Here is a 207745-nt window from a genome sequence, read left to right as displayed (position 1 = left end):
CTGGGGAAACCCAGCCAGATGGGTGGGGTATAAATAATAAAGTTGTTGTTGGTGGTGGTGGTGCTGGTGGTGCTGGTGTTATAAAATGGGAAAGAGGAGAACTATGTGTGCCACACTGAGATTCTTGGAGGGAAGTTGAGATATATACCGGTAAATGCAATCAATCAATCAATCAGAGGTGACTGTCAATTCTTGCTTGCAAATTTTTGGAAATTTTTTACAGCTTCACTTTCCTTTTCAGTTTTGTGCATGCCCTGTAGGCATATGTTTTTCTTCCCCTCTCTATTGACAAGCGGTAGCAACCAATCTTTAGAAATCTTTAGATTGTGAGCAATTACAATAAAGTGGTGTCAAGTTTAGTGCTGCAGTACTAAACTTGGGATTGCCACTGACAGCTAGGCACTTATGCAGTATAGAGGGCAACCAGCCCACTTACCTCTTATGACTGGGAGTGACAGCATTAAAAGCCTATTAGTTCATTCTCATTAAACTTATTGGCACGGCAACTTTATTAGCATTGCTGCTGCATGAAGCTTCCCACAGTAGAACAGGCAACGGTGTGTGGACTATGTATCTCAGCGATGGATGTTAACAATGGCCCTTAAGAAGACAGTCAACTCCGCTTTAGAGGTCAAGTTGCACAATGAATGGCAAAGCATAGCCCTGGGGCTTGCTGAGATCTGCAGAATATTTTCTTTGTCTCTTAAAGTGACATTGACAAAGAGGGAAAGAAATGCACCTTGAAAAATAAGGAAACACAGGCATTTAAGAATTTTTCTCAGGCATTTAAGAATGGGTACATGTGCCCCTAATTTCAGGCGTGTGCCCACTTCGGTGAAATTAAAAGTAATTTTCAGGATGAAGAACTGATGAGATTTTAATGTCTCTTCGGTTCTAATTTAAACACTGGCCTGCGAGCGCTCCAGTTGGAGAACAGCCTTTACCAAAGGTGTCGTGGACTTTGAAGACGCTCAGGATGTAAGGGAGAAACGTGCTAAGAGGAAGGCATGCTTGGCAAATCCACACCATGATCAACTCCCGCCCAGAAACCAATGTGCCCATTGTGGAAGGACGTGTGGATCCAGAATTGGCCTCCACAGTCACTTACGGACCCATTATTAAAACTGTGTTTATGGAAGACAATCTTACTTGGATACGAGTGATCAGCGAAGAAGAAGAAGAAGAAGAAGAAGAAGAAGAAGAAGAAGAAGAAGAAGAAGAAGAAGAAGAAGAATTTAACCACTACCACCACACTAGATTTAATGTCTAGAATCTAGATGGCCTGTTGTACACACCTGAAAACATGCTTGAAATCACTGGTCAAATGGTTCTGTGCCTGGGCAGCTGTAAGGTACCTTGAGAAGACCACCCCACCACCAACCCTTTGGGGTAACAGGGTCCTTGCTGGGAGGATGCCATTTCCCCCACCTCATTCATTCCTGGGGCCCATGCTCTCTCTTTTTGGCATGATGAACTTCTGACCTTCCAAATTTGGCCTGCACCCATTTCCCACATTTCAGCCACTGCTTTCACAGAGTTACAGTTTCCCTGCAACCAATAGCTCAGTCAGTACAGCATGAGACTTTGAAATCCCACGTTGGGCAAAAGATTTCTGCGCTGCAGGGGGTTGGACTAGATGACTCTTGGGGTCCCTTCTAGTTCTGTAATTCTATGATACAGTGCTCAGAATTATTTGAGGGCAAGAATGCACTTCAAATGTACTTCAAAAGTTCAGCATAGATCAGCCAAAAGGTTCACCTACATTTTTTTGTGTGCCAGGCTGTTGTCAAATGCATAGAAGATATATATCTTTGAAGCAGACAAACAAAAAGATGGTGACCTAGGAAGCCAAATCTAATGCAGTCCCAGAATACTGGACTCATTTGGGCTCTTGAGCTGCGTGGGGGAGTAACTTGTCCTGTGTGATGTATAGGCCTACCTTGTTCCTTTATTTTCATGATATACAATGGTACCTTGTTACAGGTAGGTAGCCGTGTTGGGCTGCCGTGGTCGAAACAAAATAAAAAAATTCCTTCCAGTGCATGCACACGAAAGCTTATACCAATGGCAAACTTAGTTGGTCTCTAAGGTGCTACTGAATGCTACCTTGGTTCTTAAACTTAATCCATTCCAGAAGTCCATTCCAAAACCAAAGCGTTCCAAAACCAAGGCGTGCTTTCCCATAGAAAGTAATGCAAACCGGATTAATCTGTTCCAGACGTTTAAAAACAACCCCTAAAAGAGCAATTTAACACGAATTTTATTATCTAACAAGACCATCAATCCATAAAATGAAAGCAATAATCAATGTACTGTACTATAAAATAAATAAGACAGTATTGTAGGCAATGAAAATGAAAATGATTATTTTTTCTTACCTGCACTGATCATTGTTTGGATGGGGGGCTTCTATCCATTTCCGCAGTCACACAATCAGTAGCTGAACTGGGTTACACACAGTCATCAAAACAAATTAACTGAAAAAGCCTCAAAAACAAAAACGCAAAATTAATAACAAAAACAAAAGCGCCAAACTTAATCAGTTCTGAAAGTCCGTTTGACTTCTGAAATGTTCAAAAACCAAGGCACAGCTTCTTATTGGTCCAGGCACCCTGGAAACAATAGCCGACAGCCTCATTGGAAGTTCAGCTTCTGAAAAACATTCAAAAACCAGAACACTTACTTCTGGGTTTTTGGCGTTTGGGAACCAAGGTGTTTGAGAACCAAGGTACCACTGTACAGTACTTGTAAAACACTGGTTAATACCAGAAATCCCAGGAAGGATTATTTCCCAGCTCTCCCCCTCCCCTGTTTAACGTCTCTCTGAAGTGTTAATAGCTCTGATGAGGTGTAAATGGCTTCTAACTGGGCCTTTTTGGCATCTGGCACATACATTGTTATATGTTTTAATTTAGACCATATGGGATTATTCTTAAGGGGGGGGGACACCTTGATCTCTGACAGTCTCTCTAGCTTTACATAAGGAGGGACTGTTGCTATAAACAATTAAAGGGCCTGTGATTTTATTAACGTATTTTATTCTTTTTGCAACCACTTCAAGACTTTTGTTTTTGGTAGCAACTCAGTAAACCTAAACTATTCCAAAGGGAGGGCAAGTTTGACCTGTTTGCTTAACATGACACCCCGCTCACTTTGCTGGGTATTTTTTTTACCATTGATCATCTTGTCATCTTTATGACACTCAGAATATAAGACAGCAGATCGTCAAAAGCATATGCATGAGACCAGAGAACAAATTTCCTGGAAAGATGTTCAAATTTGCAGGCACCTAGTGAGAGAACAGGGATGTGGGTGGCGCTGTGGTCTAAACCACAGAGCCTAGGGCTTGCTGATCGGAAGGTCGGCGGTTCGAATCCCCACTACGGGGTGAGCTCTCGTTGCTCGGTCTCAGCTCCTGCCAACCTAGCAGTTCAAAAGCACATCAAGTGCAAGTATGGTAGATAAATAGGTACCGCTCCATTGGGAAGGTAAACTGCGTTTCCGTGCATTGCTCTGGTTTGCCAGAAGCAGCTTAGTCATGCTGGCCACATGACCTGGAAGCTGTCTGTGGACAAATGCCGGCTCCCTCAGCCTATAGAGCGAGATGAGCACCGCAACCCCAGAGTCATCTGGCCCTGGACTTAACTGTCAGGGGTACCTTTACCTAGTGAGAGAACAACTTCTGGAAGATTTTTACTGTATGGGGCTGCAAGTTTTAAATAATGGCAATCCCTTTGTCTGTGGTAATTGGATACAATGTACCTGACAATAGTAGGGAGAGATATAAACATTAGTTCCAGCTTGGAAAGTGCAAGGATGGGTAAGGCAATAAACAGTCAACTGTTATTTCCTTCTGTATCTTTGCTTGCACGGCAGGCAGAAATGCGGTAGGTGATACTTTTCCTGTAATGCATGTGGATATGCTGTGAAACTTTAACAGCTGCACGCCAGGCAAAAATTCAACTAGTAAAGTTACAGGAGCCTTGCTGGGAAAAGGGTGACAAACAACCACTACTAAAGGATGAAGCCTTTAGCCGTGACATATTAATATTTGCATTTCTGCCAGTTCAGAGTGAAGAAATACTGATCACAAATTACCTGCCTTGTATTATGGTGAACTCAGTATGGTCAAACAAGCCTCAAAAGAAAGCACGGATCATCTGAAGCACAAACAATGTGCAAAATAAAGGGTTTGCATCAACTTGCACTCCATTTTATTCTGAAGTGGTGTGAGTCTCCGGCAGGGAAGCTGGAGAGAAGGAAGCAGGAGGAATAGCAGCCGCAGCATGGAAGGTACCTATATTGTCAGCGGCTTCATAATTCATCTCTGCCTGAGGTTCTGTACAAGGACAGAATGAGACGTGGAGTCACTTGCCATTTTTTGTAAGTGCTATGATTTATCATCTACCCGTCAGGGAATAATTTGTGAGGCTGTTTAAGTCTAGACTCTCAGAGAACACACACACACACACAGAGAGAGACTGCATTTCCAGTTCAGAATTATTGTAGAAAATACCAACGACATGTTGCTCTCTGTTAGTCTTTCTCCTGCCCGTGTCCTCCCATTGCCCAAAGGTGGGATGGTTCTTCTTGGATTAGGAGCACAATAAACACACAAATGGGGTGAAGGCTAAATATTTTATTGAATAGCCCAAAGAAAGCTACGAAACATTGCCATTGTCCTGCAAACCTTCTGTCTTTGGCTGCTGGGAACCCCATTAGCAACAGGTGTGACCCTTAGGGGGTTGCCAGACTCAATAGAGGACAGGACTTCTGTGCCTTTAATTGCCCTGCTCTTTTTTGAGTCTGGAAAGCTTAAAGAGAAACCAGCAGACCCTTTGTTTAATTTTCAAGCAAAGGGTCTTCTGATTTCTCTTTAAGGTTTCCAGACTCACAAGAGAGCAGGGCAATTAAAGGCACAGGAGTCCTGTCCTCTATTGAGTCTGGTAACCCTAGTGACCCTTGAAGATGGATCAGGAACTCTGGCCAGGGGAGGATACCCAGGAACTCTGTGGCCTAGATATTTTTACTAGTAAAGGTGTTTGGGAGGCCTTTAGGGTACATTCTTCATTTAGGAGGTTGTTTATGCTTTCTCTGAAAGAGACACCCTCAGCCCCAAGCCATGGTCTGAAGACACCTGATGCTATAAGGTTGCTGAATTGAAAAGTCTGGTCAATGCACAGGCCTGGTCCAAGACATTTCTCTTCCTGAAGGGGAGGATACACACCTCCCCAGTTCCACATACAGACGCCAACCAAACTTGTTGAATATTTATTCAGCATTGGGAATGGAACAATGTCCTCCAGCGCCCCTGAGGGCGTCAGACTTGCTTAGGGGGTCTAGGACTGGCCGCATGGCACCATTTTCATAGACTGTGTTACCATTCCCCATTCCTCCCTATATCTGCCCATGGAGGTGCTAAAAAGTATGGCAAGCTGTCTCCCTAGCTGGTTTGGGGCTAGCCCCTGGTTCTGGTGCAGGTCAAATAAATGCACCCCTGCCTCCCTCGTTCTCTTAGATTCAAGCGGACAGCTAGGGCAGCTCGGAAGGGCCCTTGTGCAAACACACACGCATGCAATGGTTGAGGCCTGGCTGGAAAGCTTGAAGCCTGCTTCATGGGAGATGGATGGAAGAAAAGGAAATGTGAGTTGACCCTGCCCATAGCTTGACCAGTCGCGGCTAGGAACAGCTAGGAGCTAGGTGGAGTTTTGACTTGAAATGTTCATTTTGGGCTTCTCAGAAGTACGTAAAGGCAAAAAGTGGGCAGGGGGGAGGGCCTGCCTGCAATGGTGCCCACCTGAGAGGTGCCGGAACTGCACTCTGGCACGCTCCAGCTGAAGAAGAAAAAAGAGCACTGGTTAAGAGGCATACTGCATGCACACCTATCTAGATCGGGGCAAGGCTGAACTGATGATACCTGGTTACCCATTTTTAAAAAGATGATCTGATGATGCAGATTGAGATAAAAGGAGATCCCACAGGTTGTCCCATATGCTGCAGTACCCCTCTGCTTGCTCTTGGTGGTCAACATTGCTTTGTTTTCCTTCCTCTTTATTGTACTTGGCAGCTGGAGAATTTGGGAGAAGGGAGAGCAAACAGATGGTGAGCTTTGAAGATTGAATGCTGTGAGTCAGTGCTCAGCTAATGTTTCCATTTATATACTTCTCGATCCCCCTCCCTCTTTCTTCCTAGCCATTTCAAACCAGCTGTAACGATTCCTACCCATTTATCCTGAAGGGTGCTAATTAAGGCTGTGCACACACTCTGGATAATAGCATTGGAATTGGCTTAATTTGGGCGCAGAATCCAAGCCTTTGCATCTGCTTTAAACAAAAACACAACAACCCGACTCAGATATTTGAAAGCTAGCTGCCCCAGCTGCTTTACCAACCATTTTTAATATTTGGATATTTACAACTAGGAGATGGGAGAGGCATTCATGCAGCTCACATTTCCATATGGTTTTAGAACCACAGATTTCCTGCACCCGACCACATAAACCTGACCACAAGGCTAAGTGGTAGGACATATGCTATGCATGCAGAAGGTCCCAGGTTCAATCCCCAGCATCTCCAGATAAGACTGAGAGAGACCCCTGCCTGAAACCCTGGAGAGTCACTGCCAAGCAGTGGAGACAGTACTGAGATAGATGGGCCAATGGCCTTAGTATAAGGCAGCTTCCTACGTTCCTAGCCCTCATGGTGAACACTGAACAGGGATGCTGGCAGTGTGTCAGGGCTGGAGTCAGATGCAGGTCAGCATGTAGAAGCAGAGTCAGTTATCAGCAAAGTTCAAGGAAACAGCATACAACTCAGCAACACGTCCCAGTCGGTCTTGCCCCTAGTATAGAGCAGTTTCCAGGACTGAAGGTCCCTGCCTTCCACCCATTCTAAGGCTCCTCCTCTCCAGGATATCTCCCAAGCAGTCTCAAGCCTCTCTGGCCTCTGTTCCACTCTCCTCACTATCCTGCGCGTTCTTGGAAACCGGGGGGGGGGGGGAGGGAGTGGAGCTCGTTGCAGCAGGAGAGGGGGACTCCCTGGATTCTTCAGCAGCTTCTTGATTCCCCTCCTCTGCTTCAGCCTCAGAGTCTGAACTGCTCCCTGTCATCAGTTCTCCCTGCTCACTGAACCCTGTTGCCCCTTCAGCATCAGGTGCCTCCTCCCAATCTTCTTCCTCTGACCTCTCCTCAGTGTCCCACCACCAATCCCCAGGCTCTGAGCCTTCCTCCTCTGGTGTTTCCCTTACCCTGTTTCTCACATTTTAAGGCATCCCCATAAAATAAGCCATAGCAGGATTTTAAGCATTCAAGGAATATAAGCCATACCCCGAAAATAAGACATAGTGATAGGAGCAGCAGCAATGCCGGCCGCGGCAGGAGGAGGAGGAAAAAAATAAGACATCCCTTGAAAATAAGCCATAGTGTGTTTTTTTGAGGAAAAAATAAATATAAGACGTGTCTTATAATATGAGAAACACGGTAGGTATTCCCCTGGCTGGTACCTCCCACCACTCTTCCTCCTCCAGCCAGTCCCTGACACAGTGGCAACTTTGCAGACAAGCATTAAAATGGGGGGGGGGGGAGAAAGGTTTTCTATGGGTCCATTGCAATGTATGAGCTGAAGGCATATGGAACCTTGCTGGAGATTGTTGTGGACCAAATGGGAGACTGGCTAGAACTACTGTATATGTAAGCTACCCTGCAGTTCTATAGAGGAAGGAAGAAAGGCAATAAGAGGAAGGAAGGAAGGAAGGAAGGAAGGAAGGAAGGAAGGAAGGAAGGAAGGAAGGAAGGAAGGAAGGAAGGAAGGAGAGAGAGAGAGAGAGATTCTTTGTTAAAAGAAACATATGTTGCCAAATGAGATACAGCTTTTCCTCTCCTTTACAAAAAAATGCATTTTCTTTTATTTGTGATCCCACACCCCTTATAAGATAATGAAACAGGTAAACCACTTTATGTATATATAGATAAGAGGGGAATCAAGAGCCTGTGACAGTGTCCCATTATTTCTGTGCTTATCACATTTAATAGAAAATGTGCTGAAGCAACAACATGCTTCAGGTGACAGCTGGAATAAAGCTCCCTAGTCCTCATGACCTTTGGTGAAAGACGGCACAAAAGATGTTCCTGCTTCTTACGATCTCCCAGGTCAGTAATGAAAAGGGAGGGAGGGCTGTGTGGAAACCCCGCAGAGACATGTCAGCCACATTTTTACACTTTTTATTTGGGTTCTGAGTGACATCACAGATAAAATACTTTAATCAAATACAAGAAGAACAGGTTGCCATGTAGTTCTTCCCCCCCGCCCCCCTCCAGATGCAACAAACAGAGTTAACATGGAAAAGAAAATCCTGCTGGTGATTATCCACATGAAAACACCAGTTGAAGATCTCAGATCGGCACACACAAGTAATATCTACACGGACCGTAATTAGCTTTATTAAGCAAAGCAAACAAATATTTTTTTAAAAAAATCACATGCAAGATGTAAACCAGACCTATAAATCCTCTTTGCCATTGCTCCCTATACCTTCCCTGCCCCTGGGACAACAGGAACATTTGGCTGGTGTGTTGCAAACTAGCTATTATCCCAAGTTTGACTGCCATGCAACCAACTGTCCATTTCATTCCGTGGAAGTCGCAGTACCACCACCTAAATGGAGATTACACAGCGGCAGAGGTTGCTGGGTGGTCCTCAAATGCCCTGATTCATGGTGATCCTCTGGCTGCCCTTCCCAATCCTGCGGCTGCCCTCCTCCAATAAAGTGAATGGAAGGAAGCCTCTATAGTCTCTGCTGTTATCTGAGTAGGGATCTCATTGGCGGAGCTGTTCACTTTCCAACTCTTAAGCGTTAATGTCTAGAGTTAAACATCGTTTCACAGGAATCAGCTTAGGGTGGAAGAGATTGTGATCTGAAGCAGGTGAGCAATAGAGAAACTAGAACGGATGCAGTTCTTACAATATCAAGGTTCAATACCGCTACCACACAATTAAGGACGGCTCAGTTAATATATTGTACAAGCTTATACAGCGATACATGTTTGATTGGCAACACTGTACAGTTTTAAGTCTAAAGTGCACAGCCTCAGTCCGAGGTGACAAAAAAATAAAAATAAAACCTTGCTATCAATATAATTTTAAAGGCAACACAAATTACAGACACAGCTTCATCTCCTTGCGCTTATATTTTGCAATGCTACAATGAGCCAGTACCAAAAAATTTAAGTGTTTTCGATCAATTCTGACGACATCACACTAGTTTACTTCAAGTATTTTGAGAGAGCGTAAAACAATATTGCTTTACAAACCCACGTGGCCATGTTGATCCTGGTTAAAGCTAAAACCCAAAACTTGGCCAATGTTATAAGTAGAGACAACTCCAAGACGTGAAATTCAGGTAGATGGAATTTCTCCCACCCCCACCCTTCCTGCATGCAATATGGCCTAACTTGCAAGTGTAAAATCTTGGTGGGCCTTCAATATGCCATAAAAATGGTCCTCATAATCAGAAGAGAGTTTTCCTAGGGAAGGAAGGAACAGTGCCTGAAACTGCAAAGAGGTAAAGCTAAAGTGCTTTATGTGTATTCTAAGGTATTTCATTCATATCTTGCAATCCTCCATCTCTGCGTAAGTGCAGGGAGTGGCTTGCAGGACGACCAACAGCCCAGTCCAATATCTTTCGTCACCCGAGGCAAAGCAGCAGATGCCTCTCCAACCCCATGTTAGTGTCAAGGTGCATAGGACCCATGACTGGTAAAGTTATTTTGGTACCTGAGGCAGAAAAAAAACCAAAATTCTCTCTTGCCTCCCTAGTGGGGAAAAATGCAACCATAATAAATAAAATAACAAACCAAATTGCTGCCCTTTCATGGCACTGGAAACTTGGCTCCCTCACTCTGCCTAATGGTAGGACAAAAATTATAGGGGCTTCTGCAGCTATGTCACCTCGCATTGAATCTTTGTATAGAGGTTGGATTGCACAAAGGAATTCTGGTTGGCCATATGATTGCATGATCTACCCCACCCCATAGCTGTCAACCCAGCAATTTGGCTCCCTTACTGGTAACCCTTATGGTTTGGTCTACTTATGTTAAGAGGTTTTAGGCTTCCTTTACCTGCAGCTCATTAAAATGCTAATGGCACAAGCAACTGATCTGAACTTTGGCCTTTTTAATTATTATTGAGAAGACTCCAAATACAACGCCATGGGTAGTCATGGGTAGCACTTTCTATGATGATTGTGCGTCTGCTTAGATAGGCCACTGGAGAAACATCATAAAGATTTTATAATTTCACTGTCATTGATCTTGTTTTGTTGTTGAAGAGCTGCAGTAATCTCTTGAGGTTTTTGTAGTACTAAACTCTGGAGATGTAAAGTGACAAGCAGAACAGAGACATTTCTATTGGATAATTTATGTGGGCTTCTGTCTCAAAATAAGCATTCAATGCAATTTCTCTGAAGGAAAATAAAGGATCTTAATAGCTACTACTACTATTTTTTGCCCCTGCAGTCTCCATAACCCATAGAAAATAAAAATCTATATTTTACAAAATAGGATCTTTTTAATATATATAATATATATATATATATTTCTTTTGTAAAATTATATGTAGTTAAATACATCTGAAATGTATGTAAATTAGAAATTCTGTTCTAATATACCAAGAAAAAAAGGCAACATTTCTTTATTTGAAAGCATTTTTTGTTTTATGCTTTACAATGCCCCTCACTGTGTTTTGTGACTGTCTGGGGGCAAATTTGGCTACTTTTAACGTAAACTATCGCTTTTACTAACTGCACTAAAATTTGGAGGGTGGAATCATGAGCATTTCATTATTCTGGATTTGTTTGAATGCAGCCTTTTTATATTATCTAATTGGGAAATATTCGCAAACTCAACGGGGAGGGGGGGAAATACTTTTAAAGAGGAGCAATGTTCTTAAGTGTTAAATTGTACTCTACTTTGACGGCACAATACAAATACATTCACCACAGTTTGTGACAACTTAATTGTCTACCTAGAGAGACATTTCAGAAGGGTCTGGAAGACCACACAATTATAAATCTTGCCCAAGGCGCTCTATTTCCTCAATCAGAAAATCAATGTCTTGGTGAGCTGCTGCTGGGTTGGAGATAACCATGCGGAAAAAGTTGACCTTGTCTCCCAGGGGCTGATAGCTGACCATTGTGGTCCCACACTCCATCATTCGGGCTTTAATAACTGGAGCCACCTTCACAGACACAGTATGAAAAACAAAATTAATATTCTACTGCCACTTTTCATTGCATATTCTTAGGGGCAAGCTAGACATGCATTCCACTCCCTATAGAATCCAGAACTCACCTGTATCACAACATTCTGTTGCTCTCCCTTCCCATGCTACATCATTGGCTGACCTGTGTTCTGATGTCACAACATTCCGTTGATCTCCCCTCCCGCTCAACATTATTGGCTGACCTGTGTTCTGATATATGGCCACATTCTATGTCTCTCCCTTCATTGGCTACCACTTCTTGGGTTTACACCAGTATAGCATTTGTCCTACTTGGCTCAGCAACCAACCCAAGCTCCCATAAGCTGTGCAGCCTTGTACAATAACTGCGTCAGGGACCCTCTTCAGTTGCAAGGGATATGAGTTCATGCTGGACATCTGGCCTCCAATGCAGTTTAGGGATTGTCCACATTGGAGTTTACTGCGTGTTTGCAGCTGTTTGAGTTCCCATTTAATTTGTGCAGTCCACGTGATATTACACCCAAACAACAACAGTTTTAACATTTTTGGCCTGTAAATTGAGTTTCCCTGATACAGAGATACTGAGTCAACAAATTAGAAAGCAGGGACAAACACAGAAGGGAATGCTGAAAAGTATGAATGGGAAAGACCGAAACTGCTGCTCATATGCAAATGCATATACAGGTGTGTATGTGCAGGTGTGGACTAGTCTGGTCTCATTTGAAAAGGGGGAAAGTGCATTCTGTAATAGAAATGGGCACATTGTCTTCTTCTTTTTTACCTTTGAAAGACGGTTCATTCTTTCTTCATTATCCTCCATGTTTCGTAAACTGGGAGGCACATACCAGAAGCAAACGTTTGTGTGCTGAGGCTAATGGAAAGAAAATAACATCTTAGATTGTACGAGCAGCTCAATTGCCACAAGGTTCATGCATTCCCCTTTCCCGCACATAGCTCTTCCTATGACACTAGATCAAAAGCAAAAAAGCAACAACCCCAAGCTTGAGTAGGGTGCTGTTTCTCAACCTTTTTGAACCTCAGCTCCTCCACTGATAAACTTAGGCTGCAGTCTCCAGTACAAATTCCTAAGCCCCATTAAACCCAGTGAGAAGTGCTTCTCAGTAAACACACACACGGGGTTGTGCTGTTTACTTACCTTCAGCACTCAGCAGTAGCAACAGGTTGGATTTAGAATTTGCTAGTTAAACTTGTTTCCCATTGAAATGAATGGGTATTCACATAGCCATGACTTTTTAATTTTGAAATGTTCCTGGTTATGAAACTTGTAGATTTCAATGGGACCTAAGTGCAACTCAAGTTATGTTGGATCCAACCTAATGTGTTCCAAGGAATATGGCAGGAATGATAGATACCGGAGAAGGTGATGAGAGCATACGCTTTGAACACACAATGTCTGAGCTTCAGTCCCTGGAGTCTTCATTTAAAAAGATCTGGCAGCAAGGGCAGGAAAGATCTATGCTTGGAGTCCTGGAGGGCCACTGCCAGTTAGAGGAGACTGAGATATATTAAGGTTTCAAGAACAGGCTTGATTTTTTCCTATGGATTCCTTTAATTCCCTAGGTGTCCATAGTTTGACATCAATTAGATCTACAGTCAAACCTTGGAACTCAAACGTAATCCATTCCAGAAGACTGTTTGACTTCCGAAACATTCGAGTTCCAAGGCGCGGCTTCTGATTGGCTGACAGCTAGGTTTTTGCATAGCGGAAGCCACATTGGACGTTCAAGTTCCGAGAAACGTTCGAAAACCAGAATACCCACTTCTGGGTTTTCGGCATCCGGGAACTGAAACATTCAGCAACGGAGCTGTCCAAGTTCTGAGGTTTGACTGTATTACTTGTGGTGCTCGTACTCAGGTGGTCAGCGATTCGAATCCGTGCAACAGGGAGGGCTCCCGTTGCTCTGTCCCAGCTCCTGCCAACCTAGCACTTCGAAAGCACACCAGTGCAAGTAGATAAATAGGGACCGCCGTGGCAGGAAGGTAAACAGCGTTTCTGTGCGCTCTGGTTTCCGTCACGGTGTTCCGTTGCGCCAGAAGCGGTTTAGTCATGCTGGCCACATGACCCGGAAATCTGTCTGTGGACAAATGCCGGCTCCCTCGGCCTGAAAGCGAGATGAGCACCGCAACCCCATAGTCACCTTTGACTGGACTTAACCGTCCAGGGGTCCTTTACCTTTTTATGTAATAGGGAATACACATATGTATTCACTGGGTTAGATTTACAACCTAAGAACATAATACGAACCAGATGCCTGTGGGAAGCCTGCACTCTTGTCTTCCTGCTAGGCAGGAAGGCTGATAGATGTTCTGGCCAATTCAGGTGCTGTCCGGGCTCCTTACGCTGATCTTGCAACTGATTCATAAATCAGCATGGTAATCATTCTGCTAGTGCTTACCTCGATTCCTTCTAGCACACTGGGCGGGAAGATTACTTGACAAACAGTCCCTTGGTAACAGTCTGATCTCTATGATTAGCAAGTACAGGGCAGACTTTTCAATTAATAAAATCCCCAATCTATAAAACGGTGTTGTAATAGATGTTCTCGAACAGTGCAGTCCCAACGCACTTTTACTTGGAAGTATGCCTTTCTGTGTTTGGTGATGCTTACTCTTAGGTAAGTGTGGAGGGATTTGCTTTTCAAAGCTATGTTAAAATAAACATACACACACCTTTCCCTCAATCACCAGCTCAAAGCCTTCTCTGTTCTTTATTTTGTTGTACAGGTATTCTGCAAGGTCCAAGCATTTGTCAATGTGTGCTTCAAATCCTACAGTGCCCTTTGGAACAAAGGAAGAAAGAGAGAGGAACAGAGGGTTAGGTTTGTTAAATGTATATATCGCTTGGCTACAAGAACCGCTGGAGCAATTTACAATCAGAAGAGAACAAAATATTTTTCCCTGATTTTGGAGGGTGCACTAAAAAAAGAAAAAGCCTTGCAGCAGGCATTGTTTTAAGAAGAAACTAACACTTGCCTTGTTCGAATCCTTATGGAACAGACCAGCATATGACCTGAAGGGTGCTGCTTCTCTAATATACAGCAATCTATTAGCAGCGGATGCTGGAGGTCACTAAATTGTATGGGAATCAGAAATAGGCTACCCAATTGAAGATCACAAATGGGACCCCCCACCTATGTGTTGTGGTGCTGCTAGGTCCTGGATAATTCCCTTCATTTCCTCTTTTTGCATCCACATACAGAGAAACCAGGAGCTTTATGGAGCAGCTGTAAGGCCTCTATAACTGGGACATGGTGTGCATTTCCTTGTTGGATCAAAAATGATGCACACCTAACTTAAAGCAGTGGCAACCTGGTTAAGGTTAGCTGTAAGATGATGCCAACAATGGGTGGCAAAAACATCCATAGCTGCATGAAATGTGTGTTTCCTGCAGGCCATTGTAGTAAATGAATTTGTTCATCTTAAAGGAAACCTTGGGGGAGGAATCTGAAACCACTCAGCAGGAAGCATTATATTTGGCAATATTTCCAAACTGCAAAATAAACTGGTCCTCGGAGAGTCTTTACAAATATGCCCCTAGAAAACAACAGATTTATAATTGGTTTCCCCACATCAATATTACTCCCGCTCCTAATTGCTGCATAAAATGGAAGCAGGTGTTCTAGTCACAGTTTTGCCATGTCTAGTTTTAAGAATTCATACAACAAAATCCGCTTGTCGTTCTTGAAAGCTCTTAGCCTGATTATGCTAAAACAGAATTGTTAGGCTGCCAAATTGGCTGGAGTCGAGGTGCAGCAACTGCTCCACGATGTCACAGGATCGAAGCTTGAAAGAGGCACTCAGTTCCTTATGGCTGAAAGGTGAATTGGCAATTATGATTCATTTGTTCACTCCCAGGTTTGCGCTTTTTATTTATTTCATGCACAGAAAGCTCGTGTTAGGGAGGGCAGTGGCTTTCCCAGAGACAGCTCTTGTAGGAATGCTCAGCCGCAGTTGCCTAGCAACCAACATTTACTTATTTAGCAAAATTCTTAATTGCTCTGCATTCGAAAGAATCGCAAAGCGGCATACAAAACAGAACTCAAATGCAATACAATGCATTTATAATGAAATAAAAAAAAGCCCTATTAAGATAACATTATGCTATTCAACCAGTAATGCTCACAATTACCCACTCCTCCATATATACCTCAGTACAAAATCCCAACCAGTCACTTTATATGACAAAGGCCCCATTCATACCATGCATTTAAAGCAGCATCAGGCTATTTTAAACAGTCATGGCTTCCCCCAAAGAATCCTGGGAACTGTAGTTGCTAAGGTTGTTGAGAGTTGTTAGGAGGCCTCTATTACCCTTGCAGAGCTACAATTACTATAATGCTTTAGCAATAGACTGTAATTCACTTAGAGAGAGAGAGAAAAGAAGCCAACAAGTTTAATAATATTACTACTACTAATAAATGATGATGATAGTATTATGATGACGAGTCACTCTTTCCAGGGAACTCTGGGAATTGTACCTCTCTGAGGGAAATAAGACACCTACTTTCCCCTCTCTTTTTCTGACTCCCTCGCTCCCTCTTCCATTGTAAACACTCACCTTTGCCCTCCACATCAGCCATAGCTTGAAGACATCAACATGGCGCCCACATTGCAAGGCTTTGTCTCCAGTGTCATATGACAGGTCGTAGTGCTTATCTTGTTGAAAGAGGTAGGAAGCGTGCATTTGGTTACAGCTTTGCATCAGGCCCTTTAAAGAAGCAGACACACTCTGAAGGGCAAGCGGAACAACGTGGAAGTTTTACTGATTCAAGAAAGCGCTACCAAACAATTCCCCATCCCTGGCTGTGCTGCAAGGAACAGGTGATGTGTGTTTGTGAAGGCCTCATAACTTTGGCTTTGTAAGGTTTCCTCAGGAAAGGATACAGGCTCCAGTGCTGGCAGAAGGGGCCATCAGTTGTATATTTATATTATGAAGTCAAGAGCATTATTTTCGTCCATCCCTATGGGACACCTTTGGGAGAAGAAAAGGCTAAGGAGCGAATCCTACACAAATCCGGAGTGGAGTCCCTAAGAGGGTTGGATGACTCCTGCAGCCAAGCTGGTGCCAAACACATTGTTTTGCTTTCCTTTGGACCACATCAGCGAGACTGAGAGGGCAGCCCAGGCTCCACACACATAGCCCAGACTTGCTTGCAACATCATCACATAAATATATTCTTGCCATTATAGCTATTACCCTCGTTCCCAACTATATAAACAATTCAGATGAATATGTGCTATTTTCTGCTTCACCTCCTACCATGCAGCCCTCAGCCCGGAAGTAGCCAATGGGGGCACCCTCCGGAAACTGTTCCACCTCCTATCATCCCATGCCAGCACAGCCAGCGGTCAGGCACAATGGGAGTTGTAGTCCACAACATCTGGAGGGCACCATGTTGGCTATTCCTGCCCTGGCTGCTGTGAAGGTGGGAGCACCTAGTAACCAACCATGCGTCACTGAGCTCTTAAATCCACAGTAAGGAAAGCTAGGAACCTTTTGGAAACCCCATTTGCTTCTCATATTCACTCGTCTGCTAAAGTAGCATAGTGCCCCCATCACGGAATCCCCCATGATGTTCCATACTAGTTGGGAAAAGAAAGATGGGTCAAAGGAGCCTTAGGCTGCTGGGGAAGGAACTGGAGGAAGAGCCTTGGAGAGCAGGAGAAGGCGGAGAACATCAGTCCTCGCAGCTGTCTCATTGGGGCAAGAACTATTGAGAAGGGTTGCTGTGACCAAGCTGTTTTGTTTCTCTGAATAAAGAGTTAACTTCACTGCCATTGAGTGCCTTTTTGTTGTATTGCTGACCTATGCCCGACTCCACCTCCTGATATCCCCATTTCTATCCAACAACCACTGCATCCATTTGTTTTTGGTGATTTCAGGCTGACTACAGATTTATTATTATTCTTTTTCAGGCGAAAGATGTCAGTATGGATGTAAACATACCTCTTCTCGAACGAGCAGAGCAGAGCACTGCAGCGGGACCCCCATCATTTTGTGTGGATTCCATGTCACAGAATTGGCCCTAGAACAGCAACCAAACTTTAACACGAGGTGCGGCAATGGTTGATTGCATTCACAGAGGCATAAAATGCAAACAGCAAAACCAAAATAAAAAGGCGGCTCTTGTATGGCCATCACAGTAAGGCTGAAAATAAGCCAAGCAGCTAAAAAAGAAAGTAATGTAGAGCCATTATTTCATGCCATAATCAGGCTTTTTACGAACACCCAAGAACAGTTTATTTAGATGTATTGGCACAGATAACGTTCCTTAGAAATGACAGAGATTTTTTTTCCAACTTGGAGCTTTTCCAGTGGATGCCTTTCTACAAGTCAATAGTTGTTTAACTATGGTTAATGAGAGAGTGGTACCTTGAATAGGTATCCTGGCTTGTTTTCACTAACCAAACAAACCACAGTTCCCTGTGTCTGGATGTCATGGGGAACTTTGACTGGTGGCCCAGCTGCACACTTGTCTGGGCAGAAATAGCCTAACTTCTGTTGTCTAAGTTCTGGTAACCTTTAGGTTAAATTACTGCAACACATTATACGCAGGGGCTGCCTCTGAAGATGGTTGGGAAACATCAGCAGAATTCAGCAGACAGGTAGCTCACCGGTGCCACACAGTTTGAGCATATTACACCAATCTTGGCCCAACTGCACCAGCTGCCAATTAGTTTCCAGGCCCAATTTAAAATGCTGGTTTTGACCTATAAAGCCTTAAATGGCTCAGGACCGCAATACCTTAAGGATCGCCTCTCCCCATATGAACAGACCTAGAGCTTGCAATCATCATCTGAGGCCCTTCTTTATGTGCCTCCTCCTCAAAAGGTCTGAAGGGTGGCAACATGAGAATGGGTATTTTCTCTTGTGGCTCCCCATTTGTGAAATGTTCTCCTCAGGGATGCTCGCCTGGTGCCTTCATTACATATTATTAGGCACAAGGTAAAAATGTTTCTTTTTAACTAGGCCTTTGGCTAAATATTTTAAATGTCTTTGTGGGAGGGGGGGTTATTGATTTGTTACTGCGTATTTATTATGTATTTGTGTTCTCATTTTGTATTTTTTATGTTGTGAACTGCCCTGTGATCTCTGGATGAAGGGCGGTATACAAATTTAATAAACAACAACAACAACAACGTAAAAGGAATAACAGCAGGCTCTTACGCTTTGCAAAGATTTGGTCAAATAGTTCAATAATGATTGGAACTTGAAAAATAGTTTCTGCTGCTACATTTGACAAGAGGATATTGACTGGTTTTTAATTTGCAGGAATTTTGGTGGCAGTCAAGACAGCATATGAGTAGTGTCTAATAATATTTCCATCAGTCACTGCAGCACATAAGTGATATTTAATGACATGTCCATAATCCCTACCTTTCAACACCATTTAATTTCCATTTATGTTTCCTTGACATCAGCAGCCCGCCACCCCACGCTCCCTGGAAAAGAAAAGAAAGAGCATTAATTGTATTCAGTAGTAGTATGGATTTCAAGGCTCTAATATCCAAACCCACAAGTCACTTCTGCATGTTCTCCTTGTGTGATCAGGGAAGCAGCCAAAAAAAATATATTGCGGAGGAAATTTCAAAACAGGGAAAGTGTATGAAACATGTTCCCCAAGTGCACATTTGAAATTTACAACCACATGATGCAGTGACGACGTTGGGTTAAGTGGCTGTAGAAAAGAAAGAAATACTTCAAGCCCTTCAATTCAAGGGACTGTCCTCTTGCATTTTGTCAAGTCCATGCAGACAAATGTCCTATTGTAACAGCAGCGGGGAATCTATGGCCCTCCAGATGCTGTTAGACCAATGATCAAGGAGGAGCATGGGTGTTTGTGCAGTGGGGGGAAGATGAGGAAGTCCCGATAAATCATAAGTTGTTTCCCCAGCTTTATTTAAAAATAAAAAGCAAAGGAGCAATCCAAAACCCAAGATCTTCTGGTATGAGTGAGTGGAGTCCGAAATAGTTGAATCTCTGTCTGAGTCTGGGCTTAGCTGGGGCTAACCCAGTTCAAGTCCCTCATTCCAGCTCAGTCAGAGGTACACCGGTGTAAGTCCTTCAGCCCAGCCCTGCTGCAGCTGGCTTAGCTGAGGCCAGGGTCAGCGACGGAGCATGTTTTCACGGTCTCCAGGGCATGCATGCCTGTTGCATCCTCTTCACACTGCCCATGTCCCCACTGCGGAAGGACGTGTGGATCCAGAATTGGCCTCCACAGTCACTTACGGACCCATTGTTAAAATCGTGTTTATGGAAGACAATCTTACTTGGCTATGAGTGATCGCCGAAGAAGAAGAAGAGGAAGACACTGCCCTGCCAGCACCCCCCAGAAAAAAAATGGAACCCCCCATATTATACACCTGGCCAAGACAAGTCCCCCAACAAGGGAGTGATGGGGACCCAATGGGGCAAGGGCACACTCACACCTGTTCCAAACCCTTTCCAACTTGGTCACATGACCTAGCAACCTAGCAGAAGTCACACATCTGCTTAGATTGAACCAGCTCTGACTGTTGAAGGCAGTAGGCTTTCAAATACCAGTTTTTGGGTAGGGAAAGTGTTGTTGTACACAAATTCGGCTTGCGGGTTTGGCCACTGTGAGAGCAGGGTGCTGGCCTAGATGGGCCTTTGGCCAGACCTAGTAGCCTCTACTAATGTTCTTAAACAAACTGTCACATTCCTATAGGATGGACCTACCACTTGCTACTAACCACAAGAGCTTGAGGTGATATAGCTTTGAATATCAAAAACTAGGGAAAAATAAAATGAGATGGCCCACACCTTCCTGCGCTCCTTGACAGTTTCCAGAATCTGGGGTTCTTAACATCCTTCAGAGACTCTGCTAGGACATGCATTTCCACAGTAAACAACATGGTTTTGGCTCTGCCAGCTTACTGTTTTGTAGCCCAGTCCTTTTAGACTGTAATTCTGTACTCACATCAACATGCATCCAGACCTTGTACTTTTTACAGATATCGGCAATAGCTATAAGTGGATCAAATGCCCCATAAACTGTAGTTCCTGCTGTGGCGCTCACTAGGAAAGGAACAAATCCCTGCAGGAAGAAAGCAACAACAAAAACAACAGGAAAATGTTCCAGCGGAGAAAATTTCCATTAGACATAGAGACTATTTTCTGAAATTGAGCGTCTTTCACTCGCAACAGCTCTGTTGGGAAGTGGCGTGGAACACTGGCTTAATACTGTTATAAGTTTTGGGGGAAGGCAAGGATCCCCGAAACTCCTGGGTGCCAAATCCCCCTCGTTATTCCTAGATTTAGCGAAAGTTAGAATTAATCAAGGTTTGATTAAACTGTGCCATACACAGCTGGATGCATTTAATGCTAACAAGCCAAGCCAGCCTGAGAGTGCGGGTCAGTGGAGGAACAAAGCTGATAATGGCCGAGTCATTAACTCACCAGGGAAGCCTTCAAGAGGGTGAAAACTATGCCAGACCAGGAGGGGTAGGGGCTCTCCTTCAGTGTGTGTTAGTGGGCATAGACCAAAGGGATTAAAGGGTGTAGGATTTTGGTTTGGAGGACATAAGCCAGGGAAATTGTTTAAGTCTGTTAAGCTGTGAGAAGGACGAAGGTGGGGGGGAGACCCAAGACTGCTGCACCTATGGGAGAAGCAGGAAACCCTCTTGGGGCGTAATGCCTCCATCATAGGCTCACATGGTATATATGTGTGTAAATAAACCATATATCCTAAAGACCCCACAGTCTCTGCTGTGCCTCATTCCCAAAAGGAAACACGAACCCTAGATAAGCACCCGAAATCCTTGGAATTACATGCACTGCTCAGTGGAGATTGGGGTGGTATGAAACAATATCATTAGGGCGAGGCATACAAGCAATCACAGACTCAACATCTAAGAAACATGCCTGATTTATGCTGCCAAGCAAAGCTTAGATGTTATAAGAAACTGCCACTTGCACATCTTGGCTTCCTCTTCCTACATGGACTGGCAATAGTTCTCTAGAGTTTCAAGCAGGACTATTTCCTAGGGCTTGCCGATCAGAAGGTCAGCGGTTCGAATCCCCGCGACGGGGTGAGCTCCCGTTGTTCGGTCCCTGCTCCTGCCAACCTAGCAGTTCGAAAGCACGTCAAAGTGCAAGTAGATAAATAGGTACAGCTCCGGCGGGAAGATAAGCGGCATTTCCGTGCGCTGCTCTGGTTCGCCAGAAGCAGCTTAATCATGCTGACCACATGACCCAGAAGCTGTACGCCGGCTCCCTCAGCCAGTAAAGCAAGATGAGCACTGGAACCCCAGAGTCGTCCGCAACTGGACCTAATGGTCAGGGGTCCCTTTACCTTTACCTCTGTCTAGAGATGCTGGAAGGGACTGAAACGGACACCTTTTATTTATTTTATTTTATTTGCACACTGCCCTAAAATACCCTTAGCAAATGGGCTTATCCACACTGACCTTTCCTCCGCTCTTTCAAGGAACTGTCCGTGATTTAAAGCTATGTGTCTGAGTGTACATTCTTCTTCTTCTTTTGCTCCAGAGCGTTCCCTGTGAAAACTTGCTCTTTAAATCTCAATCAGTGCAAAGGGCAATCTGCTTAAAACCCAATTGAGCACTAAAGAGCAGGTTTTTGTAGGGAAAACTCTGGGACAAAAAGCTCTACCAACCCCCCCCCCCAAATGCTTAGACACGCAGCTTTTAAACCCAGATCTATGCCTGGCGAGAGTGGAGCAAAAGCTAAGTGCAGATAAGCCCAATGTTGCGACCCATCGACATTCTCTCTTCATCCTTTTAATTTGCTCATGTCATTGATGCTTCTGCCTGCAGGTGGCAGCAAACTGCTAAGGCGACAAAATGTGTCCAGCTGTTTGGCTTTTGCATAAGGCTTCTCCTGGCAGGGAGTAAAAATGAGCCTCTGGAAAGGCTACTTTGCAATTCTGAACTCTGTTGAACGAGACGAGTAACTTACACTCTTCTGGCCTCAGCTGGGCAGTGTAAGAAACATTGTTGAAAACCAGACAGTTCCAATTTTAAAAAATGGTTGAGAATGAATGTGGGACTTTCTACATGCAAAAATGCATGCCCTCCGACAATGGGCCTGCGCCTCCTACAATCACAGGGTCTAGAGCAGGCATCCCCAAACTGCGGCCCTCCAGATGTTTTGGCCTACAACTCCCATGATCCCTAGCTAACAGGACCAGTGGTCGGGGAAGATGGGAATTGTAGTCTAAAACATCTGGAGGGCCGAAGTTGGGGATGCCTGGTCTAGAGCATGGAGAGAGGTCAAAAGAGTTGGGGTGACCCAACATTCTTGCACATGCACTCTCAGTGAATCACTTTGTGATGCCTATGTTATTTTGGAATAGTCTATTTTTTGGACAGGTTTCTTTTGGTCCAACTCATTCTTAACTCTCACTTCAAGGGGGGAAAAGAATCTTTGTGTGCAGATTTATAAGGCAACTCAACTTTTAAAACAATGATTGACATTCCATAGGCAATTCCCTTGCCTCACTCCCCAAAACAGTATGTTTTCCTATACACCCACAGATTATTGACTGTAGGTGGGAATCTACTTGCCTTTTGCTTTGCCTCAACAATTCTCCTTTCAAGATCAGATGGGATCATTTTGCCTCTGCAATAGAAAAGGGAAAAAATAAATCAAAATACCATGGCTTTGCTATTAGTTATTTCCGTCCGCTACTCAGGTTAGTTAACTTAGATAAGATAGTGGTTTATGAAAAGTTCTACCCACCATTTATAAACCTAACTAGCCACTTGGAAAGCAATTCATTCCACCCTCCATCATCTGCCTCCTTAACTGAATTTGAATCAGTTGAAGAGGATTGCAAACAGGCCCTGTTTCTTCGTACAGTACTATTAATAATAATGTATACTTTACATTATATATATATTTGCAAATCTGAGTGTTTATGTGAATCTCAACTTATCCATAGTGAAGTGGGTGGAAAACGTCAAATGACTGAATGCAGAGTTATGGTTTTTTAGTACATTTGATGTACTCAAGGGCCCTTGCTCCTAAACTCACAGTTCACTAACTAATGTCCACATGGTGCTTGGCATGCAATCCAAAAATGTATTGTGCAGGTCACAAAATATATAACTCTGTTGGTACAGCCCTGGGGCCACGAGCTTGGCTCAACAAACCTGCTACAGTATAAACCACTTTTTGAACTCTCTGAAAAATGGCCAGCATCTATGTGGCAGAGCTTCCTTAGCCCAACACGGAGCAAGGCTATATTATATGAACAGGCCATTTGATCTATTTTGATTATTATTTTTAATAAAAAAATCGTTCTTTCTGCTGCATTCAAAGAATGGCTATTCCTGCAGTCAATCATACGGCCGTGCTTACCTGTCATCACACCTGATCAAAATCACACTGTCAGTACCAATTCCTAAGGCTGCTGCTCCTTTCTTCACAGAAAAATGACTCTGAAAAAGCACATGGGTTATTTTTGCAATGTTTACAGCAGCCTCGCTTCTTCAGCTGTAAAAGAACCATGAAGCAGCACCTATGGGAGCAATCCAGCGATGCCCTTATTCCTGTACAAATGAGACTGTGTTTCCAAGCCCTGGTGAAATGAATGGGAAGTTCTGCGTGGAGACCTTAAAACATCTATAGCATGACTGTTCGGTGATTAGGTGTTTAGTCAACCACCGAATGCAATTTAATAAGGGCTGGCAGAACGTATGTGGAAGAGCTTTGAACTCTGAAGTGCTGGTGTTGCTAAATGCTCTCAGATGGCTGTCTTTTTCTTGGGCACCACAGGAGTTACATTATATTAGTCTTCCCCAACTTGGTGTCTTTCAGATGTTTTGGACTACAGCAACAGTCCGAGCCAATGTGGTTAGCATGGACTGCACCATGTTGGAGAAGGCTGCATGAGATGGACATAAATGGAAGCTACAAAAGATCACCAGGAGATCTGACAGCTTCATAAAAACACACCTTCCCAACATAACTGACACAGCACATTTCAGAAGGAGGGGAGTCATAGCTCATAACTCATTTGTATGCAAAAAATAAACAAAGGACTCTCATGTTACAGTAGGAAAATGACTATGTCTTTCCCCAAAGGGCGTTTGAAGGAGCCTGGTTTAATCAGCAAAGAAGTGAGGCTAGCAAAAGGTTGAAAGAGAAAACACCTACATGCTCCGATGTGAAGGCAACCAGTCTTGGAATAGCTGCCATTCCTTTCTCTTTAACTTCCGGGAACATCTTGAAACGTGCAATCAACATAGCATACATGTTAGATATGGCACCACCTGGAGTCCACAGTAATACATCGTTACTTCCTCTATTCATAACAGCACAAAAGCTTTAAGCACAAACTGTACTGGTCATGCAACTTTATCAAAGACAAGAAACATTTCTCATGTAGAGGGCCTGGCTTGATCTTAGGTAAGGGAATTGTTGGTCCATTTCCCACCTGCCATGGAGAAAACTCACTGAGTATGTCCTTGAGTCCTCCTACAGTAGATTGGACCTTGGGCTGCACTCTAGAACAGGGCTGGGGAACCTCAGGCCCAGAAGTGAAAAGTAGCCCTCCAGACCACTCTGCCTGGCCCTTGGGACTCTCCCTAAGCCATGTGTTCCTGAACTGAGATTATAGGTAAAAAGGTAAAAGTAAAGGACCCCTGGATGGTTAAGTCCAGTCAAAGGCAACTATGGGGTGCGATGCTCATCTCGCTTTCAGGCCAAGGGAGCTGGCGTTTGTCCACGGACAGCTTTCTGGGTCATGTGGCCATCATGACTAAACTGCTTCTGGTGCAACGGAACACTGTGATGGAAACCAGAGCGCATGGAAAAGCCATTTACCTTCCAGCTGCAGCGCTATCTATTTATCTATCTGCACTGGCATGCTTTCGAACTGCTAGGTTGGCAGGAGCTGGGAAAGAGCAATGGGAGCTCACCCTGTCACGGGGATTCAAACCGCCGACCTTCTGCTTGGCAAGCCCAAGAGGCTCAGTGGTTTAGACCACAGCGCCACCTGCGTTTATTATGCCTATTGCTTCCCTAGACAGAGAATGGAGAGATGCGGTGTGTGCATGGAAACCTTTCATTATGGCATGGCTGGAAGGTAGCCTACCATACTAAGGTAAGAATTGCATCTGTGGCTTCTCTTCCTTGCCCACCACTGTCATGCAACCCTCAGAAGGTTGCGCACAAGGAAACATGGCCCTCGGACTGAGAAAGATTCCCCACCCTTGTTTTAGATACTTCCAAGTTCCTGTGGCTGCATATTTGTTATGGAAATACCCTGCTTGCCCAATTACTCTACATACACTGGGCTTGATTCCAGCCTAGTTAGCTGTACTTCTCCCATCGGAATGAATGGGGAAAAACTGTCCCATTGGGAAACTGACTTTCTCTGATGAGGGACTAGATATTCCTTCCATGTCTGGACACCCCTTTCTTCTGGTCAAACGTCAAGTCCCGTATGGCAGATAACCAACATGATTCCCATCATGAGTCCCATCATCCCATCATGAGTCCCATCATGAGTCCCATCATCCCTGACCATCAGTCAGGCTGGTTGGCGCTTATGGGAGTTGGAGTCCAACAATATCTATATGCACACTGGCTGTCACAACCTGCAGTGTTCACAGAGTGTATGATTTTCCCCCAGCAGACTACTTGGAGAAGGCTGCCCCAAACTATTTTGAGAGGCTGCTTTTGCCTGAGAAGCAGTAAACATTTTAATAACCAAACGCCAATTTACAGGGCAATTTGGATTTAAAGACAGGAGGGAGAGTGGATTTTCCTTGATATTTGTGTTTCTATTCCTATTTACTAAAAGGCTCAAGAGAGCCCCACTACCTCATTAGCGAATATTAAATAAAATAGCTGTAATTCCTTTCTTTCATTTCAGAACACTTCAAAAATATTTAATGTAACAGAAGAACCAGGCAAATGTCTCCTCTGATTAATTTTCCTCCAGACTGCCACTTTGGCTGTTTACAAAGCAGAAGGAAGTATTCAGCAGGGACAGATATTAATGTCTTTAATAATCATGTCTCTGGACTGCCATAAATATGCATTTTTAATGTACCCAAGAAAGGATACTCTGGATTATGAGTGAACGAGCAGCCTTCTGGATCTTGCAGACTGCAGAGAACATCATACATTACAGACATAAATAGGTTTTTTTAAAAAGATCACTCACCAGGTGAAAATATGCCATCACCAGCACCTCCTGGCCAACCAATGATTTCTCTCATTTTCCTTAAAGTGACATATTCCAAAAGTACAAACACTGGAGCAATTTCATAGGTGAACCTGAAACACAGCAACACCCATATTTTTATTGACCTGGTTAAAATATGGACATAATGCCCCCCCCAATGATTTAACTACAGTTGTACCTCGGTCTAAGAACAGTCCTGTTAACGAACGATTTGGGCAATGCACTCCGCAAAACCGGAAGTAGGTGTTCTGGCTAGCAAACTTTTTTTTGAATGGGAAACAACATGACTGCAGTGATTGTAATGGCCAGGCTAAATTTTTCCAAAGGACATCTGGACTTAATACTAAGCTTAGACAGACCCCATAATTAAAAGCACCAGCAAATTCACATACTTACATATTAGTGTTGGCTGTAGAAGTTAGCCAATCTGCAGCCAAGCCAACCATATCCAGTCCGGTTGAAAGCTGATTGAAATATCTGGGATGTCCTGCATAGCATTAAAAAAGTGGGTGGCATTTTTTTTTTGTTTCCAGAGAATCATGTTTTCTTAATCACTTTATTGAAATGTTAACTGTATATTTCGCTGCACTGGGAAAGTGATCAAAGCATGAGACATGAATGCCACATTGCCAAACTTCTTGTCTACCTACATTTGCACCATATACTTGCCAGCGCATTGACCCATGTACAGTAATCCATCCAGCCTTCAATGTGCCACAATCAGAAAGGAGATGTTTAAAGGGCAAACGGTTTGAGAGAACTGACTGGTTTTGCCTGATGTCAAATTCTTAGGCTTAAGCAGTGACTCAACCCCTGTAGTCATAACTCTATCCAAAGAAAACCTGAGTACCAGACCTGATGTGAAAAGACCTTAACTGTTCCTGGACCAGGACCAAGCAGATGAGACTCCTGTTGGCTGTAAGCAACCCTGCAGGCCTCCAGCCAGCAGAGGGCAGAGTTGAGACTAACAGAAGGGGAAAACACACTTTGTGGCTTCCTCTCAATCTCCCAAGCTCCACCCCTTCCTCTTCCTTGTGCGCTGTTTCTCTCTGCTGTAGAATGTAGCCCTGAGAAACTCGCATCCGCCATGAAGGCTTAGGATCTGTAGACATCTTTGTAATACTGTAATAATAAAAGTATTTGCCAATAGGACCTATTTGTGTTTTATTTACTATTTTAAGTAATGCTAGTTTGTGTGAATGAGACAAAATTGGGTGGTGGTGGGACTGAACAGCTCCAGCTTCCAAGCTTTTTAAAATTGGCTATATATGAACCATTAAAAAACAAAACAAAAAACCCCCCGATGACTCAGTGACACGCTGATCATCTAAACTGCCAAGCACGAACCCTCTGAGAAGTGCCACACCATCTGTCCCAAGTCTTCACCTCCCACCCCCAACAACCCTTACTAAAGACACACCTAAGGAACCATCAGCATGACCTGTCTTACTCAATGTGGCGCATCCCAGTTAGGATGCTTCCTGCCCTTTAAAATTCACAGTCCTTGGAGAGGAGTCAGAACTTGGCACAAACAGCAAGCAAGACACCGGGCGCTTCCAGACAACCTGTTCATTGAATATTCCGCTGGATTTGTTTTTAGGGAGATTAGATGGTGTTGGCTACTTAATGAGCATTCATTCTGAATTTTTTGCAGGGGGGTTAAACATCATTATATCAAGACAAGTGGTATCCTACACTTTCCAGTGGGCCTGTTGTGCAAGACCTCCCAACCAACTATAACTGTGTGACCTGAATTTGTTGATATGTGATTGCCTATACTGTATTGTCTGTGATTGCCTATTGCCAGGGCAACTTGACTGCTACCTGGGAGCTGTCCTTTGTACCTACATTGCCTCCTTGCTCGCCAGCATGTGGAGGAACCTGTGAGGCGTTGTGGCCAAAGGAGCTTGTTTCTAGGCTGGTGGGTTCCTTTACCCTCCGTGGCCCCCACCCCAGTGTGCCCAGCCCCTGGCACTCGCACATGCCCACCCCGGGCACTATGAGCTCATGTGACACTCTTGAGGGCCCCTCCTCTCCCTTCTGGTAGAAGATGCCTTCAAACAGGGGACTGCCCTCTGTAAAACAGAGTATGTGGTCAGCCTACTTTCCTTGTATTCCCCAGCATGCAAGTGTTCCTCCCAAAATGCAAGGGACACACACAGCACTGGAAGGCCCTGTTCCATCCTATTTCCCTGTCACTATTTGAAAAATCATATGTAAGGAGGCAGCCAGAAAATGGCTGACCAGGTAGTGCTGGAAGAATGATATGCTAGTACAGAACTCGTGCTTGACAAATATCCCCTGACCTTCTGTGGAGTACAACTGTATTATTTCCCGCACCATGCTGTTCTGTTGCACAAAGTGGGTCTCCCTTGGGCTGCAACATTAACGGGGAACATTAATTGGCCAATTAGGCTGGTCTTTTGTCAAAGTCACCTTGGAATGTTCTTTAAGACACATGCAAACACAGGAGGCTAAAACTGGTTTGCTCAGGCACAGAGAGAGTGTGTCAAAAGAGAACTGAAAATGAGCAATCCAGGTCTTGGTAGGTACAGTAAGTGGCAGGTGGGGAAGAAGTAAATAGGCATTACAATGAAACTGTAATGTTTGTGCTGTTATGAATAGGCAGGTTGCCACAAAGACCTTATGCCCTGTCCAGAGGAAGCTAGTGACCTAGTGGCAACCCCATGCATGCCTACTGTATAGCTAATGACATCTGATTAATATCTGCGGTATGGGACTTAAGCTAGACTAATCTTCTCTGCCTAACAGAAGAAACGCCATGGTGCATCTGCAGCAACACAACTGGACGCCTTCATCTGCTCCACTGGCGGAGGAAGAGGAGTACGGTGGGAGCACACCACCCCCGACAGTGCGATCCCGGTGAAGTGCCATTGTGGCTGCCCCCCGCCCACACTGGGTGCCACGCCCCTGCAGGCGGTGTGCCCCACCTCCGGAACGTGCGCCAGCCCTGCCCCCGCCTGCTCTCCGCCCCCCCGGTACCGGAGCATGAAGCTCTGCCACTGATCTGCCCCAGCTGCAACAAAACCTGTCTCTCCCATATCAGTCTCTACAGCCACAGCAGGCGCTGCAACCTGCCAACAGCTTGACCTCACCTGCAAAGGCGCACTCCTCCATTGTCTCCCAAGACAGACAGATGCCAACCAAGTCTGTAGTGCTTTCTCTTCCACTACTACAAAGTGCCCCTTTCAAGGCTGACCTTCATGTCCTATTGGTCAGGAAAGGGTGCATATTTGCAAAGCTTTTTTCGGGGGTGGTGATCCTTGGGATTGGTAGGAAGGGAACCTGTAAGGTAGGTGGAGCCAGTGATGGGCGGAGCGAAATGTTTCTAGTTTTGTCCCTATCCACTTCCCTGCTAAGTTCTTCAAGGGGAAACACTGAGATGGAGGATCAGGAAGTCGACAGGTAGGGCCAGTCTCTGGACTGCATGTAAGTAGGACAATGGGCAGGTGGGAGCTGGCTGAGGTTGGTAGGACAGTGCCCCACTAGCCACAGTGCACCAGCCTCCATTGACTACTGTAGAGATATGACATAAGCCAAGGTGAATGGTTTGGAGATGTCTCTAGATGCTCCTGGCACACCGTGTAAAAAAACGTGCATACTGCCAGGAACAAACCAGGGAGCGCAACTGGGCTATGATCCTGCTCTATGAAATACTTATCCTGCTCTACGAAAAACGGTACTTATCAAAATGTTTAATCTGGACCTGAGCAGAAAAAAAATGGATTTCTGGAACCAGTTTTCTATCTAATCACAGCTCAAGCAAAGTTTGAAATGATAAACCGAGGTTTTCATTTCCTTCTCCTCTTTAAAGTCAACTTCATGGTGCCTTGTAGCAACAGCCCTTTGGAAGACCTTTGCTCACATGCCACATGTTGTCAATGAACGCTATATTTCAGAGGCAGAAGCAGGCCTATGAGCTGAGGAGCTTGCTGCAGCTTGTAATAACCTCTAATGATTACAAGAGACAGGGCACAATGAGCAAATGGAACTCTCTGCCGACTGCTTTGCGCCATGAGTGAAGGGGCTGAGGATGGCATGTAGATTGCCCAGACACCAGAAAATGCAGATCATTTCTCCCTTGTCAGAACACACAGTTATGAAGCCCTGAATCTCCTGGTAATTGTGATTTTAAAAACAAAACAAAAACAGCAACAAATAAACATGATTCAAGTCAACATCATTACTGTGTTAGAATGATGCATGAGAAATTATTCAGTGGCCTGTTAAGTCCATTTCCAGGACTTCTCGTTGTTTCGATTTGCAGATCTTTCGCAGCCCTTTTGGAGAGGTTTTGAAACGTAAAGGAAATGTTCCCAAAGCTCAGTAAGGCCACAGAACCCCCTTGCATCCAAAATAAAGCCCTATCTAGGTTTCAACACCAGCAAAGAGAGGAAAAGATTAAGAGGCGTTTGAATAGCATTTGATGATTACGAAAGCAGGCCAGGAACACCTGTTCCAACCCAGGCGAAAAGAACATCGCTGGCGGCCTGCCTGTGAGGTGGGAGATAGAGTGGAGCTATTAAGGGAAGGCATATGAAAACTAAGAGGGAAAATTATCAGTCTCCAGCAGTCTTGTATCAGTCAGACACACACACCACACAAAGAATTCAGCACTGTCCATCATCCATGGTACGGGCACACAAAGGCTCAGAAATCAGGTTGTGTGGGTGAAGCAAAAGGAGGGAAATTGGGGGTGGGGGAAGCAGCAGCAAAACTCATTATTCTCTTATAAATGGAGCCTCAGCCTCACCCTTCCGAGGCAGCTACTTTCGCTTAAATGATGTTGACTGGATAAAAGCACCTAGCAGCCACAGAAGAGCACTGGTTCTGCTACTTGGCCTTTTACTTGGTTATGTTTTTAAATATAGTAATAGCAATATGTCTCCTTCCAGCAAGACAGGGGTAGGCAATGTGACGCCCTCATCCTTCCTAGCCCTTGGCCATGCTATGCCAGGAGGAAGGCACCATGTCGGCTACCAAGGAATTTTGCTTTATACAGTTTTGTCCCACCTTTTCTCCAAGGAACTCGAGGTGATGTGTTTATCCTTGTAGCAACCCCACGAGGCAGGTTAGGCTGAGAGGCAATGACTGGCTCAAGGTTGCCTGTGAGCTTCGTGATCAAGTGAGAGATTTGAACTCCCGTTTTCCAGGTCCTATTTTGACACACTAACCACTACGCACGCCATACTGGCACTTAAGGTCAAGGTGGCCTAGATGGTTTGGCAACCACCCAATGACCCCGTGAGGAAGATTAGAGTGAGAGAGACCCAGTGGGTCTCCCTGGTCCCAGTCTGACAGTGTGTGGAACCCAGACATGGAACCCAGGCCAGCTAGACATTTGCTTGATATGTAGCCTGCACGTTTTCCCTTCGTTAATAATTGTACACTAGGGTGATGACTTTTTCATTTTTCCCCCTCAAAAATTATTTCCTGTAGCACAAATGGATGAACTTTTGCCTATTAATGACTAAAATGAGGTATATTCCATTGAAATATTAAAAAAGGTTACGCACAAACCGTTTTTAATTTTTTTTGTATGCCGTTTTACCATTTCATAAAATTGTATTAACAATTTTATATATATTTCGTATCAAATTTGGACACAACACCACATTCCACAATGGGGAGTGTTCTTAGCAACATAAGGTATACAAATGTAACACCTGCGCAAGGTAAAAGCCCCTTTTTGGGACCTCAAAACTCAGCCAGCAGACCCTGCCGGGCATGCTGGGAAAAGAACCTACAGGAGAGGTAGCAAAACATCGTCCTCTAGTGGCGTCTATACTGTTACTGCAGCTAAAAAAAGCTTCCTTGTGTGTTTGATGACCCTATATAATGTTGTATATATGTGACTCTAAAGATTGGGTTCAATTTTATATCTGCTTACAGTGACTTCAAAAATGGTCAAAAAACTGATAAATAAAAATTTTAAAATCATTTTGCGTGTGAGGTTTTTGAAAGTAAGATTTTATCTAATCTTTAATGAAAGCTCATCAAATTATGATACAGGGAAATGAGGTTGTAAAAAAGTCACCACCCTAGTGCACACACAGGAAGGTCAGGCTGACTTCTTCCCTTCCCAGCGCGATCAAAGCCAAAATCCACTGTATCTGAATATCAGTTGTTGGGAATCAATGGTAGCTAGAGAGCTGTTGTGCTCATGCCCTGCTGGATTCTGGTTGTCCACTGTGAGAACAGAATGCCAGGCCTGGCCTGACCCCCCTGCAGATTCACCTGTCATTGAGAACAGCAGGCAGCCGCTTAACAGAAGACCACAATAGAAACCAACGGGATAAAAATGGATAGAAATGTGCTGCAAGTGTATTTTCCAGTACAATCTATTTCAGAGGCAGTAACGAGGGGGTGAGGAACATGTCATCTTCCAGATGCTGGACTACAACTTCTATGATCTCTGAACACCAGGCATGCTGGGAGCTGGGTCCAACAATATCTGGAGGGCCACAGTTTCCCCACCCCTGCTATGGGCCCTCACTTGCCCTTACTTCATGGTTTAAATCGGATTGCTTCCTCCTTAGAATGGATTTAGTACGAACTCTGCTCACAGCCGTCCCCCGCCAAACCAGAGGCAGACCCGGATGAAGAAGCCACTCTACTTCACACAACCACTCAGGGCTTTTATAAATCGGGGGTAGCTGAATTTCCATGAACTACACTTTCCATCGTCCCTGCCTATTGGTCACGCTGGCTAGGGCTGATGGGAGTTGGAGTCCAGCAGCGCATACACCGTGACTGCTCTAAAGTTCATCTGGTGAAGGGCATCGCCCGCAAACCCAGTTTTGTCCCACAGCGAAACTGACAGTCGTGATTTCACCAGCCAATTACAACTAAGCAGCCAATTCCTTTTCTAATCCAGTCTAGCATTTTGACTGGCATAATTTACTGCAAATGGCAGACGATTTAAAATATACAATATATATAGGGGTGGGGCGATTTACAATCGCTTCCTACAGAATTGTGTCATGTTGTCGCTTTTGTATTTCCTTCCCAAGTTTCGATTTCAGGGTTACAAACAAAGCGCAATACAAAGCTGGAACCCCCTTACCAGGAAGAAAACCCCATCGAACTCAGCTGACCTTACTTCCGATTAAACAGAGAAGAGCGCAACCGATGGGCAAGAAGTAGGTTAAGTTTATGGGGCTTGTGGGACAACAACGTAAATCTCTCAAATACATCTTGATCGATTTAAATCCAGTTGAGACCAGCGGTGGGACGAGACCTATTGAAAACACAGAGGGCCTTACTCCGGAGTAAATGAGTTGTCACGAGCCTGATTGCTGGAAAGCCAATCCCTCTGATACTGAATTTTCACGCTCCTCATACAACTGATGGAGCGGATTGGAGCGCTTTGGCAGTGTAATCATGCGCATAAAATCTCATTGAATTCTAGGGAGTTTCCTCCCAAGCCTTTAGGCGCCAGGCAAAAACTTTCCTCTCATAACCAGACTTTTGGTCTTTAATGATCCTTTCAGAAGCGGGTGGGGTCGACTCATAGAATCGTATTGTAGAATTGGAAAGGGACCACCAGGGGCCTCTAGTCCAACCCCTCCGCAATGCAGGGTTCTTTTGCCCCACGTGAGGGCTCGAACCCAGGACTTTGAGATCAAGAGTCTCCTGCGCTACCGACTGAACCACGTTAGTATCGCAGGGGATCATATTTTCGAGTGTCTCTCTCGTTCTCTGCTACAGAATCGAACATAACCTCTACGTGGCACGCCACCAACCACATCGGAGAGATAGACTTGGTGCAATCCCTCCCTGCTGCGCTCATTTGGGGGTCTTTTCGCGCTCTCTCTGAGCCAGCCACGTCGGTGCATCACGTTGTGTGTACACTTACACATAGGATCACAGACCTTCCTCGATATAACCGACTCCTTGTAACTCTGCTGACGCACCTGCCCATCCTCCTCCTAGGATGGGGACCTTGGCTCCTTCATTCCCACGTGCAGTGTCGCTCGGTGACTCACCACAACCTGCACGAAATGCTAAGAGTCCTGCAAGAAAGTGTCTCGCTCTCGCTGCCTTTTCCAGCCCTGGTTGCGCGTGTCCTACTTAGCTCATTTCTCTTCCTCGCCAGCTCCCTCCTCCCCAAAACACGCGCGGGCGGGCCCGCCTGCCATATCCGCGCACTGCGATCCTCAGCATAACAGGTTCCTTCTGAAAAGGCTCCCTGGAGGCGCAAGCAGTGGCTGCCTGCCCGCTCCATCTTGCTCCAGGCGCTCTAATGAATAAGATCCCCTCCGGGACAGGCGATCGTTAGGAAACGTTTTTGAGAAAGGAAACGCGCAAATGGGATGTGACGCTCGACGCTCGGGTAACTGCTCTCATTTCGGAGCGTTTGGAGAGGCGCCAATCGCGGATAGTGACCCTTCAGAACCTACTCGCTTTATAACGCAGCCTTAAAGTGCACGAGACATCCGACAGACCCAGTTGTGCGTATCATATTCAATACCCAGTGGCAAAAGTCCCTCCCGCCACTCCTAATTAATCTTTCTTTAGGCTCGGATATGCGCATCCGTGATTGCGATCCACAAAACGCTTAAACCGGAGTAGCCTGGTTGGCAGCCGTGGGATTATTAGAGAGACCCAGATGGGGAGAGAACAAAAGACCACCAACCTCAGCCCCACCCTCTCAATCGACGCAATCCTCAATCGCCCGTACTATCCCAGAGCGACTGACTACAAAGGAGAGCTGCGCTTTCGTAGATACACTTGACCGCTCTTCCTGCTTGCGCAAAAAACAGAATCATTCGGAGTCACTGGGAAGACATTTCAAACTAATTTCAACCGCGCTCTCTTCCAAGAAACTCGGCTCTATAGCCTTACAGCCGTCGAATCCTTTACTTATTCCGAAGTGACTCTCCTTTCTTTCAAAGAAGAGGCTTACAAAAGAATGTTCAGGGTTGTTTACTGGTGGTTTGGCCGATTTGTGGACAGAAATACAAATGTCATACGCAAAACAGAATTTGCTATTTGCTATTTGATTGCTGCAAATCTTGAGTCTCTTAATCGTGTTAACGTTTCCCCCTGTATTTTTAATAGCCGGATCTTATGCATGTTTACGCAGAACTAAGTGCTGCTGAGTTCAATGGAAAGGACTCCTTAGGGACCGTGTTTAGGATTTCAGCCGAAGTCAATAAACGAATGGGGCCGAAACAAACATGGCTCAGCCTCAGGGCCGTAAAGCTGACGTCTTTGGGCACTGAATGAACCGATAGCTGGTTCGTTCCTGAGAACACAGACGCTCGAAATACTATAAACACAAACGCACAGGTGCACTTTCTTTTCAACAAAACAATTAGGAAGGGGACACCCATTTTACAAACAAGAAGTACTACTAAAATCAAATTTAAAATATTTAAATATTTTTCCCCAAAACTGCTCCTAAGGAATATCTATACTGTATATCTATATCATCTATATCTAATCTATATCTAATCTATCTATCTATGAGAGGGAGATGGAATAGACACTGTATCAAAAATGATTAAATTGGGGTCAGTAAATAATACCTATATATGTAGTGTGTGCGTCATACATTTAATTTATACACGGCTCAGTTTTTCAGTCACTTGACAACATAACGCTCTTAATTGCTGGTTTTTAATCGGCGATGCTTCTCTCTAGGTATCCCGGGAAAGGGCGGACGCTCTGGTCGGAACGTCGTTTGGAAGAATTTACACCCGTAGAAGGAATCGAAATAATATAATAAGGAGCGCGCGATGGAAATGATCGATAATGGCTAACAAATCATTTTGATTGGGAGGTTGTCACCCCCAAGATGTTGTGAAGCGCATCTCCCGTTACATCCTCCACACCCGGCGGGCGGAGGGAGAGCTCAGCTCCCGGTACATCCACCTAGCAGTTAAATGATGTTCTGGACGTGCTCCGACGGATTATCTGCTCGCGTTTCTTTGGGAACGTCGGTCAGAATGGGAAGCTTCGCTGCTTTCAATGCTTTCGCCAACTTCCCGTCGCCTTTAATGTCACTTTCCTTTGGGGGGAGGGGGATAACGAGAGCCCGACTCTGATCTTACAGCTGTAACTGTAAAAGCCGCGCCCTGTCGCATCGTGCCTCTTGGATTTCGCGGCGTTACACACGCGCACTATTTACGCTTTCTCCCTCTCTATACTCACGCATTATACGTAAATGTGTGTATGTGTGTGCGTGTGTGACCGACACTAGAATCCCCCGTCTGTATCGCTAGCCCTTTAATTTCCAATGTGTTTACATCGATGCCTATAAATACACCTATGTCTGTTCGGAAGAAAGCACTGAGTTCAATAGGGTTTATTCCCGGATACTGTATAAGATTGCAGTCTTAGTCGTCCCCTCCTCCATCACGTTTCTTGATTTGTTATTAAGTTAAGGCTCCGGCCAGATACAAGCTTGAGGATGAATGAATCCCTCTGAAACAAATGGGCCTTACTTTGACTGTTTGAATGGCACATTTTAAGGCGCCGCTTTTAACTGGTGTTATGGATTGCATCCAAAACGAGGCACTTTAAGGCATGAAATAATCTCATCTCCGCTGATAGATGGCAAGGTCGTAAATCAGCACGTCAAATGCTAATGCAACCAATCGTGACGTCTGTGTCTGAGTTTTCTTGGCAGGGAGTATTATTATTATTATTATTATTATTATTATTATTATTATTATTATTATTATTAAAAACACGATCCAGCCCTAAAAGGTACAGGGAGGGAGGAAAACCATCACCCACAATGAAAATTACACATGAAACCAGCCCATCAGAAATATGCCATAATAGAAAAGGAAAGAAACCTGAAACAAAATCAATACAAACCTCACACTCTGTGTTTGTTGATTCTGTAGGGTAGTCAAAGGCTGCAACCCTATGGACGCTTACTTGGAAGTAAGGCCCGTTGAGATATATATATATATATATATATATATATATATATATATATATATATATATATGTGTGTGTGTGTGTGTGTGTGTGTGTGTGTGTGTGTGTGTGTGTGTGTGTGGAGGGTGGGGTGGGGTGGGGTAATCAACGGCGAGAGAATCATCTGGGTCCTGTTTATTCAGAAATGTCCTACCAGGTTCCAAGGTGGGCTTAGTCCCAGCCAGGTAAGCGTGGGTAGAATTGCAGCCCAAAGCTTATATCTCCATGGCCGTTCACCCTCTGACGTGTGTGTGTGTGTGTGTGTGTGTATGTGTGTGAGTGAGAGAGAGGGGGGCGGGGGAGAGAGAAATCTCTCCAACACACTATTAGCTCATATTTCCAGCAATCAGGTTCCAACCTCTTTTTGAACCGGGCGACAAAGTGGAGCTTAAAAGGCCTTTTGGCATTTAATCCACCTTGTGTTTATTGGGCCGCCGTCCATTTAGGAGAATGAATCAGTTCAGTGCAGCTTGGGATGCCCAGACTTGCCATCAGGGGTCAGGGCTTTGCTCCAGGCGCCAGAGCTCAATTTACCCGCTGTTTCTTGCCCTGTTGGTTCTGCCCAGACAGCCCAGATTGCTTCCCATGCCTTTCTGAGTGAATTACTTTACCCGCTGCAACCCTTCCTTTAGAGGAGCTCCTTCCGTTAAGTGGCATAACACCGCAACCCTATAGGTGCATACTCAGAAGTAAGCCTCTCTATTTTCAACGTAACTTACTCCAGCGTAAGAAAGTAGTGCCCTAGTAGAGTAAATCCGGTTTGCCTCCAGATTTGCGCTCTGGAAGTCCCTGCTAGGATTTTAAACGTGAAAGAAAGAAGGATCGGGACCTCATTTAGGGACCTGGATATGTTTAGTGATGTTATAATAATAAAAAAGAAGAAACTATTTCCCCCTTGCTGGCGCAATTTTCATTTAAAAAAAAAAAGGGAGAGGACGTCTAAAAGAAGCGACTGTACAATTCTGAGACGGCTTTTACTCTCAGTCATAAGGAAATCTGTAATTTACACTACGCCAAAAATGTGTATCTTTAATTCAAGAACCTGTTGTCACCACTGCAAGCCATCACTACATGATCTCATAAACCAAAACCAGCTAGTAGTATCTTTTCAGCCAAGAAGCTATGAGTGATCTCACCGAATAGACAGAGCTCCCCTCTTTCAGCGCAGGAATTACTGCTTGTTTGTTTCAAACGTCAGACATTGCTCCTCAGCGCAAGACAATAAATACTGAAAACCAGCCAGGTTTTTCTCCCGATTCCAAAGGCACAAAGAGACGGAGGGAGGGTGGGGGGCGCCTGAGACTTTAACCTAGAATCATTTTACATTATAACACACGAAGGTAGCTGTTACCTGTTTTAATGGCATATTTTAGCGCGATCCTGCAGTTCGACAGAATTTCTTCCAAACTCTGGGGTTGATCTGCCAAATCCCAATTATATTCCTGAAGTAGCTCGTTTGGGTAATGGAAATCAATAACTTTGGTTGATCTGTCGAAATTTGTCACCAGGTACTGGAGCAAAATGTCCATAACATCTTGTAGGAAAGACAAAGTAGCTAATTCTCCGTCCGAGGCTGGCAGAAGATCTGAAAGGATGGAAAGCGATGAAATACGACATTGATTTCATCGTTAGGTTTTGGACACTTTTTCTACTTACGGTGGACCATCGAAATTGGTCTCTTTTGTGCTAAATATTATTCAGAGGTACAGACTACTACAAAAACTACTGAAGCTTTATTTTACAAATGTTCATTTCCTGGTAATATAAATACTGTAAACAAAACTGTTACCGTAGTAAACAAAACCCCGTACTTAGAAGTTGATTTATTACTTGAAAATTGGTCCATTAAAGATCTCATTGCTCCTACTCATGTTTCTACTTATACTGGATATTTGAGCTTTTTTCTTCTTCTTCAAAAAATAAAATAAAAATAAGAGTCATCTACCATCATCTACCAAAAAGCAGATTAAATGAAAAAGAAAAATTCAGAAATCAAGGTGCAATTGTCCTCACTTTCAAAACAGTAAACAACTTTGTACTTCGTGCATGCCATGTTTTGTAATGAGTTCCCACCACTAATTTCTCCTTAATTCTGACATTTATGTCGTCAATTACCAATATGCCTCATTCCGCAGTTAAGGTTTAAAAATTAGTCGCTGTCCCTCCAAGTGGTGCTGAAACCACAATAAGGTAGTTAGGAAAAGAATCTACGGTATTAGTCTCCAATATTTTCAGACGCTGACTAATTGAGAATGTCGAACCAGCGCCTGTGATTCCGAGGAAGGCCATTTATCGGTTTTATACATTGCCACTCGGCGTAGAAGGTTTCGGAGGGATTTGATGAAGCAGAAAGATTCATATCCTGTCAATAAGCTTTTTGGCAAGTGTTTCCAGAATTAACAAGCTGATTCCAACTGCTGGATTTCCCTCTCCCCGCACACCCATTCACACATCACCACCGAACACACGCTTTAAAGTGGGATAACGACATTTATTGCCTTTAGAACCTAGAATGCTAACGACAATCAAGTGTGTCCTGACACACACACACACACACACACACACACACACACACACACACACGTATTTATGCATTGCTCAGCCTCTGCCTGATCGAAATCCTCTTGGCAAGAGGAAGCCAGGGTGGTCGCACCGAGATGTTTACCAAGCCTCTGTCAATGGCAAAGTTCCCATTGGTTTTAATGAACCAGGATTATAATGCTTTCCACAAAAAGGCTTCCTCCTTTGCAACATATACCAGCTGATCAGTGGCTTCCAAAGCATTCAGTCCGGCTGACCCCATTCTGACACCCCCACCCCACCCGTTAGGAGATGGTTACCTGATGCGTGTAAAAACGCATAATTGACATCCTCTTTCTGGCAATCGCAGGGCTTTTTATTGCAGGTGCAAGGGGCCTTCCTGGCGGCCGAGCTCGGGTCCTCCTTAGCAGCCCCCGTTTCCATGGGCTTCTCCCCATCTCCGTACAGCAAAGCTAACAAAGACACAAAGGGCGAAGCCTAAATAGCACAGCGGAGACTCAAAAGCACGGAGTGGGGGGGACCCAGCACGGTTTGTTCAAGGCAGCTCCATAGACCCATCACCGAGTCTTCAACTTACTCTGGGAAGTCCTCCTCGGATCCTTAAAGCTTATTTGGAAAAGGGAGGGTGCGCGGGGGGGGGGTTGGGGGAGGGAATGTATTTTGTTTTGTTTTGTTTTGTTTCCTATGTAAAACGTCTCCTCCCCCGCCCTATTTTATTAAAGCTTCTTCCTGCGATTTGGGTTCCCCCATTTCCTTCTCATCGCTTACCACAGAGTTTGGTTGAAATGCCTCCTGTAAACTTCTGGGCAGCTTGACACCAAGCTTTTGCTGAGGGGGGAGAAACAAGAATATAGGATCAGACGGGTCGTTTCGTGTGGGTTCGATGAGGAAGATGGCCCCCCACGCAAGCACACATAACAGGGTCACTGCAGACCAGACATGATGCTTCCCCCTCTCCGGGGTTTGCTTAGGATTTAGCGCATGGTATATGGGTTATGTTATGGGTAATGCATGGGCTGCAATCCTGCGCACACTTAGACGGGAGAAAGCCCCAATGAAATCAGAGGGTCCTTACTTCTGCGTAAGAAGATGCTTAGGATTGAGCTGCGCGCGTATTGCTAGCTGCCCCCAAGCCCTCCATATGGGAAGAGGCGCGTTAGAATGAAGCAAACGGACAAATGCGCGCAAGCAGTCTTGGAGATGCAAAGCATATGAATCCTTCTGCAATCCAGGACACTTTCTAAGCGAAAAGCGCTCCCGTTCCCTCTCAGCGTCGCAACCTGTGTCCACCCTTCTGCCCACCCCACTCCTTCCCATTATTTAGGGCCAGTTGTGTTTTGGTGAGTCCCAGCTAGGTAGCAGCATCCTGAGAGATATTCCACGATCAAGGAATTGCCACGGAGCTGCTTTTCTCCGAGCCGGCCAGGGGCGCTCCGGGTCCCTCGCTGCGCGCAGGTGAGGCGGCCCGCTGCATCTTCTTTAGGTCCTGCCATGCTGGCGTTTTGGCCCCTCCAAATGAATCCCTTCTTAGAGGGGGCGCCTTCTCAAGGCAGGGACGGGCGCCCCCCTTGATCTTCTCAAGGCGGCCAAAGGCACGAACGATTATAAAACCAGACGACGGTAGTAGCGGTGGGGGATGAAAAAAAAAAAGTCAGGTCAGGGTCAAGCCAACCCTTCCAGGATCTGGGCTGGCAACTTTGCGCAGGAGGCAGGCAGGTGCTGAAAGATGTGTCGTGGTCTTCCTAGGGGGTGACTGAGTGAGTGAGTGAGGGCTCCTACCTGGACCGGGGTTCTCAGGGTCTCCGGATCCATCTTCAGACCCGAAGGACCAAAAACCCGCGCCGGGAGTTGCCATCTGCGGAGCTTGCGAGGAGCCGGTGAAGTGCAGCGAGCGCGCCTGGGATGTGTGTGCGAAAGACAGAGCGACGCGGGGAGGGCGGGCAAGGGAGGGGGAGGGGGAGGGAGCGCGTGTGTGTGTGTATGAATGAGCGTGTGGCGGGGTTGTGGCTGGGCGAGAGGGCCGGGCAAGGCGGGTGGCGATGGCGGCGACGACGGCGCCGGGAGAAGCAGCTGAGCGTGGCGCTCTGGCTGTGCGCTCCAGACAGACACCGGCGCTGGCTGGCTGGCTGGGTGGGGGAGACGAGCGAGCGGCTGCGCTTAGGCGCTCTCCATGGTGCTGATCCCTTCGCTTTCACAGCCAAGCGGACAGAGGAGGCGGGCAGGCGGCGGGGTGTATTTATTTGCGCTCCGCCAGATGATCGCCTCTTTAGCCCCGGGACTTGTGGCGCGGATGGTGAAGGGACGCGTTGCCTGTGCGTCTGATCACGACTCCCTTCCAGCCAGGCGGCGGAAAGGGCAGCGCTGGTCGACTCGGGCTCTGGCGACAAACGCGCTGACCCCTCGCGGAAAGAACTGCCTCGCGGGGACAGCGCAGAGGTGTAGGAGACGTGGTGGCCGAGGACTCCGGCTCGTGCGCTCAGACAAGGAATTCAGACATTCGGAAGGGAAGACATTCGAGATCGGTGCTGGGATGCTGCTTCAGGATCAGCCTGGAAAAGTGAGAGGGATCTTTCTGATCGCGGTCGGATTTCAGGCGGCTCTGTCTGGAAGTGACCTTGCCTATTGGGGAAAACACATTGGATTCCACCCTGCCTGCCGCAACAGTGTAGATGCCACAACGGATTGGCATCTGATCAAGTGGGCTTGAGACGCAAAAGCTGATGCCGTAATGGATTTATCAGTCTTTAAGGTGTGCACAAGACTCTGTTGTTTTTGCTGCAACCTGCTGCTCCTCTGGAAATGGATTCTTCAAGTCTTCTGCGTCATCGTGAAGGGGATGGGGGCTGTGGCAGAGCCGTCACCGTCACCCAACAAAAGGAGGTGCCAGGAAACAAACTCACTCACACATCACATATGCCCCAGTTATTAAAGATTCCGTGGTGAACCATAACCTTCAGAGTGTCACCACTTGTCTCTGCCTGCAAATACTCAGCAACCCACCAGAACAATCCACAAAGCAGCGACAGCTAGGAAGAAGCTAGGGGAGGTGTAAGTAGCAGCCATACTTGAGCAGTCTTTGGGCTGTGACTTTCGTACCACAGACCTTTGGGAACAATGAGTAAAGCAACTTTCTGAACTTATTTGGTTCCTGGAATATTTAACGCCATCCCACCACAGCCGTGCCCACCTAGAGAGAAACTGAGAAGAGTACAAAGTCAGCTTGCAGTGGAAGCAAAAAGTTGGATGGTTCAAACCTGGCTGGAACACATCCTTGATCTGTGATGAGGCCTGGGTGTGCATCAACCTCTGACTTTTGCATGGGTGGAATGCAGCCTATTGTATAGATATGAGAGTCGCATCTTTTATGTCCTCCACTTCTGTCTCTAGCCCCTGCTACTCTTTGGTGCTGGGTCCCCAGGAAGTTGCAGGTTCAGGGTATGTGCCCTCAGGCTGAAAAACAACCCTGGTTCAAAACAACACCCATATGGTTGGTTGTACCATGTAAGACTAGCTCTTAGGTCCCCATCTCCTAAACCATGGTTAGACCCCTGGTTCACCTTCCCTTTCTCCCTCTGTCCCCTCTTACCATGGTGACTGATCCTGAGCTCCTTCAGCCCCAACATCTTCTCTGGGAGATGGACAAAAGTGCACCAGACAGAAGAACTATGAAGGCTTCCCATTAATTATATTCATTTTCTTGAATTCCATGTCAGGTTCTGGTTCATGCCCCACCCCTGTAACCTTTACAGATGAACTGGAACTGAATACACCCCAAATAACGGGAGAAAAATGTGGTACTATGAACATTCCAGAGCAGGAATGGTTAACCTGTGGCCGTGCAGATGTTGCTGGAATACAGCGTCTCTCACCCCCTGCCACCATGGCCAATGGTCATGGATGATGGGAGCTGTAACCCAATGACATCTGTTATGCCGCCCCTGCTCTAGAAAAATGTGGAAGTATGTGAGAAGAAAAACGAAAGGCACAATACATCTTAGCTCCACTGGGCTTTGTTTCTGGAGCATCCCCAAGCAGATAAAGGCTTTCACTCAAAGATGCCCCACCGGTGGGTTGTTGGATCACAGAATTCATAGAGAGCTGATGAACTTGGCTGGCTGTGGAAGTTGGGAGCCTTATGGCACAAGGCTCCAGACAGTGTGGGGTCAGGACTGTATATTTGTATGGGCACTGTGAAATCAACAGCAGTATCATAACACAGATATAGTCAAGTGTGCTCTCCATATAATCTAGTACTGCTTAGGTCTCTTTGTAAAAGAGAGCGAGAGAGAGATTGAGAGGGAGAGAGAGAAATTGATAACCTTTCTTTCTTGCCTCCTGCCTGCCCTTATTCTCCCAAAGTAGCTTTTGGCTCAGCATGTCACTAAACAGGTGGTACGAAGAGGGACCTCAGCTGGCTGACTGAAGAACACATTTGTGAGTTAATGAACTGCAGAGACAAATGTATTAGTCTCTCCAGCAAGCTATGCTGGAGGCATTAAGGACCATCTCTGGGGTGACTGCAAGCCAGTGAGCTACTCATGGCAAACACACCAGGTCCCTTTTTCAGGGTATCAGTTTCCAAAACTTATACATTTATTTTGGGCTCTTGTTTTGAGCTGGAAATAAGAGTCACCATGGAATCAGAGGAATCTGTTTGACAATGCCCTGTAATGTTCTGTAAAACTTGTGAATATCGAAAGCATGAGCACATTCCTTCAAAATCAAGGGCCTCTTGAAGCTATTGCTCAGTTCTCCACTTTACCAGTAAGACTAATCAACAGCCTCAAAGCAGAGGGTCCTTTCATTTATGAACCATACCAGGTTCATGGAGATTGGCTGTGGAATACAGTAGATGATTTCAGGAGCGGCAAAAAGTTAAGAATGCATATGAAACAAGGGTGCAGGCTCCAGACAGTGTGGATGCTAACATGCTGTTGGTTTAGTTATCTGAATATCTGAAGTTAGGGGACAAACCCCCTCCCCCATGGAGACACCTCTCAGGGAAGGCAGATTGATCTCTGATTTCTCCTCCTCCTCCCTTCGGCGATCACTCATAGCTGAGTAAGATTGTCTTCCATAAACACGGTTTTAACAATGAGTCCGTAAGTGGCTGTGGAGGCCAATTCTGGACCCACACATCCTTCCACAGTGGGGACATTGGTTTCTGGGCAGGAGTTGATCACGGTGTGGATTACCAAGCGTGCCTTCCTCTTAGCACGTTTCTCCCTTGCATTCTGAGTTTGAGTGTCTTCAAAGTCCATGACACCTTTGGTAAAGGCTGTTCTCCAACTGGAGCGCTCGCAGGCCAGTGTTTCCCAGTTGCCGGTGTTTATACTACATTTCTTAGATTTGCCTTGAGACAGTCTTTAAACCTCTTTTGCTGACCACCAGCATTACGCTTTCCATTTTTAAGTTCGGAATAGAGTAGTTGCTTTGGAAGATGATAATCAGGCATCAGCACAACATGACCGGTCCAACGAAGTTGATGTTGAAGAATCATTGCTTTAACACTGGTGATCTTTGCTTCATCCAGTACACTGATATTAGTTCGCCTGTCTTCCCAAGTGATGTGTAAGATTTTTCGGAGACACCACTGATGGAATCTTTCGAGAAGTTGGAGATGGTGTTTGTAAGTGGTCCATGTTTCACAAGCATACAGTACAGTAAGGATGGTAGTACAATAGCTTTGTAAACAAGCATTTTGGTTTCCCTGCGAATGTCCCAGTCCTCAAACACTCTGCACTTCATTCGGGAGAAAGCCGCACTCGCAGAGCTCAGGCGATGCTGGATTTGCAGGGCATCAATAGCACACATTCCACCTTCCTGTATCCTGAAGCTAGTTTAAGCCTTGTGTTCAATGAAGCAGGCAGTCTTTTGGTTTCCTTTTAAAACTGCCTGGATGGGGAAACAAGACTCGTGTTTATGAAAGGGCAAGTTTGGCTTGAGTTTGTTTCCAGTTGACAAGCACATAAAAGTAAAAGAGGAACATGGGCTTCAATGCAAGAGAATCTTGTACATTCTCCTCCCCAATAGATTTATCTTTCACTGGAAGTAAACCAAACATTGCTTGGACTGAGGTTCCCACTTAAACGGTCATTTATTGGCCATTTTTCATATTTGTGTTTATTTAGCAATTTTTTAAAAAATACTAATGGGCATGACTGAACAAGTCATACAGGAATAAAAGACATCTATACAAACATAAAAAACTGCAAATAAAACATATTCCGACTTCAGGGTGCTTTAAAATCCTCATTTCACTCATTGCCACAGCAGTCCTGCAATCCTCCAGCACATGCTGGCAGGGGTTAATAGGAGTTAAAGTCCAAAACATCTGGAGGGGGCCAGATTGGCAAAGGTTGATCTAGGTCATTAATATTCCCCAGTTGACAGTTAGGGAACAGGAGCAAAGGGAGATCGTAGCTTCCTAAAAGCCATCTCCTGAGTTTGTCTCTGGCTGACTGTGGCTCAGTTGCCCCCCCTTTTTTGTAGAAGTATGAAACAGAACCTACATTTTAAGAGGGATTTTCAGTTTCATCAATTGAAAACCCCTCCTTCCAACAACTTTCAAATGTATGCTGTAAAAGAAAGACAAAACACCCACTCACACACATACCAATGGAATGGAAAGTGAAGAGCTGCTTTTAAAATGCCTAAAGAGTGGCAGAAGGGCTTGCTGGCATCACACACCTCAAGTAGCTGCTGAGAAAACACCTGGTTTGAAAATGGGAGTCACTCTCTCTTCCCCTCTGTGCAGAGAACCTACCAATCAATTATAAATCACTGGTGCAGAAACTGGAATGCTAGCAGCATCCAATATTTCCATTTGTTTCAAAGTAGGTGAAATTATTGAAGAATCTGTTTCTCTCTCTTCCGCCCAAAGTAACCAGCAGGAAATAAACCAATTCCTATTTCCCTAATCATTGTGAATCCCAACAAAGAGTAATGGTTTTCAGGAGAATCTGGATCTACACCAAATGGATTAGAAGCGAGAAAAAGCAGGAACACTTGTCTACCTACAACCCATAACAAACTGAATGGTGTTTTGCCTTCTTCCCACGAAATCCTTCTGGCAGAATTTTGCTATCAAGCACACTATGCATTTCCTGTCTTTTTGGGTATGAATGGGCACTCAGTATGCTGAAAGCTGGTCCAAATTGTTTCCTTGTTAAATTGTACCAGATGTTCATGGTTTGCTTTCTGTTTATGTATTTGCGTGAATTGAAATAGCTCCATTTTAACAATAAGTAATGTGCCTGAGAGTTTCAAAGGTCAGCAGACAAGAAAACAAACCTAGTCTAAAGGAAGACCCACATTTGACTTTACACTGTAGAAAAATGATAGGGGAGAAAAAGAGAAGAGGACAATGATTTGCTTTTTCAGTTATCTAGACTTTTTAATAAGTTACAGCATACTAATAAAATAATTTTTCACACATTTACATTTTCTTTTCTTTTTTTTAAAAAACCCCCCACCTAACAAATTACTCTGTAAACCCTGACATCTTTCCCTGTAACGCGCTACAATATTGTGTGTCCACAAACGTAAGCACACAGTTGATTTAAAATGCCAGAGAGAATTGCGGGACGGGGGGAGAGATTAAAAAGAAAAAGGACACAGTATAAAACCATACAAAAAAAAGGGAGGAGAAGCTTATGCTGATGAAAACCAAACAGCAGCAGCAGCAGTTAATACTGCTGGATAAGGCGCCGGCGCTGAGAGGTCTTCCGTAACAATTTTTGATAGTCATAAGGATTATCCTTGCTTTTGTTCTCTTCCACTGGAGTCTCCGTGACCCTTGGCCTAGGAAGAAGGGAAACAGAAGTGCTTTTGCATTAAGAAATCAACACATTTACTTTGGAAAACTTTGCTAATCAACTACTTAACCTTGACCTTTGGCAATAAAGCAAACCGAACCCTCACCCCTCTCCTCCCTGCAGCTGTTTCACTCTCCCTCTCCCTCCCAGCCCCCTTTTGCAGCAGGTGGAAACTGCACAAATGTATGCAGTGAGGGGGGGACATCACTTAAAAGCTGGGAACTAAAGCAGGGTGCAGTGAAAATGTTGAATTGGCAGGGAATGATCCTCTTGGTACGATTCAGCAGCTGTGTCATCTGCCTTCTTAGCCCCAACTATGCTAAACCATAAGAAATGTAAGACTTTATGGATCAGATCCAGGTGCTCTTGGAGGAAACCAAGATATTAGAGAGCACCTCTCACCATATATTTCTTTCTATTTATTTTATTTAGACCATTTCTGTACTGCTTAATATATAAAAAAATATCTCTAAGCAGTGGGCAGAAATCTAAATCAACAAAAGACAACTTAAACAACAAGAAATGCTACAAAAACCATAGTTACAGTACACTCACACACATTTCTAATAAATATAGACCAGTATCAATTCATTCATGGGGCGCGGGTGGCGCTGTGGGTTAAACCACAGAGCCTAGGGCTTGCCGATAAGAAGGTCGGCTGTTCGAATCCCCATGACGGGGTGAGCTCCCGTTGCTTGGTCCCAGCTCCTGCCAACCTAGCAGTTCGAAAGCACGTCAAAGTGCAAGTAGATAAATAGGTACCGCTCCAGCGGGAAGGTAAACGGCGTTTCCGTGTGCTGCTCTGGTTCGCCAGAAGTGGCTTAGTCATGCTGGCCACATGACCTGGAAGCTGTACACTGGCTCCCTCGGCCAATAAAGCGAGATGAGCGCCGCAATCCCAGAGTCAGTCACGACTGGACCTAATGGTCAGGGGTCCCTTTACCTTTACCTTTATCAATTCATTCTCTTTCTGATACACTTCCCTTCTTGGCCTTCTGGCAATCAGTCAGGACTCAACCGATCCACTCTGGCTCTCACCCAGGGCCCAAACTCACAATTCATCCACAAAACCTCACATAGAAGAGGGACTCTGGATACTGCTGACATCATCCTAACAACTCACTTTCGGCTTGCTTTGTATCCACACCTAATGATGACTGAGCTAATCTCGGAGCACCATACTCCAGGTCCCTCCCCCTCCCCTCTCTCTCACTGTGAATGGGGCCTTTTCAAGTGACTGTCCTATGGACATGCATTTATTTTTCTTCACCTCTGAGCTCCAGTTCAAGAGCCTAAGGCTTCTTGGTTCAAGAAGGCCTTTGGATAGGCTGAAAGAGAGCACTAGAAAGGCCTGGCTCCTGCTGTGAACATGGCTTGTGGCTTGTGCCACTGTGACTTTTGATTAAGGATGTCAGAGAACTCTGATGAAAACAGGAATGGAAAAGGCCAATGTTTGCTTATTCGTTCCATGGCCAGAATAGAAATCAATCCAGTGAATGCAATTGGTATTCACTGTTGCTTTCAGTTCACAAATGATACGTAATTTATTACTTTTATCTCCCATGTTGCACTGTGATTCCTTTGCATGGAAATGATTGGGGTGGAATAATGTAATTAATTAAAAAAGTTATATAATTCTGCCACAGCAGAGAGCAAGATGAATAATTTAGCTTTCGGCATAAGATGAACTGCAATGGAAGAGGAACAGCGCTGCATGCTATGAATTTAGGACAGAATGGAAAACAAGGCTTTCTTACACCCCTCCTTTCAATCATGCAGTCTGTTTACATGGATGCAAGACCCGAATGTACAAAGGTGCAAAGGACTGCAGCCTGGGTTTACCTTTTTATATTGATTTTTGCTGTATTAAGTATGGTTCAAGACCAGTTAAGCGGAGCTTAGACCTCACTGAAATAAAGGGAACAGTTGAAGCCTGTTGATGCTAATGGGAACTCATTATGCAATCCATATCTACAAGTGTCTTTGAATAACATTGTGATGAGCTAACTTGTGTGTACCTCAGAAAAACAGGATGGGAATATTTTAGATAAAATACAATATACACGTTTGTAAATTAAGCAGTCTGTAGTTCCTTCTTCTTGATAATCTGCATGATCCAGTTACAGCTAAGCAGCTAAACTACTGATTTCACCGGAAGACTTGAGGAAAGATGCAACACTATCTCATTTATTTCAGCGGAATTTTAAAGGGTTGGGCAATTGTTTGGTATAACTTACCCTTCACTAACGCTTATTGTTCCAGTTCTGGGCTCTGTTGGCGGTGTCTTTTCTCGTGTGCAGATATTACTATCATTTGAGATCAAATCAGTGGATGAAAATTCTTGGTAATAGGGATCTTCCACATCTAGTATTTTGCCCAGACTAAAACAAAACAAAAAACAAAAAAACAAACAATATGGTAAATTCCTATTCTGTGTCATCTTATACAGTCAAAAGACATTCCGCAATGGAAATGTCATAACTTGGAATATGCAGAGATGGTAAAATTGATGGCACTGATAAAAGATACACATTTAGAATCTTTTAAAGAAGGCTGGAAACCATTTCTAGTCTATATAAAAAAATATTTCCCATATGTGAAGACCACAGTGGGGTTTGAAGTGTAAGAAAATAGCAGAATATATTAAGAAACGTGTTAGAGAGGATGAAATTAGATAAGACGGAACCTTAAGATGCAATTGTATGTAATTTGGGTTATAAACATCGAAGTCTCTAGTTTTGTGAAATTGGAATATAATATGATTGTTGAGAAACAAATGTAACTTTCTATATGGAAAAGAGAAGAAATTATTATTATAAGAATACAATGGAAATGTCATACCTTGGTTGGAATATATCTGCAAAGCAACAGCGGAGTACAACAAAAGACAGCTAGAAAAACGCTTTTCAATATAAAAGTATGTAAAGCTGCAGTCATTATTTTTTATCAGCTACTTAAAGAGCCACATCGCATACCTTATATGGTCTACAAAGTATTCATTCAAAAATCTGCAGTGGGATAATATGCATGTTTATTGATGCTGGGGGAGGGGCATCATGTTTTTAAAAGGCTTTGAAAGCCCGTTTGTGAGCATCTACTTTTAATTATATCCATACAATTTTTAATTTGGGAGGGGGAAGCAGAATCTACTATTAATGAAGAAATGGATCTCTTTGTGTCCATAGCGAAAATGGGCAGGAACAAGACTTAGAGCGATCTGTCTGCCATCTCTGCGTTGAACAGTCAAACATCCTTATGATGGAAATATGTTTTTCTACCAGATATCCTCTAATGATCATCTTCTAACAACATTGAAAGGCTGGGCAAACTTCTACATCCTGCAGAAGGTCTGATCCAGTAAAAGCATATCACATTAATTTACTCATTCTGTATGTAACACTTTTCTGGGACATACATATAGAAATTAGTATCTGTGGGAAATGGAGCTGAGGTCATTATTCTGTCTTTGTGCATTGCTAGGTTTTATTAGAAAGCACTCCATAAATTATATCGTGTCTAAAAAATGTAGTCCTTGCGTTCCAGACAGATGCAATGGGAATCCTCAGAATTCTGAATAAAAATTGCTCCCCCAAGTCTTACTGCAGGATAGAAAAGCAAAACCCTGGTCATTTAAAACATCCACTGCTGTGCCCAGGGATGCGGTCTTTTGGAAGGTATACAGGAAATCTGCACTGGGCGTACTTCAGCGCTGTACCAAGACTGAAAGGCTCTACAATTATTGGGCAATTTTCCGCAATGCTACTCTTACTGATATAATTAGGGCTGTATTAGAACTCCCTTTATAAGCCCCTGTTTCTAAGGATTTATGCATTTAACACCAAAATGCACTCCACTTTGCAATTTCGTAGGCAAGGCTTCTGCTAAGCCAAGGCTGCAAGGCATTGAAATTCAGCATTTTGCGGTATCAGTGAAAATGTGACATTATCAGAGGCACGTCAGGCTCAGAAATGAATGAATGCCTTAGGCTGATCAATAAGGAGCACAGAGATAATCACCATCTACAGTATATGTTTAACTGTTTCAGCACAGGGCCGGAGAGCACTTATAAAATAAAAGAATTCGATTCGTGTACAGCACCTCCTGCCACAATCCATGCCACTGATTTCAATTTTATTTTCTGCAAACTATTGGTAGATCTTGGTGGATGGTACTGGAGATCACAGCAAACTGAAAGGCATGCTGGTGTTTGCAGAGTTAGGTGAGCCCTTCAATTGGCTGTCTCATGGGGCTGCAAGGGGGTGATGTGAGGGCTTCAGTCAGTCTGACGGCGAAGAGACCACACTACATGTTACATACCCCCCAACATTTCTCCAATGAAAATAGGGATGCCCTAAGGAAAAGTGGGATGTTCTGGGATCAAATCAGAAACCAGGACGGCTTCTGTAAAACTGGGTCTGTCCCTGGAAATTGGGACACTTGGAGGGTCTGTGTAAGAAAGCCCACTTGGATGAAGCCAAAGGTCTTGTCTGCTCAAGCATCTTGTTCTCACAGTGGCCAGCCAGATGTCTATTGGGAAGCTTGTAAGCAGGACATGACTGCAACTATAACTTGTGATTCTCAGCAACAGGTATTCAGAGGCATACCACCTCCAACACCACTAAACACTGGAGTTTCATGACAGGAATCCCTAATGTGACATGCTTCTTCAAAGGCAGCCTTGAGGAGTATGGCTGATGGCAGTGGGGTAAGGAGAAAAAGACCCAACTTTCCCCCCTGGTGCCTTTGCTGTGGGTCAAATCCCCTGCCCCTCCGAAATGCTATTAGCTTTAGAGGAGAAAATGCAACACATGTAAGATAGATAGATAGATAGATAGATAGATAGATAGATAGATAGATAGATAGATAGATAGATAGATACGGTAGATAGATAGATAGATACGGTAGATAGATACGGTAGATAGATAGATAATTTATTACGGTCGGAGACCAGCTTATCAACACGGATAAAGATTGTAAATGAAAGTATGCCCATTTAAGGATCATCAATATTTGTTTGAGTTGAGCATTTACTTTGATTTTTTTTTAAAGTAACCTAATTTACAGATAGGTGTGTGATGCCACAGTGAAACTGTGATTTTTTAATTTTATTTTAAACACTGATAGGCCACCTTTGAGCGTCAAAACACTCTCGGGGAGGGGGGGGGTTCCATAGAATATATTAACAGTGGTAACAGCAACATCAAAAGAACCCCCCACTCCAAAACTGTGATAACCACTAACGGAATCAGCCATGATACTGAGAAGCATTCACCTCAGTAAAATACTAAACTCCTATAAATATTACAGCTAAAACCAATTCAATTCAGCAACCCAATAAAAACTATTTAAGCAAACGCAACAGAGAACAAATGAGTCGTTAAGGCTTTCCCAAAGGCCTGCACCTCGGTCATGACTAGATTATGCTTGTCCACCCTTATCCCCCACAATTTTTTTAAAATTGGTTTCCTGTTCACATCTTTCACAATCTCCCTGGGACAAGTAGATGGGATACATAAATAAACCAATGTTCAGAATTCAATAACAAATCTTGTCCTAATCAAAAGGCAAGAATTCGGCCCTGCAAATATTTATCTTCAGCAATGATAATGTAACAACATTCCTTTCCTTAAATATCAATTAACAATCCCCCCTTGTTGTCACACCAACATACAATTGTGTCTTTCTGAAGTAACAAGAAAAGCTACCTGTTTTTTCTTGGTTTCCGCTTTTCATCCTGGACTGATTTCTGAAAGCACAAATTTTGGAGTGGTTATAACTATGATCATATAGTCTGTACAAATGTTAATATATGGTCCTTTTCTGTGACCCAATGATGTGCATCATGGCCTCATCCCTCCCCCTCTGCCAACCACTCCTTCTCCTCCTTCAGGTTACAGACTCTTCCATGCCAATCCTGAAACTTGAGGCAGTTCTCTGTGATTTCATTTTTTTAAAAAAAACTGATTTAAGATTCACAGATGGCTTGACCTAACCCTCCATCCCAACCCCACTGTCTATATTTCAGAGATGTCTTTTTTTTTTGTAAGCTCACAGTGGTGAAACACTGAAGCATGCAAATGCAGTGGTATTTGAGAAGATGTACCTGGTGAAACATCCATTCTTGGACAATTGTAATGTCCTTTTATCCTCAAAAGCTTTTAAACCATCACTATTATTACTTTTGTGCAATATATTTCTTAACCACTGTGTGCTGAAGAATCTGGCTTTGGATGCTATACTAAGACAAACCATGGCTTAGCTCAGTGCGGTGCAGAGGCAAAATGATTTGGGTGGAGTGAAGCAGCTGTGATGTCTTGTCCAGGAGCAGCATGCTAAGCCATGGTTTGGGCTTAATGTGACACACAAACCATGCCATTGTAACAGACATGGAGCATGTCCACCTCTCTCACTCTCTCTCTCCCTATTATCTCATAGGGTATGATGTGACATCTCATGCCCTTGGCTTACATCATTGTCTCCCAGTGGTGTGGAGGAGAAAAAAACAGGGCAAGAATGCTGCAGCATCATGCATTTATCATCACAGATGTGTGAGAAAGAGGGAGCAAAGATACGTGAAACGGTGGCCGCTCCAGAACATCTAGTTCCACCCTTGTTTTTCTCTCCTCTTCTTCCAATTCCTCTGCTGTACTTTTGAGTGCCAGCAATAGCGACAGCCTGACTAAGCAAATGTATTCTGTCACCTGCTGCTAAGTAGGTCAATAGTATGCATGTGCCTCTAGCAAGTGGGCTTAATTGCTCTTAAGAGGAACCTACAAAACAGCTTCTTCAATTTCCTTCTGACATATCTGATCACTGCCCTCCCCCCGCCCTTTTAAGCAGCGGTAGGGTCAGATTTGGAAAGCTGTGGCAGATAGTTGACCTTGTCACCCTCAATGCTTCCCTTTTGTGATTACCTTTCGCTTTGAGAAAATAAGTTACAGCACTAAAACGCTGCCTTGGTGCAGATGCTCAGAAATAATGGGATTCCAAAACGTGGAATTGCAATGAACATTCTGGTTTCGGGGTACATATCTAAGCCACTGAAGGCAAGAGTTTTGCGGACTGACCTTGGAAGAACATACATCATACCAACATTCAACTCACCAATATTAGTCTTGAATTAGAGCTGCTCATTGCAAAGTAAGAACTACAAGCTAAAGGGGCAGATTTTAGCCATATCATTTGACAGTAATGCTTACATGTATGAGAGTGTAATATGTCGAGTCCTCGGGGTTGTTTAGTGTCTTGGGTTTCTGGGGCCTCCTTGGGCTCCTCTGCACAGAGTGCGCATCCTCTGCTTTGGAAGCAACTGCAAGAGAGGAGTATACCTTTATTTTATGCAAGAGAAATCTGGGCAGGATTCCTGCATTGCAGGAACTAGATGACCCTCAGGGTCCCTTCCAACTCGACGATTCTATGAAATACTTTGGGATACATCAAGCCCTTTAAAGAACAGCAGTGCATATTTTCAAGATCTGCTAACACCATCAAAAGCTATAGAAGATGGCTGTCTCACATCATTGTTTCCCATTGCTGCTATTATGACATTAAAAGAATTAAAAAGATGGCACAGGTAGAAAATTCATATGTTCTTATATTGCTTCTGGAGCAAACTCAGTCATTTGCACATGCTGCAACAACCATCTCAGCTTATGTTTAGGGGTTCTACATGTTCAGCAAAGCCACAAATAACCAGTCACTTGACTTATGCCCTCAAGACAAACAGGGACAGAAGAAGCTTTTATAAAGTGAAATGCAGAAATTGGTCTGCATTTTAATTTGACCTTACTTAATTCGCTCTTCCTGAAATGGTACACAAACCAAAACACAGCTATCCTTCAGAATTCTCTGAATTTGCTGATACAGTTCTTCAACCCAAAAGTATGACATTTAGAGTGTGTATTCAGAAGGGACTCTTGCCTTCAGAGAGCATTTTCTCCCTCTCTTTAATACAGTGGTTAAAAAAGTTAATAAAGCAGAAAACTGAATTAATGCGTATTTTAAAATCTGATGGAGTTTCCCAAAAGAAAAAAAAAGTGGTGTGCATTTGCGTTTATAACTCTTGACATTATAATATCTCAGTGCAAAGGAGTAAGACCTGGGCACTGTTCCTTTCCAATCAGCTACAGCCATACGCTCCAATTTTCTACTCATATACTTCAAGCAGTTTTCAATAGCTGGTAACCTCCCAGACTGCTATTCTACCTGGTCTTGCCCAAACTAAGCCTCTCAGAGACTGACATTTAGCTTTTCGTTTACACCTGGAAATATACATTCAGATCCGAAAAGGAAATATTACAGGGTTTAGCATTTATTTATAATTGCAAACATAAACCTAATTCTTCTAGAGGTGGTAAGCCTGTGTCTGGGACATGTCACATCAGGCCACAGGTGTTGGAATCCACCCCGGAACAATCTCCAATACATCTATACACATAGGAAAGCAGCATGTCAGGGACAAGGTGTGGCGGAATAGTGCCTGATGATGATTCCGGTTCATCATGGGTTAACCTATCACTCCCATGATAGGCAGGTGTTCCCTGGGAGGCGGGGCTAGACCACGTTTTAAATGGAGGGGGAACAACCGTTGAAAGGCAGTTGGGGGTTGGCAGATTGGCAGTTGGGGAGTGGAGGGTTAGAGAGGGAGCAGGAGGTTAGGCTTGGGTGGATGGGAAGAAAGGTTATATCCGTTATGGTATCAAGATGCAGGAGATGTATTAACAAGTCAGTATTATATGAAAAGAAGATATGCACTTTTAAGAACCAGAGAAATCCATGTTTTCAAGTTAAATAATAAAGTTAAATGTGCCTAAACGTTCGTGGACTCGGGCAGTGTCTCAGTACCTTCAGAGGTGTGACTAAGAGGCGAGAACAAAGCTTTCTTGTGGAAGAGGAAACTATTTGCTTTTTCTCCTGTCATACAAAGGGCTGGTTAGCGAAGCCAAGGGGGCCACACAGTTGCCCAAGGGAGAGGCAAATTGTAGCAGTAGGGATCCATGGAAGGGAGACCCCACTGGTGGCAATAGGTTTCGAACGCAGAGCCCTGAGGAACCCTGGAGACAAGTCCAATTTGGACACTGGAGGTTTACTCCCGTTTGTATAGAAGCACAGGGAGAGCCTCTGTTGTTAAAGCAGTGAGGGGTGGGAAACGGGGAATCCCTCACACAAGGCTCAGCTCACACATTGCTCTTTGGTGTCTAGTTTGTTTTATGCAGAGAAGATTTTCTTCTTCTACCGATTCATGTGATAAACCCCCCAGCCTACATCTGCAGACTGTACTGGTATTGCCCAGACAGAGTTTTATCACCTAGGAACATAAGAGGCATGCTGGATAAGGGCAAAGGCCCAACTAATCATGTCCTGTTCTTACAGTGGCCAAACAGATCTCTATGGGAAGTGTGCAAGCAGGACGTGAGTGTTTCTCTGTTTGTCCATCTTGTGGTTCTCATCTGTGCATTTTGGGACACTGGAATTGTACCCCCCCCCCCGAAAAAAGGGTTTTTCTCGGGGAGGAAATCGCTCAAGATCACAACAACAATAATGGCTACCGTTCTCTTGCAATAAAAAAACCAGGATGTCCTGGTTTTCCAAGGACACCTGTGGGGTATGCCATCACTATATCCCATGGGAGAAAATGTTTAACTGTGCACTGTGTGAATAAATACTTTTTATTCATCTTCCGTCATTCAGCTTCACGGCACGGTCATGAGTTTTAGCATTACTGTAAAAGAGAGGGACAGAAACCTCCAATGACTAGGACACAGTTACAAGACCTTCAAGCAGAGACACATTTAGGGGAGCGTAACAGGTTTGACCACACTGGGTGTGGAGTCTTGGGGGTGCCGCAACTGTGATGTAGAATGGAAGGCAAGAGGTGGTTGTGATGGCGCCAAATTTTAGCATTGCAAAGGGCGTCGCTGAAATTTGAGACCCAAAGGTCCTCCGCTACTTTAATGTTGCACTATTGGGTTGTAGTCAACTATGTTCTATTCAAAGTAGACCCACTGAAATTCATGGGCCTAAGGTAGTCATGTCCATTAATTTCAGTGGCTCTGCTGGAGCATAACTGGTGTTGGACCCAATCTTCAGTCTGGATTGTGCCCGGGACAATTGCTCCCTTTGCCCAACTGAAGTTCCACCATCTTAATGCGACATGCTCATATGAATGGCACCCAAGCTCTTTACTGCGTTCACCTTGGTTTGACCTATATGGATAGGAAAAGGAAGTATTTGCTCTCTTATGTTTCACGGAAGCTTTTCATCCCTGGTGGTAAGGGAAATGCTATTCACCCACCACCGTAATACCATTTTAATTAAGAAAGTGGCACAAGCATTTATAATCAAAATGATCAGCAATACATCAGTGTAAGCACCAGCAAAATTAGCTGTATAACTTTTTCTTTGTTATGTGTGATAAATGCAGCCTTGGAAAGGTCACTGATATATTGGAGGACCAGAAGGAATAATGTTAATTTACAACGTAGTTGAGTAATGATTACATTTATTGTTCTAGCTTCTTATCTGGAATGCAGACGGTGCCTAATTTAATGAATGGAGAATTATCTCTTAACATTTTGCCTTTTGAAGAACAATGGTGCTTTTCGAAACCAAGGTGTAGTCAATTTACCTTAGACAATGAAATTTCAATGCAATTAATTAATTTTACTACACTGAAAGCAAATATGAACAGAGTCTTTAATTTAAAGTAGATAGTCAGAGCTAGATTAGAATCTCACTTAAAACTCTTTCACTGGGACATATACATACACATACACACACTCATGCTGTTGCAGTGTAATGGCTAAGGCCACATTCAGATATCACAACAAATCATGGTTTGTAGCAATGAGAACATGCTGTAGTGAGCCCCAGGCAGGGCCCACATTCTCAAATTTTCCTTTCCATCTCCTTTGCACCCGGGAGGTGAAAATGTGAAGGTTCTCTTAATGTTTGGAATCAAACTGCCATTTCCCACAGGAAGTTAACAAACTGGAATATCAAATAATTGTTTGAGATCCTGGCTTGTTAACTACGTTTGTTTAAGCCATTCAGGCGAAACAAGAATGACCACTCCCCACATCAAATGGGGGGCGCTTTTTGCATGTCGCACGCAGCCCCCTGGATCCCAATGCGACTCTTCGTAGTTTGGGCTGGTCTCATCCTCTCCAGGCTGGATACTTGGAAGTCTCCGCCTACCTCAGCCAATCGCACAATCCCACCTGGGTAGGCGTTGCCAGGGGATTGGCCAGGTAAGAGGAGGGACCATCCTGCCCACACACACAGGCGCTGCTATGAATTTTCCTGCATTGGCAGGTTTTGCCTTTCCTGTAGCAAAACGTCACAACTTTGGCGGTTTCAGGCCTTGGGTGGAATCCTTTAGTCTATCTTCCTAAAAGGGGTGTGTGTGAAACGGTCACCCACACCCCTTGCGGCAGTGATACCAGGGTTCCCCTTAAAGGGGTCTTGAGGGGAGGCACTGGCCATACGCCGAGAGGTTGTCATTGCTCTCCCCTCCAACGGTGGCGAAACAGGGGGTGGGCTCTCTGCTTGAACATATGTTCTCCAGAGCCAGCACAAACCCCACACATTCTGGATAACCCTGAAGTCCCCCAGGCCGGGGACTGAGAAGGATAAATGCCCAATGCCTGAGCCAAGGTCTCCCTACACCTGAAACTTAATAATTTTAATCCCCATAGCATGTTGTCTTGAGTCATTATTCCACTCGGGGGGCACCTAGGGTTGGGGGGGACTCCGCCTGTCCAGGCAAACTGTGTTTTGTTCCAAACCATGAATGGAAGTTTCAGACAGTGGGGTCTAAACTGATTGTGGTGACCTAGGAAAATTATGAGAGTTAATATTATGTTAATATTCGTCATACCAATTCCATGCGCTGATAAATGTGTCCCTGTGCAGCCAAGCATAGGACAACAATGCTCCGAGACCTCCTCTTCCTTAAAGTGGCTATTTAAAAACATTAAATTCTCAGCCATAACACATCAGCTTGTTTCCCTGCTACCCTTTCACCTTGGGTGGCCAACAAAAATAATCTGCAGGAAATATAGCTAAAATCAAAAGTTAACACAATAGCCATCGTGGGTTGTCAAAGATGAGTAATGTGCTCCTATTCATAGCTAGAGGCAGACAAGCATTCCTGTTTGGCATACAAAGTACTATTTTTTGATTCACATATCACAGCTGTAAGATGACATACAGAACGAGTGAAGTTGAAGGAAACATGTACAATTATCACTTGAACTATTACAGTAATTATGGAAATTGAAATGCCAACTGATTTAAAGGAAAACAAAAGATTAGCAGTTGCTGCTGCTTGCTGGTTAATGCCTTTATCAGAAAGGGGTTCCACAAGGATGCTATTCAGCAGGACAGTGTTTCTCAACCTTTTTTGGGCCACGGCACACTTGTTCCGTGAAAAAAATCACGAGGCACACCACCATTAAAAAAGTTAAAAAATGTAACTCTGTGCCGCCCTATATTATAATTATGACTGTAAGAAACACTTGCCAAATATTGCTTTCCGGTGGGCTAGTGATGTTTATTGGCGGCCGCCAGGCTCGTTTGCACTGAGCTTTGGGAAAGAGGAGGAGAAATATTGCTTTCCGGCGGGTCAGTGTCGTGTATTGGCGGCCGCCAGGCACGTGACAATGCAAATCGCCCTTCTCGTCGCCGCACGTCGCGGCACACCAGCCAGCGTCTCGCGGCACACTAGTGTGCCGCGGAACAGTGGTTGAGAAATGCTGGAGCAGGAAATTTTCTTGCAGAAACTATTTGCTTTCTAAAGGGTAGGAAGGAAGAAGTTCTCCACTTGTACAGTTCTCCACTTGTACAGTCGACCCCCATCCTAGATGATCAGTTGGGATGCACAGCTTGTGCTGGAACTACTGTAAAAGGTAAAGGTAAAGGACCCCTGGATGGTTAAGTCCAGTCAAAGGCGACTATGGGGTGCAGCGCTCATCTCACTTTCAGGCCAAGGGAGTCGGCGTTTGTCCACAGGCAGCTTTCTGTGTCATGTGGCCAACATGACTAAACCACTACTGGCGCACGGAGGACCATGACAAGTGGCAGAGCGCACGGAAAAGCCGCTTACTTTCCTGCCACAGCAGTACCTATTTATCTACTTGCACTGGCATGCTTTCAACTGCTAGGCTGGCAGGAGCTGGGACAGAGCAACAGGAGCTCACTCTGTCATGGGGATTCGAACCGCTGACCTTCCGATCAGCAAGCCCAAGAGGCTCAGTGGTTTAGACCACAGCGCCACCCGCACCCCACACTACCTGCATGTTTACTGGTTGTGTTCAGGGACCTGTGGAAAACACTCCAGAACAGTTGCTTACTTTTGGATTGAGTATAGGACTAACCCCAAGCTAATGGCACTCAATGCTGCGTAAGAACACAGCTACGTAGCATTTATTTGTGGGGTGGTGGTGGAGGCAGGGGCTGATGCAGTCATGCCATGCACTGGATCCCGACAGTCCACTTCAATCTCTCCACTAATTCAAACAACTAAAGGGAGCAACTGTGAGCCCAGCATGCATATTGCCACATCCACAGCCAGATTTTCAGGGCTGATGACGGAGCAATCTAAGATAAAGGTGCTTTCATTTTTTAAAAAACAACAACAATAGTTTATGAGGGTTTTCACATCATTACAATAGAACAATGGATTTTGTTCGTCTCCCTCCCCTACCCCAGCTTCCCCCTTCTTCCCAACCTTGTCCCCACCCCCACTTTTTATTTGCAATAACATTTCCTATTTCTGCATTTAAATGACAATTATGGAAAGGTGCCCTGCCAGTGTCTTCAGGAATTCTGAAGCAGGTAGTCCGGTAGCTAAGCTAGTTAGGTCTTGTTTTTCCACTTCCTCAACAACTCTTGGTTGTTAGCTGGGAGGCAGAATGGAACTCTGGCTGCCCCCAGTTGTCAGGGCTTCAAGGATGGGCTCAAGTCGCTTCCAGGTGAGGTGTTTGTTTATTGAGCATTCATCCTGATTTCCTTGCAGGGCAATTAGACAACCCTGACTAGTCAATGGCAATTCATTCTGAGTTGGATATGGGAAGGTTAGATGCCGCCAGGGCTTTTCCCCCAGCCATAATTCATTGGAACTTCTAGGCAGTGGCGCCCGCCCCTGTGGAGCACCCTCCCATCAGATGTCAAGGAGATTTAAGAACTACACAACTTTTAGAAGACATCTGAAGGCAGCCCTGTACCAGGAAGTTTTTAACGTCCGACGTTTTATTATGTGGTTATATTCTGCTGGAAGCCACCCAGAGTGGCTGGGGGAACCTAGCCAGATGGGTGGGGTAGAAACAATAAAATTTATTACAAGGTGTGACTGGAAAGTTCAGTGAATGGTCACAGAAATCGGACAGCGAGAAATATTTGAACATACAATCGGCATCGGAAACCCACAAAATGCTCACAATTGTGTACGGAGATGAAGCTGTAACTCAAAAGACAGTGTATGAGTGGTTTAAGTGTTTCCGTGAAGAGCGGCAAACCACTGAAGATGACCCTCGGCCTGGCAGACCGTCGATGAGCAGAACAGCGGCAAATGTTGACAGAGCTGGTGAGTCATTGATGCGGGATCGCCGTTTGTCCGTCCAAATGATGGCGGAAGAATGGCATATTCCGCGTGAAATCATTACTGAGGTTACTGAGTTGTCCCACCCTCCATATTCTCTTGATCTGGCCCCCTTTCTTTTTCCAAAACAGAAATCTGCACTGAAAGGGCACTGATTTCCCAACATTTCACATGTCCAAGCTGCTGTGACGAGGGAACTGAAAGCAGTATGAAAAGAGGACTTCTCCAGAAGTTTTCAACAGTTCCACGAACGTTGTCAATGGTGTATTGTATCCGAGAGGGCCTAATTTGAAGGCCTGTAAGGTACGAATGCTCGAATATTTCACGCTGTCTGATTTCTGTGACCATTCATCGAACTTTCCAGTCACTCCTTGTATTATTATTATCTCAGTCCCAGCACCTCTCAGGTGGGTTCCATTGCCATTACAGTGATGCCTCTGGTTATGAACTTAATTCGTTCTGGAGGTCCGTTCTTAACCTGAAACCGTTCTTAACCTGAGGTACCACTTTAGCTAATGGGGCCTCCCGCTGCCGCTGTAGCGCCTTTTCTGTTCTCATCCTGAGGTAAAGTTCTTAACCCAAGGTACTACTTCCGGGTTAGCGGAGTCTGTAACCCAAAGTGTTTGTAACCTGAGGTACCACTGTATAAGAAAACAAGGGAGGTGGGTGGTGTTTGTGGTGAGTTCCAGCACCTCTGGGTGTGCTGCTGTATCAAAGCAAGCGTTATCTCACACTTTACACTGCATCTTTCTCCTGCTCTTGTCCTTATTGCCCAAAGCCTGACCTTTTAAGGACGCAGGTTGATTCGACAAGAGCTCCAAATCAAATGAGCAACCTGGATGTGGTGTCAAGGTGCCATTGAATCCCATCCCAACATAATGACAAGTGTGCCCTCAGGGCCATAGTTCAGTGTTGGAGCACCTGCTTTGCATGCAGAAGGTCCCTGGGTCAATCCCTGGCATCTCCAGGTAAGGACTGGGAATTCCCCTTGCCTGAAATCCTAGAGAATTGCTGAAAGTCAGGGGAGACTAGATGGTCCTTTAGTCTAGCTACCAGTATAAGGCAGTTTTGGATGTTCCTATGCAGTGTACACAGAGGACTTCATTATCCCTTTCTCCCACAAAGGCCTGCACTGAATGCATTTGTTTTAACCCACCACACCAAAAATGGGCCAATTAAACTTCTTTCAGAACATCAATGCCTTTCCAAAGGGCAACAGAACGTGAGACATAATGCCTATGATTTTGTGCCTCTGGGGCTCCTATACTGTTTTTGCCAATAATTGAATGCTTGAAAGGTGCTATTATTGCTCCCAATTCCACTCCAAAAAGCAATTAAACCATGCTTTTGCTGGGCAAAGAGAAGCAATGAAAGAAAACTTTATATAACACACACACACACACACACACACACACACACACACATATATATATATATATATATATATATATTATATATATAATCTCCTTGCTTTTGATATCAGGCTTCTCAATCAAATTATTGCTGAAAAGATGACTAACTACCCTGCAGGTACATAAAGAAAATGAAAAATAGCATTTTTGAAGGTTTAAAATGCAAAAAAGAGCCTCATTTAAAACAATAGTTTAAAAAGGGCATCTAGACCTTTTAAAAAAGCAAATTGCTCGCAAAAGCATTTATTCAGTGAAGGACATACTGTCCCTGAGTCTGATCAAATTGCTGCTGAGTTCAGAAACATTTGTCCCATTATTATTTATATGCAGTTTTAAAAGGATAAGGAGAACAATTTTTATTTGCCATACTGTGGGTAAGAAAAAAAAGGTATGAGGTAAGGGATGGGTAAGCAATACATTCAATGCATATTACAAAGAAAATGTTGATTTTGTGTGTAGGAGAATTCTCACTGAGTTGAGTAGGACTTGCTGTCTAATTCAGCCTTTTCCAGACTGGTTTTGGACCACAACTTCTACCACCAAGTTTTCAAGGTATTAAACACCTTGAGTCCCTTCTTTCCCTTTCTGCCATGTATGAATGGAAAGGAGAGGAAATGTAGTTTTAGCTATGCATTCTCTTATCCCTCTCTTGTGTGTTCTGTGAAAAGTGGCATTTGCTACTTTCCCAAAATATTATTTTGAACATTTAATCCATATTAGCTGGGAATGATTACTCATGCTGTCAGGCCTCGCATTAAATTTAATCCTAGAATTCGGCTTAAAGCTTAAAGTCATCAGCAACAGAGTATGATGAAGGTGAAAGGTCCTGCCAAAATAAGGAAGAGAAGCTTTCGATTCACTTTTCTCTCTCATGGGTTTCAGAAACTATGAGTAATTAAGATAACCAAAATGCAAACTTCAATTTCCATCAGCACTGGATCTTTTCATTAGGCAAAGGCATTGCTAAGTGGCAGCAAAATTGTACATATATTTGTTCCTCACAATAGCTCGGTCCACATGTAATGCGGACCATAGAATAAGCGGGAACAGAGGAGCCTCCGTGGGCCTGAGCAAACAGAGAGATTACCACCCTCCCCACTTTCTTTCCATTTCCTTCTGCACACTGAGGCCTGTAGGAAGACTTCTGTCAAGTTTAGCTGCACTTTCAGACAATTTGAACTTACTCTCATGTATGAAGTTTAATGCAAACTTTGATCTCTGCTAAACAAATCAACTTTAAACCGTGAATTATGAAGCTGGGTTGTATGTAATGCTGAGCTAAGAAAGTCTGAAAATGGAACTGAACTTGGCAAATGAAACTGCTCCTGGCTGTGTGGAAGGAGAGGGCAGGTGAATTGCACATGTCTGACACCTTGGAGAGCCATACATGTAGTCTAAAGCCAGGCATAGGGAACCCGTGGTCCTCCAGAATTTCTTGGAGACGCATCAGGAACGAAGAGAGTTGTTAGGGCCACAGGTTCCCCATCCCTGTAGTTGCAGAATATATTCCATTTAGTCAGATTAATATTGCTGAGAGTGATTATTTGTTTGTTTGTTTATTAATTAATTAATTACCAGGCTGGCACACACGAGGAGGAAGGTGGCCATTTGTTTGCTTGTCTTTGGAGAGCATCACAGGCCTCAGTTGATGGGAGAGAATCATTTCATTCAGCTTCTGCTGTAGCACCAAATAGTCTTCCGATAATTTTGATATCTAGGAAATAAAACACCCAGCTTTAATGCAAATCAATGCTGGGCAGTGGGAGCAGGAGAAGCAATGATGGAGAGAGAGGGGGGGATTTTTGCTTTTGTAGATACACATCTTGACAACCTCAATAACCCTTACTCTTGAAGTCATACTACTTTCAAAGGCATTAATATTGTTATTATCAAGCATATTTTTTTAATTCAGAGCATGAGCTGGTTTCACCCACCCTTATGTACACCCCTGGATGTGTGAGGATATAGAAAATAATCTAAATTACAAAGGTAAAAATCGCATTCATTGCTCTACCCACTTTTTCCTCTGGCCCTACCTGCCGCTGGCATGTGGCCCTCAGAAGGCTGCCCAGAATGGAATATGACCCCCCAGATTGGGAAAAGTTTCCCAGCTCTAATCTCCTCACCTGCCTGGAAAATGCCGCCAGATCAGACTTGTCCTTCTCTGGGCCATCTTCCGGAACATCATTTGATCCCTCAGCCTCAGCGCTGGATCTCTGCATCTCCATTGTTGCCTTTGGACCAGGATTTTGGCTGCTCCCTCCACCATTCCCCTCATGGTGTGCTCTCTCTTGGTTCCTACCCGGCAATTTCCCTTCTTTCCTGAGCTGTCCTCGCCTCCGGTATCCTCGATAATTACTCTGAATGACTAACGCTGCCTTCTCTTTGTCTCCCGAGGTTTGCTTGCTGGCTTCAATATGTTTCTGAGAACCTCTCGCAGAGCTTTTCCTCACACTTGCTTTATTTTCACAGGGAGGTGGCTGGCCGTGTTTCAAAGAACCTCTTTCCAGGTGACTGCCATGGGGAACAATGGGAGCCGGCCTTTGCTCCTCCGAGCCCCTTCTTCCATGCAGAGTTGGCTGGCTCGACTCACTTGCCTTTCTGATAGACGCTTTCTTAGGCAAGCAGTCGGAAACGGCCTGTTTCTCATCTTCCTCTGGGAGCTTTTGTTTCACGGAAGACTGTCGTTTCCTGGGAAGCACTTCTTCCTTCTCCTCTGGTGCCTTCAGATCTAAGTCAGAGGTGCTCTGAGTAGCAACAGAAGCCACACCTTTTTGGTCCACACCAGCTTCTGCTTCTTGCGCTGGTTTGAGGTTCTGCTCTGAAGACGGTTCTGGCCCTGCCACTTTCTTGCCGCCCTGCTCCTTGACCTTCTTCCGTTCTCTGTAACCACGGTAATTACTCTGAAGGACGACAGCGGCCTCCTCTTCAGCCTGAGGTGGCGACTTGGGTGCAGCGGTTGCACTGACATGGACCTCTGGGGGTGAGGTCTGCACCTTATCTGTACTTCCCAGTTTCTTACACTGCTCATCCTTAAACTTCTTCCGTTCTCTGTAACCTCTGTAGTTACTCTGGAGGATAACAGCCGCCTCCTCTTCAGTGTGAGGCGGTGACTTGAGCTCAACAGTTGCGTTGACCTCAACCTCTACAGGAGGGCTTTGCACTTCATCTGCATCTCCCATTTTCTTACAATGGTCCATACCAGCTTCGGCTTCTGGTGCTGGTTTGAGGTTCTCCCCTCGAGATGGTTCTTGCCCTGCCACATCCTTGAAGCCCTGCTCCTTCACCTTCTTCCTTTCTCTGTAACCACGGTAGCTGCTCTGAAGGATGACAGCGGCCTCCTCTTCACTTCGGGGAGGAGACTTGTTGTGTCCAACAGTCGTGTTACTCTCGGTCTCTGTAATTTGTACATCTTCTTCTTCCTTTTCACTTGGGGTAGCTGCCGTTTCAGCCTGTTCCTTCCTAAGAAGTGACTCCCTGACAGAAACATTTAGGAGATATTGTAATCCTGATCCAATATGTATGCATTAAAAGGTTAATATGATATGTGCAATTTTAAAAATGAGAACAATAGAAAATGTTGGGGGCCCTTTTTTGTTGTTGCTTACAAGAAGAAAGAGGCTTAGGGGGGGGGGACAATGAAGAATACCCCTAACTCAAAGCATATTACCTCAAAAAACAGCTATTTCAGATTGTTTAAAAGATAGTTGGCATCATTCACAAAGAGGTTCCCCAACCCTGCCCTAGTACACACATTTCAGAATATATTACTTGGCTGGAGAATTGAACCTCAAAATTTGGAGAAGTACAAATTTCAAAGGATGGACCAAGTTTTGGTTCACCTATCAGTTCAAAAAACATGACTCAAGTAAGTTCCCGTTTTGATGTGAACTGAAACAATTTCCCCTTCCTCCCTGCCACAAACTGTGGGTACTCCTTTCCTTTGGAGATACAGATGGCATTTCCACCACCAAGCAAAAACGTTTTTTAAAAAATTCTTCCGGGATTTGGGGATAAATTATTGCCGCTTACTGCCTTTCATTATTATTTTTTTGTTCTACTGATGTGGATAAAATGTTAGCAGTCAAATTTCATTTATTTGCATCCAGTGCTTTTAATGGAAATCATACGCCCTTCTTTGACACGTCTACTGAAAACAAAACGCAATATAATGAGATATATCTCACCTTGTCTGCACGGAAGACTGCAGTTCGTCATGGTGTAGGATATATTGCTGGTTTCTGACTATATTTTATAGCAGAAGGAGACGGCATTTAACAGAACAATCACAACGAGAAAGCAAACAGTACCTTTTCCTTTTGAAGCTCCTTCGCTCCCTGTATCCCCGGTAATGGCTCTGAATTGTCGTTGCTGCTTTAGAATTTGCTTCCTTTTCTTCCTTAATTTTCCTCCTGATTAAATATCCTCTTGCAGCTGATGTAAATTACAAGAGGAACGTAACTCAATAATCTGTTTATTCATTTGAGCTATTCATATGCTGCAGCCTTCCCCAACCTGCTGCTCTTCCAGATGTTGTTGGACTACAACTCCCATCAGCCCAAGCTAGCATGGCCAAAGGCCAGGGATGATGGGAGTTGTAGTCCAAAACACCTAGAAGACACCAGGTTGAGGAAGGACATGCTGCTTTTCAGGTGGACTTCATAAAGTGGTTTACGTAAACAAAAATTTAAAAAAATAAGCAGCATCAAAATATATCAGAGCAGACTCTCAGACTCTCTCTCTCTCTCCCTCTCTCTCTCTCATGTTTTGAAGAAACTTTCTGCCTCTTCTCTCTCACTTCAGGGCAAGATGGTTCCTCCTGTGGCAGTTGGATAGGGAACAACATCACCAACTCCAACAGTGTTAAATAGCATGTTATGGATTTTGACCGAGTTGACACTAACAAAGAACTATGCCTGTTTATTTCAATTATTTGTATTCTGTTCCCAGAAGCGGAGGACTCCTTTTTCACCAGAATGTCTTCTTATTTAGCTCCATATTTATGTGAAACATGTTCACTCCCCTATCACAAAACTGGACTGGTTTGTCCCACACACTTGGCCTGGCAGAAGGTGATGGTGGAACCCTAAAATGGTACATTGCACTGTACTATCAGCAATGTCCAACTGGTCGATCGTGATGGCCAGGTAGATCGCCAGGTGGTGGTGGTGGGGAGGGACATTTCTGCACGCTCTCCTACGCAAATAAATGATAGCGCATTGGGAGGGGCGGGGAGGTTCTCTGCCAGGCCACTTCTAGATGTGATAGCATTGCATTTGCAGGGAGGTTTCTTTCCCACAGGGAAACAGTCATACCTGATGGGTTGGTCATGCTGGCTAATGGGAACTGAGAGTTCAATAATACCTGGAGTTTCTCACTCCTACATTAGAGGGTTCCTGAGCATTGGAGTGGCTACATCCAAATAGGCAGGGAGGGTTGGAGAAGAATTCCTCCCCCCCCCCAGCAGAGCAATCTGATCCAACACTCCTGAAATTGCTTCTAGATATCCCACTCAGTTTATGCACTTATCCAGATTTTGTAATGTAGCTCCTTTGCACAAAAAGGGTGCACAAAATATGTGTTTTACGCATTAATGCATACAATATGTGCTGTTTTATGGGGACCCAGGTGGCGCTGTGGTTAAACCACTGAGCCTAGAGCTTGCTGATCTGAAGGTCGGCGGTTCGAATCCCTGTGACGGGGTGAGCTCCCTTTGCTTGGTCCCAGCTCCTGCCAACCTAGCAGTTCGAAAGCACGTCAAAATGCAAGTAGATAAATAGGAACCGCTACAGCGGGAAGGTAAACGGCGTTTCCGTGCGCTGCTCTGGTTTGCCAGAAGCGGCTTTGTCATGCTGGCCACATGACCTGGAAACTCTATGCTGGCTCCCTCGGCCAATAATGCGAGATGAGCACACAACCCCAGAGTCGGTCACGAGACTTTACCTTTACCTATGTGCTGTTTTATGGGAAAAAAGAATGGAAAACCACTTTAAAATGTGTGTTTTATGCAAAAATGTGTATTTGACCACACTTTTTTTTTAAAAAAACCCACCAACATGCCTGCATGAAACAGGATAGAAATGACTAATGGTCGAGCACCAGTGACACTGGAATGATATAAAATTAGACTGCTCCAGGTTTAGTCATTGCCTCTTCTCAGCAGGGCTAAGAAAGCTTCCTGCTCAGGCAGAGACTTTCCCTGGTGAAGACCTGTCTATCGTGACTCTGATTCTTGTTCCCTAGTTCTGGTTCCTGGCTCTGACCTCCAGCTTCGCTTCTAGCTCCCCTTTATCATGCTCCCCCCCTATTACGGCTCAGCTCAGACACAAAAGAAGGCAAAGCCGGAAGTTGCAGATCTCCCATCTAATCCAGATCCATAGCCAAGCATACTGATGGCGTTACCCTCAACTTTTGAGAAGAGCTTCAACAAAATACAAGCCAATTTCCAGCCTACCTACCTAGCTAAAGGGACATAGTTCAGTAACATATTTTTTTTTTGGGGGGGGGGGAAACCCATCTGAATGTCTCACACAGCACAGATAAGTGGCGAAGTAAAGTCGGTTTGAAGAGACATGGCTTTTATCCCTGCCCCCCTTATTAACAACGACTCAAAATTCTTAGACCCTCCAAATACTCACGTCTTGCTTTGGAGGGGATAAAATTATGCATAATAAACACCCAACACTGGTAACGACTCTTTTTGGATAATTTAATCATTTGCTGTGATCTACTCTGACTTTGTATTAGGTATTCTGCAGCTACGGTAGATACTCTCATGCATGTTTTTTTTTTTTAAATCAACAAGAATTATTTACAAATTATAAAAAATACTTACCAGCCTGTAGCTTGGTAATGCACATTTCGATTTTGTATGCTGTCTTTGCATTTGAATACTGTTTGCGAGTAACATATCCCCGGTAAGCTAAAGAGAGATAGCGAAAGCTTTTTTAAGCAGACACAATTATTTTCACAGAACTGCTGATGCATGCTCAGAGTAGAAACAGAGAAGAAATACATTCAGAATGAGGTATATAGATGAGTTGTTATGCAGATTACAAGCACAATTGGATCAAAATAAACACAGTTTGCTCAAAATCAGCCTTCCCCCAAATTGGTACCCTCTAGAAATTGTTGGACTACAACTCTCACCAACCGTGGCCACTGTACACTGTACACTGGGGTTGATGAGAGCACCAGGTTGGGGAAGGGTGCTCCAAGTTCAGTATTATTCTCTTGACACAAAATCCCATTCAGTTTTAATAGGGGGACAAATCTTAAGTGTGGTGAATGGATCAAAGTTCCACCCATCACATTAAAAGTGTGAAAGCATTAACCATCAAAAGGGCAGATTCTCCATACATTGTGATAAAAGTTCCGCTTGTGGTTAACACAATAAAATCATAAAAAGAACCTACTGGATCAGACCAAAGGCCCATCTAGTCCCACAGCCTGTTCACACAGTGGTGAACCAGGTGTCTGTAGAAAACAGGTTCCAATACTGATCCTTGAGGAACTCCACTTTCTATTTCACTCCATTCGGAGAACCGTTCATTTATTCCTGCTCTGTGCTTCCTGCAACTTAACCAATTCCTGATCCACTAGAAGACATTGCCTATTATTACTTGACTGCTAAGCTTACTCTTTGGTAAAGTACTTTGTCAAAAGCTTTTTCTAAGTCCAGGTACACTATGTACTTGCCTTGTCTTATTCAATGAAATTTTCAGAGGGTCTTACGCTTAGATTGCTCCTGTTCTTAAAACAACATGTCATTCTTTAAACGGAGCCTGCCATTATATGTCATTAAATTAAAAATACAATTTCCTGAAAAACAGTAGGGTGTGTGTGTGTGTGTGTACCCATTAACTCCACCCCAGCTACAACTGAACCTTCATCAGATGTTCCCCAGGCCACCAGTTCTAGGCGCTGTGGACATCACCGTGCAATATATATAAAATTTTTATTTATGTTAAAATATAAAATTTGTCACCCAAGATGACTAACGACAGCATAAAGGTAACAAAACAAGATAAAATATTATCCAACAACCAATCAACTGCAACAAAAAGAGGATCTGCTGTTTTACACTGAATTTCTTATTTCACATCTATAAGCACATAAATATGAACAAAAACTGTACTTGCACATAATTATGTTTGTTACATTGAATTATTACCTGCTTGTATTTTAATTGCACTTTCTTCCCTTTTCTCCTTTATCTTTTTGTATCTCCTTGAACCAAGCCACCCTCTGACATACGCTTGAATCAAAACAATCCTGTTAATGGTCTCCTTTCGCATTAAGTTCAGCTGCTCTACATGATAGTATTTGAGAAATACCTGTAGGAGGTAAAAAGGGAAGAAAGAATGAAGGCTGATGACCCCTTCCATCCATAAATGGCACCCCCAGTGTTGGACTCTCTAGAGCAGGCATCCCCAAACTTCGGCCCTCCAGCTGTTTTGGACTACAATTCCCATCTTCCCCAACCACTGGTCCTGTTAGCTAGGGATCATGGGAGTTGTAGGTCAAAACATCTGGAGGGCCGCAGTTTGGGGATGCCTGCTCTAGAGTTTAAAATAAGCAGTTGTAGATCTGCCTTAATAATGGCTGCTTGTTCTTGAGGAATATATTTCTCTATCTCTCTCTGCCAATCCTGGACTCATTAGACCAGGGAAACTACTGACAAACACAATAACTTTTAATTCCAAGCTGGCTGAAATGCATGTGAACTTGAATACCGCATCATAACAAAACATAATGTACTTATCCAACACACTTTCCCTCTCTTTGGATCTGACTGCAATGGCAGAGCAGGCAGAGAATATGGGGCAGTCTCCTTTAGGAAGGCATTCAGCTGCACCCAGTTATACAGGTGGAGCTGAGATCAAAGGAACTGGGCTCAGTTACTGCTTCAGCTCCAACATGATGTGTGACTTTGGACTGGACAACTTTTAGTTTAATCTACCATTTACTCACCCACTTGCCCAAAGAAAAGAATGAGAATATAAGGTGATGTATTATGAAGTGCAATGCACACATGATTGATAAGAGTAATATATCTAGTAGTGTTAGTGAATCTGTAATCCTCAAAAAGAGATTGGATACTACACCTTAACAGTGGAATTTATTTTATTTCATAAAATGTATATATTGCTTGTTTTTTAAAAAAGCCCCAAAGCGGAATTACGAGGGATCTGTCTTCATCTTTCCTGTCTTCTCTGCAACCCATAAGATTACAGTAGGGAAAGCCCTACTGTACCCAATGTACAGGAGGTGGTACATTGGGTAGTTTTGTGGGTAGGGCATGGATGGATTTGTGAGATGGAAAAGGAGCTTTTGGGACCATGTTGCCCTTAGATCCCCGGCCACAGCAAGATGTAGCCTCATTCCAACTTGTATTAGCAGAGGCAACTCTATTTCAAATCCATCAATATAGTCATTTATTCCATTTACAGTGGTGCCTCGCTTAACAAATGCCCTGCTTAACAAAATTTTCACTTAACAAAAGGTTTTTTCTAGCGGAGGTTGCCTCGCTAGACGAATTTGTTTTCATCTAGCGAATCACGGTTTCCCATAGGAATGCATTGAAATTCAATTAATGCATTCCTATGGGCAAAAAAAAATTCAATGCATTCCTATGGGATTCGCTAGAGGAATTTTTTCGTTATAAGACCCGTGGAACGAATTAAATTCGTCTAGCGAGGCACCACTGTATTTCAACGGGGGCTGCATCTAATGAGCAAAGATACTACAGTACCTTAGTTTTCCCAAGTATCCAGTTATCAAGCTGGGCTTTTTCCAAGATGGCAGCGCAAGTTTCAGGGCTTACAGGGGGTTTGTCACTTGATTTGTAGCAAAGGAGATAGTATCTAAGACACACAGAGAGAGAAACCCAAATCCTTTAGTATTGCATTTGCAAAAGACATTTAGTGCCAATCAGTTAACTTTTATTTCATTCATACAAACTGTGAACTTGCATGCATAACAGTTCACATTTGAACTGATCAGCGCATTCAGAAAAAACATGTGCCCCAGTACGGTGCCACGTTAACATGTCAGTGGCGAACGGCAAGTTTGAATGGTATCCAACATAAAAACGAAAGAAGTGTATATACCAGATATCAAATATACCAGAGAGAAGGCTAAACAACACGTCTTCTTCTTGACAAACACAAGTTTTGCACAGGAAGCAGGTTCTCTGTATGGGAGAGCATTCAGTCATATGTTTCCCCAGCTGTGGTGCAGGATGAGAGCAAGCGTTTTTCTGAATATATAGATTAGCGCTTCACTCCAACTTACAATGCTCCCAACTTGCTTCTGAGTCAAATGACTCTTTAGAGCTAACCTTGACCACTTGCACACACAATAGAATAGCACAGGATGTTTAATCTGTGCAGTATTCCTGAATCAAAATGCAATGCCTGTTCTCCGAGCACATTTCATGCCCACTTTCTCAGAAGCTTTCCCAGCATCAAGGGATGATTCACACATGCTTGTTGATGCTGGTTGACTTCAACAGCAAGTGATGATTTGAATGTGTGAACAGATAGCTGCAGATATAATACTGCAGACAAAACTTCTGTATTATCTTGCATCACTGAAAGGGCAAGACTTTTCAGTGGTGACAGTTTCCACCTTTAGCTGGCAGTTGGCCCATGTGCAGCAATCCATTGTAGAAAAGCCTGAGTGAACAAGACTCTGGTTTGGTACTAAAATCTCCCTTCTGGACACAGTCTACCCAAACAACATTTGTAAAGGACTTACCGCTCTATGAAGTTAGCAAAGAGAATACGGTGAGAATAACCCTGTCTTCGGATCCGTGCCGTTTCCAGAATTCCCGTGTAGCGCAGCTGTACCAATACCTTTTCTCTGTCATATTTGTTTGCCTGTCGATCATTGTTAGGCTTAATGCAGCGCACAAAGTGAGGTTGGCCAACCACCATTTTAGATAACAAATCCATGAGCGAGTACTGAAAAGGAAATACGGGGAGAAACCTTTGGAACCCCTTCCATACAGTACCTTTCCTGTGAGTGCTCAAGAGCTTTGCAAAACTTGTATACTTTGAAATCTTTTTGAATTTTCCTTGCACCAAATTAAGAAGATTATGGGCCTGCCCACCGTTTCTGTAGGCAATTATACAGTACACTGTATTTGCGGTACCCATGTAATGCATCTGGTATAACATGTGTGCAGAGAATTCACCTATAGTAAGAACTACTACAGTTGCACTGTTCCCATGCTGAAAACACCTATATCCTATCGCAGGCACATAATTTCACAACTGATTACTGCCTTAAACTGTACTTTTATGGCAAATTCTAGACTCCAAAAGCAAGGTTTGCTGCCCTAGTGGTTGAAGGTGTGGGATATACATTTATTAAATTTATTAAATAAATAATACTTTTTCAAATGGGTTGCATATGAGCTTTTGATTGTTCCAAAGAAACTGAGAACATTCATTGTCTTGACTTTTCCAACAGGTAAGTAAACCATGGGGTTTCTTTATGTACTTTACTGAACTGGTTTCTAAAACAATTTGTAAAAGTTATAGTGTTGTAAATGGCTATGTAGATTCTTAATAAAGGCTTGAAAAGCAGTCCCTGCCAGCTTATAATTTACATTTCCCAGGGATGCTTGTGTCATCTTCTGGCTGGTGTGCACACTGTCACTTTTAAGCACTACTTCTTGGTCGCATACTTCTATGCTCAGAATTATTAATATTATTTTGTTGTGGCTCATGGCTTAAAACAAAACATTGAAAAAGGGGCCTGTGGCCCCCCTGTCTATTTTGCAGCCTTCATGAGCAGATGGGTGATGTAATTGCCTGTTAGCAAGAAATTGTTAATGAAAGTTATGGCATAAAATGATGTTCTGACAGGTGTTCTGACTCAAAGGAAAATAACAGCAATAATGGAATAGGGGATTATTCAAATGTAAATTCAAAAAGTGCATTATGTTCTCATTTGGTTGTGTACTGTAGAGTACCAATCTGGATGCGTACCATAGAATTATAATATTATCAGTGACATAATAATGAAGCCCAACCAACTTGGACAAAGTGACTGTTAAAATGTTTGGCAGTGACACATTTAAGTGCTGTTATGAACATTAAACATGCTAACAAACTACAGCCAGACTCTTTTTCTGACTGTCATTCTGTCCCTGTGGATTTCGGCCTCTCATATAAAATAGGGCCTGTTCAACCAATAATATCAACTATATTGTATTTTGCTTAGGGGAGTGAAGCTTCTGTCTCCCAATTGGCTAAGCTGGCTATAGAAGCATAACAGGTTCAGCTTTCCTGGGATCTAAACGGTTTTTGTCATTCTATGTGAGGAAAGGAAAGTTGTCAGTTTGATTCGGATTGAAATCCATGGTGGCCATGGGAAAAAAGAGCTTTAAAAAACCTTCCTGTGTTTTTCTCCTTGACTAGAAGGTGTAATTAGCAGTTCAGACACAGAAACCACTCAACCTCTCTACAATAGAGAGAGGAACCTTAGCTCAGATGGGCCTGGCAGAAGTTCCCAGGTTCAGTCTTTGGCATCTCCATTTAAAAAGGCTCAGGGACCAAGGCCAGGAAAGATCTGTGCCTGAAACCTCGGGGAATCAAGTCCTGCCCTTCAGTGGAGACAATGCTGGGTTAGATGGACTGATAGTCAGACTTACACAGCAGCTCCTTATGTTCACATGCCTGGAATCAGCAAATGGCATGGGCAGGAAAATGCCAAGGACCATGAGACTTGGAGGATCAACTGTGGCTAATATGGGTACGCTTCTACTAAAATAACAACAACTGCGAAAACAAGAGCCAGGTGAGATGGCCCTGTCATCACATCCCCTGCTAAGCAGAGAAACATTTGGCCAGCACCTAGCCTCCCCCTCAAGGTCACATGGGAGATGGAAAAATAAATAAATCAAAGAGCCGGAAGAGATATCCTGAAATGGAAACATCTGGAAAATGGCAGGGTATCAGTTTGAGTGAACCAGGGTGCCCTGAATGGTTTTTCCTCAGAGGAGAATCTGTGGCCCTCCAGATTCATCCCCCCACTATGTACTGGTCATGCTGGATAGGCCTGATGGGAGTTAAGAGCCCAACAACATCTGGAAAGGCACAGGATAGGAACTCAAATGCATATGTGGTGGAAATGTCCTGAAATATGTAAATTCTGGAATAATATTTATGAAGAACTTAAGAAATGTTAAAATGTACAATCAAAAAAAGACCGGAAATGTTTTTACTAAATATAATTCCAGAAGACATTAAAACCTCAAATAGAAAACTGTTGATGTATGGAATTGTGGCAGCAAGAGTCCTGATTGCGAGAAATTGGAAAAACAAAAATTTACCTAATACAACAGATTGGCAAGTTTTAATGATAGAATATTCGCAGCTAGCAAAATTTACTGGAAGAATTAGAGGACAAACAAAAGAAAAAAGAAAAAAGGAATGGAGTATATTTGATGAGTATATAAAGAATAATGGTATATCCAAAATCCTAACGGCAGACTAAGGTTGAACCTAAATTGAATTTAAGGGAAGATTATATGTAAATGGAATATAAGAATTGTGCAATACAATAACATGAACACACATAGATTACAGAGAGAATAATTGGAAGTCAGTTAAAAGAAGACATAAATGAATGATTTTTATTCTTCTTACTTTTTCTTTTTTTCTTTTCTTGTTTTTGTTTTTTGTAACTACATTTTCTTTGTATGAATAGATCCTCAGAATGTGCTGGTTTTTTTGTCTGTAAAAGTGTATGTGTATGTTGAGTGTGAAGGCACAGGTTTCCCACCCCTGCTTTGGATATTCTAATGTCAGTCCAAAAGCTTTCAAGTTCCAAGTGAATTATCTTATCCTTAAGGAGAAACAGAACTGTTGCATCTATAGAGATGGGCTCAGAAATCAGCAGGCTGAATAGCAGAGGAAGAATAACAGCTAAAGCTTACTCTGAAATATGAAGCAACTGTCTGTGTTTTCATATTGGTTGTTTCCCTCGGATGATGCGTGGAATCCTCTGGCTCACTCTATATGTATCAAGAAAGAAAATAGCACCTCTTATCTGTACATTGTTCACCAGTTCAACAAAGTGTCCTCTTAAAGAACACTACTAACAATAAAAAACAGTCACCCTAAGCTGCGGATGCTACTGAGTAATCACTAGGAAAGTCAGAGGTTATTACACTAAAAACATTACAATACTTTATCACACTGTACACACATGCAGAAACACACACATATACTGAACACAGTTTGATAACTGAACATACAGATATATCTGTTGCAAATGGCATTGGAAGGAAAAATGGTTTGTCTAGATTTCTCTCTTTCTTCTTTTTTTTAAGATCAGGACTGTTAACATCCTGCAAATAATAATTCTGCGCCCTTGTCAGAATGGTTGTTTTCAACAGAGCCTGATTAACCCCACAACCAGAACCTTGGGATGTTCTCTTTTTAAATAAACATACCAATCTGGAACACATTTACTTGGAATTAAGACTTCAGTGTAGTCCAGGGAACATACTTGCAAGGAAGCAGGCTTAGGGATGAGTGCTAAGGACAGTGACAGCAGAGAATTAATTTAGCGTTCCCTGAAGTAGTTATAAAGCTATAGTCAGAAAGAAGGGAAATGTAGGTGTTTTTTTACCTCACGGAGGGAATACGAATTGCACAACACAAAGAAATCCAGCTAAACAGAAAAGAAAACAGGAGAGAGAAAGAGAAAGGGAGAGAAACCAAGGAAGGGGTTACTTGCTTACTTTTTTCTTTGTTTTAGTAGCAACAACAACATTGCCCCTCTCGACTTCAATATATGGGTCCAGGCAGCTGCCCATGTGGTTTCCTTACCTTAGTTTGGCTGACTGATTTCTGTGGCGTCCATGTCTGGTAGTTTATCGCACTCTTGGTTTTCGTATGTGCCAAGTTACCTAAGAGAAGAAAGAAGGCACCTTACTAAAGATGTCCACCCCTCTATATATTAGTCCAGGGATGAGCAGAAGGTTGATCTACTGGGATAACTCTGGGAGACCTGCAACTGATCCGAAAGATTTCTGACTCCCAACTGTTTGACAATAGCAGTGGCAGAACGACCACCTCTCCCTATGACTGATGAAGTGGAGAAAGCTTGCGCAGAGGTCGCACACCCAGGAGGTCAGAGCCTCAACACTCGCTTCCCAGCAGTGGTGTTGCTTGCTGTTTACCGGAGGGAGAGGGCTGAGGGAGCAGGGAGATCCGGAGCGTGCAGGTGTACCGGCAGGAGTGACAAATTGTTCCCCCTGGTGCACCTGCTCTTTGCCCCCTCTCCCTCTGATAAACAGCAGTGACACTGCTCCCAGGAAGTTAGCATTGTGGTTCCACCCAACTGGGCAAGCTGCTTCTGAGTTTGGCGCAACCAGGAAGAGCTGTCTGTGTGGAACGAGGGTACGTTCAGCTCAGTTCTGGTACTCAGAAGAAACCCCTCAGCAGCTGTTTAAGCAGCACCATATTTTTTAGTTCCAAGTGAATGTATTTTGCCTCTGGGTTAAAAAACAACCACCAGTGTTTCCCCCCCTAAAAAAATGTTTAGGGGTATTCTCACTTTCCTACTCATATTGAAATACTGCCCCTCAATGAGGCCAAACTTAGATTCACAAAATGTTTAGGGGTATGCGTCCCCCTCCGTGTCCCCCCAGAAAAAGCACTGACAACAACATAGTAGATTCTGTAAGATTGAAGTCTGCCCTCCATGTATGATTATTGACAACAAATTTATAGACCAGATGAAACTTTTTATGTATCCGAGCATAGCTGTGTGGATTCTGTTAGTCCAGAAATGGAACTATGCTGAGATGGCAAAACTTACAGGAAGAATAAGAAACCAGGAAGAGGAGGTCTTTAATAAAGAATGCGGAAAGTTTCTAATTTATTTGAAAAACTACTGCAAACAATTACACACATTGGCAGGATTGACAGAAAACTTGTAGCAAAAATTTGAACTATGGAATGATAAAGGATTTATAGGAATAGTTAAGAAAGCGATGCAGAGGTGAAAATCATTATATTAAGATCCACAATGGGGGGAGGGAGGTCAAAGGGGACTATATGTTTATTTATTTTTTAATTCACTTGTTTATATAAAATAGAAAATACAAAAATAAAATTTATTTTTTAAAACATAATACATGTAGCTTTCAATGTGCCACAAGCACATTCCTCGTTTCCCTTTCGCTTGTGAAGAGAGAAGAAAATGAATACTTGGCATTTACATTTATTCTCCAAATCTTATTGATGTGATTACAGACACCAGAGCCCCTCTCTCATCACCCTCACCTTTTGTGGAACTGCACTACCTTAGAGAAGTGAGTTGTGTTCTGCATCATTTTGAAGCATATCATACAATTTTATGATGGCCTACCAAGCTCTAATATAAATGAGGAACAAGTCTTAGGGTGCATTACCGATGCTGGTGCAGGAAGCAAAGAGGGAGACTATATTAAAGAGCATTCTAAATGCCCTTATAAAGTGTTTATTTTTATGTTTTGCATTTATATCCAACTTTTTTCTCCAAGGAGCTTGAGGTGGCATACATGGTTCTCTCCCCCTCCTTGGTTAGTCCTCACAATAACCCTGTGAGGTAGGTAAGGCTGAGAGATAGCTGTCAGCCCAAGATCACGCAGTGAGCTTCATGGCTGAGTGGGGATTTGAAAATCTAGTCTCCCAGATCTTAGTCTGACATTCAAACCACTACACCACGACTGCCTCCATCACCTGCAGCTCTATTGACAGGCCCCCACCTGGTCCCAGAGCCAAGCCCCAGCTGCGCCATTGCCTGCCTCCTGACAAACATCTGAACAGGCTTTTGCTAAACTTTCTTCTTTGTGTGGACTACGCTATCCTGCAATTCAGACAGGGCAATGCGGACTAGCAGGGCCTTGTCTGCTTACTATGTGATTTGTGGGGACTTGATGCACCCAGTTTAGAGCATTTGCACCAATATTTTTTTAAAACCCTTGACTGTAAAAAATTCTAATCCCAAATGCCTTCCATAAAGTGACTTCCTCATTACAATTCCAGAAGTGGCTTCAATTATGCAGAATTGAAATATAAATTAATCTTGCCGTTGGGTACTTGGGGGGGGGGGAACAACCATATACAATTGTGGGGAAACTACTTATGTGCTGGCTGCTGAAATAATTGACAAATAGTACATAAGCATAATTTGCATTTTTCATATTCTCATGCCATATTTGAGGTGAGCAGTGACAAATATGACCAGAATGGCTGACCAGCATTGCTGGCAGCCTCCTTTTCTGGTCTTAGCTCCGCCCCTGGGGCTGCAGCTGATTGGCTGGTGGTGCAGGTCACCTGGATGACACACAGCCTACGGGGATGGCCCAGGGGTCAGAGCCACGGGTAGCATGACCCCCTGGGGTCAGGGAAGCCAGCGCTGGGTCACAAAAGCTGCCCACTTCATGACTGGTGAGTGGTCACTGCTGGTTTACTTATATGTGTGGTTGGTGGATAATAAACATGAACCAAGCACTATGCACCCTTGTGGGGCAGAGGGTGCAACTGGAGACTGAGAGAATGTCAAATGTAAAGGGAAAGAAGGTATCTTTTTTCATATGCGGTACCACATATGGTCCTGTAAGATAGCAAAAGCCTTCTGGGAAATGATCCATAATGCATTGAAAATAATGTTGAAAATAACCTTTGTTAAAAAAAAAACTAGAAGCTTTTCTTCTAGGTGTACTTGGAGAAGAGGTACCGAAAGACCAAAATAAACTATTTATGTATGCAACCACAGCTGCCCAAATGATATATACCCAAAACTGGAAAGATGATTTGGCCCCCAAAAGAGACCATTGGCGATTAAAACTGATGGAATTCGCAGAGATGGCGAAACTTACTGGAAGATTAAGAGATCCAGACAATAGACTTTTTGTAACAGAATGGGGGAAATTGAATACATGAAAACAAATTGGAAACAATTAAAAACGTTAGCAGGATTGATATAAACAAGAGCAGTAAGAAATTCATAGGAATTATAAAGGATAAATTTGTTAAAAGGATAAAGAAAATGACAGAAAAATAAGAAACTGCAGAAGGGGAGGGAGGGAAGTCGCAATAAATATTTGTGATTCGTGTAGATTTATATTCATTGCTGAATATTGTAAAATGGAAAAAAAATATTAACAAAATAAAAGAATGTCAAATGAAGAGTTCATATTTTTTCTTTTGAGTCCTCCCTTCATTATACTACAGCCAATTTCCCCTGCAACATACTGCTACGCAAGAGTAGGGGCACAGAGTTGCACCTTACTTTTTTTTTACTGGAAGTTAGGCAAATAAATCGTTCCCCCCCCCATGACTTTTCAGCTCAGCTGCTTTGCACACAAGAAGTCAAAGGTTGAACTCTTGACACCTCCAAGTAGCTATGTCAAAGACACCTGCTATAAACCCTGGAGGGTGGCTGCCAGTCAGTGTAGACAACAGCGAGCTATATGGACCAATGGTCTGACTCAGTGTAAGGTAGCTTTCTCGGTTCCTAGTCTCGGAAACCCACGGAAGTGCAACAGCTGAGGCACAGGGGTTCTGCAGCAGACTGAACTGTGTGGAAAGACTTCCCAGAGGGTAGGACGTGTGGAAGGACAGCCTTGTAGGGAATGTTTCCTGGATGAGGGCAACACATCTGCTGTGTAGCCTTCATTCTGCTGCTCCTTTCCTGTGGTGCTCAGTAACGTGGCAAATGCCTGCTGCTTCCCTCCATGGTAAGGTGGAAGATGCTAGCCCAGTTGTGAACTCAAAGGCAGGCAGCATGGCACCTAACACTGGGCCTGTCAGTTCTGTAAGACACATTACCTGTTTTTGTAAGAGGGTGGATTACCAGCTGCCGAGTCAAATAGTTTTCCGAGGATCGCAAGAGCAGTACAATGTCAGCTGGTAAGGTGTCTCGGTTTTTGTTCAAGAATCCACTGGCGTTATATAGAACCTATTTGTTTTATATATATATATAAAAAAAACAGGACGGCAAAAGTTATACGTACAGCAAATTTCCTCACGTTGACCAATACTTCCATGAATTAGGCCTATTGGTTCCAATATCAAACCATTCATTAAAAGCTACAAAGTGGTAACAATCTACAGCAGTGGTGGTAGTGTGGAGATGCTGAGCTGTTCTCCTAACACCGTCCTTGTTGCTTACCTGTATGGGGCTGTGAACAGGGTGGTGGCAAGGTCAAAACTGGACCTCTACCACCCACCCAACACTCCTGCCAATGTGCTCATGTGCCCCTGACATTCGCACCGGCCTGCCTCATCCCAGTGCTGCTCGGGTATGCTGCAGTGATGCTGGTGTTAGGAGGGCACCTCTGCCTCACCACATGCTTGGCTACTGGTGACATATGAACTGGGCCTCACGCTGTAATCAGAAAGCTGATTCATTTGCTACATCACCCACCAAGTGACCATCAGCATATTTCTGATCCAAAAAAACCCTAACATGCCTATAATGGATCTGTTAGTGAGTGAGGCACTGCTTCAGGTGGTTTCCAAATTTGTATTCCATTCCTTTGTTTATACAATTGCATTTCTTAAAGGTAAAGGTAAAGGGACCCCTGACCGTTAGGTCCAGTTGCGGACGACTCTGGGGTTGCAGCGCTCATCTCGCTTTACTGGCTGAGGGAGCCGGCGTACAGCTTGCCTTAAACAGCAAAAAGGATGCCATGACTGTTTGTTTTGGGGCTATGATACTGGAGGATTTCTCTCCCAGCAAAATTTTCCCATTTATTGGGCAGAATATAAATGATTATTCTGAACCAAGTATTTTTAATTATCTGAAGTCTCATGTCCTCATCTGCCAGAAAGTAAACAATTATCATGATATATTATTGAAATTATGCGATTTGATAGTGTTCTGTAACCTGCTTTGGAAGAATTCTGTCTTGAGAAGTAGCCTAAAAATTATTTTTAAAAACCAAACAAATAATTTTACCTTCCCTGCATAATGGTAAATCCCAAACGTCAAGTCTATTCTTTTTGGTCTCCAGAAATATTTTGATTTCAGGTTGTCTTCAAATTTTTCTGTAAGGGAAACACACAGGTTTTCTTCTAAGGGAATAACATAAATGCACTTATGCCCGTGGTTGCTTTCCACCACCTATTCCTTCTCCATCTGCAAATGAGTAGGCATGTGCAGATGCTTCCATAAAAACTTCTAATACTGTTTTGGTGGCTTCTTCTCAATTGATGTAATATAAATGGCCAACTAGTGGTGGCGTGCATAAGACCATTACGGTAACTGCAGGGTCTAAAATTACTTGGCTGCACCACTGCATGTAACTCACCCCTGCTGTAGACAACACTGAGCTAGTTAGTCTGACGGTGTCTTTCAGTAAATGGCAGCTTCCTGTGCTCTTACTTCCCAAAGGCACAAGAGACAGAATTGCCACTGGCACCCTTTGGTCTACTCTGATTGGTAGTGGTTGTCCAGAGGTTGAGACTGAAGTTTTTTCTGCCCCTAGTTGGAGACACCAGGGATTGAACCTGGAACCCTTTGATAACGGAATATGAAAACACAAGGAAATACTCTTTAACTTGGATACCAGTGCACCTTTAAGTACAAACTGCAAACAGCTTACCCACAAGCGTCCGATCAGTGGCGCGAGGAAACCGGCTTTCCTCATCAAGCAAGGACAATAATCCCATTGGTTTTTGCAGGAACATATCTAACAGGGGCCTGTTGTCTTCATACTCAATAACTCGTGCATCAACGCCTTCGTACAGGTATTCATTCTGCAACAGAGGACAAAATGTGCTTTGCTGAACAACACTGTAAAGTGCTTCATGTAAATGAAGAACACAGAAGGGAGTTGGTGCTTTTAGGTTACCTGTCAACATCCCCCCCCTCCGCCCCCGAAATAAATCTGTTCTGCAGCAAATCTTTCATCCTCTGCTCCAGTTTGGAGAAAACTAAAGCCTCTGTTTCCCGTCAAAGGCATTTTTATGACCCCAAATCTTCACACTAAGTATTTTTAAACCAACAGACATGATTCTGAGTATAAGATGGCTAGAACATCACCATGAGCCTCATATGCACCAGTTAAAAAACACTTCTGTGTTGTGCTGATAAAAGGGTTTTCCTAAAATAGTCAATTCTTGTGAAAAGTAGTCAGGTTGACAGGGTTGAAAATGCAGATCTGTGTGTGGGGAGATTAAACCACTATTTATGAATTCTCAGCCAGCTTTTGTATGACGAAAGCACAGTCTCCCCACTGAGGTGACATACTGACAGGAAATATCCACCACGCTATGACCTCCCATCTTCCATTAAGTCTCTGGCTTCTCCATCAAGATTACCAAAAGCAGCATCAGTGAGTGCTAAAGATGTGGGTAAGATTAATACCTGCCTCTTAAAGTAAAGCTGTAGAGGAGTACATGGAGTGGGAGCTGGTACAGTGGGACCTCGGTTTAAGTACACAATTGGTTCCGGAGGTCTGTACTTAACCTGAAGCGAACTTTCCTGATTGAAAGTAATGGAAAGTGGATTAATCCGTTCCAGACGGGTCTGCAGAGTACTTAAACTGAAAGTACTCAAACCGAAGTGTACTTAAACCGAGGTATGACTGTATATGTGATTTGTGGTGGCTGGTGCTTCCCCAGTGTTTTCTCAATGGGCTGAAATTGGCGTTTTTGCTCCAATTAGCAGGATAAACATCTATTTTCATTATATTTTAGCAATATATTCTATCTTGTTGGGTTTTTTAAAAAAATAAATAAATCTCTTTGGAAACTTTGCTGAAGGGTGGGTGAGTGGTTAATTAGAATGATAGAATTGTAGAGTCAAACTGCAGGAATATTTTGCCCAGCGTGGGGCTTGAACCTATGACTCAGATTAAGAGCCTCCCGCTCTTCTGACTGAACTATGGGTGGTATCTCCACCTCTTTAAATATATAAATGCAAATATGTGATAGGTTGTCATAGCCACTATGATTTGTCCAGTTAGCATTAACACACATAGGAGCTGTTACATTAAGTGACCGGTGCAAAAGCAGCTACAGCAAATATGGTAGCTATTCAGGTTAATGGTCCCCTTCTCTTGGTTATAATGATATGTGTTACATGGGTTAAGTGCATTTTACAAATATATATATATACATTCTGCCTCTAAAGCAAAAGACACATGAAGCAGCAAAGTAGCCATCTGGAAACCACTAATTCAAAGTGCAGTTAGAGGAGTTATTTTAGATTGTAGCATATTCTGAAGGGACAAGCCTATTTATTAGCTTACTTGGCACTGTAAAAGCCCACTCCTCCAGGTGAGAACTGTTTTTCCCTCACTTATTCTCGTGGTATGAAACTGGGAAGAGACACCAGGCTTGTTTTTATACTAAGCCACCCTTGAAATGGCAGGATGCATGCTATGAAGTGGGGGGGGGAGGGAGGGAAGGAAGGAAGAACATCTCTCCTCCTTCCACTATAAAGGGAGACTTCTGGGGAGTAGAAAATGTACCCTCTATATGGCAATTAAGCCGCACTTTGCTTCAGAGCAGAGAGCAAGCTCTGAATCTACAGTACAGTGGAGGAAATTTTCAGGTAGGGAGTAAAGATATCCTTTCCTTCCTCTTCTTCCTCCATGAATCCCCCATGTTCTCCAAGCCTCCCGATTCAGGCTCCCAAGAGCTCCTATTAAGAGTTTGGGGATATCCTGCCAACCTAGCAGTTCGAAAGCACGTCAAAGTGCAAGTAGATAAATAGGTACTGCTCCGGCAGGAAGGTAAACAGCGTTTCCGTGTGCTGCTCTGGTTCACCAGAAGCGGCTTTGTCATGCTGGCCACATGACCTGGAAGCTGTATGCCGGCTCCCTCGGCCAATAGAGCGAGATGAGCGCTGCAACCCCAGAGTCGGTCACGACTGGACCTAATGGTCAGGGGTCCCTTTACCTTTATACTTGGGGTTCTTCCAGATGACCTTTTTACAGCATTCATCCTGATTTGCTTGCACAAGGACCAAAGCTCAACAACTGAGATGCTTGCCATATAGCAACCGTTCCATGACAAGCATCCACCCTGATTTGCTTGATGATCTTCTCATTTGCTCACCCTATGTGTTCCAGTGCATTCCACTGCTATTTTAATACCCCCCAAAAAAGTCAATTTCTTTGCAAAAGCGGATTTGTTGTCCTGTGGCAACAGAGTGCTTTAATCCACTTCAGTGGCTCAAACCCAGATTGCCCCGGTACACTCTTGAATCCCTCCCACAAAATACTGACCGTCTGGGGGGCAGCATAATAAAAAAAGGAGTTTACTAGATCAAGGCTTATAGTCAGCAGTTTCTGTAACATTTGCTCTTTTCCTTGATTGGGGAATCTTTTCCTAAACAAATACCCCACTGCCATTTTAAACTGTTAAATATTCATTTTTCACCCTTTTAATAAGCTCCAGAAGTCTGTTCACTGACCCTTCAAGTTCATTAGCATTTTGGTAATTGCACTATCTCATTTGGCATCCCTCTTAAAAAATCAGATTAAACTGTACAGTCAGACTAATCCCCCCTTTTGAATTGTAGTAAATTTCAAAACTGAAATAAAAGCAAATTGTCATTTCCCTCCCCCACAGAATATTCATGGTTAATATGCTTGTTGGCAAATGATTATAAAAGTTCTAGGTTTTTAAAGAGCTGCTCTGTACGATATTCACTTAAAAAAAAAAATTCTGCTGCTGAACCATAAATTACACAGTACACCTTATTCCTCATGAAAACAACATAGCATTTGCATCAAACCTATTATCACTGTGTTCTGTTGCCTGGATACTGTAAATGGGAAGCCTAATGTAGTTTTAGACAGACATTTAAATTGCAGAAAGCAATCATACAGTTCTGCATAGAATGTATTATAAACAAAGCATTTTACAGCCTTCGGTTGTTCGTTGCCTCTCCAACGGAAGTTGTAGGTAACTTTTCCTAGATAAAATTGGGTATGGGTTCAAAATTACCAAGCTCACTTTCACCCCACCCACCCACAACCTCTTAGCCTTTGCGTTAAATGCTCTTTGTACATGTAGAACGAACTTATCCTTAAAAATTAGCAGGATAGACAAAATAAAGTACCCCGTGCACCCAAATAGTTAAACTATGAAACTCACTCTCAGAAGTAGCGGTGGCCACCAAATTGGGTGGGTTTGAAAGAGGATTAGGCAAATTTGGTTACGGTAAAGGTATCCACAGTTATGAGCCACAATGGCTTCCTCGTGCTTCTATTGCTGGAGGTTGCATGCCTGTGAATGCCAGCTGTTGGGAATCACAGGTGGAGAGAGTGGGGCTGCCCTTGGTTTCTGGTTGGCCACTGTGAGAAGAGGATGCTGGGTAAAAGAGAGGCCTTTGGTTCTTCTTCTGTCCTTAAACACTTCCCAAGCAGGGGAGGTAAAGAGACTGAAAAGGCCTGCTTGGTCACATTTGTCAGCCCTGCTTCCACCAGAGGCGCCGTCTTGCACCTAAGATTGGGGGGGGGGCTGACATGTGCTGCACATGTGCTGTTGCATCGTTGGGAGGAGGCCAAGTGCAGTGCGACTTCCTCTCTTGCGCTCAGGAAGAGGCAGCCACTGAACTGTGCCTTGCTTGGCCCCGCACTCAGCCTCCTCTGCCTCCTCAACATTGAGGGGGCCTGGCCCTCTGCCAGCCAATATGGAGACACCTCCGCCTCTAGGAGTTGGCATGCCTAGCCTCCACCATATTCCTTGGGCTTGCCATACATTCAGAATGTGTGAGAAGGGGGTCCTATGCACATAGATTACTACGCCCGTTAAGCATGTGGCTGAGGGATGCATTAGCTGAGAGGCGCTCTCCCTGTCAGTGTGCAAAAGGTGTTGATTCGAACACTTGAGGTGGCATTCAACTAGTTTTACTCGAAGTTAGAGCTAGTGAAGTTAATGGACCTAACGTAGTCATGTTCACTGATTTTGATGGGTGAACTCTGAGTAAAGCATAAGCTGACTGGGAGTCCTATCTCTGTGTTTGCCGTCAGCATATGCATCTTTTTTTCTCCTGGTTTTTTGAGTGGCCCAATAATTCAATAGGCAATTTGATGCTGTCATTTCAGTGTTGTCTTTATGCGATTTTAAAAACTGAGCAACTCTTTTGATTTTGTACGATACTTTGAGGGGTTTTTTTTTAAAAAAGCAGCATACAACACTTAAAATAAACAAACACAACACAGGCACATGAATTATAGCACCCACCTGCTCCCATGCAAAGACATGTTGGTTGAAGTAGAACTGGATCTGCTCATTGGCAATGTTGATGCAGAGCTGTTCAAATGAATTCTTTTTGAAGTTTTCAAAACCAAAGATGTCAAGAATCCCAATGTTCAGCCCTTCGTCATTTCCGCTGAAATTTACAGAATTTGCACATTAGATTCTCCAGCGCCATTTGGTTACTTCACGTCAGCTTCAACCTCACAGCTACTTCAAAAACATAATTATTACATGTCTGGTTTAACACAGTTGGGAGTCAGCAACCGGGCAGAGTCTCCTCCAGTTTGAGATGCTGACAGAGTCTAATGTGCTGTGTGCCAAGGAGAGTCAGCTGGAGACCGAGGATGTCTAACTACAAACCCTTTATTTCTGAATGTAAGAGTGGACACAAGATCAGCCAGTCCTTGCTCCTGGGCAAAGAGTGTTCATAGAAGGCACAAGTATTTGCATATCCCGTGGGTTAATTTGCATTGCAAATCTGAATTTACAAAGGCATCTTGCTCTACACAGCAATGTATCCTGGCTGAATCAGGACAAAAGCCCCTTGCTTAAAATATATGTAAGAGATTGGCTGCAACACCGACAATTAAACAAGGTATTTAAAGAAGATAAAAAGAAAGGATTCAGCTATACTTTATCTAGATTCCAAAGTGAAATCATTGAAGATAATACAAAACTCCTAAGGAAAGCATATAAGTTGCTACAGTATTAGAGTGGGAAACTAAAGATGAGGAAGTCAAAAGTGTGATGATAAAGTGGGCACAAGACCTGGGACACAATATACAAATGGAAGATTGGGAAAAATTATGGAAATCTAATTTAAAATTTACTGATTGCATATTGTTAAAAGATAATTATATGAAGATGATGTATAGATGGTATATTACCCTCTAACAATGGCAAAAATGCATATAGCAGGCTTTTAAAAATGTTGGAAGTGTAAAGAAAAAGAGGGTACGTTTTTACATATGTGGTTGAATTGTAAAATAATCGAGAAATATTGGGAAATGATATATAATGAAATGAAAAAGATGTTTAAAATAACCTTTGTTAAAAGCCCAGAAGCCCTTTTATTAGGCATTATAGGTCAAGACCTGCCGAAAGAGAAGAAGAAAAATTTCATGTACGCGACAATAGTGGCCCAAAAGTGGAAAAGCGCCGAGATACCAACCAAAGAAGAATGGCAAGACAAACTTATGGACACTACGCCAAAATGACTGAGAGACTGAGAGATAAAGACAATAGAGACTTTAAAAAAGAATGGGAACCATTTGTGACCTGTTTACAGAAATATTGCAAAGAAATGAACTCACTAGCAGGATTGATTAAACACTTGCGGGTACCAATTGCGGGTACCAATTCATGAGCGCCTTTGCCCTTGCATGTCCAATAAGGTAGAATCTGTCACTCACATCCTTTTATTCTGTGAATTTTATAGTGAAGAACGAGCTCGACTCCCCCCCCCCTTTTATCAAAATTTATACCCTTACAATATTATTTGGAATTCTCCTCCAAAATCTTACGAAAATTCCTTCTGGAAGATTCCTCAAGTCCAGTATCATATGATGTGGCCAAATTCTGCACTTTAGCTATTAAGAAACGTAAATCTCTTCTATTGAATAATACATTGCAAATTCCTTTTGTGTAGCTGTTCTGCTTCTGGTGATGTTATTGCTGATTTTTTGTTTGGAATTATGGTACTTTGTATTGCTGGCTTTTGCTGTAATAAAACTGAACTGAATTAAACACTTACAATTACAAAACAGAAAACAGAAAGGACCTAATTTAGAATATACAGTATTAAGGTATAACCAAAAAGCAGGAAAATTATTATACAACAAACCAGAAGAGGAAGTTGAGGGAAGTTGAGGGTTACTTGGGTCTGTGTTTATACTTGAGATGATGTGATTGTGATGAAGGACAAAAGCCCCTTGAATTGCCGGGCTAACCGTATCATAGAATAGGAACATAGGAAGCTGGTTTATAATGCCAAGCCACTGGTCCATCAAGTGCAGCATTGTCTACAGTGATTGGCAGCAGCTCTCCAGGATTTCAGGAAGGGGACCGTTCCAGCTCTACCTGGAGATGCTGGGGATCAAACTGAGACCTTCTGCGTACAAAGCAGATGCTCTGCAACCTCCTAGCATGCAAAGGTTAGTATGAAACCAAAGTTGGTTTAACACTCTTATGTCAAAAAGTCCTAAACAGACATGAAGGCAATGGGTTTGCATGTCAAATTCAAGAAATAAAAATGATAAAACATATGAACTTTATATTCCAAACGTTACTGTTACCATAAAGTGGTAAAACCTGAGCTGGAAGCTACTACTGTACTTCTAAATTTAGAGCCACAGCCGAGTCACACTATACTTTTTTAACATGGTCAAATCAATATGCATTTACTTTTGAGTGGATATGAATGGATTATACAGGCCTTGGGAATTGCACAAAATGCAACCAGGTCACAAGGCAACACAACCTGACAAACTTATAGAATTAGGCTAAACTAGGACACAGCAATTTGTAAGCCAGGCTACTTGTCAAAGTGACTCAACATGTTCAAGTCCACCGAGGGCGGGGAAATCTTTTTTTTTTTTTTGTAAAAATGTTCACGGATGCTCTTGCAAACAAGAGGAAGGTACAGTTCACCCAATTTTCTGAATTGAACCAGCATGGCTATTCTATATTGGAATACTTTAAAAAACTATCCTTTGTCCTTGCCAGCCTATAGTTTAAGACCACATTGACTATATGAAAGTATAGGAGGTGGATAAGAAATACTAAAATAGGGTACTTGGTAAAGATGTCTACTTCCACACAGTTGGAAGGCAACTGTCCTTGTTTGGTAGAGAATAGCCACATACCTACCCCCCCCACCAGATGTCACCTATGACATTAGTGCATCATGCAGTTGGCAAATTCATAAGGTCTCACCCATTTTCTTTTTAGGGGAAAGTATCACACAATCTGGTGTTTACATGATTGCATAGCTGCAAAGGAGCACCCACGTCACATGCAATATTGGGTTGGTTCAGACGTAATGCTTTTTATGCTGCACAACATGGTTTGGAGGAACATCAGCACACACATCCCTTCTTCCTTCTCCTTCTTTTTCTCATGTTTTCAGATTCCATTAGTTCCTGCCTGTTTCTGCAAACCACAGTTTACCATTACACACACAACAGTGAACTATTGCTTGTGCTTGCCCTTCAACCCAGAATTTAAATCATGATAAAACCATGGGTGTAACTACCGGTATGGTTTGGAGGGTGAAAACTAATCCAAGGTTGCTGTTACATTACATCGGTTTGGTCCATTTTCTGCAAGGTGGAGAGGAAGGAGCACATCTGCGTCTGCACTGCATGAACGTTATCACTACCCAGGCAAATGAAATGTCTGAACCTAAGACAGCAACCTGTAGTGAATTCTCAAGGCAGGTTTGTCATGAGTGGCACACAAGGCAGCTTGAAACTGCCTTCATGTGGTGGATGCTCCCTGCAGCTGCTGCAACACATAGAATAGCACATTGCATGGATCACTATGATCACACTGTCAGTTTTTACACCTTTAGCAGCAGCTGCCAAAAACACCAGCTGACACCCAATCCACATGATGAGCTCTTCTTTTCTCTCTGCTGCAGGTATAAGCTACCACACACAGAAGCCATTGCCAGTGCATATCACAGGCTCATTGCAATGCATAAATCAGACCTTATGCTTGCATACTGGGATGCAGAATGGAAGAGGTTAGGCTTCTATATGCATGGAGTGGTCGAGTGAGCCCAAACTGTGAATTTAAACCTAAGGGAGACATGAGGCAAGGGTAGGGTTGCCAGACTCAATAGAGGACAGGACTTCTGTGCCTTTAATTGCCCTGCTCTCTTTTGAGTCTGGAAACCTTAAAGAGAAAGCAGCAGACCCTTCGCTTGGAAATTAAACAAAGGGTCTGCTGGTTTCTCTTTAAGGTTTCCAGACTCAAAAGAGAGCAGGGCAATTAAAGGCACAGAAGTCCTGTCCTCTATTGAGTCTGGCAAGGGATGTGGCTAAAAGAGACATGTTTGTGCTGCTGAGAAGCACAACTACAAATGAACTGTTCACTCTTGTCTTGTTCTTGCTTCATTTGCAAAAGCTTAGAATAGAGTATCTTAAAATTGGGTTTGGGAATAGCTAGTGAAATTGGTATTGTATTCCATTTTAAATTTCTGGTCTGGATGACCGTGGTCTCGAGACATTACAAATACTATGCATTTCACATCAAAACAAGGTTCTGTTTCTTACGAGAGAGAAAAAAGCCTTACCTTAAAAATGTACCTGGCTTGAGCAGCGCATTGATGCGGTTGACTATCCAACTAAAAAGACGCCCGTACAAGGCTTTGGCTGTGGCATCTCTTACATCGAAAGCTTTTTCCATCGTGTTGGGCCGTATAATAGTTTCCCCTCGGGCCACCACACAATGAGAGGTTAGAGCTTCTTGCAATTCATCTGCCTGTATACACAGCAAAGATGCGGCTGGAAAACGGAGGAATGGTGTCACGTCCATAATGTATCAAACGTTTCTTAATTTTATATGTAAAAGCTCCCTACAAGAGGCGAGGGAGACCCCAGGACCACAGACTGGATACCACATGCATTTCATTAAGCACGCTGGGTCCCCTTCCACCCATCAACTGTACAGCGGGAAGTAGCTGAGAAGGAAAAGGGCTTTGATGTTGTGCAAAGTAGGAATACTGCAGCTCCTTACTCTGCAAGAAGTTCAAAACAGAGGGGGAAATACACCAGCCAAAAGGTAGACGTGTGTTCCTTACAAATATACAGAAAGAGTCTATGCGTTTTACAACTGTGTATTTGTAATTTTCACGATGCAATTGCATCTGGCTGTTTGAGGCTTTAAATAAGGCAGGGCTTGGATTTCACCTGCGCATTTCATTATCTGCATTCTTCTGTAAGGGCTATTGAGTTCTTTTGGCTTCGTGCAATCTGGGCTGATAAAGGGTGCTGCCAGTTTTATAGCCTTGTTCTCATGATATCACTTCCCAATGGCTATATCTCCCTTTATCTATGATCACTGAAACTGGGGTGGCCTAACCCATGTCCCTCCTTCCCCAAATGCTTCCCAAACACATTATGCAAACAACAGCAGCACACCAACAAATCAACCACAACTAATCATCCCAGAAGGGCACTTGACAGAACAGGGAACAGTGTTACTAAAGTCCACAGAGCTCTCCAAGTTGCTATCCCCCACTGTCTCACACCAAGGGAGGACCAGCCTTCTGTCAGTTACAGACTCTCACTCTGAAGGCATCCGGTGTCTTTCTTTGTTGCACAGGCCCTCGCCCTGTGCAGGAAACCAGACATGCACCTTAGGCCTTCCCACTATCTAACCTCCTCCAAGTTGTTGTTGGTGGGGAATAGAAGGGGGTAGTGTTCTCACTGCTGGGACTCATGAAGAGATGAAACTCTACAGTGTCACCCGTGTTGTGTAGACTCTGCCAGCAAAGGGCTGCAGGGCTTCTATGCTCCCTGGCCCAGCAAGGAGCTGATCCAAGAGGCTGCAAGACTGAGTGCAGCTTCTCTCTGGACTATGGGCCCATTCCTTACCACACTTGCCAGGGACCTCAGCTGTCCCAAAAGGCAAAAACTTAACCACCCAGATGCTCAGATACTGAGCCCCAGGAAAGATCTTCTCCAGCCCCCCAGTGCTACAGCTATTCATCTCAGGAAATAATCTCAAGGTTGAGGGTCACAGGAGGAAAGTCCCTACTCAAACTCTAGACCAGTGTTTCCCAAACGTGGGTCTCCGGCTGGTTTTGGACTTCAATTCCTATAATCCCTGACCACTGGTCCTGCTTAGCTAGGGATGATGGGAGTTGTAGGCCAAAAACAGCTGGAGACCCAAGTTTGGGAAACACTGGTCTAGGCTTTCAAAAAAATCATGCGGCCTGTTGTGGGAGACACTGAGCTTAGCTCAGTTGGTAGAGCATGAGACTCTTAATCTCAAGCTCATGGGTTCAAGCCCCACGTTGGGAAAAATATTTATGTATTGCAGGGAGTTGGACTAGATGACCCTCACAGTCCCTTCCAACTCTACAATTTTATGATTCTGTGAAAAAGCAGGCCATCACAGCCCCATTAGCTGCTTTAAAAACATGTGGAGTTTGTTAAGAGGCTGGGCCCAGGCTGTGTAGAGCTTTTCAAGCAATGAGGTAAGATTTCTGCAATATGCAGATAAGTCTGGAGCTCATAATTATGGAGACAGTTCACAAAAGGCATTTAATTATTATAAAAAGGAAAGAAAACTCACAGTTCTCCAGAGGCATTGGATTGGAAATGATGCTCTTGTCAATCATGTACTCGGTTACTACGGAAGAAAATTCGATGTTGCCCACGTTTAAAATGGCAGCAAGGATGCTGTATACGCTCCCTAGTTCCTGAAAGACAGATGCACAAAAACATTCCAATTCATAGCCTTATAATTGACACCCCAGGCAACAATCACAGCATTCCATTTCTTCATTTTAATATCCAACTTGCATTTAGAGAAACAGCGTTTTACCAGTGGCTGCACCCTCTTCAATTTGCTTTAACTTTACAGTGCAGCTTGAATGTTGTTGTTTTTTTTTTTAAAAAAGGTATGGCATGGAGGTTATATAGCTAATAGGGTAAGAATAGTTCTATTCAGTACTCAATGGGTATGTTTTTCTGGATCCCCCCCCCCTTTTAGGGCTTTTCTTCTAAACATCTTTCTGATTCTGCAAATCTTAGGGTTAGGGAAACAAACAAACAAACAAACAAACAACCGACCTACTACCCATGGGCTTGCATTTTGATTCTTTTTCTTTTGAAGAAATAATCACCCACTATGTCTATTTGTAAATTATTCCGATAAATGGAATGAAATGATTACATTGACTTCTGATTACACCGACTTCTGTCATTACACTGTGTTACATGCATTGCAGCTGACATCCTTTGTACCCTTTACTGATCTCTTGTAAGGCGCGATTACTTTTATTCCCAACAGCCCTTTTCCTGCATCTTGTGTGTGTGTGTGTGTGTTGCCATGTAACCTTCAGTTTGATTTTAAAGGAACAAAGGAATATATAGGCTATGTGTTTACCGCACAGGGACCTGCCACTCTGTTAAAAAGGGAGAGATTTTCTGAAATGCTTAGGGGGGTTATTTTGACCATACTGCAATCAGGTTCTGCCCCAGAGCCTTTCTAAACATAGCAGAATCCGGAGGAAACAGAAGTCTAAAGAAGACATTTCTGGGGGCTTCACTTTTTCACGCACTACCAGGTAATTTCCCCCCATCCTGTGCACCCAGAAAAGAAAAGTGCTGTCAATGGAGAGGCAAAACCTGCTGTGTGTGTGGCTATAGCTCAAATTCCCTCTTAAAGGAGCACAAATTAGACAAGCCAGCCTCTTCTGTTTGGAAACAGGGTACGCGGCTGAAACCTAGGAAGAAGACATTACAGCTCATCCCACTTGTGTGTGCTTCAAGGGCTAATTTTGCCTGATGAAAAGCTTGTTGAAATTACAGTCTTTTGTACTAGCTGGTCCGAAAAAACCAAAGCTGACACTGAACACGATTTCATGGCAGTGTTCACAAATCACAGTAAGGCATTAACTATACACAAGCAAATTGGACAGGAGTTGCTCCTCCTACTCATGCTGGGACAAAAGAAACCACAAATCCCTAGATTAGCTGTACATATTGTTGCATGCCACCCCAATTTCTGAGCAGTAAAAGATTCCGGGGGTTCCAGATGCTTACAAAGGGTTTGCGTTTCCTTTTGGGAATGAGGCACAGCAGAGACTGTGGTGTCTTTATGTTATAAGCTTTATTTACACACATATACAACCAGTGGCGTAGCAATCCCAGATGGTACCAGGTGCTGCGCCTGTGCGGCACCCCATACGGACTGCGCACGGGCTGCTGCTTGAGCACAGTGGGCAGCATCCCGTATGGACGGCGCACGAGACTGGTAGCCTGTATGGACTCCGCACCCTTGAAACAAAGCACGTGCTGGCTGAGCAGGTGAGCGAGCAAGCCAGCCGCCACGCCAAGCAAGGCTTTTTACTGGGAGGTGGGGCTCGGCTTGGGAGTTGGGGGGGCACACCAAGTGTCACCCCCCTCCAGGGTGTCACCTGGGGCACACCTTGCTGTGCCCCTGTATACAACCTGAGCCTTTGATGGAGGGGCTCACAACATCAACACCAAAAGAGGGTCTTGCTTCTCCCATAGACACAGCCTTGGATTCTAGCAGAAATCAGGCCTGACACCCTCTCTGCCTTTCCAGACTTATATTGCATCCAGTTTCTAGCTCACATCACTCAACTCTCTGTTTTGTCTTTCCAAATAATAGACAGCTGAGGGAGGGAGGCCTACCCATTTTGCCTCTGGCACAGAGTCACTCTCTTTGTTCCCTTAACAAGCCATACCTAGTGCTTACCGTAGCTGCCAAGTATCCCGTTTTTCGCGGGAAACCCCTGGATTTTAATCCGTTTCCCACTGTTCTCCCAAATGGAGAAAAATCCCAGAAATCCCCCAGATTTCCTACCTGCCAGGGAGCCTCCATTTTGGGTGCTGCTGTGCTCAAGATGGCCACCGGGCATGCGTAGAAGCGACTTCCGGTGCCGCTCTGCCCTATTTCCGGTGCCCACACATGGGAAGAGCGGCCCCGGAAGTTGCTTTTATGCAACCTCTGGTGCCGCGCCGCTGCTGATCCCGCATTTTTCAGCGGGAGACTTGGCTTAGTGGGCATTACCAGGCTGGCTTGGATATTCCAGCAATTGAATCCATGCTGGATCCAGGAATTAGAAGGGAAGCTCTGACATACAGCTTATCTGTGTGCCCCCCCCCCCAACTCACAGTAATATGAGCTAGGAATTGTAGTTTGTTTTGCTACCAAGCAACCGTGCTCCATAGTCAACTGATTATGATTTGTTGGCGTGCAGACTCACAACATGAAGCCACCACCAGCTGCCACCTTTGGGGAAGTACTCTAGAATGGGGTGGCCAACCTTTTCTGGACCAACAGCTCACTCCTTGGCTAGAATCTGAGGGCTACAATCTTAGACATACAGACCCTCCTCCTTAGCTAATCCATGCAGATCAGCTGAGAAGGGGGTGTTACATACCCTCCAACATTTCTCCGGTGAAAATAGAGAGGTCCCATTCCCTACTGATAATTTTACTATTTATACCCCACACATCTTGCTGGGTTGCCCCAGCTACTCTGGGTTGCTTTCCAACATATATTTAAAATGTAATAAAACATTAAACGTTTTAAAAACTTCCCTATACATACACACTCACATTTCTCAAATGAAAATAGGGACATCCTAAGGAAAAGCAGGACATTCCAGGATCAAATCAGAAACTGGGACGGCTTCTCTAAATCAGGGAAATCTCAGGAAAATAGGGACACTTGGAGGGTCTGGTGTTATTGCCCCTCTCTGCTCATCAAACAGCTGATCTGATGACAAGAGAGGAGATGATTTGCATTTCAGCCACTCTAGCACTGTGTCCAATATACTCCCCTTCTTTTTGCCACTGCCTCCAAAATTAGTGGCATCTTGGGGGGAGAAATTAGTGTGGGGGTTGGATCAGGCCCCTGAACTGGGAGCGAGACACCCACTACTCTAGAAATGATTGGCAACCTTCATACACGCTACTGTCAATCAAGGCCTACTTCTCTCTCTAAGGTGCACAAGTTAAAATATCACTGACACTCACCTCCATCGTAAACCCAATCACCTTGAAGCACTGTTCAATTAATTCAAACTGGGATTTGTAGAAGCTATTGTTCATGAAATCTTGTACAGTTCTAAGATGTTCATTTTGTAGATACCTAGAGAGATGATGGGGACAGGGAAAAGAGTATGAGAAATTGTGAATAAACTTCACTCTACGTTTCAAAAGGCTCACTCTAGCAAAGGCAGCCCACTTAAGCATTTATCCTAAAGAATGCAATACAAATGGAATGTTATACCTGGGAGGTTTATTTTCTGGCAATTTGTAATGAGCTAGTTTTTTCTTCTCAGCCAAACCAGCATAGATGTAATAGAAAATATGAAAATTCTTCTCTCCTCTGAAATGGGAAAAAAAAACACCACACACCAGACACCAATATGGCAATTATTGAAACACAATCAACACATTGAACCAGTAATGTCTAATTTCTGATTGTCTTCTACTATTATAAAATTTATTTTATATGAAATGTTTTCCCACTGCCTTTCAGGGCAACAAGCCCTCCCAAAACAGCTTACAGTAGAATTGAAACAGCTAACAAATGCAATAAATGATAATACCGTAATAATCATAGAAGTAGTTTAGCCCAACTCAGGGGAATGCGAAATCATGATTCCCATTCCACTGTTAACGCTTAACCCACAGAAATCAATGTGTTGGTCATTTACACAGAGCTTAGATCAGGCTTCCTCAACCTCGGCCCTCTAGATGTTTTGAGACTACAATTCCCATCATCCCACTGGTCCTGCTAGCTAGGGATCATGGGGGTTGTAGGCCAAAAGCATCTGGAGGGCCGAGGTTGAGGAAGCCTGGCTTAGATGTACAGGCCCAAGCTACATGGGCATTAGCCTACATAAAATGTAAATAATAATAATAATAATAATAATAATAATAATGAGATCCAGCGCCGAGGGCCTTTGGTTTCCACACTGCAAGAAGCAAAGCTACAGGGAACCAGGCAGAGGGCCTTCTCGGTAGTGGCACCCGTCTGTGGAACGCCCTCCCATCAGAGGTCAGAGAGATAAACAAACTACCTGACATTTAGAAAATACCTAAAGGCAGCCCTGTTTAGGGAAGTTTTTAATCTGTGATATTTTAATGTATTTTAATGTGTGTTGGAAGCCGCCCAGAGTGGCCGGGGGGGGGGGGGACCCAGCCAGATGGGTGGGGCATAAATAATAATAATAATAATAATAATAATAATAATAATAATATACACAGTTCAGGTTATGCACAATGCAATTTCAGAGGCTACATCCAAGGTGTCTGATTGGGCTAGTCCAGGCACCCACAAACTTTGCCCTCCAGATGTTTTGGGACTACAACTCCCATCATCCCTAGCTAACAGGACCAGTGGTCAGGGATGGTGGGAACTGTAGTCCCAAAATATCTGGAGGGCCGAGTTTGGGGATACCTGGGCTAGGCAGATGGAGTCCCACCCCAATGACATGTAGGCTGTACTACCCTTAGAGTTTGTTTGAACCAAGCCTCCCTCTCTCTTTCCCACAGCCAGAAAAGCACCTCCTTTGTTTTCCTTTTACTTACACAGCTTGATGTATGACTCTTGATTTTTCTAGGAGGTATTCTGAAATCAGAGCACTTACAACAGTTCCACTGGAAGTGAATTTCATTTCTAGGTATTTCCCAAATCTGCTGGAATTATCATTAATAATAGTGCCTGCATTTCCAAAAGCCTCCAGCAGATTGTTGACTTGGAGAATTTTTTCTTGAAGTGTCCTGTTATTAGCCTAGATGCACATTCCAAAACAACAACAACAACAATAAGGAAAATGCTTAGAATTTTAAAACACAAACGTAATTTTTCAGAATAGCGACAGAATAGCACTCCTTTCCTATGTGGGGTGTCCACCATCAATAACTAGCAGAAAGTAAGGGCTAGTTTGCCTATTAGTTCCTTGACTAGGGGAATATATTTATTTGAACCGCTCTCCATCCTGTTGGGGATTTGATCATGTCTGGGACGCAGGTGGCGCTGTGGGTTAAACCACTGAGTCTGGGGCTTGCTGATCAGAAGGTTGGTGGTTCGAATCCCTGCGACGGGGTGAGCTCCTGTTGCTCAACCCCAGCTCCTGCCAACCTAGCAGTTTAAAAGCACGTCAAAGTGCAAGTAGATAAATAGGTACCGCTACAGTGGGACTATTTCCTGTAGTAGAAATGGAGTGGCCCTCATAGTCAACAAAAGAGTGGCAAAAGCTGTAATGGGATGCAATCTCAAAAATGACAGAATGATCTCGACACGAATCCAAGGCAGACCTTTTAACATCACGGTAATCCAAGTTTATGCACCAACTACCGGTGCTGAAGAAAGTGAAATTGACCAATTCTATGAAGACCTACAACACCTTCTAGAAATGACACCAAAGAAGGATGTTCTTCTCATTACAGGGGATTGGAATGCTAAAGTAGGGAATCAAGAGATAAAAGGAACAACTGGCAAGTTTGGCCTTGGAGTTCAAAATGAAGCAGGGCAAAGGCTAATAGAGTTCTGTCAAGAGAACAAGCTGGTCATCACAAACACTCTTCCAACAACACAAGAGACGACTCTACACATGGATATCACCAAATGGGCAGCATCGAAATCAGATTGATTATATTCTCTGCAGCCAAAGATGGAGAAGCTCTATACAGTCAGCAAAAACAAGACCTGGAGCTGACTGTAACTCAGATCATCAGCTTCTTATAGCAAAATTCCAGCTTAAACTGAAGAAAGTAGGAAAAACCACCGGGCCAGTAAGATACAATCTGAATCAAATCCCTTATGAATACACAGTGGAAGTGAGGAACAGGTTTAAGGATTTAGATTTGGTGGACAGAGTGCCGGAAGAACTATGGATGGAGGCTCGTAACATTATACAGGAGGCAGCAACGAAAACCATCCCAAGGAAAAGGAAATGCAAGAAAGCAAAATGGCTGTCCAACGAGGCCTTACAAATAGCGGAGGAGAGGAGGCAAGCAAAATGCAAGGGAGATAGGGAAAGATACAGGAAACTGAATGCAGATTTCCAAAAAACAGCAAGGAGAGACAAGAGGGTCTTCTTAAATGAGCAATGCAAAGAAATAGAGGAAAACAATAGAATGGGGAAAACCAGAGATTTGTTCAAGAAAATTGGAGATATGAAAGGAACATTTCGTACAAAGATTACCATAATCAAGGACAAAAGTGGTAAGGACCTAACAGAAGCAGAAGACATCAAGAAGAGGTGGCAGGAATACACAGAGGAATTATACCAGAAAGATATGGAGGTCTCGTACACCCCAGGTAGTGTGGTTGCTGACCTTGAGCCAGACATCTTGGAGAGTGAAGTCAAATGGGCCTTAGAAAGCACTGCTAATAACAAGGCCAGTGGAAGTGATGATATTCCAGCTGAACTATTTAAAATTTTAAAAGATGATGCTGTTAAGGTGCTACACCCAATATGCCAGCAAGTTTGGAAAACTCAGCAATGGCCAGAGGATTGGAGAAGATCAGTCTACATCCCAATTCCAAAGAAGGGCAGTGCCAAAGAATGCTCCAACTACCGCACAATTGCGCTCATTTCACACGCTAGCAAGGTTATGCTCAAAATTCTACAAGGCAGGCTTAGGCAGTATGTGGACCGAGAACTCCCAGAAGTGCAAGCTGGATTTCGAAAGGGCAGAGGAACCAGAGACCAAATAGCAAACATGCGCTGGATTATGGAGAAAGCTAGAGAGTTCCAGAAAAACGTCTACTTCTGCTTCATTGACTATGCAAAAGCCTTTGACTGTGTCGACCACAGCAAACTATGGCAAGTTCTTAAAGAAATGGGAGTGCCTGATCACCTCATCTGTCTCCTGAGAAATCTCTATGTGGGACAAGAAGCTACAGTTAGAACTGGATATGGAACAACTGATTGGTTCAAAATTGGGAAAGGAGTACGACAAGGTTGTATATTGTCTCCCTGCTTATTTAACTTATATGCAGAATTCATCATGCGAAAGGCTGGACTAGATGAATCCCAAGCCGGAATTAAGATTGCCGGAAGAAATATCAACAACCTCAGATATGCAGATGACACAACATTGATGGCAGAAAGTGAGGAGGAATTAAAGAACCTTTTAATGAGGGTGAAAGAGGAGAGCGCAAAATATGGTCTGAAGCTCAACATCAAAAAAACCAAGATCATGGCCACTGGTCCCATCACCTCCTGGCAAATAGAAGGGGAAGAAATGGAGGCAGTGAGAGATTTTACTTTCTTGGGCTCCTTGATCACTGCAGATGGTGACAGCAGTCACGAAATTAAAAGACGCCTGCTTCTTGGGAGAAAAGCAATGACAAACCTAGACAGCATCTTAAAAAGCAGAGACATCACCTTGCCGACAAAGGTCCGTATAGTTAAAGCTATGGTTTTCCCAGTAGTGATGTATGGAAGTGAGAGCTGGACCATAAAGAAGGCTGATCGCCGAAGAATTGATGCTTTTGAATTATGGTGCTGGAGGAGACTCTTGAGAGTCCCATGGACTGCAAGAAGATCAAACCTATCCATTCTTAAGGAAATCAGCCCTGAGTGCTCCCTGGAAGGACAGATCGTGAAGCTGAGGCTCCAATACTTTGGCCACCTCATGAGAAGAGAAGAATCCTTGGAAAAGACCCTGATGTTGGGAAAGATTGAGGGCACTAGGAGAAGGGGACGACAGAGGACAAGATGGTTGGACAGTGTTCTCGAAGCTACGAACATGAGTTTGACCAAACTGCGGGAGGCAGTGCAAGACAGGAATGCCTGGCATGCTATGGTCCATGGGGTCACGAAGAGTCGGACACGACTAAACGACTAAACAACAACAACAGTGGGAAGGTAAATGGCGTTTCCGTGTGCTGCTCTGGTTTGCCAGAAGCGGCTTTTCATGCTGGCCACATGACCTGGAAGCTATACGCTGGCTCCCTCGGCCAATAATGCGAGATGAGCGCCGCAACCCCAGAGTCGGTCATGACTGGACCTAATGGTCAGGGGTCCTTTTACCTTTCAGGATGCAAAAAAAAAGATGTGGTAGGGCTTTATTTCCAAGTTGGTGGCTGAGCTGGCATGGTACAGGATGGCTGATGGCAAAGACATAAGTAAAGAAGTCTAGGATATGTCTTACCCTTCCAAGGACAGTCAACTGCTGAACCAGAAGATGGGCACTTTGTGTCTTCCCTGCTCCACTTTCTCCAGATATGACAATACACTGAAGGCAAGAGTGAAAGAGCACATGCTATAACCAGCTATCTTCACAACCCTGAGGGGAATATCAAACCCGGCCCACCATTACCACTACCTGATCAGAGCTGAATGTGACCATGGACTGGTATGCGATATCAGCCACAGCAAAGATGTGAGGAGGGTTGGCAGTCCGTTTGGCCCCAATGTACAGTTTGGAATGCTGAAAAGTTAAAAGAAAAATGCTATGTACTCCTCTGTTTTAGACTATCATGGTGTGTCACTGGCCTCATGAGACTGACCAGTTGTGAGTGGTGTTGTTGCCAAAATTTATAATTACCTGGTTCGGAATACAGTACTCATTTGCCTAGCTCAGAATGCTCAGAGGCAATATTCCACTCAACGTTCTCTTCCAACTCAGAGTGAGAAACGAGACTTTGCACAACTTATTCCCTTGTGGCCTGTCTTTCGTTCAAGCGTCGGACATCAATCACTTCTCTGACAGATCTAAGCAAACAGCTCCAGGGAGGACTTTGAAAGCTCCAGGGACATGTGGTCAAGCCCAGTGACGTTACCAAGGGGTGTTTGTTTGTGTGTGTGTGTGTGTGCGCGCAATCACTCAAAATTGCAAGATTTTATTTTCCTACCTGTGTAGCATAAAGGTCTAAGTTCCGAAAAGGATTGACTGCAATGAGAATGTCCCCCACGTAGGTGTAGATCTGATTCTTGGCGTAGCTCTTTTGCAGTTGCTCTGTTACTGTATTCTGTTGGGGTGGGGGACAGAGAAGGACATGTCTATTGATATCTGGCTTTCAAAATTTATTCAAAGGAATTAAGAACCAGGACTTTCGGGCATCTTGATACTACACAGACATCAGAAACATTCTGGAGTCTTGAGCCATATTGCCAACATGCATAATTGTGTGTTCCCTTAATATGTGCTCATTTATCTTCAGTTCTGTGCATCTGCTTTAGTGAGTAGTAGCACAAAAATGTATTAGAGCCACAGGAGACCTCCTACTATGTCACACAGTGAGTCCATCCAGTTCAGTATTGTCTGCAATGACTGGCAGCATTTCTCCAGGGTTTTTCATAAGTAACCTTCTCACTCAGCCCTACCTAGAGATGCTATGGGTTGAATCTGGGGCCTTTAAAGCATGCAAAGTATGTGCTCTATCACTGAGTTATGGCCCATCCTAACTGTGTCTGACTAACTTGTCAACTCTCACCGGCATTAACTTTCCAAGATTCTCCTAATCTGCTGCCTGAGATCTATTCACCCAGTGCTTTTCCAGCTGCACTGGCTCCCGGTGGAGTACAGGGTCAGATTTAAGGTGCTGGTTTTTACCTTTAAAGCCCTTTACGGCCTAGGACCCTCATACTTACGGGACCGTCTCTCCCGGTATGCCCCGCAGAGGACCTTAAGGTCCATAAACAGTAACACCTTAGAAGTCCCGGGCCTGAAGGAAATCAGATTAGCCTCAACTAGAATCAGGGCCTTCTCAACATTGGCTCCGACCTGGTGGAATGCTCTGTTTCCTGAGACCAGGGCCCTGCGGGACCTGATTTCTTTCCTTCCACCTGGCTTTTGGCCTGGAGCCAACCTGATCCCCTCCCCGATTTTCCTTTTCCCTTTCCCTTCTGCATGAGGCTGCATTTTAATTTTAATGTTTATGTAATTTTGTTCTTATGTTGTAATTTTATCAGCTGTTTTATATCCGGTGTTAGCCGCCCTGAGCCCGGCCTTAGCTGGGGAGGGCGGGGTATAAAATTATTATTATTATTATTATTATTATTATTATTATTATTATTATTATCATTATTAAAATCAGTGGTGTCCATACTTTTTTCAAAGAAGGCCAGATTTGATGAAGTGAAGGACCGTGAGGGCCAACCAAAGGGCCAACCAAAGTTGTTAACTTTTTTTTAGGATTGAAGTTGTTGAGCTTTTTTTTTTTTTTTTTAGGATTTTACCCCAAAGGGGAATCTCCGTCATTTCCTTAGTTGCCTTATTTTGTCATTTGTCCCCAGTAAGAAGTAACAGATTGACTCTAATCTAATTTAGCCACTTCAGGTAACATTATGTTGCATATCAGCCACAGTCTTGGCCTTGTGTTGCCCATGATTTTACCTTCACTCTCATCATCTACCATCCCTGTTTTTATACCTGCCTTGCAAAATTCACACAAGACCAGAGAGGAGAGGAGAATGTTGCTACTTCTTTCTCTCATTAGCTACACACGCCATCACATTTAATGACTTTTGCCTTTTGGCAAAAAAACAACAACTTCTTAGCATATGGCTCATCATAGTGCAAATAAATGTTTGGATGAGAACCTAACACCTTAGATTAATTGCATCCATTAGTTCAGCTCAGGTGCCATTAATTGGCTAATGTTGGCAAAGCTGTTTCAGAAGTATAAAACACTTTAGAAATCTACTAATAATGATGAAACACTGACTTGGTGAGTATCAAAATCAGAGGCTAACAGCATTTCCAGGTGGTGGGATTGATTCTTTAAGGCTCTCCAAATGTTGTTGTACTCCAGATCCTATTAACCCCAACCAGCATGACCAATGATCAGGAACATTGGGAACTATAGCCCAACAACACCTGGTCCTATAGTCCACTGACCCCCATGAGGGAAATACAACCCCATCCAGAAATTTAAACCACAGATTGTCCTATCACAGTCCTATCACCCAGGGTGGGTGCCTGTTCTCAGCATGCAGCTTTCCCAATCTACAAAATCCCCCAGCATTTTTTTTCTTTATATAAAAAAAATGTCTTACCTCATCTAGTACTTCCAAGGTTGCCAGATCATCTACATCTTCCTGGTTGGTAGCTGGAGACCTACTGTAATTCCCTTTCTTAGTATGAATACGCTCAAATCTGTTCAAGAAAACAAAAACACGGAAGGATGTGTCTACGTGCAAAGAAAAATGCAGGAAGAACAGCAGGGCCGTCCCTAGGCCTGGGCTGGGTGGTGCAATGCACCAGGGCGCCTGGCCACTAGGGGCACTGCTGCTCTGCCCTCCACCTCCCTGCCCATGCCTCGAGCACGCCCTGCGGTGCCAGTGGGAAAAGCTTCTTCCCCCACCCCCTGCAGTCGCCGTGGCCTCTGGCTCCCTCCTCCCACAGCCGAGCACCTCGCACTCGGGAGAGCCGAGCGTGCTGTTTGAGGGGAAATGAAAGAGCAGCTCAAGAGAGCACACGCAAGGAGGTGCCTTCGCCCGCCCCCTTGCCTTGGGAGTGGCAGCGCCCGAAGTCACCGATTGCCTGGCGCTTCGCAGGGAGGCACGATGTAGACCCCCTCTGCCGCCGCCTACTGCTGCCCCCGACACCCGCTGCCTTCGCGGCTTCTCCTGCTGCTCAGCCTGCTGCTCTCTGCCCTTTGCCTGCGGCCAGCTGAGTGCCGGGCTCCGGCGAGGCACAGGTGGGGGGTATTTAATAGGGGCTGGGGTGCCCGGTAGCCAAGCGCGTGGGGGAGCTGCTCTGGAACTTTCCAAAGGAGAGGCGGGGGCGAGCCCTGCGGAGGAGGCTGCAGGTGGTGGGTCACGTGCTCCCTCGGACTCACCGCTTCCTCCTGCCGTCTGGGGGAGAAAGGCTCCTTCCCTCACGATCCCCTTCCCTCCCTTGTGATCTCGTGGCACTCACATACTTTGTATTTTAATAAGGTTGTGGCCAAATATATGCCAAAAACCTTAAAAAGTTCTGTGTGGAGTGTGTTTTACTTTGAGGGGTGGTTTGGGGACCTCGACACGCAATAAATGGGAAACAAAAACAGTTTATTTATGTTTCCTGATTTCTTTTCCCAAGCAGAGGTAATATGCTTGGGAAAATAAAATATAAGAAAAAGATAATAAAAAAGGTCAACAACTCTGGGAAATGGGGGGAGCGGGGCGCCGGAGGGATCTTCGCACCATGGCACCGGATATGCTTAAGACGGCCCTGAAGAACAGTTGCAACATTAGCAATAACCCTGTTCACACCTTCTGCTCATGTTTAGAACCAACCCAATGAGTTGAGGGGAAAAGGGGTAATGTTCATAGCTGCCAAGTCTCCCGTATTCCCCGGGAAACCCCCGTTTTTCCAGCTGTTCCCAGCCAAAAAAACAGATTTTTTTGTTTCCCCCCGGTTTATTCTGGCACAGCGGCCATTTTGGAACTGGGCGGAGCATGCTCAGAAGTGACTTTTGATGCTGCTCCGCCCAGTTCCAAAATGGCTGCAGCGCTACTTCCAGTCTGCTACTTCCGGTCCAGTCCCTTATTTCTCAGGCCGGAACTTGGCAGCTATGGGTAATGTTGCTAAGCTCTGTCCCCATCGCCACCTCTCTTTACAGGTTGAAAGGTGTGAAACAGGGTACCTCCTGTATTTGTTGAGATTCTCTTTGCCATTCAGATCCCTGATCTTCCACCATAGGAAACAAAATGCTTCAGATGCTTTCCCTCTAACTTGGGGAGGGTGGCAGTAATGGTGACAGTGGGCGGAGCTTATGCATATACACACCATACATTTAAAGCACATTCAAAGCATCTCTGCCCCTGAAAGACTCCTAGGAATTATAGTTTACCCTTTACAGAGCCAAAATTCCCAGCATCTGCACACACATCTTCCCCCTGCCCTGCCCTCTGATCTTATGGACAAGATCTTATGGACATTCTCACAAAGAACATGAGTAAAGCTCAAAGGTGACATGAGCTCCACGCACAAAAACGTCTTTTGATAACGCTCTGCTGATCAAATGAAAGGGTCATGGTACGTTGCATGTACATCCTAAGGAACTGCAGGCGGGGGGGGGGGTATTCTGATGAGGCTGCAGGCATTTCAATATGGGCAAGTGATGTTTGGGCTTTCACACAAATCTGTTATTTCTGAATCCATTTGCTCAGCAACGCTGTACATGAAGGTCATCTCCTTTCCAATGCCTGTCCTGTCAGCAGGGTGACTTTGATCAAGCAGCTGCCCACAAATGAAAGATGCAGGAAGTGACAGCTTATCTTTCCCATTCTATTCCATCCCACCCACCCACCCCCCGCCAGGAAAGGATGTAGACCTTGAGTCAACTTGTCATTTCCCATTCCTAGTGCCAACCATTACATACTGTGATTTTTTTTATTATTAAAAAAATTTGCTGGCAAATACATAGAAGTGTTGCTAGAATAATTGCCAATGTGGTATATCACATTCAGCCCACAGGTTTTAGCAATGGCTGTAGCCAGGGAGAAACAGAAATAAGCCAAGACGCATGGGGAATCTTCTGTTCCTCCTCTTGCATTTTCCTTCTACCTGGGCTTTCCTCTAAGAACGCCAATTTCATCCCACCCGCTTCACATTCGCTGATGCTGCTCATATATTCAGCTTTGTAGCATAGTTTCAGAGGGAGTTCTTACTTACTGATTCTTTTATGACTAGCTTTAGAAACCAGCTTCATCATGCAATGTATACAGAAGAGACAGATATGAGAACACAATGTTTTGCCTGCTCTAATGTGAAAGGGCATGGATCCCTCGAGGGGTGTGAATGATGCCGCTTCTCTTCATTTGCCCCCAAAGAGTTGATAAAAATAATTCTCCCATCTGACATTGGAGGATGGATTTCCAACCTCCCCACCCCCCATCCCCCCATCCTGCTCACGGGCACTGTAGACAAAAATATCACTTGTTTCACCATCTTAATCTGTGGAATTTTATTCTTTGCCTTTGCCACAGACGTTCAGTTCTATAGGCACTTCCAAAGACCTGACAGGCTGATTCATCAAGGCTGTATCGACAACAGAATGACTCAAGACACTGGTTACAGGTAGGTAGCCGTGTTGGTCTGGATCGAAGTAAAATAAAAAAATTCCTTCAGTAGCACCTTAAAGACCAACTAAGTTTTTATTTTGGTATGAGCTTTCGTGTGCATGCACACTTCTTCAGATACCTTCTTCAGATACCTGAAGAAGTGTGCATGCACACGAAAGCTCATACCAAAATAAAAACTTAGTTGGTCTTTAAGGTGCTACTGAAGGAATTTTTTTATTTGACTCAAGACAGTTATTGTTTCTGCTCAGTTTCTCTCCTCCCTCCTACCACCCCCACTTCATCCCTGCCTTTCAATCAAAGAAAAATGAGGCCACTGGAGCTCTTTCAGTTTCAATTGTCAAAATGAATAAAAGTGATCTTTGATGGCTCCAAAAATAGCGTGGAAAATGCCAAATCCTTGGCAATTTGTTGCCATTTGTAAAGTAATTAGGCTGACATTTATCCCATCGGATCCCAGGGCAGTGTGCAAATGACAAAAACCAAACAGTGTGATGCTTAACTGTGGGTGGTGTTCACCATGGTTTATTGCTTTTACAAGTGAAATGATGGCAATCAGAGTAATCTAAGGCATAGTTTAACTGTGACGTAGGTTACCAACATCCACGGTTAAGCATCATAGTGTTTTGCTTTGGTCATTTGCACACTGCCCTGGGATCCTACAAGAGGCATAGCAACCTCAAAGTCTTCTTCCTCCTACTCCAGTGGTGACTGAAATCTTGGTATAAGCCAGGCATCCCCAAACTGCGGCCCTCCAGATTTTTTGGCCTACAACTCCCATGATCCCTAGCTAACAGGACCTGTGGTTGGGGAAGATGGGAATTGTAGTCCAATACATCTGGAGGGCCGAAGTTTGGGGGTGCCTGGTATAAGCCCACCCACATCCCTGGGCAGGTGTGGATACAACCCCCACCATCACAACTACCTACATCTCTTTCATATGGACACACTGTGGGATGATGCAGAATCCATTCGCAATAAGCTTTTATTTTCAGAATGAAACCTGGTCCTCAATAAGCACTTTTTGTGGGAGCTTGGGGGGGGGGATATGCAACAGATCTAGAACGTGTGTGGACTACATAGAAAAAACAAGAACTCGGCCTCCATTGATTCTGGAATAAAATGCCACATGAACACAGTAGTCTTCTCTCAACACATATTTCCCAACATCTATCGGTCACACCCAGCTCCTTTAACACATCAACAAGCAACATGCTTTCTAGAGCTTTTCTCTAAAGATCTCCCTGTAAATCCTGTCCGAGTTCTTGTAGGGCTGGTTTATGTTTGTGTGAAAAATCTTTTGTAGTGAAACATAATTGGATCGGCTACAAAAACAACAACAACAAAAACCCCAAAGCAGAAGCATCACTACAATCCTTCCTGGACCGGCAAACACAAAACCGGCAGATGAGACAACAGAAGACAAGCTGATCTTGCCAGATAATGCTTGATGGAATAACCTCCTTGTTTGAGTGTCACTTTTAGTCATCTAATTGCTATGCACTGGAGCATGTTAGGATGAGCAAGGCTGCTTTATATGGGTGAACTGTGGAGGAGGAGTGGAAAAAAGAGTGTTGTAGAAGCTAAGGGTAGCCTTTTGCAAACACGCTGAAAGTGTCAGAAGATCGCTGGTTGTGAACACTGATGTGAATGTGATCAAGGAATATCCCACGGGTTATTATGACCTCAAATCAAATACAGGAGAGGGGTGAAGTCAAAATGAAATCTGATTCTATGTGCTGGAACAGTCTTGGACCACAATATGTGTACTTTAAAAGTGAGTGGACCACACAAAGCACATTAGAGTAGAGCTGCTATTTCCCCAGACATTACTGGGATTTCAAAGGTGGAATTGATGTCCGGGGAAAATTCTGAAAAATCATGCGTTTTCTGGCAATTTTTTGGCTCAACAACTTTGGGTTTGTTTTTTTTTTAAAAAAAAAGCTCAGAAACTTTCAGGGTGTCCTGGTTTTCACTTTTTGAATAATAATAATAATAATAATAATAATAATAATAATAATAATAATAAATTTCTATTTATACCCCGTCCTTCCCGGTTTAGAAACCAGGCTCAGGGCGGCTAACAATAAATATAAAACATCAACCAAAAAACAACTTAAAAACAACGTAAAATACACATCAATATAGCATCACCAGGTCAACTGGCCAAGTTAGTCCTGCTAAGGCCAGCAAGGAGACCAGGGAAAATTTTCATGTGGGGACTCAGAATGGTTTCTTCATAAAAAAGGAAAGGGGAAAGGATGGACAGATCAGGCTAAATTGAAGGCCAGGTGGAATAACTCTGTCTTCCAGGCCCTGCGGAAGGAGATCAAGTCCCGCAGGGCCCTAGTCTCATGGGACAGAGCATTCCACCAGGTCGGTGCCATCACTGAAAAGGCCCTGGCCCTGGTGGAGGATAGTCTGGCTTCTTTAGGGCCTGGGACCCTTAAGCTGTTACTATTTGTGGACCTGAGGATCCAGAAATATGGCAACCCTACCTTAGAGGTAGATATGAGCTTGACACTCAGGAATCAAAGGTCACAGGAATAATCTCTCCAGGGTTGGTTGCCTGCGCTGTAACTTCACACCAGAGTGTAGCATTGGATATCAAGTAGCAGGGAGCCAATGTCTTCAGAATAACTGGGGGAGGTGTAGGTTTTAGCCCTTATGGCTCTGATGTTAGTCTTCAAAATGTGCAAAATCTGGTAGAGTTCTAGGAGTCTGTTAATCCCCACACAATTCTGAGAGGTAGGCTAGGCTGAGAGGCAGTGACTGGCCCAAGGTCACCTAGCGAGCTTCAAGACTGTGTTCTGAACCCTGGTCTTCCGGGTCCTAGTCTGACACTAACTACTACTACACCACAATGGCTCTCATTTTGGGCACCTATATCTTTGTGTTTCATCCAGTGTTTCATTCGAAATACACATTAAGTGTTTACTACTTGTAGGTTTTTTTTAAAGTCACTTTACTGGACCACTGAACTGGAATGCTGTAGGAGGAGAAAATGGAGGAAAGGCTGCCATGAAGCTATTGGCTAGCTGGCTTGTCAGTCAGAACCGGGGCAGAAGGTAGCTGGTTTTAGCCCTGTTGTAGGAGGCTTGGAGGAGGGACCTTGGAGGTGCATGATTTGCAGGCAAAAGATCCCTGGGTTTAGTCCTTGGTATTCTCCATGTGGGACTAGAAAAGAAACCCAATTAAAACCTTCACATCAAGAGCTAGATAGAAGATGGATAATACTGAGCTAAATCGACCAATGGTTTGACTCTACACAAGCCAGCCTCGCATGATCAAACTGAGAAGAGGAGGGAAGATTGTTTTGATTATCCCCAGTTTTGTCACTGGCAACATTAAATAGCAACACTTAAGCAATTCTGTTCTACACTGTGTTCACAATTTCAGTATTTAGCATAGCTGCCAAGTTTTCCCTTTTCTCGCGAGGAAGCCTATTCAGCATAAGGGAATTTCCCTTTAAAAAAAGGGAGAACTTGGCAGCTATGGTATTTAGGTTTGCAGCTTGCATCAACTAATACATCTAATTTGATTTCTTGGCATTAAAGTTCAGGCTCTCTCCTTAGTACCATGCACTGGATTTGTTCTTGGTCATTGGGACTTTATTCTGGCAACAGCTTGTCACTTCTTGGTTAAAAGAGTTTTTCAAAATGCTAGAAAGGGTAATTATATTCATTTGTGGCGGCAGGGGGACAATGCATCCTTACAAGATAGATTGCAGACTATAAAAAGAACAAAATAAATCCTCAGACCTCACTGGAAGATTGCAAACACACACACACACACACACACACACACACACACACACACACACACACACAAACATTAAGCCACCATAAATATCAATAAGAAGAAATACAGCTGATCTTAACCAAATTTCTCTATACAGCTCATTTGATGTGGAAAAAAGGAGACATTAACAATTGAGATTGTTAAAATAGCACCACCTTTTATGTTCTATGTGCTATTTGATCCCCCTAAAAAAAAACTATTATCTGTTACCTTGAAGCTGAGTAGAAATATATCAATTTTCACCAATGGCTAAGTCTCAAATTCAGAACATTACTTTGATGAACTTGTTTCAGAATTTCTGAAACCAAGCCAAAACACCTTGGGCAATTTCATACAAGGCCCAAAGATTATGAACGCTTCATGATGCATAATTACTTTGCTAAATACTGTTGGAACAAGGATGAAAATATCCCCGTCTAAAAGTTGCATTATTTCTGGTAACACGCTTCCTTTCCTTTGCAAGTGAAGGAAATGTTCTGCCAGAAATAATGCAACTTCATAGAGGGGGGTATTTTGGCCACAGTTATTCATGTGGGAGAGCTTCAGTGGCCTCAAACCTGTAAGAACACTTAGCAGACATCACAAAGAGTGTATTCCACAGCTGAGCAGATATGTATGTATGGTGGAGCACTAGGGATTGCCTGACTAGGGTGGTAAGAGCAGGGAGTTCCCAACACCGGGTAAAGAGCCACACATGAGCAGTGGGTTGTATTCAGTTTGGTTAAGTCACATATTATGCTTATCTAATATTACATAATCAGTTCAAATTCCAGCTTCCTCACAGAGATGCTTGCTACTTAAGTGGGTTAGGTAAAGGTAAAGGGACCCATTAGGTCCAGTCGCGGACGACTCTGGGGTTGCGGTGCTCATCTCACTTTACTGGCCAAGGGAGCCAGCGTACAGCTTCCGGGTCATGTGGCCAGCATGACTAAGCCGCTTCTGGCAAACCAGAGCAGCACACAGAAACACCGTTTACCTTCCCGCCGGATCGATACCTATTTATCTACTTGCACTTTGACGTGCTTTCAAACTGCTAGGTTGGCAGGAGCTGGGACCAAGCAACGGGAGCTCACCCTGTCGCGGGGATTCAAACAGCTGACCTTCTGATCAGCAAGCCCTAGGCTCTGTGGTTTAATCCACAGATGCCTAAAATAAAAAATTGAAGAATAATTTAAATAAATGGTCTTCAAGACCACATTTTGTTACATGCAGGCAGGACCCCCCCCCCCAAAAAAAAGTACCTTGCTTTTTCTGTGATTCCCATTTGCTGGTGAACATCAATGAATTCCATCAGCTGCATCTGCAAGACAGTCTCTTTGCCCTCCACTTGCTTCACAAAGTCATGCTGCAGCAGGTCAGACACTGTTGGGCGTTTCTCATAATCTTTGGTCAAACACCTGCACCATTGGAAAAAGCACAGCTTTTAGGAAATGCAGTTATGTAATGAAAAGACAGGTGGTAGCAGAGAACTAGGCAGGAAGCCCGATTTCAAGCAGTGGGGCATGGAAGAGTCCTGTGGGTGTAGTGACCTCCCCTATGGGAGCGGGTGGCACTGTGGTCTAAACCTTGGGCTTGCTGATCTGAAGTTCGAATCCGCATGATGGGGTGAGCTCCCATTGCTCTGTCCTAGCCCCTGCCAACCTAGCAGTTCGAAAGGATGCCAGTGCAAGTAGATAAATAGATAACACGGTGGCAGGAAGGTAAATGGCGTTTCCATGCGCTCTGGTTTCCGCCATGGTATTCCATTACGCCAGAAGCTGTTTAGTCATGCTGGCCACATGACTCAGAAAGCTGTCTGTCTGTGGACAAATGCCAGCTCCCTCAGCCTGAAAGGCGAGATGAGCACTGCATCCCATAGTCGCCTTTGACTGGACTCAATCATCCAGGGGTCCTTTAGCTTTGCCTTTCGTGACCTCCCCTCCTGGCAGCACCATGTTCACCAGCATGGGAACATGGCAGGGTGAGGGGCAGAGGAGCTGTGGCCTAGTGATGTTGAATCCAGGCAGCTTTTTATGTCTTCAGCTCCCCTTTTAATTGGTGCTTTTATAATGTTGCTGGATTTTTGTGTTTCTTGTCTGTTTTAATCTTGCTATAGGTTTGTGGGGTGGTCAGTCTGGATGATGATGATAATAATAATAATAATAATAATAATAATAATAATAATATATTTATACCCCACCCATCCGGCTGAGTCTCCCCAGCCACTCTGGGCAGCTCCCAATTGAATATTAAAACAATACAGCATTAAATATTAAAAGCTTCCCTAAACAGGGCTGCCTTCAGATATCTTTTAAAATTAGGACAACTGCTTATTTCCTTGACATCTGATGGAAGGGCATTCCACAGGGTGGGTGCTGCTACCGAGAAGGCCCTCTGTCTGGTTCCCTGTAACCTCACTTCTTGCAATGAGGGAACTGCCAGAAGGCCCTCGGCGCTGGATCTCAGTGTCCGGGCTGAACAGTAGGGGTGGAGACGCTCCTTCAGGTATACAGGACCAAGGCCGTTTGAGGGTGTCCCTTATGAACTTGTGATCTAGTGTAGGGGAAGGTAAAATGTATACAAAGAAACCAGCAAGGACCATTGAAGTGAGAGCCAACTCCATCCTATGATCAGGTTGCACATACATTTAAATGAAACCACCCTAGAGACACAATACAGTCATACCTTGGTTCTCAAACTTAATACGTTCCGGGAGTCCGAATGATCCCCCAAACCATTCAAAAACCAAGGCACGGCTTCCAACTGGCTGCAGGAGCTTCTTGTACTCAATCGGAAGCCACATCGGACATACGGCTTCCGAAAAATGTTTGAAAACCGGAACACTTACTTCCGGCTTTTTGGCGTAAGAGAGCAAAAACGTCTGAGTAACAAGGCGTTTGAGAACCAAGGTATGTAGTCTCCGCTAACCTGCATTCCAAGAAAACAAAATCTTGCGCAAGCGCAGGCACCCCTGAGTATCTTGCCATTCAGAAATTGGAGTGCACACAACAATATTGCTCTCCTTTTGTACAATGCTCAGAGAGCAGTATTCATCAGTTCAATGGGCAAACAAACATTTATTTATTTTTTAAAAAAAGAGGAATGTGTTACTGGAATAACATGATTTACCTAGTACCTCTCTCCTCATACCCCTTTCCGGCAGTTTCTAGGTGTGGGCTTTGTATTCTCCCTGTCACATCCACAACAGTAGTTTGCTAAGGGTGCTGACCTCACAGAGCTACAATTGCCAGCTCTCTTAACAAACTATAACTTCTTCTTCTGAAGAAGTGTGCATGCACACGAAACCTCATACCAATGACAAACTTAGTTGGTCTCTAAGATGCTACTGGAAAGATTTTTTTAAAATATAATTTCTAGGATTCACCATGATGGTTAGGAGTGCTTTAAGGTGGACGTGACCCAATAAAAGGTGGTGTAACCCACCAATTTCCTGCGGATTAGTCTCTAGCCAATGGAGCAACATACACAGAGCATAGGAAGCCGCATTATGCCAAGTAGGACCAGTGGCTCATCCAGCTCAATATCGTCCACAATGATTTTCAGCAGCTCTCCAGGATTTCAAACCAGGGATTTCCCCAGCCCTTCCTAGAGGTGAGATGGAGCTTGGGAACTTTGGGGTGCAAAGCATGTGTTCTACCACTGAGCTACAGCCCCTCATCAGGTCTTTGCCTCTGCCCATGGTGAGGCCACGGTTATGGCTCTAAAGAGCATTATGTACTATAATAATAGATACCGGCAATAATAAATTTTTATTTATACCCCACCCTCCCCAATCAAAACCGGGCTCAGGGTGGCTAACACCAATAAAATTACAATAAGACATAAAAAACCAATTAATTAAAATACAGATTAAAATACAATATTAAAATTTAAAATGCAGCCTCATTTTAAGTACCAGTCCATAAATCCAAACCGTGAGGGAGGAAAACACAGGGGTCAGACTGAATCCAACCCAAAGGCCAGGCGGAACAGCTTTGTCTTGCAGGCCCTGCGGAAAGATGGCAAATCCCACAGGGCCCTGGTCTCCTGTGAAAGAGCGTTCCACCAAGTTGAGGCCAATACTGAAAAGGCCCTGGCCCTAGTTGAGGCCAATCTAGCCACCTTATGTCTCGGGATCTCCAGAATATTGTTGTTTGTGGACCTTAAGGTCCTCCGCGGGGCATACCAGGAGAGGCGGTCCCGTAGGTACGAGGGTCCAAAGCCACATAGGGCTTTAAAGGTCAAAACCAGCGCCTTAAACCTGATCCTGTACTCCACTGGGAGCCAGTGCAGCTGGTAAAGCACTGGATGAATGTGATCCTGCGGCCGGGACCCTGTAAGGAGCCTCGCTGCAGCATTATGCACCCACTGGAGTTTCTGGGTCAGCTTCAAGGGCAGCCCCGCGTAGAGCGAGTTACAATAATCAAGCCTGGAGGTGACCGTCGCATGGATCACTGTGGCCTGATCAGGGCAAGAGAGGAAAGGGACCTTATACTCCCAGATAAAGTAAAAACAAGAGCATGGTCTGAGGGCCCAAGATGGAGCCACCTTGCTAATGTAAATCAGGTCTATGTCTGCCTGGGTAGGAGACCACCTATGAAGCCCATTATGGAACCTCTGTGAGGTCTTCAGTTCCATGATGGAAGAAAGGTGGGATATAAACGTCCTAAATAAAAATAATAAAGAATGAAATCTATGCTACAAAGAAATTGCTCTAAAATTCATAGTTTCTAGATATTGGAAATGTGCTCTGCGTTTTCTGAATAGCAGATCCTGTGTAAAAATTACTATGGTTTACCTAAGCATTAATGGTGCAGCAGCAATAAAATTGCTAGTCCATTTGCAAAGCTAAGCAGGGTCCTACCTGGTTTCAAATTGGATGGGGAAGTGTATTGCAGGGGATCCTTCCAACTCTATGGCTATCTGAATATTTTGGATGCTATCTGAATAAACATGGCTACATTATTTTTAACTGCATGGTGCACCTTTACGCATTGATTTATTTTTAAATGGCTCCATTGTCACTCACTTGCTGATAAAGTCATTGAATTCAGATGACCATATCTCTGGCTGCCGCAATGTAGGAGGTAGATTTCTGTGGAAGATGACATTAAAATAGGTTTACATGTAGAATTACAATAAGCTCGAATACATTTTTAACCAAATAGAGAGAAGTCAAGCTGAGTAATGGATTTCTGGAAGAGTCATTAAAAAAATACAGAGATTTCCTCTAGCTTAAAAGGAGCATTGTTTAGAAAAGTATAATGCACCACTGATTGTCTTAATGTTATAAGTCTTTGGGAAAGGGGGATTTGAAACCTCTACCAAATAAATCAAGAACTGCAGTAATTTTCTAGCATTCAAACAAAATGATACAACTAATGACCTATTCATCATTATTTATGTGTAATGGCAAGTCCCCTAAAAGCAGTAGGCTTTACAATTCTTTGGTTTGCTAACACTGTCATGAAATTCAGTTGGATTAAATATCCTCTTGGAGTTCACTCCAGCCAATGACAAGAGGCTGAAATGGTTGAACAAGTTAATTTTGTGAAGGAAATGGTTCTGTTAAGTATCTTCTTTGTTATGTAAGCCAGGGGCCAGAGTGTTGCCACAGAAACTAAATGGTTGGAGACAACTCTGGAAGGTGAACAAAAGAGTCAATGTGTTTTCTATCATCCTCCCCTGGCTGGAGTGATGCTATCATAGTGTCTATGTGTTTGAGAGAGAACAACAGACTGGCAGTCATGGAACTGGGTCTGAAAGAGACACAGAGAGGCTGATCTGCTCTCAGTGGGGGGGGGGGCACAGAGAAGCTTAATGCAGAAGTGGGATCTGTTGGAGAGTTGATGCCGTGAACCTTCCATCTTATGCTTGGCCTGAATATGGGTAAATAAAATCACAAAAATGGTGCAAGACTCCAGTGATGTTCAGTCCTAGGAAACCAACTCTGTACCCTGTACAGGGACTCTGTGAAACCTCTCATTAATTGGGGGTACACATAAAAAAAATAGTGTCAGGTTTACTTCTAATTCCATTAGGATCATAATCCACCTATTGGTCAATTGCATGACCCATGAAGAATTCTCTAACATCTAAGAAACAGGTACATGTCTGGCATCACCGCATGGGCCTACCTCTGCTGGGCCAGATGTACTGTACATGGACTTCAACTCCCATCATCCTTGACTAGTAGCCATGTTGGTCCTACCACATTGGCTGCTGCTAATTTTAATGGTTAAATTGGCACCCAGCATCATATTTACGCATATATCTACTTGCTGCCAAAATAAGTATTTACAGTATTTATGCCTTCCCGAAACAGGTTAAGTCCTAGAGTCCAAGATCTCTTGGCTAGAAAGTTCCATTTGTCCTGCAGGACCCACTGAGCTCAGTTTTCTTTCTCCAATTAAATTTGAGGGAAGAAGTAGACAAGGCTACCAAAAGAGCCTGCCATTGCGTGGATGAAATCACTGAATACATTTTACAGAACTGTTATTCCTCCCCACCCCCCACCCCTGCCCCATTGATGTCAAGTAGCCTGCCCAATGAAAGATACGTGCAATAAATCACTGAGACGGTACCTTGGTATTTTGAACAGAGCTCTCATAGGATGCAAATCAGCCAATGGTGGATCTCCATCGCCTAACTCTATAGCGGTGATCCCAAGTGACCAGGCGTCACATCTGGCATCATAGGAACTATCCAGCTGCTGCTCACATGCAATCACCTGTTAAGATATAAAATTAAATTAAATAACAGCATCTGAACCGGAGGTGCTGCCAGACAGGAATTTCACAATCATCTTGCTTGGATCTGAAACATGTTCCTAAGCCTTTTCAGTGGAGCTATGAGAACAGGCCATAATTACAGGCTTTTTGCCCTATGAAGTGGACATATTCTGAGAAGGCTATAAAGGTATTTAAGCTGCTTTTTGGTATTCCACACTGCCTGCCAGAGAATGACAGTTGTGAGGCTGAGGCACCGCAAACCGTGACTCTTGTATGGCAATAATATGCAGAGGGTGGAGGGAAGTGCTCATCCATGTTTCCAGAGCTGTCACCGTAGCAACAAAATGTCTGCCTCAGCAACTAGCTTAGCCTCCCCTTTATAAAGGGAATTGAATATTACTTCCTTCTAGGATGGATTAGTAGAATCCAGGATCAGGTGAAGTCCTTGTTACTGGGTCCAAAAACAACTACTGCCTTGAACTACAGCTGTAGCAAATAACTGAGGAGGTCTTAGCAAGGCACTGACCTCATAAGCTTGTTGTTGTTGTTTAGTTGTTTAGTCATGTCTGACTCTTCGTGACCCCATGGACCAGAGCACGCCAGACACTCCTGTCTTCCACTGCCTCCCGCAGTTTGGTCAGACTCATGTTGGTACCTTCAAGAACACTGTCTAACCATCTTGTCCTCTGTCGTCCCATTCTCCTAGTGCCCTCAATCTTTCCCAACATCAGAGTCTTTTCCAGGGAGTCTTCTCTTCTCATGAGGTGGCCAAAGTATTGGAGCCTCAGCTTCAGGATCTGTCTTTCCAGTGAGCACTCAGGGCTGATTTCCTTAAGAATGGATAGGTTTGATCTTCTTGCAGTCCATGGGACTCTCAAGAGTCTCCTCCAGCACCATAATTCAAAAGCATCAATTCCTCGGCGACCAGCCTTCTTTACAGTCCAGCTCTCACTTCCATACATCACTACTGGGAAAACCATAGCTTTAACTATACGGACCTTTGTCGGCAAGGTGATGTCCCTGCTTTTTAAGATGCTGTCTAGGTTTGTCATTGCTTTTCTCCCAAGAAGCAGGCGTCTTTTAATTTCGTGACTGCTGTCACCATCTGCAGTGATTACGGAGCCGAAGAAAGTAAAATCTCTCACTGCCTCCATTTCTTCCCCTTCTATTTGCCTGGAGGTGATGGGACCAGTGGCCATGATCTTAGTTTTTTTGATGTTGATCTTCAGACCATATTTTGCGCTCTCCTCTTTCACCCTCATTAAAAGGTTCTTTAATTCCTCCTCACTTTCTGCCATCAAGGTTGTGTCATCTGCATATCTGAGGTTGTTGATATTTCTTCTGGCAATCTTAATTCCGGCAAAATGGCCTCTTCATCACGTTTGAAGGATGAGGCGCAACTGGGCTTATTCCAGAAAAGTTCCCTCTGCCTGGGCAGGTTTCTGGGTCCTCGTTCTACACTAGTCCTAAACAACTTCAGATTCTCTAAACAAAATACAGTACTGTACACCGAAGTTCAGAGAAGTTCTGTATTTTCCTGCCTGGTACTGCAGAGGGAGTGTGGTGGTCAAGCACATGGCAGACCATGGGACATGGCTGGGGGAGGATTGGTTTAGCTTTAAAAGGGGATTGTGCAGATTTATGGAAGATATCAACATGCACACCAACTCTAGGGGGGGTCAAAGGCACCTCGGCTCCCTCAATATTTGTTTAAAGGGGGCAAGGCCCCCCCCAATCTTGAGGCAATGCATGTGACATCACACGTACGCAACGTACAATGCGTATGTGTGATGTCACATGTGCATGCGGCGTGTGCTGGGCCCCCTCAATCTTGGGGGCAAGCTGGTACCAATGGCTGCCAATAGCTACTAGCCCAGAGACTGTTCTCCTTCCACCAGGCATCCCCAAACTTCATCCCTCCAGATGTTTTGGACTACAATTCCCATCTTCCCCAACCACTGGTCTTGTTAGCTAGGGATCATGGGAGTTGTAGGCCAAAACATCTGGAGGGCCGCAGTTTGGGGATGCCTGTCCTTCCACTGTCAGAGGAAGCATACCTCTGAATGCCAGTTGCCAGGAATCACAACTGGGGAGAATGATCAGGTTTTCCTTGTGTTCAGGTTCTCCTTGAAAATTTCCCATAGGCATCTGCTTAGCCCCTGCGAGAACAAGATGCAGGACTAGATAGGGCTTTGGCCTGCTCTTACAGTATTTTGTTGGTAGGTCATCTTGTGTAGACATCCCCAGAGCAGAAATCCTTTTGTTAACATTCCATTGTGATCCATAAAGGAGCCCAATTCCATGAAAAGCATTATGATTTCAACCCCTCTGTGACCCAAGTACCAGCTGGGTAGCAGAAACTAACAAACCTCTGCATCCCCCACCCCACCACCCCTGTCTCAGCCCCAACAAAGAACGAGCAAGAGAAATGAATAGAGTGTTGGTTTGTTGTCTCTTTTGACTATACATTTCCCCACACATTGTCCTTCTCTAAAATCCCCTGGGATACTCTGTTAAACATTTGGTTTGGTGGCTGAATATTGGGCGAGTGAAAGAATGCACTTGGCTTTCCAGGTCTTATTTAATTTTTCCTCGAGGAAATTTACGCAGAGAAGATGTCATGCATCGAGTCAGCTGAAGAGGCAACTGAACAAATTAATAAGGCTGCAGGCACACACCATACATTTAATGTTCATTACTTCCCCCAAAGAAACATGGGAACTGTAGTTTGTTAAGAGTGCTTGGATGTCTAGCTCTGTGTGAGGTCAACCAAAACTTCTAGGATTCTTGGGGTGGGGAATTCATGTGTTTTAAATATGTGGTGTGTATGCAAGCCTCAATACTTATTATGTATGAAACCTGAAGGAATTATATAGATTTCTGCGATAAACCTATCAACACCAATTTAAACATGAATGAAGTTAACTTCACTGCCAGGGATTTATTTTACTGGACCCAAAATGAATAATGCCAAAACATGAACTTGGCTGCAGTCTGTTTTAATAGTCTTAACACAGATCAATTGCAAAGGGTTCCCCCAGCCCTGAAAAGATGGAATAGTGTCAGAACAGAGAGAGCTAGAAACTTGGGGTGGGTATAGCAAAGGATTTAGAAAGTGATAGGTTAAAAAGAGAGAGAGAGAAGCACACACAGACACAACCCCATAGTAGGAGTTAATAAAATTTCATCTAACCTCAGGAGCCATCCAAAAAGGAGTTCCCACGGATGTGTTCCGACGGAGACGACTGCTGGTCAGCTGGGCTGATACACCTAAAGGGAACAAGCAGATTGATGCAGTTGACACATCTATGCTTAATGAATTCCATGCAGAGAGTGTCACATCTACTGTTCTCACAATTTTGTTCCAACATGGCGTTTCTCATTCAAAAGCTTAGAAGCATTTTTTCAGCTCTCTGCCAACAAGCAAGCAAGAAGGCTGGTAAATATTGCATCCCCTGCTTTTGCCACCCTGAGTTTCATTCGCTGCCAACGTCTTGAAAGGGGTTTGAATTTAGCTCTAAATTAGGGTTTTTACATGCAATCTGACTGCACATTTTTTGGGACCGATGATTACAGTATTTCTGCCTCCTATTCTTAGTGGGAGGAAACCACAACGGGCATTTGAGCAAGTCAAACTCACTCTTTCATTTAAGGCATACTTTAAAAAAAAGAAAAAGAAAGACATTAGCGATACTCAGTGCTTTTTTTTCTTTTACAAATATGTTTAGGGGTACTCTCATTTTCCTACTCATATTGAAATACTGCCCCTCAATGAGGCCAAACTTAGATTCACAAAATGTTTAGGGGTATGCGTACCCCTTCATCCCCCCCCAGAAAAAAAGCACTGCCGTTACTCTTTTAAAGGTATAGTACCAGCACTAGGAGTGAAAGAAAAAGCAAACCTTAGCTACATTAATAATTTGTTCATTCATTTCATTTCATCCTCAGGAAACATCTGAATTGCATGCATCCTTCTGCTAAAAGCACGATTAGTCGTAAAAAACCAAAAATAAAAAAAACCAAGATGCATGAAAACTGCATTGAGCAAGGCTGCTCAATGACTCCTAGTACATTTCTGCTAGGATGCAATGATAGGTTGAAACACATCTAAATGTGTACATCATTGAAAATCTGCTCACATGGAACACAAACTGTTGTTAAAACCTTCACTCTAGCCTGCATCAATGGTTTTAAAACTTTTGACCTTAAGGGGATTTGTGCCACATTGATTTCTCATGCTATAACACAAATAAACCTATTTTAACGGCTTAAAACCAAACAGGAGAGAGACTAATGCGTAAACAAGAGAAATAAAAACAGCAGCCTGCAAGGCTAAAAATATCTCCTTTCTATAAAGGTTTGCTACAATTAACTTACTCGTGGCAGTTAAACCTATTTCTTGCTGCAGCCACCTTCCCAGAAAGGGTCACGAGGGACACAGAAACAGTAAAAGAACCAGCGCCTACACACTCCTATTTTTACCATTCTTAAGCTTCAGAGAAAAGTTTTCTAACAATGTTGGAGCAGTGGCAAAGAAGGCAAACAAGAGTTATCCAAACACCTCTGCTAGGAGATCAGCTGCTGCTTTTGCTTCTTCTCAAATGTCACCTAACAAAGCAGAGGGAACCATAGAGTTGGAAGGGATCCTGAGGAACATCTAAGTGAAACTGTCCCATACGGGGATTTGACCTGCAACCTTGGCATTATGAGCTATCCAGGCATAACTGTGCAACCACCATTCCATCAGGCTACCTGAACTGATCCCCTCCCAGCTGGTTGTTATAAGAACTGTAACTTTAAGAAACTGGGGCCACAACTTCTCTCCCCCCCCCATACTTTTTTGGTTGTGTCTTTTAGATTGTACATGCCTGAGGACAGGGATTATCATAGTGCTGAACTTCAAAAGCTGCTCTGGGAGCCCTTTCAGTTAAAGCATGGGATTCCCTCACCCTTTAAATGTACAGTATTCAGATGAATACATAATGAAAGATGCATAGCTCACCATGGAACAGGGAATGCCACCATGGGGTGCCACTACTAAAAAGTCCCTCTCACACAATCTTGGGAAGTTGCAGACTGTGCTCCATCTGAACTAATATCAGGCCGCAAACACACCATACATTTTAAAAAGGAATCCTGGGAACTGTAGTTTGTTAAGGGTGCTGGGAATTGAAGCTCTGTGAGGATTCTTTGGGGGAAATAATGTGCTTCAAAAGTATGGTGTGTCCACAGCTACAGCCATTCACATTTTGCAAGGGTATTCACTTCCATGCCCATACAATGGCATTCCTATTGCAAAGGACACAGGGAAGGCAGATCTGAGAGTTTCTTCCAGCTAGATCGCGCCCCCTCCCCATCGAACCTTCAACTACCAGCTGCCCTGCCAGGACAATCTTGATAATATTTCATATATTGCAATCATTTGTTGTGATTCTTAAAATGAATTTTGGTGTAACTTATAAGCTGCTTTGCCAGAATTTCTGCCTCAAAAGGTGGGATATAAATGATTGTGATAAATATACATAATTGGGAAGGGGGGGGGGAGACACCATCTTTTCCTCGCCTGCTATAGATCGTGCTCCTGAATTAATTTCATTCACTTAGGCTTGGCAAAGGCAAAGACATGGACAATCATGCCAAAGAAGCAACTGAGTTATTTTTTATTATGCTTCTGTTGTCAAATTTGATTACCATAAATTGCTTTGCAGAGAAAAGGGCAAACATAAATCTAACATTAATTTGCAAGAGATGCTCAGTTGAAATCATGGCCCATTCAATTATTCTAAAGTGCCCCCCAAATATTGAGAGTGCATGAGGATCTTTTTTATATATATATGCAACACAATGCATGTTTTAAATCTTGATCATGAAACGTGGCTTTCTGAAAGCTGACTTTTAAATTTATTAGCATTATTCTTAACCTTTTGCTCCTGGCAGCAAGCTGGCATTTCAGTCTGTGTCATCTGCTGAACAATATTTCCTTAAGCGCTTGCCTCTTGCAAAAGGATCGTGATGTTATGCCACACTCGGCTGTGCTCTCTTTCAGCACCTCGTCAGCCAGTCAAGAGTAAAGCCAGGCTTGCAAGTTTTCTAAGAGCAGTTTTTCTGAGGGGAAGGCGGGGAAGAGAGGTCGAAATTATTTTGGGAAGAAATCTAAAAATACAGCAGAGAAGCATATGGATCAAAACCACAGTGCAAATCTTTTGCAGATGAGAGGTTTCCCAGAGCTAGACAGTTATGCCAGACTGAGCAACAGAAACTTAATCCAGACAAGACCAAAGGAGGTGCTGTGGGTTGTGAGCATGACTGAGAGAAAAAACATGTCATTCTTGCAGCTGTATGTTGTTTGGGAAGACATACAGGGAAGCTGTCATAACACAGGGAAGCTGTCATTACAATTAGATCTTCTAGAAACATAGAATTGTAGAGTTGGAAGGGAACCCAAGGGTCATCCAGTCCAACCCTCTGCAGTGCAGGAATCTTAACATGTGGTCACCCATCCAATTTGAAACCATACTGGACCCTGCTTAGCTTTGCAAAGCTGCTAGCAGGTTTGTTGCAGGAGCAACAAGCAATGTGCAACAAGGCCCTCTCTGTGATGGCACCAAAGCTGGGGAGCTAGGGAAGATAACCTTGTTTCACCCTTATTGTCTTTGAGAGGACAGACCGAAGTGGCTCCCTTCAGGTGGGTTATGTTAGGCATTACTACCCATCTTTACTACTGGATATGCAAAGCGCAGTCTTTAAAAAAGTCTAGTCTTTTTATTATCCCAAAGCAAACTTGTCCAGAATTGCCATGCCACACGCGATGGACAAATTATCTGGTGTGGCGCAACAACTACACAATGATCCCTGATTGGAATCAGCGAGGCAGGCAGTTTTATTTACCGATACATGAGACCATGACTAAAAGTAATCACAAAGCCCTTCTCTGACTCACGCCTAAACATCAGCTAGGGGGCACAGAGAAACGTCTTTTTCTTTTGGAACAATTTCAAGTGAAATTGCTTTAACTAATGGTTACGCTTTGCAGAATGATTCACACAAAGTTTACAGATAGTGAAAGCCGACAGCGTTCCAAGTACAAAAGGATGCTACGCACTGCTTCAAGACAACAGAGGCCCTGTCAAACCCTGAATGTCACTATAGGCAAGAATAACATGACACTGGATGGAAGATTCATAGCAGAGATTATAGGAAATCAGAATTATAGAGCAGGGGGTCCCTTGGGAGTCTCCCTAGGACTGTCCCTCTCCACAGAGCATGCCTCTTGGTGGTTCTGTTCCACACCCTTGGGTGTTTTGCTTGGCTGGAGTGTTTCCTTGGACTCTGATAATGCCTCTTGCTTGCCTGGATGCAGGGTGGAGATGTGTGATGTTTCCCATTTTTGCATGGCTGCACTGTAGCCTACTGCACAAAGGAAGAGTCACATCCATTGCTTTGCCCTCTTTTGCCACTGGACCCACCAGTCACTGCCACATGGCTCCCAGAAGGTGCCCCCATAAGGGAACGTGACCCTTGACTCAAATAAAGGTTCCCTGCCACTGCCATAGAGAGCACAGCTGCATTGGAACCCCTCTCCTCCAATAACATGATCGAAAGCAGTTGTTTAAAGAAGTGTAGGCCTGATGGGGGTTCATGGTAGGACTTGGGCTGGCACACCTCACTCTGGGTCATGCAGACAGCACAGTCCATACTGGCTCTACTAAACTCTCCTTTTGCTGGGCAGTCAGATTCTTTTGTGCGGGGATGAAAATTAGGGTTTGCAGACATTAAATACATGGAATGTGCACATCCAATAATTGAAGGAGAAATCTGAAGGATTTCCCAAAACCATAATGTGGCATAGAAGGTGTAAGGAATGAGCCAGCTCCAAGTGTAACTTTGCACCCAGCTGCTGAATAGAGTCAGGAACAGAGGAGTTTGGAGTTGACGCTGGCTGAGCAGAGCACACAGCTGCCAGCCTTGACTCCCCCTGACCTTGGATGGCCGATTGCCAAGGGAACAACTAAGAGCAGACTGGAACACAGCCAAAGCTGTCAGGAAGCTCAAAAAGGCATGAACAGCCACAGAGAAAGTTTTTTGGAACAGGAAGAGGCTGTAGCTGACACGATAAGTCTGAGGTGGCAGCGAATGGGGGCTGCTAGACAGGAAGCAAAATAAGAGACGAAAGGGTCAGAAGTTCAATATCTTCTGTTGACACCGGAAGGAGTCTTCAGAAGGGTCATCTTGAATGATAATGCTGGTGGCTTCGATAGAGCCGCCTGGAGCTATCTGTTTTTGCAATAAATCCTCCTTTTTAATTACCTACGCTTACTGTGTTATCAAGCCAGGAACCTGGACTCCTGACAGAAGGGCATCTCAATTTTTTTAAAGTTCCCCCACTGCCACCTTACGCACATCCACACCCCTGTCAGAAACCACAAATCCAATACAGCAAGTGAGGGAAAGACCTAGCATCTAGACCGCTTCTGAGATGACTGACACAGTAATCATACAAGTGACTCTGCCCATTTGCTGGGCAGGGTGCACATTGGTATGCATGTGACATACAACTGGTCTGCAGCATGTTGCAGATCCCAGAATTTATACCCAGGCAAGTGTCTGACTTAAAACACCAATCTGCAGGTCTGCACCAGCACAAACAGCTGAATACAACTGCATTATATGCATGATAGTTTTCCATGGAGTCGTGTCAGCAATGCCCCAGATATACCCAGAGGACAGAGTGAGGCATTGGGACAATAAAACAAATCTGGATAGGTGAAGCAAGTGACTAATGGCATATGAGAAGATGAACAAATCACATGCTCATGAATCACCTGGAGTTGAAAGAATAGTCACAGTAAGCCTTAGAGGTCATGGTTCAAAGAGGCAAGGAGTGTAAAAGCAACTCCTTGCCCACTGAGCCATGCTTCCAGAGAGGACACCAGTCCACCTGAATGTTTTCCCAGGCCTTTGAGCAGAGGAATGCCACCAGGAGGCAGGGGAGAGAGATTCCAAGCTGGAGGAACCACCCAATCCAAAGCTCTGGGTGGATCTTTGGAGGAGAGGAAAGAGGTCTCTGTGTGTGATATTTCTCCATTTTCTTCTTCTGTCAGCCTATTGCTTTTGGAGGAAGGGTGGGATTTCACCTCCCATTGGTCCCAGAGCTGGGATACTTTCCCTCTCACTCTGGGGATGTTAGGCGGAAATGGGAGGGCCTGGAATTTTAGGTGTGTTTAAGCATTGACATTGTCCTTTTACTAGAAACCTCTGTCCTTCCTTCCAAGAGGTGGGAGAGAGGAAAGAAGATGGGCATGTTCGGTTGAGCTCCACCCTCACATTGTCTCCAGCTTTATATGAATTTCTCAGTAACCCACAGGGCTGGCCTAAGACATTTTGCTACCTGAGATGTTCCCTTGCCTGTTCTATGCACTGAAGTCAACTGGTCTGGTAACTGAATCTTATTTCAGCACTGGTGACAAGGACAGCGTCTTCCACCATACCTGACAGCAGCAGGCTAGACACTCACTGCCAGCACCTGCTGCCTGAGGCTGCTGCTTCATTCTGCCTAATGGTAGGACCAGGTAGGACCTGACTCTTAGATATAGCTTTGCTGCCATAACATCTAGATCGGCTCCAAGTTCCACTTGCAGCTTAGATAAATTGTTTCAGTTCAGCATTCCCCTGGTACTTGTGACATGCCAATGTCAAATATTCGAAATAAAAAGCCAATTATCTTCCCTCAGCTTCTCAGAGATGATTCATAGTGGAGTCTGAGCCTCTGGTTTAGTCATGCTGCTTGATGCTCCAAGCAAAGCTGTCCATTTCTGTTCTTTTGATTTGGTTCATTCTTTAATTCATACCCTTAACTTTACCTCATTGGATTACTGTAATTGTTTCCTGTTGGGTTTACCTGGGTCTTATCTTGACCCTTTCATTTCAGTGACAACTCAACTGAGTAACAGGCAAACCACGGTTTGGCCACCACCGTGATGGTGCCTCAAACTCATATTCTCCTCTTCCCATGGCACGTTCAAGTTTCCTTCTGCACTACCTGGCTTGGATGGACAACTGATTTATTTAGAGCACCTAAATTTTAACATGTATTAGTATTTTAACTTTTGTACATCTTAAAGCAAGGTTGTATTTTTTCCTTGATTTAATTGTTCCATGTTTTGTAAGAGTTTGTTTGTTTACTACCAAGTGGCATATAAATGTAATGAATGAATGAATGAATGAATGAATGAATGAATGAATGAAGTACCCTGCTCTTCAGCCAAAAAAGAGTGACTTACATACAATCAACTACATACAACCAGGATTTTTTTTTTAAGAGAAAGATATGAAAGGTCAGGTTAAGCTTGTTGTTAAAGAAAATAGCAGGCAATGTTTCTTCCAAAGCCACATGTGCTACTGATTCAAACCTACTTTAGCTACAATCTGGCACTAGATGAGAGACAGAGCAAGTATTGCTGGCACCTGATGTTATTAGGATGGCTGCCTCATGAAACTCCTATAAGGTTCATTCAAATGAAGGAATTCTGGTAGATTCAACTTCTCATACAGAGGTGAGGAAGTTACACCTTCTGGAATTTCTTTTTCAACTCAAGAAAGGGAAGGCTAAGGAGCCTTTCCTTCCAGTGGATTTAATCACCCTAGATATTACTGCAAGGTATAGTACTGCAGTAAATTTGCTCATGTAGTAAATACACTTTGGGTTAAATACAATGATGGGTCATCATGGATGGAAAGCACATTCGCTCACACAGAATGGCACATTGTATTTCACTGATCCTCCCACTGTAGTAATAATAATAATAATAATAATAATAATAATAATAATAATAATAATAATAATGAATTTTTATTTATACCCCGCCCATCTGGCTGGGTTTCCCCAGCCACTCTGGGCGGCCTCCAACAGAAAAATGAAATAAAATAATCTATTAAACATTAAAAGCCTCCCTAAACAGGGCTGCCTTCAGATGTCTTCTAAAAACCTGGTAGCTGTTTTTCTCTTTGACATCTGATGGGAGGGTGTTCCACAGGGCAGGCGCCACCACCGAGAAGGCCCTCTGCCTGGTTCCCTGCAACTTGGCTTCTCACAATGAGGGAACCGCCAGAAGGCCCTCGGTACTGGACCTCAATGTACGGGCAGAATGATGGGGGTGGAGATGCTCCTTCAGGTATACTGGACCAAGGCCGTTTAGGGCTTTAAAGGTCAGCACCCACACTTTGAACTGTGCTCGGAAACGTACTGGGAGCCAATATAGATCTTTCAAGACCGGTGTTATGTGGTCTCGGCGGTCGCTCCCAGTCACCAGTCTAGCTGCCGTATTCTGGATTAGTTGTAGTTTCCGAGTCACCTTCAAAGGTAGCCCCACGTAGAGCGCATTGCAGTAGTCCAAGCGGGAGATAACTAGAGCATGCACCACTCTGGCGAAACAGTCTGCAGGCAGGTAGAGTCTCAGCCTGCATACCAGATGGAGCTGATAGACAGCTGCCCTGGACACAGAATTGACCTCTGCCTCCATGGACAGCTGTGAGTCCAAAATGACTCCCAGGCTGCGTACCTGGTCCTCCAGGGCCACAGTTACCCCATTCAGGACCAGGGAGTCCTCCACACCTGCCCGCCTCCTGTCCCCCACAAACAGTACTTCTGTCTTGTCAGGATTCAACCTTAATCTGTTAGCCACCATCCATCCTCCAACTGCCTCCAGGCACTTACACAGGACCTTCACCACCTTCACTGGTTCTGATTTGAAAGAGAGGTAGAGCTGGGTATCATCCACATACTGATGAACACCCAACCCAAACCCCCTGATGATCTCTCCCAGCGGTTGCATGTAGATGTTAAAAAGCATGGGGGAGAGGACGGAGCACTGAGGCACCCCACAAGTGAGAGCCCAGGGGTCTGAACACTCATCCCCCACCACCACTTTCTGAACACGGCCCAAGAGGAAGGAGCGGAACCACTGCATGACAGTGCCCCCAGCTCCCAAGCCCTCTAGACGGTCCAGAAGGATGTTATGGTCGATGGTGTCAAAAGCCGCTGAGAGATCCAGCAGAACCAGGAAACAACTCTCACCTTTGTCCCTAGCCTGCCGGAGATCATCAACCAGTGTGACCAAGGCAGTTTCAGTCCCATGATGAGGCCTGAATCCCGACTGGAAGGGATCCAAATCCCGACTAGAAGCCATCCACTATAGCTCCTCACACGCTATCTACACCTGAGGTTTGGGGGATACTCTGCAACAATATGGGATATAACATTTGTAGAATCATTATCTTGAGCATCCCCAGTGTGGGTAACTGCTGATAGCTTGTCAAGCCACAGACCTAACAGATTAAATATGAGCTGAAAATATATCAACACATGGAAAGAATTTTAGGTTATTGTCCCATTCAAAGATCAGGTGCCTAAATATGTAGAGATAACTTTTGATTTCAATAAAATGTGTTGCAATAAAAAATATTCACTATTCATTCTGAAAAGTCCTCCAGCAGTCATTACAATCTCTATAAAACAATTCTTGCATTTCAAATCACCTAAAATTAGCATAAGCATTCAAATTCATTTTTTTTGCGGCTGTCAACTTCATATTCCAAGTAGGGTCACCACAGTTACCAATCTATTTATAGTTCACTATTTGAAATTAATTAGCAATTAGTTATTTCCGTTGCCTACATATGTTAACTCTTTCCTGTAAATTGCAGGCCTAAAGTACATCACACATGATCACAACATGAAACTAAATGAAACAACCCAGTCAAATCAAGCTAATTAAAAACCCCTCAAATCTAATTATTTGTGACTAGTGCTGTTTACATGCCACATGCTATGCCTTAAATAACACCAAAGTAAGCTACGTCATAGTAAAGTAATCAACAAGGTTTAAATGGATGAACACAACATGAGGTCAAATTATGCAAAGTTTGCCTCAGTTTGTGAGGTGGAGAAGTGGGCATCACATCATGTAAACCCCATAACATACATGTGATGTCATGAGTTATCCCACAGGGATGTGCCTGGGAATGCTTCAGGGTGGAGCGTGAGTGTATATCCTGACCGGGCCATGACAGAGAAGCATGAGAATGACTGAAAGATTGCAGCAGGCTCCAAAATATGGGACTTGCACAGTGCTTTTTTTAAAAAATTAAGTGTTTACGGGTACTCTCATTTAGACTCAAGAAAACCACCATTTTATAGTTCAAACCGGGGGAAATAAATACAGTAAATGGACAAAAGTACAAAGAACATGCATTACCTCATGAGGATGAAAAACAGTTAGTAATTTTCCTATTCAGATTGAAATACTGCCCCTCAATGAGGCCAAACTTTCATCAGTAAAACACCACACATCCACATTCCACACTGCTTCACACATTAAACACTCGCTTCTGTCTGAGACTCAGGAAACACCGGGAAAGGAAAGGAAGCCACCATCCGAGATGGTAACAATGAAACTGACCAATCACCGTGCAAGATTCCAACTCCTACTTCACACATTAAACACTCGCTTCCGTCTGAGACTCAGGAAACACCGTGACAGGAAATGAGGCCACCATAAGGGGTAGCAACGGAACTCATGATTTTAATTTTTAGTTTATTCTCATGTTAGAATCACAAAATGTTTAGGCGTATGCGTACCTGTGTCCCTTGCACATTACAGAAAATGTGTGCCTGAGAGCCTGCAGCAAAAGTGGGCCATGCTGTGTAAGTGGGAATTAGTAGAGTGGCTGAAATCTGGATCTTTGCTACTGTGGCACCATTGTCTGTAATGGCTGCACTAATCCAACAGTGTGTGGAATGACTGCTGGGGGGTGGGGTGGGGTGGTGAAATAACATGACAGCCAAGAAAGAAATGTACAAAAGGTGCAGGCCGTTCACAAAGGATAGCATCAGGACTGCTGTGCGAAATAAATTGGCTTAGCAGAACAGGAGAATATTATGTCCCACAATTCAGAAGTTCACAAGCCACAAAGGGAAGAAAAAGCCAGTTCCGTTATCAAAGGTCCATTAACCTGCCTATTATTGACAGCCGCTGTCATATGTGATGTCACGCTGGCAAAGGACATACCCACTCGTTGCAACAACAGAAAAAGAACCAGCAAAAGTCCAGAGGAAAGACAGCTGAACTTTGACCTGGGGGATCCGATATAAAATCCCAAACTAGCCACAGATATGCCGGGAGGCTAGTTCTTAAAGGCACAACCAGAGAAAGGGAAGCACATTTTGAGTTTGACGGATTTAAACAGAATTAAGGCTGTTCTTAGATCTTGTCCACTGAAATGCAGTGAGATTTACGAACATTTAACTTTGCTCGTATTTATTTAATTGATATATATTCCCTAATGATCTTATATCAGCTCAAACCACCAAACGATGAAAGAATTACGATGTGAAACAAGTAAAACCACAACCAATCATGTCAACCAGCCATGGACAACAAGGTCAGAAAAAAAATCACCTTTTCTTCTTTAAACATCTGTATAGGTAAGAATGTCTCTCTCCTTTTAACAGCTACTAAAGGTATTGAGCTCTGTCAGGGCTCCTGAGGAAGATGTTTCCAAGTATAAGTCATGAAAAATTAACTTTGGATATATTATAAGGCAGGCATAGCTGCCGTGATGCCCTTAAAATGTTATTGGAATATCCATCATACCCAACTCCCATTATTCCTGAATGATGGTCAAGCTGGCTAGGGCTGGCTGGGAGCCAGAGAACACCTGGAGGGCACCACATTAGCTATCCCTGTCCTAAGGTAAGTCCCTCTCATTAAACATTAATTCCCTAACTGTAAAATATCCATATTCATCCCAACTGGTAGGACCAGTGAGATAGTGTCTCTCCATGTTTTGTAATAGCCTATCAGTAAGTATTTATTGAAAATCTCCATAGGTTTGGCCAGAATACTGAAGTGAATGGAAAAGTAGCTCTAGATCCAGTTACTAGACTAAGATTCTAAAGAACCAAACTCATTCCGAACACTACATGAAATAAGAATCTGATTTTAATTTAAGATAAGCCTATATCCACGCCAAAATCAAGATTTTAAGACTTCAAGCTTCTTACTCCTGGAAATTTATCTCAAAAATTTACAGCCTCCCATTCATGGTCAACATGGGTGCTCCTGACCAATCAGCTTTGGTCTTTGTTCTTAATTCATTTTACAGTTGAATGAAGTGTTCCCTTTCTGTTATGAATGGGGCACTATCACTCAGGGCTTGACCTAATTAGTACTGAGCGATATGGCCAACCTCATTAACATCAAGGCTGCATGAGTAGGCACAGTATCTTGAGAGGCAAGAGAAGATTTTTCCAAACCTTACAACAACCAGGACTTCAGCACACCCATGATTAGTGTTTTTAATTATCTTATTTAGCATTTCTACAGCACTTTTGAGTGTTCAGAGTGATATTAGATAGAAACACACACACACAGAGAGAGAGAGAGAGAGAGAGAGAGAGAGAGAGAGAGAGAGAGAGAGAGAGAGAGCTTGTTATCCTTATAATAACTATGAAAGATAAAGGTAAAGGGGCCCCTGACCATCAGGTCCAGTCGTGTCCAACTCTGGGGTTGCGGCGCTCATCTCGCTCTATAGGCCGAGGGAGCCGGCGTTTGTCTGCAGACAGCTTCCGAGTCATGTGGCCAGCATGACAAAGCTGCTTCTGGCGAACCAGAGCAGCGCACTGAAACGCCGTTTACCTTCCCGCTGGAGCGGTCCCTATTTATCTACTTGCACTTTGATGTGCTTTCGAATTGCAAGGTGGGCAGGAGTTGGGACCGAGCAACGGGAGCTCACCCCATTGCAGGGATTCGAACCGCCGACCTTCTGATCAGCAAGTCCTAGACTCTGTAGTTTAACCCACAGCGCCACCTGTGTCCCTAACTATGAAAGATAAGTTAGTAATATCACTCCCATTTTACAGATCTTGAGCTGAGAGTGGCTTCCCTAAGGCCAAAACATGCATTCACGTCAGAGGTGAGGTTTGAATGACTAAGGCCTTCCTGATTTGACATGTTGGCCACAATCCTGTGCCCAGTTTCCTGGAGGTAAGCCCCACTGAAGTCAATGGGGCTAACTTCTGAATAGACACGTATAGGATTGTGCCACTGGTCTATTAACCACAAGACTCCCATACATTTAGCCTTATGTCAGTGTATATACATCATGATCCTACATTATTTATTTCAAATATTTATATCCAAGTTTAAAACAAAGGGGGTGAGTAATAAAAACCAGCCTGCACACAAAAAGTAACTTTATAAACAACCAAGATCAACTCTCAGGAGACGAGTCATATAATTGCAGCACTGGCAATAACACCACCAGATAAAAAAGGGGATGCAACAGTCTGTGCAAAAGTCTGTCACCTCACCACATGGAGTTAATCTGCACGACAGGAACCTCCAAAACACAATTCATCTATAATGTCTGATGGGAGGGGGGTAGGACCAATGGCTGGTGTCATGAATGGGTAGAATTGACTTAGCAATAATTTATAGAACCCCACTTTTTAGGGGAGACACCAGTCACCCCTGGGTAAAGCCAAAATTGTGCATGTACACCCACTGGAAATATATTTTGCTCTTTCTTTTTGAAATCCAGGATACTGCATCATGAACTACTTTTAGGCAGATCCCAAGGTGCAAATCAGTGCAGTATTTGGTCAGAACAGGTGTAACTTTCTTCTACCTGAGAAGGGAGGGCGTGAGTATATAGAAGCCTAAGGCTCATTCCACCTCACACTGGGTCATGTTTGTCCAGACCCTAACTAGGCTGCTTTTGACAGACAAGTGCAACATGACATCTCAAGGGTATAAGGACATTGCAACTTACCAAAATCCACAAGTTTAACACCTCCTTCAGTGGTTAGAAGGATGTTATTTCCCTTGATATCACGGTGGATAGTTTTGTTTTCATGCAAATGCTGAAGCCCCTGAAAAGAGAGTTTATGGTTTTTAAATAAAATAAAAAAATTCCTTCAGTAGCACCTTAAAGACCAACTAAGTTTTTATTTTGGTATGAGCTTTCGTGTGCATGCACACTTCTTCAGATACAGTGAAATGGAAGTTTCCAGGCACTTATGTAGAGAAGGGGTGGGGAGGGGTGGGGATGGGGAGGGGGGATCACTCAGAAGGGTGGTGGAAATGGGTGATTGACTGACTGATAGCTGTTGATGACCGCAAACGACTGCAAATGGTTTTGCATGAAAAAGCAAGGGTTGAGATGGCTGAAGATGGTTTTTAAATGAATTTATCTGCAATAAAGAAAATGCAAAATTGTCAAAATATTTGTAAACGTAGTAAATATTCCATTTAATGTATTTTAATTCAGGGATATACCTATAGTAGAAATCCACCATAGTTCACATGGTGAACCATTACAGTTTGAATTATCTCTCATGGTAAACATCTGCATAGGAGTGGGGAATCCTTAAGAAATAAAACTCATACATTTCCCAAACCAATGAATCTTACAAACTTACAGCGTTATCCTGAAATTTGCTGCGTCTGTAGTTAGGAAGATGGGGGTGAAGGAAATGCTATCCCAGCAATATGTAACAAAATTCAGTGTTTGTATGTAACCCTAAACCATGGTTTAGTGCTATGTGTAAAAGCCTTGGACTCGTGCACTCCCCTCCCCTTCTTTCATGTAGCCATGAGATAGACTTGGCAGAGCTTACTTGCACTTTCCAACTCTGAGCAGTTTCTAAACAAGTCAACTTCAAACCATGGTTTATGAAACAGGCTTGTTTAACAATGTAGAGTTTCTATTAAACCATGATCTCCATTTCATATATAACAGCAAGCAAGGCTTCATGGAAACTGAAAATAAATGATGTTGAAGTCCTCCTTCAGAGGTTGCTCGGGAGAAGGAAAAGGAAGAGGTTAATCCCATGGACACCAGTGGATTTCAGTACACTGAACTCTAGTGGTAGCTGGTGCCAGCGGCGGAGGAAGCTGCTCGGGCGCCTGGGGTGGGGCGCACTGCGGGGCTTCCGGAGTCTGCCTGCCTCCTCCCACTCAGCTGCCCTACAGCTGGGGGAAGGCAGTGGGCGGACTGTTTGGGCAGTGCAGAGCCTGCACGCACCCAAACCACTGCGTCTCTCTCAGGAGAGATGTGTGGCTCGGGCGCATTGCAGGCCCTGCAATGAGTGCCGCCCAGCATTTTGTCACCCTCCTCAGTGGTGACATCTGGGGCGGTCCGCACCCACTGCACCCCCCTTCCTCCACCCCTGGCTCGTGCCCACTGGGTGCCCAGTAGGGCGGAAGAGAGGGGAAGGAGAGCCAGTGACAGGCAGGGACACTAAATGCTAGTTTTGTCTCTATTCCACCATCTGATAAGTAGACTAGGTAGAACCAGGGCAGTCTCGAGCAGCTCGGGCGCCCTGGCGCGGAGATCGCTCCAGCGCCCTCGCAGCGCCCCGCCTGCCGGCCCGGCGCCCTGGCACCCCGCACCACCGGGACTATACCTAGAGCTGGCCCTGGGTAGAACCTGCTAGGCAGTGCTACCCACTGGGCTGGTAGTAAGGAAGAAGGAAAGCAGGTGAGGACTAGGTAAGGACTGGCTGAGGGCAGACTGAGGTTGGTGGGGCCGTGTCCCATTTCCCTTCCAGTGCTTAACTCTGTACCAAAATAAATTCTCTACCAAAATCAAGAGCCAATATTTGAACTGTTAATGCATTTCCTTACTTACCATCAGGGCTTCGTGTAAAATGAAAGCAATAATAACTTCACTCATTCTTTCTCCTCGTTTCAGAAATCCTTTTACAAGGTCAGTCACAGATCCTCCATTACACAGCTATTTGGTACAAAAGAAAAGAAAAGAAAAGAAAAGAAAAGAAAAGAAAAGAAAAGAAAAGAAAAGAAAAGAAGAAAGTAATGATTACATTTTTTGTTTTTTGTTTTGTTTTTATTAGGCTTGTTAACCCAGTTGCTATTCATTCATTTATAGCCTAACTTTCTCCCATGGATTAGGGATGAATCAAAAAGCAAACCACGTAGAACTGAAAGCTCTCCCTCAAAATAGGTCGCCTTAAGACCATAGGGAGCTTTCTTATTTATTCCCAGCTAAGATAATTGGTCTGTTTACCTAAGCATTGTCTACTCCAGGGGTTCCCAACAAAATTTTCTTGAGGACCCCTCATCAAGCCGCTATTGTGACAAGGACCCCCATTAATTCCTAATCCTAAAATTAAAAAGTGAGAGCCAAATTAAGAGTCTTTTTATATTTTATATTTTTAACCAACGGTCCGTTTTTAACTACGCGAACTGTAGCTTCCGCGAAAAACAACGCTTTGTTTACAAACACTACTGTTTTGCAAAGAGGCAGCGCGCGCCAGGGAGGAGGGAGGGGAATGGATAAGACAGGGTACCTGCGCAGTAGCGCACAAATGAAGCCGACACGCGCAAAGCATCTTGGGGAGGTGAGCATTAGTAGAATGCGCGTGCTGCCTCTTTGCAAAACAGTAGTGTTTGTAAAGCGCCACCTAACGGCATACAGCAGAACTACTGCCTCTATCTAATTCTAGTTTTGCGCTAGACTCTGCTCATGCAGGAAGCGGCCAAAACAAAAAATCTGTTATCATACGAAATATATTTAATATTTTTTTTATTCTAATAGCATCTTGCGGACCCCTCTGGCATAGCTCGCGGACCCCTGGGGGTCCGCGGACCACCTGTTGGGAACCACTGGTCTACTCTACACAATAGGCAGACTTCTGCTCTTGTGAGCACACTTCAGCCTCGTAGGAGCTACTTGGTGTTTTACTACAACCTCAAAATCTACCAGCTGGAACAAGGCGCAAGACACATCACCATAACATTACAACCACAATTATATCCTCCAATGAGCTCAAGGAGGCCTACCTACATGGTTCTCCATTCTCTCCATTTTATCATCACAACAACTCTGCAACATAGATTGAGCTGGCTCAAGGACACCAAGTGAATGGCACACATGAGTGGGGGGTGTTGAACCCTGGTTTCCCAGGTCCTAGTCCAACACTAACCACTACACTACACTGCCTCTCTTCAGAACATTAAAGAACCTAGCACTTAAGAGCAACTGCTAAGCACAGGGTTTTGCTTTTGGTTCTAGAGCTGAACAGAGGTTGCAGGCTGGATCGACACTGATCTGTAAAAACCCTTTTAAAAAAACCCATGTAATATAACTCTCAATGCAATTTTCCATTGATAACAGATCACTGCTCTACAGTGCCCTCTGGCACCACATTTTTATAACACATTTTTAATGTTTTAACTGACCAGTGTAGATGAGTCCACAGTCATACACCAGGCATGGCCAAACTTGGACCTCCAGATGTTTTGGGACTACAACTCCAATCACCGCTAGCTAACAGGATCAGTGGTCAAGGATGATGGGAATTGTAGTCCCAAAACATCTGGAGGGCCAAGTTTTGCTATGCCTGTTCTACACAAGCACAAAAAATGTTCCTGCTAACAGCAAGATTTTGTTAGATCAGCAGTCTTAGCCTAGAGGGGGAATAGCTCATTATTGCTATTATTAAATGACCGGGATTCTAAAATTCTTGCTGATCTACTGCAAATTACCCAGAACTCCTTTATCAAATTCCTATAAATTCTTCTCCAGTGCTTTTTGGGTAGAAAATGAGGTGTCAGTACTCATATATTGGGGTGAGTGAGTGTGTGTGTGTGTGCTGCGGATGCTGTACAAAATGGCTGCCACAGATTGTGAAAGGAAAAAAGCTGATACTCCATACCAGAGGACTGTCACAACAAAGGCCAGCCTTCTGTCCACCTCTTTTCCATGATGAATGGGATCAGAGATAGGACCCTTCCCCCAGCTTTAGATAGAGATGCATAGCTGTCAACCCTCCCCCCCTTTTTGTGTGGAAACTCTCTTATTCCAAGAGATGCCAGGAATTGAACTTGGGATCTTTGGTATGCAGAGCATGTCCTCTACCACTGAGCTGCATTCCTTCTCCAAGATGACCTATAAATATCACACCTCAAAAACTGGGAGCTTTCACATAATTTTAACAAAATACCCTTTGCTGTTTTTGAGGGGAACCTGAGGAGATCCCTTATGATTTAAGACATTGTGCTTGTAGTTTAGGCCACTGTGTAAGGTATTCCTACTTATTTATTGCAATGGCCCATCTAGAAGGAAGTAATAGCTACATTTTCCAGCCAGCTCACTCTTTTGTTTTGACCTTTGGTTGCAGTCAGCAGGATACTTGAGGCCTTGCGCACAAAGAGATAGGCAATCATTAGAAAAAGTGGCTCCGTTTGCCCTTTCCACAGAAATACTCGACTTATTTACCTAGATTCTCATGTTGCAGTCCGTTTTAAGGACAGCTGAATGCTTCATTAATTATGATTAACTAGTGGTTTTCAGCCCGTTCAATAACGGGCGCTAGAATCCTGGGGTTCGGAGAAGCGCTTGCGCAGCGCTTCTCCGAACCCTGGGACCTGTCCTTGCTGTCGGCGGCAGGGGGACAGGAACGGAGGAGGAGAAAGCGCTGGTTTTTACTTCTCCGTTCCTCTCCCGCAGCCGCCGACAGGAAGCAGATATCCCAGGGTTCGGAGAAGCGCTTGCGCAGCGCTTCTCCGAACCCTGGGACCCGTCCTTGCTGTCGGCGGCAGGGGGACAGGAACGGAGGAGGAGAAAGCGCTGCTTTCTCCTTCTCCGTTCCTCTCCCGCAGCCGCCGACAGGAAGCAGACATCCCAGGGTTCGGAGAAGCGCTTGCGCAGCGCTTCTCCGAACCCTGGGACCCGTCCTTGCTGTCGGCGGCAGGGGGACAGGAACGGAGGAGGAGAAAGCGCTGCTTTCTCCTTCTCCGTTCCTCTCCCGCAGCCGCCGACAGGAAGCAGACATCCCAGGGTTCGGAGAAGCGCTTGCGCAGCGCTTCTCCGAACCCTGGGACCCGTCCTTGCTGTCGGCGGCAGGGGGACAGGAACGGAGGAGGAGAAAGCGCTGCTTTCTCCTTCTCCGTTCCTCTCCCGCAGCCGCCGACAGGAAGCAGACATCCCAGGGTTCGGAGAAGCGCTTGCGCAGCGCTTCTCCGAACCCTGGGACCCGTCCTTGCTGTCGGCGGCAGGGGGACAGGAACGGAGGAGGAGAAAGCGCTGCTTTCTCCTTCTCCGTTCCTCTCCCGCAGCCGCCGACAGGAAGCAGACATCCCAGGGTTCGGAGAAGCGCTTGCGCAGCGCTTCTCCGAACCCTGGGACCCGTCCTTGCTGTCGGCGGCAGGGGGACAGGAACGGAGGAGGAGAAAGCGCTGCTTTCTCCTTCTCCGTTCCTCTCCCGCAGCCGCCGACAGGAAGCAGACATCCCAGGGTTCGGAGAAGCGCTTGCGCAGCGCTTCTCCGAACCCTGGGACCTGTCATTGCTGTCGGCGGCAGGGGGACAGGAACGGAGGAGGAGAAAGCGCTGCTTTCTCCTTCTCCGTTCCTCTCCCGCAGCCGCCGACAGGAAGCAGACATCCCAGGGTTCGGAGAAGCGCTTGCGCAGCGCTTCTCCGAACCCTGGGACCCGTCCTTGCTGTCGGCGGCAGGGGGACAGGAACGGAGGAGGAGAAAGCGGCGCTTTCTCCTCCTTCCTTCCTCTCCCCCAGCCGCCGACAGGAAGGACGCGCGCACTCTCCCCCCCCCGCCTCCTCCAACCGCCGCTCCTCACGGCCAGGGAGGGTTGTGAGGAGGCCTTCGCCGGCCTCCACCCCGGCGGGAGCGGCGGTTGGAGGAGGCAGAGTGGGGGGAGAGTGCGCGCGCGCAGTCTCTGCTGTCCAATCCCTGTATCCCTGGGGCACATGCGCAGTGACCCAGGGACACACGGGACATCTGGACGCAGGGACAACATGGACATTATTATATAGGATGCTTCAGTATCTGAAGAAGTGTGCATGCACACGAAAGCTCATACCAAAATAAAAACTTAGTTGGTCTTTAAGGTGCTACTGAAGGAATTTTTTTATTTTGCTTCATTAATTGTCCATGTTTATCTTGTCATACAATCGATGGTGAATCCAATAAACAAACTGAAACTCAATGGAAGTTTTGCAGTCCTGTGGGAATCTGTGGCGTATCGACTGGCCCATTTGTCAGATAATATGCTGAGGTTAGCTCTTTTACTCTACAGTGAGACTCTGTTGGGCATAAGCCATCCAAAGACAGGGCTTCTCATCAGTTTAAATATTTGCAGAAGGCCTGGCCCTTTCATGAGCCACAATGAACACTCAATTCAGGTGAGGGATCAGAAGTAGTGCTTTACTAGAATCATAGAATCATAGAATCGTAGAGTTGGAAGAGACCACAAGGGCCATCCAGTCCAACCCCCTGCCGAGCAGGAAACACCATCAAAGCATTCTTGACATATGCCTGTCAAGCCTCCGCTTAAAGACCTCCAAAGGAGGAGACTCCACCACATTCCTTGGTAGCAAATTCCACTGCCGAACAGCTCTTACTGTCAGGAAGTTCTTTCTAATGTTTAGGTGGAATCTTCTTTCTTGTAGTTTGAATCCATTGCTCCGTGTCCGCTTCTCTGGAGCAGCAGAAAACAACCTTTCTCCCTCCTCTATATAACATCCTTTTATATATTTGAACATGGCTATCATATCACCCCTTAACCTTCTCTTCTCCAGGCTAAACATACCCAGCTCCCTAAACCGTTCCTCGTAAGGCATCGTTTCCAGGCCTTTGGTTTCCAGGCCTTTACTAGAACAAGCACACACTCAATCTCCCATCCACACAATTGATCATCACTGATGGGTCTCTATCTCTTCTGATTGAAGTGTAGGACTTCAAACGCATACCCTTAACACGACACAGTCCAAATCTTCTGGGTCTGCATTTCCACATGAATCACATGACCCATGCGAGATCTCAAACCCTGGAAAAATGTTGCTGTTTTTCAGGCATGGTACCCCAAAATGTGTGTTTCGGGGCACCATGTGAGATTGTGGACCTGAAGAAACTGTGTTTTGGTGTGCCACCCGAGATCACAAACACAAAAAATCTGCAAACGTGACACGAAGGTTGGCAGCATTAGCCTTGCAGACAATCGCAGTGCATGGAGACAAGACAGTCAAGTCGTGTATCCGTAGCTGTGATCTGAGGAGAAATGACCACAGGGAGGAGCGCAGAGAGAAGAAATGCCATGGTGCATCTACAGGAGCATAACTGGACACCTCCATCTGCCCCAGCTGCAACAAAACATGTCTCTCCCACATTGATATCTACAGCCACAGCAGGTGCTGCAAACATCCAACAGCTTGACCACCTCCAAAGGCGCAGTCCTCCATTGTCTCCCGAGACAGATGGATGCCAGCCATCTTGGGTTTACATAGGAAGCTAGGAAGCAGCCTTACACCAAGGCAGAATGTTGGTCCATCTAGCTCAGTACTGCCTTCACTGACTGGCAGTGGCTCTCCAGGATTTCAGGCAAGGGTCTCTCCCAGCCCTGCCTGGAGATTGAAGCTGGCACCTTCTGCATGCCAAGCAAGTGCTCCACCGCTGAGCTGTGCCCCCAGCTTTTTAACGCTTAGCATAAATTAAAGGTTGGCACGCCAAGAAACTTGTTAATCATACAAAATAAACACGCCCTCCACCTAACTCCCTTTCTTAGTATCTGGTACTTTTTAAATTATTATTTGATCTTCCTATAAGCTGGCACTTTTGGAGGTGCATAAAATGAAGGCGTTGAAAAGCAGTTGTCAGGCGAAGTTAAAATCACTGTGATCCTCAGAGGAAGAGGCCGAAGCACTCTTCGGGCCACACAGGAACAAATGTATGCAAAGATGGTTTTTTGCACAGCATAAAGCACATTTATTTGTAGTGAAATTCAAGAGGGGGATATTTCAATACATAACAGACAAGGGATATTTGGAAGTGTAGTCATCCATGTCCTTTTTTGAACTGGGCAAGCAGCACTCCACGTTCCCCGGGTTAATATAAGCCTTGTTCTATTTTCTCCACAGCCCAGGGAAAACCTCATGGGCAAAGTGTCCCCTCCGATTTAATTTTTCTGTTCCCATGTCTATTTTTACTAATTGTGTCAAGGCGCCATTCACCATGACTGTCTTTGTAGGCACAGATCAAAGGTTAGGTCTTTACAAACACACACAACACAGCGTCAGCTGTCTAAATTGGTGCAGCTGAACATACAGCAATTTAGCAACAATATCTGTGAAAATATGATTGGGGAGCAGAAGGAAATGAAAACAACAGAATTCACCCCCGTTTGCCTAAAATATTCTGCTACGCTTATGAATCACCTTTGAATGGCATTTGGGGATGTCAGTGGGGAAGAGCACAATGGAACTCTCGCTCTGAGCCAGCAGACTTTTATATAACTATGAACACGTGTCGCAATGCTAATCTGACACTCACTGAACTGGATGTTAATGCAACCACTTATAATGGTTTTAAAACCACACATTCCCAGTAACAGCAGAGAAGGGTGTCGTCACGCACCTACGGTAGCAGCTCCCAGTACCAAGGTCAGTGCCACTGCCACTTAGTGGAAGGGAGAGGCTGGCACTGGGCGGAAGCATTGGCAGGAGCACAAGGGAACCCATATTCAGGCCTGGAAATGATGCCTTATGAGGAACGGTTTAGGGAGCTGGGTATGTTTAGCCTGGAGAAGAGAAGGTTAAGGGGTGAAATGAAAGCCATGTTCAAATATATAAAAGGATGTCATATAGAGGAGGGAGAAAGGTTGTTTTCTGCGGCTCCAGAGAAGCGGACACGGAGCAATGGATTCAAACTACAAGAAAGAAGATTCCACCTAAACATTAGGAAGAACTTCCTGACAGTAAGAGCTGTTCGACGGTGGAATTTGCTGCCAAGGAGTCTCCTTCTTTGGAGGTCTTTAAGCAGAGGCTTGACAGGAATATGTCAAGAATGCTTTGATGGTGTTTCCTGCTTGGCAGGGGGGTTGGACTGAATGGCCCTTGTGGTCTCTTCCAGCTCTATGATTCTATGATTCATATTCTCTTGATATGTGGAGGAACAGGGGAGATGTCTGGATCCACTGACCCAAGCCCCTGTGTTCAACTGAAGGTCTGTGGGCTCATCCACACTTATTCTTGACCCATGTCTAGAAAGCACGTGTCCAAGAGGTTTTCTGTCCCACCATTTCCCCCAGGAAAACCCGATGGATGTTTGCTCCTATTCAGTGGTAAAGACTGGGTTTTCCTGGGGGGACGGGGGGACAGCAGAGCAAAAGGAAGTCTGGAAGTGTGACTGGGGATGCTGGTTCCTGTTTTTGCCTGGGTCTAGGCTCCTTTTCACCTTTTGCACCTCTTGGGTACCTAGTTCTGCTTCTCTTCCATCCTCTGCCACCTGTGAACATCAGCGTGCCTTAGCGCTGGGGCTAATGATCCTTGAATCTACAGGCACAGCAGCTTCCTAATGCCCGTATTGAGTCATTGGTTACCTGGGGTGAGAAGAGGGCATGTGCTCTGCTAATAGAAATGTGCAGCCTGTGTTACAGATGAATGATGAGTTAGAACTGCAAGAGGAACTGGGTGATTTTGATGACGGGGTTGCAATTTAAAACGGCACTTGGAAGCATTGAAAGCAAGTGCTCCATTATAAATTTGGTCTTTCAAAAAAATAAAAAATGAAGTCATTTGTTCACTTGCTTCTCAATTAGCCCATCACTGAGCTGTGCTAGACGGGCAAGGAAGATAGGACCCATAAAGCAATAATTTTTCTTGATATTGGAGGGACGTGGGAAGAGGAACAAGTACTGAGGATCAGACATAAGAACACCGGAAACTGCCTTATACCAAATCAGACTGTTCACCCATGTAGCTTATATTGTCTATGCTGAGAGCCACTCTAGGATTTCAGGTAGAAGCCCCTCCCAGCCCTTTCTACAAATGTTGCAGATTGAACCTGTGACCTTCTGTGTGCAAAGCAGATGGCAGTAAACTGACAGCCACTTACTGAGTCACAATTTCTCACACTAGAAGTGGTGGGGATGGTTTCCCAAGATTGGCTTATAAACAAACTTCAGGAGCTGCCCATCTCAAAACCAAGGTGAGCTTTATAGTTGCCAGAGTTCTCCAGCTTGTAACCTGTAGGACAGTTGTAGCCCTCCAGATGTTGCTTCAAAGGGGGTTTCCCCCTCCACATATACTCCCCAAAATTGGCTCAGGGGGTCAGGAGAACCCATAGATCAGCACTTGGGGGTCATTTCATCTGGCAAGTTGAAATACTTGCCCAGACATAACATTTAGCATAGCTTGATGTTGATTTCTACCTAAAGTTCCACTTTTGGGTGTTGCTGGGTGCCTGTTTTAGGGGGCTTGCAGCACCCGCGCAATGCCCCCATTCCCCCCCCCAAAAAGCTGGATTCTTCCCGCAGGGCTGAATCCCACTTGCTCATGGCTTTGTGATCAACCGGAGGTCCCCAGACATAAATCAAATCTTGACACTAATAGAGCAGATACCTGAGAACTCGTACCTAAACTTTCATCTGGCTTTTTGCTTTTCTACATGATGATGAAAACAAAGTGTTAGGAAAGCAGGCCTTTATTCTGTACCCCAGGGTAGGCAACAATTTATGCCCTCAGTCTGCTCAAGCAAGGGATTGTAATATATAATTTTCCCCAGAAAATTACGAGTATTTACCAGACCTCAATATTCTAAAGCCTACTTGTAGTTACAAATCTTTGATCTTGCAGAGAAAGGGGGACATAATTTTGAAAGAGCGGAATTACTGTAATTGGGAAGTAAAAAAAAAAGAGGCATTACGCGGCTGATTATTAGAAATGGCTAAATCAAGGCTAGTTTAGAGCCGTAATGGATCAAAGAAGGCAGAGCTGGATTGAAAGGAGCAATTATACAGGGCAGCATGGAAAAATACTCAGGTCTGAAGAGTAGGAAAAGGCTCTCTTATATTGGCTTGCACATTTATTTCCCATACACGGCTTCTTTTGAAAGACAATATATTATGTAGTATAATTAGAGCACACAGCCAAAAGCAAAGCAGCTCTATTTTCAGCGCTATTGCAGTGAGCAGGCATAACGGTTCCTTAGTAAACCATTTTGTCATTATCAAAAAAGCAGGTCCAAGTAACCTGCTTTTGGTACACATTCTCATTGGGATATTGTTTCCACACAGGTAGTACAACTGATTAGCCCAAGGAAAGAGATGTACAAGGAAATGTAAATGTAGTAGATAAAGGTGGACAAAAGGAAATGCAATGCAAAATGCAAGCAAGCATTTATAGGAAATTCAAAAGGGGGCTGGGGCAAAACTCTGGATTTTAAGTAAAAGAACAGATATTTACCTACCTACCTACCTACCTACCTACTTACTTACTTACTTATTTACAGTAAAGTCATCTGTTTCCATTAGCTGGACTTGATAATACGAAGCAGTTGGGAAACACTGAGGCTGCTTTCTGTATGACAAATACCAGCTTCTGCTCTCTGGCAAGCCTCATGAATTGGGAAACTTATAATTGTTGAAGCAGGCTGCTGCTACCTTTGGTAGATCTGGACTGTTTTGCACACCATCCCAAATAGGGTTGAGATTGAACAGAAGCAACATGTAATGGCTCTCGCATACATATATGTGTATGCATATACATATAGTCCTGGGGAAGGGCAATAGCTCAGGGGCAAAGCACCTGCTTTTAAGGCAGACGGTCTCGGGATCAATCTCCTGGCAGGGCTAGGAGAGAACAGAGAATGAAATCCCGGAGAGCTCCAGTCCGAAAATACTAAGCTAGATGGGCCAATGGGAGCTTCCTATACTTCCATGCCTGCCTTGCCACAGACTGCGAGACCACCATTTATTTATCTTGCAGGTGCATAAACTGCTTCACAGCCAGAAGCTATCGAAGCAGCATATAATGAGGTAGAATACATACTATAAAAGCAGCAAAACCACTTCTGCAATTAATATTCAATAAGTCGACTGGGACACGCTTCAGAGAAACCCTTCTTAACCAATTTATTTTACAGACAACTGTGGGAGCTTATGAATTGGGGGTTTCTATTCGGAGAAGGACCACTTATCACTGTTCTGTTTTATAGGTAGTTGAAGGTTTTAGTTTCCAAGTTCAAGGGGAAAAGGGAAAAGACTATAGCTGCATTCTCCAACCAGGTGTGCTCCAGATATTTTGAACCACAACTCCTATCATCCACAATCAGGTTGGGCAAGTCTGGAGTAGAAACCTTGCTGGATGGGTTGGAAGCGAGTCACAGAACCTGGTAGAAAAACATCCTTATATAACCAGGGGTTATTCACTGCTGCAAATAAAGCACACCAGTTAGACAGTGATGTTGGCCACATAATAAGAATCATTATATATTATTTACATTTATATCCCATCTTTTTCTACAAGGAACTCAAGGTGGTTTGCATGATTCTCCACTTAATCTATATCATTTCCCCCCCCCTCCCTATATTCTAAAAAATCGCAAGGAAGGAACACTCTGTGGCCTCTATAAACTAGCTTGTGAGATCTGAAGCACAGTTTCAGCTATGCAAATATTTAGATGTCTCTGCATACCAAATAGCGTTCAAACCTCCCTGTAGCCCATTGTTAATTCCTCACAGAAGATTTGATCCATTTATTTTGATAAAAACCAAACTCACAACTGATAAAGTACAGGCCCACTGAGGAATTTACAGTTAAATTTAAATATTTATACATCTCTGCTGCGGAATTAAATGGGAATAAAATGCAAACGCTTGATGTTAACTCTTAAAAGGGGGGGGGGATCAAAGCCGAATAATATAACTTAGTATCACTTCAGGCAGGGCTTTAAATTAGCAAACACTGCTGCCAACTGGATCACAATAATCCTCCATGATAATTATTCTTTGGGATTAGTAGTGTGTGTGGTTAGCATTATTAATTAACTTCAAGGGCTGCTGCAAGGAAGAATTCATAACGCAACAGTTATCAGGGCAGGCCTGCAGCTGAACTACAAAGATGAGTCATCGTATTTCATGCTCTCCATTCGCAGGGTTCAGGCTATGAGTGTTGATCCAGCTAAAACAGCACCATCCATGAACGAGAGGAAAGCAGCAAAAAAGCTTACAGGAAGCCAAAGCTTTGTTGTTGTTGTTTAGTCGTGTCCGACTCTTCGTGACCCCATGGACCAGAGCACGCCAGGCACTCCTGTCTTCCACTGCCTCCCGCAGTTTGGTCAGACTCACGTTGGTAGCTTCGAGAACACTGTCCAACCATCTCGTCCTCTGTCGTCCCCTTCTCCTTGTGCCCTCCATCTTTCCCAACATCAGGGTCTTTTCCAGGGAGTCCTCTATTCTCATGAGGTGACCAAAGAATTGGAGCCTCGGCTTCAGGATCTGTCCTTCCAGTGAGCACTCAGGGCTGATTTCCTTCAGAATGGATAGGTTTGATCTTCTTGCAGTCCATGGATCCCTCAAGAGTCTCCTCCAGCTTTGTAGATATCATTTTTTTAAAAAAATTCTCAGGGGGGGAAATCGTAAGGGGGAGGGGGAGCTCTCCTTAAAACATCCTAGTGGGAACTGAGCATGCTCCGGTGGCCCTGGAATGCTGACTCATGCAGGTTTGTGTGTGACAGAAAATGGGGGAGGAGGGAGAATGGAATGGAATACCTGGGTAAAGGGCATGGCCGGCATCTAAAAGTGAAGCGCAACATTTTGCTGCTGGCCTGACTTTCTCCCCAACAATCATGTAGTAAGTAAAATTGTGGGCGTTAATATGCCCACCCTTCAGAGGTTTACTTAAATGTCTAGCAATTGTTTTCCAAAGTCAACATGGGCATAGCCAGGATTTATTGGGGGGGGAGTTATTATTGGGGGGGCAGAACCTAGTTATCTGTGACACAGTTGGTCAGTTAGTTAAGTAATTTTATTTATTTACTTGATTTTTTTGGGGGGGGGGAGCTGCTCCTCCCCCACCCCTGCCTCCGCCCGTCAATGGAGCTACTGTATAACTCTCATTCATTGAAAATGGGGTTTTCTGCAGGAAGACGTCTATGGATGCCGCTGCAGATTAACAGCTGACTTGCGGGGCCAAATCAAGACACTACTACTGTCACATTAAATAGCAGCTTAGGTGCTCAAAACAAAGCAGAAACAGTCTTTCCTTGGCTGTACTGCAATAGCGAGGCATGAAGATGACAAGCAGAGCTGCCGGCAAACTCTGGCATTTCTAGGTTCTCCCCCCAAGATCTGAGGTGCCCAGTCACTTAATCTTTGTCTCACATGAGATCAGCTGATGCCTGGAACAGGCTAGAATATTTTCCTCAAGTCTGTTGGGCCTCCCCAGAGTGCTTCTCAAAAAGACACTGGGCTTGCCCTAAGCTTACAGGGCTGCAGGGCTGCATTGATCTGGTGCGTTCTTCTCACTATGGACTGGGCTTCTCTGCTGGTAGGAAGCAAGATTTAGCAAGGGCCTCTCCTTAAGGAGAAGCCATGGCTGAATCTCCCGTCCCACCAGGTGGCAAAGGTGGGTGGTAGAATGCCTCCTCCCTCATCGACTTGGCGAGAGAGGGGAGGCATCCTAGAGTGCTTTGCCACTTAGGGGTACAGGGGAGACCAGGGGCAAAGCAGAGTTTTTCCAGCAACAGAAGTGGTAGGGATGGGCAGGATGCTGCCTCTTGTATTTCCACTGCCTGAGGTGGCTGTTTCACCCCACCTCGTCTGTGAGCTGGCTCTGGCTATAAGCAGCACATATCTGCACATAGGTAAAGGTAAAGGGACCCCTGACCATTAGGTCCAGTTGTGACCGACTCTGGGGTTGCAGCGCTCATCTCGCGTTGGCCGAGGGAGCCGGCATACAGCTTCCAGGTCATGTGGCCAGCATGACAAAGCCGCTTCTGGCGATCCAGAGCAGCACATGGAAACTCCGTTTACCTTCCCGCTTGGAGCGGTACCTATTTATCTACTTGCACTTTGAGGTGCTTTCAAAAACCACCTAAAAGCCATCATAAACACAAATGATCACACAGGGAGTGGTACCAGAGACTCCTAAGGCATGCTTTAGGCTATTGGGGTATGATGGGTCCTGAAATAAATAAATAATAATAATAATAATAATAATAATTTATTATTTATACCATGCCCATCTGGCTGGGTTTCCCCAGCCACTCTGGGCAGCTTCCAACAGAATATCAAAATACAATAATCTATTAAACATTAAAAGCTTCCCTAAACATGGCTGCCTTCATATGTCTCCTAAAAGTGTGTTAGTTGTTTTTCTCTTTGACATCTGGTGGGAGGGCATTCCACAGGGTGGGTGCCACTACCGAGAAGGCCCTCTGCCTGGTTCCCTGTAACTTGGCTTCTCGCAGTGAGGGAACCGCCAGAAGGCCCTCAGCCAGGGGCGTCTTAGCCATAGAGGCTAAGTTCTGGAGGGCGCCACGGAAGAGACGGAGGCTGGACACGACGCCTCCCCACATCAGCTTGCCTCCCTGCTACACCGCGCCCGGAGCCTCAGGTCCACTGGAGGAGCCGCCCTCCAGCCGCTGCCCGCCCGGAGGGCTGCCTCTCGCCTTTCCCATCGGCCCCTCAGTGAAGGGGCCCTCAGGGCATGGCAGCAGGAGCTGTCGAAGCACCAAGGCGCACCGCGACGCACGCGCTTCACCAGACCCTCGCAGCGCGCGAGGGCAGGAGGTGGCCAGCCACCGAGGGCAAGCCCCAGAGCTGCTTCCTCGCTGCTAGGAGCCTGCGCCTGTCCTGAGCGCAGCAGCAGTGCCAAGAAAGGGAAGCATGGCGCGGGCTCCTCCTGGGCAGCCCCCGTGGCCGCTCCTCCTCGTGCTGCTCCTCCATGCACTCCCCAATGGTTTCGAGGTCTGCAAGCAGAAGCAGAAGCCATTGCTCCCCAGAAGCCCAGCTGATGCGCCCACGATGGGGAAGCCGCACGCTTAAGATCAGTCCCACGGCGGCCTTGGCTCTTTTCCGAAGGCCTCGTCCCCCAGCTTCTTCGTCCCCACCAGCCCTTCCACTTTAAAAAAAGAGGACTCTCTCTCTCTCTGCTGCCTGCCCAAAGAGAAATGTGGGGGTGGGGGGGCAAGCAGGGGTCCTTGCGCCAAGGCGCCAGATAAGCTTAAGACAGCCCTGCCCTCAGCACTGGACCTCAGTGTCCAAGCAGAATGATGGGGGTGGAGACAAGTCAATTTGATGTAGTATCTCAGGTGTAAACAACATGGCATCTTCCAGATGTTTTGGACTACAACTCCCATCCTCCCTGACTATTGGCTACACTGTCTAGGACTGATAGGAGTGGTAGTCCAATGACAATTTAAAGGCACTACACTGTCTACCTCTGTTGTATCTAGTAAGTGCAATTAGAATGATATCCTGTGACACTCAAAACTCTTTAGTAATGACATTGAGCTTTCTCACTCAAGATCCTAGAATCATAGAATCATAGAGTTGGAAGAGACCACAAGGGTCATCCAGTCCAACCCCCTGCCAAGCAGAAAACACCACCAAAGCATTCTTGACATATGCCTGTCAAGCCTCTGCTTAAAGACCTCCAAAGAAGGAGACTCCACCACACTCCTTGGTAGCAAATTCCACTGCCGAACAGCTCTTACTGTCAGGAAGGTCTTCCTAATGTTTAGGTGGAATCTTCTTTCTTGTAGTTTGAATCCATTGCTCCGTGTCCGCTTCTCTGAAGCAGCAGAAAACAACATTTCTCCCTCCTCCATATGACATCCTTTCATATATTTGAACATGGCTATCATATCACCCCTTAACCTTCTCTTCTCCAGGCTAAACATACCCAGCTCCCTAAGCCGTTCCTCATAAGGCATCGTTTCCAGGCCTTTGACCATTTTGGTTGCCCTCCTCTGGACACGTTCCAGCTTGTCAGTATCCTGTTGGGGTGGTCACTTAAAAAACAGGAGGAGAACAAAAAACCAACCAATAAGCAAAGCACCTACCTCCAGAACCAGCCATAGCTGGTCTCCATCTTTCACATCTTTCTTGTAGTACAGTCCATAGAACTTGACTACATTTGGATGGTCAGAAAGAGCTTTCAGAATGTTGTACTCTGCTTCAATCTCCTCATCAATGTCCTACCGGTAGTGACATGGATGGAAAGTAAAAGAAACAGTGAATTAATGGAACACCTTGTGAACATGTTTTATGGACAATGTATAATAATATACTTATTAGGTATAAAAGAATAAAAAAAATCCTTCCAGTAGCACCTTAGAGACCAACTAGGTTTGTCATTGGTATGAGCTTTCGTGTGCATGCACACAAAGTGTATCTGAAGAAGTGTGCATGCACACAAAAAGTTCATACCAATGACAAACTTAGTTGGTCTCTAAGGTGCTACTGGAAGGAATTTATTTGGGACCCAGGTGGCGCTGTGGTTAAACCACTGAGCCTAGGGCTTGCTGATCAGAAGGTCGGCGGTTCGAATCCCTGTGACGGGGTGAGCTCCCATTGCTTGGTCCCAGCTCCTGCCAACCTAGCAGTTCGAAAGCACATCAAAATGCAAGTAGATAAATAGGAACCGCTACAGCGGGAAGGTAAACGGCGTTTCCATGTGCTGCTCTGGTTCGCCAGAAGTGGCTTTGTCATACTGGCCACATGACCTGGAAGCTGTACGCCGGCTCCCTCGGCCATTAATGCGAGATGAGCGCGCAACCCCAGAGTCGGTCACGACTGGACCTAATGGTCAGGGGTCCCTTTACCTTTACCTTTAAGGTGCTACTGGAAGGAATTTTTTTTTAATTTTTTTGTTTCAACTACGTCAGACCAACACGGCTATCTACCTGTTATTAGGTATACTTATTGATGTACAGTCAAAAGGCTTTGCACTGCATAGAATCTGAAAACAAACTGGTCTTTTGATAAAATATTGAAAGATTAAAAGAGAAATTGGGAAACAGGTGTCTGAAGTCTGAGAAAAAGCATAACCTGAACTGAACACTTCTAGGGGCTTCCCCCCAGTGCAATCCTATACACGTCTACTCTATGTAAGCCCCACTGAGTTCAATGAGACTTATTTCTTGGTAAGTGTGTATATAGCTGGGATGGGAACCCTGTGGTCCTCTGAATACTGTACCCAACTCCCATCAGCCCCAGGCCAGCATGGCCAATTGCTAGGGATGCTGGGAGTTGTAGTCATAAGAGGACACCAGGTTTCTGATCCAGGAAGTACATTTGCTGCAAAGTCCTTTTTGAAGCCAGGATGGAGGTTTTTTTATAGAAACTGCAGCCTATAAAACAAGTTGGATACTGATAGCATTATTCCTGTTTTTCCACATTGCAGGCTACCAAAAGGGGTCTCCTTGAGTTCCGACTCACATATTCTTAGTTTTGTCAAGAACGTCCTCTCTTTATATTTCACATATCTTAAAACCGCTGTAAAAATCAAGAAGCATTTAGAAAAAGAGAAAAAAAACAAACCTACCAATGAGTTAAGTCAGTAAAAAGAAAAAGGTAAATTGATAGTAGTTGCTTGGTGTTTTTTTTTAGTTAGTTATTTCATTTCTTCAGTTCAATCCAGTCCAGTGCTCTTAAAGAAAGATGGAAAATTTCAAGCACCTTGGTTATTGCAATGGCTCCCTCTTCAGACACTCAGGAGTCCTTCAGTTTAAGGAAGCGATATAATCTCTGCGGTCAAACTTCCACAAATGAGGGCATTACATTCACAGTCCATGAAGCAGAAACTATGGACCTGTTTGCACCTGACACTCCACCTTTCTCAAACAGCAGCCAGCATTTCAAGGGCTTTGTGGCAATTTATGAAACAACAGAGGAAGAATAAGCTAGCCAATAAAGGCAATGAATATATTGTTATAGATTGGGGGTGGTGGTAACACACCTAAACACTAGAAATGAATAAATGGTAGGATTTTTATTATTTGCTGTATTGAAGGGAAGGCTGGAGGCCAGTGGAAAAATACAGGCTAAGCTTTTTTTTCCAGAGAGACATTAACATGACAAAAGGTGTTGGTGGCCCATTTAAGAGGAATCTTGGACCTGGGCAGATAGAAGGTTGACAGGGTAACTGTGTGGGGGGTGACAGGAAAAGAATCTTTAGCAAGGTGTGCTGGGAAGATGACGGGGGAGAACTAACAGTGGGCTCTATCTTGGGCAGGCTGGCTGAAGGCTAGCTGGGGGAGATTACTTTGATGCCAGTGCTGCACTGCTCTGGGGGACAATACCCTCTTGAAATGACCATGCTGTAAGAGCTGGACTCCCTCCATGCAGATTGAAGGTGTAAATATGTGAATAAAACATAGTTCTTAGAGCTACGACAGTCTCTGCCATGCCTCAATTCTAAAAGTAAACTTACGTGAACTGGATCCAAGATTTTGACTGCAGCTTTGCTCCCATTTTTCTTGTTGAACACCTTAAAAACCTTCCCATATGTTCCTTTGCCAATCGTCTCAACTATTTCCCAGGTGTCTGAAGGATCAGGAAAGCTGTCAAATATGATCGTTTTGCCAGTTAAGGGCAGCATCTCAAACAGCAACTCCTGGGGGGGGGGGAAATATATCCATTGAAACAATCACTGAGAACACTTATCCCGATTACAGAGGAAGCGGAACAGAAATGTGTTTATCCATTTCACTATGTTTCAAAGTTAATTAATTCTTTACCAAGAAATATTTGTTAAAAAAAAAAAAAGTTTCAAAAGGCGTAAGAGACATAATTTTAAAATCAGCTATTTTGGGCAACATTTACATGATAGTGCCAAGACAGCACTAGGACCACATAGTACAGAGGTAGCCATTGTGTTGTCTTCTGGATATTGTTGGACTACAACTCTCACAATCATATACTGGCTGGGAATGATGGGAGCTTGGAGGGCACCGTGATGGCCACTTCTGGTATAGTGGCTTAGAGGTCAGCCAGGTAGTCAGTTCAAATCTCGCCTCTTCTCTGATTTCAATAGAGGCCTCTGACAAGCCAAACGTTGGCAGATTCCCTGTTTCTGAAATGCCCTTCCTTGGTGAGGAGTGTCAGCCTCCCTTGCCATTAACTTTTCAGAGGAATTTAAAAACATCTGTTTGCCCAGACATGTGATGGCTGAAGGACCTGTTCCTGGCAACCCTGAATGATTAGTTTTGAGAGAAGATTATATATTCCAGGAGTTTCTAAAGCCTCCGTCATGTGCCTCCTCCATGAGAGGTATAGAGGGTGGCAACACAAGAATGGGCCTTTTCTGCAATCATAGAATCATAGAGTTGGAATGTACCCAAGGGTCATCTACTCCACCCCCCCCCCCCCCGCAATGCAGGAATCTCAGCTAAAGCATCCGTGGCAGATGGCCATCCAACTTCTGCTTTAAAACCTCCATGGAAGGAGAGTCCACCACCTCTCGTGGGAGTCTGTCCCACTGCTAAACAGCTCTTACTGTCAGAAAGTTTTCCTGGAATTTCAGTCGGAATCTCCTTTCTTGTGACTTGAAGCCATTTGTTTGAGTCCTACCCTCCAGAGCAGGAGAAAACAAGCATGCCCTTTCATGTGACAGCCCTTAAGTTATTTGAAAATGGTTAGCATATCTCCTCTCAGTCTACTCTTTTCCAGGCTAAACATACCCAGCTCTTTCAAGCGCTCCTCATACAGCTTACTTTCCAGACCCTTGATCATCTTAGTTGCCCTCCTCTGCACAGGTTCCAGCTTGTCAACATCCTTCTTGAATTGTGGTGCCCAGAACTGGACACAGTATTCAAAACTGTGGTTGCAAGGCAGAATAGAGTGGTACTGTTACTTCCCTTGATCTGGATTTTTTTTTGGGGGGGGGGTTATAGTTTTGTTTTGTCCTTGTTTTATTATTTATTTTGCATTCTTATCTTGTATTTTTAGGATGCAAACCGCCCTGTTTTTAAGTTTTAATTGTATTGTTTTAGTAGTGACAGGTTTGCCGCCTTGAGTTCCTTTGGAGGAAGGTTGGAATACAAGCAGCAGCCATGTTGCACACGACTGACAATTGACGCATGCTTTGTTTTTTGGCCCTGGAAGGGGGCGGGAACAGGGGTGGGACAGCCTTACAAACAACCGCTGGCATGCGCAATAACCCAGAATGCAACCCCCACACAAATGGGGAACGGCCTGCATACATTCAATAAACGAATTGGGGAGGGGGAGGGAGCGGCCCCACCGTTTTTTTGGCTCAGGGCCGAGTGGCATGTGGCTCTCAACCGTTTCCCCCTGGGAATGAGGGCAATGGTAAGAAAAAAAGATTCCCCTCTCCCTACTCTAAGAACTAAGGATTTGTAAATAGTATTGGCCAGTGTTTCGCTATCTTGGGTCTCCAGCTGTTTTTTGGACTGCAACTCCCATCATCCCTACCTAGCAAGCCCAGTGGTCATGGATGATGGGAATTGTAGTCCCAAAACAGCTGGGGACCAAAGGTTGGGAAGCACTGATATAGGTGATGCAGCTGCTATCATTCTGTATGGTGCCCATGCTTTGTGCACGGCTAAGCAGGGGTTAGGTATCAGTAGTCCATGAACAAACTCACGTTTACTTTCCTCTTAGCAGCATTCAATTTAAGAAACAGAGCAAAACAAGACGAAAACCCAAAGTGATTTTTCAACAAGTGGATGCCCAATGAACATTTCTGAAGAGCAAGCCAGATCCCCAAGTCTAAGCACCTTTTAATTTTCCTATTACAAGCCAATGAACATTTACAAGTGTCATAAAAATCAATACCTTTGCTCAAGTCTATTTGTCAGAGCTGACAACAACAAAGCATCTGCGGCCAAAGAACTGGGTCACCCGTAACCCAAGAATTGCTTGCTTTATCTGAGTACTGATATCCAAGTTAGAAATTAAGGAAGAGTATCAGATAACCTGGTCAAGGAAATGAAAGGCTCCCGGCGTTAAAACACTGTTACACGTTCAACTGCACATAACATGCTTAGTTCCCCCAAAGCCAGTTAAGAACAAGGCATCTATAGACCCTCTAGAACAGGCTAGGATTAACACGAGAGCTGTGCTTTATTACGACAACACCAATATGGGCAGTGAGTTTAGCCAGCTAGAAAAAGGTAAACAATATAAAGTTAGGATAATGGCAGTTGTCAATATATATTTGTAATGTTGCCTACTGCCTACTACATGTTCTCATGGTCAAACCACTCATGGACCGCTAGACTAGACAACGTTGTGATGCACAGAGGTGTGAAAAGTGCAGACACTGAAGGCACCACACCTGCGAGACACTCAGCACACTGACTTGGAAGCAGATTTCATTGAAATCGATGGGGCTCAAGGCCACATCATATGCAACAGGTTTCCTTCTTTGCAGCAGCTGACCATATCTTATTACACTAAGAGTCCCGGGTCTATGTTTGCACATGGGGCAAGAGAGAAATTGCACCTGCAATTGGCTCCTGCTTCTTGTCACGTGTAGTTCACATGTACATGTGACAAACCGACACATGCATTAACAACTCATGCTTTTAAAATTAGTATTTTGCTATTACTATGATGTCACTAGGGTTCATGGCACTTCACACTTGATACCAAACCGAGGCTACTGCCAAGTTTCCGACCATGGGCATTAGCAGCCAGTGAACAAACTCACTTACTTTCATCTTACAACACACTTAAAACGTTTTATTTGCAGCCATACAGCTGCAGACTCTTTCGTTACTAGGGAGGCAGCCCCATAGAACAAAGGGGACCGAGTAAAACACCCGCAAGACCCAGTTAAACAAACCCCACTGAAGTCCATTCATCTTACTTTACTCCCACGACAATCGGTTTAGGATTGCTGCCTACGCGCGCACCCCGATCCTATGCAGCTTTCTCCCCAGCAAGCACGCGCCATTACGGTAGTTTTTGTTCAGTCTGATAACCGGGGATTGGCGGTGGGTGGGGGGGCAGGAGTACTAGCTTGGCCCCGCGACCGTGGGCGCCCGGGGCCGTGGGTGCCATGCAGCCTACATGGCCCTGGCGCCGAAATTTGTGGGTGCCCAGCCCCTTTGTGGGGAATTCTGTGGGTGCTAGGGCACCCAGGGCGCCGGCACCTATGGTGGGGAGATAACACGCAGCAGATTCCTTGCTGCCTCAACGAGCAGCAGGGCACACACAGCTCACCGTTCTGGTAAACGCGCGCTCCTTGCGCGGAATCCTATACACTCCCTGCAAGGGCGATCTTCCTCCCCATCGCGCGCGCTCAGCTGCTCCTCCGCCCCAACCTTCCCAATCTTCTCGACACTACACAGTCCTGGGGAGCGAGAGGGATTACCTTGCCTGGTGGTGCAGGGCGGAGACAGGAGCCCCACGCGACTCTTCCTGCCCCGCTGGAGAGCGGCTCGGGCGCGGGTTCGAGTGCTGCGCGGCCACCAGCTCCCTCTGCCCGCGGGTAGCTCGGCCCATCCAGCGGCGCCCTCAGAGAATCAGGGCGGGAAAGCAGAGATCCCGGCGCCACCGGCGCTCAGCTCTCCTCGCTCAAGATGGCCAGATCAGGTTGCTCCGGCGGAGCAGGCAGCTGTCCAGGGGTTCCGCCCGTCGGATCCTGACCCTTCGCCTGACCTGCAGCGGATGCTTTACCCCGGGGGTCAACAGAAGGCCACGCGAGCAGGCTCAGTCTCGCCCTCCTTCTTGTCCTGCTATTTTCCAGGGATCCATAAGGGAGACACCCATCTCAGTCCCCACCACCGCGCCCTCCCTCGCACTCTTTCCAATGAGACATGCAACAGATTGTTCTTCTCCTAAAAAAAAAAATTAAATAAAATCCGCCGCCTGCCCTCCTGTTCCTGGTGGCCTGGATAGCAGCCACCTGGCGTTAGGAGACAAGCAATAAGCTTTGCATTAGTAGCAGCAGATCAGCCCCTCCCCGGGTGGATATTCCTTTTTCTTCCTCGTTGTGGACCCGAACGGCAGGTGCTGCTGCTGCTGCTGCCTGCAGCCAGGCTAAAGAAGGATGCCCACATATTTTGATAACCCCAAGCAGAAAGCCAGGACTCTTGAGAAGGGGCTCTGAAGGATGAAACCCTAAGCAAACTATTTATTCATATGCTACCTTCACTCTGGAAAGCTGCAGACGACAGACACCTGCATGCCACTGTTTGTCCTCCCAAGAACCCTGTGAGGAAGGTTAGCTTGAGAGACGGCAATTGCCCCAGGGTCACCCGCTGTGCTTCAGGGCAATACAAGGACTCGAACTCCGATCTTCTTAGTCAGATATTCTAACCACTACACACTGACTGGCCTAGGAAACAGAGAAGGGGCCAGGAATGTTTTTGGCCTGGCCCCGCCTTGGGCCAACTTTAAGAGGTGGGAGTGGGGTCACTCACCTGATGTCACTATAGGTGGGTGATCCTGCCCACCTGTCAAAGTTTACCCATAGAGGTGGGGAAAGGTGTCTGCTTCACTGGCACCCAGGAGAACTGAACCCTCCCCATCAGCTGATGTCACTTAGTGATGTCAGCTGTTCGACAGGTCAGTGTGGTTTGGGGAAAATGGCCTCTGGGCCAAATTGGATTCTCTGGCAGGCCAATAGGTCCCTGGAACCATACCATAGAGTAAGGTCCCATTAACTCACTTTACAGACATCTGCACTCGCTGCCTATTAGCTACTCAGTCAAGTTCAAGGTTTTGTTGTTGACATTTAAAGCCCTAAACAAATTGGGAGCGGCACACCTAGAAGATATATCTGCTGGTATATCTTCCCTGGTACAGACCAAGCTGATGATTAATATCTTCTGATGAGACCCTGCTGGGGTCATTCCACGTCACCAGCGGGTGGCCACTTCATTTGTGGGTGCAGCACCCACCCTCTGGAACACACTCTCTCAGATAATCCATGAGATGGAGACAGTGGAGATTTCCAGATATCTCTTAAAAACGTACATGTTTGCCCAGGTTTTGTTAGATTCCGGCTCCTATTTTTTTTTAATTTTCTGTTCTGTACACTTTCAGTTTTATTTGATGTATAGTTTAATTTTGTTTTTAGGAAATGTTATTGAAATATTGTTGCATTGTTATTGCTTTTATTTATTTAGAAATGTTTGGAAACCAGTTCATTAAAAAAAACCTAAGTTGTACCGGTAGTACAAAAACAGTATAAGTTATTTTCAATAAAAACACAGGTAAAACCTACAAACATTTAAAAGCAAGTGTACATAATTAAATAAGTGGGCTTACGGAAATAAATGTTTTAAGTGAACATAACATGCAATATATTTGAGGCACCTGTTTTATATTTAAAAGGAAGGGAATTTTATGTAAACTGCTGAGAGGAATTATCATCGAAATTAATATTAATATTATAAGCTAGGGAGCTAATTTTGACTGGTGGGTTATTCCACCCACCTGTCAAAATTAGCTAAAGGGGTAGGGAGATAGCAACCAAGCAGGACTGAACTCCCCCCCCCATCAGCTGATATGCAAGAGGTTTAATCCTGCTTTCAGCAGGGCAGCCACAACTTTGCTTGCCTCACACCTTTTGTCAGGTGTGCAGCAGGTACGTGAGTTTTGCATCATGGGTCAAATGTGGTCTGCAGGCAGGCCAGAGCTTTCCTACCCCTGTACTAAATGGTATACATTTTTTCGCAAATAAAAGGATGGTACCACCTCCTCTGTTTTTAACTCTACCTGCAGATTAGTCATAGGCGTTTTAGTTGAGTGACAAATAAATTATGTCCCTGGAAGGCAATAAATAAATAAATAAATAAATTCTGTCTTCTGTAAAGTTGTTAAAAATACAGGAGCCCCCTCCTCTTTTACACTTGGCCTGCTATAGCAGTCTACTCTTGAAAAAAAAACTTCAAGCAAGAGTAGAATTCAACTTATGGATCTGGATCTGCCAAAATCTTAATCACAGATGGCTGAAGAAATGTTTGTGTGGTCTGTATAAACCCATTTTTAAAGGCAGCATGTTAACAGGACACATAGTCTTTTGTATCTAGGCTAGGGCATGCCGTTCAACTCCTTCCAAAATGGAGCTGTTCTTCAGCACCCAACAGAAGACAGGTTTACTGAATAGCTGGTGAATGGTTGCCCTCAAGTCTTTCTGGGCAGAAATGCATTGAATTAAAATGGACCAGGCAACTAATAAGACCACCTAGGGGGTGGTCAGGTTTTGTTTTGTTTTGTTTTAAAGGAGCACGTGCACCTTTCAGAATCTCGTGAAATATTTTTCTGCTGATTTCCCTCTTCTCTAGAGCTATTAAAGGTGCAGTAGCCCCTGTTGCCTTTTTCACCAGGCCACTCTAGATAGTGAGAAACAGAGGAATTCAGCCCCGAGGCTGCCAATCCAGAACAAGCATGAACTCTTGTGTTTAACGCTGGATGTTGGTTACGGCTTGCTTCGAAGATCAACAAACCGAGGAACAGAATTAAGAGGGAGAGTGTGTATGACGCCTGAGTATTGCTGTTCGATGTGCTCCACATACCAAAATAGGCTGCCCTGAGCACCTAAATGGATTTCCCTCTGACAGCAGACTAAGAGGTAGTTCCTATGGAAACTTGGCTCTAAACCATAGATGCCTTAACGGGTCACACAAGCTACAACTGGAAACTAACAGGAAACTATGCTGACTTTGCAGTGCAGGTGTCTCATGCTCCCTGAAAGTTTGGACACGTTACTTAGGGCGCTTTTGTGTGGAAGAACAGACAATTTTGACAGCTGAATTTCTTTTTGACATGGCAGGTGTTTAAAAGCAGGGGGTGCTCCTGCAAGTGAAGAAGCTGGCAACGTATAAGATCTGTTCACTCTATCAATTATAGTGTACTCAATTATGATTAACTGCACAATGGACTAGGTTTCCATGTTGCCATCCACCCATCTCACAAATCCGATGCTTTTAGCTGCCGGTCTATAGGTTCATCCGCAAATATTCCTAGGTCTTTCACTAATCTCTAGGGGATGTTCCAAAGATAGCCATCTGGAGATTTGGATTTGTCATCTTTTCTATCCAATTAGGGAGAGCAGCAAACAGTGGCACAAACAACTTTATATTTTCTGGAGGATGCTAGGCCTAAAAGGATAACTGTGACAAGAGAGTAAAAGTCTTGTCAGCTCTGCCACCTTGTTTTACTAACCAGTCCTTTCATAGCTCATTCCTAAGTTTGCCAGATCCAGGCACTGAGAGGGCAGCTTTAAGATACAGATGGGGAATCTTTTTCAATCCAAGGGCCAAATGTCCTCATCAGACTTCTAGAAATCCCATGCCATTGGTGAAAAGGGGTGTGTGTCACCTGACAGGGCCTTTTTTGTGGTGGCTCCTCTTAACCCAGGCATTTGGTGGCTGTTCCTGGCAACCCAAATATCACTGGGTACAATAAGGTTTACATCTTTAAACTGCTTTTAATTACATTTGTTATTAGAACATATTAACTGTTTTAGAATGTTGCTTCGTCTTTGCTTTTTAAAATACCACACTGGGATCCTAGGCGAGGAAAGTTAGTATATAAATTAAACAACAAAAAATTATTTTCTACCCAACTTTTAAGGGTGCAGGACTCCTATTCTCTTTTGCATCTGTTCACCCTGATGGAACAGGTTTAAATGGAGAGGAAAGAATTTTCTGTACTCTGCGACCAAAATAACAGTTTAGAAAATTGGAATCCTCAAGATTTCCTTAGCAGCAATGGGCTTGATGCAAAATCTTGTTCTGTTTGTGTCAATGCACCTGGGGAAACTGGAAGTAAACTAATGCACGACTGTTTCCTAAAAGATTTATTAGTGTAATGGCAAAGTGGGCGCTGTATCATGGTGCCCTTTTGGTTTCAGAGGGTAACCTTTTAAAAGAAAAGAAGGAAAGCTGCTTCCCAATACATTAAGTAGTTTCTCTGACATTTTGCTGTTAAATGGCGGTGCGTGCTCATTTGTTTGCCAGACTAGCAACAGGGATCAACATGGAGCTTTACACAGCGTCAACAAAACCCAAGCCTTTCCCGCTCCCAAAACTGAACACACAGAAGGCAATGGATGGAAAGTATGAAGATGGAGGTGAAGATAAATGGTCCACCAGATATTGTCGGACTCCAACTCCCATCAGCCCCAGGCAGTGATCCACAATGATGGGGATTGTAGTCCAAAAAATGTCTGGAGGGCCACAGGTTCCCTATCCCTCTGCATAAGCCATTTCATATTTCAAACAAAATCCCACTTACTTAAAAACATGTCAAGGAGAAATAACTCTTCGGTTGCAGAAATGAGTAATGAGCTTTAATTACTTTACTAATACTTCTGCTTAATTTTAGCTGAAGTGAGGCATATGACACTTGTATCATCTTGTGCATTGTTTGTGGACCAGAAGCCACAATGCTTTGTGTTTCTTGGGCCCAGCCTTGACAGCGGCGGAGCAAGCCGATCGGGTGCCTGGGGTGGCACACGTGCCCTGTGCCCGGGGCGACGCCAGCCACCCGCGGGGGCAGGTCCAGCTGGGGCAGGACGCTCCACGGAGCTTCCGGAGTCTGCCTGGCTCCTACCACTCAGCTGCCCCTACAGCTAAGGGGGAGGCAGCGGACGAGCAGAGCGGATCCTGCGCGCGCTCAAGCCACTGTGTCTCTCCTGGGAGAGACACGTGACTCAGGCGCGCTGCAGGCCCCGTGGTGAGTGCTGCCCCTCAGTGGTGACACCCGCATCCCCTACACCCCCCTTCTTCCACCACTGAGTCTTGATCCATGCGAATACAGGACAAAACTTCTATTCATAGTTAAAAGGTCCTCTCTTATAAATGCACATTTATTTCATGGGGGAAACATAATATGGGAGGCCCTGGCAGAAACAGGATCACAGGGTGGGGCAGAGGCACTAGACTAGGTTGCCAACTGGTGGGTCACTATTGCTTAGATAGAGAGGGAGGGGGCAAGGCAACGGGGAGGTTTTTGTGGTGCCAATGCAGGCAGCAGAAGTGCTGGATTGGTTCAGTTCATGCGTTGGCACTGCAACGTGTAGCTGTTTCTCTAAGCTACTTTAGGAACACCATATCTGTGCTCTTGCAGGGACTGAAAGCCTCCCATATCATGATACACCATCATAATAAGAGCATTCATATTTCTATATTCTTTGTATTTATTCCGTCCATTTCTGCCCCACCTTTTGGTATACCTCTAACAAATCTATAAAACAATCATATTTTACTCAGTTAAGGGGAACGAAACACATAAATGTCTAAAAACCAACTAACGAAGAAGTATCCTGAAAGCACCACTGAAATGATTTAGGTTTCATCTGGGCCTATATTTACAGTCGTACCTTGGATCTCGAACGACTTGCAAGACAAACGTTTTGTGTCCCGAACGCCACAAACCCAGAAGTGATTGTTCTGGTTCGTGAACGTTCTTTGGAACCCAAATGTCTGACGCGGCTTCTGCGACTTCCAATTGGCTGCAGGAGCTTCCTGCAGCCAATCGGAAGCCGCACCTTGGTTTCCAAACCCTTTTGGAAGTTGAATGGACTTCTAGAATGGATTCCGTTGAACTTCCAAGGTAGCAGACTACAACTCCCATCATCCTCAGGCAATGTGCCCAATGCTCCAGGATAATGGAAGTTGTTTAAGGTTCTGGAAGGCTTAAGGTTCCCCGTCCCTGAATTAAGTAATTTTGGACTCTGGGCTTAATGTTGGGGCCCTTTAGATAGCAATGAGTATCACTTACTTCAAAAAGCATGAAGCCAGCTTTGTTGCAATAAACAGCCCTCTTGTCAGGGCCCCTAGACCACTGGCGGAGGAAGGGGGCGGTGGGGGCGGTGCGGGCGGTCCGACCTGGGTGTCATCCCTGAGGGGGGGTGACATTGCCGCCACACCCCATGGGACACCTTGGGATGCTCACCACTCGCTGCTGGCGATGTCCCCTGGGATGCATGCCCCGCCCCCATGGGCAGCTAGCCCCCGCCCCCAGGTACACAGCATGCCGGAGCAACTAGCTCTGCTCTGCTCTTAGACATCTGTCCCTAGAGTCCTATCCCCCCCAAAAAAACTCCCCTTCTCTCCCCCGCTCTGCCTTGGCCCACCCACTGAATGGCCATCTGACAGTAGGACAACAGGCAAAGGCCCCAGGAGTGGGATTTTAGAACTTATATTCTAAAGGCAGGCAGCTAAGCAAGTGCCTACCACTATCTTCTATCTGGTCAAGAGGATTAGGGCAGAAATGTGTTTTGCACCTGCTATGCAGGAGAGAGCCATTTGCCAGTTAATTTGCAAGGTATTAAGAGGGACATGATAACATGTCTTGGAGTCCTTGCTTTTAATTTATTGAACAATGGTCACAGAGGAAGTCTAAAAATAACTTCATCAGCATGCAGGCTGATATTTTAGAAATCCACAGAGCTTGCACTGCCTAGATAAACTGCCATGAAGAAGTGCTCCTGAGCACCAAAGTAAAGGCAACACAAACTTTCCAGCAGGCGGGGGGGGGGGGCGGAGATTCCCAGGAACAGGATTTCAGAGATTTTAAACGTGACTGTTCATATCTGCCGTTCACTCTGAACTGCCACATTTTGTGTCATTTTCACACTTTCCACAAATTCCAGCCCTCTTGGTCCATTGCTATAAAAATGCAACTTCTTTTCACTTTCACAATACCGTAGTTATCCTAAAAGCTGCAGCAGAAGGAGAGGTGGAGAGCAGGGCCATTCTATCAGCTCTGCCGAGATTCAGTGACCAGCACACCAGCATGTTTGCCTCTTCCCTCAATGGTTACCTGGCAACAACCTGAGCCATTGCAGCAGGTTACAACAGAGGGAGAGATGGGAAGCTACTCCATTGGCTCTCCTGAGAAAGATGAGATTCCATTGGTTCTTGGGGCTTGTCCAAACTTCCACTTGTCCCATGCCTAGAAAATACAGGTCCAAGCACTTTTCTGCTTGCCCCATGCTGTCTAGGCACGTGTTGAGGGGTCTTCCTTTTGCCATGCCATGTTCCCCTGGAAAAGCCCACTCTTTAGCACAAAATTGGAACAAATGGCAATCCGTGAAAAACCTGATTAACATTGGTTGTGATTCAGTGCTAAGCAACAGGTTTCCCCAGGGGAAAGCGGTGGGGGAAACAGAAGTATGGATGATCCCCTTATCTCTCTGAACTGTTACTAGTCCAGCTGGTCAATATTAGAACTACTATTCAAATTCAAGGACAGGCTGCCTGAGGGTTTGGGTTGGTTTTTTTGTAGTTGTTTTCTGTTCCCTCCTTGTTTTATTTGGGTTTTGTTTTTCAAATTGTAAGCTGAAGAGCAGGGTAAAGGTAAAGGTAAAGGGACCCCTGACCATTAGGTCCAGTCGTGACCGACTCTGGGGTTGCGCGCTCATCTCGCATTATTGGCCGAGGGAGCCGGCGTATAGCTTCCAGGTCATGTGGCCAGCATGACAAAGCCGCTTCTGGCAAACCAGAGCAGCACATGGAAACGCCGTTTACCTTCCCGCTGTAGCGGTCCCTATTTATCTACTTGCATTTTGACATGCTTTTGAACTGCTAGGTTGGCAGGAGCTGGGACCAAGCAACGGGAGCTCACCCCGTCACAGGGATTCGAACCGCCGACCTTCTGATCAGCAAGAGCAGGGTAGAAATGCTATAAATAAACATATGATGGGATCAAAGTGACAAGCTGAAAAACCTTTGGTCTGTCATGGTCTCTGGCACCACAACAGAGACATACATTTATCAGTCAGTCAGTCAGTCAATCAATCAATCAAGTTAGTATACCACCCTTCATCTGAAGACTACAGGGTGGTTCACAACAAAAAAATACAAAATGAATATATGTCCTGTGGTGCTCTAGAGATAGAATCTCATATGCTTTCCCCCAATAAGGAATTAGGCTCAGTAGTTCCAAAAAGGATGTACACACTTTGCTTACTTATGGGAGGGGTGGGAAACCTCCAATGCGCAGATCAATTTTGTCCCACCATGGAGTGCAAGTTTTACCATGAGACCATTTCCCCACTTGGGACATACACAAGCTAATACAGGCATCCCCAAACTGCGGCCCTCCAGATGTTTTGGCCTACAACTCCCATGATCCCTAGCTAACAGGACTAGTGGTCGGGAAAGATGGGAATTGTAGACCAAAACATCTGGGGAGCCTAAGTTTGGGGATCCCTGAGCTAATAGATGGAAGGGTGAGGTTAAAACCTGCATTGGCTGTGACCACCTGTTCCCAGCAAGGAACAGGAGAGTGCAGCCAAATTGAGCACGATTCCATGCAAACCCCTTCCTGATACAAGGAAGGAGTTTGCATTGAAATCCCTTGCTAAAATTGAGGTGAAACCCTTTATTTCAGTAGGAGATTCCATTGCAAAGCCCTTCATATGGAGTGGGCGGCAGATATCACTTCATTTTAGCAAGGGCCTTTCAAGGCCTGCCTTTGGGACTTCAAAGCTCTTTGTGCCTGACTTCATTGGGATGTCAAGTGACTGGTGAGCAATACCACCCACCTGCTGAATTTGGTCCCCAAGGCCAATCCTGATAAGGACCTGCCCTGCCGAGCCAAAAAGGTTCCCTCCTCACCCCTGACTTATGGGAAGACGTTGACCTGAATGACTTCAAAGAGCTTTTTGTAACTTGATGTTGAACTTCCTGTGCCTATTGTAGCATCATTAATAATAAGTGTAGGAACAGGTAACACACTGGCAAGTCTTTGTATGCCATGGCTAACACTTGGGAACTTCTCAGTTTCACAGTAATAAATAAGTCAGACATTCCTTATTCATGAAGATGGAAAGGTCACATTTCTATTCCTGCTGTGTAACTAAAACAAATGCAGCTCACCGGACTTCCAAACCCAGGCAACCTCCTGACTAGCTCAGTGCATCATCTAGTGAGAATCCCATCTCTGGTCTTCTTACATGTCCTGAGTTAGTGAGGACAGAGATCAAGATCCAGTAGCATTTTGAAGGAGAGAGAGGTAGGGTGGGCACATACAGATTGAAAGAGAGAGAAAAGCCCAGGTTTCCCAAGAAAAAAATGCATATATTTGTTCATATGTATAGATGCAAATTTAGAAATGTACTAAAATTTAAATAGAAATACAATACATCTCACCATAGTAGGGAAGGTCCCTGTGTGCCTGGCTCTTCTCTGCCAATGGTTGATGAGCCTGAACTTAGACAGGATAGCAATCCAAATAGAGGATGTTGGGAGCTGAAAGCCATTCCTGAACCTTCAGCATCTATAGTACAGCAGGAGGTTTCAGGGTGAAACCCCTCTTCCCCTCTCTTAAATCCCGCCCCCAATATGGATTTCTGAAAATGGGCATTCTTCTTACGGGATGGGGACATGCACTGCAACACTTTGTTGAAGTCTCCCCCTCCGTGTTTCCTTTCTAATAATATTTGTGCCTCTATATTTGCATTGGAAGTAGAGTCCGTGAGCCGAGATCAAACAAGATGCAGATGCTTCCATTCCCATTGAAAATAAAATGCAGAGAGTAGGTTTTAAGCAGCGTGTTAAAATATTTACCGCTTTCTTGCATCTTATTTCTACCCTCATAATCGAAAGGACTTTTAATGAGGGTGAAAGAGGAGAGCGCAAAATATGGTCTGAAGCTCAACATCAAAAAAACCAAGATCATGGCCACTGGTCCCATCACCTCCTGGCAAATAGAAGGGGAAGAAATGGAGGCAGTGAGAGATTTTACTTTCTTGGGCTCCTTGATCACTGCAGATGGTGACAGCAGTCACGAAATTAAAAGACGCCTGCTTCTTGGGAGAAAAGCAATGACAAACCTAGACAGCATCTTAAAAAGCAGAGACATCACCTTGCCGACAAAGGTCCGTATAGTTAAAGCTATGGTTTTCCCAGTAGTGATGTATGGAAGTGAGAGCTGGACCATAAAGAAGGCTGATCGCCGAAGAATTGATGCTTTTGAATTATGGTGCTGGAGGAGACTCTTGAGAGTCCCATGGACTGCAAGAAGATCAAACCTATCCATTCTTAAGGAAATCAGCCCTGAGTGCTCCCTGGAAGGACAGATCGTGAAGCTGAGGCTCCAATACTTTGGCCACCTCATGAGAAGAGAAGAATCATTGGAAAAGACCCTGATGTTGGGAAAGATTGAGGGCACTAGGAGAAGGGGACGACAGAGGACAAGATGGTTGGACAGTGTTCTCGAAGCTACGAACATGAGTTTGACCAAACTACGGGAGGCAGTGCAAGACAGGAGTGCCTGGCGTGCTATGGTCCATGGGGTCACGAAGAGTCGGACACGACTAAACGACTAAACAACAACAACAAATCGAAAGGACTAAAGCAAGAAATAAGTAGGACAGGTATAATATTTACTGGCGATAATACAACCAGTTAAGGAGATTGTTCCCCTGAGTTCTTTCCCTTTTATCATCTTCATCAGGGACAGACAATATGGTGCTAACAAGGTGTTGATGCTCCAGGATACCTGAAGGAGACTCTCCACCCCCATTGTTCTGCCCAGACACTGAGGTCCAGCACTGAGGGCCTTCTGGCAGTTCCCTCACTGCAAGAAGCGAAGTTACAGGGAACCAGGCAGAGGGCCTTCTCGGTAGTGGCACCTGCCCTTTGACATCAGATCTCAAAGAAATAAACAACTATATGACATTTAGAAGATATCTGAAGGCAGCCCTGTTTAGGGAAGTTTTTAAAGTTTAATATTTTTTCTTAAAAAAAATATTATGTTGGGAGCCACCCAGAGTGACTGGGGAAACCCAGCCAGATGGGCAGGGTATAAATAAATAAATTATTATTATTATTATTATTATTATTATTATTATTATTAATTTATTTGTTCCCCACCCATCTGAATGGGTTGCCCCAGCCCAAGCTTCCTCAACCTCAGCCCTCCAGATGTTTTTGGCCTACAACTCCCATGATCCCTAGCTAGCAGGACCAGTGGTCAGGGATGATGGGAACTGTAGTCTCAAACATCTGGAGGGCCGAGGTTGAGGAAACCTGCCCCAGCCACTCTGGGCAGCCTCCAACATACGGTATATACAGTATAAAAACTATACTGTATATGTGTGTGTGTGTGTGTCCCCAAAAACAACTGGAAGGCAGCACATTGGCTACCTCTGATCCACATGACTCTGGGGTGAAGTCACACATGAAATATTGGCCCTTTTTGAGTGTGTGGAACTCTTCGGAGTGATGCCCACCTGGAAAAGTTAAACATGCCCATTTCCAGACATACACACCAGCAAAAAACAGCTGCACCTGGAAACTGAGCAAGACTGGGCTAGATGATTCTATGCCTGCGCATTTAAGCGCACTTGGGTTGTGCTTGCCCATACAGAGGCAGTCCCACACGGCAAGAAATCAAACTGAATTTAGCACAGTCCACACCATTTTTAGCCAAAGCTCACTGAAGCTAATGTTCATTTGTACTGATTGGTTCTTGTCCCTCAGGCCCAATGGAATCACTGCACTTTGTCACATGAGGGTGAATGACATCGCTGATGAATGGTCCATGGCATACCAGCCATTTAAAGAGCTATTATTGCATTAATACCCAAGGGATTTCTGCATGTGTGGCAGATCATGATTGTTAAGAGGTGGCCGGGGGGGGGGGGGGAGAGTTTCCATAAATCTCGGAGACATTCAAGGGTAAGAACTTATCACATGATCAGTGCTTCTGCCCATGACTGCCAAAACTAAATCATGTCATGTGTGTGATGTAAAATCTACACTCATCTCTTTCCTATCCATTGACTGACTGGCAGGAGTCGTTATTACATTATTCAACTAATACTTGCAACAATTCAGTTTAATAATTCAAAGCAATTTAGTGATTTGCAAATGTAAAGATTCGGGGCATTTATAACAAGAATACAGAGCAGCCTTTTTTTGTTTTTTTTGTTTACCCTGAACAGGAAAGAATAAAAATGAGTTTTTGTTGTTTTGAGATATAAAATGCCTTTGTAAATATTCAGTGAGGGGCAACAGGTAAAGAAATCCACACATTTCAGGAAGCTAATGTGTGCTGCTAATTGGAACTATAATTGTCACTTTCTCTTTTGGAAAAATGCAGGCTGTGTGTGCTTTCAACATGCAGAATCGCAAGCAAAGTCTAGGTAGGCCATTCTTGTTATTGGTATTCCAGCACTTGTGCTTCTGGTATGTCTGTTTAATTTCTTGCTCCACTGATTTACAAATGGTAGAAGTAGCAGGGGATCATCACAGTGCTAGGCTGAGAGAAAGACCCTAATCTCTTAACAGCTAGCAGGCAAAAGGCCAGAGAGCACTGTTATCTGAAACAGCAGAGTGACAATTGAAAACACAGATGATGGGCGATAATGGGAAATCTGGAAAGCTAGAGAAAACGGCAGGTTATTGGTGCTTAAATGATTCGCATCATTCTTTGCAGAGGGAAAGCTTTATATTTGGATTGGGGCAGGTGGGGGAAATTATCACACAGGAAGCCTGAAATCTTGATCAGGGAAGGTTCCTATCCCAACCAAACCCACAGAACAGGAGACACAATGAATCTTGCAAAGTAAAATGGTTGAGATATTAAACAGCTGAGAATAATGCATATTCAAATCAAGCTATGAACAGCTCCGGGTCCCAGTTGGAGGGATCCAACAGAAACAGGGAGTAAGAGCCATTGAATTCAACAGGGCTTACTTCTGAGTAGGCATGGCTAAGATTGTGTGACACCTTCTTTGGCTGACAAGGATTCCTTTCTGGTCTATGGCTTGTGTCTTTATTGGCAGCCATCATCCATAATCAACATTGTTAAATGAATAAATAAGAAGCCTAACAGTAAGTAACAGAAACCTTTTTCACAAAGAAGTAGGTCAGGGAGGATGCCAAAGCATTTTACAGTAAGAATGCAGTATCTCTGTTTTGGTAGTCACTGTAATATACTATCTCTCTATTACTGCTGGAAGAAGTCGATGGTGGTATCTTGCTGTCACAAGGCAAAGATTGTGAATAAGTAGCACCCTGCCACCTGAAAAGAATGCAGAGAAGCAGAGCAGAACAGAACAGCAAGCCAGCCATTTGCACTTGCACAGTTCTTTAAAAACACCCACATATTAAGTAGGGTTGCCGAGTTAGGAACCTCCCAGACCCTGAGATGTTGAGCCCAAACCTGATACCTAGAGGCAGTCCCTGGTGATGTCATGGGGCAGGCCCTGGAGATGGAAGTTCATTGGGAGGAGGGTAGCCCCGCCCCCACGCCCTGAGTTTCTATGCTATAATTTGCAGCTGGCTCCTGTCAGATTAAAGCTTGCAAGCTCCCTGCAGAGTCTTCAAGTGTGCAGCAATCAAAGGTAAAGAAATCTAGTGAAGAAGATGACCATGCGATTCATGATGCGATTCATGTGAATTATGAATTTTGGTGTCTAACCTCAACCATCAGTTGCCCCAGGAGTGCAGAACTGAAGGGAAACACACTTTGGCCTGCACCACTGGCCAGGGTACCAAAAGCCAATGGGAAGCTGCACCCCTGCTTCCCAGGAAGATCATCAGCACTCTGCTGAAATTGCCAGTTACCTGGGGCCGCAGAGCTGAAGATCCACACTCTGGCTTTTGCCACCAGCCAGGTGACCTCGTGTCACTGGGAGGCTCCTTCCTCCTGACTTCCAAGGAGAACATCACAGCCAGGTGACCTGGGCCCATCCATTGACTAGTGAAAGAGCAGCTGCTCCTGTGCTTGCTTTCTTCTTCCCTCCTGGTTCATTTTTCTTTTGCACTGTGTCATATAAGTACAGTGCTTAGTAAATCCTTAGGGGCTTTTGAACGTTTTAAATAAAATTAAAAATCCCAAATACAATCATCATCATCATCACCACCACCATCATCTCAATGTAAGATGAGTTCAGTTTTACTGTCCATAATAATTTTGGCCCAGTAGGGGGCAATCCTGCCAAAGGGCTTAGTTGTAAATGCACCATTCACTGAGATCTCCCCACCACCACCCACCCACCCAAAGTCCTCTGAAAAATGCATTTCTGAAACCAACAGAAACAGCTTGTGGTCCCCCCCCCACTTTATAAGTGCAGGACTTCATTCAGGAGGCTGAAGAACTGGACTAAACCAGAAAAGGTCCCTCCTTTCAGGACTCTGGAGCTCAGACAGGTGTCTAGCTACTGTAGAGAGATTGTGGCCATACTCCTGCCATCTCTAACCATCATTAAGGTTGGTTTTGAGCTCACAACTCACTGACTCTGCTAAGTTTGAGAAGCAGTGACAACAGCTTGTGGAAGAGAGTTGTGAGTTAAGAAGACGGAAGAACAACTGCCTGGTAAGAGTATCTAAGTTTTTTGCTTACCTCAGCAAATCTCACCAAGCTTTTCCTGCCGCAAGCATTTTTGCCACTCAGGGCAAGGGATGTAGCTCAGAGGGAGAGCCCCTGTTTTGGTCCCAGGTTCAAACCCCAGCATCTCTGGATAGGGCTGGGAAAAAACATGTCCCTCAAACATTGGAGTGCTGCTGCCAGTCAGTGTAGATACTACTAGGCTAGATGGACCAGTGATCTGAATCGGTATAAAGTCCCTAAACTTTATATCTGGAAACAAAAACAATAGCTTACTCCAATGGAAAGAAATGACCCACTTCTGAAGTCTCCACTGCACAAATTGTTCTGCACTTTCAGATGACCATCCCTAACTATCTATTTTATCTTTTTAGGACTCCCTGGGGCAGCTAACAATAATAGCCAGTTGGGGATACAGACCAGTTCGGGTAACTAAATTATACACAAGCAGACATCATTTATTTTGTTTGCAATCACAGGCAGCCTACACCAAAATACTTCAAAAAGAGCTAAAGTAATTCCATAGCAGTGGCAGACTTAAGACTTGTGACTGTCAAATCTACTAGTATCTCAAGTCCCCCAACTGAAGCCAGGTGCCAAAGAGTCATTGGGTTTATAGTAGTGCCAGATGCTAAATTGAGACTCAGGAGGCGGAGTTGATAACAAGATGCATCCTATGAACCATGTACAGAGATAACCTAAATATATGAGTGCAAATCTACGTCTGAGCAACCAAAGACCAGAGATTCTAAAACAGCATAATTAGATCTGGCAGAGGTCTGAATTTGATCTATGAGGCCATTTCCCCCACCTGTCACTCTCTCTCTCTCTCTCACACACACACACAAGCAAACACACCCAACATGTGAAATCATGTGCAGGGCAGGTAAAGGAACATGGCTGTAAAGGAACAATTGGGAGCTTGAAGCACATTCCTGGTTTTTCCTTGGCTGATTGGCACTGATAGCAAGCCCTTTGCAGGTGTGGTTTGGATTTAAACCACACCTGCAAATAGACATTTCTGCTCAGACTAGGTTTGCTGGTCTGTGGAGGAAAAAATGTTCAGAGGTCCAAACTGCTTGGAAATTGACAAAGCAAGGCTCTGTGTCAGAGCTGATCAGAGCTGACGGCAAGCTCCTTTGAAGTCACATGACAGCCTTGTGGCCCCACCCACCTGCCAAAGTGGCCCATGGCGGCTGGGGAAGGTCAGGATGCAGTCTTTCTGTCTGTAAAGGTTCCCTTCCCTTGTTCTAAAACATACCTCTAAAACTAGTCAGCAAGTCTTCACAGACACCTAGTCAAAAAGCAGCCATCCTTGTATTTTAAAGGTGAAGATCACCGAGGGTGCCAGATAATTGTTGAGAGCAAAGCTAGGCATGGCAGAGATATTTCCCCCCCTTGCATTATTATTTGCTGTTTTTAAACTGCTGAGAGACAGGAAGCTTTGCTAACCTACTGCAAATCACTCATAGATCTATGAATAGATGCCAAGCTATTGTTTCTATTGAAAATGTTTCAAGTTGTAATTAAAAGAGCACTATATAGCATGAACAGCAACAGCAAAAGAGTTTAGCTATACCTACCGCCTGTAGGAAAGCTTACACGTCTCCTCGACAGCAGATCAGAAATATTCGAAAGTGAATATTATTACGGCAGCCAAGCTACTTTAGCTAAGAATGGTTGCATTCTTTTGGCCAGCCAAACACAGGATTTAACACAGGATTTCAAGATTTATGGTTTGATTCTTTGCATTTAATAGCTAGCTAGGGTTTTTGATTTATTTCAAGATGTTTGTATCCTACTTTGCTTTTCTACCTAGTAAGATTTAAGTTTTGGGCTTCTGGATAACTGTAGTAACTTAAAATGTGATTGTTATTTTGTATTGCAAAATGCTGCTAGGCTGTATCTGACATGCTGCTATATAAAACCTTGTAACTAACTACAGTAACATCTTCCTGGATGTCATGGCTTCCCCTTATCCCCTCCCAGTATGAAACCAGTAGGGTAAAAACTATGAAATGGTCTTACTGGGCAAGTAGACAGAAGGCAGGGAAAACAAACTGTTTGATGCGGCAGATTGTTATTATTTGCCTCCATTCTTTCAAATTAGCATACTGACAATGTTGAATGAATCCAAATGACCCTTCCCATGGTTCAAGGGCCACTTTGAAGACCCTGCTGTATGTCCTCCCACCAAGAGATGCTAAGGGGGTAAGGGGCATGGGGCACGGCCTTTTCTGTGGCTGCACCATCTCGTTAGGGAAGTTAGAGTGGCTTCATCTTTGTTTGTTTTCAGACAGGCCTTTAAAATATTGTTTGTTCTGCATAACTTTTGAGGGTGTTTAAATGTAATTAATTCTGCTACACACACACACACACACACACACACACACACACACACACAAACACTCACATACACACACTGATCACTCTTAGTCTTGCTCAGTTTGTTATGATCTTGTTTTCAAGTTAACAGTCTTTAAATTGCCTTGGGGGTGTTTGGAGGCTGAAAGGTGACTCATTAAAAACTGTATTTATGGTTGCTGAACTACAATGATCTCAGATTTCCCTCCAGTGAATAAAGTTCCTGATTTCTTCACAGAAGAATACAACAGTTATTACAGGGAGGCAGCTTCACACACTCTCCTGAACTAGGCTGGAATGTAGGGCAATTTTTTTGTCTGCATAAATGCCCCATGAAATAATCTCAACCCCCACAAACTTACCTCTCATCTTCTGAGGGCTTTGGCACAATGCATTTTGCTGAAATCTTTGAGCTTTTGCATTCATTTTTTGTTTGTTTAAAAGCCAAACAAACCAGCTCACCTCCCCCCAACAAACTTCCCTCTCTTCTTCTGAGGTCTTTGACACAATGTTTTTCTGCAACCATCTTTGACCTTCTGCATCCATTTCTGAATGACTGTACCATTTGCCTCTAACAGCCTGACACATGTATTAGAATGGATTTTCCCCTATTGCACAAATAAAGTGCAATTTAGAATGGGGGAAGGTGTGTGTGTGTGTGTGTGTGTGTGTGTGTGTGTGTGTGTGTGTGTGTTATATATATATATATATATATATATATATATATATATGTATATATGTATGTATATATATATATGTAACCACCCTGCACTGCAATAGGATAGGCCATGGGTCATATAGCATCTTGACACTACATGCAGAATCGTGAACTGTTAGTGCAGCCAAGAGTCATTCCCAGACTCACATTTGGACAATCCCGCCCCTGACTCATGATCAGGCCGGCCTTGAGGCTATCGTTAAACACCAGCAAACTAATAGTTTGCACGGACAAGGACATTTTATACAAAATTGGTTTTTCACTTAAGCCACAGGATTTGAAACAGTTCTTGCCAAATGAAAAGGGCGGTGGAGAGAGATTTTTCAGCCTGCCACACAAACTGGTTTTGCCTTTATTTCTGAAGTCAAAGCAGGCAGGAATAGAAGAAACAGCTTGTTCTTTTTCTTGGCCAGGCTATGACCCCAGATGTCATTGACCAGGTGTGGCATGAAGGAGTCTAACTTTAATAGTTAGACTCAAAATGTCAAAATGGCCCATACAGCACAGAGGACTGTCCTCTGTAAAGGAGGACGCATGGCCACCCTCCTGTAGGTAGAGGGTCTTGGGGCTATAAGATCAGACTACTCATTCCAAGTTAGATCAAACTAATTTGCTAGCTGCACATACACAGTTGGTCATGATGATCAGATGGATAGGCATTGGTGCCTGTTATGTACTGAGTTGAATCCTAGAACAATAGGATCCAAAATGCAGCAGTCTGATTGGTTCGCCGGAGCCACCCAATCCAGCTCCAGGTGGAAGTGAATCAGCAACCTGATTGGCCTGCAGGAGCAGCCAATCAGGCTGCTGGCAGAAGTGAATCTGCAACCTTCAGGTGCAGCCCTGAAGTAGCCAATCACACAAGGCCCATTGTGGGAAAAGAGCCGTTCTTCTCTTCTTCTCCTTTGCTATTACAAGCTGAATAAAGAGCATGAAATCCACTCTCGACTCCGAGTATATTTCAGTGCCCTAAGTTGGCTTTCCTCTCTGCAAAAGTGGAGGTTGCTCTTTCAGTGGTCTCAGTTGTTTGCCTTAACAGCAAAGCTGCCCTTGGGTGAGCCTTATCTTGCCACTCATTGGCTAATAAATGCACCATATACCAGTACAACTCAAGTCTGTGCAAATGTCCTCAAGGAGGTAGAACAATAACAACACTCACTACTATTCATTGGCTAGTTGCTAGTGCCGTTTCATTAAGGCAAGACTTTCCCTACTGGTCTGCAGATGTTTTGGACTACAACTTTCATCATCCCATTTCTAGAAAATTATTATTATGTTATGCAATGTTAATAATAGGGAAAATAATGAATAACAACAACAGCAGCAATCTGATAATACTAACAGTAGACTACCGTCAATTCACATTGCAGATACAGTGACCATCAGTGCACAAATATTAAATTAAACATGTAAATTAATATAAGCCCCCACCCCATATATACAAATTGGTATCCACACAAAATGGTTGCTCATATGAAATATGTTCAAATGCAGCCAGGGCAGTGGGGTCCTCAAACCACTGTGTAACAGACAATGAATATTTATCCTTCCAAGCTGAAGGTAGAAGTCCGTGAGCCACTATAATGGCTCTCAAAATCCACTTTGGTTGTCTATCCATTATTCACCCTACTGCTTCCATAATCCATTATTCCGTAATATGTGAAGGGCACCAGGTTGGGAAACGCTGCTTTATGGCAACTCGCCTGCCCCTTCCACTTAACCCTGAAAGCAACTTCATGCTCATGGGAATAGAGCAACAAGACAGAACCTCAAAGAATGAACAAATAGCAAAGCCAAAAAAAGGCTGGGAAAATATGTTGATGTCAATGAAATAAACCCAGAAGCTGCCTGGCTTTGACAAGCTTTATCACACCAGACTGTGTGCATCATATAATATGAAAATAATGGGGAAATAAAAGAGTCAAACACATGTCTCTATGAATCATTTATCAATGATAAGAGACCAAAAAGTGCAAGATAAATCTGAAAGTCCACAATAATGATTTAGTACTTCTTTATCAATGTCACCCTGGGCGTATCATAAAAAATAAAATAAATGTCACAAGTATAAAAATTGAGTTTGGGTGTCATGAAATGTGGACTGTGTGGACTGTGAGTAGCCCTGGTGCCAGAAATGAAGCGGGGACTGTTTTAAGCATCAGGGATAGTGTATTGCAGATATTAATATAATGCTGCTTGAGGCAACTGGATGCATAAAAATGGACTCCTCTTGGAATAAAACATTGTCCAGACCCATAAGTATTAATCAAAGCTTTACTAACCAGAACTTCTTGAAAAACAGGTGGAAAACAATCAAAGATACATCCAAATAATTCCACAAGACAGATGCCTGTCCAAGGCATAATAACGCTAGAGCGTTCCCTTGCACTTTTTAGTGCGCTTTAGCGCTCTCTAGCTCTCTCTGTTATATTCTGTGGCTTCAAGAGACCTAGAAACATTGGTGAAGTGTTCAGTAGAAATGTGCATGAAGTTCTCAGCTTTCAAGATTACCACATAATGCACCATTTTGCTCTGTCTTTGAAGCAAGCCTACATTGAATGAGATCTTACGAGCATTTGTAGGATTACAGTACGCTATCTCCTGAAAATAACATACCGTAAATATTTATCTACCTACCTACCTACCTACCTACCCACACACACACACACACTGCAGGATGGGGGCAAGGAAAGGGTAGCCCACGAAGAAATGAAACAAAATCTGTAGCAGACTAGGAGGGGCTCAAGAGCGCATGAAAGCTGAACGAACAGGCACGCTCTATCAAATTACTTCTCCAGTGCTGAATCATTAGAATCCATTGCCCTTTCATGGTAGGTAATCAATGCCATCCAGACTGGTGCCAAGGCATTGCTGCCCTCTAGCCTTTTATGAACAAGTCTGAACATTACAAGCAACCCACGTTTGTTGAGTGGCATTGAAAGTATCCCAATTAAAGAAACTGGCCAGTTGGTTTTCCTGATTCTTCCCCCACACCCGACCCCTCCGGGCATGGCTAATGCAACTGTAACTGCCAAACATTTCATGCCTATTGGTTTTGTACAAAATTAGCACTGTAGGTTTTAATTGTGGTTTTGGACGTTTCATGCCTGTTGATTTTAGCAGCAATCAAGCCTATGCAATTTAATGTAACTCGTTACTAAGCATGGCAATAATCCTACGCGTTTTCTTTAATGGAGTTGCAACAGCTTCCCCTTTCAAAGGCTGCTGCCAGACTGACTGGCAGACAGCTTCCTACATGGAAGTCATTTTGCCAGATTTACGTCTCTGCCAACTGCATGCCACTGTGTCGCACCAGCTAAGCATGACGTGGCCGGCTGTACCCTTGGAAGGGAAGTGTGGGTGCATGATCTAGAAGAATGTGGAGAGCCCTTCAACCAGCTGACATCATTCAGCATCTTAAGGAAAAGGGGGGTTTCCTTATATATGGGATATTTTTTTTAAAAAAAAAAAACCCATAATAGGCCCTCAATATGACAGGCTGTTCATTTTAACATGCCGCAGGCCAGAAGGTTCCCTGAGGTTCATCAGGTAATCTTTTCAAAACCCTGCTACTTTATAATAATAATTTATTATTTAAAATAATTTATTATTTATACCCCGCCCATCTGGCTGGGTTTCCCCAGCCAGTCTGAGCGGCTCCCAACAGAATATTAAAAACACGATAAAACATCAAACATTAAATACTTCCTTAAGCAGGGCTGCCTTCAGATGTCTTCTAAAAGTCAGGCGTTTATTTCCTTGACATCTGATGGGTGGGCATTCCTCAGGGCAGGTCCCACTACCGAGAAGGACCTCTGCCTAGTTCCCTGTAGCTTCACTTCTCACAGTGAGGGAGTTGCCAGAAGGCCCTCAGCACTGGATCTCAGTGTTCAGGTTGAATGATGGGGGTGGAGACACTCCTTCAGGTATAAGAAGAAGAAGAAGAGTTTGGATTTGATATCCCCAGCTGCATGTGGAGGAGCGGAGACACGAACCCAGTTCCCCAGATTACGAGTCTACCGCTCTTAACCATTACACCAGGTGGCAGAGGCCGTTTAGGGCTTTGAAGGTCAGCACCAACATGTTGAATTGTGGTTGGAAACGTACTGGGAGCCAATGGGAGCCAACTTTCAGGACCGGTGTTATATGGTTTATTGGCAGAATCATTTTAATCTGTACTGCACTTACACTTTATTACAATTGGAATAATTGTTCTCTGTAGCTTTATTACAACGGACATCCCTCCTCTTCGATCCAAGCCTCTAAAAATTAAATGGAATATTAAGCAGTAACACCACCGTCCTATGCCTGTTTACTCACAAGGAAGCCCCAGTCCACTGCATTTTATGGGGTTTACTTCCTGGAAAGTGTGCTTAGGATTGCGTCCCAGTGGCATAGCGTGGTTTGCTATGGCCCAAGGTGGGTAGGTGCCCGTGGTGGGGGCTGGGTACCCAGGGTGAATGGAGCCCACCAGCCCAGCCTACCCCTTGCAATCGATTCTGTTGGAGTGACCCACCACCACCAGACCCAAGTGGGGCCACACTGTGCCACCTGCCCACTCACCTGTGCAGCCAGGAACCTGGCCGGCCAGCACAGTGCCTCGATCATCCCAGCCTCCCAGAGTGGCTCGAGGCTGGCAGGGCGGCATGAGAAAGATGCAACAGCCATGCGCCCTTTGACCCTAGCCTTGCAGACATATCCCAGCCTTGCAAACTGGATTGGACTTCATTGTATGCTGCCCAGAGACTATGGCATGTAGTGGTATACAAATTGTTGGAATAAATAAAGGAAATAAAGATGTCCAAAATGGGACTATTCAGTCTGCCTCCCAAGTTCTTACAATTATGTCTGAATTATCTCTTTCTTATAGTTATGTTCCATGAAGGGAAGGCATGTCTTTACTTTAGAAATGCTTTGTCCCTAATATTTAGAAACCTCCATGTTTGATTCTGAGCTGTTCCAAGGCCAGAACTTGGCTCATTTCTGCCAAGAAATTGCAGCCATGATTTAGGACACCAGTCTGTTGCCATGGCAATCATTGTGTCATTACGGTTTTAGTGGAACAGACCCTCTGCAGGTAATAAAAATGGAGAAAATGGGCTGGGAAATAGAAATGCCTTGCTTTCGAATGATAAGTGATCATGAAGGGAAAATGACAAGAAAAAGCCATGGGAAAATGCATAGGATCTGATGGGAAAACACTACAAAGGAATTCGTGCTTCAAAAAAACAAATTGGTGCTTTTAGCCACATTAACAGCATTTGGTTGCTGTTTTGCACACTCCAGGTTAGGCTATACTGTGAAATTCTAATACATGAGAGACAGACAGACAGACAGACAGACAGACAGACAGACAGACAGACAGACAGACAGACAGACAGAGGATTCCTTACATGAATTATAATTTTGGCCAGTTGTCAAGAGGCAACTAATTGTGAATCAGGAAGATGAGGATTCACAATATTATCCAGAATGGCTAATAAATGAGTATTGGGATTGGGCGAGATGGCAAAGTTAGCATGCTTAATTAGGGAAAAATCATTGTCAACATTTATTCAGGACTGGGAACTTCTTATACACTTTTTGCGTGAAAGAGAAAACGAACTTTTAACAGTGGGATGTGGTTGGATTTTAAGGATTGAATAGCTGTAGAGCAGAGAATCGGAAGTCTTTTTATCATTCTTTATCTTTCTTTAATCTCTTATCTCGCCTTTTCTTTTGCTTTCTCTATCTTTCGGTCTCTCTTTTTCTGTTCTTTGTTCTTTTTTAGATCAAGTAGCTGTTTTATTTCAGTGTATTATTAAAAAGATACTTTGTAATGGGTATAGACTATTGTATATTTTTTAATAGGTATCAATAAATGAATTTCTACAGAAGAAAAAGAAGAATGGGCAATAAATAAGGATACAAAGGGGCCTTTGGCTTGCTCCCTTAAATCTCTCTCCCCCATACCTAGTGCCCAGCTGATGTTACTGTGGACTACAATTCCCACCATCCTTTACAATTGACCAGGCAGGATGGGGGCTGATAGAATGAAAGTTCTGGAGGGCACCAGACTGGAGAAAGCTGCCCTAGATAGTATTTTTTTTAAATGAAGGAATTCTCAGTGACAAAATTAAGGGAGTGGTGTATAATTGCAGCATATAGCAAATCTTAAGCAAATCAATCTGTGTGTGATGAGTAAAACAGGGTGTTCGTGATTTTAAAATAATTGTTTGAAAGGAACTGCAGGTCTTTTATACAATTTGAGAATGCAAGATGCAAGACTTTCCCAATCTCATCAGTTTCTGGTTGCTTTTTTTATTTTCTTGAGGTTTTTCAATATGTGTTAAATGTATTTTTCTTTACACACACAACCTACCAGAGAAATTTTACTAATTGTATTGAACCCCTTTTGCCTTCCTGAGTTAACTTCTCATATACCTCACCAAGTGAGGAAAGCCTAAATTCACTTTTCATTTTACTTTAGGTGATTCTCTATGATTCTGTGTTTCTGTAGTAATCCTACAGATGCCTGTCAGCTGGAGACAAATTCCTAGGAAAGGAAGGATCAAGGTAACTCGACCTGTTATCCCCTCTTCCTCCTTTTCTGCCTTTTTTCAGCAGAGCGCCTACCAGATTTGTAAACTGCAACTTCCATAATCCCTGGCCATGTCTTGTGACATGGAGAGAGTTTGTCACAAGGAGGAGGAGAATGAAATGCCCCCATTTGTAAGCAGAAGCAACCTTGCGCTTCAGAGCTAAATCTATGTTGATGCTGCCTTGTAAAATGAACACCAGCCTTTTGTGTGTGTGTTGTTGTTCTCAGATTACTGAAACGGATTTTTACAATTTCCCTCAAACGGATATAAAAGAACGAGTCAACATCTGTAGAATGACATGTGTCTGTATGAAATAAATAATATATGTCAAAAATCCTTAAAAGGCTGCTCCTATCAGAAGTGGCACCCTGTTTCCCTGGGAGACAGCTCACCCATTTATCTAAATTATCTTGGTAATATGACAGAGTGATTGCTCACTAATGGCCAGTAACAGTTTTCTTTGTCATTTTCCTAGTCATTACCTCCTCTGAATGAACTCCCGAATAAGCTTCTGAGACATCGTGACTGGAATATCAAGCGAGACTATTCAGATTCAAACTGCTGCAGATTCAAACTGCTATTCAGATTCAAACTGCCTTTCCTCTCTCACGCCATTTTCATTTATGAAAAATAATACTCTTCCATTACAGAGCCTGATGAGCTTAGGAGATATTTTACTCTTAAACAGATTAGAAGCAGTATTTATTTTTCACAGCTGTCTTCTGTTTTGCTGCTGACACATAATACGCAGTAGCTCCGCTCTCTGCGGCTGTTGATGGTATTTATTGGGGTTTCTTTGCCTAGATGGCTGCAATTTTTCCCTTTTGTTTGGTTTGGATCTTTAAGTCCTTTTGCCCTTTTTGCCGGCTGTGGAGAATTGCTGATTACACAAGCCCGCCTGAATCTAATTTTCCCTGCTGAGTGTTTGAAAAAGCTTTAGCTGAAAGCTGGCACGTGGGCAGCCTACAACTTCTCAAAAGGTTAGTGATCTTCCAGATCTTCAGATCTGGCACATATCTTCCAAGGTTTATTTATATTGATTGATTTGACATATTTATGGGCCATCTTTCCAGCTTTCAAATCCTCTCAGGGTGGTTTCCAATATGTCAACAGTGGCAATAAAATAGCAACAAAGCTATTTGGGTCTCATTTTATGATTTCAAGACTTGGAAGTACCCCCGTGTTTGTTGATTTTTAAAGGTGCAACTATATTTCATATCTGAATAATAGCTTTGGCCCAAATTACCTAAAGGACTGTTTGATCTCTTCTGCTGCACCTCATAATCCGGAGCTGACAGTAACATTTAAACACTTTTGTTCCCCTGCAAATATGGAAATTGACACACAGTCGATTCTGACAGAGATGGGGAATTTGAAGTGAACTCTGGATAAGAAGCAGATTAAGTGTACTCTCCATACAGATTCACCCTTACTAATAACAATTCAGAAGGGGTTCTAGTCTATTGCACATGTAACTTCTTGATTAATCCCACTCTGACACCATGGACCTCGAGTTTAATATTGCAATGACCCAGTTCTGATATCATACCTGTTTTGTGTGCCTCAGTCTTTCAGAAAGAGAGACAGATGCTTTCATCTTGGCATAGTGCATAGCTCTGCAAAAGTTCTGGTTTGTTGTTGCCTGTCACTTCTGCTCAAAGTAAAACTTGAGTTAAAAGTGTGGAGGAGAATTGCTCGTGGTTAGGGTTGTACACCAACCACAACATTCAGCTTGGACCCCAGTTTGCTACTCTGGAAAATAGCCTGTTTTGGCCTGAAGAGCTGTGGAGTGTATCTGAAGAAGTGTGCATGCACACAAAAGCTCACACATATGGCAAACTTAGTTGGTCTCTAAGGTGCTACTGGAAAGAATTTTTTTATTTTGTTTCGATCTGAATCTCAGTTCATAAAAAATGAAGTTTTGCACTTTTGGCAAGTTCTGTTATGGAGAAATTAAAAATAGCTATACTGTTTGTAGTTTTAGACAGATTTTGATTAAATCCTCCTGACTGGATACAGCCTGCTAAATTAAGAACAAATGTGTGTGCTGGGCATCTTGGAAGTTTTATTTTTATTTTTTAAATGAAACATCTAGACTGTTGTGTGTGCGGATTGTTTTTGCTTTTGCAGAATTGGATGAAATTTGCAGGCTTGTTAGCTCTGAGCCTCCATGATGGGGCTTGGGGCTTGGCAGGGTTGGCAAGCAAGGGGCTGCAACCCCTAGCATTTAAAATTGTCGTAAACCTGCCCTGGGACCTTAGGATGAAGGGTGGAAGATAATTTCTTTAAAATGTTAATGCTACTACTAATAAGTAGTAGTACTATTCACCTTATTTCTGTGATTTTAAGTTTTTTTTTAAAGAATATCTGTTTTTAAATATTGTGTTTAATGTTGCAACTCAACTTGGGACCTTAGGGACCTTGAATTACTAATAATATGGGGTAGGATGGGAATGCTCACCTGTGAGGGAGCTGGTCCAGCTTTCCACAAGTAACGACTCCCGACTCCACGTCTGTATATTTACAGCTTTTTATTATACAGGTGGCGCTGTGGTTAAACCACTGAGCCTAGGGCTTGCTGATCAGAAGGTCGGCGGTTCGAATCCCTGTGACGGGGTGAGCTCCCGTTGCTTGGTCCCAGCTCCTGCCAACCTAGCAGTTCGAAAGCACGTCAAAATGCAAGTAGATAAATAGGGACCGCTACAGCGGGAAGGTAAACGGCGTTTCCGTGTGCTGCTCTGGTTCGCCAGAAGTGGCTTTGTCATGCTGGCCACATGACCTGGAAGCTATACGCCGGCTCCCTCGGCCAATAATGTGAGATGAGCGTGCAACCCCAGAGTCGGTCACGACTGGACCTAATGGTCAGGGGTCCCTTTACCTTTATTATACAGATATGTACAAGACAGAGCTAAAGTTTTCATGTCCATTCAGTCACTTTCAGATCCCGGACGTGGCATTCTGTGGGAACGCCTCCAACACACCAGTCTGGGAACCGCTAGTCTCCTCCTCTCTTCCTTACGTTTAAGTCCTCTGCATTGTTGGGGCGACGGAACCACCACCTCCCCCTCTCCTCCCGTGCTGCTCAGGTGCTGCCCGGTCTCTCTAGTGTCAGAGAGCCCCTCCTCTAAGGGCTCTGTACCTGCTTGCCGCTACTGCATGACATTCCCAGACTGCCCTGGCATTGCTCAGAGCTCTCAGCATCAAAGACCCCTTGCGCCTCCTCTGGTAGTCCCCTGACATCACCTGACCTTCAACCACCAGCATTGCCAAGTTTACAGGGAGGGGGAGGGGAGTGGTGGCAGGGAGGTCAGTGTAGGGCACTTGCATTGGCAGACTCAATCCAGTGTGCCAGCCAGTGCACTTACACCATGCTGACCTCACCTCTCTCCTCTCCTTCCTTCTAATTCAAGAAATTGCTGATAAACCAATAGAGTCTCACCTTGCACTCGTTTTGCAAGATAATGACTCGAACAGAACTCTGCAGGTGGCAGAACTCTGCAGGTTCTTAACCTCAGTTCTCTCCTACAAGAGACGAACCGGAATGCTGCATGACTATTGAAACTTTTTAATATATTATTTTATCCTATACTTTTTTCGGTAATTTTATTCATATATATGCATTTGCCTGCGCTCACCCTAAATGTTTGTGGTGTAATTTTTATAGAGATGTCTTGTTTGTGTTTGTGTTTTTGAAATGCAGTTTTTGCCTTTTGTGTTTGACATATTTCGCTTGTGTGGGCTTTTAGCCGCAATAAAGAATCTATCTATCATCTATCTATCTATCTATCTATCTATCTATCTATCTATCTATCTATCTATCTATCTATCTATCTATCTCCTTCCTGGTAAGTGCAATGTCATCAGTGACAGGACATCAAGTAAGTGCCACAGCGCTCCACATAGACCACTACTGGTGTTGTCTACAGGGACTGGTGGAGACTCTCCTGGGTTTTAGTCAAGAGTCTCACCCACCTTTCCTGGAGATGCTAGGGATATAACCTGGGACCTTCTGGCTGCAAGGCAGGTGTTCTGCAACTGAGCTATGGCTCTTCTGAACAGTGAGCTGCCTACCAGCTTCTCCAGTTCCTCGAGTGCCATGTTTATAGGGTCAGTTATTCAATGATGAATAACTGGGGGCAAGCAGGGTGTTCGCTTTCTTTTGCTTTTTGGTTCTCGGAACTGCCTGCCACTGAAGTTATTTAAGGAGCCCCTCACAGCGATTGGCACCTGGATTGTAGCCACATTCCCTGTTGTCTATGATCTGGGACTAATTCATCTTCCTGAGAGTGTTGTATTAAGGGAGAGTAACTGCTACTGCTGCCAAGTCTTGGGGAAAGTGCCTACTCCCTCCCCTTTGTTAAAAAAAAGCCTAATTTGCAAGTAAAACAAGTTTTAAAATGACACCGGCCTGCCAAAAGAGCGACAGCGGAGCCATAGATAAGTATCTCATCAGTGTGTGGGCTGCTTGACCTGAGTTCAAACGTTTCAGAGGAAAACATAAACATTGCCACAAATGGGCAATAAATATGTCACCAGGCCCTGCTAAAAAGCAGCAACAAGGCCCCATTGCTGATAAAGGTTTCCTGATGTCCCCTCCCAAATATATGACATTTGGCCTTTTCAGTGCATGTGAAGATAAAACGAGAGCTATGTCTTGCTGAGTTTTGCAGAGAGAGGAGGAACACAGAAATATGAGTATCTGATAGGACGGTTGACCCCTGATTGCATCCCTGCCAGCGACTCCAGTCTCTGGAAATTTAACAGCATGCATTAAATGTTGTGTAGGTGGCCATAGAGCTGCTTTTGTGCAAGCTGCGCACCATGTGGATTCAGCCAGTCAAATGGAGAATGAGCACCCCAGTTGAATGCAGTGAATGGACTGGCAAAATGGCTCCACTTCACTGTTTTTTTATAGAGCTTTGCATGTGGTGGGGGAGAGAAAAGTGTCCTATTGAATGGACTTTTCAAAGAAGCCATTGACTAACATGGCCCTTGGCACCTGATACACACACACACACACACACACACACACACACACACACACACAGTGCATTTGGGGGCAAAAAATGGGGTGCTAGTACTAAGCAATAATCTATTTCATCAATAATCTATTGATAAAAGTGCTGTGGGTGCCAGCACAAAACAGCTGACAATTTGTTGAGACGGATGTCTGTCTCAGGAGACAATGGAGGAGTGCTCCTTGGGGGTGAAGTCTACTGTTGGCATGTTGCAGCGCCTGCTATGGCTGTAGAGACCAATATGGGAGAGACATGTTTTCTTGCAGCTGGGGCAGATGAAGGCGTCCAGTTGTGCTGCTGCAGATGCACCATGGCGTTTTCTCTCTCTGCGCTCCTCCCGGTAGTCATTCCTTCTCTGGTCACCGCCAACAAAAAAGAAAAGAAAAAAAGATGTTGGTACTCTGTATGGGTGAGTATTGTCACAGAAAAACCATCTATCTATCCAGGGGTGCCAACTTGGATTGGGGGGCCCAAGCATGCCCTGCCCTGCATAATTGATCATATGAGGTGGTGCATGGACAATTTGAAGGGACGCAGGTGGCGCTGTGGGTTAAACCACTGAGCCTAGGGCTTGCTGATCAGAAGGTCGGCGGTTCGAATCCCTGCGACGGGGTGAGCTCCCATTGCTCGGTCCCAGCTCCTGCCAACCTAGCAGTTCGAAAGCACGTCAAAGTGCAAGTAGATAAATAGGTACCGCTACAGCGGGAAGGTAAACAGCGTTTCTGTGTGCTGCTCTGGTTCACCAGAAGCGGCTTTGTCATGCTGGCCACATGATCTGGAAGCTATATGCTGGCTCCCTTGGCCAATAATGCGAGATGAGTGCCACAACCCCAGAGTCGGTCACGACTGGACCTAATGGTCAGGGGTCCCTTTACCTTTACCTATGCACAATTTGAATGGCAATGTCCATCAACTTGGGCCCCCCCTCAAATGTTTTATTGGGGCAGAGGTTGAAGACCTCTTGGGCCCTAAGAGTTGGGTTCTATCTATCATCTATCTATCATCTATCATCTATCTATACTCCACAAATTTGCCCAATCTTCTTTTAAAGCCATCCAACTTGTACCTGAGAAATATCATCAACTGCCATCCAAAGCATTGCTAGCAAAATGTAACTACAATATCATTGCTAATTAGTATTTTTCCTGTGCTGCATTTTAGGAAACGGTCCAGAATTCCACAGCCAAGCCTATTTGAATTCAGAGGGCATATGATTTACAGAGGCATCTTAATCCCTCTGTAAGCATCAAAGAATGGTAAGAAAGAAACAGAATGCCTTTGACTATGCTTGACAGAAATAATGTGACCATCAGTCAGAGACAGACATTTTTAGGATGATGTATTTGCATAACATGCAATGTTACATCCTGGGCTGTGTCAGCTAATGCCTGTAAACATATCACAGTTTCTCACTATTGGGGGGGGGGGAGACGGACTCATTTTGGTGTCGTTGCAAGAATTAATCACAAATTCAGCCTGCCATATCCAGTCTGTTTTTGTTTTGTTTTGATTTGATTTAAGGAAAATTCTACAAATGTTTACTCCTGAGGGCTGTAACCTTACAGTGTAGTCCTATACTCAGAAGTAAGCCCTATTGAATCCAGTGGGGCTTACACCAAGGTAAATGAGCATTGAACTGAATCCTCATTCACTTGCAAATCCTAAACAAATTTGTTCCTGTCTTTTGGGCGGTGGGAGGAGTGCATTTCAGATTTCCACTTGCATTGGCTGACTACCAGTTCAGTCGTACACGGTGCATGATCTTCTAGGTTAATAACACACTACCTTCCCTTCAGCTCCAGTTGCCTAATCAGCCTGAAAATGGAGTCCTTGAATAACCTGCGGCAATGCTCACAAAGGCCCATTGTTCCTGTCAGCAGCCATGGCAGTTTCTCAAAGCAAACAAAATTCCAGGATGAAAGCACCAATGTCACATGGAAGCCGAGCCTTCTCATTGCAAACGTGTGTGGGCCTGCTCAGTCTACCCAGCAGTGACATAAAATAATACTCTGCACATGTTCAGAGCCACTCTTTGCTGTAACTTCACATGATAAAAATCCCATTCAGAATAAGTTCTGATCTTACTCAAAGATTTCTAATGGACTTCCTGTGCGGTAACCAGCATAAAGGGGTTAATGCCATAGATTAAGCTGTCCTGCCAGGCTTAGCCAGGTCACTCCCCTTCACCTTGGGAGGAAGGTAATCAAGCCTATTGTTGTACTATCTCTCTGAAGAAGCTCAACCTGTGAGGTCTGAGCTGGTTGTCCCAAGTTCAGACCACATTTATCTAACAAACTTTGCTTTGCTTCTATTGGGCTAGGGCTGATTTACAGTTTATGAGCACAAGAGAAAATACCACTGTGAAGAGATGAGTTATTCTAGCTTGTGCTTCAAGATGTAGAGGGCTGACCTCTTGGCTTCTGATTTCCTTAGGGGTGTTTTGCTCCCTTTTTACCCTTCTGCTTTCCACTAACTCTTCTATTTCATTAGGCTTGGCCTCCAGCCATTTTGAACCTGTAATCAGAAAGAAATGCTCATAGACCCATAGAATTGGAGAGCTCGAATGGACTCTGAGGATCATCTAGTCCAACCCCCTGTAATGCAGGAATCTCAGCTAAAGCATCCATGACAAATGTGGCCATCCAACCTCTGCTTAAAAACCTCCAAGGAAGGAGAGCCCACCACCTTCCAATGGAGTCCATTTCACTGTCAAACAGCTCTTACTGTCGGAAAGTTCTTCCTGATGTTTAGTCGGAATCTCCTTTCTTGTAACTGGAATCCATTGGTTCGGGCCCTAGCCTCCAGAGCAGGAGAAAACAAACTTGCTCCATCTTCCATGTGGCAGCCCTTTAGATATTTGAAGATGGCTATCATATCTCCTCTCAGTCTGCTCTCAATCTGGCTCAGAGCCAGGGGATTAGGGGTCAGACAAAGATGAGTCGTCAGAGGGAGAAGAGGGCGCAGACTGAGAGAAGGAGATGTTGGAAGCTGAAGAGGCAACAGGGTTTAGTGAGCAGGAGGAGGCTGTGACAGAGGCAGGAGTGGAGAGGGGCCAGGGGACAGAGATGAGGCAGGTTGCTGAATAATCCAGGGAGTCTCCCCCTCCTGCTGCAACCAGCTTTCCTCCCCTGTGGTCTCCCAGAACACTCAGAGGTTGGAGCAACGAGAGAGAAAGCAATGGAGTCTTCGGCTGCTGGTAAAGGAATTGGGGGAGGAGCCTTAGAGTGTGGTTGGAAGGCAGGGACTTTCAGTATGGAAAGACCTACTGGAAAGAATTGCTGTGATCACTAGGCCTGCACTGTTTTGTTTCTTTGAATAAAGACTTAACTTCACTGATGCCAGTGCTTTTTATTGCTGACCTGCTCCTGACGTTGGCTCCTGACATCTGCTAAGATCATCTTGAATCCCAATTCTGTCTTCAGAAGCATGGGCTTTCCCTCCCAGGTTGGTGTTACCTGCAAGTCTGATGAGCATTCCCTCAATTCCTTCATCCAAGTGGTTTATAAATATGTTGGACAGCAACAGGCCCAGGACAGAACCCTGTGGCACCCCATTTGTCTTTTTTCCCCCTCTCCCAGAGTGGTGAGGAACCATTAGTGAACACTCCTTGAGCCTGGTCAGTCAACCAGCTACAAATCAACCTAACAATTACCTGAATTTTATCTTTACTGCTAAGGACAATGCACAACTGTAAGTAAAGTGTATTTTAAACTTACCTCACTGTGTAGTCTGTTTCTCTGAAGGATGAGTAACGGAGGCCAACTGCCTCAAGCAGCTGGAATGTATTAAAAGAAGGCTTAGAAGCCTATTCCTATGCTTCACTAAATCTGCCTGATGGGGTTTAAACTCTGTTACTGGGGCTGTTTATGTGCAGGCCCTGTGTTTTCAAAAAACAGGCACCAGCCATTTTTCTTTTGTTTGCTAACCCACACAAGTATGTCTGTAGAGGATTAAATATAATTAATATATTCTCGTAACATTCCCTTTTAAACCAAAAATGTTGCAAAAATGTCTTCCCTTCACAAAATATACCCAGCACAATAAATAGAATCCTCTCCCTAAAATAAATGATGTTGGCTGTGTCATCTATGTACTTCTGTATTTATTTTCCATTTACTGTACTTTCTTATCACCACAATCTTCTGCTTCAGCATTTTTTTCCTCAACAGGAAAAAAAAATCAATGTCAGAACCATTACCTCAACTGTCAGATGATGAAAGAAACCCTGTTCCAAGACAATTTAAAAAACCAATAGACCCAAGGATTCTTCTAAGTAGATACTGTTATTTTTTTTAACTATGAAGTTACAGTTTGTCTTGCTGTCTAATTCACCATACTAATTGCATTTGCCCTTGAAATATGGGTCCTGGCAATTATTATATTTCTCAAGGACTATGAGAGACATCAGAGCTGTTATGGTGTCAGTCAGTATATATTAATTGTCAGTGGTACCTTTTGGGATACTGGTTATTTAAACAAATGATGATGATGATGATGATGATGATGATGATGATGATAGTCAATCCAAATCAGCAATGGCTCCATCATGAGACTCTTAATCTCAGGGTTGTGGGTCCAAGCCCCACGTTGGGCAAACAATTCCTGCATTGCAGGGGGTTGGACTAGAGGACCCTCAGGGTCCCACCAACTCTACACTTCTATGATTCAATCCCTGGCAGCTAAAGAATCCCTGACAAATGGCCATCTAACCTCTTTTTAAGGAGAGTTCACCACCTTCCCAAGTGGTCTTGTTCCATTGTCTAACAGTTCTTACCACCAGAAAAGTATTCCTAATGTTTAACAGTATGCTTGGCTTCCATTGCCGGTTGTCCAAGGGCTATAGAACAGAATGGAAGCATGCTCTGCTTCTCCCACCAGCCAGGGCACCATGAGTAACTAGAAGGGCACATCCATGGCCTCTCATCATGAATATCATCAAAAGGAGGAGGGAATGAGCAGCATGGACCCATTCATTGGCCAGAGGAGGAGGAATTCTGGGGATCTTGCTCCCTCATCCACCAGAAGGAGCACTCTCTGCCAAGTCAGATCCTTCAGACTGCAGAACCAAAAGGAAACGCAAGGCTCTGGCCCCATCTATCTGCCAAGTGATTAAGGGCTGTTCGCCTGTGTGTGTACATATAAGCATGAGTTTCGAGTATTCCCCCGCTCCCGGCCCACCAGTACTATTGCTATCTCTTGTAATCTGCCCTGAGAACTGGTCATTTGAAAGGTAGAATGCAAGTCTTCAAAATAAATAAATGTTTAATTGCAACAACTAGGGGAATTTTTGGAGTCATTTTGGAAACACCCGTTTTCTATCCTAAAAACCCATTTGATGCAGCAGTATGTATATTTGTACTCAGGTGCACGTTTGACACACTTAATAAGGAAAGCAGACCATGTCAATTTGGAAACTGGAATGGCAGATGTGGCTTAATCATTCAGACGATTCCCATACAGCTGCTGCTGCTGATGTTGTTTCTCTCTCTCATCAACTTATTTCTCTCTCTCATCAAAATTTAAATCCGATGCCAAATAAAACGTTTCTAAGACTCAACCATTAGGCTATAGGGAAGCACTGGAGTTTCCTGCTTATGAGATTGCTATGAGGTTGTAGGCCTGAGGCCCTACTAATTCCCAGATCCAAGAAGGATCCAATTGCTGGAAAAACTAGGCAAATTTATTGGGAAATCTGTGTGAAGTTGGAGGTTAGGAGGAGCAGAGATCAGTTGTGATGCTTCTTTCACCGTACAGGATGCACTTATAGCTCCACTAGATGTCACCGTTGCACCATTCCTTGGATCCTGCCAAGCACACAACCTGCTTTCTAGCTAAAGACCTAATTCTAGGCTTGCCACCTCCCCATTCTGCTGTGACTGTGCACTGGCAACTCTCCATTAGCGGGTAGGGTTTTCCACATACACCTCATCTGGGTATCTTTCCATTAGCTATCAGATAAAAGAGTGCCAAGGGATAGGGGCAAAATTTGATTCAGTTCCCATTTTAAAGCTAACTTTAAATAGAAAATGGGTTGAGATTTATTTTTTCAGAAAGAAGAATAAAGGTAAAGGGACCCCTGGCCATTGGGTCCAGTCGTGACCGACTCCGAGGTTGCGGCGCTCATCTCGCTCTATAGGCTGAGGGAGCCTGCGTACAGCTTCCAGGTCATGTGGCCAGCATGACTAAGCCGCTTTTGGTGAGCCAGAGCAGCACATGGAAATGCCGTTTACTTTGACGTGCTTTCGAACTGCTAGGTTGGCAGGAGCTGGGACCGAGCAATGGGAGCTCACCCCGTCGCGGGGATTCAAACCGCCGACCTTCTGATCGGCAAGCCCTAGGCTCAGTGGTTTAACCCACAGCGCCATCTGTGTCCCTGAATGAAGAATAGTCATCATTTTAATCAACTCATTTATTTACTTATCTGTGCACTACATACGTCTTTATATCCGTATAAAATTCACATTATATTTTTTATAACTATATTGTACATTAGTTTACATATATATCCCACATATATTTCACATATCAAACACATAGATTAGCGTTTGTCATGCAAAGTATGGTGCATAATGAATATTTTTAAATAAAACAAAACACAAACAAATCTGCACTATTTCGCTTCTAAACCCCCTCCTCTTTGCATTTCCAATCTCATTGTGAAGACAAAATCTGCTCCATTACAACCTAAATAAGATGGGGGGGTGCCCCCAGCAGCTGTCTTTCCCCTCTTATTTTATTTATTTTCTTTGAATATTTTGCGCAATGAGTCATCATCGCCTCCCTTGTCCCCCCCCCCCCAGGGTTTTCTTTTTGGCATCTCACTTTTTCTTTTAAAAATTGCTGTGCAATTAATTCTTCGGTTTCCGTACGAACCCAACAGGTGTAGAATGACTGACACGCCTCTGATAGGCTCCATATGGTTGCAGCTGATAACGCAGCCCTAGAGGATGCTGGGTAATATCTCTGCACGTGTAAAAGGCAGTGGCCTAATCTACTTGCGAGGGGTGGAGGGAAGAAAGAAAAGAAAAGCAAGCCTAGAAGAAGCTGAACAGCGGGGGCAGAGAAAACGCTTGTATAGGCACAGCAGGGGAGCTTTTAGAAAACCTCCTTTGAATGATGAGTCACTAAATATGTAGTCTTTTTTTTTTTACTTCTTGGAAAAATAAAAGAGGATTGAAGAGGGAGCTATTCACTGAACACGACTATGGTCTTAACGCATACAGTAGACTAATGACAGCTCCCCCAACCCCCAGCCACTATATTTTCTATACCAGCCTTTGCCAACCAGGTGCCCCCCTAGATGTCATTGGACACGGCTGGTGTTGGCTGGGACCAATGAGAGCAGGCATCCCCAACCTGCAGCCCTCCAGATGTTTTGGCTTACAGCTCCCATGATCCCTAGCTAACAGGACCAGTGGTCAGGGATGATGGGAATTGTAGTCCAAAACATCTGGAGGGCCGGAGGTTGGCGGTGCCTGGATGAGAGCCATATAGTTCAACATCTGGAGGGCACCAGGTTGGCAAAGTCTGTTGTATGCAATTTAATTCCTTGTCCTTAGAAAGGAAAATCCTAGCATTGATAGTAGGGTGCTGTGTACAGATGCCTCAGCATGGTAGCACAGCCTGGATAGCTCAGTTGGCTAGAGTGTGGTGCTGGTAATGCCAAGGTTGCAGGTTCAATCCCCATATGGGACAGCTACATATTCCCACATTGCAGGATGTTGTGCTAGATCAGCGGGTCCCCAAACTAAGGCCCGGGGGACAGATGCGGCCCAATTGCCTTCTAAATCCGGCCCGCGGATGGTCCGGACATCAGCATGTTTTTACATGAGTAGAATGTGTTCTTTTATTTAAAATGCATCTCTGGGTTATTTGTGGGGCATAGGAATTCATTCATATATATTTTTCAAAATATAGTCCGGCCCCCCCACAAGGTCTGAGGGACAGTGGACCGGCCCCCTGCTGAAAAAGTTTGCTGATCCCTGGATGATCCTCAGCTTGATGAATCTGTGAAAATACAGGTATATATTTATTTTATTTAATCCACTTTCCTCCCAAAGGAGCCCAGGACTGCAAACAGATGGATCAGGATCCAAACCACTAAACATAACTAGAATGATGGATCTGATCTGATTCCCTCTGTATAACTAACAGGAGTGGCTCTGGTTATGTCCTCAGCCCATTTTTCTGCTTTGGTTATGCCAGTGTTCCCAAAGTAATAACAATAACAATAACAATTTATACCCCGTCCATCTGATGGGAGGGCGGGTGCCACCACTAAGAAGGCCCTCTGCCTGGTTCCCTGTAACCTCACTTCTCTCAGTGAGGGAACCACCAGAAGGCCCTCAGAGATGGACCCTCAGTGTCGGGGCTGTGGGTGATATGCGTATCCTTAGGGGTATGTGAAAGGGTTTCACAGAAGAAATTGTTGATTTCTATAATTCAGAAATATACATTAGTTGCATTCTGCTTGGTATTTTGAAGGAAGGAACAATTGCTAGCAAAACATGCAGCAAAAAGTTGAAGTTCCAGCCAGCCATTCAACCCAATGAATAAAACAAACCTTTTCTTATGAAGAGAAGTTTTGTTTTCGTTTTTGCTGCTCATCTCCGTTTTTTTGGCTTTACATTCAGGCACAGTGCCATCTTCTGGAAAGATGAATAAATCAATCTGCTGTTAAGAAAAGCATTTCCTCAAGCCCTTCATCTCCTTTGCTCTTTGGGAAACAAGGCAAATGATGACTTTGAGCGGAGATGCAATGAAAGCCGCATCTCATTATTTTATTCATTATATCTGAACATCGCTTTTTGCCTAACGTCTCAAAGAGACTTTCAAAATATTAAACTACAGAAGAAGTATAATCCACAGCGCAGAATAAAAGAATAAGTTTGTCCATCAGGAAAAAAACAACAACGTATTTTATTTCTGCTGACTGCTGCAAAAAAAATGGACTATTGCCAAAAGATGGAGATCCCTGGATGTGGACTCGACAAAAAAATGGAGTGAAAACGTTTGGCAATCTGCCTTCAGGGAGAAAGTAGCATGGCAATTTAGAAACAGAAGAATTTGACATGCATCTAAGGAGTGTGTGTGTGTGTGTGTGTGTGTTGTTGTTTGTTTTTTAATGAAATTCGGTTTATTTTTACACAATATGCAGTGGCTCTTGAACATGAATTTCACCCTCCTTTGACCATCTCCTAACAACACTCAGCATCCTTAGCAAACTACAGTTCCCAGGATTCATTGGGGGAAGCTAGGACTGTTTAACGTGGTCTAAGAGTACTTTAACTGCATGTTGCAGATGTGGCCTTGGTGATTACTCGTAAAGAGTCGGCCATGTTTAACAACCACTTTCAACTCAAGACTTCCTAATTTAAACTTCACTAATTGTCCTCACGATTTTGGCATCGCCTTGTCCTCGTGTGCTATCTTTGAACAAAGTGTGTGCCTTATCTTTGTAATTAACCATTCGGCATAGCAACAAATCATCTATTAGATGTGAGTCATTCAGCTGGCAAATCAAGCGCCATGTCACCAAAACAAAATTGATTTCCTCCTGACCTCAAGTCAATGACAATAAAAAGAGGTACACAGCTATACTTAATTTTTCCCTGTTGTAATTTGCAGGTGCCTTCTGGGCCCATAATTGGAGGCTGTGGTTTCGGAAGGGAGGAATAAAACACTTAATCCAGTTTGCTGTTATTATTTTCCATTCTGTGGCAACCTGCATTTAAGGTTAGGGTGTATAAATAAACAAGAAGAGGGTATGGATTTAACAGGGGAGACTTTCCTAGAAATGGTAAAGTTCAAGCAGATTTGACCTTTATAAAGATGAAAGACGGGTTTGTTTGTTTTTAAGATTTAAAAAATGGAGTAGGGGTAGCGTTGCCAGACTCAATAGAGCACAGGACTTCTGTGCCTTTAATTGCCCTGCTCTCTTTTGAGTCTGGAAAGCTTAAATAGAAACCAGCAGACCCTTTGTTTAATTTCCAAGCAAAGGGTCTGCTGGTTTCTCTTTAAGGTTTCCAGACTCAAAAGAGAGCAGGGCAATTAAAGGCACAGAAGTCCTGTGCTCTATTGAGTCTGGCAACCCTAAGTAGGGGATGGAGGGACTTGGCACTGAATAAATGAATGACCCTCTCTTCTAGGGATGGGGCAGAAAATTGATTTCATTTGCATTGAGAAATTATCCAATTCACACTGCTCAAACAAATATGTGAACTGAAACACATATATCATTTCAAATTTGCACTTTCCTGAATTTTGCAATGCCGTTCTCCAATCAATGTGTACAGGAATGCATTTATTAGGGGTAGGTTTGCATTAAAATATTACTACTACTACTACTACTACTACTACTACTACTACTACTACTACTACCAGGGTACTATTCCCATCATATTTCTTCTTATTTCTCCTTTTTGAGATTGAGGAGAAAGTTTTTGTCCATATTTGGGTACCATTTTGAATTAAGATGGCAGACTGAACCTTTCAAAACTACACTGATTCAGAACCTCTTAAGATGCCACCACCAATATTTGCTTCACATTTCATGGGGAATCTCCAGTCTGATACATATGAGTTAGAGTCAAAATTGCTGATAAATTCTATGTAGTTTGGACTTAACCAGGACTATAGGTTTGTTTCTCACCATGCATATTAGATTGATAATGAGCAGCTTGAAAGACAGTAATGTCATAGTGACTGCTGTTGTGAATTGGTCATTTTCTTCTTGGCTTATATACATTTGGGCTCTGCATGGAAAAATCGCTCTTGCATTTCATGGCTTCCTACTTACACCCCCCCCCCTTTTTTTACATCGGTCTACCCACATCTCTGTGTATTGAGAATGTGGTTGTTTAGTCGTTTAGTCGTGTCCGACTCTTCGTGACCCCATGGACCAGAGCCCGCCAGGCACTCCTATCTTCCACTGCCTCCCGCAGTTTGGTCAGACTCATGTTGATAGCTTCGAAAACACTGTCCAACCATCTCATCCTCTGTCGTCCCCTTCTCCTTGTGCCATCCATCTTTCCCAACATCAGGGTCTTTTGCAGGGCGTCTTCTCTTCTCATGAGGTGGCCAAAGTATTGGAGCCTCAGCTTCAGGATCTGTCCTTCCAGTGAGCACTCGGAGCTGATTTCCTTCAGAATGGATAGGTTTGATCTTCTTGCAGTCCATGGGACTCTCAAGAGTCTCCTCCAGCACCATAATTCAAAAGCATCAATTCTTCGGCGATCAGCCTTCTTTATGGATTGAGGATAATACTGTACTATGCATATGACAAGGTAGGTTCTAGTCAAAGAAATCTTATTCCACATTAAAATGGCTATAAAGCAGCCAAATGGCTGTTCTTATAATAAAAGAGAATCTTAATAAAATTTATTTTTTTCTGGCCAACAGCTATTCCTATCTACAGGGGGGGGGGGAGAGATGTAAAATTGTCACTTTGCATGAATTTCTTTATTAACTGCAGCCATTTAATCATTTTTAAAGTTATCCCAAGATCCCAATATTCATCAAGAAATGCATTAAGACTGTTTAACATTCAAATGAGACATCTGCTACCACTCAGATTTTGTTCAAAGTATGCCAATAATTGCCTAATATTTGCATCTCAGAGGGACTGAAATATATACACATAAAAAAGAGTAAAATGTGCATTATGAGTCAAGTCAATCATATTTACTTTACACTTGCTATACAGACTTCTTCAGTACTTCTGCTGCTTTTCAACACATCCCAAATGAATGGGGATTCTCAGAAGTCACAGCACAGTATTTTAAGATACTGGAGAGGGAGGAAATTCCACTGATGTCTTCTTCTTCTTCTTCTTCTTCTTCTTCTTCTTCTTCTTCTTCTTCTTCTTCTTCTTCTTCTTCTTCTTCTTCTTCCTTCTTCAGCAATCCCTCATACCCAAGTAAAATTGTCTTCCATGAACACAGTCTTAACGGCATGTCTGTAAATGATTGTGGAGGCCAATTCTGGATCCACATGTCCTTCCACAGTGGGGACAAAGGTTTCTGGATGGGAGTTGATTATGGTGGGGACTTGCCCAACCTGCCTTCCTCTTAGCATGTTTCTCCCTTTTGTCCTGAGTTTGAACGTCTTCAAAGTCCATGACACTTTTGGTAAAGGCTGCTCTCCAACTGGAGTGCTCCCAGGCCAGTATTTGCCAATTATGGGTCTTCATACTACATTTTTCTGTAGCTTCCAGCATCTCTGTAACACTCCCGCTTTACAGTGCAATTCTATACCTGTCGAGTGAGATGTAAGCCACCTCCATATGTACTCACCTACCTGGGAGTAAGGCACCTCAGTGTGATTATGACAATGACTTGTGAGGGTAAAATGGGGATAAAATGAGGATAGCCTGCATTAGTGTTGCAGATGCAACGCTTCTAAAATGCAGCATTGATATTAGAGGAAGGAAAATACAACCCAGCCTGGGTCCAGGCCCATCTGTTAAAAAATAATCTGGTGTGCAACTCCCTTGGCACTCTAAGGAGACTAAGGAAATAATTTGTTTTTTATGACATAGCTATTAACAGTAAACACGACGCAGGTGGCGCTGTGGGTTAAACCACAGAGCCTAGGGCAGGGGTCAGCAAACTTTTTTCACAGGGGGCCGGTCCACTGTCCCTCAGACCTTGTGGGGGGCCGGACTATATTTTGGGGGAAAATATGAATGAATTCCTATGCCCACAAATAACCCAGAGATGCATTTTAAATAAAAGGACACATTCTACTCATGTATAAACATGCTGATTCCCGGACCATCTGCAGGCCGGATTTAGAAGGTGATTGGGCCACATCCGGCCCCCGGGCCTTAGTTTTGGGACCCCTGGCCTAGGGCTTGCTGATCAGAAAGTCGGTGGTTCAAATCCCCGTGACGGGGTGAGCTCCCGTTGCTCGGTCCCAGCTCCTACCAACCTAGCAGTTCGAAAGCACGTCAAAGTGCAAGTAGATAAATAGGTACCGCTCCGACAGGAAGGTAAATGGCGTTTCCGTGTGCTGCTCTGGTTCGCCAGAAGCGGCTTAGTCATGCTGGCCACATGACCTGGAAGCTGTACGCCAGCTCCCTCGGCCAATAACGTGAGATGAGCGCCACAACCCCAGAGTCGGTCACGACTGGACCTAATGGTCAGGGGTCCCTTTACCTTTACTATTAAGAGTAAGGTGTTCTGCTCCAGCACATGGTATGGTTTTCAAGACAGACAACTCCCCATGTGGGGTTCAAGCTCAAACAGGTTTATTATGGGGTTGCCTTAAGCCCTGGCCCAGAAGCTTCAGCTAGTGCAGAATGCTGTGGCTAGACTGGTGGCAGGAAGGAACAGACTCTTGCCAGCCCATGACACTGGTGTTAAAAGAACTATTAAAAGTTCCCATTTCCCCTTTAGACTCTCCACTCTCAGTTTCTTTCATTCATGCATGCAGAAGTCTGGTGCATTGTGACATCAGAGCAACTCAGCCAATGGCAACAAGTCAGCAAAAGGCACCAGAGCAATCCAGCAGTCCCTACTTGATGTTTCACCACCCTCACTCAGCACTGCTGCTAAATCCTTCAGCACAAATGATACATTTCCACAACCACCCTTTAAACCTTCCTAAAAGTACAACAAACACAACAGCTCTGCTTTCAATCACAGCACTGATCTGGACGCCTCTGGAAAGTCCAATTTTCTTTGAGAAAGCAGGGACACACAATCCCAGCTGCAAAGAATCCTGGCAGGAAGCAATCTTTTTCTGCTGGGGTATTTTCTCTCTCTTCCATATTTGTTTTTAAATGCTTGCTCAGCCAGCCAGACATCATCTAATATAAGTAGCATCCGACTTGTTCGTTGGGCTTCAAGCTGACCAGGTATAACAAAGTTTTTTTGCTGTTGGCTGATGAATGCCATAATATTTTTTTGCTAGAGAGAACTGTAGCCCTGAAGTGATAGGGTGGAGATTCAGGTGTAGCTGCAGGCTTTCATTGCAAACAATAGAGTTGTAACCATGGATGTAAATGTGCAGTATCAGAGTTCCCTGTTTAGAATAAATTAGTGATATATATATATGCTGGATTTGGAGCAGTAAACGAAAATAGAACAGGGGTCCTTTATTCGCCAGTTCTGCCAGCAAAATCTAACACTCCAGAGGGGAAGGAGTTGGATGTAGACACTGGTGGGTTTTCTTAGACAACAGGGAAAAGTGGCAGGCCTGATAGTCACTGATTGAAGGCTATTGGGCAGCATCCTCAACCGAGGATGCCCACCACAGCACCATACCTGTTGTCTGAATTCTCCCTTTGCCCCATGCAAAAGATTTTCCTGGTCCTTCCACCCTCCCTCTCTACAAATTACATATGGTTTTAGATGTCTTTATGCTTTCATTGCACAAGGAATGGCATCCATGCTCTCTGTGCCTATTTTAATCTTTCCCACTTGGGAAGAAGAGGATTGCAGTAACAACAAAACTAGTTCAAGCAGTTTCTTTTCTTAATAAGCGATTCAAGATTATTTGTTTATTTATTAAAGCGGCCTTTAGGGATGAAATGGACAAGCATTGAAGGTGTTTGCAGGCCATTCTCGGTTGGTTGGCACGAAGTGGCTGAAACTCAGACTTACAAAAACAGGACCACCACCTTCAAGAAGCTTCTATGCCAGGAACAGCTAACCTGTGGTTCTCCAGATGTTGCTGGCCATGCTGGAGTTCAGCAACATCTGGAGGACACAGCATTGGCTGCCTCTGTGCATTACATTTGTTCATTACATTTGTTCACTCTCAAGAGTTCAGTGCCAGACAGGGCTTTTCTACAGCAGCATTAACGAGTTGCTCTGCAGGTGCCATCATTGGCACACAGCAGCTGGATAAGCAGGAAACTTACAAGAGATTGCCATCTTGTGGATGGCATGTGGCAGATCACAGCTGGCAGTATAGTAGTGCTTAAGGAATTGATAAGGAAACCCCTGATAACTGCTAGCTTCAGGTCTATTGGATGAAATATTGAGGGTGGTAAGGAAATTCAGCAGTGGAAATGCATGGTGCAAAAAAACCCCCTCTCTGCCTTAAACCTCACTGGGTGATCTTACGTTTGAGTAGTAGGAGAGATGAATCAGGCAGGAATCCCTATCCATCTCCACACTACACACAATTCTATACGCCTCTACCAGGTGCAAAATATGGTCTGAAGCTCAACATCAAAAAAACCAAGATCATGGCCACTGGTCCCATCACCTCCTGGCAAATAGAAGGGGAAGAAATGGAGGCAGTGAGAGATTTTACTTTATTGGGCTCTTTGATCACTGCAGATGGTGACAGCAGTCAAGAAATTAAAAGACGCCTGCTTCTTGGGAGAAAAGCAATGACAAACCTAGACAGCACCTTAAAAAGCAGAGACATCACCTTGCCGATGAAGGTTTTTATAGTTTTCCCAGTAGTGATGTATGGAAGTGAGAGCTGGACCATAAAGAAGGCTGATCGCCGAAGAATTGATGCTTTTGAATTATGGTGCTGGAGGAGACTCTTGAGAGTCCCATGGACTGCAAGAAGCTCAAACCTATCCATTCTTAAGGAAATCAGCCCTGAGTGCTCACTGGAAAGACAGATCCTGAAGCTGAGGCTCCAATACTTTGGCCGCCTCATGAGAAGAGAAGATTCCCTGGAAAAGACCCTGATGTTGGGAAAGATGGATGGCACAAGGAGAAGGGGGTGACAGAGGACGAGATGGTTGGACAGTGTTCTTGAAACCAAGAACATGAGTTTGACCAAACTGCGGGAGGCAGTGGAAGACAGGAGTGCCTGGCGTGCTATGGTCCATGGGGTCACAAAGAGTCAGACATGACTAAACGACTAAACAATAACCAGGTGGTCCAGCCACACTTTTAAACTTCTAAACTAAAAGTCACAGCATGTTTCAAATTGTAAGTCTGCAGGCAGGACCTGTGTGGTTCAGTGCACATTTAGTGACCATTGGTTTGGGTCCTAGCCTCTGGAGAAAAAAGCAGGAGAAAACAGGCTTGCTCCATCTTCCATGTGACAGCCCTTTAGATATTTAAAGATGGCTATCATATCTCCTCTCAGTCTCCTCTTTTCCAGGCGAAACCTACCTGGCTCCTTCAAGCATTCCTCATAAGGCTTGGTTTCCAGACACTTGATCCTCTTGGCTGCCCTCCTCTGCACACATTATAGCTTGTCAACATCCTTCTTAAACTGTGGTACCCTGAACTGAACACAGGTGTGTTCTGACCAAGGAAGAATAAGTTTGACTATGACTTCTCTTGATCAAGACATTCTACTTCTGTTGATGCAGCTTAGAATAGCATTAGCTTTTTTTTGTTGCTGCATCACACTGTTGACTCCTTTTCACATGAGCTACAGTACTGACAACCCAGGTGTCCCCCTCCATCTTCTATTTCTGCAGCTGGTTCTTCCTGTCTAAGTGCAGAACCTGACATTTGTCCCAATGAAATTCATTTTGTTAGTTTTGTCTGTTAAGGTCATCTTGAATCCCGATTCTGTCTTCTGTGGCGTTGGCTATCCCTCCCAGTTTGGTGCCATCTGCAAATTGGATGGGCGTCCCCTCAATGCCTGTTGCTCTGGTTGACACATGTGTGGGCATCAGCAGTTGATTTCACAGCACTTGAGCAGGCTTCCTTGCATTACCTGACTGTGTTATCCACTGGCATCTCCAGGGAGGCATGTAAAAGACTTGAAAACTGGAACACCTGCTGCCAGTCAATGTTGCACAATTACATAATTTGGTATGGCACAGCTTCCTTGGTTCTATACAAACTGTCCCATTGCCCACCCCATTCTCTTCTGGGTTTCAGCTCGTAGCTCAGGATGCCACTTTGCATAACTTCCTTGTCCATTCAAGGTTAAAAACCATCCATAATAACTATCAAGTAAAAAAAAAAAAGCACTTCCTCCCTCTTGTGCACAGTTCCCGCCTTTGAACACTGGGGGGCGCAGTAGTACCAGATTTGAACCAACATTTGTTAAAGCAGAGTCAAAAACCAATGATGTAATTTTCTCCACTCTCTATATTTCCATTACAAGGAGTGTTTTGCTTTTCCTTGCAGACAACAGTTTATAACCATTTATATCTATTTATAACCGCCTTGTTTCTAAGCAGCAAAACACCTATTCTGGTTACCTGCTGAAACAAGCCATGTGAAATATGTTGTTGTTGTTGTTGTTGTTGTTATGCCACCCATCTGACTAGGTTGCCCCAGCCATTCAGGGTGACTCCCAACTAAGAATAGTAAAAGCACAATACAATATGGGGTAGGGGGCAACAACGAAAAATACAGAGTACTGTAGAAGCCAATTTTCTTCCAGATATACTGGCAACCTTTTGGTCTGACCCTATCTTAGAAATGTATTTATATCTTTGTCAAGCCCAGTTTAACTTAATTTCCTGCTCTGCCAAAATCTCTTAACATTTTCTTTGCATTTGAATACTAGCAGTACAAACTGCTCGTGTCAGCTCAGAAGCGAGACCCATTGAGCTCAATGGGGCTCTCTTTCCAGTAAGCAGGTAGAAGATTTCAGGTTGTGTGCCAGGAGCTGTCCTGTCCTCCTAGCAGGGACACTGTTGCCAGCTCTGCTCCTGGATCTGATCTGGGGAGGAAGAGGACTTCAGGGGAGGGGCTGCACTTTATTAAAATCCAGAGAACCAGAACCGCCACTGACAACGGCTGCAACTGGAAGAGCTTATGCCTGCTCTTGCTTTCCCCTCCTCCCTC

General features: G+C 44.3%; 2 protein-coding genes across 2 annotated transcripts; both read right to left on the bottom strand.

Moving 5' to 3' along the window:
* Positions 1 to 10976: 10976 nt before the first annotated feature.
* On the bottom strand, positions 10977 to 42121 carry GAD2 (glutamate decarboxylase 2). Its single transcript, XM_035129291.3, has 16 exons — positions 41714 to 42121; positions 40703 to 40762; positions 40234 to 40386; positions 38745 to 38978; positions 26834 to 26924; positions 26417 to 26529; positions 24400 to 24515; positions 23602 to 23681; positions 22806 to 22860; positions 20198 to 20314; positions 18634 to 18698; positions 17203 to 17281; positions 15814 to 15963; positions 13926 to 14033; positions 12016 to 12105; positions 10977 to 11231 (listed from the first exon to the last, which is right to left on the bottom strand). The coding sequence occupies exons 1-16, from the start codon at positions 41787 to 41789 to the stop codon at positions 11058 to 11060; spliced, it is 1761 nt and encodes a 586-aa protein (XP_034985182.1). The 5' UTR covers positions 41790 to 42121; the 3' UTR covers positions 10977 to 11057.
* A 5186-nt stretch (positions 42122 to 47307) lies between these two features.
* Positions 47308 to 156677, bottom strand: MYO3A (myosin IIIA). Its single transcript, XM_088653864.1, has 34 exons — positions 156500 to 156677; positions 154128 to 154262; positions 138939 to 139043; positions 137079 to 137178; positions 123442 to 123518; positions 120102 to 120247; positions 118547 to 118612; positions 114780 to 114935; positions 106726 to 106825; positions 104580 to 104696; positions 104051 to 104155; positions 103877 to 103960; positions 100301 to 100503; positions 98994 to 99092; positions 98738 to 98852; positions 95298 to 95424; positions 93292 to 93502; positions 88980 to 89127; positions 84383 to 84536; positions 83737 to 83825; positions 82605 to 82734; positions 78612 to 78691; positions 77714 to 77791; positions 74524 to 74729; positions 73517 to 73628; positions 71936 to 72098; positions 70598 to 70684; positions 68073 to 68196; positions 65889 to 67239; positions 65338 to 65476; positions 54951 to 55060; positions 53457 to 53497; positions 49989 to 50132; positions 47308 to 47737 (listed from the first exon to the last, which is right to left on the bottom strand). Exons 1-34 carry the CDS (start codon positions 156665 to 156667, stop codon positions 47623 to 47625), a joined length of 5385 nt encoding a protein of 1794 aa, XP_088509990.1. The 5' UTR covers positions 156668 to 156677; the 3' UTR covers positions 47308 to 47622.
* Between the last annotated feature and the right edge of the window lie 51068 nt (positions 156678 to 207745).

Source organism: Zootoca vivipara, chromosome 11 (assembly GCF_965207765.1).
Source record: "Zootoca vivipara chromosome 11, rZooViv2.hap1.1, whole genome shotgun sequence".
Taxonomy (NCBI): Eukaryota; Metazoa; Chordata; class Lepidosauria; order Squamata; family Lacertidae; genus Zootoca; species Zootoca vivipara.
The sequence above is the reverse complement of the archived record's forward strand: the minus strand, read 5'-3'. Positions and strand labels throughout refer to the sequence as shown.

Excerpts from the sequence above, each read along its gene's own strand:
- MYO3A (XM_088653864.1), bottom strand. The coding sequence starts at position 156,667 with ATGCTGCCCTTAACTGGCAAAACGATCATATTTGACAGCTTTCCTGAT. Across the intron at positions 137,179-138,938 it reads TTTTACACGAAGCCCTGATG|GGGCTTCAGCATTTGCATGA; the intron begins GTAAGTAAGGAA and ends CTCTCTTTTCAG. Across the intron at positions 82,735-83,736 it reads TTTACCATTATGCAGGGAAG|GTTCTATATAACGCCAGTGG; the intron begins GTAAAATTATTT and ends TAAAACAAATAG.
- GAD2 (XM_035129291.3), bottom strand. The coding sequence starts at position 41,789 with ATGGCAACTCCCGGCGCGGGTTTTTGGTCCTTCGGGTCTGAAGATGGA. Across the intron at positions 20,315-22,805 it reads TTGTTGAGGCAAAGCAAAAG|GGATTTGTTCCTTTCCTAGT; the intron begins GCAAGTAGATTC and ends TTCTTCCTGCAG. Across the intron at positions 15,964-17,202 it reads CTCTGCTCGTTCGAGAAGAG|GGCCTGATGCAAAGCTGTAA; the intron begins GTATGTTTACAT and ends GCTTCTTTAAAG.